Source organism: Tetrao urogallus (genome assembly GCF_951394365.1).
Source record: "Tetrao urogallus genome assembly, chromosome: 1".
NCBI classification, from domain to species: Eukaryota; Metazoa; Chordata; class Aves; order Galliformes; family Phasianidae; genus Tetrao; species Tetrao urogallus.
In genome coordinates this window covers 160900655-161117343 of record NC_136813.1, presented here as the reverse complement: position 1 = coordinate 161117343, position 216689 = coordinate 160900655, and the positions used below count along the sequence as shown (strand labels likewise).

General features: G+C 42.0%; 1 protein-coding gene across 1 annotated transcript; it reads right to left on the bottom strand.

The window, feature by feature from the left end:
- Positions 1–16395: 16395 nt before the first annotated feature.
- On the bottom strand, positions 16396–144877 carry PPM1H (protein phosphatase, Mg2+/Mn2+ dependent 1H; the record flags this gene model as incomplete). The annotated part of the gene is made up of 10 exons (XM_079544213.1): positions 16396–16543; positions 22293–22444; positions 29302–29409; positions 31017–31080; positions 44093–44211; positions 50644–50728; positions 65052–65164; positions 72862–73206; positions 83651–83813; positions 144642–144877. 10 exons carry the CDS (start codon positions 144875–144877, stop codon positions 16396–16398), a joined length of 1533 nt encoding a protein of 510 aa, XP_079400339.1.
- Between the last annotated feature and the right edge of the window lie 71812 nt (positions 144878–216689).

The following is a 216689-nucleotide window of genomic DNA, read 5'->3' as shown; positions in this document are numbered from 1 at the left end:
CTGCTGTCATACACTTTATATTGCAACTAAGTCGTTTTTAAGCATTTCAGCCTTTCCCATGTCTCTTGAGATGGGAAAGTGAACTAAATCCATAGTCAGATGCTACTGGCTATGTTTTTTTGTTGTTGTTGTTTTTTGTTTTGTTATTTCTTTCTCGAAATTTGTAATTCTTTATAAAGTAGTTTTACTTCATCAGTCTGTCATGCTATAATGGGATGGAAAGTACCATGATAATAGCAGGGTAGCAAGATTCTTGGCTACAGCAAATGACAATGAGCCCAAATTGAGCAGTTGTGGACACAGAAGTGAAAGAAAAGAGCTGCTTACCTTCTTTGGAAGGCCTCAGGTAAGTAGTGATCTCCAGCAAGAAATATCCTTGCCTCCACTGCAAATGCTTAAATGAGATCTGGGAAGGGGTGAATCCTGGCTCCACCCCTCCAGGTTGCTCAGGTGCATTGCATGTATCTGAGTTCCCCTGGGACTGGCCCTGCCTTCCCGCCAGATGCCCAATCACTGGTTCAGGCCATGACTGAGCATTTCTGCAACCCAGTCACTTAGTACTTTTAACTTGTCTTAAAGTATAACATAATCTAGGCTAATGCAAAACTAGAGCTCACTCTTAACAGATCACTTCAAATCCACAAGAACTCACGCTATAGGCACAAATCCAGAGCAAACCAGGAGGCTTTACTGGTTCAACTGCTCAAACAATTCAAAAGTCCTAGTCTCTGCCATGCAGTGGTATCAGTTCATGTAACTTCAGGACTTTTAGCCTAGGAAAATGTGTTTTCTCAAGACATACCTGAGGAACCCCATCTGACAGCCAGGTGACTGGCTTAACTATTACTGACTGTAATGATAATGTAAATATGCTGTAATGGTGGGGCATTTAATGAAAAATGCTAGTGTAACTGAAGCAATTACTATCCTTCTTGTGTCTACTGTGCCTCAGATTCTGAAGCTTACTTTTTTTTGGGGTTTCAGAGATATTGCTGTTTTGTCAATGAACTTTTTTTTTCCACGTTTTTCTATTACATTATAGCCCACGCAGTTCCAACTCCCTGCTATGCACAGGGCTGCCACCCACCAGATCAGGCTGCCCAGTGCCCCATCCAACCTGGCCTTGACTGTCTTCATGGGGCCTTCCGAAGCTTCTCGGGGCAACCCAGTGCCTCACTACCCTCTGAGTAAAGAACTTCTTCCTAACATCTAACCTAAATCTTCCCTCTTTTAGTTTAAAGCCATTCCCCCTCATCCTGTTACTATCTGCCCATCTAAAATGTAGGTCTTACTCCAGTTCCTAAGCTCCCCTCAAATACTGAAGGGCCACAAGGCCCTTCCAGAGCCTTCTCCTCTCCAAGCTAAACAAGCCCAGTTCTCTTGTCTTTTTTTTCATAGTTTAGTGTCATCAGTTGCCTTTCCTTTGTCCACCGATGTCATCACTTCATCATAGAAGGAGATGAATTAATGATTTCATCATGAAGGTAAACAAGATTGATCATACATCTTTGATCTTGCTATCCTCACTCTGTTTGCTTCTCCTCTGCCAGCTGTGTACTGCTTTCTATCTGTTGGAACATTTGCACTCAAACAACTGATCACTTATAAATGTTATCTAACAGAACACCTAGTGAACCCTCCTCTTATATCTATTAATGCCACTTGCTCAGTGTTGAGCAAAATTGTCATTGGCTTTGTGATGCATTCTTGTGAAAGCCAAAGTGAGGTTCACAAATTACTTGCAGGTCTTACAGTCCTGCAACCACAAGTCTACACTTAGAGAAGTAATCTTACCTCTTTATTTATAAGTGTTATTCTGTACACCTGATAATAGTTTGGAGCTTTTTTATTTTATTCTATGAGGATCAGATCAGGCTGAGTATGTTGTTAGAACTGAGTGTCCAGGGAATCTCAAATAATGTTAAATCTTCTGCTAAGTAATCAACCCCCCACCTCACATATAATTCCACAAAAGGATGCCCAGCTGAGTGACTATGAGCAGGGCAAACACTTCAGCTGCCTAAGCTGGTTCTAGAGCTGGACCTGCAGAGCTGGGCTATGTTCTTCTATTTAGCACCAAACCTAGCCATTGGGCTGGCATCTGCCAACACACGACAGCCTCTGGTCACTGCTTTGTGAAATCCTGGAGATCAGGTGGATCCCTCCATGTATTCCTTACTGAGGAATGCAAGAGTTCAGCACATCTTCAGCTCTGGTGAAACTGCAAGGGGCAGGTGGACACACCGGCAGGCCTTGTCCTTGTCACCGCTACCTGCCCTCCATCTCCTTTGCTTGGCCCTGCCCTGGGATACCCAGAAATCACTTGGGGTGAACCTACCTGTGTTGGGCTGGTGACCCTGAAGTCTCTTGAAGAATCGCGGCCTCTGCCGTGTGAGGGCAGCTCCCATCGCATCCTCTGCAGTGCGCCTGGGAGCACATTCAGCTTCTCACAGCACATTCTCTCGTGCTCCCAGCACTTCCTCTTGCCCGTTATCCTACCCACATCTGTAAACGTGGCATTTAGTTCCCAATTCTCTCTCACACAATGAATTATGAATATATGAATTTCTGTGGACACTATGCTTTGCTATAAGCTGCACTGCATTTTGACTAGATTGCAGAGAGTCACTCGCTAAGCTATTCTATTTACTCTGTTCGCTCCTAGGGCAGAACTGTGCTTTTCTTGTTTACAGAACATAATCTGAGTCTGGCAAAGACCCAAGTGTCATTTCTGAAGCCATGGATGTATTTATTGTTTAGACCCTGAAATGCCAATTGAATCATCTTTAGAAATTCTAAATACGAGAACTCTGAGATGAGAAGCATTTCAGTATGTCACACGGAATATGTCCCTTAAAAGATGATGTCTTATGTGTTGCTTCTTTCTGCACTGTCAAGTGAAGACTATCTGTACTTTAGCCTGTAAGACCTGTTTACATCTGCATATGCAATAGTGTTGTCAGAATGAAATCAGCGGTAAACGAAGGGATCGAAATAACAAAATCCATTTGGTGAAAAGCAGTCATTTAGAAGTGTTCTTGATGTCTGTGCTGCTGCGTATGCTTACTTGTAATTTTCCAGAATTTGATCAGAACCCATCCAAAATTGACTTCAGATGGAAAGTAATAACTATTGTTATTTTGGAAGGAACAAAGATCTGTAGGTAAGCAGAAGAGTGCTTTGAAGAAGGTTTAATTTGTTTACTTGAGAGACTCTGTTCATGGGTAAAAACAGCGTGGAGAAATATTTTAGTGTGCTGCTCATATTATTCATTCTTATTTTTTTACCTCTAAATCCAAATTTAAATGTAGTTTATTGTAGTTTACTATAGAGAACAACACAAGTGCGTTATGATGGCATGAAGTTGGCATGGCAAGAAGGTCTGACATAGGCCTTGCTGTTTTACAGTTCTACAATGTGGGCTTCAGCTTTGTTTTTGTTTGCTTGGGGTTTTGGTGTTGTTTTAATAGCTTCCATTGGCATCCCAAATATTTTGGTGAGACAGGAAGTTGTGTCTCCACTGTCTTGACAACATGTATAAGATTGGGGTTAGTGTGTTGTACATAGTTGAGATTCTATTATCTTATGCTTGTCAGTTTGGTTTTTAAAATAACTGTTATTATTTCATATTTTGGAGGGCAGAGATATTGTTTTCTGCCTTTTCCCACCCACTGTATGGAGAGTAACTGCACTACCTTAGTTTCAGGTCAGATAGCATTTCATCAGAGGAGTGAAATGACTGCAAGCATTTGTCCTCAGCAGATGAAATCCTAACCCGCAGCATTTCTGTCTCCTGCTCCGAAGAGAGCCAAGTCAGTTTCTGAGGTCCATGTAGATGGGCTTTAAAGCTGAGCAAAATCCAGCAGTGAACGAAATGCTCCGCCCTCCAAATCAGTGACATTTAACCCAACGCATGTTAGTCCAAGTGAAAATGAGTACTCAACTGCTTCCAGCCCATTTTCCTGGATGGTGCTGTAAATATCGGAAATAATTTTGCCTACGTGATTATTGTACATGTGCACATGCATGTGTGAACACACTGTATTCTGTATTCAGATTTTCCGGTGTAGGTAAACTTGCAAACAATCTGTATTTCATTTCACTCTCCTCTTCGAAACGGTTGTTCTGTCTGCAGAGAGAGCACTCACCTTTCCCTTTGCCTTTCTCGTCTTATTTGTGCAATGAAATTGCATCACTCAGTTGTGACATTTCAGTAGTGGCTGCTATACGCATTTTAACCAAAAGAATATTCTTCTGAAACAAAACCGAGATATATGTACATGTCAACAGATACGCTCTATAACTCCTATAAAGAGGGCTGAATGAGAAAAATAGTAAAATATGTGAAGCATTTAGGTATATCTAAAATCTACACTTAAAGAAAGCAGGAGCCAGCGATCCTTTGCGCCAACCTCTTATCTCTTCCAAAGCTATTTCTCATTTACCGTAATGCTTAACAATTCTATTCCACAGCGGGCTTTGGATTCCCAACAACAGCAAAAAGAAAATTACTTAAGAAAAAGCAACTTGCAAATCCCAGACCAGGCGTCTGTTTGTGTGCAGTTCCAAATGAAGCTTTACCATTTCTTAACTAATGACAATCTTTTCCACGTGGAATAAATTCTTAGTGCTTAGCAGCATTAGCAATGCTTCAAGAAAAAATAGTATTTCGAATGGTTCAGTTGCCAGTTGCCTACGACTGTCTTGGTGAGATGCTGAAACGGACCTTCTGCTCTAAATTAATAAGGCCAATCTCAAACACACAAAGCCCGGAATGACTGCTCATTCTTCTGGTCCCCTCGCTATCTTTACTGAGGTCAGATAAATCACTTTCAAGCTGTTAAATCAATGATCATAAATTAGGGCTCTGTTTTTACAGCGCCTTGTGGGAAATTCTCATGGTTAAATTAATCTAACAGCTGCAGTGAAGAGCACCTCCCACCAGATCATGTCAAAAGTTCTCCCCTCACCCCACTTTTTTCTTCTTTTCTTTTCCGAAGGGGAAAAATGACTGAATGATTTGTTTTTACCTAGCGCACAAAATGGAATCCCTCAGTCTGTCCCTGCTAATTCGTGTTTCAATTGTACCCAGCTGTTTAAATTGCGCTGCGCAGAGATTGCCTTGATCCCCAGGTGCTGGTACTCCATCTGTGCTGCTCCGAGAGACTATTTACAGCAGAGGTTAGGCCAGCGATTGCTGGGATGGAAAACTCATTTCTCAGCCTGGCTTTTATTTACACTCTTATTAAAGATCCTTTCACTCACGTTGGAATGGCAGCTCGTGGCTGCACTGAGCGCTTGGCGTGGAGCCAAGCAGCAGAAATTACCATGTCGATGAAAGATAGCCTGCTTCCATTTTAACCTTTCCCTGCTCTCCCCTTTCCATCTATATTTGCATGAGGGAGGATGATTATTGGAAGAGATAGGGGGACAAAGGGATGAGAGAATCCTTGTCAGCCGAGCTTTTCAAGGGGTAAACCAATGGTTTGTGACCAATTTGGAAGAATCTTTACTGCCTTATTAATTTCCTTCTCCTTTCCCTTAATTGCTATTAGGGTTTATTTTCGCACGAAGCAACAGAGCTGCTCGTGCTCTGCTCCCTTCCTTCCCCCACTGCTTCCCTGTGCCTTATGAGCACAGCCCTGGGATAAGTCTGCAATGCTGAGGTTTCTGCTTTATCCCAGCATAGGTCACACAGAGCCACGGCAGCACCTTCCAAATATTTTTGCTATGCATCTGCCTCTTGGAAACGCATTGCCTTCCCGGGAGAGCAGCTCATTGCACACAGTGTGTTACTGCACTGGGGGAGAGCAGAGGGAGCATGAACAGTTGGTGGGGGAGCTGCCATGCACTCAGTTCTACAGACCTGGCAGCACTGAATAAATAATTTAAGTATCTGCTTTTCCAGATACTTTTATTCTCTGTGGGGAGTAACACAGGATTGGTGCAAAGCAGCAAAATCCACCTCAGTTGTTGTTGAGACAACAACTGCTGTTCAAGAGAGCACAACAAGGAGAGGAACTTCAGATCACGGAGTCACAAAACTGTAGGGGGTGCGAGGGACCTCTGGAGGTCATCTGGTCCAAACCGTTGTGAAAGTAGGTCCTCTACAGTGGGTTGCACAGGAAAGCATCCAGCTGGGTTTGGAATATCTCCAGAGAAGGAGGCTCCACAACCTCTCTGAGCAACTTGTTTCAGTGCTCTGTCACCTTCAAAATATTTTTTTTCTTCATGTTTACAGAGCATTAAATACTTAAATATTTATAAGCATTGCTAAGATCCCTTCTCAGTCTTCTCCAGGCTGAACAGTCCCAGGTCTCTCTGCCTTTCTTCATAGGGGAGATGCTTCACGTCCCAGTCATCTTTGCAGCCCTCCACTGGACTTCTCCAGTAGTTCCCTGTCTTTCTTGAACTGGGTAGCCCAGAACTGAACACAGTACTCTAGATATGGCCTCACCAGGGCAGAGTAGAAGAGGAGGATCACCTCCCTCGACCTGCTGGCCATGCTCTTTTTAATGTACCACAGGATACATCAAGCACTGCTACCAAGCTCTATTTATGAGATAGCTGGACCATGAGCTTAAGTGTAGCAGTGTTGCAGATCCTAGACTGCTAGAAAAGTAGACTCTTCTTTCTCTCTACCTTGCAGGGCAGAAGGAGAGGAGTCTGTCTGTTTTCCATTTTCCTGAGTAGCAGAGAAGTGACTATATGGAGAAGTGTACAGGATTTGCTCCTGATCCTAGCTTTGGATATTGTGCAAATAGTATTTTATACGCAAGAAAGAAAGGGAAGGGAAGGGAAGGGAAGGGACAAGGAACAAGGAACACCCCCAAACCCCACAGTAAATCTTAGATTCATATCATAGAATGGTTTGGGTTGGAAGGCACCTTAAAGCTCACCCATTTCCAACCCCACTACCATTCACAGAATGGTGAATCCTCCAAATAACAATAGAAAACTGAATATTTCCCAGTTCCATTTATAGAACAGTTTGATTTCCACTGAGAAATGAAGCACCAGGAGAAAGAGGTGTGTTGCTACCGCTCCATAAGCGATAAAAGGAGGAGGATTTGTTAACAGAAGCACAAAGTTATATTTGGTTGTATTGTGGGTAACTGACGGTTAAAAGCGCTGTGTTTACAGACACTGTCTTCTTTCAGTGGAACAAGCACAAACAGAGCACATTTTCCAACATCTCAGTTGCTTTTCAAAGTTCCGTGCCATTTTTTTTCATACACAGAATATTGAATTTATAATTTCTGTAAGCATTCGTATGTAAGTACTTGTTTATCAGTGCTCAGACTGTGCCATTTAGCTAATGTCAGGGCTTCAGGTTGGTTGGGTTTTGTCCTTCCAGTTCCCAACTGAGCACCCAGAGGCCCCCTCCAATGAAGCCGCCAGCAGGGAAGCTCTGCAGGAGGGGCAGCAGAGAAGCATGACTCGGAAATTTTACATAACTGTAAATCTCTTCTTTTTACTATTATTATTTTTTTTTTTAGTGAACCAGACCGTCCCTAAAAGGCTGTTCTCAGAAAAATGTAACCACAGAAAGATTTACTGTCTGAGCACTGCGTTTAATATTTTTCCCATTCACAAAATACTTGTATGTCTGGACACGAGACTTAGTTTGAAGGGTGTGTTTTGCTTCTTGTCTGGCTCATTTAAACTGCTTATACACAACTGCTCAGGCAGAGAGGGGGTAAGAATGATGTTTCATCTCTTTTGTTATGAAGTCCCGGATGCACAGTGACTGCTGGTGGGAAGCAAGTGGTAAAAGGGAGGGTGCAAAAACCATAAGGTACACTTTTTTTTTTATTTGGGAGCAACCCAAACTCCTTCCTCAGGAAAGGCAGCACAACAAGTTTGTATGAGGAGCTTGTCATTGGAGTACCCAGTTCTCTAGCTGAGATGCAGCTGACATTTGACTGCCAAGCTCTGGGGAAAACTGAGGGATGATAAGTAATGAGACATTTGGTGCAATTAGCTGTGGTACCAACCCAGGAGCCAAAAGTAAACAGGCACAACGTGAGGAAGAGAGCATCTTTCAGAGTCAAGGTCTAAATTGCTTGTAGATGTAGCAGCTCCCCACACTTCGTGTATCGTTTGGCAATTTCCTACTCAATCATTGTATTGCCTGCTTCCAGATCCTGGAGATCTGCAACTGGCTTTGGCTGCCTCTTGTCTCTTCCTATCCCACCCCAGGACGTGCCGTGATCCCGTGCTGTGCTGCGGAGCAGCTGCCGCAGCCCACATCCGCTGAGGCTCTCCAGCTGCAGAGGGGCTGAGGATTAAAAATTAAACTAACACACATTTAAGAGCTCTGGATGGGCAAACTCAGCCTAAATTTTTGAAAGGAGTACAAATGACTGCAGGTGTGCCAGTTGCTTTTACTTCCGTCTGTCACTGAATACAGTACTGCGCAGGGGAACGGTGGCTGGTTAGGAACAGTTTGTGCTGCATGATGAGGCACTGTTTTGCCATTTGTCTTCAACAGTTACTTTCATGGGAAAACTGTCTTGTAATTTTACATCAACTCTTGCGGAGTTGCCTTACATTTGTTTCTCATTCCTAAGAAAAAGCAGAAATTCAGGGTTTTTTGCATAGTCCCTGAAAAGTTCTGGCAATAACTACAGAAAAAAAAAGTGACAACTGTCAAATCCAATGCTGCATCTGAGCTTGTGGGGTCATTTTTGGTTCTTCTGGCCAGCTCTGCGGTTACTGAGCATGGAGAACGGGGCCAAGAACTGGGCCAACAAGGTTCAAAAGTAGAACCCTCTAAAATCAACCTGAAGCCATAGAATTTTCCCCTTTCAAATAGGAGAATTCACATATTACATGTAGGTATGAGTTCATTCTGAAGTAAGGAGCCACAATGGGTAAGAGCCATGAAAACATCATCTCCTTTTCTGCTGGTTCCCCTGGCATTGCTGGCGGTGCCATGCACATTGGTGCCCACCAGAGGTGAGATGTGCAGAGGGCTGAGTACCAGCAGGCTGCATGGAACTACAGAGCAACACGAGCCCCCACAGTGTGCGTTAAACCAAAGAGGAAAAGGGCAATGAGAAAGGAGGGAAAAATGCCACCGGCAGGATGATAAATGCACTGGACAGCTGCTATGCTGGGTGCAGCCTGTTGGGAAGGACCTTGATTTGCCCCAGACAACAAAAAAGCCTCACTGACTGGTAATTCCAGGGAGAACTTAGATTCAGGGGTGATACCAAATCACTGCAGCTGGCTGCAGTGCTGTCTTTGCAGAAGAGCACATAAAGGATCGCCTCCTATTGCTTAAGGCAATAAATGCTCAGGAGTAAAGGTCGGGGACATTTTGACTTTTTAGAGCCTGTGAAATTATGCACTGAAATGTCCAAGAAAAACGATGTAATTCTGATCTTATGCAGCCTAAAATTCATGAAGGTTCAGAGTTCTCATTTGTCAGTGCATCTAAACAATCTATCTCAAGTTAGCTGCAGCAAAGATCTAATTATCTTTTCTTCCTCCTCTCCCTTCGTATTACATGGCAGTGCTGCAGACCATTCCTACAGCCTCAAATTTATGATTAATTGTTCGTAAATTATTAAACGGGGCTCTCTGAGTCATCTGTTCTTTATCTACCTGCAGACGCGTTTTGTCTGCCTCGATCGTACAGCTTTTATTAACCTTGTCCTCAAAGCAGAATTCCTCCTCAAATCATTCTTTGTCCCTAAAAAGTTATGGCATCCTTTGTTTTGCAAAGTGGAAAGACTTCAAAAAAGAAATCCCTCGTCTTTCCTCGTAACAAGAACAGGATGTGCAGTAACTCTGGTTTACATAAGCCTTCCTGGAAAGCAGAGCGTGACTCTGGAATCAATAAAAGCTGCAGCGCAGTACTGTGAAGAAGTGAAGTTTTTGTGAAGGTGTGTTGCTGTACAAGGTGACATTAAGACAAAACATCAGGTCTCCATTTTACAGTAACTATACAAAATATAAGAAATTACTGGGATTGTTCCTTTATGTAGCTTTAGTTAACCGAGTGTGTTCAGTATAAGAGCATGAACATGCCATCACACTTATTGCAACAGGAATTATAGACTGATGTCCACATCTGAAGAGCTTTATCTATTATCTAAAGAAAAAAAAAAAAAAGGAAACAAGCTTTACTTGACCTATAACCTCAAATGATGTGGGGCATAAGAGAAGCAAAGCAATAGTGTGATGTGGACAGTGCTCCGTTAGGGTCACCTGACTCTGCTGGCACTGTCTTGCTTAGCTTACAGTGAGAAGACAAAGTCATGCTGAAGAATATTTATGCTGTAATTTTAAACTTGGTCAGTGGCCTGACTGCAGCAATAAACTGTAGGGCTTATGGGAGAGTAAGGAAAACCAGAGTGAGTGCAGCAAATTGTTCATCTGTGCATGCTGCTGTGCTCAGAGAAGGCCAGGGGCAAACACAGCATACACGAGCAGCATAGAACTGTTCTCACTGTTTTTCTACTGAATTTGAAGTAAAATAAGAATGGGGACAACTAGTTGTGCTATGACACGACATTTGAAGACAGCAATAATCACTTGGCTCTATTATTGCCAGCCCCATGGCTGGTTACTGCTGGGGTGTCAGGTCCTGTATCTGCAGTACCTACACTTGCCTCTTTGGTTACTGAACCAGCCACGACAACCTCTTTCAATATAATCAATGAATTCACCCTTGGTTTTACTCTAATATAAACTGAAAGGGGAATTTGAGACAGGAGTTCCTAAGAAACTGAGGAGGAGGGAAAGCATATTGCAGCTACACTGTGAATGCAAAATGTGCACCCAAGATTTCACACCACAGAGATGATGCCCAACCACTTTGCATAGCAATTTACTGAATCAGAACATAGCAGCTGGCAGCCTCAGCAGTGAAGTCTTACAGAAGGACACAGCTCAGAGTTTTCCAGGAGCTCTTCCTGACCATCCTCTAAGCTACGACACCTCATGGGGACTCACTTTGCTGAATTAAGTCAGTGTGAGACTTCCCCTCAGCATCTCACTACGAGGAAGACATCGACGCCCTGGAGCTTGTCCAGGGAAGGGCAGTGAAGCTGTGAAGGGTCTGGAACACAAGTCTTATGGGGAGTGGCTGAGGGAGCTGGGATTGTTCAGTGTGGAGAAGAGGAGGCTCAGGGGAGACCTTATCGCGCTCTGTAATTGCCTGACAGAGGTGGTGATGAGGTGGGGCCAGACTCTTTTCCTGCGTAACTGGTGATAGGACAAAAGGGAATGACTTAAACTTGTGCCAGGGGAGCTTCAGGTTGGATATTAAGGAAAAGCTTTTCTCAGAGTGGCAATACATTGGCACAGGCTGCCCAAGGAGGTGGTGGAGTTACTGTCCAGGGAAATATCAATAAACGTGTAGGTGTGACACTGAGGGACATGGCTAGTGGGTGTGCTGGTGGGGGGCTGGTGGTTGGGCACAATGTTCTCAGTGGTCTCTTCCAACCTTAACGATTCTATGATCCTACGATCCTTCACTGGTAAAACAGTGTTCTGCTGGTTTGTATTGCTCTATTAACACACAGAGACTCAGGTACTCTTCATGACGTAGTCAGAGTAATAATGGTTATAGATATAGATGTGTATATATATAATTTAAAATTTTATTTAAAATTTTGCGCATACACTTCTTCAGCATCCTCCTCTTTTTTTTTCATTGCACTGAAAAGTTTCAAAAAACACAAAATATATCCCTTTACCAAACATTTTTTGTTCTTAGGTTACAAAAAGATTAACATTTCACAGTCACAAAACGTAAGTACATTGGTCCAAAACATCTTCCTCCAGCAACTCCGCTGTTCTTCAAGACATACAGAACCTGGACAGTTTTACGGGTCTGCAAATAAGATGACTTGTCCAACGAGGGAAAGAAAAAAAAGTGGCAGCTATTAAAAAGCAAACCAAACCAAAATAAGATACCTATGAAACAACATCATCACCAGCAACAGTCAAAAAAAAAAAAAAAAAAAGGAAAAAAAAGAAAAAAAGAAAAGAAAAAATAATAATGAGGGTGGAGGTGGACAAGGGCATCGTCCTTCAAGTACATCACGGGTAGAAATACAGCAGCACAGTTACAGCATTGTTTGGTCGCTCTGTCTATGGCAGCCACATCACTGCATCTTCATCTCAGACACATGGAGGAAAACTATTTACACACCAAGAATGTTGGAAGGACAACAATTCCATATAGTCTGCAACTCATGTTTGATACAAGTGTTGAAATCGTTTGCACAAAATGTTTCAAAAAATAAAAGGAAGCGGAATGCTGAGGCAGGAAGGAACGCAGCGGATTTGCTTGGAGCATGTAGTGTTCTTTAAAACCTAAAAGCTCAAAGCCAAAACATCAAGTGTAGTTCTTAGCTCTTCAAAACTATCCGGGAGGCACAGCATCTACCACACCTCACGGACCTCCCTGTTGTACTTTAACACGGAAGCAACTCCGACATGGAAATTCACTGCTGATAGCAAACCAGGACTGCTTCTCCTTTAGTTGTCAGCCCTGTCGCTCTTTCAGATTCCTTGTATTAAAACCAGTTTCTCTATCCAGCATGAGGACATTGAAAATTAGCCCTCTTAAACAACAGACTTCTGTGTTCATAAAGGAAGCATCATTGCATTAATTTAGCAAGAGACAGTTGTGTGCCTCACTTTAGATGTGGCTGAAATTTCGAACTACTGTCTTCATCAAGTTAAGCAAAGATGACTTCAGGCTGTAGTGTGAGACAGAAAGCTGTGACACAGCTGTACTTCTCTCTGCAACAGTATTCACAGGAGAACGGCAGAAGCCGCTCCTTTTAATTTTCTAGAAATTGGACTGCATCAGGCACCAGAAGGCAGTGTTAACAGTACTGCCCACTGAGCTGAACGACAAGAGCTTCCTTTCCTTGCTCTCGTCCAAGAAATGATAACCTACCAACACACTGGCATGGTGAGCACTACCTACTAAGATAGAGGTAACCAGGACTGAGGTTCCTTGCTGCTAATGCTGAAACAACATTGGGTTCTAACAGAACTTCTTCACTAGACAAAAAGCCACACTGCTGCCAGGATCAGGCAGTGACTAAGCTGATGCGCCCGGGATCTAAACTTCGGAGTTGGTGCTGCTCCTAACTGAAGGACTGCATGGAGCAGTGGAGGAGCTGCAAGCCTGAATGGTGACATCCATCCCATGCCCAAGTGAAAGGTGTGCTGCGTACTGTGGGTCACAACTCCCCTCTGTCACCAGTGATTTCTAATGCTATGACTCCTCAAATAATGCATGTCATGAAGAGAATAGGAAATGCTTTGTTATCCTTGCTTCACACATGGTATCTCCCCAACTCATGGCTCCTGCTTCCTATTTGTATCGTGCCTTGGTGCGTCTATGTACCATGCCATGAAGCAGAGCACAGTGCAGGCATGTAAGAAGCCCCAAATGAAAGCAGACAGAAGTGAAAGCCCAGGCACCAAAGCAGTGAACCACAGATGTACCAGAGCCACTCACAGTAGGTAAGCCTGTAAACGCGTAACAGATACTTTATAAACAAGCAAAACAAAAAACATCACCGCACGGTTTCAGTCACATACAGCTGAGTAGGAAGCTTTTTATTACTCTTGAAAATGTTCAGTTGATGCTAATTGATATTAATTGTTGATGCTGCACCTCTGCCCTTTCCAGAAGGGCTCACAGCTGACACAGAGTGACCAGGGTGGGCACAGCAGTTGCTGGGAAGCAGGCTGACTGATGGCAGTACCTCAGACGAACAACAGAGGCTGGAGGCTGATGCACAGAGCCGTATCACTGCCCGCCAGATTTTGCTCTGACAACTTATCAGTGAGTTTGGTCCCCCCAAGTTGTTTCACTGCCCCACCACTCTCAGGGTGCGTTTAAAAACACCTCTGAAAGAGGGTATTTCCATTGCCTTAAAATTTCACTTTTATATTTTGGCAAACATTGCACTGGAAATTCCTTCAACCCCATTGTACTCAGTGGTTTCCTAATGACTGGTATGTTTGTTGACCCCATGACACTAAATAACAAAGACTAACAAAACATGGGCACAAAAATATTTGACTCGGGATTGAAGTTGGTCACAGCAAGCACCAGCTTCATTGCTGCTCGTGTGACTTCTGAGGAATTGCCATTAGTTTCCCCATTAAAGAAAGGACTACACAAATGCATTTGCAAAGAGACAACAGGAGTTACACAGAGCACAAAAAGCATGTTGACAAGTTTATTAGGCAAAACAATAGTAATAATTAAAAAAAAAAAAGCAAGAAAAAAAGAGCACAAAAAGATCTCTTGGTTGGACTTTGAAACATATGTAGGACCATGTGAAAAGTACTCTAGACTTCAAACCTGCAAACCTCTTCACCCACGTGCACAAAGAAGAAGAAGGAAAGGGGGAAAAGCAAAAAGGAGCAAACAGATAAAGCATGGCAACACCTAATCAGATATATGACTGATACTGGAGCTCTAGAACATAAAACACCAGTGTTCTGCACGCTTTATCACACGCAGGCACTGGGGAATGCATGGAACAGTTCTCAGACTAAAATCACTCAGTTGGACGCATGTCTGAGCCATTATACACTCTGCATTGGCTCATCTCAATCTGAAACACCTACTGGGTCTAGAAATTAGAGAAAGGACATTTTAAATCCACTGAGAATGTTGCACATGTACTTTGGATGCAATCAAATAAAGCATCTGGGCTGCTATGCCAAACAGCATTGTACTTTGTTTATATAGCACGTTATAAATTACAGAACTGGCAAGCTCTAGGCCACTCTTGTTCAGGAGTGCACATCTCCAGGAACACCAAGGACACAGTATCCTGCTCTTAGAGCTGGCAGTTTCTCCTTTAGAAAGGATAAAACACCTTTGAGATGCCTAATCAGTGCTCCACAGTTAGCCCAGCTCCCTGTCTTCTGGCTATCCAAGAAGTAGCTTTTATGTACAAGTCAGATTAGCAGCTCCAAAAGAATGAGGTCTGGGACAACAGAGGCTGAATCTAACTTCCCGGCTGACTATAAATGACTGACTATAAATGAGAACCTTTGGATTGATTTAATTTTTAATTGCGGCCAGTAAAGTGAAGAGCCGTCTGCCCACAGAACAGGCAGCCAAGTCAAGCTGCGGATTTGCTCAGTAGTTACTCTCTTGGACTATTGCTTGTACTATGACAATGTCCTTGGATTTTCTTTATTTAAACTGACTTAGCACTGCTAAAAAAAAGCTGATGAAGCTAGCCATAACTATCACAGTGATCATCTGATCCTCAGCCACAGTCCTCAACAACCAAGAGGATGTGAAGTTATTAACTGTCACCTTCTCGTCACCAAGTCAAGCAGGCAAAGGTAGGCTGAACCCAGAAGTGAAATCATTCTTAAATAGATCACCACCTGAGTATCTTAGCCAGTAACCAGAACAATGCCATCACTTCAAGTAGAAATCCAGCTGAAAATACACTCAGGAGCCCAAATAAATGTAGAACTTTTCCTCAGTTGAGGTTCAGTGTGTTCAGGGATCCTTCCAACAGGACAAGGCAGACAGAACCATTCAAAGAATGAAAATCTCTGATCCCAAAGGAACCAGAACCTCCAGGTGAACATCACATAATGCAAGCTTCCTCGCTCTGGTATACACACAACAGGGAGTCTTGAAAATTATTCTTCATACCTGAACAGATCTCGTAATACAGGACTGTGACCTATTTCTCCTGGACAATTTTGTAGGTGGCTGTTCTAGCTGCAGTAAACAGGCATAGTCACACGAAAAACAATTTCAGTTTTCCTACTAAAATACAGGAATATAATCTACTGAAGAAGAGACCAGAGGGAAGAAATGGCGATTCAAAGGATTACATCAGTTTGCAGTTGTCCATAGGCAAGTCATGAAAGCAATTTTTTGGAAGAAGAAAACTCTTGAGTCTCATTTATATGTATAAAAGTATTTTTAAATGAGATGTGATCCAAGTCACTGCTCTGAATATTTCGGGTTAGACTTCAGGAGCCTCCTTGGCTTCTGATACTCACTTCTACTTTCACAACTGAAATGGCTCTTCCAAGCTACATGGCAAACTGAAAAAAAAATAATTCTTACTTCAGGTCTTCACCTGGAGGGATGACAGAATCCACAATATGCTAGCAGCATTTTGATCTCATTCCCATTAAGCACCAAAACCTTTACTACAGGGGAATTGTAATCTTAAGGGTTATCTGTAATCATACATAGTCTATGTGCAGAGCCCTGTCTTTCAGGCAGAAAAGTACCCCTCCAGCATTAGCTATGAATAGACTACCTCAATTGGAGATGTCCTGGTCAGATCATCCAAAACACATCGTCTCTTACAGGTCCTTCCCCAAAAGATCCCCTTTCCATAACCACTCTCGAAGCTACTTTCACGACTGCTTGTTCCCATGTATTAAAGGAATGACGTAGACAGAAATGTCGTCTCCAGAGCCCAGCCTGTCGTTGGATATTCGCCAGCCCCGGTCCTTCAGCACTCCCCGGGCTCGCATCACCAGGTCCTGCGCTGCCAGCGTGTACCTGGGGGAAGGCAGAAGACAGCTGGTACCATGCGCTAGCCTTGTGAGGAAAGCCTGTGAGATGGACATTTGTGAGGTACAAGGACAAGTCACTCAGCATTTGAGAAGCATGTAAATGTTAATGATCACCTTCCCACAAAGCAATCGTCTGTCATTCCCTAACGGCTTTTATCTCAGAATCTCAAGGTATTTCATAGCAATCGAATGTCAGAAGGTGACCAGTCATTTTGGGTGCTCAACTTTACCCGTTTTCAGAACATATTAAAACACTTCCTTTAGCAAATTAAGTTTCTAGTCATGGTTTGAAGAATCAAGGACACAAAATTACAGCACTCATTTACTGAGCTCTATATGCCTGTGGGCAGGAACACCTGAAGGTAAATACGGGCCTACTCACTTTGGAGGGACGCTGTAATGAAGCAAGTGATTTGAAAACAAGCAGTGAGTCCTAATTCAGCAACCCTTCCAATCCCAACGCAGCACTGATCAGATACGTTCTCCCATATCCCTCTGCCTGCTGTTACTGGATCGACACATCTGTTTCCCGATTCAGAGGTTTCTGCTGAAAGAAATCTCATTATGGATGAACAACTATTCCAGTCAGTTCTCAGCCCAACACCTGCCTGAGATGTTTCGAATTTGGCTGGGTGGAGTGCAGCTTTTCTATCGGTTCGCTAATAAAAAATGATCAAACAGTTAAGAGACTCACAAGGAAAACAAAACAACAGTTCAATATTGTGCCTGCCTGTATTTTATTTAAAGCTTAATTATCAGCCTCTAATAGGATGAGCGGTTCTCTATAAAGCCCTCTATAAAGCCCAGATAATCAGAAGAAAGGCACTTCTGCAATTCACAGAAAGCAGGAAGGACAAGAAAGGTTGGCATTTCAAGACCCCCTTTTCTAGGGAGGATCCTGGGCCAGAAGTGATCAGCCCAGATCTGCCTGAGGCACAGGACAGAACAGTATCTCCATTGATCAGAAGCAGTGGACAAAAAGAAAAAGGTGTGTATTAATTGAGTATCCAGGGATTGTTCCAATCCCAGAAAATTTCACCACAGAATGAGTTATTAAATGTATCTGCTACCCAAAAAGACTTTATTTGCTCTCCTAGTGAAAAATACCCAGTTTATTATGTTCTATTGCTACAATTTAGGTTCCTAAGCTTAAAAGTCTCCTTTGAATCAGGAACAGAGAGATTTATTTTCTCTACTAAGAAGTTATATTCACTGTAAATAAACCAACATTTCACTGCACAGAAGGTCTGATGTTAAGTCCAAATAACATTCTACAGAGGTTATTTCTAACGCACTACCTGCTCCCAGTGGTACAGACAAGAGTGGTAAACTTCCCAGGTCCTTCTAGCTTTGACAAGAGATTTACTTTTAGTGGTTGGAGAAGGGCTTGAGGGTCATCCTGCACCACTCAGGGCGCCAACTCGAACACATACAGTTGTGCACATGTGTGCATGCTCTCTGCAGGTTCCAAGATCATCCGCATCAAAGACCTTGAGATATAACAGCAGGAGGTGACAGGAACCAGTCATACTGTCCTAATAACAACAGAAAACTTTGCTTCCTAAGGGAAAAAAAACCCAAACATACTTGCATTCTCCAGTTCCCAAATCCCCAAATCAGATGCAGGGCTAAAGAATAGAAGGACTCCACATGGTAAGCAAGAAACTGAAGCATTCATTCACAGCATGAATGCTAAAAGAATTTTGGCTAAGAACATCTTTTTCAAGGGCTTCTCAGCTACTGTCAGAACTTAAGAGAAGCAAAACACCCACCATCCTGGCAGAAAACTTCGCATTGCTTCTTTTCTAATTAGCAAGAGCTCCCCACATCTAAAGAGTACAAATGCATTTTGCTCTTTATTGCATAATGATTTGCTGCTTAATGTTTGGATAGGGCAAGATTAAACCAGAAATCTCTCATAGGCAGACTGAAATACACAAGAAAAACAGCACACTGAAGCAGAGGAGAAGGAACAGGTGAAAGCAGCAGCGAGGTAACACATTCCTTTCCTAGCACAGAGCTGAATTGGAGCAATGCTGTTCAACTTGGCACTGAGACGGGGTGAGTTTCGTGTACCTGGAGATGAATAGCAGCAGCAGTCCATTATCGAGCGCTTTTATTCTCCAGCGCTGTGAACTTGGGATTCAGCTGTCAAGACAGCATTAGAGAACTGCTGAAGTAGTTTTAAAGTACCCACTTCCTCCTAATGAACAGCCTTGCTGGAACACAACTTCTGTGTTTTAAGAATATATATATATATTTTCTCCTGCTCAAGCTTTCAGTATTGATCAGTGAAAGTACTGCAGGAGAAATGGTGACAGCGGGGGCAACTTGCTACTGTTTGAGCAGCTTCTTATCCCCTCACACTCAGGAAGAGCAAAGCAGCTTCCCAGCACCCTTGTAAATCTCCACAAGGGTGAAGGAGAGTGTGAGAGGGGATGAAAAAGGATGGGAGGGAGGAGGAGAAGCAGCAGATTCCCTATGTCAGTGTGTAAGCAGGTGCAGCTTGAAGGAAATGGTCAACATTCACACTCTTCTTCATCTTCATACTTCTGCAGACAGATGTACGAAAAACACCTGTCATGTAATGCGTGTCATTACCCCTTCTCTTTGCTCAGGGTCCCCTTCATGCTCCTGTCTGAACTGAGCTAGCAAAGAAATCCAACTCAAGCTCAGCTTCTTCACTCCATCACAGAATTGCCCAGCCCTCACAGAGGAACCGCTCTCTCATCACGTCTGTTCTCATCACTCATTGCCCAGATCCCCTGGGGTTGTGTCTGCATGGCTGGCTGAAGACAGAACCAGCTTCACTCCCTCTGCACTTGGAGATGCCCAGGCACATGTTACATTTGACAGGATTCAAAGATGTTTTTCTGTGGGTAACAAACATTCATAGTTCTGACAGTAAATATCAACAGGAAAGAGTCCCAGGGGCTTTCCCAAGGGCTATGAGCTCTTATCCATCAGGCTGTAAAATGACTCCTAATTCAAATGGGAGGGATGTTGCTCCCTCAAAGAGCTGATTACATAACCGATAAGTGCTCTGCAGCTCTAAAATCTTCCTATTTATTTATTTTTTTTTCCCCAAGTATGCTGCTGTCAGGGAATAAGGCTACTGGGTCAGATGGATGCAGGGTCCGCTCCAACAGGTAGGTTCTTCAGAACTCTGCAGAATTATGAAGCCTAGGGGGGCAACTCTCTTCCATTTTGACAAGTTTTCTACATCCCTAGGGACTGTACATTCCCAGCTGCTCACCTCATCACAGACTCCAGATGCACTCATCACATAACTTGACATTCTGTGGGATAACATTTCCTCTAAACGCAACACTGATAACACTGCAAACACAATTCTCCTGACACTGACTAGTGAGAGGAATTAACACAACTCCATAGTCTGAGGTGCTATGCTATTGTAAAGTCATTAGTTATACCTTATTTGGACCACTGAAGTAATTATATAAAACCTCTCACATAGTACTTCAAACCCTTTAAATATTCTTTATAACCAAATAGCAATTCCACAAAGGTAATTTTCATAAATATCACTGTAAACTATATGAGGGACTGTTCTAATTACCTTTTGCAAGCTGGTATGAGAAATGTCTTGGTGCCACTATTTGTAAGCCTCTAAATGACCTGGCACAAAGTTACTTAAAAGAACAAATAAATTTTCAACTCAGACGTCCATTCACAGATCTGTAGGTCAAACACTAATAAATGTGTTTGCTCTAACTCATAATACATCAGGCTCAATTCTAGAGTGCGTTACACTGCTACAAACAGGACTAATCTCCCACACTTACTGGGGCCAAATGAGCACAAATAAATCTACATCTAAGAAAATATTTTTCTTTTAGTCTCTGATTTCTCAATATTTTACTTATAATGGATGAGAGATCATTCACCCAGCAAGCAAAAAATATTAAAAAAAGAATTGCTATTTCTACTGCAACAAAAGCATTGATTACCACCAGCGCTGGGAACACCAGAAGGAACAAGACCGACGCAGTGCACTCACACTGTATTCACAATGAACAGGTAGGACCAGGCCAGACGGTAGGATGAGCCAACCTTTCCCGATTACTCAATGAGAATGGAGACAGAGGCTTTACACTGTACCAGCTGTCTTTGCAGGAGGACAGCCAGGGTGCAGAACTCAAAGAAAAATCTCCCTACCACCCAGTTGATTGGGTGGGTCCCCTCCTACTGAAGAGCTTATCTGCAGAGCACAGTGCCAGGTGGAAGTGCCCCTTGCTAGCCATGCCTGATCTCTCTCAGATGGAGGGCAGAAGAACTTTCATGCCTTGCTGAATTAGAGAAGCCCTTGGTTGTCGTTAGTGCCCCACCTCCTCTTCAGGGCAAGGAGGAAGGAAGGTCAAAGTACTGCAGTTGCAGCTTCACGCTCGTCACCCATTCACCTGACAACTGAGTGCTTGCAGCAAAATGTTATTTTGCATTCCACGCTTCTGAGTAAGGGTCCGGTAAGAACATACTGCTTGTGATTTGCTTTGGAGTGCCTGTCACTGTAAATCCCAAGTGGCTGCCAGGGTGTCTGTATCCACTCGTTGTCTTCCTTGTTTACTGATGGAGAACAGAGCTGACCTCATGAAAATGCCCGCTCAGAAAAATTAAAAACACAAAGCATTTTGTGACTGGTTTACCCTCAAGAGCTGCAACATCTGAACGACTGAAACTGGCTCATTCATTCAAGTGAGTGAAACAGTCCTACATTTTCTCACTTGGCTGCTGAGATATCCCAGTGCTTATCTCCCAAACTCCGCTTTTTACAGGCCAAGTGGGGTGATCTGAGGGCTCTCTTCCCACACTCTCAGCCCAATGAGAGGGCAGAAGACAACCACGGCCATCCAAACTTGCGTTCTGAAAGGCTTTTCCTTTTGGAACACTTTCTAGAGATGGATAAAGCTATTTCCCTTTCATCATTCTCTGTTTTAGAAGTGAAAGACTTCTGATCTCCAGCATGATGCTTTAGTTCACAGTGACAGACAGGCACAGGGAACTCAGCAGCAGACAGGCAGACCAGACCAACCCACTGCAGTGCTCTAGTTAGTGTTTGGGAAGATTTTGTTTGCTTGATGGTGTACTTTAAAGAGAGAAGCTGACCAAGTAAGAGGAGATAAACATGGGAAAATGAAAAGGATCATTCTGAAATAAACAGAATCCAGCAACTTGAATCAGAATCAAACTCTGCACCTATTTTGTCACCACACCCGTTCGGCAGCTGGCAGGCACTGAGCATCCACTATTGCAACGGTTTCAAAGGTCACAGTGTGACTTGCAATGCGTAGCACCCACACTGTGTTGTATTTATCCATACATCTAGAGGGAGAGAGATGCTGCTAAGGTCCAAGCAAGAAACAACTTCTTCAGTGTTAAAAGACTATCCAGGGGAGAGCCAGATGGAATCCTGTGACTGCTGGAGACCTGCTGTCATGTTCTTCTCTGTCTTCAACCTCCTATGGTTTCTACAGAATCTACTACAGCACAAAAAATGGATCTTGTGCCAAGATACCATGATCCCACAACTTTCCTCTGAAGGCAGGCATTTCTGAGTTATAACAGAAAAAAACACACTTGCTATACAGACTCTCTCTGCTGTATAAAAGCATGCAAGTTTGCTGAATGTTACCCACATCATATGTTCTACACAAATATGTTACCAAAAAGCGTTCTTAATTTCAGAGAAGCTGGAAAGCCAAGGGATGAACACAAACCTGTGGGGATCATCAGGGTCACAGTTTGGCAGGAAGTTAGTGACAGCTTCTGCCACTTCTTCATTTAACAGCACATCCCAGAGTCCATCTGTAGCTAGGATCAGAACATCGTCCGGCCCATGCTCATACTGCAGTAGGTCATAGACTCTTACCTAAAACACACAAAAAAACATTCATGAAGGAGGAAACTGCCAAATCTGTTTGTGAATTGTTGCTGAGCTGGCTCTGAGATAGGGGGTTGGCCAGGGCACTGAAATCCATCTCCTGCAGGCCTGCTCTCCAGCCTGCAGCTCCTCCCAGCCCAGCTCAGCCCTGAACTGACCCAGTCAGAACGGATACAAGTGTTGCTGAGCTGGGCTGCATGGCTCTGTGCTGCCAGCAGTGATCAAAGCCAGCCTGGTTCTGCATGCAGAGCTCTTCCCTCTTGCTGGCAGGGCTAGTCAAACGGAGGCTGAATAATTTATTTGATGAATTTTTGATATTTTCTAATAAAGTATTCAAAAATAATTGTTTTCATCATTTGTCCAGATCCATTTAACTCTGCCAAATAAATTGTACACGTTTGGAAACATCTACACAGGAGAAGGCATCTCATTTGCCTCTCTAGACCCAAAGCATGCGCTGCACTTAGGAATTATGCCTGAGCAAGCAAACAGTTCCATAAAATGAACAGAAACTCTTTACCTGCTCAATTATGAGTATCTTAAAAGTGGGTAGAGACCCATTCTAGATTGGCACAGAAGTGAACCCCCAAACGTATTCTCACAGTATTGTTTTCTTGCAATGCCTGCTGGCTTCACCACCGCAGCCAGGTCGACCATGGCTGTCAGCATGTGTATGGGAACTGCTGAGTCACGGCCTGAACCTCTGATTGATCACCTGAGGCGAGCCATGAGCCAGCCAGAGGAGCACAGCTGAAGGCAATTCACCTGTGCTGCCGGAAGGGGTGGAGCCAGGCTCCACCCCTCCTAGACCTATTGAAGAGCTGGCTACCAGAGGGGAAGGATCTCTTCTGGAGATCATCTCTTTTGGTGTCTTCTGGTGAGCTCAGCCGAAGGGTAAGCTCTTCCACGTATTCTCTTTTGTGATCATTGTCTACCTTGCTTGATTCTCTTGATTATATTGTGATTACAACATCTTGATATCTGTTGATTAAACAATTATATTGCGATTATAGCATCTTGATTATACAGCATGGCGTGAGGCCCAGCCTGCAGTGCCACCCACGGCCCTGTCCCTGAGAGATGGAGAAAGCTGGCAGCAAAGGCTGATGACCCAGAGACTGCTAGCCGAGCCCAAACATGTGCATACGTCATCGGGAGTGTTTTAAAGTGAGCCTTTTGGTGGACATAACTGTCCTTCCAGCACATGCTGCATTCCAGTGGACACACCAGCAGCCCCTGCAGATCGCAGGCAGCAGCGGGGAGCCTTCACGCAGCCACCACGGAGGACTTTAACCACCACAGCAACAACACCAAATTGAAAGCAGCCTGGCAACCTTGGTGAGGTAGACAGGAGGAAAAGATCTGCATAGACCAGCCTTCACTGACTGCAACAAATGTGCTGGGACAAGCGCTTGGCACAGCCACCAGACACCGAGCTGTTTTGTTCTCCCTCCTGGTGCACTGTCTCCTCAGGAGCAGGAAATGCACATAAAATGCCTGGACCTTTTAATGTAATTATGATTTTAAGGGGCTGCAAGCAGCTCCGAGGAAACAATCATCTCGACCTCACTGCTAATCCTCACTTGTTCGCCTTTCACTCAAAAGCACAAGAAGGTCATTTGTAAAATGTAACCTCACTTCATTATCTAAGGTAGCGTCTGAGAAAGGACTTTGGAGAAGATTAAAGTTAAGGCAAGATACTCTCTTAATTAGATCACATCGCCTTATTCAGATTGAGAGGGAATAGAGATCCTTATATGCAGCACAGAACTCCTTTCAAGTCTGCTACACAAAAGGCAGAAGTTGCTACTGCTCCCATCTCCCAGAGTTCCGTTCTACTGTCAGAGCCCAGAGTTGCACCTGGAAAATTAGTGGGTACAGGGGCAAGCTGGCCACCATGGTGAGCAGAAGTGCACTGCACACTCTGGTCAGCTCTCCTAGGTACAGGCAAGTATTTTGGATAGCATCACAGCTACAGCTCAGGCATTTGCTCAGCAGCAAGCATCTCATACAAAAAAGCTTCTAACACCGTCACTAGAAAAAATACACCCACCATGGCTCACCCAACCAGGCAAAGCATATGTTTAGCCACAAGAGCCTTTTCCTCAGCGCTGGTGTAGCACCACTCAAGGCCAACACCAGAAGCAGATTACTTTACCAAGAGTACATATTCTCCCCAAAAATCTGAAAACAACACAAAACAAAACTTCCACACCCCACAACAACTGTTCTTACAGATAATGAGTTGAGTATAATTGAGTACAAGCTAGGATTTCCTAATGGTAAAAGCTTTGTGAACTGAGCACATCCAGAAAGGAGTGCCAGTGAGAAAAACGTAGAGCAAGGTGAGCAATAATGGATAGCAGGCTGGTACTCAGGAAAGCAGAATGCCAAGGTGACAGAAAACAATGTGGGTCGACTTCAGGCAAGATTCCTGCCTGTTGAAGGTTCAGGTTCAGCACTGCCACCAACTCCCTAGGATTCTCCCAATCCCTTTCAAATCAATCCAGCAAACATCCTTCTCTAACATCTGTGGAGCAACAGGACACCCAGTGAAGGCTTCCAGTATGGTCACCATACTTGTACTACCATCTGACTTGATGTGGAGCAGCTGACCCGTTAACTCATTCATTCTGGTCTAGTATTAAATATGGAGGTTGGGTGGCCCTGCCTGTGGTGGGGAGGTTAGAGCTTGATGATCCTTGAGGTACCTTCCAACAGACCATTCTATGACTCTATGATTCTATGACTTGACGTCAGCAATCAGAAAATAGGAAGCAATACCACATTGACAGCACAAACACCCATGACATTAAGAGTTGGGTTACACTAGATATTTCTTGACTGGTACTAACAGATCTCTGCCGAAATTTAGCATTGGATGCACACTACCAAGGCCCGCAGTCACCCATGACACCTTTCTGAACAGGTATCAAGCAGTTTGCCACTTAATGCCTTTCCTCATTCTGGATATTTCTTTCCAATATTGCTCACCCACATGAAATCAGAAGCACTGAGAAAAATGCTCTACGCAAGCAGTGAAAGAACAGGTGGGCAGGTTTTATATTCATATCTCAAACAGATCTACCCAGTGGACAAAACCTGCATTTGGCTCAGATCAAGGATGGCACCAGCTCTGCAAAGGCACTAAGACCCGCTTGCCAGCTTTGTTTCTAGGAGGCGGCCAATGTGAGTCCCTGTGGTGTGAAAACTATTCCCAGTGAACTGGCACAGGAGACTGCAGCCATCTGAGGTGCTCCCAAGCTGCCTGCCAGGCAGAATCCAAACCAAACAACAGTCCGCATTCAGTTGCCTGCACTGATCAACCCAGCCTCTGCAATAAATTAAACCCCTTCTTAATTGTATTGTCCCTTTTTATGTGCAGCGCTATCCAGAGCAGCTCCACTGGCAAATGACGAGATCTTTCAATACCACCCTCCAAGTAATTTATATGTAAATAATAAAAAGCGGGTCCCAACACTACTCCCTGCAGCACTCACCAATTAATCTCCTTTTAGCTTTTTACTGCCACCCTTTGTTTCCTGCCCTATAGCCAATTTCCAGTAGACTGTGCCAACTTTCCACTTAGTCTACAGCTTCATATCTTTTTATATTAATAACCTGTGATGCAGAACAGTCTCTCAAATGTTTTCTCTTTTTCAGAAATCAAAGTGCTCAGGCAAGATCATCTACTGCATTTTTATTTGTTTAATTCTCTAGTAGACATACCCCTGAAGGACTTGAAGCTACTAAAGCGTGATGTTTGCTTCCTTAAACCACCTTGACTCCCTTTGATCAAACAGTACTTCTCAAAGTCCTTGCCTTGCTCATTCCTTTAAATGCTGTAATTCCCCAAGATTTCTCCAGAAGGCAGATGTGAATCTAAAACAGTCTCCTCTGACATATTTGTGAAGTTGTCAGAAAGATTTCACTAACGCATTTGAGAAGGGAAAAATTCTCCTTGGTTACTCTCTTATCATTTGCTCTGCCGGGTGACGTTGGGTTCATCGCCAGCAAAGACCAAGTGCTTTTGTCAGAGCCACACTGCTTCCACTGAATAGCTGAGCTGAGCTGAGCTGCTGCTTGAAAAATTTCAGGATAAAATTCTGCTTCACAGCTGCAACAAGAAGGGCCTTGCTGAGCCTTAAAATGCAGAATTTCCTGCTGAAAGCTTTCAAATGAGCTGTTCCATTATGAAAAATAAATATTTAATTCCATGCCAGAGAGCCTCAGCCATGGCTTGCCTGCTTTGTGCTTCTCCAGTTCATTATAAAAGGCTCAATTCTCTAGAGCTCACCAACCTGCAGAAGTTCTCCATGTCTGGTCTCAAAACAGCTGAGCCACTGAATCCTGATTACATTTGTCAGTCTTGGCTACATGACTTCTCCTCCCATAGCCTGGCACTCTATCAAAGTGTAAATTCACACCACTCCCAAATTACTTCTCTCTCTATTTTTGGATGTAGTCGCAGGGATGCTTACCTTTCCTTCAGACAAATTTTGGTGGACATACCATACCAGAATTTTGTCACACAGCAGTAAAAAAAAAAAAAAAAAAAATCACCTTTCCCCCAGATTTGGAAAGGACACTGTCATTACAGCACGGAAACAGAAGCCAGACTTGGATTCTCCCCATGTCACGACTCACTGTGTGCCTTCACTTCCTGTGCTTCCCCTTTTCTAGGTCTGGAAACCAGACATTGTGCTTCCCTACCTCTACAAAGAGGATTCAAAATGCAGTGCTGCACTAAAGGCCAAATGTGACTGTCTGCCCGAGGCCACTGCACTTGCTTCCAAGTGCCAGGTTTCCCATATGGCAGCATAAAGACTTTTCTTAGTGCTGGTTTCTGCACACGGTGTCCACATACAAACAGAAGAAGATGAAGGAAAATGTGAGGAGATGAAGTACTGGGGGCCTCTCTGGGAAGAGAAAGAAGAGATGGCAAAAAAAAAGAGGCTCAGTGGCAAGCAAGTCAGAGCATATGTTACTTCCTAATATAATTCAAGTTGTGTGGTTAGTTCTTTTTTCTTTCTTCCTTTCCTACGTCTCTAAATCAAGGTCACTGGTGCTCTGTCTTTACTCCTGCTGCCCTAGTAGATTTCTGCTGAATTTAGCTGAAAAGGGAACATGGAAACACAAACAATTTTGCTTCCCTTTAATAATGCAGTTAAGAGATCCTGAAACGTGGATAGCATAGGAACTGAATGCCATACTCCAGAATTTGAACACGTGCACACACACACAGTACACACAAATTAGAAAAGCCCATGAGAGGCATTGGTTTATATGCACAAACAAATACAACAGCAGCAATTGGCAGAGATGATACTGCTGAGATACTGCGCTGCAGCTATTACATACCCCAGAAACAGCGCGTCTCAGCATGCCAGGCAGAAAAATAAATAGGTAAAATTGCATCATTTCACTGGTGCTAAACAAAACCATCGAAGTGATGAGGGCAGAGCTGCTGCCTGCCTGGCAGAGAACAGCAGCAGGTCCCAAGTGATGGACTCCACACACTTGAAGTGGGGAGAGGGAAGGGACTAGATTGATAGCAAGGAAAAGTGAAGAAGGGGCTGTCTCTGGACCTCCTCCTTTTACCCAGGACCAGAAAGTCTCAGCGTTTCTTTCTAATTTTCAAGTCTCAAAGATGTTATAAGCAAGGTCAATTAAGTCATTTTCTTCCTTCCTAACAGTGTTGTGTCATCTGTGTATTTTCATTCTCTTGCATTACAGAACCACAGAATTACAGGGGCTGGAATGGACCTCAAGAGATCATTGAGTCTGACTCCCCTAGCTAAAACAGCTACCCTACAGTAGGTCACAATGTGCTTTATTTATTTCTGTAGCAAGCAACAGATTCAAGGTCAGGTACTGGGTATGGTTAAAACAACAGAAAGCCAGCTGACAATGGATGGCAATTGGGCTACAGCAGGAAAGCCTCCTCTTTTCAGGATAGCATGCCCTTGCTGAATATTTTATAGAGAATATGTCATCTGTTCTCTGATGTAGGAAGATAAATAAAACCACAGAGTAAAAAGTTTGCATGTTTCTTCATGGGCAAAAAAAACATGCAACCTCCTTTAGAAGCCTGTATATCTTTCACTGCAAGGTCTATGGTGATTAAAAACTGGACTTGTTTGCAAGTCAAAATGATGGAAGCATTTAAAACTGATTCCCAAACAGGTAAGTTGCAAGTTCACTACCTCATCATAGTAAATATCACATAATCTCCTCCTTATGCTATCATCTGGGAATGCGCAGTGCCATGTATACCATTATTTGGGGTTTGCACAAAACCAGCAGAAAGGATTAAGCACAAGATGTGAAGAGGCAGCCAGATGGAAGCATAAAGCACTCTTCCAACATGCTTCTGGCATTTTCCTACTTAGCAGTTAGATTGGTACACTCTGCCTAAAGCAGCATGCATGCTACTGCGGAAGACATCCAATGCCCCCTTTTGGAGAAGGCAGGTTTATCTCTGCTTCTGTGAAGACCTGATGCAGGCCTCAAAGGAAGTCAGAGCACATGAAAATGGGGAGAGATGGTCACAGTGAATGGTGAGGATATATGATAGCCAATGACAAGGGAAAGAATACGTCAATGCTCTGGCTGGGATAAGGATCAATTGGAGGAAGGCAAACAGCTGGGGAATTCATAACATTCCTATTCCAAGGATGTTACTAACTTCAGGTGTCACCCCACAAACACCTTTGGGAAGTGCAGCATGTTACCAGGATTGAGCCGCAATCAGAACGGAGTCAGATTTGGGAAGAACAAATAAGCACAGTAAGTGCATTTGCTTCTCTTCCACAAATGAGGTCGTTGAAGCTTGGCAGTTTTACCTCAGGAGATGAGGATAGGAAAGGTTTGATGTAGATATTGGAGTCGTGAACCTTCAGGTCGTGGTCTCCCAGTCCTCGAGTCACGCCAATTGTTGCCATAACCCGAGCCTAGAAATAAAGAGATGGGGTCAAAAGCTGTTACAAGCACTGTGCCAAGATGGAAAGAGACAACATTCCTACTTGACAGTTGGACTACATGATCTTAGAGGTCCTTTCCAATCTTAATGATTTTCTGATACTCTATAACTGCTGCAGTCAGGGATGAATTTCCCTTATTCTCCCAGGAGCTTAAGATTTAACATAGCTAATCAAATTCTAACATTCACACTCACAGTATCTCCATTTCTTATTTTGTATTTGTCCACATTTCAGTCTGCACACGTTCACCTTAGAATATGACCACCTGTGAGGTGTGAAACTATATATTCTCTCTACCAAGGAAAAATGCCAAGGGCCAGCTGCTGAATACACAGAGCACAAGAACTGCAAGACCACACCGGTGATGGTGCCAATGGACTCTGTGGCTCTCTGCTATTACTTCAGTTCTAATGCTTTTTTCCTTAAACATCTTCCTCTTGAGACAATGACTGTTTCTCAAGAGGTGCCAGGCTCTTCTTGAGTAATGCTTCTCCAGGGACAGACCAGGCATTCTGTCTCATGGGGAACCTAGCTCTCTGCTACCTGCACCTCACTTCTGTCAAATTCTGGCTTTGCCACAGCAGCTTCTGAGCAGGAACGCTCACAGCAACAGTAACAGTGCGAGACTGACTCAAAATTATTTTGTCTCATTCACCCCTGGCTCCATAAGGCAATAAGAGAGTAAATTAAAAAGATGTGAATGAAACATTTTGCAAATAATTATACAACTAACCAAATTCAGAGATAAGCTGCAGGTCTGAACCTTCAAAACTTGGGCTAATTTTGAACAGCATGCATTTTTGCATTGAGATAAGAACCTAAAGCAGCTATAAAGAGGAGCACTATTTAGAAACACAGTGAGCATACCAATATCGGCAAACTGACACCACTGCGCCCTTGTATTGATCCAATTGCTGCATCCAGCTAAGCTTGCTGGGATCAGCACTAATGATCTCACTGTTCTTAATCAAGGAATTGGAAACAAATTTCATCCAAATGGAAGGGTTCACTTTTTCCTTTCAAGAAAAATTAACAGGAATCACATCAGAAAAATTCAAAGGTGAGTTCACATACAGCAGCAGAAGATGTGGTTAAGGGCTGTTATAATTCCTAAATCCTGCCCTGATCCCTTTTCTTCTTAATTAGGTTTTTTACATCTCAAAGCACTGTACATTGTTATTAAAGAACTCCCTGCTTTGTTTTCAGCAAACAAGAGCTATTTTGCTGTCTTCATCCAGACTAGTTATATCTTACAATCAAACCAGGATCATTTAAAGTCATTTACTGAACAGGTCTTACTGCAGCCTGGTTATTTACAATGGAACAAAAACTAAATCAAACTGAACAACAAATGACTATGCTTGCTACAGAACTGCTTTTTAATGTTGAGCTCTTCTTTTTCCTCCATCCTAGACATGAGACTGATTTATGACAGAACCAAGATATTCTCTCAAGCTGTCAAAGCGATAAAATAAAGAGATACTGAGTGGAAAACATTGGACTGCCATAGGCTAAGCTGAGTGGTAAACAGCACAGAATTCCTTCTTCTTTGCCCTGAGGAAAGCGCATGTGCCCACCTTCTTGCCTTCTCCATAGATAAGGGGAAACTTCAAGTCATCTTCCTCAATGGTTTTGTATGCCCTGTGGGGGGACAAACAACATTTATAAAGTTTGCACTCAATTAGTGACCCAGCGCCCTGAAACAAACAGCTGTGATTTCTTTATTGCTTTTCTTTTTTTTTTTTTTTCCTTTTGAATCATTATTTTTCTAGGGACTCTGTTTTTTATCCAAGATATACTTTCCTTTTCCTCTGGAAAGATTATTATTTTTTTTTTAAATGAAGATTTATTCAATTTCTCCAAAGAAAAAGTGATCACAAAGAAGGACATAGTACACCAACCTGCTCCTCTTGCCTGCAAGGAGAAAGAGGTAGACTGGTACAGCATCCTTATCAGGTAAGATATTGTTGGCTATGGCAACAGCTATACCATAATACAGTGCCATTAGAAAATATTAGCCAACAAAAAGCCAAGAAATGACTAGATGCACACAGTTAACACGGAATGATGAGCAACAACTGAGTGCATACGTGGTCACGGTGTGAAACAGCTCTCCAATAATGTTCTCACCTTTCAAGATTGCTTAAACCAAGCAGCATTCACACGCTGAAGAGTTTTAAAAGGCTATTTAGTGCTTATTTGACCTTGACTACAACATTCAAGGTTGCCAGAAATTTTATATTTTGCAGCACTTTTCCAACGGACATGGGAAGTAAATGTTCATGCTCTGATTCTGCTTGCCATGTGCCTGTGCACTCTGCCTTTTACACATCCAGCTGTTGACACTGATGAGGTGAGAAGGTGAGCAATTTTGCCAGTGAGAAATAAATAAGATGGCTGTCACTCTCACAGCCACAGAGCCCCCTATTTTTTTGTGACACAAACTGGGGCCAAAGGGCTGAGCAGACTCTGTGATCAAGGTACGTCACCCCACAGCTTTCCATAGGGACATGCTTCCTTTTGCGCTACAAAATTGACCCTCCCCAAATTATTTCCTGCACGCTGTCCTTCCTCCATTCTATGCCTGCCTCAATCCTTGGAGTGATACCAAAACCATCATTGAAAGCACAAGTCAGCACTCCTCAATGAAGCAGAAGGGAGAGGACCACAGCAGGGCCCTGCCAGCCCCCACCAGCCCCTGCTGTGTGGCTCTGAAGCGGGGCTGGCTGCTTGAGCCTGAGGGAGATACATTCAATTTAAGCAATGTGACACAAATTGGCAGGAAATTAAAAATTAAGGGTGAGGTCCTAAACTGTAATTGAACTGCCCCCTGCTTCAATAAAGTATGGCATAGATCTGGGATCAATAGTGCTGTTTTACATAGCTATGCATATTGCAGCAAACAAGCAAGCCTTGGACTTGAAGTAGCAGTGTAGATATTTAAGGCCCACCATTGGTTTTCTAGTAATCTCAGGTTTGGTCCTTTTTGGGATTTGGGCAGTAGGGTAGAAAAAAAACAAAAATAAACCAAAACTAGAAGAAGAAACAGCAGTGGAAGTCTCCACACCCACACTACAAGATATCACTAAACAGAACCAGGTAGGGTTTGCAAAACACAGTGGGCACTTCATGGGAAGCTCAGTAGTCAAGAATACCTTGGATACCTGGGCATCTTAAGTGATACTATGGAAAAAACATTTAAAAAGCACAAATCAGTACTCATAGCCAGCATAATAAAATTTTACTGACATTCAAAACTTGGAATGGCATTTTCTTGGGAAGGATGAGTCAGTCAGTCATGGACTTTGCTCCTGTTCCTTTCTTTACATCCAGCAGGCAATAAATCAGAACTGTGCCTCACTCACCAACTTGGATATCCTAGTTTGAACAAAGAGGAAAATTTTACCACAGCTCTATTCACTGCCTGGCTGCTCACGAACACATCCCACAGCTTCCAGCTGGGCCTACAATGCTGGAAGCCTTGGGAAAACCTCCTTGAGAAGAAGTCGGAATCCTTCTCATTCCTTTGCACAGAAGCAGTTGTGCTCCAACACCAAGACAAATGGTGTGTCAGCTGAGTCCATACTAGTCATTGGAGTCAAATGACTAATGCAAACCACAAGCCCAGCAATTCCTGTTGGATTTTTAAGTTGCTAGACATATTTGTTACAAATAGCAAACATGAATAACTTGACATGACTTCACTACTTGTAACCTCCCTTTTTAAAGGAATAAGAAAATTCATTCTTTACCTACAAGTAACATTATTTGCAAGATAACTAAAAATACTGAAGACTAAAGCTCCCACTCCACATTATCTTGTAAGTAGCCAAAATAGGGACTGACTTTTCATACCACTTTCTCCTCTCTCTTCGATTTGCTTTTCAGCATCTCACACCAACTGTGGATTAGGAAGAAAGGGAAAAAGGAAAGAGAGATGGAGGGGAAAAAATTATCATCTGAGCCAGTGTTCTTCAAAAGAATGGTCTCCATGACTGAATCCATCAATTCTTAAGGACTCACCATAAAGACCATCTTTCACTGTGACAATAGTGCAAAGATGTTGGCTGAGGCTATGTTGCAAAGGCGGAAGCCTACTTGTTTCATAAAGAGATTAGGAAGGGCATCTGACTGGCTTATGACCTCCTGAAGATATGACACTCAATTAGGGAAGACCCCTAGGCCAACAGTGATTTGTTTTGTGGTTTCTCACAGCAAATCACCTCTTGGACTCAGAACTTGGGTGTCAAGATTCATCTCATGCCCTTCTTTTTTCTGCATCGATTTTGCTGTTGCCTGAAAAATTATCAATCTTTGGGAAACAATGCATAAGAACGGTGACCGCAGCAGTAGAGCTGGCATGGATACACTGAAAAGCAATCTGAGACACTCAAGAAAAGTACCTAAGTCCTGCACTACTAGTGAATAAGAATTAATAATATATGAGCTTGTGGTTTCCTGCAAAAGAATGATGAAGGACAGCTTTTCAGCTAGCAGCTCTGCAACTGCGCAGGGAAGAAGGAAGGAAGGAAGCTATGAAGTTCCTGGTGATTTATGCCATGTGAAACCTCCTGTACTTTGTACATGTGTTTATTTCACACAAGCTACAACCCTCTGGACTATTTCACTTGACTTTATGCAGTAAAGTTGCATTTATACCTTCCTGTGCTCTTTAGAGAGTATGCTGTACATAAAGATATAATATGGCAATCAGTATATCAAACACAGACATATGGAGAACCTGAGGGGGTTGTTTGGCTTTTTTTAATACCAGTGCAGCCTTGTTCAGACATCTTCATAATTCAGTCTACCTTGCTGTTTTAACAAACACAAATGCAGGGTTCCGATTCTCCACACTCCTCATCTCCCTCATCTGCATCCCAGAAGGATTCAACAGCTACCAGGGCATGAGAAGACAGGTTATGAAGACAAGGCCATGCTACTGCTTGCTGCTCTGAGTTAGCCTAATCCTGTCACTGCTTCTGCCACGTAAATCTCTACTTCTCCAAATGGAAAAACAGAGCAGTAGAGAGGGGGGAGCAAAAAAGGCAAGCTTTTGCCCAGCTAAATCTAGCTGCATTTCTTTCAGTTAACTTCATTTCTTCTTTTCGTTTCAGAAGAATTATGAAATGGTGCTGCTGTCCAAAAAAATTGAACTAGGGCTTGACATATGTACCACCCACAAAGTTACATTTGGACTCAGGACCAACATTTTGAAAAAGCAGGCCAAATCGCACCGGGAGCCAAAAGAGATGTCAGAACGAAAGAACTAGGACTGACATGATGTTACTCATATGCAAACTGGAATTTGCTCTAAATACATGAAAAAAAAAAAAACAAAAAAAAACCCCAAAACATCAGAAGCAGCTAAATACCAAAGACAATCTTTTTGCAGTACCTGCAGTCATTAGTAGTACATTAAATATTTGTTAAGTAAGAGACTATCAAAGCTACACACACACTGCTGAGCTGGAGCTTGAAATGGTAGTCACCTCCCAAATACAGATTTCATGAGCCAAAATCCTAGAGAATTTCTTGCATGCATTAAGCCTTCTGTTCTTAAAATTACTCTTCTGAAAGCACACACAAATTCATGAGTAGGATGAGTAGAAGATGCAAATATACAACTAAAAGTTTTTGGTGACGAAAGAACACCCTGTATTTTCTTTTCTTTTACAGCATATTGTATAAGTCTGCTGTTCATGAAAGGGTATTGTATCAGCATCCTTGGGTACAAAAGATGGTAGCGAAAAAACAGTCTATGCTGACCTAAAAGCTCTGTTGTGTGGATGACATAAGAATCCAGATTCCATGCTCATTGTGTGCTCTGCTTTTCCACACCATTTGGCTTTAGAACACTTGCTCATTTTTCACATCTCTGCTAATGACACCTGATACTTAGGGAGGAACAACAAAAAGAATCACTATCAAAAGGCTTTAGCTTGAAGCACAAAGCAAAACCCACTTGTGACAAGCACAAAGGTAAAGAACTACGGCATGAGAAATGTCTTAGTTTATACTGAATACAAGGATGAAGACTCTCCTTTGAGACGTGTTTGCAGACAAAGTGTATTTCCAGCACTGCTTCTCTACTAGCCTGCAAAAAAGCAAAGACATACCAAACAACATACCAAACTCTACAAAACCTCTCCAGCAAACCAAACAACCTTCCATCCTCCTGGTCTGTGTCACCCAAGGTCGAGCCTTCCTGGCCATACCAATAGAAAAGGAGATTTATATCCTTGAGAAACACACAATTTGATAGAAATAGGTGTTTCCTTTCTGCCCTGCCCGTCCCGCAGCCCCAGCAAGGAATAAGTGGATTGGAGCTACCTTTGGATAACAGAGCTTAAACCACCACCCCAAAATGAACTCTTTGTACTTTCTATTGAGCTACACACAAAATTTTCCAAAGGGAGAAGTGATATGTAGCTCAGGTTAGGCACAGAGCACTGAAAATTATGCAATTTATGTCTCAATGAAACCATAATTTTTTAAAACATCCCTACACATGTGCTTTTGCAGAGTCAGGATCTTTAAATCCAGAGAGCACTGTCTGATACTAAGTACCCTCTAGATATGTTAGCTTTAATGTTTCAGTGCCTCAGTGTCTTTCCCCTATTACTCATCTGACATATAGTTTAATGAGGCAAAACTACAATATACAAATACAATAAAAACACACAAACTATAGTTATGTTTGTTAAGAGAAATGATGATGGCAAGCCCAGGTGGATTAAAGAAGACAGATGCACATGCATATATGCACAAATTGTTTTTAGGGAATCATCTATTCTACACCAAGATACTCTAATAGGTTTTCTTCCAGGTAAAGAGAGAAACATACAAGTTTTAAAATACTTTTTCCTCACAAAAGGGAGAAATACCTTTTTCCAAATCTGAAACTGTACAATGTTTTAGTTCTGCAAATTCCAACTCTGTTTACACATACGTAAGTTACAAAAAAAAAAAAAGTTTAAAATTTGTGTGTGCGTGCCTTGCACACAGTTATCATTTCCATCTTGGTCAAACCAGACTGGTACTTGAGCTCTAAACCTCCAGGAAGCCTGCGCTGTGGTGTACAGTCAGTCCTAACACAGAGTCTGGACTGCATCGGATTGGACACGTACTCCTGTGGATGTAATTCCTAAGTGAAGCAAATCTTGGCCATCTTCTTGGCCAGCCCACTTCAAAGACTCGAGCATTGGCATCTTCTCTCAGGCACTTCTCTGAGTGTGGCTGATTTTTTTTAATCCATTTACCTCTAACAGAGCACTAACAGAAAGCAGTGGAGGAAAAGCTGCAGATAGGGTGGGCAAGGACCTGGAGAGGTCCTTGTCCATAAAAGAGCACATTAGGAGAAACCATAACTGAGGATAATTTATAAGCACCTTACTCTTTTTGTGCTCAGGAGAAGAGGAGGGACAAAACAAACATACTGCAGGCACATTTACTCACTGTTTGCAACTGGCAGAGTTTCCACCACTTGCGAGCACCTGAACCTGTGTGCAGACACTACAGTTGCACATCAAAGGGGTTCATGTTCTGCAACAGCTTCACTGGGTTAAAGCCTTTTTCACAGTGATTTTGCTAACTTAGGCACTTAAAATTTACTTCATCTCTTCTAAAAAGACAAACAGGAAGGTTTGTCAGCAACTTACCCTGAAGACAGACGGGTAAGGGAAGTGGGCTGTCAACACCCTATAGGCTTAATGCACTGTGATGGACAGAAGAATCATTTGTAAATTCACATTTTGCTGCACTTCTTGCTAAAAGGATGTGGTAAAGCAGATGGTAGGAAGACTGCCTGTTCACCCGCAGTGTCTGCTCCACGCTGGCCAGCTGGGATCCTCTGGAAAGGAGGGATTGTGCAGCAAATTCTTCTGAGAAAGATCCCTGTAGTGCAGGATGGGGCAGGCAAAAAGACAAAGCAAGCAGAGACCTCACAATCCCAGCAACAACACTGGAGACTGGGAGCAAGGGGCCTCCTCTGAACTGAGAGGAGGGACTTAAGTCCATCCTGAGCAGCGATGTAAAGGAGCAGGATTTCCTGAGGGCCCAGCAGAGGTCATATGGAATGTGTGCAGCTCAGGAAGCAAGAGAAAGTGTCCGGACTAGAAAGAGGAAGTGAGGTAAAATACTTCACCTTAACCATGATGAAGATTTGGTATTGGTTTTCAGACTGAAGATTATTTCAGCTTAGTTTCTGTCCGATAAAACAGATTCCACAGACTGGGAGCCTTTTGGTGTCCTTCCACACGAGGAACCTGACCTTACATCAAGGCAGAGCCCAAGTGGAGTTGCGCAGCCATGTAGGGACAGGTCTTGGTGCACTGCTTCCAGAAGATGCTCCTGCAGAACATGACTTGTACCAGCCACTTTCTTGCCAGGCTCACTTGGCCCCAGAGAGGCTGTTTCCAAAGAAGTTTACCCTCACACTTACTTTCCTTCTTTGTTGCAGAACAATTATTTTTTGTTTTTGCTTTCTCCAGTCCCAAAGACTCTGGCTCAGCTCCTGTGGCATGTGCGCACTTGGCGAAACTGGAGTCATTCATCACTGCCAGGAGATACGCTGTATGCAGCAGGCCAGCTCCCACCTCCCGCTGCTCCTGCAGCGAGGGCTGCAAATCTTAAAAAGATGCATAACATGCACATTGCAAACAGCCATTCATCATTGAGAAGCCATGCTCCAGACATCCCGGCACAGCCCAGCAAGCTGCTCTGGCTGTGCACACTGAGCAGCACCCGGCTGCCTCGCAACCGGAGGAGCACGAGGACAACAAGCCAGGCAAGAGGCCACGGATCGCCGCTTGTGCTGCGAAGGTGACATCCTCGCTCTCCACTCTCTAGAAAGGTTTAATGCTGCTAAGGTGGCCCATAATCATTAAATTATGAAAATGTAAGTTGCTGGGAGGAAATTAATACCAGGCATGGCTTGGGAAAAGGCTGCTTTCTTGTGAAGTAATTATGAAATTAAAATTTGATCTCTCCCTGGTGATTGCACAAAGGATACGGTTGAGGTCCCAAGCACAACAATACAGGCAGGGTTTCAGCAGAAGAAGCGCAGAAGGTTTCACTAGACAAAAAAGCTCAATTAAAAAATGGGGCAGGGAGGATGACTTTTTGTAAATTACATGAATTTGGCTAAAAGGCGTAATCAAGCAGGTTATGGCACAGGGTCTGCAGACTTCCAATTACTTTTTACAAGTTGGATTCAAGCTGTTAGGAAATGCAGCTTATCTGAATAAGACTAATAATGCTAAGCTAATTAGACCCACAGGCATTAGCCGGCAGATAAATTCAGGCAAAAAGAGGGACAGTGTCACTTTAAATACTGCCTTGGGATCGGAGGAAAAGCTAATGAGGAGTGTCAGTTGGGGCTGTTTTATTAGGTGGCTCTCCAGAGGATACAGCTCGAGGTTTCTGTAGCAGGGCTTCTGTGCTTGATTCAATAAATCAATTTATATTAAATGGGGGTGCAGCGCGGGCGTCTGCTTCATAAAGCTCTCTGTGGCATTTCTCAATCTGCTTATGCACTGCTCAGCCAGGCTACCTGAGCGCGCTGTCAAAGGACGTGGAGCAGTAACGAATAAGACAGCAGCAACACTGGCAGTATTTGTTCTATTGGGCTTGCGCATTACCAAGCAAAACATGTACATTGGCTCTCACCGTGGTACTCTGGATCCCCAATAAGTGATTAATGAGACACTGGTTTTTGTGTGCCGGAGACTGAACCGCAGACTGCAAAGCAGGCTGTGCAATGAAAGCAAAAGGCATCCATCCCAAACAATATAAAATGGCTTGAAAAGTGAAGTTGCTTTTTCAATCAGATGCTCGGAGGCTGAAAGACATTCCCTGTTGGAAAAGAAAAGGGCGAGCACAGAATAGGCTGGCGGCTTGCCAGGAAGTGGCCAATATTGACTCTAGAATAAAATAGGTTTTGCTCAGCACTAGCTCCTGGGCACCAGCCTCTGCCTTGGAATCAATCACAAGCATAGCGTATCCCCAGGTCATGCACTGTGACAAAACCTCGCCAGAAGCCAGTAGTGCCCTGCAGGTACTGTCAATGGGCAAACTCAGGTGCAGCACAAAGCCCTCCAGCACACTGTGCTCTGGGGCTCCAGCCCCAATGGCATGGCTGGGGCTGCACTGGGTCAAACTGCTCTGTATGGGTCCTGTACAACTGTGTGCAGACCTGGAGGGCAAAGGAAGTCAGGAACATGTCAGGACTGAAACCGGATTTTTTTGTCCAGGCTCTTTTGCTGCTGAAATTTATTGAGTCAAAAAGCTAGAGCTTTGATCTGAAAACAAGCATTCAACAAATCCTGTTTTAATGCAAACACCAGAAAGGCCACTGTTTATGTTCTGAGAAGAAGCAAGAGGTTAATTTTGAAACCACAACGGCTGATGCCAATGGTGCCTTCTGGATACCTCTGGTTAAACACAAGGCTGCAGAAGGCTGACAGGGACACTGGATGAAACAGCTCCATGTGCCTATGTGCCGTAAGGGGCACAGTAAGCCAGAACAGTACCAAGCAGGTTTGGAGATGATGCCTGAGATGCATTCAGAGCAAAGCAGAATTGTTCTCCCTCATTTACCCACATGTAAAGAAAAGCCTGCCAACCGTGTCTTAAATGCTAAATAAAAGGAGGAGATGGAAAACACTCACTGTGTGCCGTCCTTAAAAGGAGCACAGTTCTCACCAGGCACGCCTCTTCCCCATTTATTTCTACCTCTTTTAGCATTGGCAGCACTTTGCTCTTGTGGCCAGAGTCCTCCCCAAAGCTTCTATTGCCAGGACGTGTCCATGTCACCAGAAGTACCCTTTCTGATTCAAGCTTAACCTCGGCAAGCCACGGTCTGCAAACCCCAGACCAGAGATCCAGCTGTGAAAGACTGTTAGTAACACAGATGTCTGCCAGCAAATTACAGCTCGAGACAGCTTGGAGGCTTGTTCAGCAGGAGACACAGCTCTTAAGATGCTTTGCCAGCTACAGAACGCTTTCTGCGACGGCTGCTCCATCATGATGTGTGGGGGGTGATGGTGCAGGAGGAGCAGCTCGTGGCCAGCTTCAACCTAGATGGGATTCATTTTATATACATTTAATGCAGCAGATTTCTCATCCCACTAGAGAAAAGGGAGAAAAGGCAAGTAGTCAAAGAGAAATGGAGGCAGAAGAGAAATGCTGGTGTCAGGGCAGTTACAGGCAGCCTGGACTAGTGATGTAGCACACATTGCTGGATCAGTGGTTGTCCTAATGCTGCAGGGAAACTTGGCAGCTCTACTACCACTGTGGGCAGCTGAGACAAAGCCAGTGTGGAAACTTCACAGGGAAAAAAAAAAAAAAAAAGGAAAGAAAAGAAAAAAAAAAAGGCCAAATGCATTATGACAGACCGAAAGACAATAACTTTCTATAATCCAAATGAGCTGGGCAAGCCAATCCATTGTTGAGAATCTGAAAGGCTCCAGTGCACAGGAGAAGGGTAAAAAATTAAAAAAAAAAAAAAAAATTAAAAAAGCATACAACTTCTAATAGAAGAAAATGTCCTGAATTTTAAAGTAAAACAGTTCATTTTCCTGAGGAAACACCAGAGCAGAGTTTTACACCCTCCTACTAAGGGAGGCAGTAAGTGTGAGGCTGTTTCTTCCTGACATCACCTGCACTTCTCTTCGGGTACATGCAAATGTCAACACACAGTGAAGTCACCGACCAAAAAAAGATTCAGACAATTGATCTGCATCTTAAGTGATAAAGGATTGGCAACACTTTAGCAAACCAGGCTTTGGCTGGCCAAAGCACCATCTGATGTTTTCTAGAAAAGAAATGTATATGCCAATTCATTTGCCATGATAGATACTGTCCTTAGAAGCAAATGGAGAACAGATACGTCCTTGGCTGCCATGTCCTGATGCATCAATTAATTTGAAGGATTAGAAGGGGAAGAAAACAGGAGCAAGACTCTTGAGGTGGAAAAGAATCAGTGAAATGTCAGCCACCTCAAACCATCGCCTCTGAGGGGCCATCAAGGTAAGAAATCTCACACCTTGTCCACAACCTCAGCCACTGAGAGTGACCCAGATTTTGGACAAATAGAAGCAGACTGCATTTCCTCAGCTTAGGAGATGACTGCATGTAATTCGATGGAAAACAAGACTTCCTTGGGAAAGCACCCTGAGAAAAGAAATAAATCCTTATTTAAAAGGACTCTGACTTCGATAAATGCTACAACAATAGAGCAGTTCCCTCACCATTTCATTGTCCTGAAGCAAAAAAAGAAAGAGGCAATATGTACTCTAGCTGTGGGGTACAGAACGGCTAAGAGATTCAGATTCTTTGACTCAGGACAAAAATGCAGCCCCCATTTTCCACTTCCAGCTAGAAGTCCAAAGTAACAGCAGGGAGAGGTAGTATCATCACAGTCTCCACATGCTTTTGCTTGGCACAAGCCAACCCTTTCTGGGAAAACACTGAGGTAAATTCAGGCTTCAATTTTCAAGTCACAATTTTTATATTTGTTCCAGAACAACTACTTACAGCTAAGCGTATTTGTGATAAACCAGTGGTAATCTTTGCACTGACCACATTAGAATCGGTAACTGGATCAATGTGTGTCCCACACTTCAGGAAATTCAGAGAAATCAGCAGGCAAAATCAACTCACTTCTCCCCCCTGCCATATGCTAGAGTTAACAGAGTTCACACACTAGTACTGAAATACAATACATCAAAACAAATCTGCAATCAGTTTAGACTTATCCAATATCTTCTACTTGCTATTCTACATATAAAACATGTTCCTTCCTATTTATCTTTCTTCTAAAGCCAAGCTAGTTATGCAATAACCATTCTGAATAAGGTGAAGTGCTGTGCACATATTCACAAGCAAGGAACAAACCGATATGCAGCCTTATCCCTTTGTTTAATTTTTAACCATTCCAACATTGTATGCATCCCAGCATCCTGCTTGTGATTTTTACTGCAAAAAAAAAAAAAAAAAAAGCAACAGTCCTGTAAGTAGGACTCTCACTGTTGTGTTTGAAACAGCTCTTGCTGTTTCTACTTTCAAAAAGCAGTTATTTTTCATCCTTTTCTTGGTATTTATCAACACCAAATTTGATCACTGTGATGCCCATTTGTGTAAATCATTAAATCCTTCACAGTTCCTCAGAGACCTTTTTTGTTTATTAATAGAAGAGCTGTGTCACCTGCAAATACTGCAAGTTCAGTCATTCTAACTGTATTTCCTTTCCAGACCTCTAACCAATTGAGGAAAATCCAAACAACTCCTGTGAACCTGGTGAAACTCTATCTTTCAACCACTTAAATAACTCTGCTCCTACCCTCCTTTTTGGAGCTACTTACATATCCATCCACAATATTTGCTGTGTGATTTGGCTTCCTCCCCCCCCTCCAAGTTGCACCTCACATCTTGAAAAATCTTTTGGAAGTCTACATGAAGCCATTCCTTTCTGATGCTTCAGAGATCGATGTACTTAATAAGAAAAATCTCCCTTTGCAGAAACTGAGAGCCTTTCAAATATTTTACTGTTCAGACTCAGTTGGGCCAATGTTCTCATTTTGTTCCTATTCTTTTGCTTTTGCCTGCAGCCTTTTCAAAATGTGCAGCCACTATTTTCAGGAAAGGATTGCATATTTCTACTAGCAGCTGTTCAAGCTGATGGACAATTATGAGTATTCCCAGATTAATATGTTCTGTACAGTACAAAAACTCCAGATTATATTAATAAACTTAGGTTATTACTCTGCCATTAAAATATCATTATATTTACAGTCTCCAAAGCATGGGACAATCAGAAGCATGTGGAGTTGCAGTTGTACTTGTGCGTGCAAGTCTCCAAATCTACAAGAGCTCAGGCTTTTTTACCCTCTCCATCCCCTCCTTTCCTCCATGAATATTTTCTTAGGATGCTGAAACACAAACAGCAGAGAAGCAAAAGCCATTTGCATATATAAGACATTTGCCTTTATATGTCACATACACAGTACTCAATGACAAGGCATTGGACTTTTCTTAGTGAGAGTCACTTGAGAAAGAGCCTCTTGAACTGGCACAAAACAATGAAGACACTGACAAAGAAAGAAACATTAGGTTTGTCTAGTGACAAAAAACTCATCACTCTTTCTATCTTCACCTCATCAAGTCAGTGCTGTTCATTCAAATCTTTCATTTTAGGATGACTATAACTTTTATTTGTATAGGCCCTCAAGGGTTACCCAAATGAGGTGTTAGCTGCAGTGGAGCATGGGAAGCAGCTCTTTTCTTCTGCAAGCACTGCATGCAAAGGAATGGTCACCCACTGATCCAGATTCTGTAAGATGTTACTTGCAAGATAGGAAAGTTGTTTATCTGTCTTTCAGGAATACTCCTGGCATATCTACCCTCTTGAGAGTTTTCTCTTCTTTGAGTGCTCATATACTAAAATGATCTGTGGTCTGGGCTGTGGAGGCAGGTCAACTCATTTTAAATGTTAATTTCTAAAAGCAAAATACATCTGAAAGATGAAAATACCTTTCTTTATAATACAAAGGTGTACACCTCCACCTTTGATGCAGTTTACTCACAGATGTGTACAAAGCAGGCATATGCTGGGGAAAAGGCTGACCTCTTGCTGAGAAGGGCACATCCTTACCAGCCAGTCATGTTGAAGTCACGGTAGAGCATCCTCTTTCCAACTTCCTTGCGCTGCACCCTCCGTGGAAACTCTAAATGTGTGAACTCATTTCCCAGCAAGTGGGGCTGCATGTAAGCCTGTGGGTAAAAATCAAGCCACAGATACCACATGAAGATTATAAAACATCCTCTGTTATTACTGAGGCAGCACTACTATCCCTTCTCACTCCCTTCCCACACACATTTTATTTTTTCTTTTCCTTTTTCCTCCTTTTCAAATAAGGACAACAACAAGATTTGCTCCAGCAAGGTGCACATACACTAGTTCCCATGCTATCTGGAGTCTGGTAGTGATCTTATGTTTAGCAGCCCTCTCTTCCTAAAATCCTTTCATTCCTTCTCACCCGTTCTCACCAGCTGTGATTACTGAAGTACTCTTCACCACTGACCCTGAAGGAGTCTGCAGGGTTTCATAAAGCAGAACATCTCCTTTTGCAGGCTGATGACTTAAGAGAAAGGAACAGTCAAATGACAAAGCCATTGAGCAAGTAAAGACTTGGAGGGCGTACATGTGGAGCTCAAGTTGGCTCCACCAAACCCAAGGCTTGAGCACCTCACAGCTTGAGAACACCATCAACACAGCTTGAGGCAACTTCAACTTTGTCCACTGCACACTTTGTACACAGATCACCTGACAGGTTATCCTTAGACGTACCATATTTTTTCCTTTGGAAATAAACTTCACTTGTTTTTCTTTAATAAATGCATAAACAATCCTTTCCTCCCAACATAAGCCACACTGTGAATTTTTCTGAAGATATAGACAAATTGGCTAGGGAATAGAAAGAGTAGCATTTCTCAACCTTTCTGCAGGTGTCTCTTTTTACTTATCCAGCCAGTTAAGGCAATAACGTCTGTCTTATCTTCAGCAGCAGTTGCCATCAGGGCAGATCAAATGAGCTGGCTTTAGTTGCTGGGTTTGTCATAAATCTAGCACTCATCAAAGGTGAGCAGCAGGAAGCAGTGGAAGCCCTTATTGATCTACCTGGCAGCTATCATACAGATAGTTCACAGTAAAATATTTCCTGCATTTAAGGGCTGAACCTGATCCCACTCAATTTAATAGGAGTTGGATCAGGCTCAGTACATCACAGTGCTAACCGTCGATCAGCCTGTCTCTGCTCCCTTTGCCAGGCATCCTTTCACAAAACACCTCCCAGCTCAGCTGAGACGGGGCTGAAGGAGATGCTCTGTGCAGCTGCCAAGATTGGATTCTGCTTTCAAGAGGCAGCTTTTAAGCACACAAGTATGATCTTGACATGGTGATCCCTTCCTGAAATGGGAGCTCCATCAGATTCACTCTGCACAGTTCAGGGAATTACATTTTTCCTCCTGTAATCTACAGGCATCCAAGGTTCCCTTCTGCACCTAAACTTCTATGGCCATCTAATTGGATTGCTGCTACTCGATACAGAAATGTCTGAGGAGCAGAACTGACTTCTGAGTTGCCAAGCAATGTTAGACGAGATGAGGCTTTCCATACTTCAGAACTCAGGATTCTTTATATAAAAATACATGTAAAGTTTGTATTTATTTTTGCTTAAGTTGGAAAGATGTTGCAACATCTCTAATGACTTTTGTATTCTACACATAGCATTTTTTTTTTTATCTTATTTGTTCTTCCTAGTCTATGATTTTATAAACTCAACAATATGTTTAGAAAGTGCAATTCAGTTCACTTGTGAAGATAAATAGCCTATCTTGATTAAATCATTACAAAGTACTTCTAGGTAAAGAACAGTGTTACCTATCTGTGAAAAAAGACTTACTGAAAGCAAAAACCTCCAAGACCTGAAATGAAAATGGAGATATTTAACTCAGATTATGAGATTACTTATTAGGCTGGATCATGGGTTCAGAAGAAATAAACTTACAGGCTTTTAGCATTTTTCCCCTTGAAAACAAGAATTTCCTTTATTGAAAAGGGAAAGCAATTGGGAGAGACTGCATTTCATAAAGATTTACTCAGATGGAAAGTCTGAGGTCACAAGTGAAATAAGATTAATAAAGCTGGCAGAGTTACCACAGGACTGCTAATGTTCAAATAAGATTTCTCTTCCGCAGCCAAGCCTCAATGCTTGATTTACAATCTAGGGATCTTAACTTGATTCTAATATTTTTGGCATCACTGGAACAGGGGGAAAAGAGCAATTTGGAAGCTTCTGGTGCCGTGAGCTGAATTCGTATGTGAAGAATTTTTTTTTTCTTTTTATTCTTTTTTTTTTTTTGGTAGGTGTTTTTTTTTTTTTTTTTTTTTAACGGTTGTTCTTGATGCTTCATTCTAATTCTATAAAGAAAAGAGTACAGCTATGACTTTCAGTTGAGTTTGTTGAGAACCGTTCTCCATTTACTACAAGGCAGGGTTGTTCTCTCTTTCCATCCCTACCAAACTATGCTGAACCAAAGAATAAATGAAAACATCTCTTTGAAAATCTGCAGTTTTCTCAAGTAGCTAAAGGGGCACTAAGAAATCCCTTGAACAGATAAAAAAAAAACAAAAACAAACCAAAAACATAAGCACAAGCTAAGTACCAGAGTTTCAGCTATGATGAGGCATCACATTTTAATTTTTCATTTGTTTAGTCACGATTTGTAAGAACCTCAGATTAGAAACATCATTCAGAGAACTTAAAATGTAATAAAAACAGTGACTATCAAACACTTCTGTATCCTTATGAGGCATGTTCAGACAATATTGTTATTCTGCGTTATGAAACAGGAATATTTTCCATCATTTTTCTCTCAGAAGCTGCTACAGTTTTTTTGGCATGAATCTGGCACGGTTTGTATCATATGTTTGGTACTCAGCCATTTTATGGTGTATTTTGTGGCTGGATGTAGTACATTCAACATTAGCTGTATGAAATGGAGTCTGTTCAGGGAAATATTAGTCACGTTTCTTTCAAAAGGCCATTTACTTCCTGCTGTGTTTCCCAGTGTTCAGCAAAGCAAATACGAAATTAAGATAAACCCAGACTTACGCACTAGTGCGCTCGTTAATTAGGTGGCAGGGAACATCGTGCATGTCTTATTGTACCTTGCAAGTCTCTTTCCTTCATTCTATTCCCACATCTGCCGACGCCCTGTTCAGCTCCTCCACAGCTGATGTGGCAACTAGCATTTCTGCTGCACTGCTTGGTATTTCTGTACATATTTTTCCATGTGTCAACCATACCTTACAGTAGTATTCTTACTGTATCACGTCATTTTCTTCATGAGGATGTATTACTACCTGAGAATACCTCTCACAACAGCATGTACTGCACAATGCATCCAGTTGTCACCATATGGCCAGGTTCACATTTAAGCCAAACGGAGATAACTAAAGGAGGTGGGAGTAGAAGAAAGGAAGGAAGTAGAAGATGAATCCATCCCTGGATTGGTCCTCACATTGTTACAAAAAGACAAATGCTTTTTTACCTCAGCATCATGCAGTGTGACAGACGGTCAAAGCAGTGCTATGTTGAATGAATTGTTAGAGAATTAAGTCACATCCAACTTGTAACTTAGGGACTAACTTACACTTGGGATATCTAGGTTCACCACCTCTTTCTGTTCCCCAGTTACTCAACCCTCACCTGGACAATGAAATAAGAACAAATTCTCATTGAACTCACGCCTGCCCATTCTCTTTGCACATGTGGTGCCAAACACAGAGCACCCACGTTTTCCGAGGGAATAAGTAACAAAATCTACACAGTTTAATACTGCAGGTTACACTGTCATGACTGAAATTAACAGTCTCCTCAGAAGATAGAAGAAAAATTGTTTCTCAAAATATTTGCCCACACAACTGCTGCACATCTCAGAGCAGTTCCCAGTCAATAATGGATTGAGTTTTCCCTCAGGATACACAGATACAGGAAGCCAGAGCCTTACTAGAGTAGGAACTATATAAGATATCCTGCCAGAATGCTGAATAGAAATGATAGAAACCAAAATTCAAAACCAAAGGAGATTTGTGAAAGCATGCTAGTGAAGGGGAAACAGCGTGAGTTGGGGAAGCCAAAGAGTCAAGTGGATACTTGCGTAAGGCCTTCAAGACTTTAAGGATCTCTCTACGCCTTTCTGTGCAACACCTCTGCAAGCTCCCTGGTGCAAAGTCTGTTTCTACCTCGCCCACACTCATGTAGCCCGCCGGAAGCCTGTGGGAGTCCCTGTGGAGCTGTGTGATGTCCAGAATGACTGGTTAGTGAATTTGTTCTTTTGAACCTGCCATGACCGAGGCCTAGAGGTCACTCTTGGATACACAGCAATAAAACTGCATTAAAATATGACCTAGGTATAGAAAGCATTTGTTTTTCCCCTAGTTTTTCAACCGTTGCTATTTGGAACACAGTTGTATCTAATACTGGGCCGGAGGACTTCATGCAATAAATTTTACATGGTCTAAACAGGTCCTTTTCCTGCAGATTTCTTTATGTATGGAAGCTAAGGCCCTGAAGACAGAGGATGAGTGAGTGCAGAAGACATCAGTTAACCTAAACTAACATCCTGTGTGGCCAAGGTAATCAGCAGGCTCTGAAGACAGAAGAAGGCTTCCCCACTCTGATTACACTAGAAGAATCTTCGCAGGCAGCCAATACTCAGTAACCTGCCTGCTGTAAATTCACACCTTCCATTTCCCTTTGCAACAACTTCTCAGCATAGACAGCCCTGAGCTGAAACATCACCCCTGCATTTACCAGGTGAAATATTTATGCTAAAATGATTAACTGACTTTCTTTCTATCGTTCAAGAAGAACATTTCCATATGTTTGGAACAGAGAAACTTAACTTCAGCTGCAAATAAGAAAATAAATCCAAAGCAAGTAAGTTTCAGATAGGAACAACAAAATGTGTGAATAAAGCAGAAAGACAGAAGAATCAGGGGACAGCCCAAGGTGATCAGTAAATTGAGATCTAATCAACAGGACAGATGCAAGAGTGGAGAGTAATATCACTTCAGAGTGTAACATTTATGTCAGCCTTGTAAGGAATTTGGTTCTTTGTTGTTTTTGTTTTTTTTTTTTAATACTAAAGTAAAAATGTTACTTATGAAATTTTATACTTGAAATCATCTCTAATTTTGTTTCATGCTCTTGCTGTCTTGCATGTATTTTCTTTGAACATGATACCCATAGCCCTGGTATATTTGTTACATACTGAAACAAAATAAACAAACAAAGGTAAAGAAATTTCCAAAAGAAACAGAAGAAATGCTTTTCAGATCAGCTCCTGTTTTCAAATACAAGCCAGAAAGGACATCAAAAGAGAAAAAAATCCCTTGTAGGCAATGTTTTATCTCGTATTTCCTACAGACTTCCTAGATACCAAAGATACCTTTTTATTTTAAAAGCAAACAAATTATTTTTAAATGTAACAGTAGTGTAAATATTTATTAGGCCTCTTTTCCACTTGGTTCTCTGAATATGAATATTCCTAAAGTAGCGTTTCCTCTGAAATTTTCAGCTTCAAGCCAGTGAACCTGACTAAAAATCAAATGTGACGGTTGTGGAAACATTTGCATTTCCTTTAAAATCTTCCATCACCACCCCTTCAACCATTTTACTTAGTTTCAAACTACAACTCTTGAGTCAGACTAAAGAAAACAGATGCATGAAGAACAAGGAATGCCTCCAGCCTTGGCCTGTCCATCCTGCTTCAGAAAATGCAAATAGTGACACTGTCTTGTCTTATTCTTGAATTTCCAGGGGAAAAAAGCAGGAGATCAGAGGAAGCAGAAAATAAATCTCTCAGACACATTAAGAATAGCCTTCTGATGAACAGCCAAAGAACTCCAACCAACTGATCTGAAAATCAGTGAAAAACTCAAAAAACAAAAAACCACAACATGATCATTTGCATAAAAAGTAACATCATGCATTTATGTTTCTTAGGCAGCTTATTGGCCAACATGACTTGATGGATAAAGCATCCTGCATCTTCTTGGGTAGTTGTACTGTCACAGCTGTATGGCTGTTGCTACAGCAAATAAGTCTTTCTTCACCTACCCTATGCTGCAGCTACTAACACTCACTCAGATCACCTCTAAGATGAACACCTTCTCCCCAACCTAGCTCAACTGGCATACTATTACAGCAAATGAATAAAACCCAACAATATTGTTCACATGTGTGCGAAGAGCACTCTTACGTACTTTATACTGTCACAAACACTGGGATGTATTGAAATACCTCTGTTGCTTGTTAGCTGCATGTCTGAGCTCTCGTTATCCAGCATCAATAAGCTGCTGAAGGTCAGCAGCTGAACAAGGTACAAAAGCACAGACACCAATGGCCTCTACTAAAAAGGTAAGACTCCTTTCATCAGTATTTGCATTGTCAGGCTTTTCTGCACTTTTGCTGATGGCTAAAACACATATATACATGCATAATCAGTCATTGGTGTTCAGCAGACATGTGGTCCTCCACTGAGCCACAGTAACTCAACCATGTGGGTCTGAAACTCAGACATTCCTGGGCACTGCTCATCAGCAGCAGCGCCTGATTTGGTTCTCCAGTCTCTTACCAGATACTGAAGTCTCTGGCGTTCGGTCTCTGGAGTGAATTCTGAAGACATTGGAATGACTTCACCGTTTCGGATGATTATAGCCCTGCAGGAGTAATAAAGCACTGTTAGTAGAGGGGAAAAATGTAAAAACACCCAGAAAACCAGGGGGTACTGTCAGACACTTATTCTCTTTGGAGTCATAGTAAAATAAAGCAATTTCTTTCCTACTGAAGTTATCAACAGACAGGATAACAATTCCTGCTGTGCATCCTTTAGGCTGGATAACAAAGTATATTTGTATATGCCAAATTCATTTCAGAGCACAAAAAAACATCCAAGCAACAAAGGCAAGTGTTATTTCAGCTGATGTCTGCTGGGCATCCTTATTAGTGAAATGTAGACACCCAGAGGAGATGCTGCAGAATCAGTGATTGCAGAACTACTCTTTGCAGGTTTTAATCCCAGCTGGGGCTGACACTGTCTATACTACTGGCTTCAAATGACTAAAGCAAGCTCTTTCCAATTATTGATTGGTCATATGTCATGTCAGAACATTTCTTTTCCAACAGCAAATGGAAATGGCAAAGAAAATCCTGTTTAACACAAATTCAACTAGCTACCTGCCAGAGGCAGACAGGTAATGGAATGACTATAGATCAGTAGAGAGATTTCACATGCACTTCTGCAAATGGCAGAGAAGAAATGCTTTCCAACACCTGTCTGTTGCCTCTTAAACTACTCCATTGCCTGCAAAATATGGTTTGAGTCTTCTCTGATGTAATTTCCCTGCATGAAATACAGTTAAGAGGGGCAAAATTTATACAGTGTTCCTACTGCATATATTGGTCATGTATTCACTCACAAAATGATATTACTTTATTATTTGCACAGCCTTGTAAGCATAGTAATGCCTGGTGCTTTCGAACAGCTGGATGAACATCCCAGAGATCTTAATACTGATTTGGAGCCATTTCTCAACCATCAGTTGATTAGTTCACTGTTTGGGTAATAGCAGCATACCAAACCACCTCTCCTCACGGATCTGCATAGAATTCAGCACAGATAAAGCAAGTAACTGGCACCTGAATTCCAGTTTCTACATGTTTTTTCTTATTTCCTTTCTGCAATCTTCTAGTCTCATGTTCATGCAAGTTTACTTCTCTTGATAATTTGATCAATTTGCTGGTATTGCTTTTATGCCAGGTATTCTGATGGCACTACAATGCATCCAAGAATTATGGTAGGCATACAAACACTGAAAATTTAAGCTCTAAAGTCAAAATGCAACCCTGACACAAACCAGCTTTGCAAACTCAGTGGTACTGTTTAACTGCCCAAGTGTTCAGGAGATAATATTGGACTAACGCAGTCTCTGAATGATCATCTGATATTGCTAGTATGCAAATAGGAGGAACACTAATAGGAGGAACAACCAACTGCAAAGGAAAGGAACTGCTAGCATTTCTAAGATTCACGTGGTAAAGAAGAAACAGGTTCAGGTCTGAGCAGCACTAGAAGAAGTGGAATTGATTAAACTGCTTAGTGTTTCAAGCTAATTTTTTAATCGTCCTTTGCTTCCTATTTAATCACCATTTCATGAGAAATCTGTATTTTAAAGACCACTGAAGTCCGGGGTTCATCTTTTTCTTTGTGTACACTGACATACTTACGATATACATTGATAGCTATCATTCTCACTTCTGTGGGTAGAATTGGGCCCTGAGGGACTAACATCATATAAAAAGCAATTCAGAGGCGAGTGGGTCAACCTTTCATGGCTCAACTTATTTTCACTAGAAATTGCAGCCACCTGGGATGAGAAGTACAACCCAGCACAAGAAAACCTTTGCGGGGGTGGGGAGAAAATAAGGCAGTGATGTTAATAGCTGATTAAACAGAGCCTCAGTTTTATGTTTTTCATTAATGTTTTCAGCAGTTGGACTTGATTCAAGTCAAAAGTTACATCTGTTCATAAGAGTGAAATGATTTGATCTGAGGAGTTAAACAGCTCTAGACATTAGCAACGGGAGGGATGTAGATGTACACATACAGGTCAGTGGCATGAATTCATCTCTGCTGGGCTCGTTATCCTGTTAGCAGTTTCGTTAGCTTTCCACGCCAGCTGCTTAGTAGTTTCATGACAGTAAGGGATATTTGTGACTGTATATATGACAAAAACGGACATATTTGTTGGCAGCCTCACTAGAGAAGCCAGGCATGAAAGCCCGGCCCAGGAGCTGCCGCACTCAGTGGGGTTTTTGTGATTTAAGAGGTACCATATCAACCCCTAGTTGGACTCAGAGACTGAACTGCCCTTTCAGTGACCTGGCAATAACAGAGCTGGAGCAGCGAAGCTGTCAAGCATGGTCTGAAGGCTTTTCCCATGGAGCAGTCTCCAGAGCCCTGCACCACTACTTGCTCCACCAAGAGAGCCTGGTGCAGGGAACAGCCCAGCAGCTGCTTTCCGGCAGCCGCTCTGTGCAGTTTGGCAGGACAATTCATTTTAACTTTACACTTCCTAATGGACTAACAAGCAACACCACGTTACGTGAGCGTTGTTGCTTCTGCCACAGATGAAAGATGTATGCACATAATGAAATAGTGCTTTGAAAGCATTTAAATCCCTGAGCACTGTGGAAGTACGAACATATTATTTTATACCAGAATAAAGCCACCTTATTAAACTGTCAGAAATAGCTACATAGGAAGCCAGAGAACTTGGAGAGATGCAGTGCTCAGGGAGCATCTGACTGCCATGTTTAATGGTGACATTTTAATTTCAATCACAGTGGTGAAACACATTACAGCACGGCCACAGGGCAAGCCTGCCAAAGGAAGCTGGGTGATTCATGTTTGTATGGAACAAGTATGTCAACAACCAACAAAATATTTTTTGATGACAAGGTTACTTCAGAGCCACACCAATCACTAGTTTACATCAGCAGTGAAGAAGTAATAAAGAAAGCACGAAAGTTGGTTGCTTTTTTTGTTTGTTTTTTTAGTGTTTTTTTTTTTTGTTTTTGTTTTTTTTTGGTTTGGTTTGTTTGTTTGTTTGTTTGTTTGTTTGCAGGACAGAAGGTCTGGAGTCACAGATCTACAGCTTTGGGTGTGCTGCCTTCCAAGCCCTGTTGCTCTGATGCCTTCTCCATGTAGCACCGTATCAGGGTGAGCAAAAACCCTGTTCATAATGGCACCCATGCCCTGAAGGCTTAAGTCGTGTATTTTTTGAGTCCTTTTGAAAACAAGAATTTCACTATGTCTCCTCCCCTCTTTTGAATCTAGTTACTCAATCATCCAGTGCAGGGTCTCCCCCCACACAAAATGCAGGGCTGCACTTGCATTTCAGACACGTGCACACTGCACAAAACAAAGTATATTCACCAGTGTGGAGATTGTGAATATTTACAGGAAACAGGAATTCATTGAAAAATATCCCCAAAACACAGCCAAAGTAGTCTAAAGCGGAAAAACAAAATCTGATTTTCTCTTTTCTGGCCACCTCACTTTGAGGATCTTCTGATTTAGCAAATTCCTGCTCTGAATAACCATATGTGGAGCAATTGATGCGTTGATGTTTCAGTGTGTGAGATGGGGCTGACAGTCACAGTGCAGCCTGCTGCAGGCTACATCCACCAAGTCACATACAAATGAAAAGAAACATGAGCTTAAAAGGCTGCATGCAAATCTACATAAAACACTGCATCTATCTTTTAGATTGGTATAATTTCACAGACCGTGGTGTACAACGAAGTGATCTTTTCAGTATTTCAGCATTCACCCAGAACAGTATTTGCTTATTTTCTATATTAATATTTGATACTTTAAAACAATATCTTGTGCTTTAGTAAACATCCCCTCTTAAAATATGTGGTAAATGAAGCAACTAAAGGGTAAAAATCTGTGCGTTGCAGTGGTGCTCTCGCACTCGAGATGTAGCAACACCACAGTGGCCTAAGGAAAATATCAATACATCAATCACTTTTGCATTTTTAATATGGATAAAACAGCCACCCCTCCCAGAAGGAGCGAGGCTGCTTTTCTTCTTTTTTCCTTTCTTTCTTTTGTAGAGAATACAATCAGCAGAGAATTGCACAGCATCCTTTCTGAGTTTCTTAAGAGAAACAAACAGAGGGAAATTCATACATTTCAGAGGAAGCTATTGTTAGTTACTCTCATTTAATCATACAGACAAAGAAACACTTTAGTGAACAAGGTCAAAAGTGTAATTTCACTGCTGTGAAGGGTCTATTGGGATTCTGGTGTTGAAAACAAAGAGGCATCTCCTACTGTTAGGAGTATTCAGGGGACACCCTGATTCCATTACACACTTTTCCAGCCAAAAATGATTTGAAACGCAACATTAAACTGCACATTCCTACAACAGAGAATAAAAATCTGGTAAAGGTGACAAAGAGAGACCATTCGGAAAACCCTTTTTGACAGCATATATCAATTCCAAGCCACAGGGAGGATGTATCCATTTTGTCAAAAGGTGTTAAGCGTTGTGGATTTGGTACAGATGAAGCAGCAGTGTCTGGCCTGTCTGAAGAGGTATTAGAAATGTGTCAATGGAAAAGAAAGAGGGATTAAAGTGACAGAAAGAATAAGGCAGGGTTTTATTACATTCAAAGGACGAATGAAACAGTATATTTTAATTAGCTGTGTCACAAAATAACTGAGAGAAAAAAAAGTAAATCCTAGAAATATGGAATTGGTCTAGATGAGTACTTGTTTACTATGATAACTAAATGCATATATTTAAAGAAGCCAAGGAAGCACAGTGCTAATGCCTGGTGATTTTAAAACCACCAAAGTTCCATTTATTTACGTTTTCTTCATTGCTATGAAATGAAATAAGATGTAAGATAATGTTCACCTTATCTGTAAATTAACCGTGTACATTGAGTAAATGAAGTTCCTCTGGAACTTAACCATTATGATCAACCATTATGATTACTGATGAGTTTTAATACATTCAGCCCTGGCATCTTGGTTTCACTTAGTGCTAACTGGGTTACTCTTCTTATTCCCATGCAGACACATTTCTCAATGTTTCTTTAGAAACCAGATGAACAAACACCTCACTGCATTGGCAATAATCACGGAACTATAGTGAAAAGCCTTTAAGTTATTTCCTTGACTCATAAATGTCTGGCTCCTACTTTGCATCTCAACCACATCAAGTCAAACGGTATTGACACTTCAGGGTTAACTGAAAGTGAAAACATATCAGTGAGGGACTTATCCAAATGCCTTCTGCACGTTGACAGGCATGGGACATTGACCACCTCTGCAGGATGCCTGTTCCAGGGTTTAACCATCCTCATGGCAGGAAATTTTTCCAAATGTCCAGTCTGAATGCAATTTTGTGGACAACCTGATGTTTACACTGAGTAATGCCAATAAAGCAGGGTGGCACTACTCTTGAGTGGCAGCAGATGGAAAATGAGGGCAGAGGCCCTTTTTATTGGCTCTACGCCCTCTCCATTTTGTTGCTTGTTTTTGTGGTTGAGATGCAAAGTAGGAGCCAGACATTTATGAGTCTTCTCATGAGGATTACAGGTGGTAGGCAGATGTGTGTTTTGCCATGGGTGTTGCTGAGGGTTTCTGCTTTCACCTCCAGTTTTTACGGTAAGTGGAGTATTTTTCACTCAGCTGAACATAGCCAATGTTAACAGGGAATGCACTTCCCCTGTGACAACTCAGACTGGTCCTACAGGAATAACAAGGAACTCTCTCAAGCTCTTGGGGAGCCTTCTGCAGGCTGCCTGTGCCTTCCAAGCAGCCAAGCTGGCCACGTTTGGAGAACAACTGGACACTGCTATGTGACAGGAAAATGCTGATTTTGGGCTTTCACAGGTAGCAGCCAAAGTATCCAAGGGCTCCTCTTCATTTCCTTGCACCAGTATTGAGCCAGCCGTGTTGCATGGCTCCTGTGGGGCTACAGGCATCTCCCCATGACTTTGCAAGGCACATGGGATGGAGTTATAAAATTTAGTTCCTGCAAGAAACCCTGAGAGTGGTCTTTCAGAGGCATGATACCAGCACACCAGCTGCTCCTGTAGCACACTCTAGGGCTTTATGACATTTCCAGTTAACCCAGTCATTCATATTTACATTTCTACTGCTTATTTAGTGATGCCTGTGGAGAAGACCTCTAAGCAAAATAAATACACTTTAAAGCCACTATTTTAGTGGTCCAGTTTTACTAAATCATCACATTATTTTTAATAAATGATCACAAATGGGCAGAGAGAAGCTATTTCTCACAGCAAAATAATATTAATAGATCACATGGAAGTGCTTATTTCTCATTTATATTAGCTGAATCAGTCAGAATCTTCCTTACTGCCACCAAGAACAATGAAAATCTGAATTCTTTAAACAGATCTTACATTCCATCCTGTGTATTCAACTAACTTAGTAAGCAGCACAGCAGTCAGAGGCATCCTCTGCAGCTGGCAGCCTCCCTCTGCCCCACACATTGCATGCAATAGTGAGAGGCATTAGGCCACCATCAGTGCTGTCACTAAACTGCTTCAGTTGTTTCTGTATCGCTACTCGCTCCCTGGTTTTAAATTAAATACAACACTAAGCTTGAAGGTTGTTCACAGAAGAGATATCTGGAGAAGACATTGCCCAGTGATTTCTGAGCCCAGGAGCTCCACTTTGCTGTGGTGCAGCTCCATTCCCAGGAGATTCCCTGCACTACTTAAGGTTGTCCTCACATGGATTGCTTCTCTGAGCCAGTCTAAGTATGGAGTTGCTATTATTAACAGTTGGCTAATTATTAACAGTCAGCATTATTAACAGTGTTTCACTTTAGGGCTAATTACACGGGATACGTGTTGGTGTTAGCTACCTATATGCATCATTTTTTGCCTGTGTTTTATCAGGAAAGTAACTTACTACTGACATATCCACATGTGGTGCCTTTGTATCTTACTTTACATGTTTTAACATGTAGCATTTCCTACTCTAGTACCAGTAGTATGAACTCAAAAGCCTATCAATTAAACTAAAACACTGTGTAAGGAATCGTATGTACTTTCCCATTGCTTTACACCTGAATACACAGGTCCTCCTAGCCAGCAGCTAGGAAGCCTTACAAGTCAGTTTGCATTGAGCAGATACTGCTGGAACACAAAAACTGTCTGCCAATGATTCCAACCTGCTTACACTGGAGATTTGCTGCCCTCATGGGATGCATTCCATTCATGATGATTTCAGTGTATTCTTCCCTTGAAAACCATTAAGTCCAGGGTTGCAATGATGATACATCACTACATTTCTGCAACATGGCTGAACAACATGCCACCCATTATTTGGGTCATGACAGAAAGATGAAGAAAGCAGCACAGTCACATCTTTGTGACCAGCTCTGAGCCTTGGGACCATTATCTCTGGAATCAAAGTCTGTTTCTCTGCTGTCCAGGATATCGTATTCATCTCCAGGACGAGTTACTATGGCAACTAAACCTGGGCTTAGGGATGAAGGCATCACTGTGCACACTGTGCACTGTGTCAGTAATATGGCTGGGGTATGGCTAACCACAGAAGGTCAAAGAAGTGCAGATATTTTTCTCTGCTCTTCACTGATTTAGCATTGAGGATGTCAGAATGATTTTAGTCCCTGAAGCATCACATCTACTTGGATTTCAGCTTTTCTGCTTTCTCAGCTCAGCACCAGAACCCTTCAATACGATTTCATGAGACCAAGGTGAGCCTGGGGTTCTCCCTCTGGTTCCTCTCCCACAGTTTGGAAGGCAGCTAGAGGTGGAAGGTCACAGCCTGCTTGGCATGTCTTGGCACTAACCTGTAACACTGGAAGGAAGAAAGAATCCACCATGCTCCCTGGTTGACTAAAAAGGCACAGATTAAAGAGTTAAAAACTGAGCTCAGTGAAGTACATTGGATCATCTGGATTCTGCTATACTTGCTTATATCACAAGCTGCCTGTATTCAAGATAACAGGCTCTTTATGCATCAGTACCAGTGGTTAAAATTATGCTTTAGCATCCTTTACTCATCTTGTCTCATACATTATGAGCTCTACAGGTTAAACATGAAACATATGTGTGGGGATGTTATTACAGAAGGATTTTTTCCTTGATTAGCACTCATGTTCACCAATAAAAGAAAGCAACAGGGAAATTTTTACTCATAGTGGTTGCAACCAATTTTTTTGTCTGGGTTGGTTACTTCTCATGGTGTCTTTCTACCCCTCAAAAGGTTGAAAAACTCTATGAGAATTAAGTTTAATAGGATCCATCACTCCTAGAATCTAGTAGCAATGAACTGTGGCTTTCTAATTTGCTAGGAGTATTCAAACAGTAAAATTCCTGTCCTTCCTCATTATCTGAAATGTAAAGACTTCATTGGTAGAAGATATCGTGTGGTTGAGACTGAAGACTTAACTGAACAGACCACATGTTGAAACTGTTTACAATGGCTTTAAAACATGCTAGATTGTCACAGACATTGCAAAAGCATACTCTCTTCCAGAAAAAACAAGAGTTTGGAGAAGAGGCAGGACTTGCGTGTCTTCAAAAGTCTATGAACACTGACTGCCAAATTAATCACTTCTGCCAAGTCAGTGCTGGATAGGAGGTGCCAGAGCTTCAGAACTCATAATTCACTAGGTTGTTAGAAAGCATGCTCTTTGAGTGCAATAACTTATTTCTGATTCGCCACCTTTTCTCCACACCTTTGATAAAGTGTTTCCTGAAATGCCTCCAAAAGCTTCACTCGATACGAAATTCTGCAAGGTGATCTGAGGTAGCTGCTACTCCTGTGAATTCTGTGCTCTTACTTCTCCTTGGAAGGAGTCCAGGTGGTAGAAGGGAAGTAGAAGTGCTTTTAGCAGGCCTTGTGTGGGAAGGCTTCCAAGGAAGAGAAGTTGGGCAAGCAAAGAAACAGGACTTGGCTGTATCTTCTGAGTCTGACTAAGATGCCACGCTCTTTTGCAGCATTTTCTGCTAGGCAGCAGAACCAGACTTCTCCACCTACCAAACTGCAGTTGCTGAAGAAGAATGTATTTGGGGACTCACTTGGTCTCTCTTCACTTCACAGTCTCCTGAGCAGAGCAAGCACAGACCTGGAAAGTCTAAGCATTTTTTTTGGCTTTGAGTGATGAGGAATTAATAGCCATCTGAAAAAAAAGGATGTGCACACAGCTTGGCCAAAATACAGTCTGTAAGTGTCACTCTTGCCTCTGGGGAGGCATTATTTGAGGATTTAGAGCAAGAAGAATTTTCAGAAGACAGGGAAGGATCACCGTGGATTGTGTGGCTGAAAGTGCCATGTGCATGGCTGATCTACAGTTCCTCTTCTCTTATCTTTAGGGGGACAGGAGTAAGAATGCTTCTCCAAATGCTGCAGTTTGAAGCAGCTTAGTAACTGAGTTAGTCTTTCCTCCAGAGACCACTAAGTACAAAACACAATTATTGTTGTTTATGCAGATACAGATTCAAGGAGACAAAAGAGCTTAACCAGACCACTTTAAAAAAAAAAAAAAAAAAGGCAAAAAAACCCCAACCCAAACAAGCAAGCAAAAATCCCACACAATATAGATTAGAAAATAGTTAAGAAAAATTAGAAAATTAAAGTTTCTTTAAAAATATTGTAAAACAAATACCGAAACAAACCAACTCTATAATTGTAATACACTAGAGCATTGCTTGGTTTCCACCCTTACAGTGTTTGGGCTTCTGGCTAAAATCGCCCTGTTGGACTGCCTGGAGGAAGAGATCAGATACCACAAACCACAAAAATGAGTCAGAATCTTCAACTCTGATTTCTCAAAAATTCTATTTCAACTACAGTGCCAGTCAGCAAATACAGAGCTGTTTCCACGCCTCTCTCATTTGCTTCATAGTAATACGTGATTTCCCAAATTTTAGTCTCTACAAAAAGAACCACTTACGAGATAAGCAGTTAACTAGCTCTATGACACAGAGCAAGTATATAAGTGAAATTCAACACAGGCTGCCAATCCAGACAGAATGGAAACAGTAAACAAAGCAGAATTCAATTTTCAATGCACTATTATATTAGACTGGAAGAAATCAGTGTTGTACACACATAAGGACAATTGAACTCCAGTGACGTTGCTTAACCTGCACCCATGTGAAACTGCCACAAATACATCCACTTAGAGAGCCCCTATCACTTAACAATCCCAAATGCTTTAGTATGAATTCTATACTTGCAAAAAGGAGTCTGTTCTGGACACGAGGATATATCTTCAAACAGAGGGTGAATATGCCCTGAAAACAGAGGCACATGGGGGCAAAAAGCAGGGATGCAAAAAATGATATACATTAAAAAAAAAAAAAAAAAAAAAAAAAAAAAAGGCTGATGAAGCAAATAAAAAAATCCAGTGACCCTCCAAGATTGTGAACCTTCCAAAACATTAGGCTCTTTTCTCTGATGCCATCTTCTGCCAATAAATCAAAAAAGTCCAAGAATCCATTTGAAGATTTAGCAAGTATTTCAGGGAAGTATTTCAGGGTCTATGACAAAGTCAAATCATCTTGTGATGTTCTGCATCCTATATAATGATAAAAACACTGCTAACCCAAATGGCTCCAAACACAGCACAAAATGGCAGTGCCTGCAGTTGCTGAGCAGCTCCTCAGCCAGACAACATGAGAGCCAGAAGAATGCTTGTGCCAAAGACAGTTAATATGATCATACTGCATTAGAGTCATTGGAGTGATATTGGGTAAATGTTATGTTGCATGAGGCTATACAGTAATGGGCAGTAATCAGTAAAAACATTTTAAGTTCTTGTTTTACTACTGCTTCATCACTAGCTATAAAACAACATACTAATAAAGAACATAAAACTGGAAGAACTGAGATTAACAAGGCGTGTTATGACAATTTAGAAGTAAAAGTCACTTTAGCAATATAAAACTGAACAATACTGTTTAAAAGAATCAGCAGAGAAGATTTAACGTTCCTTATTAAAAAAAAATAAACCAATCAACCAACAACAAAAAGACCAAAGAAACCCTAGATATTCAGAGTGTCTACCACAGGGTAGTAACCATGGTGTATATATCAATCTGGTAGGCAAAATATAAATGCCATGTATCAGATAGCCCACTACGGCACTATCAGTCCTTGCACAGACAATGCTAACCACTGAGAGGTGGCAAGAGAGAAGGTGGCATTTAAAAGCTTTGGCCAACATGCAGACATAAATTTTGACTCTACAAGTAGGTATATTTATGGCAGATTCCAAGAATGATTAGCAAGCCATTAGAAAACGCAATCAGCTCCCTCCAAGTTGTTTCTATCAGGCTCTGAAGACATTACCTAATTTTTAGTAGGATTCTGGTATCATGTGCTGTTAACGTATAATTATTACAGAAATGCGATTGCATCGTTAGCATAAGTTTAATTGTATCATTGACATTAGTGATGCCATAACATCAAGCTCAATAATGGTTCATAACAAAACGTACAATTAGCACAATTTTTCTCCTTTTTACACCAACCAAAAGTGTTCAGCTTGAAGAAGCCTAATAGTCCCTACAGAAGTGAGCTAGGGCTGAACCTGAAAGGATTGCTGGCTGGTAATTTAGTAATATGGTAATTAAAGTCTTTTCATGATGTAATTACACATCAACTACAAAAGGACAGCTGCTATACAACAGTGCCAGTGTACGTGGCATGAAATGATTAGATTTGAGAAGCTTTAGTGGTTAAACTGAATACCACAGGCATAAGTCTGAGGTATAGCTGGCACCACATAGCACATTATTATTCAAGTCTCACACTTCCAGTTTCCTCAGTCTCATTGTGACAGTAACAGTTTGTTGTATGTACCTTGGTCCTTTGACAGCAGTAGCTGTTCAAAACCCACATCTACAAGCTTCTGTTGTTTCTAATTCCAGGTAACTTCAAAGCCTAAGCCCTCTTTTGGGCAGAGGCTATACCAATAAGGATTGTGTAAACAATTACCGGTGCTGCAGCATGAAAACTCTCATAGATTAGTTAACTGCAGTTATTTTTTAGAAATTTATTCTAGCATGTGGGCGGAGAAGGTAGGAGACTGAGGACAGAAGAGGCATAAGTGAGCTGGTGAACTCAAGGAAACCAGAACTCCGCTGAAGTACTGAGGGTTTTGGCATCTACTTCCAAAAGCAACAAACATGAGGCGCATATTTGGAAAAAAAAAAACAAATCCCACTCTTCTCCTAAAAAACATGTAAACATTTTGTTTAATAGTTCCTCATTACATTTCTCAGTATTCTTATTTGTATCTGTGCAAAACAAAAAGTTGACAATGCAAGGCATGAGACAGTAAAAATGCACATATTTTTCCACTAACACAAATAAGGAACTTCTTGGCTACGTGACTTGGCCCTTAAAAATACAACAATGCACTGTGCGCCCTGGAAGTAGGCAGACAAGCTCAGAGCTGCTTTTCTAGTCCTAAAATGTCATTTTAGGAATGAGAAGCAACTTGGATGGTTCACAGTAACTGCAGGCCCTCCTCTTAGCCCCGTTCTGAAACATGAGAAGCAGTGAGAGACTCAGATCAACCAGACTTCTACACTTTAAAGCTTCTCTTAAAAATATTTTATTCAGCTTGGAAAATCTATAAGCAGGCCCATGTGAAAATGAAAGATTTTGGAAATTCTGAGAATTCTCCTCAGCATGAGTAAGGCTTCCATGAGGTCCATTTGGAAAGCAGAAAACCAAACTGTTTTGGATCTCTGTTACCTATAGGGATCTGAGGGAACGAGTAGAACTTTAGCCTTAGTTCAAAGATTACTCAGCCTTGCCAGTGGCTTTCTTCTTTTCCTCTTTTTCTAAAACAAAAAAATGTTTTGGATGGGTTTAATGAATATTCAAAGCCTCTGAGTGGTTTTAACTAAGGCGGACACTGGGACTATTTCAAGATCACCACCAATAAAAGTTTATTCCTGTGAGTATCCACAGGATTCAGCAGAGCTGAGGCTGCTCTCAGGAAGCAGAAGGAAGATCCTGGGGGAACTGCAAGCAGCCAGTAATTTAAGACTAAAGACCTCAGCCCTCAGAAGCAGGTCCTGCATGGCCAGTTTTGCACTACACAAATAAGGAACAAAGCAATTAGCTAACTCTATGGAAGAGACTCAACTGTACTTCAAAGCACAGCGGTAAAGGAAAACACGATTACTTCTAATCTGATGGAAGAGAGGTAAAATGCAACACAGTTAGTGGTTCTGACAAGTGGACAGATGGTCAACTCCAACTTGTTTCCAGGTACACTCTGCAAGGACTCATCTGCAAGGACTCATTCATTTGCCAGTTGAAGGAAAAAGATTTGAATGTCACTTGTCAAGAGGAACTTGGTGAGCAATTTACAACACATGTAGCAAGTTCAGCAAATTAAGATCACTAACAATGGAAAGCAAAGCACTTTATGCACAGTGGATTTGTCTTCCCACACATTTCAATGCAGGAAAAGACTTGAGTGCTGTCTCTGTGAATACAGAATGAAACATGAACTGTGTGCACACAAAACCCAAACAACGAAAACATGTAACTGTAGTGTCTTCATCAAAATACAACAGTGTTCAGTATCTGTACAGACTTCAATTACACAGCTACTAACTGAACCCACATGCAGTCTGTGTCACGCAGAGAACTACGCTCTGCTGGCCTGTTTATGCAGAGCACTGCCAGAAGAAACATGCAAAGGTATGAAGTCTTGCAAGAACAGCCTCATTCTCTCTGGCAGTGGTATAGGCAAAGAATGAGAGAGAAGGAAGGAATGCAAGTGAGAGGCTCCCAGCATGTTCCTAGTTTTAGCTAAGTCAGAAGAAAAAGGAGCTTCTCATAATGAGATGTAAAGCATCCAACTTCTAACTGAAGCAAAGTAACAATTCTTGAACTACAGCATTCAGTTCTGAGAAACAGGCAAGTACATGAGTCAGAGCAGGACACAGTAAAATTCCTAACTTTTGGATAGCCTCTCCACCCCCTTGCAGTATATTTACTATACTCTCAATACCATTTTCAATTATATTAATAGCCAGGTGGGCTTCCAAGGCTAGACCTAGGGACAGCACCCTCAGGATCAGCAGTTCCAGATGTAGTCCCCCATCAAACAGTGTTCAGCATACAATTCTACTACACCTGTTTCAAAGGCTCTTCATAGTGTCTTTTCACTTCTCTGCCACCATCAACTCATTCAGAGACAGCAACAAGAAAGAAAAGATGAGTCAGTCACCTTGAGTGCATCCACCACTCAACTAGACACTGGAAGTCCATCACTACTGCATTAATTTTGCATTAATTTTAGTGAGAACTGTTAAGAGCCCAGACAAAAAGCGGAACCTCCTGGTGATGCTATTTGCCACTAAGGAACTTGGTAACACCAGATCTTGGGAGTTTGGGTGTGGGAGTAGAAGAGATATCACACTCACCTGCTATCACCAGCATTTGCCACGTAAAGCTTCCCCAATAAATACACAACCACAAGGGCTGTGCAGCCACCAGAAATATTATACACGGTCCTCTCTCGTTCTATTTGCAAATCCTATAGGAAAAGAAAATAAAATGTATTAAAAATAAGACAGCACTGTAATTAATACTTTAGAAAATGAAGATTCCCCTAAAAAATTACAATTTTCTTCAACTGCAAGTCCCACTAGCTTTCTTTTCTATTTCAATTCTGGCTATATGCTCAGAAAGAATAGAAAGTCTTGGGGTACCAACTGCTTATGATACAAAGCTGGGGACAAAACAGGACAGGACTGTAAAACATCAGGCATCATGGAATAAAGGGCAATGCTGAGGGATGCAAGAGATTTTGCTACAGAAAAAGCACAAAGGCAGCAAAGATAAATGTAGCTGAACAACACATACCTGGTGGTATAATTGGAGAGCACTTTACATAGACAGCAAATAATTAATGAGACCTAGCTATGACATGAATAACTATCTGGTCTCCAAAGCGAAGGCTAGGATTGTGGAGCGTACACCTTTACAAACAGCAGCAAGATGCACTCATGCAAGAGGGCTACGGTTCAGAAATACAGAAGGCAGTGATGCTAAACTAGTTAACAAAAAAAAACAACAGTGTGAAATAGAACAACATCAGTAGAACAACGAAAGAATATTAGTACTAGGCATTCACAGAATTGCCAGTATGAGCCACAGTATGTAAGGCTGTATCTTGTCTCACTGATTTCATGAGGCCCTGGAAAGAATTTGTGAACGTGCACCAATTTAGAGAGGTATGTACCTACTCAATCGTTCTTCCCATGTTAAACTTCCAACTGATTCTGAGTTTAATAAGAAATACTACATAAAATACCATATAAATATAAAAAGCCCCCCTGCTTAATAGATGTGGAGAACACAAGTCACATCTGTCACTGACAATCAGTCAAGCCCAGCAGTATACATTATCCCAAGAAAGAGACCATGAAAAAAAAAAAGGTAAATGAGCTACTTCCCAGTATTCCATGCATCTTCAAAAAACTAATTGTATGTCAGTGAACTCACTCTGCTGCCTCGTAGCTTAGCTTCTGGTAATAACCCAACATGTTAAAGTCGCTCGCCTCTCCTGAGTCCAGAATCCAACCTAATATCAAACTGGTCTTTCCCTGTAATACTAGATTCAAACAGGGAATGTCAGCTAACATAGCTATTGCAAGTAACTAGCAGATCTTTTCAGCTAAACCTTGCCTCTCTGTGTGCTGTACTTCATTACTTGCATTAAGCAACAAACAGCTCAAATTGTCCATGCCTTGGGGTATGGGATTTAGGGCTTTATTTCAGAGCTTTATTTATCCGAGCAAAAGAACCACAACAAATGCTAACTATAACAGCTGCAATTTGCTTGGAAACCTGCAGCACCAAGGCAAGCCAGGGACTGCTCGTTGTTTCCTACACAATTCTGAAGAGGGAGGTGATCCAGGACAGAAGCGGGGATGCTCAGCAGTGCTCAGCGACTGTCCCAAGCGATCTGCATGGGGAGTGCTCCTATTACTAATAGCGCCTGTCACAAAAAATGTGACTCTGTGCAGGCCAGAGTGCAAACAGCCTGATCTTATTTGTGCCATCAACACAACAACGGGGAGAGCAGTGGGGACAGCAGAGGCGCACAGCGCTAACCAACATGGCCATCATCTGCCACACAGAGGAACTGCAAGCTGCTCTGCCGCAGACACTGGGTTTTGTTGTGGCTCTTGCTACTCAGTGCAAGTATTTTTTTTTTTTCCCTTAATTTATCTCCTTTTTAATTTTTATTTTTTGGTAGGTAGGCTGTGGTGAAGGCCAGGAGGAAAACACCTTAAAGCTGAAATCAAATCTTGCAGAGCCTTTGGTCACAGACATGGGCTTGTTGCAAATGCCACTTTATCTAATCTTGCCATAGAGAAGCTGATTTTTCCTCCCCGTGGTTTCCATATATTTTTAAATTAAGCTGAAAAGAGCAGTTCAAAGGAAGCAGATGTTTCTAACCATCAAAATAATTTAAACTTACAAATACTACAGTGGATTTTCCAGGCACCGCCAGGAATTTTAAAACAGCTTCATCTCCGCTGCTCGGAGTATCCTCTGAGACCTTGAAACAAAGTACAATTCCTCACCTGATTTCAGCCCTGTCACATGCACACTTCATGAGTGCTGGAATGCCTATATTAAAATCTATTCCCTTCAATAAGAAGAACTCAGAAGCGTTTATTATGGGATGGAGAATAATCCTTAGGGCCTCATTCTCAGAGTTTGCTTAACTTAAACTAGATCTTCGGTGCTGAAAGAGGTTTCCTATATCTCAACAAAATTTGAGGGGAAAAGATAAAACAAAATGAAATGAAGCCCACCATTACTACTAACTCATTCTGACGTAGAGATATCGGTTTTTAATGAAATACGTTTCATCAGTGCTGCTGGGAAAGGGGTGCAGCACAAAGAGATGCAGAACATCTCTGAAACCTTTAGGGGTGTAAAGAGTTCTAGATGAAGGCTAAGTACATACAAAATTTTCCTAATTTCCCATCTGGGGAAAGATTTCAGAGTAACCTTTTTTTCTCTTCCCCCATCTCCTTTTCCGTAGGATGCAAAACATTTCTATATAGCAATCTGCTTGTAGAGGAAGAGCCGAGCAAAACTGGGTTGAATCATACTTCTAGTACTTGAAGGGGGAATGACTGTTTACATGGGTTAGTGATACGACAAGGGGGAATGGTTTTAAACTCAGACAGGGGAGGCCAACTGTGTTCAAGGCTGCATTAGAAAAGGGGTGGCCAGCAGGGAGAGGGAGATGATTGTCCCCCTCTACTCAGCTCTTGTGAGGCTCCATCTGCAGTACTGCGTGGGGTACCCAGTACAGGAAGGATGTGGAGCTCTTGGAGCGGGTCCAGAGGAGGGCACTAAGATGATCAGAGGGCTGGAGCACCTCTCCTATGAAGAAAGGTTGAGGACAGTGGGCTTGTTTAGGTTGGAGAAGAGAAGGCTCGGGGGAGATCTCATTGTGGCCTTCCAGTACTTGAAGAGAGCATATGAACAGGACAGGGAACAGCTGTTTATGAGGGTGGATAGTGATAGGACAAGGGGGAATAGTTTTAAACTGAGACAGGGGAGGTTTAGGTTAGATATTAGGAGGAAGTTTTTCACTCAGAGAGTGGTGATGCACTGGAACAGGTTGCCCAAGGAGGCTGTGGATGCCCCATCCCTGGAGGCATTCAAGGCCAGGCTGGATGTGGCTCTGGGCAGCCTGGTCTGGTGGTTGGTGACCCTGCACACAGCAGGGGGGTTGAAACTCCATGATCATTGTGGTCCTTTTCAACCCAGGCCATTCTATGATTCTGTGATGATAATATGATCTCTCTTTCAGTCCAAAGGGCAGTATGGGGCACACTCTCAGATCTTGACAGAGCTAAAAAACTTCACTCAACAAGTGGAAAATGAGTATGAACTGCAGGCTGGAGAATGAAGGGTGAAGAATTAGAGGACTCATTAGTAGCTGTGATAACACCTTCCTAACATCTGCAAAATGGTCTTAAAAAAAAAAATAAATAGAGAAAAAAAAGGATTTCTGTATCCTCTGCTAAAAAGGGTGACGTTTATACCAAGGAGGGAAATAATCTGTGCTCTGCCCCCTACTGAGGATGGGAAATGTTGCAGCAGGCAGGAGCAGGGCACCCACAAGAGTTGCCTTATGCCCAGCCCCCCCAGGGGATGGAGCACAGGGGCAAGCTAAGGCTTGGACCTGAGCTTTCCTGAGCAAAAACACTCGTTTGTCATGCTAGCTTATAGCCCTTTTCTAAAAACAGAAGTCGACTGCGCCACGAAGGCAGCATTGTTTGCTCATCCAGAGGCTCACAGCAGCTTGCTCATGCCACCTCGTGGAGATCTGCCAGAGCGGCTCTGGTGCCTCTGTAAGCGTGGTGTGGGCAGTGGCCTGGCGTGCTGCAGGGCTCCCGTCCTCGTCCTTCTTTCCAGCGTTTTCCATCAGCGTGCATGCAGCATGTCTTGGGCTGTGGGCATGAGCCACCGGCAGCTCTGCCCTGGCTGGCTCATACATGCAGGCTGCTGCACGGGCAGGGTAGAGGATGAGAGAGAAGCAAGTGAGAGTGCAGAGAAGTGTGTGCCAGCTGCATCTGATGCCAAATTTTAAAAGTTCAGGATCTTGAAAACAGACGTAGGTAAACTGATCAAACCACAGTATCATCATTACAACCAGTCATCATACTGCACTAAGAACTACAATAACTATTCTTCAGCTGCATCCATCCTCAGAATAGGCCCTCTGGTAGTTGTAGCTTGCTTGACAGCAAGTAACTTTACCTCCTACACACAGGATATCCATTAACTTTTTTTTTTTTTTTTTTAATTAAAAATCATGTTTCAGAGGGCATAAAGTCAAAATTAACTCTTTAAATTGCTTTAGCTCAGTCAAAGAGGCATCAAAATGGCTGTATCACAGCTGCAAGCCCCTTTATTTCTAATGGCTATTTAGAGGAAGTTTCTTTGAAAAAGGAAAACCATACAATGTGTTGGTCTCTGAAGATTGATGCCATTTGAGTTTTAAGCATTTTGTGAAAGTATCTGTTTAGATTTGAATCAAAAGAATCTTGAAAAAGAAGAAAAAGCTTGATAAAGCAGTCACCACTGTCTTCCAGTAAATCACACAGCCCAGGTATGTGCCATTTTTTCCCATCCAAGATAAAGAGGGTTTAGTGTAGAATAGGTGCTTCCTATCCGAGGTCTTTAAATTAAATACTAAATTGCTCTCATGCACAAAAGGTTAAATTCAAGGAAAGGATTTAGTTTAATGCTTCTATCCAGCAACAAAGACTATTTGAAAGTATCCACTCAGCTCCTGAATCTCTACATACACATCTCAAAACTCAAGAGATGAAAATTAGAGGATTTGACTTGGAATAATTCCAAAACTTAAGCTAATTTATTTTCATTCAAGTAATTGTGGTCACTGACAATTATTGACATTAAGCGTTATTATTAAATAGAACAGTGAAAACACATCACAAAAGCTTTCTAGTCCCAGTTTCAACACAGAGAACACTCTCTAGTGGTGCTTCAAAAAGGGGAGCGTCTTTATTCCTGAACTTTTTAAGTTAGGCAATGACATGACCTGTATCAGCTTCCTACAGTGTTTTAAAGCACATAGCTGTAAGACAGGCAATGTCCAAAAGAAAATTGCACCTGACAAAGAAGAATAATTTTTAAGAGCCATTTGATAAACAGCATTTGACAATCGAGGTTAGAATAGGGAGAGCTTAACAAGAATTCAAAAGACATTTGGGGAAGAAAGAAAAGGTACAAAAAAAAAAAGAATCTCCTGATAAAAGGGAACAAAACCTTCAATAGATAAACCTGTCAGGTTCAATTGTTCAATTAAAAAAAAAAAAGTATCTTTATCTATCCAACACTTTCACCAGGTTCAAAGGGCTCCTTTCAGTACTAGACGTTTAGGAAACACCAAGATGTCTGCCTATGTGTCCAGGAACATGAGCTTTCACCAAGTGCTTGGTAAAATGATACACACCGCTTGCATGAAACCCTTGAAAATTATGCAAGTTTTAACTGCACTGAACTACCTCAACAATATCCACAATGTTCCAATACAAAGCAGCAATAGACAAACAACGTACTGCGGAGGAGGCCCAAAGTCTTCTTACACAGACTGCTAGGAGCATAAGCCAGCAGGAAGTCATAGAGAGGTGGGATGAATTACTGCAGGCACAGATGAAATTCATGAGTGCTGATCTTATGAACTGCAGAACCCTTAGGCAGACATTTATGCAAAAGAATATAGTCTTGTCCCTAAACCACATACGAACACAAGACACCACCTAGAGTTTAAGATAGATACAATTATCTAATGCTTTTTTTAATCTCACTTCTATTATTATTATTACCATTATACTTCCTTTTAAACCAAAAGATAATGCCAGGAATGTACTGCATTATGATAGTCATACTAACAGTCATTTATATAGCCAAGTAAAAGTAGGAATTAAATAACTATTCTGATCTGTAGAGTACAGTCAAAGGCACAGGGAGGAAAACAAGATACAGGTTGTCCAAGGAGGCTGTGGATGCCCCATCCCTGGAGGCATTCAAGGCCAGGCTGGATGTGGCTCTGGGCAGCCTGGTCTGGCGGTTTGTGACCCTGCACATAGCAGGGGGGTTGAAGCTAGATGATCATTGTGGTCCTTTTCAACCCAGGCCATTCTATGATTCTATGATACTCTCCACAGTTTGGAAAAAGGGAGGACAGATTACTATAATCCATGTCTGGAATAATCAGACATCACATCTGTAATAAGTTATTCAGGGTTTCTACTATTCTCCTCTATTACGGCTTTTCCACTGCTCTAAGAAACAAGCTTTCAGGAAAATCCCCAGCCAAATGCTAGGGTACAGCAGACAGGCAGTATCATCTCTTTCCTCCTTCAACAGAAGAGGGAACAAGCTAGTTCTTCCTTTCTGAAGGGGGAGTGCTAAACTGACAAGAGATTTTCACACGTCCTCTTTGCTTGCAGCTAGCAGAAACTCAGCCCAGTTGCTGCAGTGCATTAATATGCTCTCAGGTCCCACACTGAACCATGGCTGTAGATTTACTCATGGACAACTCAATTTGTGAGTATGTTTGCCTGCACATCCTTGGGAAGAAAGGGCAATTCTGCAAGATAATTGCTACTCTGAATTCAAAGTGAAAGATCACTTTGTTATAACATTTGAAGTTCCTAATTAGATGCATGTACTAAACAAAATTCATATATATCAGAATAAGCTATGATTGAATCCTGCCTTTGTACTTCTTTTCAGGCAACAAATAAAACCTCTGGGAAATGTTCATTAGTTCAAAAACCTTCTGCTCAAAAAAGAGGCTTAAAAAAAAAAAAGAGAGAGAAAAGACATCTCTCAAGACCTGATCCCAGATGTACTTGCTGACAGACCAAGTCTCTGCTCTGCCTGACTAGAATTATCTTTAAGACTGATAAGGGCTGAATGGGGAAGTGCAGAGCAACTGTATCAATTATAAAAACTCAAAGAGAAAACAGCTTCCAATGGGGAAATTTGAGAATATTCTGTTTCCACAGGACCCCGATCTTTTCCCAGATGTTCTTGCTGTACACAAATCAAGTGGGTGACAGGAACATCCCTCATGCTCCACTCACCCACACCCAACCGACCTCACTCAAGAGTTGTATGCATTCCCCACAGACACTGTCTTATGAGCCACCCTAATGCTAACAAGAACTGCAGGTCAACAGATCAAGGAAGCTAGGGTGCTGAGGTGCCTTTGCTGCTGCTTTCATAGAGCAAAGAGGCTTTCTAAGGCACACATCTGTATATGCAGATGTAACAGCCAAAGTTGAAATCTGCTATTGTGAAGCAACACTAATTTTTAATCTTAAAAAGAAAAGAAAAAGAATAAAAAGGAGAGGAAAGAACAAACAAGTTTCTAAGAGTCCTTCTAGCAGAGAAAAGTGCAAATGGGATTTAGGATACCACTCCTGTTTGAGTGCTAGTGAGCTTGGCAGCAGCTTCCACAGACCCAAGAACAATTCCTTGCCTCACACAAATGCAACAAGTAAGCTTTTGAGGCTCTTAAACACTATCTATATATGGACAGAGTTATTTAAGTAGAAAAAAAAAGTGGAAAAAAATATATTCCTTACTGTTTGTTTTGCCCAGGCCATGTGACTGATGGACATATGAAGTGTGGACTTCAGAACCTAAAGATATACATACCATTTCCTTGAATGCACTTTCTATAGCCCCAATAACCAGGCACTCATGTGGGATCTTCTTCTCAGTGAAGAAGCGTGTTGGGGGGGTGCTGGGTGAGCCCGGGGCCCCCACACCACCCCGCAGGGAGGCTGCCCGTGTCAGCGTCCTGCTGTTGGTGGATGTGTTGTCAGGTTCCTCTCCCAGGCAGGTGGGTGGGAGAACAGCCGTGTTCCTCAGGATGTCCACAATCTCCTGCAGCTGCTCCAGGATGTGGTGCTGCAGCAGTTTGGAAGCGACCACAGCTGCGCCTGACCCAGCATGTCCATCAAACAGGGACCAGTAGTACAGGTTGATCCCATCTGAGTCCTGGGGAGACAGTAGGAAAAGAGAAGAGACTGTCATATTGCTGCAACCACAAGTGAGGTGAAGGAGCAGCCAGTGGCTTGACAGCAGCAGGTAAAGCACAGTTAACTCTCCTAGATATAACCTTCCCACTGAAATGGAGAAATACCCATGTCAGTACAACCCTAGGAAATAGATGTGAACTTGTGCCTATTTTTTTTAAACACTCTAACTCAAAAACCCAACAAAAGGATGAACTTGTAGTCTTTTCCACCTTCCATTCCTTACAGAACACTCTTGACCATGCAATTATGTGATACTGAATTTATCTCTTAATGACTGTGTAGAGAAGTATTTGAGAGTTACATCATTGATACATGATAGACCTACCACTATGGAGAGGAAAGCTACCTAAGATGGCACCTGGTACTTCTGTGATAGATCCTTTTCTCACTGGACATTAGGCCAAGGTCCTAGCTAGTACCAAGGTGTGGTTCCTACCTCCACAATAGGTAGGTAAGGCCCACCATGCTGACAGATAAGACAGCTCAGACTTTTTGTACCTGTGCCAGCTTGGAAACCAGCACACAGGTCCTCAAGGAAGGTAGACATAAGTGGGTCCAGCCACATTCCACCCATGCTACACATTCACTGCCTAAATATTCCCAGTCTTCTGACAAGCTTCTTGTATAGTACTGGAGTTACATGCCCCCTGATCAGAACAGCAAGTGTTTCAGTACAGCTCTCAGAATCACAGCATCTCACACAGAATCATAGAATCATGGTTCTCTACTCAGACTTGTTCAGACAGGTGTAACTCAGCAGTGCTCTTGCTCTGATTTGAGTAGAAACCATGCTCATGTAGTGGTGTTCGCTATCCATTAGCCCATGTCAGAAGGTAGACCAAATTCTAGGCAGAACAAGCTCAGACCTGCCTGAAAAAGCATTAAGGAGCCAGCCATACCCAAGATAACCTTAAGTTTTCTGTAAAATTCATCACAACATGTTTAGTAAAACATTTAAGGAGTAACAAAATTTGTCTTTGTGTGATGACGTATTTGATAGCAGGATCAGGAAATGATAATTCCAATCTCTTTTGCCCTGTTTCTTCTTAAATCTGCATCTTCTCCCAGCTTTGCTGAAATAAATGTTTGTGGGGCTGCCCTGCAGGTCAGACAGGAGTAGAGTAATACAGACATAGAAATAGATGATTTTTCAGGGAACTGGAATCAGACAATACTATTGCAAAACATCAAATACTATGAAAGCATAACCTGTATCTCACAACAGTCAAATAACTTTAAAAAAAATTTTAAAAAAAGTATCTGTATGTTTCTGTCTGTGATTTAGGACAGCAGACATTATAGCAATTGCTCCACAGCTACAATACATGTATTCCTGTCATTCACCTGATAACTGCTCCCTTACATGACAGATCAGCATACAGTCCAGACACCACCTGAATCCCATTACAGTGTTTGCCCAAAACACTGATTATTTAAAATTTGTGTATAGGGCTGTGAACTGCAGCTCCTTTTACTTTCTGCTGTTCCGGTTGTTCCACAAAGGTGCTGTACATTGGCAGCAGGACAGAGAAAACAGATCGGAGTAGGAACACCATGAACTGCCATTCACAAATCCAAAAGAAATTATTAATTGCTGCCCTGAGCTACAAAATCCAAAACCTAATGAAAAACGCCTCTTTTGGCAACATGTACGTAGGCCACTGCTACAAGTTCATGCTGTTCAAAGTGCAAAAGGTTCATTACTGAAAAAACACTGATACTTAGAACTTTCTTTGAAATGCATATTCTTAGAGTCTTGATTATAAAAAATTACTTTTGTTTTAAGCTGATGCCATAAACATAGACAGCGTGTAGTGAAGTTCAAACAAATTCTTAACCATTTCATTAAGAATATAGTCACCTGTACAGTGGAGTTTCCTCAAGTCCAAATTCTATCAAGGATAGGAATTCAGCAGTTTATCTTGCGCATTCTTCATTTCATTACTGAAATGCTGAGAAATGGGAGGACTGTCCTGTGGATTACTCACCACAGTAAGTATTATACAGTGGAAGGGGAAAACAAGAACAAAAAAGTACCCCACTGTTCTGAATGCATCTCCTTATCCAGCCCCACTCCACTTGCCCGTGCTGGTACATCCACCAAAAACCTGCTGTGAATTTTTATCCCTGAGGGCATGATGGGCAGTTGTGCCAGCTCACTCTTAGCTCAGAACTGCTCCAAGTTCACACTACAGTTGGCTGTAAAGTTCTGCTTAAACTATTTTTAACATGTAATAGGATTACTGACCAAAAAATCTCTCTGTAAAACCAGTTTGCTTTTTGTGCAAAGTATGAAGTAGTTTGCCAACAGAAACAAGCATCCCAAACTGGAAGCGTTTTAACTAAAAACTGAAATCATTTATTTAAAGCAGCAATACTGCCTCATGGGAATAGATGATCAAGTTACTTCTGCTTCCATCTCTTAGGGTTTGGTTCCCTGCACAAAATACCTCCCTCATGATACACCATGGAAAGATATTGCTTCCAATCTCAAACTGAAAAAGAAATACTTTGCCTTCCACCTAGACGTAGCCCAGAGTGTATGGGAAAGATGTGTTTCTCTAGTATGTACAGGATAATTTCTAATCTGAACAAGCCTCACATTAGCTTAGTAGTAAAATAAAGGGTCAGGGATCATGAAGTTTCAAACAGCTCAGAACAATACTCTATGACTAAAGGTGAAATTGAAGCATTATCACTTGTTTCCTCTAAGACACTGGGAAGCACGGAGTAGCACAGAAAAGCTCACGTGAGCCCAACCTTCATCCTCAGTCTGTCACTGACATGAATGTGACATGATCATGTCAACTCTGGTGGTTCCTGCAGTTAACCTGTCTTCTTGCTCTTTTTTGGACCAGTAGCTCTAAAACAATTCGATGTTGCTACCAGTTAAGCTGAATTGAAACATTCACATTGCACACCTCCACGACAGTTCTCTAGATTGTCTGTACAATCAGTAGAGGGGAAAAAAAACCACAAAAAACCTGCACTTTCACACCATTTTCATATAACTCTGAAGTGGTCTTATTTCTCCCTATCAACTGCAGAAATAGCCTTGATAACCGAGAGGTCTGTGTTATAAGCATATAAACTCACAGGAGATGACTACCACAATACTGCTCTTATACATGCCTTTGATGAGAGATAAAATCATAGAATGATTTGGGTTGGACGGGACCTTAAAGATCACCTACCTCCAACCTCCCAGCAGTGGGCAAGGACACATTCCACTAGCTCAGGCTGCCCAGGACCCCATCTAAGCACCTGGCCTTGAGCACCTCCAGGGATGGGGCATCCACAGCTTCTCTGGGCAGCCTGTGCCAGCATCTCACCACTCTCACACATTTAACCTATTTTCTTTCAGTTTGAAGCCATTATCCTTTTTCCTATCACTACATTCCCTGATAAAGAGTCCCTTTCAAACTTTCCTGCAGGTCCCCCTTTAGGTACTAGAAAGCCTCAATGAGGTCTCTCTAGCTTTCCTTCTCCATGCTGAATGAACCCAGCTCCCTCAGTCTGTCTCCATGGATTGGTGCTCCAGCCCTCTGATCATCTCTGTGGCCTCCTCTGGACCTGATCCAACATATCCACGTCCTTCTTATGTCACAGACCCCAAGGCTGAACACAGGACTCCAGGTGGGGCTGCATAAGGACAGAGCAGAAGGGGACTATGACCTTCCTCACCTTGTTGGACACCCCTCTTTTGATACAGACCAGAATACATTTGGCTTTCTGGGCCACACATGAATAATCTCATGTTCTCCTCAGGAACAAGGCAAAAAAAGCCTAATTAGAAGAAGCTGTAATACTCTTTACCAAGTTGTGAAAAAGACTAGTATCCACTTAAAGAATTTAAGGAATAATGCTCACCAAAATTCGAACTGGTCTGAATGCATTACACAGGGCTGCATATTCTTGAACACAAATTAAAGTCAGAGAACCAAAGCTGTCACCATAACAAACATTGCGCACCATCCCTATTCCAGAAGTTGGTCTTCCACAGAAGGACAAGTGAAACATGAGCAAACCAATGCAGAACTGACACTGAGGACAAAAAAAATCTAAGTAATCAGTGTGTATTTTACTAATATTACTTGTAAACTGCAGCAATTCAGGATGCTCTACTGCCTTAACTGCTGGAATCTGCAGGCATTATTGTAACAAATGTTAGTCTCCACAGACCTATATGTATTTCTGTGAAGCCTGATTAACTTCTGAACTAATCAAGAGTATTACCATGAATAAAATATTAGTTGTCTAAATAAAGAAGCAGAAATAAAACTCCTTTTCCCCACCCTGAAAGTAAAAACAGCTCCCTTGTTTGAACTGATTGAATTCTCCAAAACCCATACCAATTTCATAAGAACTAAATATACAGTGTAAATAAGGCAGGAACTCAGAATGAATAAGGGCTAGCAGTTAAGTCAAAAGGCACAAAAAGATCCTTGTTTTTCTCCCATAGCTGAGATGCCCTCTGTAGCCACCACACAATTACCTATTTTGGTGTGCATACGCAGAGTTCTCCATCTGTCATGTTTGAGAACCTTGGAACTTCTTTCCAACACAAAGATATTACCACACTTCAAACTACGAGACGCTGATTTCCACTACTGGTTGGTATTCTTTCTTTATGAATCCCTATTCATAAATGAAAGTGGACAGAGCCCTCAATTGGGAATATGTCCAGTTAACACATCCTGATGTAGGTTAGGTTTTCTTTCGAAACAGTCTGATTCAACGTTCTGAATAGCTATCAAATACATCAAGAGAAAACAGATCCTTCACTGCATTGACCTTCCAATTCATTTCCCATATGCACTAGGAAATTTAATAAGCCTCAGACTCCTCAACTGCTGACTTTGCATTCAGGAAGGCTCAAGAATCTCCTGGGTTTTGTAATTGTAAAACATAATTAAGACATGCAAAGTTTTGGTCAAGTAATGGATGAGAAATCACAACAGAAAATGAATATGTACAAATAATTGGAGCTTGGATATAGAAAAAGCAGGGCACTGTTAGTCATAAATAGCAATCAATTTCAGGCAGTTTCCAGGTAAGCTAGACAGTGGTCTCACACTGTAAACCTTCAGAGCTTTTTTATTCATCTAATTCAAAACAGGCAAATGAAATATGTTGTCACTCAAGATTCTGAAAAAAACCACAACAACAACAACAAGAAAAACACAAAAATACTGTAATCCACTCAACTACTATTGTACAAAATATGAACTACACATAGAAAAGGTGTAAGAGCAAGTACTGGGTTCTAAGACAATCTGAACTGTGTGAGCAGTTGCCACCCTATCCTCAGTTAAAAGCCTCCTTGTGGCACCAGCAGTGTGTTCAGCTACATATAGCAGAGAATTAGCCTTCTGTTGTACAAAACAAATACTTCTTCCCATCTTTGAGACACGAAGAAAACTGCAGAACTATTAATTATGTATCTCCAGGGTACAATGACAATTAATAATGCATGATATATGACATTAAGTCCTGACTGTCGCTATGACAATCCTTTGCTGTATGGCTGGAGTTCCACTCACTGATGGCCTTCGGTGCTCACCATCATGGTATTCCTCAGTTAGAGGGCACTTCAGCTGTGTGGGCAGGCACTGCCAACATGGAGGCAGGAGGATCAAGGGGTCCCATGGGACCAACTGTCTGCAGCCCATGTGGCAATGGGACAGAATTGTGCTGAGAGTGGGATGGGGTGAGGGCCACACATCACTTCTGTGAAACATCTCTCCCCAGGTGCAGCTGTGGTGAGGCAAAGCCTGGCTGTAGAGATTTCACTCCAATGCACAGCCAAGTGCATTACCATAAGGAAGAGAGCTCTCATTCCCCTTCCTCAAAGGAAGAGGAGGAGAAAATACGATGAAAAAGGGATTAAGGATTGAGAGAAGTACAGGGAGATCACTCACCAAGTACTGTCACAGGTAAAACAGATTCTGCATAAGAGATACTAATGTAATTTATCACCAATAATAACAGTCTAGATCATTGAGAAACATCTTCCCACACCATTCACCCCCTTCTACCTACTCCCCTCAAGGCAGCGCAGGGGAATGGGGGCCTCCCGTCAAGTCAGCCCATAATCTTGTCTCTGCTGCTCCTCCATGGTCACTGTGCCCCTGCTTCACATGGATTCCTCCTACAGGATGCCATCCTTCCCAAATCGATTCTGTGTGGGTTTCCCACAGGCTGCAGCTCTCCTAGCACTGCTTCAAAATGGGCCCATATACCACAGGACCGACCATTCAGGAACTGCTTCAGCTCTGTCCCCACATGCAGCAGCTCCCCTTTGCCTCCTGACCCACTACAAGCTCCTCTTCATGTGCTGCAGCTCCAGCCCAGGGCTGCTCCTGCAGTTATCCATGGGCTGTGGCCTCATCCACTGCTGCATCATGGGCTCCTCCATGGCTGTACATAGAGAACTGTTCCATGTGGTGCCCATGATCTGCAGGGGAGCAGCCTGCTCCACCACAGGCCTCTCCTTAGAGGGGAGATTTAGATTGGATATAAGGAAAAGCTTTTTTACAATGAGGGTGGTGAGGCAGTGGAACAGATTGCTCAGAGATGTGGTGGATGCCCTGTCTCTGGAGACATACAAGGTCAGGTTGGATGGGGCTCTGAACAACCTGATCTAGCAGCAGGTGACACTATTCATTGCAAGGCAGTTGGACTAGATGGCCTTTCAAGGTCCTTTTCAACTCAAATGATTCTATGATTCTCCTGGGCTGCAAGGAGTTTCCGCTCTGTGCCTGGAGGACCTTCCACCCTCCCTCTGTACTGATCTTGATGCTTACAGGGCTGTTCCTCCTCTCACAGTGTTCCCTCTCCTGTCTCCCAGCTGCTTTTACACAGCAGTTTTTCCCTTTCTTAAATACGTTCTCCCATAGCACACCCACCGTTACTCACGGCTCAGCTCCACCCAGGGGCAGGTCTGTGTTGGAGCAGCAGTAGCTGGCTCTGGTCTTACATGGGACTTAGCAGAGTTGCCGGGCTCAGCTCATCTCTGCAGACACCCTATTATCAAAACTTTGCCACATAAGCTCAATACATCAGCATGGCTTTGCACTGCTCCCTTGAGCTGCACTGCTAACTGCAAGGCTGCAGTGATGGAGTCAGCATGAAATAACACTAAGCACACAATCTCAGATGCAGCAGCCATCTCAGTTTCATGCACTTCCCAAAAACCTGGGCAAAACAAAGATGGCATAAGGCCTTCTCAAACATTCAGTGGAAAAAAGGTAAAATCTAAGGAAGTTGAAACAGATTGAATTAAATGAAGAAACACCAAGTTACAGATTGCATTTACCTCATGCACAATACTTTAAAAAAAACTAAGCTAAACTAGGAAATATCTCTCCTCTTCAGACAAATACTCAGTAAATCACTTCCCTCATCTCTTCTTCATCCAGTATTTCTACAAAGTGCTTCTGTACTCAGAGATGATTTCATATGTTACAGTGGGATGTGATGTCCCCAAGAGGCTCCTACAGGATTCATGCCCTGGCTTTCTTAATATACACTTGCTGGGATGATATTACACTATGCAGTGGAGTGTCTCAATGCTATATTTATACAGTAGGCTGGACTTGATCCCCAGAGGTCCTTTCTAACCCCTATGATTCTACCTTTTTGATACAGATTTAACTCATTACATTTAGCACTGACTCAGACATTTTTTGAAAGTATTCGCTTCCAATGCTAACAATGCTATGTGAGGGAAAAGTACAATATTCAATTTCAATATTAAAACACAAAAATAAAATAAAATAATTCAAAATAATGTGTACTGTTCCCCTTCCTCCCTTTTTCAGTATCTTCAAGCAGCAAAAGATGTACAAAGGAAAAATCTAACTAATTGCTAGTGTAAGACTGCCCTCTAGTAGAAAAATTTCTCCAGGAATATGCTGCTTGTTTTGGGAAAATACATAACAAATGTAAATTCAGAAGCTGTGGTCTAATAATATAGTAGCACAGGTTTTACACAGCTAAATAATGAGTGCTGCAGCACCTTCAAGAGTCACATAAAAAACAGAAGTAAAGTTGTTGATAAGAAGAAAGAAGGTAACAAGTAGCATGGAATCAGTACTGCATTATAGATATCACTTGGCTTCTCAGTTCAGACTCTCTTCCAGTCAAAGTATGTTAGAAGTAGAAGAAAGTAAAGAAGATCGGAAATAAAAAGATTTCTCTTAAGAAACTTGAAAGGAAGTGGCAGGTTTTTCCAAAATGGAGATAAAAGATACAGAATCAAAGTAGGAAATACAGAAGAAATCAGAAAAGTCTGAGCTATTGCACACAACACAGCCTCATCTAATATCCAGTCATCCCAATGACAATTCAAATGATTAAAAAAAAACAAAAAACAGCTTACAAAAATACACAATCAGTTTATAGGCCCTATCACGATTGTACTGCAACTGTAAGGTGTCTGCAACGTTATATAACATCAAGGCTAATTAAGACATCTTTCTGATGATGAAGTTTTATGGTCCTGTATTCTTAATGCAATCTACACACACTAAGTACGTAATGTTTGGAAAAGAGTACCTTCTGGGGAAGATGACTAACTGCAGGAAGCTGTATAAAATACAGTGTGCCTTTGCTCTCCTGGGAAGCATCTGGTAGCACTCAAAACTGAAAATTAACTGGACGTGGGAAACATCATTTTGAACCTTTCAGTAGTCCATGCATGCTCCCAGAATATGAAAACAGAAGCAAATTCAGTACTGTTACACCCATCTGCAGCAGGGATGCAGAGGCAGCTGATCTGTTTTCCCACAGGCTAGACCTAGAACTTAAATGGGATATCAGAGCAGAGTTAGCATCCCTACACAGTACCAAAATGCACCTACACAAGTTGGTATCTGTTTCAGGGTCCTTGCAGAGCACTGTGTGCATTACAGCAGTACCTTTGTTGCCAAACACACCCATCACATGCACTAAGCATGTAGTTGCTTATTTTTGTGTATTTTATATGTGCATGCAAGTACTGTGGACAGATACATGCTTCATTAAAAATAATCAGTGCATACAAAAATTAAATACACTCACAAAACCAAGCACTTGTGCAAATTAACGGCAGGCAGCTGGATGGTCTAAGACAGACTTTTTTTTTTATAAATAGACTATTGAAACAAATTCTATTTTGCCTGGTTTGTGTGTATGCAGAACTCTTTAATCTAAACAAGTACAGGAAACAATTCTTTATCCTGGAGAGCGCAAATACATACTTGAAAAAAATTGTGACAGTCTGAATGCAATGGGGAATATAAGCACAGGGAACTGGTACAAATGATTTTAAGAAAGACTTGAAAAAGGAAAGGACAAGGCTATTTGCAAACAGCAGTCTGAAGATGCTACAGCAATAAGGAAGTATGAAGCAGAGCAAAAGGAGCCAGAGGTGAGGAAGAAGATGAGTTGTACTTGGTCCTCAGGACGTCGATGACTTCTGCAGACATCAGGTGCACTGAGCCATGGGGTTGTGAGAGACAAACTGAAGCACACCAGTAATCACAACCCAGTTTAAAAAAAAAAAAAAAAAAAAGTTAAAAAAAAAAGTAGAAAAGAAAAAAAAAACCCATGTATTTATAGACTAGTGAAGGACTAGTTAGCACCTAGGGAGAAGTGGTGTTCTCCTAACAGAAGAGAGAATGTATGGTTATTCACACTGTTCATCTTCAACACCCAGACAGGGCATTTTGAGAGAGCTAAATGTCTGAATTTAACACAGTATGAAACATTCCTGGAGCCTGAGCCCATGCTTAAAGAACAAATGAAATAACAGGTCCAGAAACAAAACAGATGAACAGAAGATGATTCTAACAGAGCGTACATGGCATCACTCTCCCTATATACAGATACGATCAGTGATCACTGAATTCAGGGTGCTGGAGGACCTTAAGGAGGACCTTAACCTACCTATCTAAACCAAGTTTGTGATAAGCAATACTGCTTCAGTAAGTAGAATCCAAAGGAAGAGTCCAACACTTCATAAAATTGTGTGACTAAACAAACAGCGATGCTGTTATCCTTGCAGTGACCTTCACTGGATAACTTAAACACAGCCATTAATCTCACAGTACTCTGAAGCAGTAAATTTCTCATGATTGTTTTCAGAAATGAAAAGGAAAATGTGAGAACTGTCCTCTGAATATTTAAACAAAAATATCTTAGATGTAAACAGCATTTTTCAATGCAAGGAATTAAAAATGAAATAGTAGAGCTAAGAAAAATGTAGCTAAGCTAAGCATTCTGTATTTATGCAAAGGTAGTTAATAGGACATAATGGGAATGCATGAAACATTTGGAGTTCTTCTGTCACTGTCATAACATCATATCCTTTTATATTTCTTTCGTACTTTTCTACTGACAAGATTCAGAAGTCTTCTTACCGAATTGTCTTTCAGCTGGAGACCTTCTCCATTTGGGAGTGATGATCTCCGTTTTGAGTTCTTGTTTGGTGTAGAATTAGGGCCTCCAGTTTTCTTCTTGACAAAGAGGACTTCACAGCTGGCTTGATCTTCATTGTGTGTGCTCTTCCCAGCATTTATTACTCTAAGGGGGAGGGTGAAGGATCAAAAAAGAAAACAAAGGACATGTCCAAGTTAGCAAAGCACAGAAGCCTTCACCAGTACCACCTACATGACTCAAGAGACATACAGAATCATAACCCAGAAGTATAACAAATGCCAACTGAATTAGAATGCTTGACTTTTGGACAAACATGTAAACACACAGATTTACATACTTACTTGTTTCCATACACCTACACTTAACAAGAATTTCTCACACAACTATGTGAGTAAGAACCAATGGAATCACAAGCATGTTTACCCTTAGGCATGACACAATTTTCCCTAAAAAGAGTATCTGATGGTTACGTCTGATAACATTGATACTTTCTTCTGAAACATGAGATCCTCAGTTGGTTTTCTATAGCAATGCCTGCTATGGTAAATAATGAATCTGTTGGCTAAGGGGGTGTGTTTTGTCAAGTTCTGAGTCTTGCACAAATAAAATATTGGCTCTAAATCTAAAAGTTGTTAGTGCTAAAGATAGAAAAAAATGAAACTGCTGTTAGTCTGTTTAAGGGACAGACTTGGCTTCCTATTGTAAAAGGCAAGTTGCACCATAGCAACATGGAAAGATGCATTGTAGGATATCTTCAAAATCAAAACAAATAAACAAAGAAAATTTTAAATCCTCACACCTCTGCCCCAGTCGCAACTTAGAGAGCAGCTGATTTGCACCAAGAGCTTCAGGCATGCAGAAACAAGCACAAGAGCTCAGTTCTGCTCTGCGCAGCCAAAGATATCCTAAGGCTTGGACCATGGCTGCTCACTCACCTCCATTCAATACTATGAAGCAGAAGCCACCACCATTTTAGACTCCTAAACAGAAGCCTGTGTGACCCATGATACTGCTGTTACTACCATTACTACCACCTATCTCAGAACTATGATGTTTGAGCACATTTCCCACTATTGCCTGAGACTCTTACCAAAACTCGACCAACTTTGCAGCAGTCAGCACTGTGCTCAGCAAGACGTGCACTTTGGCAGTCTGGGCATCACACAGGGAGAACCTGTGCAGGCTGGGACCAGTTCTTGTAACTCACACAAGCATGTCTTTGTCCACAGATGCTGCCTAACCCCTCCTCTTCATTGTTAGGCTTGAGGCCACAAGATATCTCTTCTTAGCAGCAGTGTTTCCATCACTGGAGAAGCAATTTCATATCAGGTACAAAATATCCTTCAAAACAACCACTGCCTCCCCAGAAAGCAAAACAGCTTGAAGGCATGTCATAATCCTGATGGCAAGTTCAAGACATACCTGATCTCTAATGTTTTGATTACAGTAAAATTTTACATAACAAAAAGCATTGATAGAGGCTGTTGGGAAGAAAAGAAAACAAAAACTGAAGGCAGGCCTGCAGGGGACTCAGCATCAGCCTGCCTCTTCTTGGGGAAATGTGATCCTGTGTCATCCTTGCTTAAAGATAAAATATTCTTTTGATTTTTTAAGAGCAACATGACACTCTGACAAGCAAATGAGTACTTCTTCCTCCAAAGAGAAAAAACATGCTCATACTTCATATGTAAATCCACTACAATTAACTACTGCCATAAACTAAGTTTCATTGCAGTACTAATGAACATCACACACTGCAGTCTGACTGGAGAGGGCTTTTATTTGCAGTGAACATTGGTATGCATGATACCACCAGTTGTTTGCAAATATTTCTTGTAAAGAAACATCAACTGGGGATAAATTCATTTTGTGAAACACATACAGAGCACAGATCAAGGAGCATGTAGTTGCAAGATGCCTGTGAGCAGCTTAAGCACTCTCCCTCTACAGAGCCCAGCATTTGAACACCTGTAGATCAAATACCGATGCAATAAAATTCTAGCTTGAAAACTCAACATACAATCAGAAAGAGAAATGAAAAAAAATATCAAAGAATTTATATGAGCTGACCAACACTTCTCTAGTTTGAAAGGCTACCAGCACAATTAAAGTATTGCAACAGCAGAGTCAGCACAGTTTGATCACATTGGGAACTAACAAATACTCAGTTCAGCTGCTTAGTCTCCTTGCTGCTGTTGGTAGCTGCTTTCATTTCAATCTCATGGAAAAAAAAAAAAGACAAATAGAGACAAGAGCTGCTCCTTACAAAAACCACTACATTCCTTATTGCTTCCTGTTAGAGCTGCTCTGGATTCTGAGCTTGGCAATGCTTCAGGGACTTGTAAAGCAGGAGATATTCTGATGTTCAACAGCATGTTAAGTTACGCACAATATGGTATCATTTTAGAAAGCTCCTACCAAGAAAATTTGTCAAGTTGCTGAATACATGAGAAAGGCTCTGAGAACACAGAGACCTGACAAAACAGCCTGGCAGGCAGCTGCTGTGAAACACCTGGCAGCTGAACTGTGCAACAAGCACCTCCTACAACAGGCTATGGACAAAGGGAACCTGGGAAGACTGAATACCAACAAGACAAGGGGATTGCTGTGTCAGTATATTGTATCAAGAGATGGGGCTGTGAAAGACAAGCTCCCTCTCACAGTTCCAATCATATATATATATATATATATATATATATATATATATATATACACATATATATAAAATCTTAATGACGACTCAAACTAATCACGATGTCAAGAGTGCTTACAAGCACAACAAGTCACGCAGGGTCTAGATACCAAACAGTTCCTTTCTGCTGATATGGGTGCTCCTTTGCCCTCACATCCCAAGCTCTGGAAAAGGGCTGCCTCGCATGGAAGCAGGTGGCACCTTCTACTGAAATAGCTCTGTCATCGCTGTCTTTTGAAGTCCTTTTCTCTGTGCAGATTCTTAAATCCCTTCTTGAGGCACTTCTTTCTACCAGCTTTCCAACACTGTTTTCACTGTTGTCTTTGCTCCTTGCTCTCTCAGACTAACTAATCAAGACAAACCCCATATTCAAATTGCTTATACAAATAACAAAGCAGAACTAACAAGATGTTTATATCTCTTAAAGAAAAAAAAAAAAAAAGCTCTTAATTAAACCTCTGATTTTTTTAATAGAAAACTTGCCATCCTCTGTAGAGGAACTGCCTCAACTTCCTAAGCTTTCCAGTTCCTTCTCATATTTATCTTTCTGTCCACTCCCCAGAACAATGTTATTTATCTCCATTAAAGTGAACAAGATGAGATAAAGCATTACCTTCTCACACTTAATAAAAGAAATACCCTGCCAACACAAGACTCTGACCGTGCATTTGCCCTCACTTCCATTATATCATGGACGCAGATAAGAAGAAAATGTTGGAGTGAAAGGGGAGGGGAAAAAGGACAGAGGCCTATAATTCTCTACCTTTTCCTCAGACATTGGTTTTCATGGGATTTTTTTCCCTTCTCTCCTCATTATATTTCTTCAAAGAACTGTTTGGTTAGACCTGTTCATAAGAATCATCTCCTTTTCTCCTCCCCCACATTATTCATTTATGAGTTATCCAATCTTTTATGAAGTGCAATCTAAATAGCATATCTAATTTGGATCAGATTAGAGAATTGGCTTCCTCTACGGTGTCAAACACGCATAGACAACCCAAAGGTTTAGCCTATTGTACAGTAGTGCAAAAATACATCCCATTTTGCAAACAGGAGCCTTGTGAAGCCTGCACAAACAGTAAGGTGGTGGGATTTTATGGTTTTGTGGCTTGTCCCAGCAGCAGCCCAGCACCACAGCGCCATTTGCTCACTGCCCCTCCCCACAAGTGGGATGAGAGAGAGAACTGGAAACAAAGTAGAACCTGTGGATTGAGATAAAAACTATTTAGTAAGACAGAAAAGGAAAATGGAAACAAAAAAATGTGGTGATAGCCAATACATATGCCCATCCATAATGCAATTATTCACCACCCTCTGACTGATGCCCAGCTAACAATACAACTGCCTGACAACCAGTGCCCCACTGTCAACACAACGTCTCACTACCCGCTGACTGCTGCCCTGCCCAGTCAATGCCCTCCCCACAGCACGATGCCATGTGGTACAGAATAACCCTTCCCCTAATTCAGGCCAGCAGCCCTGGCTCTGCCCTGTCCCTTGTTGCTGAGCTATAAAGACAGTGGCTCTTCCCCTGCCAGCAGGCTGGCAGGTGTGCTCTCATCACTCAGCAACAACCCAAGCATTGGTGTGCTATCAACACTGTCTCAGCCAAAACCAGGACACAGAGGTACTTGTGTCAACCTTGACAGACACTTCAGTACTTTACAAACTAATCTCTGGCATGTCCTCAACTGAAAGCAAATCCTCCAGATATGAGCCAGACTGTTTGACTGGCTCACAATTAGCATTCTGCCGGTATCTCACAAGACCCCAAGTGGCATCTAACTGAACAAAGATGTAGATCACACTGTGCTTCTATTCTTCATTCATTCAGCAGGGCTCCAAATCCTCTTGATGCCACTGATCACAAAAAATCCTAAATTTGTCTTAAAAGAGCAAAAACAGGCCAGTTGAATAAACTCAAAATAGCTTTCCATAACTGGCTCCTGACATAAAAATAACAACAACATACAACTGTCAAGCCTTCTGAAGTATTCCCATTCGGCGCTCTATATCAATACATCTACTTTCTGGAGTATCTTCAGCTGTTTTACTCCTATCTAAACCATACTTGTTAAGAATGCATTCAATTGTACTTACTCTAGCAAAAGTCCTAAGCCACGCTGCAGGAGTGTTTTCCTCTAGTCTAGTTGTCGAACTATAGAAAAGTAAGTAGTCCAACTACTTTGTTTTTGTAATCTCAGAAATCTTGCAAGGTTTTTTATTTCACATCTTGACAAAAGAAAGGTTAGCAGAAATGCTAAATGATGCATAGCTATAGCAATGCACACAAACATGCTTTTTGAAATCTAAGGGCTATTAGAACTCCAAGATCTGCTCTTGCACCAGGAAAAATGTGGGAATTGGCTGCACATATACTCCAGAACTGCCCCTGCTCAAAAATAAAACCTGCCCACAACTGGGGACCTGATGATTCAGCAACGTGCATTTCTCACTGATGAGGTGGCTTCTGCAGGTAGGAAGCTGAAAACAAGAAGAGATCAAGTGGAAAGGTCATAAAACCAATCTGCAAGGGTCCAAAACTTCTGATAAAGCAACAGAAATTTAAGCTTTAAACAAGACACAGAAGAAATCTGTAACACACTGTCCTGTCCCCCACCAGCCTCCAGTGCCTGACAAGAGCTCTAGACTCCTTCCTCACTGCAGCTAGGGACTTACTCCATGCTGTCACCATCAGTGTGACAGCAGCTTGGATCCAACCTAACCAGTAGTACAAAAATAGCACAGATTAATTAATACCATACTCAAAATAGCAGAAAATGTTCCCCCAGTTTTGCTGTATAATTTCAACCATTGTCATTTCACCAGAATGAGGATTTTTGAAGATACCACAAAAGAACTCATTTTCATAACCATTTTACTGTCTTTTCTCTCCTCCACTCTCCAGCTCCACCTCCCTTTTTCCTCCCCCTTTTTTCCTCACCTCCAGTGAATTAGCATTCGAGTGGATGCCACTGCCTTTTTCTGTGATATCTCATTTACAGTCTTAGATTTCCAGGTAGGTGGCTGTTTCTCCCCCTTCACCCACACAAGGTTTATTTCTGCATTGGGAATTGACTTGAAAGAGATTTCATCTTATCTGTTTGAATTCTCCCACAGATGAAAGGAAGCTTTAGAAACAGACTAAACAATTTCATTCATTCATTACTGTAGCTGCGATATTGCTCACATCAAAATCAAAATACCCACTAGTATTGTCTGCTATGGGCAGAAATTGAAGCCATTCCTGAATTGTTTCTTTGAATCCATTGGGCTGTTTAAAATCTTCATTTCCTTAAACAAATTGGAAGCAAATGCAGAGCTGAAGAATACGAGTCTTGTGATGCTCTAATGAGAAAATATGGCTTCTCATGTCAATAATCATATTGGTATACAGGGTCAACTCCATTTTATGACCTAGCTAGAAGCTATCACATCTACCAAGCCAATCTGGACTAAATATAGGATTAAAATAGGCAGGACCCTACAGTGGAATATGATTTAAGATTAAAATACATTAAAGCAGTCAAAAACAATGCAAAGAAAAAGTTTTAAGAATTTCCAAAACCAATTTTAGTGTAAATGAGCACAAATTGGTATCGCACTAGTGGCACACTATTCAGTTACGCTTTCCATAAAACCCAAAATACAAAGCAACCAAACAGTATTAGGTCATAGCGATGGAGCAAAAACCCATCATCACTAAACAAAAAGTGATGAGAAGCAGCTCTGTCAGTGATTAGGATGCAGGTAACTACATCCACAAAGCAACAGATGGAGAGCCTACAGCAGATGCTGAGCCAGTCTGGTGGGACTCAAATGTGGTTAAGAGTGATCTCACCTCAGGGCTGAGTAATCCCAGCCATGGCTGGAAATATAAATGCCCAATATTCCTTCCTTACTCCTTCTCTCCTGGCTAACGGCACTGGATAATAAGAGGCTGCCAGAGCAAAGATGAACTTGATGCTGCAATAGACAACCACCAGTTACTTCCCAGAAAGCACAGTGAAACTGATGGAAAATAACTAAGAGTTGACCAGGGTCCTTCTAGCCCAGTTTCCACTAACACGGTGCACTGTACCTTTTTCTTTTCCTCCTCAGTGGGTTAATTTGGGGAAATATGTATTTGAAAGGCATATAGAAAGAAGTAACTCTCAAAGTTTTTCATAGACATTTCTTATCTGAATAACATAGACTGGTGAAGTTGGTCTACAGGAGAACATATCTGCACAAAAACCTTCAGACCTTTATGCATTACTGGATTTTTTTTTTTTTTTCCTGCTATTTAGAAGGACAAAAAAAAAAATGCCATCAGCTTTGTCTATTGTGACAAGTCAGAGCTTCAAATCGGACATGGAAACAGTGAACAACAAAACAACAAAAACACAACAAAAAGGATCCTTTATATAGGAATATACATCAGCACAGTTCATCAGTCTCAGAATTGCCCTTTGGCTCCATTTTACCCATTAAGATTGACAACTCTTGAAATAGAATCATGGAAGGGCTGAGACTGATGTGAGATGATACTGAGACCAGACGGTCCACCCCCTGCTCAAGCAGGGTCACCTAGCACAGGATGCCCAGGACCATGCCAGCTGGGTTTCAGATATCTTCACAGATGGAGTCTCTACTACTTCTCATGGAAATGTGCCACAGTCTCACCACCCTTACAGAACATAAAGAGAAAAAAAAAAAAGGAAAAAAAAAAAAGTGTTTTCAGCTGTTGGCCTTGAAGGGTGATAGACCAGAGTTCACTGATAAGGAGCACTTGGCTTTTGGCTGCACACTGAGAATCACGTATGTGGATAGTGGTTTTTAGCTATACTTTCATGAGAAACCTCTTTGGCTCAGTCTTCCAGCTCATGTGGAAATGAAGATCCCCATTCTCCCCCTTCCTTCATTCTAATGCAGGGGAATAGCAGCTACCCCCAGATCTGTTCCCACCAGCTGTACAAGTCCTTATGCACATAAGATTGAGGATAAATTTGAGCACAGAATCCCCTTGTAAGGGGATATAAGAAAGCATGTTTGCACAGAGGGTCTACTTGTCCCACCCTAGTTACAAGAAAAATAGACAACCACTGATTAAATTGATGCAGGGACAGCAGCCTGCCTCTAATCCCAACAGCAAGGGGCCTCCAGGCCTCACACATTCTCACTTTGCCTACAAGTTCAACACTGCTACTACTAAAACAACTGCCACCCACAAACAGAACATGCAACCAAATGCTCAATTTGAACTCCAAATATTTTAATTTTATTGTAAACTCATAACTGAATGTTTGCCCGTGGCAAGCATGCTTGTAGAAAACAAGATGCCTTTTTTTTTTTTTTTTGCAACTTTATTTCCCAGAGTTTTACTTTTGAAAGCACAGCCAAAACAAACCCTTTCTTCCCAGTTAAGTTAATGCCAGTTATATGCAAATAAAGCTCTCCTCATATTTCTAGTAAAGCAAGTTATGCATTTAAAGTAAATTGAAAACATCGGACTATGATGCTGTAGAGCACCATCTCAGCTCTTTCAGGGTTAAGAGAAATCATGATAAATGGTTTATGCAAAACTGGCCTAAGCTTCAAAAAAAATTATCTTTCCTATTTAGCATGTGTGAAAATTAATGGCAACAGTTTGGTGATGGCAGTACTAATCCCTTTTATACAGCTGTCAACTTAAATTAGCCCCAAGCTAATCTTGGCAAGTGTGACAGAAAGCATACACATTTCCAGAGATAAGTACTAACGCTTTGTTCACAATAACCCTCTACTACAGCAGGTATTGTGAAGTCCCTATAACCTGAAAGATGTCAATTTGCTAATTTATTCCTAAAAAGATATTATAGCAAATTACGTACGTATGCAAGCACACGAATGCAAGGCAAGAAAAAAAAGAGAACATAATGTATAGCTTCGTTAGCAAGAATCCATAAGCAAAAAATGAACTCAAAGCCATTCTTACATTGGTAATTTTAATAATAGCTTACAGAAGACATATTGTGCTGCTGAAGTTTTTATATCCATCAGTTTTATTCTGGAGATCATTAAATGGCAGATCTGCAGCAAGTGATCAGGTGAAAAACACAATACAATGATTTTTTGCAATAGAAGCATGCCTCAAAACTCAATCTTCTACATTCAGTATTAAAATTACTTTTCTAGAAGCCTTTCTTCTTTGAAACTTTTAAAATATAAGCTAAATAGAAGACAAAAATATCAGCAACTTGTACCTAAAAAGAAGCTGCAAAACAATGCCAGCTACCTTAATCTTTATAGATTTTGATCATCTATCAAAACATTCGCATAGCGTTCATTCACTCTGCTTGGGAGTAAAAGACAACTCCAAAATTAGCATTTCTAACTTTAAGGTTAAAAAATTGTCAGTATTTAATGTGAAACAGGATTGGAAAACACTACAGTATTTTTATAAATTTTCTTTTAATATAGTCATACACATAGTGTTAAAATTAGTATCAATAAAAAGAAGAATCATAGCAGAACGTGCAACTACTACTCAAGAGCAAGCAGCAGCAGTGAAACATTAAGTGAATGTATATGGCTTGGAGGCAGGGCTGTCCATTCCAGCCCAATACACTCTTATTACCCAGAGGGGAGGTATCCAAGCTCTGCAGTTGGCATGCCACCTATTACAATGGTATGCTTTCATATTAGGGAAGTGCTGTGACGTGTCCCCTAAAAGGCACAGATGTGAGTTTGGCGTGGAGCCACGGCCAAACCTCAGTGTAAGGTATTCCTCCAAACTGCCCCTGCCCTTATGGGATGGGGTAGCAGGATGAGCAGATGTACCCCCAGCCGAGAGCAGAGGAGGCACCAAGAGGTTAAGATCTTACAACAGGTACAAAGTCTATACCAAAACTAATGCATGCTGTAACTTGTATGTAGCCCTTCCCATTCTTCCCAAGCCACTGGGAAATAAAAGTCTTGTCAAGATCTGTAAAAATATGTATCAGGAAATAATAAAATATTAGCATGCCCTTGTACACTGCTACTCCAAGGAACAACTTGTTCTCAGAAATTATAATTACAGTTGCACAATGAAATACACAGCAATTGAAACTGGAACTTCAAGAGGAATTTACTAACCTTCTGACAAGACTGCAAATAAACACCAAACAAAGGTATAAGAACTAGAAAGAAAACCCTGCAGAATGCAACAGTTAATTCCACAAGTTAGCAGGGGAGCCAACTTGTTAGGCAAAGGTGGAAAGGTGCACTGTCACACATATTGCCTCTCTTGGCTTTCCTGGTGAAAGCAAACCTCCACATGCCAGTTTTGCTGCCGGTACACCCGGGCAGCAAAAATTTTGTTTTATAAAACCCAAATCAACATATTGCCACAGCAAAACTGAAGAGACAACACAGAAAGAGCTAGCAGTGAAAAAGAAATGGTGCACCACAACTTAGTGCTATCTAACTGCATATATGAAACATTAATCTGTAGCTTCCTTTGGAAAAAAATCAATGTGTTCTTCACACTTTGGAGGCAAACTTTTATCAGAATGCAGTACAGGAATTCACAGGGTGAAGGGAAACACTGTTGCTCGGATAGGTCTGCCTTCAGCTTCAAGAAGTCAAGTCCAGAGCATCTTCACCTCTGCACCTGCAGTTGCAATGACTGTGCACCAAGCCAAGTATTTTTAATCCTCTTAGGCATCTGCATGTGCCTACAGTCATCTCCATGTGATGGCTGCTACAAGCATGTTCTGCAGAAGTGAGATCTATTCAGATGTCCACGGTGCAGACAGCTAAGTCCTACCTAATCACCCAGACTTTATTTATAAGTAAAGAGAAAGAGGACATCTGGGGGCATGATTCATCTGACCTATTTTAGTTGTTTACATTGGTGTGAAGTGTCTGTTCCTGTTTGCGGACAATAATGCAGAGCCTAAACACTCACACAGCAGGTTGTCAGCACACGGTCACATCAGTCCCACCTTATGTGCCTGAGGGGAGTGAGAACTGAGATGCCAACTTCTCTGTCAGTAAGTTTCCTTGTTATTTGAAATGAATTTTCCTCAAAATTCACCTTCAGTATAGAAGTCCCATAGTATGACTAATAATGCCACCTGGTGCAGAGAACCAAGGTTAAAGGAAAGGTAAAAGAAACAGAATTAAATGCAGCAAAAAAAATGACTTAAAATAATGGCCAAGGACAGGTTACCAGGTGCCTCAAATTTGGTATTATAGCTCCTGACATGGATTTAGCATGATGCAGTGATTTAAATTCATCTAATGCAGCTGGTGGGATTCTCAAACACAAAAAGAGATAATTGTCAACCTTGTTCATAGCAATTAAATCTGTACTGACTAAAATAGAATCTATTGTTCCCCCAAAACCCTGGGATTGGAGCCAGAAGGAACTTCGGTGGAGCAGACAGTTGGCAGTTTGCAAAGGGGCAGAAAAGTGTGCTACTCACTGGCATTGAAAAAAACAAAAACCAAAAAACCAACAGAAAACAAAGATAAGTTTAGAGATTTTATAGAAAAATACTTTCCTCTAGCAACACTAATAGGGAGACATGAGAAATTGGTACTGAAACAGATGTCAACATCGACTTATCTCAGCATGTACTCCACACAAACAGAAGCGTGCCCAGTAATTTCTTCTACTGACTGAAATGAAGAAAGCTAGAGATTATTACTGCTATCTTTAGACACTTGCACAGTGCACAGATATGTTTCCTTTGGAGTCATCTGAGCACATGATATTCAGGCAGACACAAAGAAGCTGGATAACCATTATTAACAGGCAACCACTGCCACTAAAGAAACAATCATTAATCAGCTCTCAATTCAAAATGATCACGAAGAAGTGGCGAAAGATTTGGAAATCACATGCCAAGGACAAAATACCTCCACAGCAGCATCAGGAGACAGCTGTCAGGCTGGGAAAAGCCACAGAGAGGTGGTGCCAGATTCTTAAAAGCAATGCACAGACTGTCACATGTCGATCCACGTGTCTCAAGACCAGTATTTGTGTCAGCTGGGGTGGAGGGCAGGACAGAAATCTTTTTTCCAAGATAGAAAAGAAAAAAACAACAAAACACCTCTAGACAATCTGAAAACATGGCTCTACTGACCAAAAACTTCAGACAGAGGTGGGCCAGAGCAAATGGGGTGTGACCAAAAAGTCTTCTGCTTTCTAAGCCCCTGTGCACCTATCTGCTGCTCCTATACAAAAAGCAAATATAAAAGTTGTGCTGACCTTAAGGGATAAAATCCCATCTGCTAACTACTCTGACAGACTGGTCTGACAGAAGAAATGCAAGCTTCCCATAACCATAGGCTAGAAGAGGTACTAAAGTTCCCCATGCTGTTTTGTGTTCACCTCCAGGACTAGACCAGGCTACAGAAGGTGATAACAGCAGCTTGCTCTTAGGGCTGATGCCTTTGGTCCTGTTCTTACTTTTCCTACATCTCATGGTTTTGCCCCTTCCCTGCACCAGCTTTGACCCTCCAACTTCATGCTAGCCCACCAATCCCTTGAATACTTTTTTTTTTTTTTTTTTTTTTTCCAGATCAATCTCCCGATGGTTTCACATGTTCTGTCAGCCCAGCAGAAGGTGGAGGACCTCATGCCCAACAAATCAAAAGCAGCAAACTCTTTACCAGCTTCACCATGCAAGCCTGCTCCCTTGTTTGCATCTGTATGGCTGCACAGAGCAAGTCATTCTCCACTCCAGGGAGCAAGGGACGTGGGCTGCAGCCTTTATCCTTACCCAGAACTGACTGCAATCCAACCTGCCCATAAGGAGCAGCTCCTGCCTTAGCACTGCCATGCTGCTCCTGGATACCATCTGGCGAAACACCAGATTGCACAGGTCACAATCATGCTGAGAAGACAAGAAACAACGTGCACAAATGCAGGATTAGCACTTAAGCCAGCGTTGGCTACAGCACTGTTTCCTAGCACAAACACTGCCCTGAAAGCCAGGCCTTACAGTGAAGGAAAGTTTACCCCACACCTGTAGAATCTGTAATTTCTTCACGATCTCCAGTGCTCGACAAAATGAGATACACAACCATGTCCTTACAGTTGAGAAATTCTTGTGAACCTCACAAGAAACAAATTCAGTTTTTCTACATACTTCCTCTTCAAGAGAAAAATTAAATGCACTCTTATTTTGCCATATGATTCACCTGAAATATAATTCTGCAATAAAAGATGAATACAGAGAGATGCTATTATGCATCACAAACACTGTAAATAAAAATCATTAATCTTCAAAAGATCATTCTCCAAAGCATCAAATATGTTGCATTATTCACTGAAAAGGCTTTGGCTGAACTCAGGGAAAAATAAATATAACCATTCTTCCACAGCAACAACATTTCACACAGTGACTGTTGTAGCGAAGAAAAGCCCACGTAGCTTCTCCATTTTATGACTGGGATGTTGTAAACGAGTCTCAGCAATGAGATGGATGGTGAGTCAGCAAGTCTCAACCTTGCATGGAGACAACAGCACAGCATCACAATGTCATGGTGATGGCAGGGTGAGAGATGCTCCTTTCAGAACATCAATTTTTTTGGATCAAAGATTTTGGCAGAGATGCTTGAAACACCATTTGATCTTGGGCAACTCTAAGCCCTGCTTGCAATGCTGACCCAGTGCTGGTATTGTCCCAGCTGCTGCTGCTTGGTTCCTGGTGCTGAGCCCAGGCTACCTCCTCAGGGAACCACAGCACTGAGATGCCAACACAATTTGCAATCCAAAGGGTGGCTGGGCTCTGAAACAGGCTGCCCAGGGGAATGGTCACGGCCCCAAGTTGCCAGAGCTCAAGAAGCATTTGCACAACAGTCTCAAAAATATGGTTTAATTTTTGGGTGGTTGGAGTTGGACTCAATGACCACTGCACATCCCTTACAAATTCTATGATTTTAAGATACAGCTACCATGTTAGCTGAGTCTTTTCCTTTAAGCTTGCCCTGTCTTGTGTTCCTCTACTCCTGATAGCCAACCTCAGGATGACATTAAGTCTTCTGACACAGTTTTTCAACCTTCTCTAGTTGTTTCTTGTCTGCCACAAAGAAACTTGGTTCTCTCTTCTCATTGCTAGGAACTTTCTAACTCTGCATCTGCCTTCTTGAAAGGAAGCTGAAGATGGTATTCCCTATTTTCAACCAATACTGTCTGAAGATACTGGCAATAAAAGGGAATGAAATAAAGAGAACATCCCAGTCATATGGTTTAATAGCCAGCAGTAAGCAAACTTTACAGGAAACCAACATAAAACCACCACTTTTTGGCTGATTCTCAAAATTACTCTCTAGTTTTGCAAGACTGTCTCCTAATACAAGATATTACAGCAGCTTAAGATGTGTTACTTCTTTCCTTCAAATATCCTAACACGTTATACAATATCTTAGAGCAGTATAACAACCAACAGGTCTTACATATACAGCAAACAATATGGAAGCAACTACAAAGAAAGAACAAAAAGAAAGAAACATTTTGAGCACAAGAGGAATCAGCTTAATAAAAAGATATTCTTTTTATAAAATATAGTGTCTGTATATAATCAGTGTATTGCATTGCATCTTATACAAATCCACACAAAAATACTCCTTAAAGTAACTAATGAAGCAGACAGAATCTCACTTCAAACTTGCAAGTATCATGACACTAATGTTAATTTACTCCCATTTACCCATCAACCAGCTTAGAATGTCAACCTTTTCCTATTAAAGTATGTGTAATATTCTGTGATTCTATGATTTGTGTGTGCATAATACGCCATGGAGAAAAAGGAAATCATTGACTCCATAAACTCAAATAGACACAAAATACGACCATGTCACCTTCAGAAATGGGTTTCTGTAACCAGTTAAATCACCACACTCTAAGCCAAATCTTTCTATACACTCAAACACATATCTTAAGAAAAGATAAACCTATCTGGTTAGGACTGATTTTATTTACCACATAAAGATTAAGAAATCCAGTCTCTGCAGATCTCAGTGCTGAAATCAAACACCCCACAGAAGATGTGAGCAATCAGCAAAGTAATTAGAAAGAAAGATTTATAATACAGAGGAGTTATTCTCTACTGGGAAGAAGGGGGAAAAGAGAGAAAGGAAAAAGTTTCCATTCCTCTGAAATATTGATTATATCAGTAAGTACAAATTTCAGTCTTAAAAAGAAAGCATTTGTAAGATCCTGTTTTGTCATTATCCTCCTTTATTGAATTGCCTCAGTACAACTCTGCTGCCCCTGAAGTACCATTTTGCGTGCAGACAGCAGGGAGCAGGAAGAGTAATTATGTACTTTTACTAAAATTCCAGAGAAATTTTACCCTCTCACAGTAGCCCCAGGACCAGATACCTCAGAGAAAATGCTAAAGGAATTGCCCGCTTCCTTCTTGATATTCTTCTGCTGTACGTTATGGCTGCTACAATCTCACTTAATCACATTTTATCACTTGAGCTTAGATAAACACAGCTCCCACATATCTGGCTTCTTCCCTTCTTGTGAAAGTTCTGGCTGGCATTTCTTTCCTTTTATAAAGAAAAGAGGCTTTTCTTGGAGGTTGGATGCTAAAGGGAAATTGTCTTTTTTCTATTTTTGCAAGCAGTATTTCTGCTTAAGAAGGCATGGTTTTTCAATTATGGGGAGAAAAAAAAAAGTCTAATCCTCTTACTTCCACATGCATGAGACTTTGCTGCCTTCTGGATTTACTGCACTTTTTAGACCATAACTACCCATTGAATATAAATTGAATTTCTGTCATAAAGACATCAACGGGTGGCCGTGGGACTAGCATCCCATTTATCTGCACATACAAAAATTTCACTGCATACTATTTTTTAAACTCCAAGACAACAGTTCTATTTTCCCCTTCCTTAATTTCTCATCTGCCTACCAGCACAAACTGAACTACATTGAAGAAAAAACCATCTAAATGCCAAATTAAAACCATCAAACATTCCTCTTGGTAGTTGGCATTATTGTACATCAGCATTTTTTGCATTTCATTCGTCAGATGACAGATCTTTGGTCCAATGTGCTGTGAAGTGTAGCAACTAATATCCTTCTAGAATCTTGCGTATTCTCAACATGACCCTAACATTTAGTAGACATTTTCCTGGGGATTAAATTTAGTGTCTGATTAACATTTCAAGTAACCTCTAAGCAAAGAACACTAGAGTGACAACTAAATGTATCCATTAGACCTCTATGCTTCAAGTATATTTATCTGTCTGCTCTTCAGTAGCCTTCAACTGGGCTTTAAATATCACATTCAATACACTAAACAAGAACACTGTTATAGTTGATGCTCAGTCAAGGATACATAGTCAAGGATATTTTTGAAATTCTAAGGGAAGAATGATGATTTTAGCTCTATATTGATACATAAATCCACTGTTTAGACATGGGAATAATACTCTCCAAATTGTTTAACTATCTCAGACATCATTCTTTGCAAACTCTCTTCAAAATATCAATAGGGGCATTTTCTGTAACAAGGTAGTATAACTTTATTAACAGCACACAAAAGCAAGGAGACACAGATCACGCTCAGCTTAACTGTTTAAGAATATTTCCTGAACCACCATTTCTCCGTAGGTGTTTAAGAGTTACCAAATTGTAATACAGTCAAAATAATGTTCAGTTTGGAGCTGTTTTGCACAACATTTTTACGTACACATTGTAAGTTGAGCACTACTCAATCCATTCTATCTTGGGTCTCCAAAGCATTGAGAATCTAAGCTTATCTACCTGAATAATTTTGAAAAATGAGGAGCCCATCTTTACGTTCATTTTATGACACCTGCTTAATCAAAGAGAGGACTGCTTCTGTCAAAATGTGAGGAAGATTTATATCTTGCTAAGTCAAGTGGAAGGGTGGACATGTGTCAAGAATCAACATTTTGGTTCTAAGTTAATGGCAATGAGGAACAGCTCAAAGATGCGTACAGGGCTTGAATCATCCATGTGCTGTGCTTATTGCTCACCTTTCAGACAGTCTGATACTCGTAGATTTTAAAAACAAGTCAAAAACTGCACACCAGCCTGAAATGTCCTAATGGTATGTAAAAAAAGCCAAAAAACAAAAAACCAAGGACCTGGCGTAGGCAATTATATTCATGAACAAAAGGTATACAAAATCAGAAATAAAACCCTTCCTTTATCCTACTGTAGCTTGTCCCATCTATCTCCTAACTATACAACTATGATCTCCAATGTATTTCACAGTGCTTTGAGTAACATGGCTCAAACAGTGACACAGGCAGGACTGATGCTCATTAGAATACACCATTTTTTCTAAAATCAGAATTTTTTCCAACAATTTCTCTCTCACATACGTAACTACACTGCAGTTTCATTTATCGTTATCCTAGGCTCCATCAAAAGAGGATTGGACAGCAGGGACAGGGAGGTGATTGGCCCTCTCTACTCTGCCCTGGTGAGGCCCCATCTGGAGTACTGCCTGCAGGTCTGGGGCCCCCAGCACGGGAAAGATGTGGAACTATTGGAGAGGGTCCAGAGGAGAGCCACAAAGATGACCAGAGGGTTGGAGCACTTCCCCTACTAAGACAGGCTGAGGGAGCTAAGCTTGTTCAGCCTGGAGAAGAGAAGGCTGTAAGGAGACCATGGAGTGCCTTCCAACCCAAGCCATCCTATGATTCATTTATATCTACTGTTGAGAAAAGTTGATGAGGTGGATGTAGGTTGCAAATGCAAGATAAAAATAGCAGAACCCTAAACTGCTGTGTCCAGTTTTGGGCTCCTCATTTAAGACAGAGAACCACTGGAGAGAGTCCAGTAGGGCTGCAAAGATGAGTGAGGCCTGGAGCTTGCCCCTCGTGAGGAAAGGCTGAGACCTGGGACTATTTAGCCTGGAGAGGAGAAAGTAGAGAGCATCTTACTGATGCTTTTAAATATCTAAAGGGCGAGTGTCATGAGGATGGGAACAGGCTTTTTTCAGTGATGCTCAGAGAAAGGACAAGGGAAAATGAGCAGAAGATGAAAAACGCTAAGTCCCATGTAAACAAGGTAAAGAACTTCTTTACAATGAGGGTGACAGAGCACTTGAACCAGGTGCCCAGAGGCCCAGAGAGGCTGTGGAGTCTCCTTCTATGGAGATACACAAAACTCATCTGGACACTTTCCTGTTCAATCCACTGAAGGAAACCTGCTTTAGCAGCAGGATTGGACTAGATGATCTCCAGAGGTCCCTTTCAACTCCTATAACCGTGTGAAAAAGTACAAAGGCTCACTGAAAAAATAAATAGTGGCCTCAGGCTCCTACAAGAATTCACTTCACAGGTCCAAAACCACAGATGAGGTCCACCAATGGCAGACATCATCTGTTTGCACAGAACAGCAATGGTGAATCCCCAGAAGTAGCATGCACAGTGCAAAAAAACACCCCAGTCAGCTCAAGTTCTGCAGAATGTATGTAAACCCATTTTGCTACAGTAAAATGAGCATCCAAATAGAACTTTATAACATAAAGCCAGTGGAGTAAGGAGGATGCAGTGAGGAATGCTAGTGTATATAGAGCAATCTTGCACCTAAAAACATGCATCTTTTTGTTACTTTTGAAATACATAGTATTAATCAGAAAGTAATTCATTCCTTCATATCTCTCAGATGAAAGAGAACTGTAGTAACACACATTTCTTTCAAGGTCTAAGACTAACAGACTGCTTCCTTCACCTACATGAAGGTCACCTACATTGACTTATGAGAAAAATATTCCCATATGCTGAACTCCCCTGCAGAACTATGGAAACTGCTTTCCCCTGCCTGGAATTTCCCTAGTCTGTGGTGAGACTCTGGACTAGCCTAGTCTAGTATTACATGTGGAGGTTGATGGCCCTGCACAGGGCAGGGGGATTGGAGATTTGTGATCCTCGAGGTCCCTTCCAACCCTGCCCATTCTGTGATTCTGTGTGATTCTGTGAGAGGCAATTCAGCCAAATACATGCATGTTGGAAATACATCTTTTGAAGGTGTAGATCTCTGCTGGCTGCTCGAAGCAAAGCCATGCTGGGAAAGGAACATGAGGGCAATTGGGATTTGCTCCCTGGTGGCTAAAGTTTCTTCTCAATGGCAGCCTTCAGTGCTGCATTTTGTCAGTCTCTCCAGGCTAAGCAATGACATACACAGGTGACAAGATGATGACACTCAGCTCATGGCAGTTTACCAAATACTGGGAAACCAGTTCCACAGGTTGGCATTAAAGAACAATTCTGTGGATGACATTGTTGAGAAGTGGGGTTAAACTTTCAACAACCTAAAAAGCAATTAAAAAGGCCAAAAAGATGAGAGGACACAGAATATTCATATTTTAAATGTTGGCCCTTTTCCTACATAGTCCTCACCCTCCCCAGAAAGTTTTGTTTTGTTTTCTAAATAGCTGCCTATAGTTCTGTAGAAAGTTTATTTTGTCTTAGGTATCACTAAAAATAATTACATGTATGAACACAATGTAAATGTCAGGTTGGACCACCAAATCATGTCCTTTTGTGGGGACAGTTTATCATCTCAGGAAGGTCCAATCCTGGGCAAAGGAACAACTCCCTGACCTCTGAAGGTCCCTCGTGCCCAAACTGGAATTCATTTCTGTGAGAAACTGGAATACCAACTTAGAGCAAACCTGAGAAAGCAGGTGCTTTTTTCTAGGTGCATTTCCACATTTCTGAAACACAGAGTGAGTTAACTGCTCCCTTTATTCCCTGTAGAGAGGGAGCTCCTCCCTCTTCTGCAGTGGCAATGGTGACTACGGGTCCCCTGGCATTGGTTTCAATGAGAGAGGCATGCAGGCTCTTGGTTATCACCAGCAAAAATGCACCACAGCTAGCAGTGGTGCCTATGTTGAAATATAGCATTTTATAGCTGAGAATTTATCAAATAGCATTATTATGATCTTTGTATCTGTTGCAATTTTCCATGGAAATAAATAGGAGGCACTACTTTTAGAGTGATCTACGTATTTTTTAAAAAACCAAAAAAACTGGCTCCCTCTCAGTGTGTCATTTACTAGCAGATCAAACATGTTCTTAACACACACTGGCAACACACAATAAACTCAGAAAAGCACAAAAGCATCCGCAACCAATATTAAATTGTTAATTAAATATCAGTCCAGCCCACAGAGGTTTACCAATCACAACCTGCAATCATACTGAATGTGTTGGCTGCCTTAGGCAACTGCCTGTTTTGCCTCAGCAGAAGAAATAACCCAGGTACTGAATCAGATAAACTGTAGTTTTTGGTCAATGAGAACCTGTGTGTCAGGTTTATATCCTTTCATCCAATCAAGAAGTAACTATGCCAGAGCAAAGGCTCCGGCTCAGCTCAAACAGCAAGTCCTTGAGAAGCTGGGTCTCAAGGAGCCGACTCACCTGCCCAAATTGGCTGATGAGTGCCCTCCGGGTGTCTGACATCTTTCTGTTGCTGCAGGCCCATCTCCAACTGAATAGCAAGCCGGAATGCCCAAGCCACAATCCACACTATTCTGCTGGCTGTTACAAAGATATGGTGATTGTGGCATGCAGCACAGGCAGGCAGCTCAAAGAGGACCATCTTCATGAGCTGAATACAGCAGTTTTCTGTTGGAGCTGCTTGAAGGCCTTCATCTTGCCCCCCCCCCCCCCCCCCCGGCACATGAATCTGCACTGTGGCTCAGTGAGCATGGCACTGGACCAATTCAGAGACCTGCTTGCATCTCCAATGCCATTATGTATTGGTTGTTAGGCTTCAAACAAGTCGCTTTCTCTCTGGGAAAATTTCCACCTTACACTATTTCCAAAAAGGGGCAAAATCAGTATTGGTAGGCCAGAGGCACCTGAGCCATGGTAACATCCTCACCTCAGCAAAGGATTCTTAAGTGTCAGCAGGCCCAATATGAAAGCATCCTTTTTGTCACCAAAACATTTGTACTAAAATAATGTAGCAATTCAACATTTTGATGTCTTTGTGTTGCTGGACAGTTGTATTTGCAGGTATGACAGAAAGAGGGAATCAAGGAAGAAGTAGTTTGAAACTGCTGTTTCTCCTTGAAGTTCCACCGTAACAGGTTTCAAGGAGGTGGAACTACAACTTCCATGTATTGTCTCAATAGATCTTTCTCCACAGCTGCTCTCAGGACCAGAAAGCACCTCTGCTGTTCTGAAGAGCCTCAAGATAGTATTAATTAAGCGTCTGATTGAAGACTGTAGGAGTGGACAGAAATCATAAGGACAAGCCAAAGATGATACAAAATTAAAGGATGTTCCAGTTTTTGTCTTTCTCCCTTTCCTCACCCCTTTTCTTTTTTGAAGCCAAAGCCTAAGGCTCCAGTTTGTTGCACCTTCATCCTGGAGTCAATCCTTTTTCCTCCTTCAGAGTCCATAAAAATTGAACGTGTCAGTTCCTCAGCTACCTCTGTTCACATCCAGCTCAGAGTAAATGACTGATAAAGGTAAATTTATGCTAAGACATTTACGTGTAAACTGAAGTACCTAAGGCACAGCTCTTCCTAATTTGCCAGCAGCACTTCAAGGAGTTTCTTGAAGTAAACAGCCTTTGTCCCAGCTCTGCAGGCAGGTTTTTCAGCTTGCACTAAGCTGCCTGCTGCCATGAGCACAATGCACTTAGGCAGTTAGCTTTCTGGCAGCCATGCTCTGTGTGCAGTCTCTGTGTAACTTGGTATGATTTTTCCACTTAGAAAAGTTGAGAACTCCACAGCACAGGGGCTTTTTTGGTGCAACGGCACTACTAATCAAATTCCAAGACATTAAAAAACCCTAACACTTTGCTGTACCCCTAAAAGAAAACATATTCAAGAGAGAAGATATAAAAGTGATTAGAGGGCCTTCTTAGCTTCCTGCTCCTCCCTGTAAGCAGCAGCTTTTTTCAGAGGATACTTATCAATTTTTAGAGGAGGTAAATAAGGAGAAGTAGCAAGGTAAAAGACCTTTCCTTTTTGCAAACTGAGGGCTTCAAACAGTTCTTCTGTGTAAATCTGCATCTGTTTGGTCAGTTCTTTCAGACCCAGAACCCAAGCAATAGCGTTTACTTGCCAAGAAGTACTTATGTTTAAGAAAAACACAAGTCCTGTGTGAAGACCAGAGTTGGAAGACATGTGGCTTCTCCTGTGTCAGATATGCCAAGTTGTTACACGAGTAACCTCTTCCTACCCCGTCATGTTTCCACACAACATGCAGGAAATCATTATTTTTAAGAACTGTCAAACTTCAAAGAAAACAGCCAACAGGTTTCAAATTTAATAGGAAGACAGATACGGAGTCTTCACAGAGACCTCATTCCCATAGAAAACCTAGTAAGTAACTGATAAGAACAATGGCAAAGATTAAGAAGGTGTTGCTAACCTCAACAGGAATGGCAGGGTTGGGTAGGTTTTTTTGTTTTTGTTTTTAAAGATAACAGAGATAGAAACAACTACATAAAAAAGAATCAGACAAAGCTGAACTCCAGCGCAGCGTAATAGAGCTACTGTCTGAAACACCAGGTTTCAATGCATTGCTTTTAGCTTTCTTTAACACGTAACAAGGTTTTAATCAGAAATCCAATGTCCACAAGCAGCTGAACACAACCAGTACTACTACAACACAGACAGCATGAAGCAGGTTTGGCTGCATGCCTGGTACCCATTTGCACACCCTAAACAGGTACAGAGTTTACATTTCATTCCTCTAAAGTAGAAATACTGCCCAAAAGAAATGAAATCTGAGTAACTCACTTAAGAAAGGCAGCTTGAGAGTTCCACACTTTCCCCTCTCAACATTAAGTCTACCAGTTTCAAAAAATATTCTTCACAGTGTCATCTAAGAGCTCTCTTCTTTTTAAAGCCAACTCTGCAAATAGCAGGAAGACAGCTTACTCATTCTAAATACTTGATCACCCGATCTGAAGTAGCATATTTATACATACAGGCATATTAAGTTGAATTTATTAAATTCAATCAATTTACTACATTCTTTTACATTCTACATTGTTAAAATGTAATATATTATGACAAATATAAAATGCACAGTGTGCCTCCTAAGCATCTATGGTTCAGCATGGGGATGCATCAGTTGAGATACAGCAACTGTAGTCAACAGAGCTTAAGAGAGGAGGGAAACGACTTAATCTCCCACACCATGAGGTAACAGGCCAGCACCTAACAAATGAGGATGGAAAAAATCAGGGCATTCCTTGCACATTAGGCAGGAAGAGGAAAATAACTCAGAGCAGCCATTCTGACTGGGTCTAGCAAGTGCCATCCAAAAAACATATTACTTGGAAGAAAGATATAGGAGGGATGCAGCTTTTGGGACTCTCTGAAGCATGCCTGCCCAGGTGCAGGCCCATTACTGATCACTGCATGCCAGTCAAGATACTAAAGCAGCTAAGAAAAAATCTTATATTAAGAAAAACTTGCACCTTAGCATAAGTCTATATATCTGTGTATGTATAAATATATGGGGGGTAGGAGTATACACACACACACGCACACAAATATATATATTCACACACAGACATACATTTAAATGTAAAAATATAACTTCAAAATAAAAAACACCTTTCCTGAAAAGAATCAAACATACTTAAATCTACACTTTCACTTAGAACCAGACTGATCTCCAGATACCTGGCACACCAGGCACCCCTTCCCCAGGGATACAGACACATTTGAGGTGTTCAAGTCTCAGTTGGGCTCATGTGCTTGCTCGCTGAACTAAAGGGGTCACTCAGAACTGCACGTGTCATTGCAGGGATCTGGATGAGAAAGGTTTATGCGATAGCTCCAGACAGCCAACCTCCTTGATGCTCTGCAAATTACTATAAAATGTCATTACACCTTCAGAGTTCTCAAGGAATTCTGCAAGGAACATGAAGCTGGCATATGAGTCATCAAAACACAAAGCAGAGTTAAGTTCTCAAATTCAGCTACAGCTTCATTTGAACTAACAGGATGCATGGATACTTTGGTGACCAGAGCAAATTGTGCTATATTTCTGACAAATACTTAAATCAATTTTACCCTGCTTTACATTTCCAAGAGGTTGCTCTCAAGGCCAGAAATGATAGTTTAGAAAACATTAAAAAGGAGGATGGGAAAAATTTATTTGCAAGATAACATTTGGGAGTGTCACAAAAATCATTCAGGGCCCTACTAAGAAATGGGAATGCACACCATGTACATTGATGAGACACACATGGATCTGTTTTTAGTCAGATTTAAACACGTTTAAAATTGCTGGTTAAGTGAAATGGCACAACCACCACAAGAGCAGGGAAATTTGAGGGAGAATTCTCCCCCCTCACCTCCTCCCCAAGAAAAGCTTTTACTGATGATTTGCCTTGGCATTTGTCTGTGTACCAATGAAGTTCACCCTTTTCTTATCTGAGTGAAGATACACTGGGAAAAGAACATATTTCTTCCTCTCCATAGCAGAATATAAAAATATTTTCTAGAGGAACTAACAGCTGTTGGCATCAATGTTCGAATGACTTCGTGCAGATTAATTGAACTTAATATACTGTTTAATATACTAGACAAGAAAATACCTGATTTCTTCTATTCCTATGGTCCATACCACACGTTTGGCAAAGAGCAAGCACATTAATGCTGACTAAACATACTCACCACACATGAGCAGTCATGGATTAGTGATAGAAGATTCAAATCCCAGCTACTGAGGAGACAAGATATCTCCAAGAAGATTCCTCACTGCAAGTAGAAAAGCTCCACTGATGTTTGTACACTGATGTGCTGAAGTCTTGTCACAATGATCTTGAAAGCTATTACCAACAAAGATTATAAATTCCAAAGTTAGGGCAATGCGTATTGGAAAAAAGGTGAAGATGAAGAAGAAATTCATTGTTCATCAAGATAGGAGAGTGATAGTTGGTCATTTGTCAGTCCTTAAAACACAAAACAAAGCAAAAAAGAGTGGCATGGGCTTGGTTGAGACAAATTTTATTTGCGGAGGCTAGCATAATTCCGTGTTTTGTTTTCTGTAAAAACAATGTTGATAACACACTGATGTTTTAGTTATTGCTGAGCGGTGTTCACACAGAACCAAGGTCTTTTCAGCATTTCATGCTGCGCTGCCAGGGAGGAGCTGGGGTGCCCAAGGGGCTGGGTGAGGACAGGACATTTGATCCAGACTGAACAAAGGGATGCCCCACCCCTTATGGCATCACACTCAGCAATAAAAGCTGGGGTAAAGAAGGAGAAAGGGAGGATGTTGAGAGAGATGGTGTTTGTCTTCCCAGGAAACCAATACACGTGATGAGCATTGCTTTCCTGGAAGTGGCTGAACACGTGCCTGCTGATGGGAAGTGGGAATGAATTCCTTGCTTTGTTCTGCTTGTACATGTGGCTTTTGCTTTACTTAGAAAGCTGTCTTTACCTCAATCCATGAGACCTCACACTTACCTTTCTGAATTCTCCCCCTGTACCAACCAGGGAGAGTGAGTGGCTGTGTGGCACTGTGCTGCCTGCTGGGGCTAAGCCACAAACAAGCGTCTTTGCTAAAGTAAGCCCCAGGATGAAGATAAAAGCAGTTTTTAAGATTGTTTGCAGTATACAGAGATGTGGGAAGAATCTAGACTCACAACCATTACTAAGTAAAATCTGACATATGTAGTTCCTAGCAGCCATAAATTCCCATGAAGGTATGCCATCAAAAAGTGAGGCAATTCTTGGCAAAAGCTTGGTCTACTGAGCCCTGCAAGCAACAATAAGGGTAGTCTATGTCCTATTAATTGGATATAAACACATTAAAAAATGTTCTTCAGGAAAAAAAAAAAAAAAAAGAAAAGCACCCACAAGACAAGAAACCCAAGGAAGAAAAAAGGATTAAACACATCTTGAAGAACATTTTATCCCAGTTTTTCTACATTAGTAATTTTTCTTGAGACACAATAATACCCTGAAAACCTTTTATCAAAGTAAGAGTATAATCAATATTTATTGGCCTCATTGCTGTATTCAACAGAATTACACAAATTATGTGTGTGGTAAGATACACAAATCCTCTGCAGGAGTAACACTCAAACTGAAAATTTAAATGTTTACTTGTAAAGCAATATATGTTTCTTTTAAACCAAAGGTTTTGTTTGAACAAGAACAGAACTTGCTGTAGCAACCATGCCCTGGGTAAATTCGTGGTCTGAAGGAATATGGGCCTATCAAAGAACAGTCATGAAATTTTTTATTTAGAGCCCAGAGCAGCTGTGGGTGCCCCATCCCTGTAGGTGTTCAAGGCTAGCTTGGATGGGGCCCTGGGCAGCCTGAGCTGGTGGGTGGCAGCCCTGCCTGTGGCAACGGTTGGAAGTAGATGGTCTTTAAGGTCTCTTCCAGCCCAAGCCATGCTACGATTCTATGAAAAGGCTTCAGAAGCCTGTATCTGAAAACAGTCCTGTAAAAATAAAGTGCTTCAAATCATTAAGACACTGTATATCACAGAATATAAACTAGAACAAATTTCACTTGCCAGAAGAAAAGCATTCACTCTTTATGCTGTGCTGTAATTCTGACATATTTATGTGGTTTTAAAATGGAATATATACATCTGGTACTGGAAAGGAAAAAGAAAGTTTCAGCATTCAAATTACTAAATTGTAACTCTAAATTCTAAAAATACTGATGAGATCACATCAAAGCAAATACCACCACCACAACCACCATAACCCCCATAAGAAAGATAAGAAAACTATTAGCACTGTTTGATCAAGTCATAATGGATTCATCTGATGAGAAGTTAAAAACCACAGGACTTCTAAAGGCAACACAAAGCCCTGCAGTCACCCAATGATCAGAGCAACATTCTCCCAGGCAAGGATTTACAGCATCAAACAATACTTAAGCACACAGATATCCTGGATGTTACCTTTCCTCATCTACAGCAAGGGAAAACAAGGTAGAAACATCACTGTGATCCAAACACAAGACAAACTCACTGTAAATAGAACCCTTTTCTTCTGAGAGCTCTTGGGAACTCATTTAAATTACATCCAGATTCAGAAGGGATTCACTTTAATTAACAAATGTACCTCTGCCTTCCTCCTCCTCACCCTTCCCTGGTTAAATCAAGCAAAACAAAACACCTGACTGGTAAGACCAGTGATAGCAGCCAGCCTTCAGCAGGTCCAACCTCAGACTCAGCCTGATGGGACCAGCAGGTGCCTGCAGAAGATCAGCATGGTCCGATCTCTTCACAGATACTTCTTCCTGAGTTTTTAATGAAGCCCAAAGTTTTAGGATTTTGGGTCATGTCATCACTCGCCTCTCTTGCCTCTCCATTGCAAACTGTTTTAAAATAAATGTGTTAACTTTGAAAGCCACAGGTGCACGTGGCAAAGCCAAGTCAGTGCAGACCTAGTCCTGTCAGCAGCAGGATGGCCCATCCCTGTGGGGAGGTGGTAAAGCCACCTCCAGCCCCAGGGTAATAGGAGACCCCTTCCCTTCACAGCAGCACAGAGCACATTTTATCACCAGCCACAATAAAACTTCAACATTTCAAGAGGTACAACATAGTCCCCAAATGTGCAAGATAAAGCAAAAAAGCTGATCAAACTACACAATTTAAACTACACAATTTAAAGATTAGTAGTAATGTTGGATGACGCAGTTGAAAATAGTAGGTTTCTACTTCAGTAAGTAAACTGTATCGATATTCAATGATCCCAGAAAGCACAATTTACTCCTACAACATGCAGCAAAAATAATTTGGCAAGCTTACAAAGCCAGCAAAAGATGATGCATAAGGCTTCGACTGTCAGTGAAAAGGCTTTTTCATTGTAAAACTGAGAGCCAGACAAGAGCAAATACAGCAAAACTGATACCCCACTCAAACCTGAAGACAATGAAAACACATTACTTTGTTACTATGCAACAAGATTTGAAGTCTTGAGTTAAAAATGGAGGTGCAGAGAAGAATAGGAAATGCACTTCCAACAATTTTTTTGGGGCTGACGGGGTGGACAGACGGTGTTAAAGCCCACTGCTTTAAGACTGAGGATGAAGAGTAAAGTAATAAGCCAGTAGCTCTACAAAAGTCATTTCAGAGGGTTTGGCTATGAAGCAAGCAAAATGAATTCAAGAGGTAGAGGTAAAATTTATCTATTAATCATTTACATGCTGAGAGAGCTGGGGCTGTTCACTCTGGAGAAAAGGAGGCTTTGAGGTGACCTGATAGCAGCCTTTCAGTATCTAACGGGACGCTACAGGAAAGAAGGGGACGGACTCTTCAGCAGGGTCTGTGGCAACAGAACAAGGGGAAATAGTTTCAAGCTTAAAGAGGGGAGATTTAGGTTACATATAAAGAAACAGTCTTATACAGTGAGGGGTGCTGAGGAATACTGGATCAGGTTGCCCAGAGATGTGATGGATGCCCCATCCCTGTAAACATTCAAGGCCAGACTGGATCAGGCCCTGGGCGACCTGATCGAGCTGTGCACGTCTCTGTTCATTGCAGGGGAGTTGGACTAGATGACCTTTAAAGGTCTCTTCCAACTCTAAGAGTTCTATGATTTGCCATAGCAGAAAAGTGAAAGAAGTATCCTCCTCCTCTTAGAGGTTACTTTACTTTTATACTGGGTTTCTGTTGTAAACAGTCAGCCAAGATCTATGTTGAACTGAGAACAGGCTGCAATGGCAAGATACAAATTTAAGCTTTTCACATCTATACCAGCAGGAAATCTCCATGTCCATGTACAGCATTTCATCAGGAGGAGGAACCTGCTCTAATCACCTTTTCTTTAAATAATGATTTAAAAAAGAAAAAACAAACCAGCAGGCATCACTCATTGACCACGAGTTGTCAAAATCAAAGGGCAGGTTAATTTCTCTGCACCAAATAGATGAATATTACGGGGAAGAAAAAAAATCAAGCAGCGTACGTATTTAGCAGTCATTTAACTTCAACAGTTATGTTCCTGCATAATAACCGTATTTCATTCTAAAGAATGAAATTTCTGGTCAAAGTACAGGAGGTAAGAAGCTACCTCATATTTTGCTACTTAAAATCCTATGCTTCTCAAAGTAAATGACTCATCTCTACCAATACTCCTATGATCCAGCACTTTCCAAGGAAGCATCTTTTCTTTTTAAAACCTCTTGAGAATCAACCTTTACAAAAGAACTCATGAGGCAAGTGATGACAGAGGCATACATGCCTGCTGAGGCTGAACATGCAGACAATTAAAGTAGATTTTCTAATTCTGCACAATTACTGTCCTAAGAATGAAACAAGAATGTGAGCCCCAAGCTTTTCATGAGAGCTGTCTCTGGTGGCTTTCAAGAAGTTGTGAATTATTATTAGACTGAGTGGTTTCAATGGCTGTCATTTTTGCTTCACTGCCTTTTTATACAAGTTTCATTTAAAAGATTCAAAATTAATTGATGCAAACATTTGAGAGGTTACTGAATTATGCTGCTACTACATACCTTCTCCAATAATTTGAATTTTCATCCTCTATTTACAATCCAGGAGTGAACAGAATTCAACACAATGCCTTCTGCCTGTTTAAATCTAGATTTGTTGAAAGCATGAGTAAAATCCTAACAATAACCAAAATTTTACACAGAAAAGTTGAGAGGTAAGAGGCTTCATCATGAGCTACAAACAAGGAAACAAAGAAAAAAACAATCAAGCAAATACTTGACATGCTAAGCAACCATCTAAGAAATTTGGAAGGAATATCATTTCAGTACAACTGAACGTCAGCTTACACAACATATGTTACCACTTGATTAATAGCTTAAGGATATCGCCAAATATAAAGCATTCAGTAGAAAATGACACAACCTGGCAGTTCATCGTCAGTGCTCATGTCCAGGAATTATCCTTGCATCTGGTTCCCTTTCCTCTCACTGCTGCCCTCAGGGAATTTGGGATTCATAGTCCCAGCATCGCTTCTGGACAGCCATCAGAGGACTAGAAAGCAACATGGGCTGTGTCATCAAAGCCTCACTTAACAGGACAGATGTCTTACAAATCTGCCAGATTAAACATCCTAATAAAAAAAATAAACTTTTTTTTTTCCTGAAGCAATGATAGCCTTACCAAGCTATAAAGTTCAATTACCTCATTTCACTGCTGTTGGACCATATCTAGCATGATATAAAGCATTTTCCTATCTGTAAACAGGTATCTGATGATGGAGCTGTCCCAGGTTTACACAGTGTGAGGGTGAAAACCACACCTACTAAAAACTAATTATATAAGGTCATAAAACATCACAAAATGTGTTCTTCTGCAAGGTCCCACAAGACCGCTGCTGCTTAAACCTAACAAATTTTTCCCACGTGAATTACTGCTCTATGATTCGCCTTAAAAATCAAAAGCCTGGAAGGCGTTTGGGCTGTTAAAAATTTATGAACATAGGTCTTTCAGCTCTTACTTTATACTCAAATACCAAGAGGTCCTCTGTCAAGAATTTCATTAATTTGAGTAGAATTGATGAAGGCTGCCCACACAGCACCTCCTTGCCTATTATGAGCATACCACAATAATTGTACAAACACCCGCTCCCATTTGCGCCACACAGAAATAATGCCTTCATGTGTGACAGAGAGAAGTTCACATTTCTATGTATCTTCTTGAAGGTATGTCCTAGTTTCTGATGAAAAAGAAAATTCCCTTGCCCCCTCCAAAACATATACACGCCCTGCATTTATATGTAAATGATTCTGTACTGAACTACAAGTGAGGAATTGTATGAAAGATAAGGCTCCTTGTCTTAGTCACATAATGAAGTTAGGTGAGGTGTTTCAAGAAATAAATTACATGTTGTAAGCATGAATACCCAAGAGAACCATCCATGGCTAGAAGTAGATAGATAGTAGATGTGTGGAGATACCCAAGAAAGAAAGCAAAAATCAGTGCACACACACCCCTTCTCCCCATGCTCACCCCAGAAGAACCCAAACAACACACACAACTCTCAATCACAAAAACATCTATGGGTCATTCCCAGGAATATCCACACAACAGTTTCAGAGAGCAAAACAAATGTTCTTTCTGGACTGTTCCCACCCATAAGGGCAGTTAGCGAAAACATTGGCCATAAACACCCCTCAAAACAAACAGAAAAGAACAAGTACTATAAAGATTACATAGAGCAACATTCCTTCTTTCCATCCAAGCTATGAACCTCAAGGCTTCAAGGTGAGATTTTAGGACTCCTTGCATTGTATCTGTCAGGGAAGATGATGAAAGCAGCTGTGAGCTCCCTGGGCTACCTATGAACATGTGGGCCACCGGGGCACTGCCCCCTCCAGCCCACACATGGACTTGGGCACAATGCAAATCCAGAGCTGCCACCAGGTAAAACTGTCTGAAAAACACCCTTTACCAACATACTGACTGAAGTTTAACAACTTGCTTGGAACACAGTAATACTGAAACAGCTAGCAGCTGATATTAAAACACTTTAACAGTGGTCATCAACATTCCTGCAAAAGGCCATTCTACAAGAACTCATTCCTAGCATAAAACCACAGATATCTTACAGACTCTCAGCTGCACAAGACCAGAAATCACCAGACCTTTCTGCACAGGCAAAGGCACTGGTCAGCATGAATGACTGCACCCGCAAGCCGTCTGGAGTTATAGGAAAGAACAAATTATTTAATGCTTTTTATACTTCCATTTATTTTCCACCTCTCCCCTTTTCCAAAATGGTATTTTCTTCTGGAAGAAGTTTCATGTAAATGACATGGATTTTATTATCCAGAAATTTCAACAAATGCTTTGAACCTCTGTTCCTTCCTTCATCAACAGCCAGAAGCACAACCTGCTTCACAGGGGTATTTGAAGATCCTTGAAGTGAGGAGCTGTGGGGATACAGAGAACACCGCAGCAATAAACATCCTAAAGAAATGCAAAATGAACTGAATAAAACACCAACTCAGTAATGCTGGGTTGAATTTCCAGATTTAGGTTAAAAATGCAACTCTGCTGCTATCCTGTTACAGAGGTGTGCGTCCTGACTTGAGAGGTGAAAAAGGCTGTTCCGCCTGAATCAGTACCATTCATTTCTCATCTCAGTTTCTTTATTTTTCAAAGAAACTCCCATCTGCCTCTCAGCATGGTATGCAGGTGCACCCACAGCTTGGGTTAATACTTCTTTCAGGCATAACAATGAACTTGTAAGCAAAAGTTCATAAAGCCTCCTATCACTCTTCCAAACTGACAATCCCACTGCATCTCCTCTTGAACACTCTGATCCTGTCTCTGACCCCTGAAAAAGAAACAGTGAGAGTGTGTCTCCACTTCCAGTCAGCATACTCTACATAGAGTATGTCAGTAATATCTATCATCTCCTTTTCTACTCAAAGACAGATGAATTCCCAGCCTTAGTTTCCTCCACACAGTACTCAAGTCATAGAATCACAGAATTACTCAAGTTGGAAAAGATCTTTAAGATCATCTCCTTAACCAAAGTTCCACATTCAGGTCTCTGCAAGAGATCCCAGCTCCTAACTATTCATTTCTGACTCCTGGTTTCTGACAGGTTCTATCAATTTATCATGAAGCAAACCCATCCAATATGGGCTATCATATGACATCTCATGTGCCTGAACTAACTCCAGGCCCCGTAGCTCCAAGAATTGCATCCAAAATTCCCCATTTAATACAATTTTCTTGTTTGGGGAAGTATAGCCTCTTCTTAGAGCAGCTATCTGTAATCACTGGGAAAGGCACTTTATGTCAGTGCATTACCATAATCTTTGTAATCTCCATGACAATGACCAGTGAGTTAGTCCTCAGCATCTGCCATGTAAAAGTGCATATATGGAATTTGCTGTTTCAAGTTTGGGCTACAAAGGGCTTATCTGCTCCTCAGCACACAGCCCAACACTCAAATTCACAGTTTCTTCATTCGCCACAGAAGACGCCCAGTTACAAGACAACAGTCCAACTGGCAGAGCTAATGTACAGATGCAGGAAGACGCGTCTCTAGGGCTGGCATGATCTGAGTATGTCACTGAGACTTCAAAGGGCTGAACTTCATTTCAAAGCTGGGAGCTTGCCAGTTGGCTCACACCAAACAGAGGAGATGGCCTTCACGCTTAGGATAGGTTCCGTACTGAAGAAGAGTTGTCCTGAAGAGCATATAAAGATTTATGACCCAAGAGAAATACTGGGGGGAAGAAGGGTTTTGTGGCTATTTTTCTGTGTTTTTTGAAGCTGTCTCTGTCCCAAAGGCAATGGTGTCAAGCTACAAAAAAAGATGTGCTCAGCTTCAAAGCTAACTTTGTATTGTTGTACAAGCAACATAAAGCAGACAGCAATAATGAAGAACACCAGACATCAGTGTTAGACAAGAAAATGTTACACTTTGTGTTAGACAGTTGTGTTACACAGTGTTAGACAAGAAAATAACACCAGACAGTGTTAGACAGACATCAGCATAGACAAGAAAAGTGCTAACAATGAAACAAGGACCAGCAGCAAAATTTTGGTTTCTGCAGAAATGCAAACCAGCAAGCTGAGATACAGGTGACCCTTATTCCAGCCTGGTTCAGCACATTACAGCAGCCATGGACTCTTTGCACAAGGCTTTCCCATTCCTCTGATAGGTGTTTGATAATGCAATTGAACAGGTTCAAGCCAGTTAAACATATAAGTGAAGAGCTCATTCAAATTAAAAACAATACTGAGCTGCCAGTGCCAACCCATGAATTGCTACCAATGGGAGTTATGCAGGTTGCAGTAAGTCTGTACCTTTACCACATATTCCTTGATACATACCTTTTAATGCCACAGTACACAGCAATCTGTGGTAAATGACACAGGATAACTTCTGTAAAGTAAGTGACAGTTGCAACCAGAACTTCTTGACGTTTTTCTCTCAGAGAACAGTTATTTAGACTTTACAGAATTCAAGAGAGAAGAGGAGGAATGCGATTAGCAAAATCAGCAGATTGTTGGCAGGGATGTAACTTTCTAGAATTAAAGAAAACATCCTGTGGGGTGACCTCATTGCAGCCTTTCAACACCTAAAGGGAGCCTACAGAGGGGAGGGGGATCAACTCTTTGAAAGGGTTGATATGTGTAGGATTAGGGGAAATGGTTTTAAGTTGAGGGAAGGGAGATTTAGGCCGGATATCAGGGGGAAATTCTTTACAGAGAGAGTGGTGAAGAACTGGCACAGGCTGCCCAGAGAGGTTGTTGGATGCCCCGTCCCTGGAGGTGTTCAAGGCCAGGTTGGATGGCGCCCTGGGCAGCCTGGTTTAGCATTAAATGTGGAGGTTGGTGGCCCTGCATGTGGCAGGGGGGTTGGAGATTCATGATCCTTGACGTCCCTTCCAACCCTGGCCATTCTGCAATTCTGTGAAAACAGATACTTCAATTATCAATTACAATACACTGTATGTGTTATTAAAAAGGTTTCCTATCACTTTTTAAAAATAGCTGCTTAAAAACTACTGATATTGTTTGTACCTTCCTCATCCTCCTCCCATCTTTCTTTCTTTTTTTCTTTTTCTTTTTCTTTTCTTTTTTTTTTTAGTGCGAACTAGGAGATCACAGGGCAACAGCTTTCTCCCTAGCAAGCTTTATGATTTATGAAATAACCATACATGGTGAAGAACTTTCTTGAAAGCATGGAAAAGAAAGGCCTACAGACACATTTCTACAGCCTAATGTCTGCCAGAACATAAATACCACATCATCATGCCTATCATTTCAGGAGCCCCAGATTAATATTCCCATTATCAGCATCAAACACTAATTGAGTAAGTAGATCAGTCTCAAACACTACTATTAAAGTCTCTGTAGCATAAGGAATAACAAATACACCATTTAGAGGTCCAAAGACACAGTTTAATTAGTTACTACTATCAAGTCCCAGGCAAAAGAGATCAAACACTGCATGACCAAGGAGGATATAATCTCAACCTCCTGAACAGCACACATGCCTCTCAGGGGTATCACCAGCCATGACCTCATTCACTGGCAGAGAACATGCAAGCACAGAGGCTGGCCACAACCTCTGAGTGCCCAAGGCTCCCACCCGAAGGGAAAGGGAACAGTACAAAAGAAGAAGAAAAAAGTATGTTAAGGTAAATGGCTTTGTAAAGAAGGGGCTATATGAACGTATGTTTCCAATGCCTTTAAAAATGTTTAAATACCCAAATGCACATCTGCTTTAAAGCCAAGTCCTTTTCTGTGATGTATTCAAATTCTCTACCCATGAATTAGGTCAGAAACTCTCAATACTGAAGGAACTTTGTTTATATGCTTATTTCCTTTACAAAAGAAGCAAGAGCTGCAACTGTTTATCACAGACAAGCATTTCAGAAAACAGGTAGGCTTCCAATTGCAACAAGATTGCCGTCTGTGATTAGAACACTCAGGGTTGCCTCAAATTGCAATGGGAGCTTTAGAGAAGAAAGGCTAATTTAACTCATTTGTCTGCTTTTCAAAAGGCTGATGGGCAAGTAAAAAGATTTGATTAAACTAGGTCTTCTCTACTCTGTGTCTACTGTTCCAGACCACACAAAGGTCTGGGCTGGAATGAATAAGGAGTAAAGAAAATTGCCTCAAAGTCAAAACAGCATTAGATAGCACTATACCTGGAATTGGGAAAATTCATCCTTGATGGAGAAGACAGCACTTCTTTCTTAACCAACTAATATGCCAAAACACAATATATGGCTTTACTGAATTCTTGGATTGGAACATAAGCATACCTGAAGGTAAGAGCCATGTGAGGCAGTTGAGACATTGTTCCTGTAAGAAGGCTAAAAATGATAGCTGCGCAGCAGGGGATGCACTCTCAAAGCAGAAATGGAAGAAGAGACTCTACGAGGTCCAGTAAATTTTAAAAAAAGTTTACTGCTTTTTAAATCACCATCACTGACCTCCACGTAACCTTTCTGGTTTCTCTGGGTTGTTATTTATAGAAGCCCAGCCTTCCTGGGCACTCTGAGCATATTACTCTGAAGCTTGACTAATTTGTTTCCTTTGATCTCATCTCTCTGCCATTTACCAGCCCAGGTTCAGGGCTGGAATACAGTGACCACACTCCTCATGAACATCTCAGCCCTGAGCAGTGCCAGGTATGCCAGCAGCACCTCCCCAAGGGACTGTGGGACGCTTTGTAGCCTTCCCTGCAAGGACTGTGCATCTATTGCAGCCAATGTTCACATGCTTTTGACCAAGGACATGATACGCTAGGACTGATGCTGAAACCCACACATATCACTGAGCTGCACACTATGTGATCAGCCCTGAGAAAGGGAACTTAAGCAAGAAAAAAAAACCAACTTCATTAAAGCTTTTCCCTGAATTCCCCTCTTGTTGCTCATGATAAAGCTCTAATTCAGACTTTGCCAGTTGTGGGATGAACAAGATGGGAGATACTGCTGTAGCACGAAGCCTGTTCTGTCAGCTGGCCGTCACACTGATAGACAACACACAAACTCCCTGCAAGGAGGCAAATCTCTGACAGGATCTCACTGCGTGGATTTCTGTGTAATCATTTCAAGCAACGCACTATGTAGAACAGAGGTCTCAACTTTCTGAATACACATTACATGAGTTAAATAATAATAACTGACTCACTACTACATTTATGTTTACCTATCAATTATATTCACTATTGAAATTATTATTTTCTTCCTGCATCCTAACAGATCATCTCATGCATCACACTCTGAAGACCACTGGTCTAGAACAGGGAACTTTAGAAAAAGCCTTGCCTTCGGAGGACTTCAAAAGATGTAAAATATTTACTGTGAAAATGAACCTTAACACACTCATTTTCCAGAGACGTATCATTTTCTTCACAGCTTCTACAAAGGAACATTGGTTTTTCCAAAGACTTTCATTAGGTCTCACCAACAGACAAATGCAGTACTTCCAAAGTCACCAAAACCAGAGAACATTCATCTCCTCGGCAGTATTCCCCAGACAGCTGGAAAATGAGTTCCCAGGCCTTATGCCCAAGCTCACCGTCCTGCCTTTGGCTGGGATAATGCTAATTTTCTTCACAGCAGCTGTCACGGTGCTGTTTTGGATTTAAGATGAAAACAATGTTGACAACGCACTGACGTTTTAGTAGCCACTGAGCAGTGCTACGAAGAGCCAAGGACATTTTAGTTTCTCACGCTGCCCTGACAGCACGGAGCTGGGGGCCACAAGGAGCTGGTAGGGGACAGAACCAGGGCAGCTGGCCCACAATGATCAAAGTGCTATCCCATACCATATGGCATCATGCTCAGCAATGAAAATGAGGAAAAAAGGAGGAAGGAGGTGGTGGCAGTGTTCAGACTGATGGCATTTGTCTTCCTAAGAAACTATTACGCATGAGCACTGCTTCCCCGGAAGAGGCTAAACACCGGCCTGCCAATGGGAAGTGGGAATCAATTCCTTGCTTTGCTTTACTTGCATGCACAGCTTTTGCTTCCTTTGCTTCGCTCAGTGAACGGCCTTTATCTCAACCCATGAGTTCTTGCACTTTATTTTTCCAGTTGTTTCCTCCACCCTATTGAGAAGGATAAGCGAGTAGCTCTGTAGGGCTCAGCTGCCTGTGTGGTTAACCCACAACACTAACTCCTAGCCACTGCTGTCTAGGAAAAAAAACACAGTAACAAAACAGACTTGTGCGGAGCCCACTTTTAAAGTGCTGTACCATTCTATTTATACTTCTTACACTTTTTTTTTCTTCTAGGTTTACAGACAATGATTTTGTTTTCAAATTGCATGTTTCTTCACATGGGATTTCACTAGCTACTACTGTACTACACAATTTCTCACTGAACCATATAATTAGGTTACATTTTTTAGCTGACTACATAAATTGACCTCCAGATCTAACAACTGCATGTGCAGGCTGACATTTTGGATGCACACAGCTCATCTTGGCTTCCATCGAAACGAATGGCAAAGACAACTGACAAACTTCATCCAGAAGAAAACACAGAAAGTATAGCAACAGGACAACAAACTAACAATGCTAGTCAAACACATTCAAAACACACACAAATAAACAAGAAACCCAAACAGCAAGCCAAAAATACAGAAACAAATACAGTGAAAACTACTGATTGACACAATTGATGACCTTGGGCTCAGTGCTGACCATCACAAAGAATGGTTTGCACAGTTAACATGCACAGGCGTCAATGCCAAGCTCAGAAGCTCGGTGTGACATGCAGCCATTATCAGTTTTGACAAAACCTGAAGAATGATTGATCCCTACTGACCTATGTTGCCAACTTAGGCTTGCTCCCTCAACATCTTGTTAACAACTATTCTGAAGTTAATGCACTTGAAGCTGAGACATTCTCTCTTACAGTGTAGGATGTTGTTCTGCTTTTGTTAAGAGCATGCTCTTGACTTTTGAGGCTGCCTGTCAAGCAGGAAACATCATTTTTGTCTTCATAGCTAGGTCAGGTTTGAGTCTTCTGTCTTCATCCTTCACAGGCTGTATAGCATAGCCTTTATCTCTAGTCCATGTTATGACTGCTCTGCATTTCTCTCTTTCGGTTTATAAAACTATCATCTACCTGAGTGAACATGAGGACACAAACCCTCCCCTCACAAACAGCATAGCAGAGCTCAATGACACACCTAAAACACTTCACTCTGTTATACTGAACCTCAGGCTGACCTTATCCCTACTACCTACCAGGAACAAGTACCGCCTAGGAATTACCAAATGCCACAGTCCAAAACTCAGGCGGTCTAAACAACCACAACATTGGGCCTGGAGCCCATGCCATGGCCATACTCTGCTCAGCAGCACAAAGAGCCACAGAGCAAAAGTCTTGTGCCTATAAGGCATCGTTTTGGCCTTGGATGTGCCAGTCTGCAGGCTGCCTTCCCAATTGCATGTACCACTTACAAGTTATTTTAAACCACATAATGGCTTGTTCTTCCCCCATTTTGCATCTGCTTGCTTTCTCCTCCCCTCAGCTCTTTAACGACAGCAAATCCAATCTCCTCCCTCATCCATCCCTCCTCCAAAGATGCAATCACATTAGGAGACTTAAGTTTTTAAACACTTCAGTCAGATCACTTCTGTTTTTGTCTCTACAGCTCTGCTCCTTTATGTCCTTCTTTAACTGCTGCCATCACACACTTGTCAGGTAAACTTGTCTATTGCAAACTGAAGGACAACCAATCCCTCCATCCCAAAATCAAGGTGGGATAAACAGATGCTACCTCTCTGAGCAAGGCCAATCTCCCCTTTAAGCTGCCACAACACTTGCAAGGGTCACTATCAAAGGGGTAAACGAGATCATTTGTTGAGAATAACAGACTGCAGTGTTCTGAAATGCTTTTCCGTCCTTGAGTGAACCAAAGCAGTGATTAGCAAATTGACTTAGCAATCACAGGCTATCAGCCCAGCTTGTAGATCACCCCCACCCAGCAGCTGCTTGCTGAGCTGAGAGCACCAACCATTCAGCCCACACTCACCACTGCCTCCCACAGACATCACCCAAGCCTCTGGCATCACTGGTCAAAGTAAGACCTCCCCAGAGCTATTCCATTTACACCCTTCATCTGTACTTACACGGCTTTCTCTTCTCTTTATTACTTACTTCTATGCGTATTACTTAGTTAGTGATTATTAACTATTTGTCTTTCTTCTTTCCAGATTAGGAAAAATACAGCCAATTTTTACCAGGAAACATTTTTTCCCCTCACCTGCATGTGGTTTCCTACCACTCTAGTCAGAACTCTTACTCCAGCAGGTCAACACAAAATACCACATTAGCCAGGAATGCAGTGGAAAGGAAAACTGGTCTGCATGAAGTGCAGACACGCACATACATGCACCTTAACCAAAGGGCTGCCAGCCCCTGTATAGCCACCAGGCTGTCCTCAACCACGAGCACCCACAAGGATGCATCTGTCATCTGACACTTCACAAATGCCTCACAACAGAAATTCCCTTCCGTCATCCATTCCAAGCCTGTTGTGACTCTCCCAGTATCTCATATCTACAGAACTTGTCTTGGTAGCAACTCAGCAATTCCCAAGCATCTGATGATCAACGTTGCCACACCCTACCCATGGAACTTCTTGAATGCTATACCAATTGATCTTACCACAATGATTTTCCAAAAAGCAGACATATATTGATGCCAAAGGGACTCTTTCTACCACTTTCACTGAAGCAAAAGAGATCCAAGGACAAAATAAAAATGGTAGGCTTTCAGTTTGTTAAAGAGAACCACGACTGTTGCAACACAGCACATTATATTCAGACACCAAATGCCATGCTGTGCTACATGGCTCTAACGTAGCATGTACAGCAAACTGATTTCTAGTCCATGCTACAAGATACATCATTCCAGCAACAAGAAAGGTCCCTAAAGAAAAACAAAAGTGTCACATGAGCCAGGCCAGTGACACAGGACAGAGACCCATGTACAGAACAACTAACATTACATTCCTGTATATCTTTGAGAAATTAAGCTTTGATTCCATACATCATTTTCCAATTTCATCATTAATCTCTCACTTTATAAAGCTGTCCCATTAGGAAAAAAAGTAAAAGAAACCCTAAAGACTAAAGTACAGTGATTAAGATAGTTGCTACTCTATGTGCTGAACATTTTTTTAAATTTAATCTGCATTGATTTTTCAGTTAACACAGACAAAATATTTATGTCCAGGTTTCCCATTCTTGACAAAGTCATTATTGCCATGGATCAAGGTGATAAACACAGCTCCGTATCTAGAGAATTATTTTCTTCTGTTTGAAAGCTGGCTATTGATATATGCATAGGAAAGGTTCATTATTTCAGACCAACGCTCTACCAGACTCACATGTATTCCCAATGATTCACTTTCTCAAACACCTTAATCCAAAGGGAAGCCATTTTAACAGACACAGAATTAAACCCTAAGGTAACAACTCATATGAACAATCAATATTTCACTGATTCAAAGCCAACACAGCTCAGTAGCTTATGATAAAAGAAGGCTCGTGTCATCGTACAGAAGATCCAGGATAGGACTTCCATGTGGAGGTTAAGAATAGTAAGACAATGTAGAAAAGCACACCAACAGCTTTACCTTAAATCCTACATCAACTCAATTTCAGAGATGTATGTGAATTTTTTAAAAGATAACTTCAGGCTTGTAGCTTTTCTGAAATTCAGAGATGCCATAAATGACAGATTCTGCTGGAGATCAGATTTAACCTCATGCCTCAGATCTTGACTTCAGAAGAAGTAAAGCAACATTAAATTTCCAAATATATTCTACTCTGTTACATCAGATGATGGCTGTTACAGCCTTTGCTAAGTCTTTATATTAAGGCTATCATGAACAATACTTACTTTTCCTGCATATTGAGTTGCTTACACTTATTTTTAAAATCTGAAGGTGCTGGGTGCTGCATGGGATGTTTGCTTCTGATGCTGACTGTAACAACAGTTTTCAAAAACATTGCATGTTCCACATGAAGTACTACAATTGGAAATCAAAAACAGAAAACATCAACAAAAAAGGAGTTTAGGTTTGTAGTTAGGTGATGTCTGAGGTCAGACAGCACTTGGGAGCATACAGTACTTCAACAGAAGAGATTATAAGCAATTATCACTAGCTGTCCTACAATTATTATTGCTAATAACTTCATTTCTAAATTTCTGAACAGGAAAAAAAAAAAGGGGAAATGGCTATCTCTGCATTTCCTTAATACCATAAAACAAACTAGGACACAAAATAGGTATTTCTCTTTTCTCCTCATCTTTAGCAGATAAAATATCTTTTCACTTGGAACCACTGAAGTCCTGTAATCAATATTTTTTAATGCATGGTCTAGCAAGGTATAAAAAGAATTCCATTAAGAGTAGATTACACTTCAATATAGTGCTAAAAACGCTTATTTCTGATACGTTTTATTTCTGGTCTGTGATACAAACCAGCCTGTACTTTAACACATCAATACTTAGTAACAAGGGGCACCGATGCTTCCTTGAAGGTCAGCAGGCAGCTTCACTGTCTCCTCTGCATTTCAAAAGACTGAAGTGAAAACACCGAAGTTCCCCTATAGCTAACACCAAGATACAGCAACTCTTAAAAAGAAACCAAATATTCACATAGTTCGAAATGGCAGAATATTAAAACCTCCTGTTATAACTTTTTTTTACTTCCTTCAGACAGATCCCACAGCGTAGGAAATTGTCAGCAAGAGGCCAGCTGATCTGGCTCCAGATGTGCCAGAAGCCTTCACTTTTAGGAGGCTGATCTTCTGTTCTCTTAAGAAACAATACTCGATCTTAAGGTTACTTCTATCTCCTTTGCACATCCTACCTTGCAGAGGCAGAGTCCACCTGTGTTGTATGCAACTCCCACGTAAGCCTGTGCTGACTCACCAGCCAGCGTGCCCATCCAGACCAATAGTCAGGCCTGGCTAAGGACACTGGATAAATTAATTTACTGCTACAACTTTCACCAGAACAGGAAAATCTGATTTGGATCTTTCCCATCAGCCACACATTTTCAAGCAACTTGTAGTATTCAAACCAGCGATTGGCTTCTTGGACAAGATTGGCTGAAATTACCTTCAGCAAGTCTTCAAGCCGAGGATTGTGTGTGGGAGAAAAAGGTAATCAAGCATGATTCCATCCTTCAAATCAGCAGGGCTTCATCTAGCCCATATAGTCTTAAAACAACCCAGCTGGACTTCAAAACAGATTTTCAAGTAAGCAAAGGATCCTACACTTGGATCTTCCCACTCCACTTATTTCCAGCTCCTGTTATCTATAGTAAGATAATGGGAAGAAAGACTGGTTATGAAAATCTTAGTGCTTACAATGACAGCAAGGTGAGACTAAGCAGCAGGGGAGTTAAAACATCAGTCCTGTCCATAGCCAGCTGCCCTCAAGGGCTCTGCCCTCCTCTGCTCCCAGCACGTGTGATCTCCAGCTCTCTTGATGTATCACATCTTGATGGAAACTTAGCCTAAAATATGTGCATAAATGTATCTGTATGAATATGTACATGTATCTATATATAAGTAAGGGTAGATACATATTTGGAAAGGGTGACAGACATTGTCTACTAGCCAGACATCGTTTCTCACAAGGGATCGTTGCTTTCTTTACACAAGACACTAAGCAGACTTCCCTTTTGTTGCTCATGTTACTATATGACATGTACAAATTAAGCTAAAATAAGGAACAAGAAATTCTATTAATACAGTCACCTCACAATTAAGTATTTATGTGGATACCAAAGAAAGCTGCTGGATATTTTATAACCCCTTGGGGCTGAATAAAAAAGAAATAAAAGGGAGAAGGAAATGGGGTGACGCAAAAGCTCGCCTTTAATTAATCAGAATTAATGATAATACAAGTGAGTGTTCTTCTAGCAGTCAAAGCAGGACTGGGGTAAACGTGAAAATGTAGTAAATAACCCAGTAGAAATATAAATGCTCCAAGTAGACACCCTCATTAAAATGTTTTTGAAACCATAAACTGCCAGAAATACACTTTTGAAGAACCCTTTCAGGCGGGTATTTTTCTGGCCAATTTTAAGAAACAATCTTCAAGAACCACATTTAAATCTCAGCCTTAGCTTCAGACTGTGGGCTGCCGCTCCACTGAAGTGGAACAGCCGCCACTTTGCAAGTGGTAAAACTGCAAGGATCACTGCCACCGCATCACTCCACAGCTGCTTCTCCAGGGCTTCTGCATCGGCTGGAGCCGTGGGCCATGGCAACTCAGCCTGCTGCAGCTCTGTCACCAGGTACAAGGGCAACCTTGTTGTACTTCAATTTTGTACATGTATACACACAGCATTTGGAGCTTTGGCCTCTGCTCAACTAATTGGCTACCTGCTTAATTACAACCCCAGCAGAGACGGTATTTTCTAAATGAGCAAAAGTGCAAAGCATCTCCATAGCTACTAATATAATCAGAGTGGTGTAAACAACACTGAGTAGCTATGTGTAAGAGGCCCACTTTGGCCAAATGCTATAACTGGAATAGCCAATTGCTATGAAAATAGTTTCATCTATTAAAACAGGTATTCTAAATATATTTACAAAAGGTTTTGAAGCCAGAAGAGAGAAGTTCATTGCCCAGTCAGATCTCTAATCTACAACAGATCTTTATATATAGGATTGAAATATCTCAAGATCAACATCAGTAAGTTACGTTTGCAGAAACACTGGTTTCTGGGGAATTTTCACTCCTCAGGTTAGGATGAAGACCGGAGCTTTATCAGCTTCCCCCGTAAAGCCTCAAATTACCTATGACACCCCAGAAGAGTTGTGCTTCATACAAATTAATTGTTTTAGCTTCCAGGCCTCAGCTCTTTTTCCGTTTCCCCTTGCTAGATCAAAAGAGTCCCTTAATAATGCATTTTTCCCATAAATATTTTCATAACCCTAATCAGATCATTTCTCACTCCTCTTTTGCCCAGTAGGAGACTGTATAATCTATAAGGCATTTTCTCCATCTTTTGAATAACTTCATCTGTCCACTTCTTCAATCTGCAGTTTTCTCAAAATCCTTTAAAGAATGCTAACACCAGAACATCACCCACTACCCCAGCAGCGTGATACACTGAGGCAAAAATCTTGTCTACCCGATACTTCTAGGGCACATTGTGAACACAACAGAGATATGGAAGGGCTGCCCACAGAATGAGGTGTCTTTTCATAGATTTTTGAAATCCATAAGCAAGGCCCAAAATGATAAAATCTCCAAACCCTCAGTGCTGCATTCCTACACTGAGCAGCAATTCATCTCTGAAACTTTCTGCATGGTCTTCTCTGCTCCCTCTGCCCTGGGAGTGCAGCAGCAGGATATCACTCTGTTCTGCTGAACTCCCCAACAGCTCTGCCCATTGAGGAGAGCTGAGGAGTGCAACCAATGGAAGCAATTCGTTCTGTCCTGAAAACATTCCTGTTAGGTATGTTCCTGCAGCTTTCATAATGGCTGCCTCTGATTTTGTGAAGGCGGTTTAAAAATGGTCTGCGTGTTCAGAACACAGTATTCAGCAATAAGCACAGTGCCTGTACTCTGCAATCTGGATATTTCAGAAAGTGAAAGAAACCCTTTCTGTAGTATTTTAATAGACTTTTCTTGCTAACTGCAGTCTCTGCGGATTTATAGATCAATCTGGCAGTAACTCCAGTGACAGCGCTGCTGTACAACAATAATTACAACAGCAGGAAACACTCAATAATACAAAAATAACTCACTGGCATTGAAGATATGTATATTCACACAAAGATGGAGACATTTTAGACATTTCTTTTCACCTCTCTTCACATACCCAACAGAAAAACAAGAAACCTTCACCCCAAACAAAGGCAATGCATTACCAGACAGAAACTCAGCACAGAACCCCAGCTCAGGTACCTTCAGCATGCCCTGTGGGAGCACCCATCAGCCTGGTCTGGGCATTCAGTCCCTGGAGAAAAGTCACTTCTGAAAAGCAGACACTTTGTCTCTAGAGACAAAAGACAAGGGCCCAAATCAGCCCTGTAACAAAGCAGCAGCAATGCTCTTGCATTAGGAAAAGCAATGTTCTCTCAGCACTGTGGAATTATTATATGTATTTTTAAAGCATTTGGTATGTTGCAACCTTCATATAGGATTATCACATAACCACTCAATTATCACAAGCACATAAGGGAATTATCTAGTTTATACACTGTTTTTAATTACTCAGTATAAAAAAGCCCAGATTTGAACTAAGTAGTAACAGTTCAACAAAAGCTCCTAAGAAGCAAGACACAGCAATCACTTAATCTCTGTCAAAACTTCCTCATCTGTAAGAATAGCACAGAAATAAAAACACACAATAAGGAGCTTTAGCAGAGACCCAAACCAAGGAGGTCCCAGAAGATGATACAGTATGTGCTTGCAGCAGAAAAATTGTATGCATCTCTATTTAGAATATGCATGTGCGTCTGTTTGCTCTAGATGCATGTATAATCAGCCTTACTATAAATTAGAAAACATGAAGGATTAAACATCAATTGCATGTCCTCCTACACTTCCCATCTCTCTGCCAGGTCCTAAGAAAAAACAGAAGGCCTGGTGGCAATGGGTGGAAACAGACTCTGAAATCAGAATAAGAGAGGAAAATAGGCATTTTCATTCTGTAGCAGAAAGAGAATGTCTAAGAACCGTTTATGTTTCATTCCCAACAAATATCACCATATTCTGGAGCTACAGAATTCTTTTGGCTTTAACAAGAATCTGAAAATGCAGCATAAAGAAGAACCACTAGAATTCAGAGTTATAATTAACATGACGATGGATGCTCCACTATTATGCAAAGAGTTGTTTCAGTACTACAGGAGCATCTCATATTGTAACTATTTCTGGGAGACTCGGAGAATTTTACACAAGCATAACCTTTTGCTAACTACACCATCTGGGAGCACACAGGCAGCACTTCATTCCATTGGCTTTTTTCCAGGAGACTTACAGTAAGTCTGTGGTATGCTTCTCTTTTAACAATCAATTAGAGGTGTATTTTATTTTTGATTGTGGCTTAATATAGCCCACTATCAAAATAATATTAAGGCAGATCACATCTCCAGACAGCAATAGCATTTTTTATGAGACTAACCGATAGAGTTGAAACTTTGATCAGTATTTCCACTCCGATGTGCACATATTTCTTGAGAAATGAACAAATGCAGAAAACCTCAAACTAAATATAGATAAAGATTAAAAATCAGCAGGAAACAGCTTGCTGGTAGAACACAAGAGTCAATGGTGTCATTAGCTTGTGAGATGACAGAAAGGACACACTAGAAAAGAAGGGAGAAAAGCCAGAGAGAGAAGTATAATTACAAGCCACACCATTAATCTATTTTGCTTATCTAGGGATATCCCTACCATTACGTATGCAAGTGTATCTCTCCCATTATCTATTATGCATGAAGTTGCAGGAGAACTGCAACAAGTTTGATTTCTCAGGTTCTTATTTGTGAAATTTTTTTGTTTTCTTCTTTCTGCTGTTTGGAAAAACAAACAGATCATGGACAGGAAGACTCTAGAAATATACTAAAGATGACTTCCCACTGAAAAGAGTGCGTTCCTGTCCTTTGCCAGCTGTCTAAGGAAAGTATCTGGGTGTCAACAGCTCTTCAGAGTCACCCACACAATTCCCATGATGGCTCCTACTGCTCTAGATACAGTCTACTGTATTCAGAGCATAGTAGGCTTCAGGGATTCCTACAGCTCTGTCCTCCAAAGACAATGTATGTGTTATTCTGACACAGTTTGGTTTCACATTTATTGTTTTTATCCATTGCAAGTCTGTGCCTCGTAAAGGCTTTGATAAGGCTGATGGCTGTTCCGAGGGCTCAAGGAGCTGTGGCAGAAAAGGAACATGGTTAGAGGTAATGGAAACACTTCTTCAAAGTTCACTTTTCTGATTCTGGCTGAAAAATACTCACTGATCTATCGTGGTTAATGAAGTGGGGCTCTCCTTTGGAACACAAGTTGGACATAACCATCTTACTTACTTGTGTTTGATTGCCTACTGGCTTCATGGAGGAAGTCTTCTTGGTCTGCAGGTTGAACAACAGAATCTCAGCAAGGTCAAAGCAATCAGTGTGACAACATTTCTTGTCCTCTAACACTCCACTTTGCAAGTGAAATGGACAACACAGTCAGGCTGGACATCTTAGACTGAAAGTTGACAAAGAATAATAATAGTAGTAAATAACATAAGAGCTCGTCCAACTGCTTGTAATTCTGCTCGTAATTCTGCTCTTTTATGCTGTGTTTTGCCACAATCAAAAATGTGAAAGGTCATGAAGAAATGTAATTCCCAAAGTACACTTGCCACATCAGGTGATCAGTCCGGCTGGGAAACAGAGCACTCTGGCTTTTCTACTTAAACAATACTTATAGAGTGGCAGCACTTGTAGATAAGGATATAATTAGAAGTTTTCTGTTTGCTGAAAGCAAGCAGTGGGGAATTTCAAGTGAGCAATTTGATGGGAAGGGACAAAGGAAAGTAACAGGCAAAAGAAAACAAAACAGTCTCCAAGATGTGTTGGATGCGTTCTGAATGGGGAAAGTATTTTATTCCCAAGAAGGACTGTGAGATTGTCCTTAAGAACCTGACTAAAATGGCCTGAAGACAGTATAATAATTTCATCCTCAAAACATCACTTAAGAGGTCACAGCCAACACATACTGATCAGATCTATCCTCTAAGCTGTGGAACACATTTCCCAACTGCTACCAACAGGTAAGGTAGACGTTCACACACACAGTCTGCATTTGTTATGAAGCAACACTAATAATAGCCCTGGACTGCAACGAGATGCCAGTTTTTTATTTTCAGATTTCTAAATCAAATTTCTATCGGTGGACACATTTCATTCTTTCAATAAGAAACACAAAAAAAGTGATAAACAGAAGTCAGCTTTGCAGTCACATCACCCCTCTGTGCAGGAGGGAGATCAGCAGATGTCCTACAAGATGCATGGAAAGACCGGGAGAAGCCAATGCTTTTTGCAGTGCATCCTTCTCCTCAGCTGAAGAGCATAGATCCAGCTTCTTACTCTACAGCCATGTGACCACCAGCCCCCTTTGTCCACACAAAACTCAACAGCACTGCTGCAAAATAAAAGATTTTGCAACTCTCCATCCCCTACTGCTACAGGGCAGTAGGTAAACAAAGGAAAAAGAGAGGGCCTTTCTTATAAGCACATCAAGTCCTGGTAGAAGAGTAATCACAACTTACACAGCAACATAAGAAACGCCTAACACGCTTCCATATCTCAGGTATTTGTTCAGATTTCACACAGATTTCAACTGAAGCAAGATAAAACTCTTTCATTCCCAAGTTTGCAATCACACTTCCTCCCATATCCCCAAAGGTTTACTTTCTACAAAGCTCGTCTCACATAGCTTCCCAGGTTTATTTGCAATTTAATTTACAACTGACTTTGCTGAAGAATATTGTGTGAGCAATTACCTGTACATAAAATGTGTTTCACTATTTCAGATGTAGAAGAGTAATAGCTCATGAAGACATTCTAGCAGCAGCAAGCAAACAAGCTCACTGCATGTCTGCTGTATGAAAACCCCACCGTGTTTTTCCACTCCCTTAAATAACACTGCCCCTATCCCTGCCTACACAAGCATCCTTTTAGTTGCAGGTAAGATGAGCTCTCCTGCGAAACACACGCTGTTGCTCCACATGTGACTTACTCCCCTTGCGCTCTGCATGATAGGCTGCTGCCATGCCAGGTGCTCTGTGCCGCAAGTGTCTGCCTGGAGAGCAAATCCCACCTGCTCCATGCTGCTAGCCAGCATAACTGTTTCTCTGGAGATAGTTTGGTTCCTTCAGGCCTTGTTAAAACACTCACATGGGAAACAATTTTCAAACTCCAGTTTCATTTTAAAAGTCAAGCCAATCTTGCTGTTCCTCCAGACAGAGCTATTTTGCTGAATGCTTCTGACTCACCCATTTGCTACTCACACACCTTTGTGCTACCAGTCTTGTAACCTGCCTGTAACAATGCTCGACTGTTTATTGGAGCAGCGTGTTTATTTTTGCCAAGTCCTTTCCCCGAGGCAACTCCCACGAGGTCGGGGAGGGCAGTGTGGAAGTGCACAGCTCCGCCATGCTGCTGGAGGGCTGGGGATCTCAACAGCAGATCCAGACAGAGAACTGAAAAAGGACAGCTGTTCCCATATATAAATATATATTTCTTCTGCTTTTTTTTTTTTTTTTTTTTTTTTTCAGGAATGCTAGCTAAAACATTATACAAGAACAAAAAGGTGAAGAATCAGATGTTAGAGATGTTGGAAAAAGCTCTTATTTCAGGATTCCATAAAATAAGCATATCCATCCTCAAAGTGTTACTTTCTAAGGTATCATGGACTACTAAAACATAATGATTTCCAAGCCCAACCTTACAAAAGAAGTTCAGTTTAAGAAAGAATTCCCTCCCATTGCAGAAAATCTATATGCTGCTTTTCAGTACAGTTTGTGCTGCTTTTTTCAATTTCTTTGCAGTCTCCATGGAAGAGCCTTCTCCCACACGTTGGACTGACTGCCATTCCTAACAGAAACGCACCAGGGAGAGTTTTCATGGCAGCTCAGCTTATGTCCCCCAGTGGCACCCTGCTTTCAACTGCAGACTTGCAATCCCCAGTGGAAGTTTGAGAAATGCCAGGTTAATGAAGGAATGAACCCATCCATATCAGAGCAATTTCTGGCAATTAATGCATTAATAGAGTCATCTGCCAAGCAGCAGAGCATCAAAGGTTATATCTTCCTTAATCTAAAGGAAAAAAAGCCCCTGGGTTTTCATGACACCTACCTCTAACATGAGTTTCACTGACCGATCCAAGACCTCTGGGCACCGTGAAACAAAAGGCCCCAACCTACTAAAGTGGCCTGTCACCACTGTATGTCCTCACACAAGGACTTGTACCCATATACTCCAACTTGGAGAGAAGCGTCATCTTTCATTACTGCTTATGGCCTGTGATAGATGTTTCTATTCCTGTTCAAACTTCCCTGGTACAAAAATACTTCAGGTTACCTTCAAAGTGCTCTCTCCAGCTTTCACATGCTTGATTTCTGTTCCCATTTCCCAATTCCTCTGAATTTACTAACTGTTTTTCCACAGTCATTATTTCTCCATTTTAGCTTTCCCCATATTTAAGTGTGAACACTATTCTCAACTGTGCTTTAAATGCAACCCATTGCACCCCACTTCCTTTGCATTCTAACATTTTGTTCGGCTTTTGGACTATACCCTCAGCAACTATTTTGGGTAGTTCTTTTAAAGGATGCTAGAGAGGCTATAGTAGTTTCAAACCACATACCTACATAACAGCTGTTCACATCATCCCAACCAACCATCCCTATGTTTCTCCATGATTAAATCCATCTAGTTAATTCACCTAGTCTTTCCAATTTCTTCAGGGAATCCAATGAAGTTTCAAGAGGGAAGAAGAACAAAACCATTTCCTTCAACTAATTGATATTTCTGTTTTTATTTCTTTTTTTTTTAAGGTCGCATGTACACATGACAGCCCTAGGAGATTTGCTAGCAGTAGAGGAAACTGTGAGGGAACGCATACATAGAACTTCAGGTCTGTAAGCAACTGTGAGCAAGGCAGCATGCCTTACACTGTAATTAAACTATCTCATAATTTTTACTCGTAAAGAAGGCAGTCTAGTACAACCTCTGCAAATATCAACTTGACTACTTGTAGCTGGTGACTGGATGTGCATTACAGCATTTTGTTGCAGCATAAATTCTCCCGCATCGCCTACCTTCTCCAAGCCACACTTATTTTCAATTTGCCCAGCCAATGAACAAGATGTGAACAGGGCATTTTTCTGCCTGTTCCCACAGCTACCTCATACCTCATCTGTAATGTCCCCTGGAAACAAGGACAAGCCCCAGTAATGGCAGTGCTGGGAGCCCCTGCTCCCAAAAGCTACCAGCTGACAGCACCCAACCTTCAAATGATGTGGCCTTGGAAAACCTTGATCTTAGGCTGCACTTTGCACTTCACACTGCAAAAAGATGATATTTGCCCTCAGAGCAGCTCATCATTCATGCTGGGGCCAACAATACACACGCCAAAGTATTTTCCATTCTTTTCATGAAGAGCCCCACCTCTCCCTCTCTAGCAACATTTCTAACACCTCATACCAACTTCTCAACAGAAGCTAGCATACTCACTCCCTTAACGCTGAAAGGAAAAACACATGCCCCAGTGGGAAAAAATTCCCCAGGCCATTCATTCACTTCAACACAAAGCTGCAGTTTTATTACCAGACAGTCCTGTCCCTTGTCTGCATTAAATAAACCAGAATACCAATTCTGTCAGCAGCAGTAACGTATTAGCAAATAACAGGATCCTAATGTAAACCTTGGGGCCTACAAAACTCTAAAGAGCAATTTGTAGTTTACCTGTAAGTTGTTTCTTGCCCATGTTTATACATACGCATAGGTACCTGAAAGGATTATGTTCATTTTGTGTTTCCACTTACATCCTCTTAGTTTCTTAGTTTCAGATTTCTAAACAAAGACTAGAATCTAAGTGCTGACTATGAGAGTTCATTTCTATCTTGCTGCTAAGTTTTTTTGCCCCCAAGACAACCAGCTGAGTAGCAAAATCTCAGCCCCTCCACAGAAACCCTATAGGTGCTCCACAGAGCTAGCTGGTGATGTAGGCATCAGACATTTCTCTCAAACCAACCAAGAATGGGATTACAGTAAATCACATTAGCCTAGAACTTATTTTTTTTTCCTGTAAAAGCAGGATTACAGCCTGAGATAAGGAACTTCCCACATTCCTGCACGCCAGCTGCATTCTTCCCGACTTCATTTGATTAACAGCTAATAGAATTACAATCCACAGACCTGGGGTTTTAGTGGATTATGCAGGAGGAGTTGCAGAAGGCGCTTGCTCAGCTGTAATTCCCAGCTTTGCACTACTGGAGTGGGACAGAAAGACCTTAAAATGACATTGAGAAGTACACTGAGGGAGCCCCAGCCTAAAGAAGTGGTCATCTACATTTTCTTGTCTATCTTATTTCCTGAAAATATCGCCCTAGAGCACATGTGCTTGATTTAAATTTTCGTCTTCAAAAGATACATGAAAATGGTTGAAAATCTTGGGTTTTTTCGAGAGAAGGGTGGAAAGATGATGGAAAAGTTTGATTTATATTCTGCAAAATGGAAATTGCTCATTTCAGACCAATAACTCACAGTGTTATGATGCATGCGATGATTTAGGCAACAATATTCATTGGAGTTAGCTTTATTATCACTATTTTTCACTTCTGAACATCTACCCAAACACCTGAATCAAAAGGCGTGCTCCATTCCCCAGCAACACCACACATGCAGCACAAGCCTACTCTATGGCTTTTAGAACTTCTGAGGGGAAAACATTACAAGTTTGAACTAAGATCCAGTGTGTAAGCCTCTGGAAAGAAATGGGGAAAAAAAAAAAAAAAAAAGACTTATTTCCTCTTTCAGTCAAGACATCTACAAATAAGTGCAGCAAAGAGAAACAAGAACTAGTTTGAACCGAGTTTTAGAGTCAACCTCAGCAGCAAATTTTAGTATTCACTCCTAAAACAAACACCATTAAAACAGACTTGGAAGAAAAGGCACTTTCTCTAAAATGCTGTTCTAAAAAAAACACCACATAAGCAGTAATTTAAGGAACCCAGTCTTAATGCACAAGCTTCTGCAAAGCATCACATACTGCTGAACAAATAAACAAAAAACTAAGATCAAAGAGTCAGAATGCCAAGACACTTGTACTGAAACAGAGCCAGGGGGATTAATGGGTTCTCAGGGGCACTAAACCCCCTGCACAGCCACCAAAGCCAACAGAGGTGCAGAGAAGCAGACTTCTGAGCACGTCTGTGCTGTTCAACAAGCCCAACGTGTGCAGGATGTGACAGGTTGAACACAACAGATTTCACCTCAAAATGGATCAGGAACTGCAACTGTTGGGCAGGACTTGGCTCCCAGTGGCTACCCTGGGGACTGCAGTCATCTCAGGAGTGCTCTTCCAAACTTGATACTACAGGAAGGCTTGCTTACCATGCTCAGACTTCCAGCTTCTTGTTTTCTCCTCCACATGACACATCAAAAAAGAAAGAAGCCCACAACCAGTGATAAACAACTTCACTCAATTAAGGGGAATGGGGGGAAGATAAGAAAATAAAATAAAAATCAGTGGCACTTTAAGAAACTCATTGACCTTCACTAAAAGTGAGTCTTCCAATATCCAACAAAAAGCCTCCAACTCAAAGAAGCAATGTCTATAGTGCTACACTTCTAGATATTATACCTACACAACAAGACAAAAGCTTAGGCCCAATCACATGGTGATCTGCTGCAGCTGAAGATACTAAGATCACAGAGGAACCGAGAGGTAATTTCTTGTTTTTCTTCCTTGGACTACCCCACGGGACAGAGCAGTGTCCAAGCCAAGAGCTGAAGAGCTATTCTTTGTCCCAATTCCAATATGAGACTCCACCAGAGACGAGATCAATAGTTGTTTGGTAGATATTTTACAACATTACAACAACACACTGTGAATCATCTGCTTCCAAGGAAGCCTCTAACACATACCTAAAGACAAACAATACTTAACCTCAATGATTCAGTGTTGGCCAAGATGATTAAAAAAAAAATCTGCTTGGCTGGAACTGGATTTCTTTCACCTCTCTGCAGGGAACTTGGAGAGTAGAAATTATCATAACAGGCCATAAAGGACACAGAACAAACTGGGAAATTTGAAAGGGCTCACTGCAGGAGCAAAGGCACAGTGAGATATTGCCTGTCAGTGCCTTTGAGTAGAGGGTAGGGACACAGGCAGGACAATACAAAGGCCACCTAGCTGTAGGACCTGTGGTTTAACAGAAGAATTAAACTGAAAAGACTTTGGAAGGAGTGCTATGACTACAACAGGATCCCAAGACAATCTTGGAGACCTCTTACGGTAGTCCAAGTACACTTTGCTGCAGCAGTCCTGAAGCAATGGCATGCAGAGTGCCGGAGTGTGGTCTGCAAACCACCACAGACTGAACACACAAAGGGCTGTGAAAACACACAGATGCTGTCCCCCTCCCCAAACCCACTGTTCATGGCATAAAACAAGCATTTCTTTTATTATAGCAGGAACCCACTTTTCCCCCAACCCTCCCTCCTTGAAGAGTGAAGATGGTCTGACTGCACAGAGTCATGGTATCAGGGTGTTATCACAGTGAAAAGCCACGATGGAGGACCCATTAAATCCCTGCCTTTTCTGGTGAAGCTCTGGGAAGAGCATCACTGCAGTCATCAAGTCTGTGGCCACACAGCATTTGTGCATTGCAAATGCAACCTTTGGTATTAAACAAAAGAAAGAGAAGGGAATGAAATGAACACAGTGATCAAATACAGATCCCAAATGAAGAAAATGGCCGCACTGCGCCAGTTGGGTTTGGGCTGGAAGGGTAGAACAGCTTTGTAGGCTGAGCACTTGAAACCATGACCTCTTGTACTCCACCCAAGGAGGCAGCAGCAAATCCACACGGGTTATTGCCATCTATTCCAGGCAGCCATCCCGAACACAAACTCCACTTAGTGAATGCAACTGGCCAAGTGGGAACTGAGTCTTACAAGTCACTTTCCTCTTCCTGCTTCATTTTTAGCTTAATTAAGAAACAACAAAAAGCACAATTCACCTGGAGCTGGAGTTGCCCAGGAAGACTTCCTGGATTTTAGAGCATCGTGTTCAACAGAGAGTCTTACTAGAGATGTAGCACAACACAGAATTGACTGACCAGTCCTTAGAATCACAAAACATATTTCCTCCTCATATACTTCACAGGACTCATCACTGGGATAACTGTGCTTTGCAGCTCTGCTTCCTTTCAAGGCCGATACAAGCATGTTTCATCTGATCACACTGATGCACTGGAAGAGGCCCACCCTCAGGGGCAAAGCCCTGTCACATTTCTTTATGGCACGCACCTTCCTGAGCAATGCAATGCAGCTGTATCCCAGGCAAAGGAGCAAGATGGAGTGTCCACCAAACGCTGATGGTGCCTCCTCTATATTTGGGAACTGAGACCTAGTGAGCTCCTCAGACAGCACTCCTCCTCAGCCACAGGCCAATAGCACAAGGCAGCACGGAGGATGGATTTCCTACTTGCCTCTTAGAGAATCATGTGCATGCAATTCAGACAACATTAGAACACCAGAGCACATGATTTACCCTTTTTCCTCTCCTCTCCCCATTAGTTCTAAGAAATCAGAGACCACATAGGAAAAGCCAAGCACACAAAAGCAGGAAAAATCGTGTCGTCCAAGCACACAGCTTTGAACTCAGGACATATTTTCCACATGCATATCACACCCTCTCACCAAAGCTCATCCTCACTGCCTCAGTTTCTTTATCTGAGAAAGCAGAACATTTGCACATGTACATTTTTCTCAAAGGTTATTCTAAAATTATTATTTGCAAGGCACTCAGCAAATTAGAGGCATTACATAAATATTAAATGTTATGGTATAAGCTCTTACACAGAGAGAGGGATTTCTGAAGCTCTTACAACTACCATGAGGTTCCCGTAGGCTGTTTTTTATGGGTCCAGGTTTAAATAAGTTTGGCAATGTATATTAAAGTTAAGATTACATTATGCATAAAAGAATAATTCATTTGCAGGAAGAGCATTCAGCCTACTTTAGGTACACAAATGGGATTTGAATTTTTAGCTCATCCATCAGGTCCTACCCAGCCGTGTGTTGTGTTCTGAACTACAGAAAGAATAAAGGAACATAATTTTATCCAGATGTGGAGAAGAGCAAACAAAATTTTAAAAAGTTTAAAGGAAAGTAATTCATTATTTTTGTGTATTTAACCCAAAGAAAAAAGACAAACAGAACAAGACAAAAAAAGGCATTCCTCTTTCTGGGCATGTTATGCCTCTGATATCTATACCAAACAGAGCACAGACAAAAACCTGTTTACATGCAGGGATGAGTCATGCTCCCAGCTGATGGTTCCAAAACAGGCTCCCGGTAAGGAAAACCTAACCTGCAACTCACAGGAGCCAACCGCAGAGCTTTCGCCTGTTAGCAGCAGGCAATGGGATCAGGATAAGAGATGAAGAGCAGCAAGACCTGTGCTGACCTCCAGCACTGACACACTGTCCGACTCAGGACAAGCAATTCCTCTGCTTTGGTTTATCCCACCTCCCAGCTGCAAGAAGCTTTTACCTGCCTTGAATTTCATATGGAAAACTATCACTTTGTTACCCTAGCCCTGACAATGAACAAGTTTTATCTTGATTGTGACAACCTAAAACGTAGGATGGCCAAAAAACCCCTCAAACAATTTCAGTAAAAAGCATTCACACAGTCCCTCACGTACACTCATTGCCTATAAACTAACACAGCACAAGAAGACATGATGCAACATCATCAGCCTTACAAAACAACTGGTACTTAGAGTGGAAAAAAATCCGTAAGCTTCCTTTCTCCCTTCTTCATTCTCAACTTAAGGTATTGCTATAACAATGCACCTTAGTTACAAGGCTGCAGTAGGACACAGCTGTAATATCTCACCTACGACTCTGTACCCATTATGGGTCAGCACACAGAGAAAATGTAATTGCTGCTGCATGCCTGCAGAGCAGGGAAACCACAGCATCGCTAGACTTCTGAAATGTAACATTATGGAAAAAAGAGCCTGGACTTTGTGGCTCATCAAGCAAAAGGCACTGCTGGGGTAACAAACTGATTTTATAAAGCCAAGACACACACACACCACAAAAGCCTACTTTCTGCTTACCTATTATAACTTGGAGCTGTGCAGATATCTAGAGCATAATTCAGAGATTAAAGAAGAAAAGCTAAACAAGCCTTTGCATAAGAAAGCACAGACAACATGACTGAGCCTCCTTCCAAGTTTCACTTAATCCTGTGTTTAAAGTGCTTTTAATAGTGTTCTTTGACAGCCTCCAAATGGACCTTAGGAAGGTAAGAATAGAGAACAGAGAGAATAGCAAGTGATACAGAAAAAGCAAATTAGAGTCCATCAAAGGACTCATTATTTAGAACAGCAATTGCTGCACTGAGTTCTGGACAACCACATATGAACATTCACATACAAAACAGATGAAGAATGTGGCTGAAGTTTTGCTTTCCTTACACAAAATGTCATTTGTTACAGTTTCTCTGTAACTTCACCAGAACAAGGCAGACCATTTCTTTGTCAATTGCCAATCTTGGATCAATCATTTTGCACGCCACACGTAGTCAGGCAGGAGGGAAGACTGCTCCATCCCATTCATGCTCTGCTTTCAAGGAAGGAACAAGATAGACAGACAGAAAGGTGAAAAGCAACGATACGGGCAGAGCTCAGACATGGGTGAATGCTATCTAAGCCACCTAATGCTACACACTCCATCCCTACTGCTGCCTATACGCTTTCAGAGTTCAGCACTGAGGCTGATAGCAGCTTAGCAGAAGCTCTGCAAGGTTGTAACACTAAGAATCAGCACAGAAAGCAGCTACAGAAGTATTCCTCGTGGCAGCAGGGCAATCCAAGCAGCAGCTCAGCAAGCAGCTCATGGTGCAGCCCCACAGCCCTGGAGCACAGGTGCCTGCAGAGGGCAGGGAGCAAACGCGGTGTCAGGCAGCATTCTCCCCCTCCTCAACTGAAATAAATCACTTCTCAGCAAGTAGCAAGCCTCAGCCTCCTTACCCCCCCACCCCCCCACCCCCCCCCCCCCAGGATTAAAGGCAGACTTAAAGGAATGTTTACTAACAGACTGCTCTCTCCCTCAGCCATTCCTAATACTTACCAGCTAACCACATTCTGCAGATACGCTAGGGATGCCCTTGATTCAAAAAGTATTCCTAAGCAAAAGGATACCTGTAAGGACAATCAAAAAGCTTGCTAGATGTAGGACGCAATGCTCATTTTGCTTCTACCCAGTTTGCTGGCCACTAGAAGAGCGCCTGTGGCATAAGAGCATCTTTCTTTGAAACATCTACCAACAGCCTTTCGCCACTCTGTAGAACGGGATGAACTGGGCTTCAGTGTCTCAAGTCTTCCACGCAATAACAGGAGGCAGGACAGATGTTCCAACAGACAGCTTTCGGTTTGCTCACTAAGCAAAGCCAAATCCCTGTGGGATTCCTACTGAAATTTCAGGAAGTGGTGATGTTTTATCCCAGCACCAAGTATGCTTCTGAAGATTTCATTTGCCTGCTACATGCTTTGCATAACGATTATACCACTGAAAGAGTGAAAGCTAATAATAAAAATTAAATGCTAATTTACATTTGACTGCATAATACCACAAAGATAATTTTTTTTTTGAAATTTCTTACTTAAAATACGACATGGATGAGCAACATTGCAAAAATATCTATTACGAAGAAGTTCAGTACAAGCTAAGCAAGAAAATGGGGAGGAGGAGAAGGAGCAGGGCTTGCTCTGGAGGGACAGGGCTGGTGAATAGGCATGTGCCACAGATGCAAAGGAAGAGAAGTAAACAACAGGATGAGCTTTTCTACATAAGGTGGGAAGGAACCCCTGTCCTTAGGAACCAAAAGTACAAAAGAAAGTCCCTCGAAAAAATGACCTACTTTGTGGACTCAGACTGCTTTAGTCACAGCACAGGAACCAGTTCTCATCCTGAAGTGCCTTCTGATCTGTTCTCTGGACAGAGCCTCCTCCCAAAGACAGTAGGGCAAGCACCAGTGCTGGGCATGGAGCATAAATCCTCCACTTCCAATCCTACTGTGTGCATGGCTGGCAAACACAAAACAAAGGCAGAACATGCTCTCTCCAGGATGAAATCCCCATCTTTTAAGCCTACAACAAACCTCTCCTTAACTTCAAGGTGTCACTGCTCAGAGCACCTGCTGCCAACAGCCTGATGCAACACAGCAAACCACTGCCCCAGGCCCATGCCACAAGCCACTGGTGAGGATATCAACCCTTAGTACTCCTGCAAGTGCTCATTTGCATTGCACTAAGAGGCAAACTGCTCTGCTAGTTTCCATAATATAGATGCTAACACAATGCTAAGTGATGGTATACAAGTACTTCCTCCCCCACATTCCACTAGCAAACAAACTTAAAAATACGTAAAAGAATCATCTGACCTTCCTGCTATTTTCCCTTTTCTCTATTTAATTCAAAGGCATTCCAAAAGGAAAACTGATACTTAGAAAATATACCTCTGAGTAACTCCTGCAATTATTTTCAGATAGCCTGGGAACAGCTCAAGAGGAGGGGAGAAAAAAATGTCAAATTTGGCAAAACCCAATTTTGCCCCTATCTCCTTCTTATTCTTTGCATGCTATGACTGTGGCACAGACTTTGGCTGGCAACGTAATGTTGGCAGTACTGCTTCCTTCTTCACTCCAGCGCCATGGGCATTTTGACATCTTCTGGTTGCAACCAAAGCCCACAGTGGGGAGCAGACGGATGTGACTGGGAACAGCCTGACAGCACTTTTGATAGCAAAGAAGTCAATGCTGAAGTCAGTTACTACAACCAGGGCTGTACAGGAGAGGATGAGACAAGAAAAGGGAAACAACCAGGTGATAAAAGCAAAGGCTGATCTCTTTTCACACGGATAGCAATTGGAATGGAGGCCAGTAACTTAGTTACACCTCCCAGTTCACTCAATTGCTCAGAGGTCATCAGAACACCTGTATGAGAACAGTCCTGGCACCCTCATGGACTGCCCAGGGTGCAGGCAGTAGAGCTGCACACACCTGGGCCCACAGCCACAGCCACCCACCAAGAGCCACCACTCCACACACAAGCTAAGAATAGCAGCACTTATTGCTTTGGTAAAGAACTGCATTTGAGGCTCTATTATAGCAGCAGAACAATTAGAGCTTACTTTTAAACATTTAAACTCAGAGTTCCTAGGGAATTTGCTCAGTAACATATTCAGTTCTAATGATCTGAGGAGAACAGTCTGATTTGAACTTCTGTAAGTCTCCCCTCTTATTTGAGTGTCCCCAGTGATGCAGCAACTCATACGAACCTTTTAAATAAGGCTAGCAATCACTCATCAGCACCTCACTGCAGTTTTTGCAGGAGCTTTGTTAAGAATTCACATATGCCCAAAGAGACGGTGCCCACACAGACCAGCTTGGACGAGCTGAGCCAGTGAACTTCGGTACGATGCCAGCTGGAGTGACACGGAGGGCCAGGAACGGCCAAGACGTGGAGACAGCAGCAGAGAGAAGCCACATCCTCAGACCTGCTCCCAGCATCGGGGGGGCGGGGGGAGGGGGGAGTCAGGTGCAAGGACGTGTGCTGCCCTGCAGCTGCTCCGCTGCCAAGGGGGTAAGGAGGCACGGCCAAACGCTGCCCTGAGTCCGAGGCTGTTCGTGTTTAGGACTACTACCTGGTCCCGACCAATGCGGTCGAGGCTCGCAAAGGTGCCCCCAGCCCGCCCGCGCTCACGGGCAGGGGGAAGCAGTTACGCACGCACCGAGCCGAGGTTCGCCACCAACGGATTTCTGTCCCCGAGCCACAAGCGAGCGCAGTCGCTCCCGGCGGTTCCCCATCTCCGCCGCAGCCCCGGTACCAAAAGTCGCCACCCCCAGCCCTCCCGCAGCCGCCGCTCTCCCATCCGCTCCGCGTCTCCCACACGCCCAGGTACGGAGCCGCGGCCGAGACCTCCGCACAGCACCGCGGGAGCTCCCTCCGCCCCGCAGGCCCGGGACGGCTCCGCCAGGGCACGGCCGATAGGCGCCGAGCGGGACGCCGAGCCGCGGGGCTGCGGAGGCGGAGGAAGGGCCGAAGGGAAGGGCTCCACCTGCCCGCAGCCGTACTCACTCCGCGTAGCCCGTGGTCCAGGGCAGGCGCCGCGTCTCCTTGCTGAGGATGAGGATGGGGCGGGCGATGTGGTCGGCGGAGCACTCAACCTCGTCCGGGGACAGTCCCAGGAACTCGGGTCTCCCGTAGGGGAAGCGCAGCGGCAGGTCCGCGCCGCCGCCGTGCTCGGCGCCCGCGCTGCCAGCCATGATGCCGCCCATGAAATTGGCCACGGCGGACTTCACCCGCGTGAGCATAGTACCGCCGCCGCGCAGCGCGGGGAGCGGCGGACCGGCGGCGGCCCCGCCGAGCTTCCGCAACGGGGGCCGGGCCGGGCTGGGCCGGGGCGCGCGGGCTCAGCGTGCGCGGGGCCGCGGGCTCATTGCGGCAGCAGCAGGTCCCCCCCCCCCCCTCCCGGCGCGGCGCCGGCTGAACTCAGCCCGGCGGCGGCTGCTGAGTCATGTGACAGCGCGGCGGGATGCGCCCGGGCGCTTCCTGCTCCTCCTGCGGCGCCCGCGGGCTCCGGGCGCACGCCGGGCACGGGCCGCCCCCACCCTCCTCCCGCCCGCCTCCCGTGGCGGGGGCGGCCCGCGGCAGGTGCGCGGCGGGCGGGGCCGCTCTGCTGCCGGCGGCGGCGCGCAGGGGCCGAGGGCGGGGACGGGCGGGCGGACTGTTACCTGCAGGCTAAGCGCCTCCGTCCCCTCCCTAAACACGCTGAGGTGATTTTTCTGGAGAAAGGCTTCGCTGTGAAAAAGGTGTGTGTGGGTGGAACGAGGCCTAAAGCGAGTCCTGCAGCCGCCCGCCGGCAGGTCCCCATCCCGTCCCCGGGGTTCGCGTCTGCAAGGATGCTGTGCAGCCCCCGGGACTATCTCGTGCGCAGCCAGGTGCTCGGGATGCTGTCGCAAGAGAATACTCGCATAAAGGGCAAGCCTGGACGTTTTCAACTGTGAGAGGACACAGAAGTTGTAAGCCCTTCTTGCTTAGCTGTGCCCTATTGACAACATCGTGTTTGTTCACCTAACCCCTAGCAGACCTGCTGCCAGCGGAGGCCACCCAAATGTATGGAAAAGTTGCAGGGTTGGGTGTGCCAAGCTTTGGGAAATCAGGGCAAGAAGGCAGCAAGAGCATTCAGAAAGTCTGTCCCCTGCAGCGTGGCTGCATATGTGCCCCATTACATCACAGTGCTCTTGAGAGCTGTAAGTGATCCCAAGGCAGTGCGACCTGCGAGCTGAGATGCAGTAGGCACAGCTGGCTGTGAGGGTGGCACCGCAGTGGTGCTGAGCAGGGAGATGAAGGTTTGTCACAGCAGGGCTGGTGGGAGGATCAGCTGCTGCCACGTCGGCTCCTGCCAGAACCAGCCTGTACATGCCGAGTGCAGGCACAGGGTGGGGGCTGAGCTCTGTGACTTCCTTCCATCGCTGGTTATTAATCAACATCCCGATAGCTGAGTTTCAGTGGGGTCCCGATGCTTTGTGTATGGACATGAGGAGAGCAAGGCTACAATAATTCCCAGCCTCTGCAACAGAGCTGTCTGTGAATGAATTTAAAGAACCAGGAGGAGACCAGTGAACACGGATACGACCAATGTGTCCCATGCTACTTGAAGGAGAGTTGGACAAATATTCACTCCAAATGAATCATCAAAGATACACATGTTGGTTTGGGAGGCTGGAGGCTATGTTTCAGATCTCTGCTTTAGCAGTTTCTAAGACTGAGTGATATTCTGAGGAAAAATAAATCTCTCCTAGATAAAAAAAATGCTTGACATTAATAACTCAAACTTTCTGTTTGTTTTGCTTTGTTTCCTGGTTATATTGCAGTACTTTACTTTAAAATAAAAGAAATAAGAAAAAAACTAAAGACTTGTTAAAATGTGGTTGGGACCCTTTATCTGGGGGCTGTAACAGGCAGCTATTCATCCTCATCCATATGTTACAGAGGAAGGCAACTCTGAGGTGACCAGAAGCCCTTGGGCTGCTCTCTTAACTGGCCAGTGCCCAGTCCAGCTCCCTGCCAGGCCCTCATGCCTGAGGATAACCTCTTTCATGTCTGCTGGATGGTTTTCCCTAGTGCAATCCAGACTGTTGTCTGAGGGAGGCAGGAGTGACAAGAAGGACATGAGCAGAACTGAATATGTGCCCTGAGGAGGATCCTAATTTCTGTGTAAAAGTATAGCTCCTTTCAGCTTATCACACATACTCCTGGATAAGCTGTGCCAGCTGACTGAATTATGCAGTATGTTAACCCATGACCTCGACAAATACCACTGACAAGAGCTCCAGGAGGATGAGAGTTTGTACTCCTGCCCCACCTGCGGTCACTGTTTTGTGCAAAATGTGAGGGAGAAATGCAAGGGAATATATATGGGCTTGTTAGAGTTTAACTGATTAACTCTGCAAGATGACAAGGAAAAGCTCAGGTGAGACATATGGGGAGACAGCTTAACAGCTCACCACTCAAAACAGATCTGTATGCTGCTTGAAATTCTGCGGCTGTTTACCTCTGACATGAGAATGCCGTGCGGATGAAGCAGATACAGTGTGACCTTTTCATCCTGAGCGTGTAAAGATGCTTGGGTTTCATTTCTCTTTGAGGAAAGAGGATGCCGTTGCTTCACTTCTGAGCCCAAGGTGAAGCCCCACTGCTGGCAAGAAGTGGGCCCTGCCACACCTGGGAAGCTTTCAGTATCCATGGATGCAGGTAGCACAGCCCTTCTGGGTGCTTGTTAAAGGACTGTAACAAACTTGGCTTTAAAAGCCAAAAACATTTGTGATAGTTTCCACATGGGCTTTGGTTCTGGCTTTGAGTGTATGGAGTGCTTGAGAAGGAGATATACCGAGTGAGGGCTAATGAAGATGAGTTGAGTCAATGTGTTTACATGTTTCTGATGATACAGAATGTGTTTATTTTACAGAACATGCAGTACTTGAGGCACTGTCTTGTGAATGGCACCCAACTATGCAAGCCATTGAATATAGAATCATAGAATTGCTCAGGTTGGAAAAGATCTTAAAGATCATCAAGTCCAACCACAACCTAACCATACTACCTAACAACCGTCTGTTGAATCATGTCTCTGAGCACCACATCCAAAGAGTTTTTAAACACATCCAGGGATGGTGACTCAACCACCTCCCTGGGGAGCCTATTCCAGTGCTTAACCAGCCTTTCTGTAAAGAAGTTTTTCCTGATATCCAATGCAAGCCTTCCCTGGCGCAACTTGAGGCCATATGTTCATGTTTCTAATGAAGAAAGGACTATGGAACTTATTCCAGCAGTGTGATTCTTCTTTGCTTGTACATTGTTTATGCCTAATGTTGCTTGCTTGCTTTAGTTTTTGTTTACTGTGCTTTTTATGCTGTGATTAAAAACAATGGGAAAACTCCCAGGGACTTCTCAAATACTCTGAAAGCAGAAATAGGTCTGATGTGAGATAAAGCATTTCTGTTGGCAAGAACTTCTGTATTGTTGGTATTATTACCTTTGTACAGAGTTATCCACAGGTGTAAACTATGCTGCTGGCTTACTTCCGAGCATGTGTCAGAAAAGGTGTCTGACATTCAGCAGGAAAAAAACAGTTTGTTTTTTGATATATTTTTTTTATTATTATTATTTTTTTCAGGTAATCCATCAAATGAAAAAAACTTGAAGCTTTATTTTTGCACGTGACTCTGCTTAGGACGATCACTGTGTCATGTATTGATAAATGAAATTATTCTTACCTCTTAAAAAGTACCGTGCAACCCTTAATCAGCCTGAGGAAGCACTTTACCCCTGGAGAATGACCCTGCAGAACCACACAATGCCTGAGGCATCACTGATATGGAGGTGAAAATGCCTCTTAAGCCTCTTATTAAGACATCAGTCCCACTCTTGGCAGGTCACAAGCAAGAGCACCAAGTAAATTTAAAAATAAATAGCAGTACTTGGAGTGATGTATTTCCTCTGCCATAGTTGATTTCTACTCCATCATCCTCTAGTCAATATTTATGTCACACTTGATATTTCCATTTGAGAGATGTCTGGGGCTGAAGGTCAGAGAGTGTCTCCATCAGAACATGGTCAGTGTGATGGTCCCACAGCTTTGAGACCCGACCCAGTCCCCACAGAACACAACACGGGAAGTCCTGCTGAAGGCCGAACAAATTCTCAAAATGGCATCAGGGCCAAAACTACAAGTATCTTATTCTTAAGCACAAAGCATAGGTCAAATTCTTAGTTTTCCGTTGCTGCCTTAACTACAGTGTGACCAAAAACAGTATGTATTTATGCTTGCCAAGCAGCAGCAGCTGTAGCTGGGCTCACCTTTCACAGCATGGTGTGTTTCACCTGCAGGTCCATCTCTGAGTACCACTCATCTCAAGAGACTTGCCAGAGGTCAGAGTGGGTTGTAGGGATGAAGAGGATAAGTAAACATCCAAAGTTTCTTTTAGACTGGGGACAAAGTAGGGATAAAGCTGTCAAATGCATGAGTTTTCTGCTGGCAGGCAACGTGGTTGTGCCAGTGGCCCTAGCACATAGGAATTTGAGCATGCAAGTGTAGATCTCAGTCATTGCCCTTCCCTTACTCAAAACTAGGCTGTGTAGTTGTGTGGTGAAAACATTCATGCCAGAAAAGTGTCTTCATGTCTCTTCTCATGATGGAGAGCTAATAAATGCAAACTTCTGGGCTGTGTGAAAGCAGCCCTGGTTTAGATATTTGGGCAGGAAAAAGGCCCTGAAGAGGGGTCTTAATTGACAGATGATCACAGTAAATCACAGACCTTCTAAGGCTTACAATCTGTATAAATATAAATACATGCTTCAATATAAGCAGCCCATAAACCTGTAGGAGTATCATGTTTGCCAAAAACCACAGAATGACTTTTTCTGCATGAATCCGTGTGCAAGTATCCTGAACAATAATCACCTGATTTCACAACAAACATCGTCATCAACATTTTGCTCCCACAGCCTCCCCTTACGTTCCATTACCTGCTCCTTTTTAATGTCTGTAGCTAAATCTGCTAATAATGGGATGCACTGGGGATTAGCTTGTTTATGTGCTCCTGTTGTCGGTTTTTCATAGCAGAGATGGAAGATGGAACAAAATGATTATATCTTCTCTTGTGCTCCTTTGCCCTGATTTCTATGAAAGTACATCTTGCTCTGATGATTGCATGAGCTGCTTCAAAATGTCGGCGATGGCAACGCTTTTGTTGACAGCCTCAGCAAAAATAAAGAAAAAACCCTGAAAGTAATCAAATAGGTGGCAATGAACAGACAACGGGAAAACTGCACCCCGCATCAGCTCAGCTTCAGCCTGGAGCACAGTGCAGCTGAGCACTAGCCATCTCAACCTGCTTCAATTTTGGCAGTACTTATTTATTTTTATTTTCCTTTTTTTTTTTCTTTTTCAGTTTTTTTTCCTTAATACAAATTAAATGAACAATTTTGGCAAACTTTCAGATTTTGTTTCAGTCTGGGCACATGAAATCACAGGTAAAGTCCCTATGGGGCACTTGTTCTCAGGCAACGTTGCCAAGGAAGGAAGTAGGATTTCTGAGCTATTTGTCAAAACCTTTGTCTCCTAGACTTGAGAATGAAAGTCTATCAGATGCTTTATTCTGTCAGAAATCACACTCCTGGTTATACTGAATCTTGGCAGAGAAAATTACAGAAATTATGCTGTTGGATTTCTTCTCATCTTCTGTAAGCAGGAATCTGGAAGCTGTTCTCCCCCTTCCTTTTCATCTTTCCAGCACTGCTCATGTGGTGCCTGTAGCACCCAGCTATCTGGCTTCCCAAACATGTGACATTCTGATATTAATGTGCTATCATTCAAATTGCTATGATACTCTGCATCTCATCAATACCTAAAGAAACAAGAGCAAAGAAGGCAAAAGGACTTAGGATTTACTGACAGCTCTAGAAGTTTTGTGAAGAGGTAAAAGTGTGTATATAAATATTTATGAAGTTGAGCTGGTGTAAGAAAAGACTTCAATGTGAAAGTTCAAGTCTTCAGAGCTCTCCTGTTTCACTTGTATAATAAGATACTATAAATTTTGTCCTTTTCTCTGCAGCATCAAAGGTTTCTTGTTATAGTATCTGTTGCTTTGTCTGCAAAGCTCTGTGTCAGTAGTGGGGGCTCTGAGCCATTTTTATCTTCGGCAAGCACATTTATTTCTTTCCTCCACCTCCATGCTTGTTTTATAGCTAGACCATTCTCTTTTATTAATGCTCATGACAAGTTTGTTTAAATGGAACCTTTATCATCTTATTTGTGGTGTTTTTTAGGGGGTGTGGGTTTTTTTTTTTTTTTATGGTTGAGTTTCATTTGACTTCTATAAGTGAAGTATTAAAATAGTAATTCCCCTCCCCTCCCCTCCCCTCCCCTCCCCTCCCCTCCCATACGTCTTTCTATCATAGAAAGGCACAGAAATTTCACTTGGGTTGCACTACACTCATGGTGACAAAGTAAAGGCTGCTCCGGGATCATACAAGCTGTGACTTTTTCAGACGTCCTCAATAAATAAATAATAAACTGGAGGCCAAAATCAGACTGATAGCCCTGTGTCAGGGGGGAGGCAGTCCAGCACTGGGGCTGGCTAATTAGGGACTAACAGGATTGTCTGAACATCTCTGCTTCCATGCAGACACGGCAGCAGGAAAGCCCTAAGCAAACACGCTGCCACAATAGGCAATTTGCGTGGCCTTCTGGTGGCTCCAGCTGATGGTCCTCCAAATCAAATTCACTTTTGACTTCTGTGGGTCATAGCCTGTGAACCATTGCATGGAACAACGTAGGATACTGATAGAAAAGATGCTTTCTAACAGATTTCAAGCAATAAAGGAAGCTTTATAATCTTCCACCAACTAGCTGACACAGAATAAATACACTGACCTTCTAGAAATAGAATTATTTGTGATTGAATGCCTATGTTTACAATTTTTTTCTAATATGCAATGTTTTTAAACAATCTTCAACAGTTTCTATGGAGCTGTAGCCCCTTTTGGAAGTGATACATGCACCTCAAATGCATTTAAGTAATGTGAGCAAATAATTAGATCTCCGCAACTTACTGCTGGTCATTGCCAATTGCTTCTCCATTTACCACTGATGGTAATCCTCATTGTAATGCATGGGCTATGATGCCATTTCCAAAGCTCGCCACCAAGTAGAATCCATTTTGGTGTCCCTGAAAGTGAGTGTGAGACAATGCCACATCTGCTTGCTGCCTCCCTGTCTGGGCACAGCACGAGGCTGCCAGTGAAGGCTCTGGGCAGCTTCTGGGGCTGCTCAGCCCCATCCCAGCACCTCTTGCCCTTGGACAACCTGCCCTAAGGACCAGGATACTTGTTTACAGTAAGCTGCATCCCTTGTCCTTTGTACTTTGTACACATGCTTCGCAATCCCAGACCACAAACTGATTCTCTCCACGGATTCCATTATCACACAGGTTGGGATGTCTTCATTTGCACTTTTGTAACAGGACTTACTGAGCTACGGGAGCCTGCAGTCTTAAATAAAAAGGCTCATCATTAAGGAAAAAAAAAAAAAAAAAAAAGGAAGAAAAAAAAAGTAAATGTACAATTTGTATTTCTGCACTATTTAATATTAAAAGATTACTGGGTGTATGGAGAACAAGTTGTGACAAATAACATGACGCAGAAACCAGCCTGCTGTGGGCAGCCCCAGTACCCCGACCCAGCAGCAATCAGCAAGAGAGGCAGGTCTGATGAGCAGGATTAAAAGTTGCTTAGGTTGAGTGCAGGGAGAAACCCTGCAGCTCAAGAGGAGCCTAAAGGAAAGTGTTGACACCACAAAGATAGCAGTGGTGTTCTATTAAATCTGATGAAGCCTGAAATTCAAAGCTGGTAGGAAAGGCCTGTATAAACTGCATAGGAAGCATTTAAAAATGCCGATAAACAGATATCTTTTTGCCCCTGTTGGCAGGTTTTCAAGGATGAAGTTCTTGCAGAGAAGCTTCTCGGGAACCTGAGTTTGACCTGCTCATGCTTTCAGTCAGAGCCAGTCCTCACAGAAGTTTAAGCAAACATGTCTGAGGAGAACACTGCAACCACTGAACTGTGCTGCTCCCTGATTTGTTTCCACATGCTCCTCACGGGGATTCTGTGACATGGGATTAGAGCTCACACACACAATTAGCTTTTTATTCTGGATGCCCTTTTCATTCTAGTTGCCATCCAGTCGCTGTTTACACACATTTTTTTAAGGAAGGACTGAAGCTGCCATTTGGCACTGCAGCATGCCTGGACTGCCACCGCTCTCTGTGAGCACATCAGTGTGCCCTGGGTTCCTCATGTGCTTCCTCAGCCCGAGGTGCATCCTCCCTGATCCTCCTGAGCACACACTTGCAAACAACCAGAAGTCCTACTAGGGATGGATCTGTGCCCCTACGGGGTTACAGGTCTCCACTCTTCCTGCAAAAGTATTGAAATGCTCAAGATCAGGTGAGAAGCATTTGGGGGGAGGGGTACAAGCTACTCCACCGGGGAAAATGTTGAGATCTGTAAGGTGGAGGGCTTGAAGTAAGGCAGGAATGAGAGGTTCCTGGGAAGTGGAAAAAGGCATCCAAAAATTGTAATGATGTATCAATCCAATGATGTGGATGAGAACAGTTACAGGCTATTATCATAGTAATCCCAATACTACTTCCACAAAAATGTTTCAGCAAAGACTTCGGACCTTGGTGAAAATGAAGTTTAGGAACTACTGATTTAGTGAATACTGAGTAATTTAGTCAATCACAACAAACACTATTGTCTGCAATTTTGTAGACTTCTATTAAACATTGTAATTGAGACCTTGCAGCAGGAAATTCATAGGCATTTAAAGTCACCTTGATGTTGCTGTTCTCTATGAAACAGCCATGAGAGCTTCATGGAAACTCTGGGGGTAGAACTAGTTTCCAACTGCTTCTGAGGCTGCCAGGGAAAGCAAACCTAAGATTTAGAAAGCTGTGCCACTTGGCTTCTCCTGCAGCCACTATTTATCTTCAGCAGAAGTTGTGTGTCTGTAGCAGATCTGAGAAACAGCGTGCTTCTATCAGGTGCCCAAAGCTGTGTTTGGGAGCTGGAGTTCAGCACTTGCCTTTGTCAGTCTGACTAAATAGTAACTTTTAATAAAAGTCCTTGTCATTATAACTCATCACAAATGGAATCATAGAACCATAGAATCACTGAGGTTGGAAAAGACCACTAAGTCCAACCACCAACCCATCCCCACTGTGCCCACTAACCATGTGCCTCAGTGCCATATCTACACAGTTCTTGAGTACCTGCACGGACGGTGACCCCACCACCTCCCTGGGCAGCCTGTGCCAGTGCCTCACCCCTCTTTCTGAGAATAAATTTTTTCTAATATCCTGAAACAGACAATGCGACAGATACTGCTGCCTTCTATGCTTTCTTTTTCCTGTTGTCTACTAATATGCACATCATCCACTGTGGCTTGAGCACTAATTTTGAAAAATACAATTGCTGTATCATAATAACAATACTGCAAGGATGCATAAACCTAACAGCATTTTTATATCAGAGTTTGCCAGAGTTTCTCACTCATGAAAAAGTACTGACATGTGCTAATGTTGTCAGGATTAGAGTATAGTCGTATCTTCCATTTGGTGATGTTATAGCAAAGACAGCAGTAAGGTGTGCAGCGAGTGTAGTTTTTCGTTTTGATAACTTCAGTAACAACAAATGGTCAGAGTAAAATGAAATAATGCAGGTGTTGGAATGAGAGATATTGGAGGAAGAATCCATCATCCTTGATAATCTTCCTTGCAGAAATGCAGAGCATACTTTGCAGTGAGACCAAAACTGGGTAGGGCCAGCCCTGTTGGAGCCCCAGTACCCATACTGCAGCATAGTCTCTCTATAGCAGAGGACACCAGATCCCAGCAGCTGGCACTCCTCAAGTTTGTAGGCTGTTTTTGTTAAGTTTTGTGGAAACAGTTCTCAAAGCATTTCTGCATGAATCCTATGTCTTCTTCAGTCTCTTCCAAAGAAGTTTTCATTGTCTCTGCATACCATTGCATTATCAGGATAGTTGCATGCTTTTTATGATTTGAAGTGCGTATGAACTTATAATGCTCTTAATAAAATATAGATTAATTCCATAATTCCATATCAACAGCAACAAAATCTATGCAGAAAATTGTTGCCTTTAAGACACAGAGAAACTTTATGTGAAAATCTCCTTCAAGGCAGTGATATGATCTTTTGATATTTTTTCATGTAAATCTCTGCAGACTATTTTTCCCTTTCCATCCACAGAAGAAAATAAAAATTTTAAAATATCCAGAAGGCAAAATATTGCCGTGTTTTAAATTTGAACATGTTCTTCTGGTTTCTTTCATAAATACCATTAATGCCAAATGGGAATGCTGCACTTACATTCTGAAGCATTAATGAAATCACATGATTCATAAAATTCAATCTAAACAGCAGTGTTTTCATTTGGTATTACAAAAAAAAAAAAAAAAAAAAAAAAAGCAGCCCCAAGTCTGGCAGCTTCTTCTTGCTTCTTCTTTCCAGTATGGAGAAAGAAATCTCTCTGCAGGACACAGAATAAAGCTGTGCTGAACGTGTGCTCATGTACCTGCACACGTAGTTCATGTAAGACACCTTATGCTTTCATTGCTTGTACAGAACACTGTAACACAGCCACATAAAGCCATGCACTGAATGATGCTCTGCTCTCCCTGGCACTTCATTTTGTGCAGCCCTGCAGGTTGCATGTGCTTGGGCCCTTTGCTGCCAAAGAGCACCTGTGTGTATGTAACTGGGCCGGCCCATGCGCTGCTCTTTGCACACATCATTTTGCAGGCACCTTGTTCTTGTGTAATGACCTGATTCTCCTCCAGGAGGATGTGGTTTGCATGCAGCAATACATGGGCATCGATGCATGGGTGCACAAGTACAGAGAAGGTCAGAATCAGGCACAGTTTCTCTTTTTCCTCAGTGTTGTTGCCAGTGAGGCAGCATGATGTGCAGAGGAAGCAAGTGTAGGCTATCACAGAAATGACACTTACTGCTCTCAGGAATGGATCGAGGACACTTACAGCTCCTTGTAATCCCCATCCATCTTCTTCCTTTCTGATTCAAGGTTACAAGTACAACAGCATCCCCCGTAGCAGCAAGGAAACAACTCTTCTGTAATTACTAAGGAGACTTTTGAGATCAAAAGATGTAAACAGCTTCTTATCACTGTTGTCCCACAAATTCCCCAGCTGACTGTGTGCTAACCCGTGCCCTGCTGGGCTGCAAGCAACTTGAAAGACAAAGAGCCGAGGTCAGACCAACCTCTCTGGCCAAGCCCTCAGTGTGCAGTGAGCTGCATCTGCTCATGATGTGGCACAAGGCTCAGTGCAAGCATTGCTCACATATGTCTCTGGACCCAGAGGCACATGTCACATCATCCCCAAGGACAAATCCTGATGCCATCAATTGCCTGGCAGCAGAGCATGCTAAAGAAGGGATCTCTGCCAGGAAAGGGCAGTGGGGCTGCTGGGTTCCACCCCAACAAGCAGAGCCAAGGCCCTGCCCCTGCAGGGCTCACCCAAAGGGCCCACACATGTGCAAGCATCGGTACCAATTTCACAAGGTGCTTGCATCCATGCTCAGACCTTACTATTCTGAAAATGTATCTCAGCCCTCTGCTGAGGCTTTAAAGAGCATTGTTAACTCCATCTGTGTCTTTTGGCTCCCTGCTTTTTATGTCTATGTTTTTATCTGCTGGCATCCTTAGAGTGTTAAAAGTTGCATTTAACCTTGTTAAAGGAGGACTGCTTCTATTTTAAACTGAAGCATTTTGGGCACCAGTCATATTTTGCTTGCAACATTTCCTTATGGCTAAATATTTTTGTTGGAATTCCCAAATGATAATGTAAAATCCAATGAACTGAGGAAGAGCGAGTACTGTTGTGGAAGGGAGCTTAGTGCTATCCTTGGTATTTTAGTTTAAACTATTTTATATCCAAGACAGTAGATGAAATAGCAGTGATTCATATATAGTCATTAGATTTAGTCTTTTTTTTCCTAACTGAATTTCTGTGAGCATATAATGATTCCTTCAAATGTATGCAGTTAAATCAGTTTTATTGTGAAAATTGCTTTATTACATGGAGTGAATGACAAAGGTCCTCCCAATGAAGCATCACCCCATCTGCTGCGTAGCTGGTGCTGCAGGAGCAAGATACACACCACAGGTTCTGTGCTTGGGCCACTGTGTACTTAAATATCTTGAGTCTATTTATTGCTTAATATTCTTTGAATATGTCAGCGTGCATTTCTAAGATCTACTTTAATGTGGACTCACCTGGGGGTTTTCAAGAGAAAACGGCAAATTTGCAAACTTACTGCACTGAGAGACCTAAAGTAGAAAAGTTGGTTTGGATTTCTTAATCTAATTGACAAGCTCAGTGCTTCTGGTCCTTAGAATTCACTTCCTTGTTGCCATGCATCAGGGCATCCCTTCTGCAGAGACTCACAACAAATCCATGACATGACATAACCACACAACCTACGAACAGCTCTGCTTTTCTCAAATGCAATTCTTTGGGTGTTTTCTTCCCATAAAATTGGCTTCAATTTGATTTGAGATATAACATGAAAATGAATCCTCCCAGAATGAAAATGTCGTTTGCTCAGCTCTCCTTCCTCCAAATATCTGTGCAATAACGATTGAAATAAAATTAGCGGAAAGAGGAATAGCAGAGGGACAAGCATGACTAAGCAGACTGAAGAGAACATTTGTGTCTGCCTATGGTATTTTTCAACATTTGTCCCTAACTCTGTTTCAGTGTCTGTTGGGAACTGCTGCATCCATACAGAAGGATGATGAAGGTGGCTTACAGCGATCTTTGCCCTCAGACTTTGCACTGAGTGCAGCCTGGCTAGGTGAAACCTGGCCATCACCTCTCAGTGACTGTCAGGAAATATACACGTTTTTTTAAAGTGCTTCAAATATACTCTTCTTGGTCTTCAGGGAATATTAGGAAATGCTACTGTCAAATAAGTATTTCAAACCACAGTAGAAGCTTTTGAAATATTACAGAATGGAATGATAGAATCACAGAATGACTTGGATTGGGAGAGACTTCAAGGATCATCAAGTTCCAACCCCTCTGCCACATTATCTATAAAAACTCATCGAAGCTATCATGTCTGCTGAAATAGGAAACAGCTGTAAATTATTTCTTTATCCCTTTGAAATAAACAATTGCTTGGTAGGACAGCTGCTCTTTTATACATCTCCCTTCTGAATAGAGATACCGAATCTATCCTCATTATCTGCTCTTTCCATATTTATTCTAAGAGGGAAAATACACAACAGGTGGGTACAATGCATGAGAAACATATTGCTGCACAGCTGTGATCCAGTACACTAAGGTCATTGCTTCATCTGGGACATAACTTGATAATGGAGAAACAATTAAAAAAAAGAAAAGAACTGTGCCTTACCTTCAACATTTCAGTGATAAAATACTGGATATTGCTACAGAGATAGCAATAAAATTACTTTTTTTTTTCTTTTTTTTTTTTCGGTTTTTTTTTTTTTTTTTTTTTTTCTGGAGAAAAGGTCTCAGTAAACAGGAGCCAGCAATAAAACAGACTAATTTCTGCTAGGCTGAAAAAATATGACAAGGCTGAGATTGTTCAGTTGATGAACCTGCCTCTGTAATCTCTTTTGGATAACGATGTTATAACAGTACCAAAAGCACACCTATATGAAAGATATTAACAATTTCTCCTGAAGCAGAATATGAAGTAAAAGAACAACCGTCTGGAAAGGATGTAATTGGTCTTGTGTTACAGGGAATTAAAGGCAGCAGTGGGGGTGTTACAAACTTTTCATTACATGAAAATGAAAACTGGACATTATGGGGTTAGTGGACCATAATTCGTACTGAAGACATCACACATTTTTCTACTCATTGAAACTGTGCTACTCAAATGCCTCCACTCTTTGTTAGAACTGTCAGAACCTATTACCTCTTCTTTAAGAAATTTCAACTGGCTCAGCCATATCTTTGGTTTGATCACTATCTCACCCTGAATTTCAATGGTAAATGTGATTTTTAATAGTTCAGATGTGATTGAAAGAAATGCTAGGAACAGGAGGCAGATTTGTCTCTCAGTGCCTTATATATTCTATGCTATGAAATACTTGCAGCTAGCCCCCAGCTTGGCAGAGGGGCATGAGATTTGTCAGGGGACTCATTCCAGACTCTTATGCTGTTTCCTCTGGGAAAGCCTCACCTGGATCAGAAACCCCAGAAAGTCACAAGCTGTACAGGTCTTCCTCCACTTTTTCATTGCAGATGAAAAGTTACAGCAGCCTTAGAGCTACCTGGCATTTGTGATGAAGGACTGGCCTGTTCATGGACATCCCACATTCCAGAAAATACAAAGCTGAGCACTGCTGTTTCACAGAAGAGTGGCTCTGTGTGCCATTCCCAGTGCTCTCTGTTCCACATCATGCATTTAGGTATGTCCTTCATGGCTACAGCATGTTGCCCCAACACAGTCCTGCACAAGGACTGCATGACAAATTGGCTGTTCACTTGTTATAGCATTGGAAGTCATTCTCCAGCTTTTATACTGGATAGGAAGGATGAATCTTTCACTCCAAATGTAAGAACACCTCACTTGCTGTCAGAAGTATAAGAGTACATTAAAGAAGCAACTTGATAAGCATATTGATTAATGAACACATGGATGCTGCAGTTAAGGACTTATTTCAAATTTGTTGTAATTCTGATTGCTATGCACTCATACATGCTATCATAATCCACAGCAATAACTAGACTATTAGAAACACTGAGAATTAACATAGTGAAGCAGCAAATGAGCCCCTGGATCATGAAGACAGAATGCTATGCATTAGTCATACATTTTTCTCCAGTTTAAGACAATGATAATTATAGGATTAAATGGGTCAAAATAATGAAGGATTTGAAAGAATTTACATTCTCTTATATCACACCAACTGGCTGACTTTCAGAGCATAGCATAGAACAGAACAGAGCAGTTCAGTTGGAAGGGACCTTCAAAGATCATCAGGTCCAGCTGCCTGACCCTTTCAGAGCTAAATAAAAGTTAAAACATGTTAAGATAGTGTAACCCAATTGCCTCTTGAGCACTGACTGTCATGAGACATCGGCCATCTCGCTAAGAAGCCTGTCCCAGTGCCTGACCACTCTGACTGCACTGAAATGTTTCCTACTGCTTAGCCTGATCCTCCCTTGGCAGCTCTGTGCCATTCCCATTCTGCTCTTGGTTCCCAGGAGCAGAGCCCATCATCTCCCTGTGCTTCCTCTCCTCAGGAGCTGCACAGAGAAGTAAAGGTTGTCTTTAGGCCACCTCTCTTCCAGCCTGGGCAGCCCAGTGCCCTGAGCCTCTTCTCATAAGAAGTAAAAGTTCCTCTCAGATCACATTCAGATGTTCATTGCAGACAAGGAAATATAGACCACATGCTGGTGTCTCTTCCAACCGTTACACTTGCCCAGACCTTGTTCAAGTGTTGTTTGAGAAGATCTGCAAAATGGGAAGCAGTGGCCACAGCTTCTCCCAGCACACTGTGTGGGGGCTTTTCAGGAGACGTGACACATCCACCTTCATCTGCTGGCAGAAATGCACACACAGAGCTCAGAGCTGCTGTTACTCACACACACTGCTTTGAAGCCTGCATTTGTGACTCTGGTTCAGGATGTGACAGACCAACTTAGGATAAGGAGGGAAGGATGGCTAGAGGACATGTAGCTTGCCTTGCATGGGTGAGAAGGTAGGATTTAGGGGCAAGTCGATGGAAATGCAGGTAAAGGCAGAGGAATGAAAGAATACAGAGTTCAGAGAAGGGCACTCAGGTGCAGGAGATGTGAAAGAGGGGAGAAGTAGGTAGAGATGCGTCTGGGGTCCTAACAAGAGTAATTAGATTGTTATGTAAGCAGTCAGGGAAACTGACACTGACAGATTTGGTTTAGGAGGCTTGCAGGCACTTAGAAGGATGCCTTGCTGTCATGCACACCTGGAAGATACACTGCAGAAAACTTAGGTTACATAAGTGTCCTGTCAGTGATTTACCCAAACAAAAATACATGCCTATGACAATATGGAGTATACCAGTTTTAAATCAGTTGATAACCAGAGATTACACTTCTCTGGAAGGAGAAACAATTGCCAAGAACAGAGAAAAACTACCTGTTTTCATATGAACAAAGCAGAGCAGAAAAACAGAGATCAGTCCAGTCATTTCTTCTCCCATGCCAGCCCACAGAGCGCTTCAGGCATGACCAGATCCAAGGATCAGCTTTTAAGAAAATACCTGAGCTCTGGAAGTTGGGATGCCTTTTTCCAAACCAGGGTGAGCTGGTCTACCGTCACATGCTTGAGAAGCAAGTGACTGTCCAGAAAGTCTACTTCACCTCCTCTGTGCTGCTGACCTTGTAGACAGAACATGGCCAGAAAGCTTCATGCAGTGACCCAATCACATTTAATTTCTTGCAGGAAGGGAAGCTGTGGAGAAAGGACAGCCTCTTTGTTCCTTTGGTCTCAGGCATCCTGGATCACTGGCCTCCTGGGGCTATCGTAGTGTGAATCATGCAAACAACAAAAGATGCTGGTGCTTTCTGTTAGCCTGGAGTTCTTCTAGAATACCTGGTTGTAGACTTACATCCAGGCACTCGAAAGTTATTAATATGCCATTCAGTGTTACATCATACAGAGCTACAGCATTCCCATCTGGATAGTATCAGAGTTAATGATAAAAGGAAATTAGAAGCCTCTGGTGGGCCTTTGTAGTTGCTGTTATCCCCTGGAGACAGGACTTCATCCATGCAAGAACCACATGGGTGAGAGTGCAAAGAAAGAATATTTTGCTGCAGCAGAAACACTTCTGTAAGTTATTCTTTCAATAATTACTAGACAACCCTTTTCCTAGTGTTTTGCTTTTGTCTGAATCTTCTGTATCCACAGAAAAGGTTTTCTATGACATTTTGAAATGATGATTTCTAAGGCTTTAAGGATCTGTTATATTTGCAATAAACCTGAGAAACACTTAACCGTTTTCTTTTCATGCCCTAAGGGCTCAAAGCTGCTGGAGGCATGGTATTAAAATTCTTTGCCAAGAGGGTGTACATGCGGGGGAGCCATGGAAGGAGACAAGGCTCCTGGTGGCATTGGGGGGAAAAGCATATGTGCTTCATCTTTTCAGCAGCTTCTATTGGAAGGCACTGCTGGACTGGTTCCCAGCATTAATTTGCAATTATCACAATAATTTACATTCAAGCCTTAATTAATGACGATCTGGATGCATATGGTGGGGTGATGTGAGAAGGACAGGTGAAATCTATTTCTGCCCCTTTTCATTCTGGTAACTCTGGGCATGACTCACTGCTCCTTGCTGTCTCCTGACAACGTATGAAGAGAGAGATGTACAGCAGAACAAAATGTTTCTTACTCTGAGTATTTACTTCTCAGCAGCTCAGTGCCTCCCTTACCACAGCCTGATAAATGGTTTCCGAATCATTTTAAATCCTCAGAATGTTTATGTAAGGAAACGTTTGAATATGTGAGTATCTCAAGGTTATTTGTATATCAAGCTGTCATTTCAGTGCTGAATGGTTGTTGGGGGGCCGGGGGGGAGAAAACCCTTTTCTGTGGAATGTGCTGTGGAGGCACCTACAACCTGCTGGTGACAGGCACTGAGGGAAGTTGCTAACAGAAGGGACGCTATGAGGTTAAGGTGCTTCATTTTATATACAGTAAGATAATTAACCTACTAACCAGCACTCACTTGAAAGCAGCACTGCGTTTTTGGAGTGCTCAGGTGCTGTCTGCTCCAACTCACATCCCAGCCTGGCTGCTGTTTAAAATCTCTGATTTGCTAACTTTTGAAGTACACCTCTATCTGTGTGCTGTCCTGTATGGCTTCTGCATCTGTGTGTAGGGGAAGCACATAGCTGCACCCCTCCTGCTGCACAGGGCTGTCCTCAGGTTCACGTATGGGTAACACCAGGCCTGTGTGCAGCAAACCCTCTGCACACAGTGATTGCTTTGGGACAGAAATCTTGTTATACCAGTAAGGAGGATGCCATGCTGGATGGCATTAAGTCCTCTGGTCTGCACAGCATAGACACAGTTGTTGAGAATAATGACCCCTGAGCTCTGAGTAAAGTTTTACTTCAATCAATGGCATAGCTCTCACAGAGCTGACTTCCTTTGGAAGAGTCAACCATTTATCTTATGTCCATGCAAAATTTTGTAAAAGGATTTACTGCTGATACTTGATGAGATCTTTCTTCCTTGGTTTTAATGCATTTGACACTGTTCTGGAGAAAATATTTCAGGTGAAATCGTATTAGTCAGGGTAAAGTCCACTACTAAATGATGTCTTATGTTTGGGGAATGAAAAGTAGATGTTAGCATACCTTTCCCCCCTCCTCCACTCCCCCCCCCCACAGAATTGGAAACAGAAGTGGGGTCCTCAGGATCTCTTTCTGTTCTATTTGGTGATCCAGTTCAATAGCACAGAGTGCTGAAGGCATCTCAGGAGCACGGGCACAGCAGAGGAAAGGTGACTTGAACATGGGCCACACCTTTCCAAGATAAGAAGCACTGCGGGGCCTATGGATACACCTCAGCTGCAGGATGAGCTGGATTAGAGGCAAAAGCATATGGGAGAAGGGTTTGATACCACCAAAGAGATGGAAGGAGTGTAGGCTGGAGCCACCCCACTGACTCGACATCTTATTCCACACCGCTCTGGCAGTGGAAACCAGATGGGCTCTCCAGGCCTGCAGTTTCATTGGTCTATGAAGTGAGGAGAAAGCTCTTTGGCCATCCCTAAGACTTTGCTTCCCACTGTGAAGATCTACTTATCAGCATAAAACCCGTGCTGGATGGATGGCTGGATATGCATGAAAAATACATGTCTGGAATCTGGTCTGAACTGTAGAAACACGCTGAAATGACCCCAGGGAATAAGTTTCTTGAGTTACCCATTTACAGCCTGCACACATTTCATACCTGACAGTAGGAAAAAGCACTGTAAAAATACCCTTAAGAATGTGAATCTCTGCTCTGATTTGCACTTAAAAGACAACATCTGATTAATGTCTGTGTTTTATTAACAGAAGGCTGAGACGATGAAAGCATCTCAGATATTACCTCTATTGTATCAGAAACTTTTGATAGCATATTGTGGAAGAAAATATCACATTTCATTAAAAACGATCATCGTAACACAAAGGATTTGGCAGCGGTTTATAAACCTAGTGGTAATTTTCAGTGTCACCCATTTTTCAGTCTCTGAAGATTATTTGAAAAAAATGCTTCTGATGACCTCCGACTGGATCTGCCAGTGCTCACCGGTCTGTGCATGGCTGCATGCTGTTGTGCACCAGCTGTGGAGCTGCCTTCGCTATAAGCAGCACAGCTGCTGTGTCAGCAGTTAACACAGCTCAATTATAATAGACTTGGTTACACAGCATATTCTCAGACCTTCCAGCTGTGCCTAATGAAAATGCATTCTGACACTCGTTCCAGTCTCAGTGTACCCCTTTGTGCTGCTGTTCACTTATTATTTTTTTATTATTCTGCATACAAGGAGTCTCAGCGCTCCAGATAGATGAAATGTCATATACGTTGAGGATAATCTGCCATCACTGCAAGGTTTCTCCTCTATTAGTCGTCTCTGTGTGCTTCATTTAATCTGTTTGCTACCCGTTAGAAAGGCTGCCAAAGCATTTGGTTCTTGAAGAGCTGAGTGCTTCATTTTATCTGACGTAACTGCATCAGCACAGCAACAATTTATAAAGAATAACTTGTTTGTCAGTCTTAGGCTTTTTTTCATGGATTGCCTTTGAACAAATAGCTATTTTCTTGGATTTATTAATTATTCAAAATGTTAAAGACTTTGAGGATTTGATTATGAGCAATTTTATGTGACTATTTGGTATTCAGTACTCAGCATCTAAGGCCATTACTTTGTTGTGTAGACAGATGAAGGCACATCTTGTCTTCTCTCTTCTGTTGACAGAAGATACTGAAAAATGTCATGAGAATTTTGCTCAGAAGGTAAGAGCTTAGGAAGAGACAAGAAGAAAAATCCAAATTTACCCCAGAACTACAGGTTAGATAAATGGTTTTCTAAATACAATTTCTGAAGTAAAGATTATTGCCAAATTTATTTTGTGTACATGTAGAATATTTGTTTCCTCATGATACTCATGTTTGTTTCTCATGTTTCTCATTCCCACAGAGGGGAATTGGGTGCGTGCCCAAGAGGGCACCACAGCTCAGGTCATGGCTGCCTTGTGCTTTGGTGAAGAGTTTCTTCATACAAAATACTCTGAAGGTGCAGTTGTCATCAGTCTGCAAATTTCTCTCAGGATTGTTGTGAAGGTAACAGGATGCAGTTTCCAGTTCTGGAGGGTGCTGCCAGACGATTGTGCAGTTTGCTGGTCTCTGAACATTTGCTTTCTAATTCTACTGAAGCACAAAAGGTTTTAATTTACAGTTAATGAGCTTTCTGTGGGATAACAACCTGAGCTCTTGAACAGCAAGTGGCTTAAATACATTTGAATACTTGATAAGGCAATATTTTGTAATGAGTTCTTTGATCTGCTCTTGCCTACTTTTGCTGCAAGGAGGAGGGGAAAAAGGGAAGGCTGTTGCTGTGTGGTAGAGGTACATATTGCTTCTGTCATTGTGTAGGTATAGATCTGAACGATGAGCATGACAGTGCTGAAAATTCATATTTCAATTACCATATCTATTTGCTACATATTTAATTGCCATACACAATCTGGGAAATGGGTGCGTGATTGGATGCTGCTGGCTGGAGTTTTCTTCCTATCTCTAAGCTCTATACCTCCTCAACGTAAGTTTTTCATTGCTTTGATGGACACATCTACTTCTGGAGTTCTCTGAAAAGCAGACCGTTACCTGGACCTCAGAGTCACACGCTGTGCTGAGGCCCTCTGTTTAGGTTTAGCTGTTTAGGTGAATAAAGAGCACTTTCATTCCTTCATATGGCTCTGCACAAGCTAAAGCAAGTGAGGGGTGCAAGCACTACTGAGGTCTGCCAGATCAGCACAGGAGCGGATCACAGCACAGCCTGTCTGAGCACTTGAGAGGACCCATCTGCAGTTCTTTCCCTGTCACGTTCAAGATGTTTTTTCAGTGAATGTCCAGTTGTTGCCTTATTTCTTTTCCCACAACCTTCCACCATCTGGCTTGTGTTTAAAAGACACAGTTTAGTTAAACACATTAAATTTCAGCAATGTGGGCTGCAGCCAGCTCCTGCTCACCAGAAACTGGTAGCGTATTGTATGTCAGCATTCAGAGAAAGATAAGAGTTAGCCGGTTAGAAAGTGAGCAGAAAAGCAAAAGCTATATACCTTAAGGCTCCCCCAAGCAATATAAATTAATCTATTCTAAACTCCTTACATCATTTAAGCTTCTTGGAGCAGGGATTTGTTTTTAAGTCCCTGTAAAATATCATGTTATATCCATTCTGCTCTATAAAATGAGTAAAACCCACAAAACTCAGCAGACATGCCAGAAATGTATGGAGTACCCGCATTTTATCTGTGCAGAAGCATCACTAAGCCACTCTCAATGATATCTGAAAAGTCATGGCAGTCAGGTGCAGTCCCTGGTGGAAAAAAGGCTGGACTCTTTTCAGTGGTGAGTGGAGACAGGACAAGGGGAAACGGCCGGAAACTGCAGCATAGGAAGTTCTGCACAAATGCGCGCAAGAACTTCTTTACAGTAAGGTGACGGAGCACTGGAACAGGCTGCCCAGGGAGGTGGTGGAGTCTCCTTCTCTGGAGATGTTCAAGACCTGCCTGGATGCCTACCTGTGCGACCTGGTGTAGGGAACCTGCTTTGGCAGGGGGGTTGGATTTGATGATCTCTGGAGGTCCCTTCCAACCCCTACCATTCTGTGATTCTGTGATTTTTAAGAAGGGTAGTAAGGATGACCCAGGGAACTACTCACCTGTCAGCCTCACCTCAGTGCCAGTGAAGATCAGGGAGCAGATCCTCCTGGAAGCCGTGCTGAGGGACATGGAAGTCAGAGAGGTAACTAGCATGGCTTCACCAAGGGCAGGTCCTGTCTGACCCACCCTGTTGCTTTTTGTGACGGCATAACTGTGTCAGTGGACAAGAGAAAAGCCACTGGTGTTATCTATCTGGAATTTAGTAAGATCTTTGACACAGTCCCCCACAACATCCTTCTGTCCAAACTAGAAAGACATGGATTTGGTGGATGGACTGCTTGATGGATGAGGATCTGACAGGGAGATTGTACCCAGACAGTGGTGGTCAATAACTCAATGTCCAGATGGAGATGAGTGGCAAGCAGCATCCCTCAGGGGCCAGAACTGGGACTGATGCTCTTTAACATCTTCATCAATGTCACGAAAGTGGGATTGAGTGCACCTTCAACAAGTTTGCAGATGACACTAAGATGTGTGGTGCAGCTGACATGCCCAAGAGATGGGATGCCAGAGATACCTAGACAGGCTGCAGCACTGGGTCCAGATTAACACCATGAAGTTAAATAAATCCAAGTCTTTCACCTGGACTGTGGCGATCTCCACCATCCACACAATGTGGGGGATATAAGGATGGAGAACAGCCCTGCCAAAAAGGGCTTGAGTGTACGTGTGAATGGCAAGCAGTTTATGAGCTAACAGTATACCCTCACATCCCAGAAAATCAACCACACCCTGGGCTGCATCAAAAGAATAATGGGCAGCAGGTCAAGAGAAGTGACCCTGCCCCTCTTCTCTGTGGTGTGGCCACATATGGAGTACTGTGTCCAGATGCGGAGTCCTCAGAGCAGGAGTGGTGCGGAGCTGTTGGAGCGTGTCCAGAGGAACACTGCAAAAATGAACCAGGGATAGAACGCCTCCCCTGTGAGGACAGGCTGAGAGAACTGGGGCTGTTCGGCTTGGATCAGAGAAGGCTCAGGCAGACCTGAGAGAGGCCTTTCAGTACCTAAAGAAGGGCTATATGAAGGAAACGGACAGACTCTTTAGTCTGTCACAATAGAGTCTGTTGTGACAGGATGAGGGGAAATGGTTTCAAGCTAAAAGGGGAGATTTAGATTAGATATAAGGAAGAAGTTTTTTACAGTAAGGATGGTGAAGCACTGGCACAAGTTGCCCAGAGACATGGTGGATGCCCCATCCCTGGAGACACTCAAGGTAAGGCTGGACAGGCACTGAGCAGACTGATCGAGCTGTAGGTGTTCATGTTCATTGCAGGGGAGTGGGCAAGATGACCTTTAAGGACCCCTTCCAACTCAAACATTTCTGTGATTCTTTGATCACTAAATCCAATCTAGTTCTGCACAGTATGCACTGAAATGAAAACTCATCTTCAGTTAACAGTGCTTTGGCATTTCTCTGTCTGTACAGAAACAGAGTGAGTCGGACACATTTAATTGCAAAAAAATACAGAATTAATCAAATTCTGTTCAAGATTATGACTGCCAAATTCAAGCTTTTATATGTGAGCTAAAGGCACGATGCAGGTTTTGATTACAGGTTTCTGCAGCATTCAGAATTGCTGAGCAGCTCAGCTGGGGTTATCTGTGAGCCTTCGGATTCCCACCTCCCCATGGTGGCATAGAAAAAACAGATGGAGTAACTGAGATGCCTATGCTTAGGCAAATTAATCAGAATTAGGTATATAATTCCCTTCATGGTCAGTGGACATTTTTTCAGAGCAGTTGAGAGCAATTTGGTCACACAGAGGAGGGAATCTTGGGCCATTTTTTCTCATCTCATCTTAAAACTGTCCAGAACTGCTCCTTGATGTGTCAGAGCTGGGCTGCAACTGAAGAGTTGTCCTGAGTCAGCCTGGGAGCAGCAGGGTGCATCTTTGCATCTTCCTGTCCCCCAGCTCTATCGCACTCACCTTTTGGCTTGACCTTCTGGTCAACAGCTCTCTAACTACATGCCACAGAGGGTTACTAGATTTCAAATGCTGCTTTTTCAAACGTTGCTATTGCAACACACAGTTTTTCTGTGTGTGGTCTTCTTTCTGTACAAAGAACAAGGTAAGAGAGCAAGAATGTTAAGCATACAAGTATAAGCATGTACATGTGACTACAGCATACAAAGACTATAAGGAAAACAGCAGTTTCTGTTGTCATTAAGCTGTCTAATAATTTCCATTTCCTTTTACAGATGCCTCTGAATATGAAATTTATATGAGTTAAATCTTTGTTTGCTAATTCTGAAACAGACTCTCTATTGATTTGACTTCCCATGCTGTAAAACCCTGCTGCTTCAATGCACATGCCTCTGGGCCAACTGGGGATCAACAGGAACTTCCTAAGAAAGATCTTGATGGCTTTTCTTTTCTTCACTTGAAAAGCAAAGTCCTCTCTCTCTTTATAGAAAAGTGTAGTAATGGCAAAGCTACAGGGGAAATGGATCCATAAATTTAAAGGTAACAGTCAGGAGCCTCTCTCTGTTCTGGTATGGGGTACACACAGCTGGCCAACCACTGGGTGTTTCTGGAATGCACTGAAATACCGGCAGAGGCTCGTTCTTTGTCTCCCACTTTTAACTTGACAAGATTTTTATGTTTTTATGTTCATATTTTCTATAGTTTCCTTCCTGACATGCTCCCAGAGATAAGTACTTTCTTGAAGCAAATGGCAGGCCGGTACTGGCTGGAAGAAAACTTCTCTTTGCGTTGTCTAGCAGAAGCTACAGAATTTGCTCCTGATTCCTCCACAGCCAAAGGACAGTGCATCTCTTGCTGATGCTCTCTTGGTTACCCTGAAAGTAGTATAAAGAAATTTTAAAACTCCTGTGCAGTGTAATATTTGATCGTGTACTTTTTCATGGACTTTGATGAAGAGAGGTGGATTACAAACTGTGAAAGGGTTCTTTTTTGTTTCACATGGGACAGCAATTCCTGTTTCAATTCATTACAATGAGTTTTCCTGCATGGATATTCCTAACACGTCTGCTGTGTTCCTGTGTTCTCTTTCATATTCGTGTCACTAAAGATAGACTTTTTTGGATTCCAACTATTCTGATACATTTAAAAATTATTCCTTCAACAGAAATACTTAAAAAAGTAGAGTAGGAATATCCATGTGAGAAAACTCAATATACTAAAATGTAGTTTGCTATTTTATTTATCTTGGTAAATGTCAAATGATAAATAACAATTGCTGTTTTAGAAACAGCAGAAAGCAGTAGATTCTGCAAACTCACCATGCAACTACAGCTGTATGCAGGGCTCATACACCCTTTGGAGCGGCTCTACTTCTCTTTCTGCTCCTGACCTGCTATCCTGGTCTTGAATCAATGCACTATAAAGAGCATGAATGACACCAAAGGTCAGTAGCTGAATTTGAGGTTCTGATGGGGCAGATGCCTACTGATAAGGGAAGATGCAGTACTTACAAATAGGCGATAAAGTAGCTTGGTCACAGGGTCCAAAATATTTTCCCGAAAGAGGGAAAATAGGTGGTGACAAGGGCCACTAAAATCAATGGGAAGACTCACTGATCTCAGCAGCCTTTGGATAAGGTTCCAAAAAACAAACAAAAAAAGATGTTGGGTCACTAATCATTGAGGAATTGAGGAAAAGTAGGAGAAAAACTGCTTTAAACAGAACTTTACTTTGTAGCTTTCATCTTTACCAAAGAAAGTTCTCTAATGCAAAGGACATACTTCCAGCAGCTTTTAGCTGGTTAGCATTAAGACTGCTTTCCTTGGATGCACACAGCAGTGATTGTTCAGGAGGACAGTAAGAGGTACCCAGGTAGCTGAATTAAAAAAAAAAAAAAAAAACACAAAAAAAGAAACCCACAAAAAAAAAAGAATAAGAATTAGAGGAAGATAAATGAAGCAAGTCCCAGCAAGTCAGAAAGTTTCCAATATCCTAGTCACACAGAAAGCAAAAAGCAGCCAACTCCACAATTGTCAGGAGAGGCATTTGGAAATGCTCACATAGAACCACCTTCATTAAGAAGCAGGTGAGCTCTACCACTTTTTTCTGTCAATGCAGGACTATTTTACCTTTTCCAGTTCACTTCCAATGTCACCTAATACAGCAATATAACATGCAGATGTAGTTGTTGTTATGGAGAATAGCCTGTTGTATGAAAATTGTCAGTGAAGAAACCAGAAGGTTGGTATTTACATCTCAGTAACAAATGAAATGCTCCTTGGAAGAATTAAGGGAGCCCAAGGATGAGCAGATCCCTGTTGTTTAACTTGTCAAGAGGGAAGTTGTGAAGCAACCAGGGAGAAAATCAACAGAGATCAATTTGTGTAAATGCCATTGAGGTATTAAGAAGCTCCTGAAATCTGTAGGTGCTTTAAAAGAAAAGAGATCTTTGAATAGTTTTAACAATTTCAACATAGGAAGTGAGCATCTTAATGTATCAGGGCACTCACAGTATTGGCATTCAGGAGCGGAAAAGAGTTGGTTTCTATTCCCAGACCTTACTTGTACTTTGCAACAATCTAAATATATATATATATATATATATATATATATATAAATAAATAACAGGCAGAACCGAAATCAGCACTCTGGTTCTGGCTGTGGTAGAGTTAATTTTCTCCACAGCAGCTGTCATGGTGTTGTGCTTTGGATTTAGGATGAAAATAGCGTTGATAACACACCAGTGTTCTAGTAGTCACTGAGCAGCACTGCACAGAGCCAAGGACATTTCAGCTTCCCACGCTGCCCTGACAGTGAAGAGCTGGGGAAGCACATAGAGCTGGGAGGGGACAGAACCAGGGCAGCTGGCCCAGGCTGACCAAAGGAATATCCCATATCATATGGCATCACGCAGAGCATCAAAACTGGGGGGAACTGGCAGGCTGCCATTGCTTGGGGATGGGTCAGGTATTGGTCAGCAGGTGATGGGCAATTGTGTTTTGCATCACTTGTTTTCTGATTACTTTTCTTTTCCTGGTTGGTTTTTCGTGTGCATGTTTGTTTTTTTTCCTGTTGTGCTTATCTCAACCCACAAGATTTATTTTTTTTTTTTTCCCCCCACCAATTGCCTTCTTCATTCCATTGGGAATGGGAATGAGAAAATGGCTGTGTGATGCTGAGCTCTCTGCCAAGCTAAACCACAGCAATCAGTCAGTGAAAGCCCAAAGGCCATGGCTGGAACCTTTGCACCTCTGAAGTGCTCCTACAGTGTTATTCAGAAGGTATGAATAAATATCAAGCAGTACATAAGCCTTACATTACAGCCTTGAACAGGATGAAGTTAGTCCCGAAGTCCTATTGCCAGGCAAAAGTCCTGTAAGAAGCCTCATTTCTGTAGAAGAATGTCATTACAGCAGGAGGAGATGAGATTCATCTCCGCACACTTCTGTGATCTCAAAGCTGGGCACTGGGAATAAAGGCAGGAGGCAGCAGTCTCTCCAATCAAAGCAGGAAGATGTCAGCTCCCGTGACTAAGTGATTCACCCCAATCTAAAGAAGGCAGCTGAGACAAATCAAATGAGCTGCTCCCTAGAGACTTCTGTCTCTCCACTGACAATAAAGAGAAGCTGGACTACAAGAACAGACACAGTGCTAAACTCTAAGTAGCTATAATAAAGTGACAGAAATCCTATCTTTCACAAGCACTGACAGTGTTTTAGTGTAAATCATTTAAGACACATTGAAAACATTTAGACAAGGAGAAATCGAGCATCTTTATGCAGAGAAGCAAATACTAAGAGGTAATACACTTAGATGTCTGAAAATCGTATGCTTATAGCTCATTGTGTAAATAAAGAATAAAGCATGCAAGTAAGGAGTAAAGAGTACCTTCAGGTACACTGTTTAGCCCTAGTATTTTTCAGTATGACAGCAAAAAAAAAAAATCTTACTTTCAGCAGATGCTGATTTCTCAGTCTGGCTGGTCACTGGCCGGATGCCTCCATCCTGTGGATGCTTTGCTGTGGAGGTGTTCATGGACCCAGCACCTTGCTGTACTCCTGGGGCTGGCAGCACAGAGCAGACAGCTCAGCAGGGTGCAGTTTTATATAAAATTGCAAATAAAGCTATAGCTACTGTATTAGCATTTCATTAAAATTCTTTTTGCCACCTAAGTGGGCAAACTTACTACAAAAAGGGGAAGAACGTTGACATGGTGTTTCAAAGGAACATTTTCAGACACTACATAGGTGATCAGATGTTGAACACTTGTTATTCTTAATGTGAATGATTGCTTTAATCCCCTTGCTATCATGCTACAAAATTGCCCTTGACATGATCTTTTGCAGTGCACTGAGCATTATTTTATAGGCTGTGCTCCTAATGAACTTGCTCTGGTGAGAAAAATGCCAGTGAAACTGAAGAAGTCTGCACCTCTTTCTCATGTTTGATTCCTTTTGCATTTCTTCTTGAGGTAATGTCTGGATTGTGATCTCTTTGTTTCTAGAGCAGTACATTAAAAATCAGCTAATGTAGCATTAACTAAACACTAATAGGCCATTAAAGATGGACTTTCATGCTTGAGAAAACAAGAATGTTTCAAATGTAAGTATGAGGCAATTTCATATGCACGAAGTTCTGCTGCCTGATGCTATTTATATTAATAATTTATACATGACTACTATAAGCTGCAGTAGATATCCCAACTTTCTTGGCTCAGTGCTGCTTCTTGTCCTCACAAAAGGCACAGGGGGCCCAGAGAGGGCTGGCCACTGCCCCAGGCTCCCCTGCCACCTGCCTGGCTGGAGAACAGGCCCAGCTGGGTGCAATGCTGGCAGCACAGTAGTGATCCAGGAGCAAGTAATCCTTAAGAAACCTGCTGTCATAAGCCCCTACAATTTGCATGATGATCAGCAAATGTTTTCTTGTATTTTAGGGCACAGTTATACTTCCACTAAATTTATTTAGAGTGCAGATACATACACAGCCACCCTGGGAAGCCGATAACCTTGTTAGGCACACACACACATGCTTCTGCAAGCACAAAGGAAATTTCCACTGCAGATCTGGTTGAAGCCCTTCCTACTGTGGTGTTTATCTCCATAACACAGACCCACAAGCCAGAAGGCCCACTGTCATGCAGCCCCCACATGAGGCAGGGCTCCCAGCCCATACATTTTGCTGCCTGTGTTCTGCCCATCTCTCACAGAACATAAGCCTTGGAGGGAGCAGCTGATCCTGTGCTGCCCATCCAGCGTACCACACTGCCCACCCTGTGCACCCTGAGCCCCCACTGCTTCCCAGAAGGCTGCCAGCATCTTGCCACAGCTGAGAAATTAAATCCTTGTGCACTGCCCACTGAAATCAATGGGAATGTTTGCTCTGCATAACCTCACAAGCCATGCTTTTTGTAAGACCTGGACTTGTGGCAGGTATAGTTCAAGAGATACCTTTGAAACTATCCAACTATACAGCTGACATGAGGAAACAGAGAATGGGAACGGATGGTGAAGATGGTAGCTTTCACCTCCTAGAGCCATTCTCCTGATGATTTCCTAATAAGAAGTTGTGTTTGAGTTGCTGTGACTAAATAAGCAATTGTGTTTTGCTTTGGTATAATCATGATAATAAAACTTGCCTGTAGCAAAATGCTGTTGTGAGGCAAGGACATGACTTCCATCTGCCTTTCTCAGCTTGTCTTAACCTCAGCAAAACATTTTTTTGAACAGAAGCTGCTCACACACTTAAGTCCAAGACACATTTTCAGCCTCAGTCTGCTGATAGCAATCATTCAGTCCCTTGCCTTCCCTCCACTTGGGTGGGTCTTCTTTAGAGAAAGAAATCAAAATATTGCTGTTAGCATTGAAGTGGTAGTACATACATACCACCTAACCAGAAAGAGGCAGAGGGGACTTTTTTTTTCCCCCCCTCACACAATAAAACATCAGATAAAAATCTTGCTCTGATAGAGCCAAATATAATTTCATTCAAGACCAAAGTATAAACAAATCAGCCAGCTCATTACTGGTGCTTTCCCATCCCATCTAGCCCAAGGTCAGACAGGCATGGCTCAGCATTTGAGTTTTCTCAGGCTTTTCCATGGGGCTGTTCCGGGGTTTGTTTGATGTGGCAGAGTTAGGGTACCCACTCACTAGATTTAAAGACCTCATCAAGCTGATGCCTTGATAGATCACTGTCTTTTCTAATTATTGCCTATATTTAATTGGAATGAACACTGTTGAGCCAATACTTTTAGTTTAAAAGCATACGCAGATAAATGGTTTCTGGTCTTTGAAACATCGGAGTAATAGATGCATTGTTTATGTCTGAAATAGGCTAGTTTTCAAGAACTAGCCCTTTTGCAAAAAACATCTGTTCCTATGCCCCTCAAGACAGCATTATATGATGTTAAGTGCTCTCATTTTTCTGCTTCTTAAGATATTTTTATCAGGATGAGTCATTAGGTATTCTGGTCACTTCTCTTACAGATGCAGTTATGATTTTAACGGGGAAAATGTCAGTTCTGTGACACCTCTCTCCTACATCTTTCTATTCAGGGAGGATTTAAGCTATCATGGAAGTATGGAATGTGACCCACAGGACACCTTGCCCCCTGCCCCAGGGCAGACTCAGCATACCTTCCCAGCACTGCTCAACCTGCCTCCAAGGGCAGACAGCCTCTGGCATTCCCACAGCTTGAAACTGGTGTTACTTAACCTAAATATGCTGTTCAGGCACTTTTTAGGACAATTTATTTTCCTGGCCTGCAGAACAATTTTGTATCTTGCTGCTTCTGCTCTGCAAATTGACCCTGTGTTTCTTCAAGCAGAGCTGAGATGTTGCCAGTGATAAACAGGGCAAAAGGATTACTTAACACATCTTCCACACAAATCCTGTTTCAGCATCCTGCTGCAAATCTGAGTGCCCTCAGTAGCTCAGCATCACTGACATAGGTCATGTGCCTCCTGTGCACCCCACAGTCTTTACTAATACACAGGTGCTTTGTTCTGCTTCTCTCATCTTGTGTTGGTACAGTGAGTTTTACTACCTACTTATTGTGCTACTTATTTCAGATCATTTCAGTTTTTCAATATCTTTTTGAAGTCTGGCCCTGTACTGCAGTTATGTTCTGTTCAAGAGTTGCATTGCTTCATGTCCAAGCCCTTAAGTATTGTGTAATACTGAACTATGGAGAAACCCTAGCATGAATTTACTTATAATTCTCTGTAGAAATATGGATTTCCAGCCAGCTTTACAATTTCACAGGAGTTTCAATAAGAGTGCTTCCTTAATTTAGTTATGAGACTCCCCGGTAAGTAAAGTTAGAAGATGGAGCCAATATCATAATATCTACCAAATTCTTCCCTGCTCAGAAGTCCTTGTTTCCTCTCTACACATAACATTAACCTTCTCTTTCCTTAGTAGTGGGCCTCTTTTTTTTCTTGCCTACACATTTTAGCAAGTGTCCTTCCACATATTTTTCCTACTGCTTCTTGTTTCATTCTGTGTCAATTGTTTTTTTTTTTTTTTTTCCTATGCATTGTCCTTTCTGATTTTGCCCTTGTAGGTTTGTGCTAGACTTACACATACCTTTTTAGTAACTTGACCTACTTTCTACACCAAATAATTTTCAGGTCACTGAAAAACTCCTGAGTTAGCACAAGTGGTTTCTCACAACACTTCCTGTATCTCTTTCTCTGAAAATAAAGCATTTCTCTCTTCGAGACAGCATTTCACAGAACTTCCTTCTGAACCTCCTTTCTCTATCAGCCTAGCTTGCCTCTCAGTTCTCCAAATAATGACGTTTGCTTTCTTGAAATCCTATATTTTTGTTTTCTTGATTGGTAGATATCAGGAATTCCATTCCTTATGATCACTTGCATCAGTTTGTCTTCTTCACACTCTGGGCCAATCCTTTGCTCTATAGATCCAAGACCCAAGGGAGCCTTTCCTTCTCCAAGAACCAGATGGCAATCCCAACACAACAGGGCTGCTTCCTCTCCTCTTGTCCTGCTCAGAGTCTCTCTGCATGCTTGCCTGTCTTCGGGGCTCTTGTAATGGCACAGCTTTTCAGTATTTGCTTGCATCCAGGCTCTCAGGGACCAGGCCTTCTGGGATGTCGGGTTAAATCTGGAAACATGCATCTCTGTCACTCTTATACTTTTCCTCAGCAGACTGCTGGTTTCATACATCTTACAGTGATGAATGACTGTCCTTAAATCTTACCAGTGATGAGTCCTCACCAACTACCAAGGCAGAGTGTGGGTAGCTACTCAGGTCACCCAGAAAAGAGTTATTAAAACACAATAAAATAATAACCACACTGTATACTCCCAGTTCTCATCAGCATGAGAGTGGTCTACTGCCCAATGTCATCTCACTTCAGTATTTTTATAACAGGCAACACTTTTATGAGTCTAACTACAAACACAGATCAACCCAGTGGAGCCATCAACACCAACAATCAACATCTAAATGACGAACAGATGCCTGCTGTTCATCTGAGTCTAGTCTAGTGGCAGTATGCAGACTTCTCTACAAAAATAATCTGTGCTACTCAGTACCCTGAAAGTCAAAGGTGCAAACAAAACCGCTTTCATTACCAAGTCCAAATTTGATTCCAGCTAGCAACATGCTGAATAGTTTCTTTCTGACTCTGTTTTAGAAATTCTAGGATTATGTGAGGCTCCAAGATTTTATTAAAAGCTGAGCAATGCTTTATGATTGCAGAGAGAAACTGGAAAATGTGCACCTTTTTGGTTCAGCAGCAAAGCAGCAAATTTAAAAGACTGATTTGTTGTTTGCTGCATTTATTTGAATCCTGCTATTTTAATGAGAACTCTGTGCCTAATAATTTTGAAATGCTTGGACTTGCTGCAATGCCAGATAAGCATGGCACATGTTTTCAGGATTGAGACCATTAGCTGAAGTGGTCTAGTTTGACATATTTTCCTACCTGCCTTCCTGAGAAAAAGTAGTAGTAGATATAAAATAATAACTTGACCAAATATCAATGTTATGGAGTCAAATTTATCTTGGTTGATGAATTTGACTACTCATTATGCTTAGGATGATTTTTCTTTTGTGTGCTATATTGCTTAGCTTTGTAGATTCTTTGTCCAGTGACAAATTAGTCTCCCTTGGTTTGTCACTGACAACAAAGCCACTCTCACAATAGGAAATCAAGTTTATTTCTTCAAGGCTTAAGTAAGCAACATTTTCTATGGCTTATTTCCATAGTGAAGAAACCTGCAGATAACATGGAAAAATTGGCTTTCCTATTTTCCTTAGTGGGCACATGAGGCAATCTCTGTTGTGCCAGCTCAAAGCATAGTAGTTGGGAGGAAAAAAGTCAGCTTCCTAATATTTAGCGGGATGTCATTCCTCTGTGTAATGCTAGCATTTATTATATTGAGGCTTTTTATGAGAAAAATCATGCTTTACACAGATTACAAAGCCACTCTGGTATGGATCACTTCTTGGGCAAATTTACCTTTAGATCAGCATGCACATATTTGGCAGAATCCCTCAGTGGGTGTTTAAGGTAATGGTATGAGCAGAAGTAATTCAGATTAGGCACGTTGTTGGGCTAGGGCTATCATTCAGTTACACAAGGTGCAGAAAAGCACTTCTTACCCTTACCCATTGTCACCCTCACCTGGAAAGTATTAAGCTGCATTTAGAATGTTAGTCAAAGAAAAAAAAGAGACTCTTATTGGCCAATAGTATATTATCAGCCAGCATCAGCCTCATATCTTAATCAAAGCAGAGGCCTCGCTCAAGGGAAACCCACTGCAATGAATTGCAAGCAAATGATTCTGCTACATTCCTGAATTTCCCCAAATCCTAGAAACTTTCAAGGGGAAGAGCTACTGCACCAAATTATTACTCTGGTGTTTTAAAATGAGGATGATCTAATCAGAATTTGAAAATGAGTGTTAATTTTGTTTTGTTTCCTTGCTTCACTATAATTAAATAATTGGTGCCATTCACTTGCTTTTTCCTCCACATAGGGAAAGCTTTTGGGGCAACACAGAAACATACAGCAATTTAAATAAGATTTCATTCACTGAAGAGGGAAGGCAAGAGGAACTAGTTAGCAGACAAAGCATACAATCAATGCATACAGAGTTTTAGGCTACGTAAGATTATCACAACAGAAAGATCAAAAGAAAAATGGAAAATGCTTACCAGTGTTGCAGGCTCACAGCATTCTCCACAAGGAGTAATCTCCAGGAAGGATCCTTCCTCAGTGGCAATCAGCACTTAAATGGGATCTAGGAGAGGCGGAGCCAGGCTCCACCCCTTCCAGTAGCACAGGTGAATTGCCTTCACCTGTGCTCCTGTGGCTGACTCATTGCTTGTTTCAGGTGGTCAATCAGAGGTTCAGGCCATGATTCAGCAGCTCCCATACACAGAGGCATTTCTTTTTCTTTCTGTGTTAGTGAATATGAACCTCACAAACATATTTGCAGCCAAGAAACTAGATATGGGGCTCTAAGACCTGGATGCCAGCAACGTAAACACCGTCACCACCTATTAAATGCAGAGGGAGGGCTGTGAATGGACAGAAACACATACATTCATGTTTGCACAAGAAGAAAAGTGCAAAACAAATCAATATATACTGTTGCATCTTTTCTGCCTTCCTCTGCTTGGCTGGACAAGGAGGGGGTATGGCATAAGAAGCAGCCTTGTCCCTCCTAATAACCAGAGCAGATTGCATATTTCTGTAATGCTTGCAGAAAAGTTGTATCTTTTCCCGTGCCTTGGCTCAGCACAAGGAGAAGCACCAGCCCAGAGTGTTGGCCAACCCATGCAAGGATCACAGCTTTAGGTTGGTTTCCATACCAAGAACTGCACCAGTTTTCCTCCCCATGCCTTGGTGGTTCCTTTAGCTGGAACTTAACAAGAGGAGAGGGAACCTTTAAATCTTTTCAATTTCAATCCACACTGCCTATTGCTCTCAGAGCTGGGAACTCACTCAAACCTGGGATTTGATGTATAGTCCCTCTTCCTCATCTACCACACTCTACACAGCCAAAGCAGCATGCATGCCTGTATAAGACACTGAAGTGACAGCCACTTGTGTCCCTGATGAAATCAGACTGGCTGCCACAAACTGATGCTAAGATTGCCAAATGCATACATAGGATGGAACTGCTATATATACATATATATATATATATATATTTTTTTTTTCTTTTTTTTTGCAAGGCTACTGGGGCAAAACACTGGAAGACAAGATTATTCCAAACCAGCAAGTTTTTTTCAAGCCCCTCAACAGCTGTACAGGCTGCTGAGCGCTAGGAAATAGTTAAAGTCAGCTCAGATTTTGATCCTTGTTTTAAAAGACTGTTAGCATAAGGCACTCAGAAATACTGGATCATTTAGTGCAGTGACTAGCAAATTCCTGCTGGGTTGGAGTTTGGTATTTCATCTTCCAAATAGTTTCACTGAGCACAGAAAAGCAGCTGGAGAGACTTTCCTGCAGTGGGAAAGATGCTTTTTCCGTACATTGATGAGAAAATAAGATTCACACTATGGTATTACACTTGCCTAAGTGTGCCATAGTTGAACTCCAGTGCCCAATACTGGAGGAGTTAAAAGGTCTCCTTGGTTCACTTGAAATTAAAGCTGAGATATCTTTCTCCATTCTGATTTACAGGACAGTAGGGACACCAGAGCTATCATGGTTGGAGTAGCTACTGTCTGCAGGCACAGCAGACAATAAGGCAGCGTGTCTGGCCTCCTTGCCCGACCTCCTCACTTGAATTCCTGCAGCAGTATTGGCATGGGCAGAGGAGGTACTGCCACAGCTGAACACACACACACAAAAAAAGCTATGGGGAAAAATGCAGATCCCTTCTCGATGCTAAATTTAGAGTTTCTAAATAAAAAGGATTCATTCCGTGTTGCCTCCTTTCTCTGCTAAGATGCAGTTCTCAACAGATGGTGAAGAGCAGCCTGAAATTAAATGTATCCTGCTTCATTGCTAGATGCCTTTTTACAGTGCTACACCCTGGGTCACATCCTCACCTCTCACAGCTATGGGGTGTAGATTTAGCTGCTCATGCTGGTTTTTTTGAAATGCAATTTCTGTTTCTTTAGAATGGCCAGATGCACGCATTTCCACCAGGCTGCCCATTGGCAAAGGGCGAGGGGTACAGCTCAGCAGTGTCACAGCAGGCTCAGGTCTGTGATTTACCCACAGGAGAAATGCCTGACAAACATTTCATTAATAGAATGGATAAAACACTTGAAAACTAACTGCAAGGTGTAAACTGCCTACTCCAAGGTAACCACTCCTCAGACTGTACATGGTATGTTTATGTTGTGAGGTAGGAGACTAAAACCCAACTTTTCACAGAATCACAGAACTCTAGGTGTTGGAAGGGGCCTCTGAAGACTGTCTAGTCCAATCCCTTGCCAAAGCAGGTTCCCTACAGCAGGTTGATCAGGAAAGCGTCCAGGTGAGTTCTCAGTATCTCCAGAGTGGGAGACTCCACAACCTCTCTGGGTTCCATTGTCACCAGAAGGTCTGGAATACCTTCTCAGTGACCCTTTGAATAGTGCCTTGCATTCTGATGCTGTTCAGTTTTAGATTTAGATCTTAGAGCTCCTCCTTGAGAGCAAGGATGATTTCCCTTTACATTTAGGATAACATGACCAAACTGCCGAGTGATTCCCATTCAATTAGAGCAGTGTTTTAGAGGGCTGGTTCTCCACAGTCATCTGCTACCCTCAGCTTTGCAGAAGTTTGTTCCTTGAGCTGCCCTGATGCTGGTTGGTTGCACACGGTCCTCTGCCTTGGGGGTACTGAAAACTGAAATTTCATCTCCAAGCTTTAGACTGAAACTAATGATTATTTACCTCGTAGATAGTCTTCTAGTTAAGGAAAAAGAACTCAGGCATCTCTTCTGTCCGACTCACAGAATCTGCTTGTGGCAAGACCGGAAGGAGCAGCCCTTGAGAGTAACCCTGTGGAGAAGGATCTGGGGATCCTGGTGGATGGAAAAGTTAACATGAGCCAGCAGTGTGTTGTTGCAGCTTGGAAAGAAAATGGTATCCTGGGCTTCATCAGAGGAGGGCTGGCCAGGAGGAGGGAGGGACCGTCATTACAAGAAAGACAGAGAGCTGTTGGAGAGGGTCCAGAGGAGGGCCACAAAGATGATCGGAGGACTGGAGCACCTCCCCTATGAAGACAGGCTGAGGGAGATAGGCTTGATCAGCTTGGAGAAGAGAAAGCTGCACGGTGACCTCATTGCAGCCTTTCAGTACCTAAAGGGAGCCTACAAACAGGAGGGGAATCAACTGTTTGAAAGGGTAGATAATTGCACGACAAGGGAAAATGATTTTAAGTTGAAAGAGGGAAGATTTAGGTTGGATATCAGGGGGAAGTTCTTTATTATGACAGTGGTGAGGTGCTGGAGCAGGCTGCCCAGAGAGGTTGTGGATGCCCCGTCCCTGGAGGTGTCCAAGGCCAGGTTGGATGGAGCTCTGGGCAGCCTGGTCTGGTATTAAATGTGGAAGTTGGTGGCCCTGTCTGTAGCAAGGGGGTTGGAGATTCATGATCCTTGAGGTCCCTTCCAACCCTGGCCATTCTGTGATTCTGTTATTCTGTGAATTGTTAGACTTGGCTTAGCAAAATGAAGGAGAGATTCTTTTCATGATTCTTTTCATGACTCTTATGTCAAGTTAAATGGAACAAATCAGTGAGGTTTGGGACAGTTTTTGGAAGCTCTCCTCCAGGAGAGAAGAGTATCCAGAAGTACCCAATTGAGGGAAGAGAAGAAATAGCACACAGAGAAGCACACTCACTCCTCCTCCATCAGTAAGTCTTGGGAGTCAGAGAAGAAATTCCTGCCAGATGCATATATAACACGATCTGGGTAATGTGGAGGTTCTTTACACACAATATTTCTCTCTCGTGTTTCTATTTATAACTAGCCCCAGACATATCAAAAGGCACTGAAGATTTATTATGTTTAGCATAATTTTCTTCTTTTTTTTAATTGCTTGATGATAATGACTAGTTGATAATGAGGAATTTTACTGCAGATCAACAATGAAACCAATGCAAAGGAAAAGGAAAAGGAAAAGGAAAAGGAAAAGGAAAAGGAAAAGAAAAAGAAAAAGAAAAAGAAAAAGAAAAAGAAAAAGAAAAAGAAAAAGAAAAAGAAAAAGAAAAAGAAAAAGAAAAAGAAAAAGAAAAAGAAAAAGAAAAAGAAGGAGAAAAAGAAAAAGAAAAAGAAAAAGAAAAAGAAAAAGAAAAAGAAAAAGAAAAAGAAAAAGAAAAAGAAAAAGAAAAAGAAAAAGAAAAAGAAAAAGAAAAAGAAAAAGAAAAAGAAAAAGAAAAAGAAGGAGAAAAAGAAGGAGAAAAAGAAAAAGAAAAAGAAAAAGAAAAAGAAAAAGAAAAAGAAAAAGAAAAAGAAAAAGAAAAAGAAAAAGAAAAAGAAAAAGAAAAAGAAAAAGAAAAAGAAAAAGAAAAAAGAGAAGGACTAAGCCAACTGGAGTACTCCAGGAAAAAAACAAGGGAGTGATAGCCCCTGTTAATTACCACCAGAGTTGCATCAGGGAAAACCTTAAGATCAAAGGTGGTAATATTTATAAGGAAAACATGTATATTATTGGGTTGGATCAGCAACTTCAAAATGATCAGTTAGTATTTTAAATTTCAGGTTATAAAATGTTGACAATTAAAGCTGTATTTTCCCTGCTGGGATGTCAAATGCTCTCCTTGGAGGCCTGACTCGTTTGGTAATTATTTGAACTAGTCAGCCTCAGGGAAATCACAGTCCTGAAATAAGCTCAGCAGAGACCTCAGCTGTCATTGGAGCAGGAGTTTTGGTGTCATTTGTCACCAACTTACTGAATGCAATGAGAAGCTGGTGGCCTCCTCCACTGCAGCTTTTATTATGCTCCCAGTAATCAGTGACTGTGTGTGTGCTTTCTGATCAATTCAGATTCCTTTTATTGTTTATAAACACATTAGGAGTGTGTCCAGGGGCATCCCAAACCAGTACCAAGGAATCTGAGCAGTGATACTTGCAACTCCAGTGCTCTGCTTGCTGATAGTATTTTCAGGTCATTGTTGTTTGATTGCATTGAATTAAAATAACATCAGTAGTGAGGGGCTACAAAAAGGAAAACATTGTTTTGTTAGGTACCATTTTCCTTCTGAATTGCTTTGTCAGCTCTTGCATCATCACAGCTGGTTTAGCAGTTTCCCTCTACAGCAGGCTAAGAGTCCTTTCTCCCTCAGCAGCCAGCCTGGACTTGCTACTGACATTGTGGCCTCACAAGAACCTGTGCTGTTCCAGAGAAACACTCTAAAATGTCTCCAACAAATAGTCCAAGTCCATGCATTTGGAGGATACAGGCTTTCACATTTAGGACATTTCTACAAAATCAGGTTCCTTAGTTTCTGAATGCCTACGATTCCTATGTGTGTGTTTAGGTCTGGGTGGTTAGGGCTGCCTAGGTTCCAAATTCAGCCCGGATATGTCCTGACCTTTGGGGCTCTGAGCTTGCAAATATTTAATGGCAAATCCAACATCTATTTGAGCACTGAGGTACCTGCAAACACAATGACTGCAGGGACAACACTGGAAACCCTTCAGTTATATGATTGTCCTCTCCATTTGGACTATCTGAAAAAAAAATAGTTTGCACAGGTCTCTCTGTCTCAGCTTTGTGGGTGGGTGGCACGTGATACTCTTGTAAAACTGTGGGGGCAAACTGTGCTGTCTGCTGGCTGAGTTCACAAATATCCCCATCCCAGCAGAAAGGTGTGCTATCTGCGTCTCACTGCACCCTTGTCTTCCTTCAGGTCCACTCAGCATATAGGAAAATGTGCCCCCATGTGAAAATGAATAAGCTCAGAGATGTCTGGATACCCTCTAGCTTTGAGAAAACACTGTAGCTTTCTGTAACTTTGAAAAAGCACTTTTCCTCTTTTGCCTGGCCTGCAAGAATTTACTGAGCTGCTCTAAAAACAAGACCTAACTATGGATGTTTATTCTGTTGCCTCTTCCCTCCCTTCCTGGAAAGCACACTGAAAGAAGGACATTCAAAAAGGAGAGTTGAAGGGAATTTTTTAAAAGTTGACTGAAATAAATAGCTCTGTGTTACATTTAAGAAACTGGAAAGAGCAAAAAGAGATCAGCTACACAACCCTGCACATGTATGCATGTAGCAATTATTTTAAAATTAAAGAAGACCCTTTCTCAGTGTTATTCTGCAGTATGTGGAAAACAACGTGATTTTATTGCAGTCTAGATGCTGAAGAGCAGGCAGATTGTCTTCCTCCCTGTGCCAGTTGTATCAGCTGTGCAAGTGGGTTTTCTGTAATCCTGCATCAAGATAATGCACTTCTAATCTTACCCTTCAAATATGACTCCCAAAAAAGGACACTGCATCCCCTCTTTGCCATTGCATTTTCCCTAAGTGAGTGAGTTCTTCCTTTCATGCTTCAAAATTACCATGCTGTCCTAAAAGAGCCTTGCATTCATGTGATATTAATTTTCTAATAAAAACTACCATCATTTCACAGCTGCAGAGTCAAACACACAATTGCTTCACGCATATAATAGATTTATTGAAGCATAAGAGTATCCCTCCAATCTGAAAATAAATTACAACTTCTTCTGCATTCTCAAACACTGGCCCTTATAACCTGGCACTAGGATCACGTTACTCCTGTTAAATTGGGATTGCCTACAAGGAGATGAAGTCCCAAACCTGGTCTGCAGCTCTTAATCACAGGATTAGTCACGGTGATTTCATGAATTTCTTACCTGTGTAATGACAGTGAGATCAAATCACTGATTTGTTTTTTTAACCTGGTGGAACAATAGTCACATTCTAGGTATTCCAAAATCCTTTTGCCTTTGTATCTATACAGCTGGCCATGCTTGCAATCCTTAAATCTGTTTTGGATGTGCTTATACTCTTGGTGAATTGTCAGCAGAGAGAATAGTCATAGCTCAGATCCATGGTTACTGCTTGTAGCCTCAAAAGCATGATGGGTCTGGTAGGCCCTGACTCCCTGGGTTGCTCTTGTCCTGCTTAATCCCTATTAACAACCAGTATTACCCCAATATCTCTGATAGTCTGAGACCCTGAGTGAAACACAGGTGAGCAAGAGGACTGAAGGGAAGTATTTTCAGAAAGCCCTCCTAACCCCTTGTGAAAAGAGCACCAGAACAGCCTTGTTTCAGTTTTGCAAATGAAGAAAATGTGATCAGGGATCTTTACTAAAATTTGCAGAAGTGACGTCAGATTTGGAAGTCTAAGTTCCTCCTTCCATTCTTGTGATGGATCATATCTGAAATACTATATTCCTTTGCCAAAACCTGAAGTTGAGTTAAATTAAGAAAGAGTGTGTGATATGAAAGTATTATTTTTAGTACTCCAGCAGTGAATACTGCACAAACCAAACAGGGTCAGGACTCAATTTCCTCAACACCTTCTGCTGTCAAAACAGGCAGACAAGGTGAGTGTTTGTACAGGGGTCTGGGCCCTGTGTCCTGGCAGCACTGCTACCTTCAGCTGCTTTCGTATGCTGGGGATTTCCCAAAACACCTTTTAAAATGTATGGTAATGTTGATTCTGGAGGCCAGCAGTGTGGCAGAGCCCAGACACCGGGCCACCAGCAGCGGTGCTGATGGAAAATGCAACTGAAGTTCTTCCATGTAAACTTTTGTCTAGAGAGGCTGAAAGCAGCATTTTTTAAAGGCTACGAATTTCTGACACACAACCAAGCACAAAGGGACACCTATGAAGCAAAACGTTCCCCAGTGAGTGGATAGGGGTGGCTGAAACCACCGGTCCCACAGATGGCATTTCCCATCCTGAAGAGGGCTTTTCCTGCACAGACGTTCATGGGGAGCACAGAGGCTGTGCTGCCACAAGAGAAACAGGCTGGAGCCTTGCTGAGCTGCCATTACTCAGAAATCCAACATAATTCCTTGAACTGCCTTGTTGACATGACTTCCAGATGAGTACACACAACATTGCCTTTGGAAGCAGTCCAGGTCCTCGTTGGGAGATGAAGGGGAGCTGCCTCCTGTGAGTGTGCTGCCAGATGTGCAGCCAGTGCCAGGATGATGGCAGAGCAGGCCAATGGAGCATGACAACCAGCATGGTACCTGCTGGGTGCTCACCAGGTGCGTATGCCTGAAATGGAGCAGCCCTGTGTGATTTCTACATAGCTTTTAGGTCTATAAGGCTGTGAACTGCCCACTCACTATGTGCTGACTTTCCCCCTGAACTGCTGAGATAACATGGAAGAATACTGATGATTTCAGGAATCCCTGATGGGATACATGAGAACTGGACAACCGTTCAGGGTAGCAAGGAACTGGAAATTCAGCAATAAAAGGGATGCAGAAGCTTGTACAGCCAGCCAGGGCTTCTGCTTGTCAGTGACGAACATGTGTGCACACAGGCAAGTGCGCACGTCCCTGGGTTTTCCTTGGGGAATGCTTCATCCAACCAGCGTAACCACAGCAAGCACCGTCAGTGAGCCTGCAGCTGAACCCATGTGGAGCAAGGCCAAGAATAATAAACAGAATGCAGTGGGGACCCTGCTGAACAGACCTGGGACACTGGGGCTTTTTACAGGCTCTTTGCAGGGGATGTAACTGCAGGCACCGTCCTCCTGGGCTGTGAGTAAATTCAGAAAAGCCAAGGTTGCCAAAGGAATTAAAGGAAAAAGTACATGGAAAGAGAACCTTTCTGGATGCTTGTGGAGGTGAGAACATGCGGATGGAGAGATGTTCCAGGTAGGACAGAACAGAAATGCAGCGACTGAGAAAGTAAGCAAAGGTAAAGCATTATAAAGGAGACAGGAAGGACTATAAAATTCTTAGAAGTAGAATAAAGAGGAATAGGAGGGGAACAGGGGTCCATGAGCAAACATATCTCCAACCTTTTTGTACAGGGGTGCTTAGCACTGCAGTGAGTGCTATCTGTAAAGTCCAAACCTAGGGATTGAAAATGTGCCCCTCCTTCTTTACACACAACAGGTCTAGAGAAGGTAGGAAACAAGAAATAAAGTGAAGGAAAAACTTTATTGACAGAACAAAGAGTCTCAATAAAGGTAGATATTTTGAAAGTTGCCTGAGGGGATTGTATTTGCAAGTCCTTGCTGATACAAAGGGAAGGAACTAAACAAATGGACTCAGGGGGCTAGCAGGAGAAAAGGGAGAGAATTTCGAAGTTAGCACATTGCGTTACTTAAACATATAATGGAGAATCATTCCCAAACCCTGCTGTATTTCCAACGTAGAAATAGGACAGAGCAGCTGCAGACGTGGAAGAGCAGAAGCACTTGTGAGTCAGCTGTAACATATACATATCTGGAGAAAATGCATAATGGTTTCCACTCCAGTGTGAATCTTAGGGAAGGTATAAGAGGTCCAGAAAAAAATTACATATGTAGTGGGTGGATGGATGATTGCAGTGTGAGAGCCAGATTTTAGGTACTGAGGCCTAGTATGAGGCACACCATAAATAATGAGAAAACAGAAAGTATCAAGTTGGATACCAGTGCTCAGCCACTTAGACACTTCCTGAGTCAGCCATACACATGAACTGCTTTAGTCTTCCTGGACAATATTTTCAATACCTTAAGGGGAATAAAATGGTTACTGATAGCTGTTCCTTCAGAAAGCTAAATCATGGTCTACAAAGAGAGTGAGGTTCTCTGGAGTCCTGCAGATGTTGGCTCCCTTCTGCCCATGGGAGTTTGGATCGTTGCAGCAGAGACCAGGCACAAGATGTCTCTTCCACAAGAGCACAGTGGGGCAATTTACCAGTTGAATACAAGACTTGGAGGGCCAATAACAGAATGCAGTGCTGCAAATTCACCATCACAGCAGGAAAAAATGCATTGCATGGATAAAATGAACTGCCTACGCACTGGCTTTTTTGGTCAAGAGGCGTCCCATTGCTAGGAGGGACAGCATTTGGCTTCATGAGGTTGGGAATTTTCTTCAGTGCAGACAATTTCTTCAACAAGGTGCAATGAAAGAGAGCACCAACCACTGCTAGAAAACTTTCCCGATAAAGTTGTTCCAGCAAAGTGAGCCCAGACTGATAAATTTTAATTTGACTTTGTGGAAGATGAAACTGATTTTAAGTTGTAAGGACGTAGAATCTTTATTTGAGGAGATTTTTAAGAACACATGAGACAATGCCTGTCAGCAGTTATTTAACAAAGATACTTTTTCTTTGGGTTGGTCTTGCTAAAAAACAACTCAAAGTCCTTCCTAAATTTAGGATATCACATTCTATATTTGATTTTTGCTTAATATCAAGGGCTACATTTCTTTTCTTGCCCAACATTTCAAATAGAGCACAATACCTTTATCTTTACAGGTTAATTGATTTTTTTTATGATCATCAGCAATTAATCCGTGAGAATAGCTAGTGTTTTCCTTTCATCAGCCATAAACTTTTTATCTCCTCTCATTTCGTGTTTAGCAAAAACTCAAGCATTATTAATGACATTACAAGCACAGATATTGCTAATGAAAAGAGTTTATAATGGGATTCTCAAGTGCAGATTTTGTCATTTTTTCTTCTGTTCTACTGCTGCCAAGGCCATTTCTTCCGTCTTCTATCACTGTTTGTGTTAGCACCTCAGTTTCACCAGCTGGAAGAAAGGTGCAGGAGGAACACTTGGCCAACATCTTTCTACTTATGACCCAGGACACCCATCCTCCAGAATTTCCCACTGTGATCTCTGAGAACCAGTGTTGTTTAAAAACAAATGGCAAAGCTCAAGCAATGCTTGTTCTTCAGCTTTCATACTAGTTGGCTGATGAACAGTAGCTGAAAGAGACCTCTGAAAATAAACTGAAAGAAAGTACATCAGATCACGGTTAGCTCATGCCATCTTTGAGCTAAGAAACTCTTAAGATTCAGGAAACATTATTTAATATGTGCGAAGAAAGAGATTAATTTTAGTGATCTACTTGAGGCCAAAGCAAATACAAAGAGGAGATTTACCTGTAATCATAGGTGAGATAATGGCTGTATCATTCCAATTACCAAGGTCTGTCAGCACTGTCACTTAAGTCTTTAAGGGATAAAACAAGATACAGGGATGGTCAGCAGTTACATCACTTTATAGCTCCGGAGACTATCACAGTGTACCTTGGAGCAGGTCTTAGCACTGCAATATTACATGCAAGGAAGAGTGAAAAAGATTAAATGGTTGACCAAAGGTTAGATACCAAACCAGCAGCTGAATAGTATTAATTTTTATTGCCTGCATGATCTTAGTCTACTGAATCACTCAGTCTCTCCACAGATGTAGAGTTTCAGCAATCAGACACTGGAAATTTCCTCTTAAGGCAAAAGAGGACAAAGAGTCCATATTGCTTGGAGTAAAATGTTTACTGCTGCCCTTTCTACCCTCGGCAGTCAGGGATGAACAAACTATAGTCCAGATGCTGTGCAGTCAGGTTCAGATGTCTTCAGAACTGAGTTGGATGTACCTCAGGCACATCCATTTGAGAAGGTTGCTGTGATTACAGCCAGTTCTTGGACAGCCTGTTTATCTCCCTGGGTGCATCCTGGCTGCTTATTTCTCCTCTTCCTCTACCTTGACAGCAGAAATGGAGAATCCTGCCAGCCCACAAGCCAATCCAGCACTCTGGTAAAGAGCTGGTCCAGTGGAGAACTGCTTTTGAGCTAGATGAAGGACTCTCCTCTCCTCAATCTATTACAAGTCCAGAAAGGATCCGAGGGACCATGTTAAGGGCTGTCTAGCAGCAAAGACTTTTGGCAATGTTGTATGCTTCTGGACCATCTAGAAAAGTTGCTGAGTTTATTGATATTCCAGATCTTTCTAAAACATGGCAAGAAATGTGACCATGAAAAATAACTTCAAAACAGGGTGAAACAAGGGACTCGGTTAAAGACTCAGGACCATAAGTCCTTCATTAATGTAGAGTGAAAGACTGACAACATGCATATTCAGGACTGCCAGGAGCTTTTAGAAACCCATAGGCATGACTATGTGGCTCCTTTCTCAGACAAGCGGATCTTACTCAAGCACATAGTAGTTTTTAAATCCATAGGAAGGTTGGGATGAATAGTGGTTTTCAGGTCTTTCTGCTAGGATCTGTGTGTATCACTTTGCACAGAATGATGGAACTTCTTATGCTCTGTCAGGAAAACTGACAGTTCTTCAGTGAAAACTGGACACAAGTTCTCTGCAGTGAATTTATTCCTGCAGGGCTGCCAGTGTACCTCAGTTCACAGGCAAGGCAGTCTACATAGAAATGTCAGAAGTGGTTTGCACTGTGCTGTACCTATAGCCTCAGTGTGCAAGAGCATGGTGCAGGGACCAGTTCATTATTCTGCATTTATACTCTGTTATATAGGCTCAAATCAATATGCGTTGTTTCAGTTATGACCTTCACAGTGGTTAGTGCAGCATGAAGAGCACATGACAGCTCTTACATCAATTAAAAGAAAAAGCTTAAATAGCAGCTTTTAGCTGTAGTCATCATTTTATATCATGGGGTTTTTCTTGAGGCTGTTTGTGTTGTTATCTCATACAATCTTCCTTGTTAGCTGCTGAGCAACTTCCTATACTTAGTTGATGAAGTTTCTAGTCGAAGTGGTGAAAACAGAACTGATTATATGTTGACCTTTTAGGCTTTTAATGTGATGTGCAATGCTCTGAACTGAAACAGAAGCTGTTTCTTCTGCCTGTTGTCCCTTTCCTGTCTTTCTCATTCTAGCCTCTATTCTTTCTTTCTTTCCTTTTTTATTTCACAGTTTGTCCCCACTGGCACTTAACTCAAAAGCAATATCTGATTTGAGTTCTCAGTCTGTATTATTCAAGTGACATTATATTTCCTATAAAGGAAAATGATTTAGTTCTAGAGATCTTCATTAGAGAAAATGAAAGATCAAATCATTTGTCATTGAATTAGGATAATGATATAAGCCATGATAGTTAAGGAGGAGAATTACTAAAACACCGCATGCACTAAGCTGCTTATTATTTTAACAGTCTTGCAACATTCTTCTCTATTAACGCAGAATGATGTATTATTTACATTAAAACCTACTGAAATCAACGTTACTGACTTGCATGAATCAGTCTGTTTCTGTGAAGAGCACGATATTCATCTTCTACTTTTGAAGAACAAAATCTGTTCACGTGCCATCCTTGAAGGATAGGGGTGTATGCAGGATCAGCAACCCCATTTTCTATTTCTTGTGTCATATCCCATTGCAGGAGTGTGAAAGTCCCTAATGTTCCTTTGGCTTCTTTGAGGGTGATGGCAAAGTTTGTCTTTGTTGCACTGATGCCACAGCTGACAGCATGGTGAGGTACCCCAAACTCTCCCCAGAAGGAAGGAATCCTTGCTGACACTTTTTTTTTTTTTTTTTTTTTAAGCAAAAAACTATTTCTGGATGCCACAAGACTGACTCACCAGCCTGAGTTCAAATCCCCAACCACAGGATTCAGTTCCTTTTATTTTACTGCTTCAATTTCTTTCTTCAGAATAAAAGAAGAAGCTTCTGCATACATGCTTGAACATATCCTCAGTGTCTTTCCCTATTGTGCTGAGTGCAGGCTCATTGAAAATAAGCTCCTGCAGTTTAGAGAAGACAGCTCCTTTTTCCCCTGTTTGTCCCAGGACTGCGTTTTTCAAAGCAAATACCCTAGAGTCTTAAATAAAGGGGTTCTTCACCCACCCAAGGTATATTTTTTTGTTGACATAAAGAATGACCACATGATCTGCAAGCTACCCACCTCATTTTGTCTAGTATGTAGGCTTTGGCAATCACTCACCCATTGGAAACTGAAAGCCTTACTTTCATCACCGTGAGGGATTCCCATGAAATGCTGCGCAAGCACAGTAAAACTGGACTCCACTGAGCCATCCTCTGAAGACCTATTTTCAAAGTACTTGTAAAGGGGGTCTGGCAACAAATGATCCTACAGGCCTGCTGGATTGCCATTGCAGTACCCAGCTGTCATGGGCAATCATAGAATCACAGAACTCAGATCATGTCTTATCATTTCCTTGACAAACAAAAGCTCTACATTAAAACAAATCATTTGTTGCCTATGAGAAATGGAGTCATTTGGGAGGCCTAGATACCCTTTTCTGAGTTCTGGCCTAAATATTTACAAGCAATTTATACCCATCTGCTTTTGTGCCAAGAATATCCTTCACCCTAAATAGTTTGTCTCCCTCCTGTGTGTTCGCACCTCAGTGTATTTATAGTCAGCTGTCAACACTGTTTCTGGCCTTTATTTTCCTAGGACAGATAAGCTGTGCTGTTTGAGATTCTTCACTTTTCTATTGATCACCACTGTGGCCAAGTCTGTATCCATTTCATTTGTCCTTTGGGTAGCTTCCTTGATTGTTTGACACAGGACTGCAGGACTTCCAGAGGAAGTCTCATATCTTGACATCACATTATCAGCTCAATTGTTGTCTTGTAACTGATTAACGAGCCTGAATCTGCCTCTTTTCCTGATGCATTCCCATAAAGAAAGTGAGTGTACACTACGGGACAGACTTTATCAGGCTGGTGCCTGCATTTCTTCTCTTTCAAACACAAGGTAGGCTTCTAGGTTAAGGTACAAACTAGGTAACACAGCAAGAGACACAGCAAGACATATGGCAGCAAGGGATGCAGCAAGGGATGCTGCTGCATGGTGCAGGACGTGGAGCCTCTAGACTCAAGGCAGTAACGTATATCAAGTTAACTTCAGGTAGGCTAACAGAAAATTAGAAAAATATTGGAGGAAGAAGATTTGGGAGAGAAAGAAATCCAAGAGTTTCTCTTGCAGAGGCCACAAAGTAAGTTTATTTTCAGCTGGTCAATAGATTCTACATTTAAGGTGCATCAATTGGGATCAAACATCACTAAATCATGTGCAGTTACCTTATATAGACTCAGATAACTTCCTGTTAGTGGCTGTAGTCAGCATTTTCATCCACCCTGCTTGCTTTAGCATGGCTGCTAAAGAGTGGGGTGGCAAAATTCTCAGACCAAAAAGGTATCCATGTACAGGAACATGCCTCAGTCTATGCAGGAGAGTGTAGTAGGTATACACACAGGTATCAGAAAAGCATCCTCCAGCTCCAGTCTCCACTCCATGGATTGTTTCAGCCGCTTGTGTTAGGCAGTTATCTGTCAAATTGTGATTGAAAATAGGCTTACAAAGAGAGCACTGATAAATTCTGAAGGATGTGTACTTATTTTCAGCTATCACAGAGTCATAGAATGGCCTGGGTTGAAAAGGACCACAATGATCATCAAGTTTCAACCCCCCTGCTATGTTCATATTCACCAACCACCAGATCAGGCTGCATAGAGCCACATCCAGCCTGGCCTGGAATGCCTTCAGGGATGGGGCATCCACAACCTCCTTGGGCAACCTGTTCCAGTGCATCACCACCCTCTGAGTGAAAAACTTCCTCCTAATATCTAACCTAAGCCTCCCCTGTCTCAGTTTAAAACTATTCCCCCTTGTCCTATCACTATCCACCCTCATAAACAGCTGTTCCCCCTCCTGTTCATACGTTCCCTTCAAGTACTGAAAGGCCACAGTGAGGTCTCTCCGGAGCCTTCTCTTCTCCAACCAAAGCAAGCCCAATTCCCTCCGCCTTTCTTCATGATCATCTTCTGATCATCTTAGTGCCCTCCTCTGGACCTGCTCCAAGAGCTCCACATCCTTCCTGCACTGGGGGCCCCAGGCCTGGATGCAGTACTGCAGATGGGGCCTCACAAGAGCTGAGCAGAGGGGGACAATCACCTCCCTCTCCCTGCTGGCCACCCCTTTTTTAATGCAGCCCCGAACACAGCTGGCTTTCCAGGTTGCAAGCACACACTGCTGGCTCATGTCCAGCTTCTCATCTACCAGGACCTTCTCCACAGGGCTGCTCTCAAGGAGATCTTCCCCAGTTTGTATAAATACTTGGGATTGCCTTGACCCAAGTGCAGCACCCTGCACTTGGCCTTACTGAACTTCATTAGGTTTTCATGGGCCCATTTCTTCAGTCTGTCCATGTCCCTGTGGATGGCTTCCCCTCCTTCCAATGTATTGACTGCGCTACTCAGCTTGGTGTCATCTGCAAACTTGCTGAGGGTGCACTCAATGCCATCGTCTGTGTCATTGATAAAGATGTTGAAGAGCACTGGTCCCAAGATCGACCCCTGAGGGACACTACCTGTGACCAGACTCCACCCTGACACAGAACCACTGATTACAGCCCTTTGGCTGCATCCAGCCAGCCTATCCCTAATCCATTGAACAGTCCATCTTATGCTCATTTCCTAACACTACAATTTACTCTACAAATCTATTCCTGGACTGGCCATTTCACTCAGCATTTGACCCAAAATCTTCAGAAATTCTGGAACTATTTTTGTCTTTCACTTGTTTCCATTTTTTTTTTTTTTTTTCCTCAATGCAACAAACCAATAAATAACCTGGGATTTACTGACCTCTAACGGCTAAATTAAAAACTTCCACCTTTTGTGTAACCGCGCCACTAAAATGAAAAAACACATTCAGGATCTGCTGTTTTAATTAATTTATTTAATGATTTAATCAAGACACTCCAGCTTAGAAAGCATGCCTCTTCCTTCTGGTGCAAGAATCGCTTATTCTTTCATCTGAGTAGAATAGCATTTATTTTTGGAGATATGAGTAAATTACCAGTCGTTTTTTCATTTTCTGTAATTAGCATGACAAGAGAAAGACAAGAAGCTGGGTGCCCGGCTTAGGGGGTTTTAATCAGTTTTGCATACACTGGTAATGGGAAAGAAGCAGCCTCCCTCGACAATTTTAAACTGTAGACATATTTGTTTACCATACAAGCACAGCACCTGGTTGATTTCACAGTATATTCATAGGGGAAATTGGGTTGGGAAGAGGTGAGTTGTGCATTGCGAGCAGCGTTTGCCTCTGGCTTACTCTGACCTCTGGTGACCAAATATGCAAACCCAAATCCCAGGCAACTCTGTGCTGTGCTGTCAGTCCCTGCATGCCCCAGCTTCATGCAAAGGAGGAGCCTAATGGGGGAAAGCAGACATTTTAAATGAAAATACATTAAAAACAAGGCATGCTATTGTTATAGGATCTAGTTAGCTGCTCATATTTTGAGTGCAACCTGCATTTTCCCCATAATTGGCAGGTCAACCCTTCCACCTCTTCTTCAAAAGAGCCACCATGGGAACTGTGCCTTCTGATGTCCCTCAGCCCAAAGAACATCCAGTTACCATTTGTGTTTATGGGGATGGAAGATGAGATGCTAGCTTTTGCTAAGGAAGCTGGCAGAGAAAATTGCAAAATAGATGGATAAATTCTGCTTAAAAAAGGATAACAATTTTTGCACCATAGTTACATGCTTCCTCATATGTACCATCATTTTTTGAAGAAAAACATTTTGTTTCTCTTGGATGTTTAACCGTGTGGTCAGAATGAGCAAACCATTTATAAGTTACACTCAACTATAGACGTGTTTTTATGAAAAAGCCCTTCAAATCATTAACAGCAATGGTTATTTCCTTTTTTTTCCATTTTGTCTATGTAACATAGCAGCCACATTATATCAGTATAATAATGATTTTGAATAGGAAACTACGATAAAAAATAGTTTAGCATAAGGATTTAAAATTTCTTTCTTCTACCAGAATATCATTCACCGTAGAGCCAAATTAGCAGCTATTTTAAGCCAATTTTTTTCCAGAGTTGGCAATATGCTTATGACCTTGTAGTTTCAGAGTTCCTGTATCATCCTCATGGAGAGAAAGGGAACAAAAATCACAGGTTTTTTATTTTGCCCGCCTCTGAGTATCAGGATTTCACAGGCTAGTGGTTTCACAGGGTTGTGCTTACCCAGGCCAGATCCCACATGTAAACTCATACCTGCTTATTAACAAGGGCCCTCAAGGCTGTTCACTGAACTGTAACTTCCTTGTGAGCATACGGTGATGGCCCTACAGAGCTTAGTACCTGTAATACAGACCTCTGCAACTGAGTGTGTCCTTAAAACTTTTTGCAGCCAGCAAAGTTGTTTTTAGGGTGCAGCAAAAACATACCTGTAGTGATATCACTCAAAGTCAAACATTAGATTCATCACACCAGTCAAAATATAATTTCAGGTCAGGCTGCCCCTTTTCCTTGTTGCTCAGCCATGTTCATCGTCTACATCAATGAGAAGAAAATTTTTCCTTACTTTGTCATGATTCACATATTTTTTATGCTTATTACCTTAGGTCAATTTCAAAAATGTCCTTTTTTTTACAGCCTACAAAACCAACCAGTACTGAATTAATTTATTGGGAAAAGAGATATGTTCCTAATAAGAGCTTCTTCGGGGCTTGTTGCATATAGCTTTAATGTTTACTCATAAACAATTCTTCTTAGCCCAATGTCTAAGATGCATCTTCTTTCAAACTACAACAACTCACCTACCAGATGTGTACCATTAGCCCTGTTGTTCTTTCACCAGCTGACATACTGAGTTACAGCCTCCTTCACTTAAATTCAATATGTTGAGCTGGGGCAGCAGAGCCACCTCCAGCCAAGGTCCACAGATGCAGTGCCCTTGTTGTTAACCCAGGTCAAATGGAGACAAAGCACATGGCAGCTCTGCACTCTGAATTAAATTATGAATTTCAGTGGTCAGTTGATAACTTGCCACTTAATGTGAGACTAAAGAAATACCGGTTTCCCTGAAGGGTAAGTGCTGATAACTTTGGTTTGTAGTCATCGCTCAGTCCAGCACTCTGAGGCCCAGCTGTGGAAGATACTACATAAATGTGAACATCTGGAGCACCTTCCTTCAAGCACCGTCTGGTCCAGTTTAAAATACTTCAAATTTACATTGCTTCCTTTGGGAGGGTCTATCACAATCCAGAAATCTCTGCTCCAGGCTGCTCCCGATACAGCCAGGCATAGTTTATGCACACTGCTCTGTATGTAGCTCCAGCAATTTGTCACTCACCTTGATGTTTATGCCCTACAAATATTATATGCTACAGAGACAGAGATAACTTTAAAAAAAAACAACAACGTGATGAAAACCTAATGACAGGATCACCTGCAGGTTACAGGAAGTGTTGAGAGAAGGGCTTTTCCTGGCTGACTGCAGTGGTGGTGGCTTTGTAAAGCACTTCTACCCGGGACGAAATCAGCTGTCTACGAAGTGCAGCGCTTCAAAAGTAGTTCTTTGTAAATGAATCCCTGAAGCCCATTAATCCCTGTTGTTCTTTCCATTACTTTCAGGATACTTAGATCTTTCTTCTACTTAAGTGGTTAGGGCTATAAGCAGCTTTTAAGGGCAATCTCAAGAGGGAAGAGTGGAAGGAGCTGATTCCTGCTGACTGACGCAGTTATTCCAGACCATAATCTGAGATTCCTTTTTCTCTATTTCAGGTAGCAACATCTTTTTTTTTTACATGAAGATTGTCCATATAAGGAAGAAAGGGAAATTTTTACAAATAAAAACACTAATTAAATTTATGCCACATTTTAAGGAGTTAACAGGAAATGGCTGGGAGAGTCTAAAAACTCTTTTTCCCTGCTGGCAGGTCAGGCACCCACCCATTATTTTACTAATGAGGTGGTTACTAAGCCAGGATCTTGCCAAACTTACATTATGTCAACAACATTTACCTTTATTGACTATTACCATTTTATGAATAAAAAGGAACAGAAGTGAGTGGTAAAAATCTGTTGTTTCTGACAGTTTCTTTTTGGGACCACTCTTGTGGATTTAGGTGTACCAATCTCCCACATCAATTGTGAGCATTACCTCTGTGTGAGTCACAGACAAATACAGCAGTTTGTAGATTAACTGAGAAATATAACCTAAAATTTGGTTTATCCTTGTATAAATATTTTACACATTGATAGAAATAAAAGATTACTACTAAGTCAAATGAAAAAACTCACAGTATTTAATTGCAAAGAGGAAATCCATTGAATAGTCTGAAGACAGGAAAATTGTAATTTTTAAGTTAAATACCACAATTTCTTTCTGCTAATCATACTTTGCATATAATTCTTCCTGGTAGCCCACTTCAAAATGTCTTTAGCACTTTGCTTCATCAGAAACAACTGTTTGAACAGTTTGGAAGTAAAACAAGAACACGAACATCAATCAGCCCATGCTTTCCCTGTACTTCACTGTAACTGACAGATGATGTCGGGAATGGGATTTTGGTGGATCAGCTTTCCATCAATACCACTGCAATGAGTTTTAATATTTAAATACTGTTTCAAGGGCTCTGAAGGAAAAATTATCAGCTGAGAGGTTTAGCTCATTATGTCATGGGGATCCAGGATAGCACTGGAAGACACCATTACATGTCTGTCTGCTCTTCTGGTTTATCCTAGTCATCTAAAACTGCTACTGCCCAGAACTGAGTACTGGAGTGGATGGGTCCTTTGCATGTCTGCTTTCATGATTCTACAACAGGAGCAAGCAATGGAACACTTGGGAGGATGGCACATTTTTTTGTTTTTGTTTAACATTCCTTCCAAACCCACTTATTTTCATCAGAGTTGGCTTTCATTTTCAAAGAAGTACAGATACATTCCATGTTTCATAAATTGATAAAGAAGTAGTTATTTGACAATGCTGATACATTTATCAACATACATCGAGATATCTTATTACCATAGTATTTCCATCTCTTCACTTGTAAAAGGTAGAAAGAGATACCAGATTAACTGGCAAATCAGACATTACCAACTGGGGAGCACTGTTGTACTTAGAGTGCATTATTTAAATCAATATTTGGATAATATGAAGAGTAAATGGGAACTACGGGAACTGAAGTATCTTGGCCATGTAGAATACATATCCATCATTAAAATCACTAAAATATATCCTCCACCAGAAAGCAGTATTGAGCAGATGAATAGTAAGTGTTTGGCATAACTGCAATTTCACAGAGAGGCTCCTGTAGCAATTGGTGAGATCAGCCACTGAAAAAATATGTTGTTGTTTTTTTTTTTAAACACTATGAATCATCATTAGTTGCAATATGTGATCTGGAAAAGACAGTTACCATTTTTCTGAACTACAAGCAGCCAGCTGGTGTTTAATTACATTAGAATGATACTCCTAAAACTGTTGTGAGATTCAGTAAAGAGTAACTCACTTTAATAAATTTTAATAAATCTAGTGAAATAAGAAAAGACTTCAATCTTGAAAGAGGATCAAAATATGACATTTAGGAGCCTACTAATTTTCCTGTTGAGATAATGCCAATATCAGAAATCTAAGGATGACGAGTCTTAGACTGGAACAGAAAGGAAATTAACAACCAACTCTACCTTGACAGATTTCTCGTTTGGTTGCAGTGTGCTGAGTGACATCCAGGCAATATTTACATGTGAGATATATAAAGACTACGGGGGGTTAACTGTTACTGTATGGACAGTCAAAGCCACAGTCCGTTGCAGGCATGAGTATGGCGGTGGGTGAGCACATCCTGCTGCTCTCATTGTCCTCTGCCACTGCTGCTGAGCTGCTGGCATTGGTCCACCACTGAGCAGACCTCTCCTATTTTTCTTTCATCTTATCTCAAGCCAAACATGTTCTGCTGCGGTTTATACAGAAAGACGTACCATCCGGTTTGCGGAGCCTTGCAGTGCACCCTCAGGCCGCGGCGTGGAGCCAGCGCCACGTGAGCCGGGTCGCTGCTGGGGGCAGCCCCGCCTGCCTCGGCTTATGCAACTGTGAGACGAGTCTTCCTCTTCGGGATGGCTAAATACGGGCACAGCTCAAAGCGTGGCTCTCTCAGAGCTGCTCGCGTCCGTTTCTTCATTACACTGCGTTATCTCTTCACCCGCGGGTGGTCGGCCTTGCAACAGGCTCACCACAGCGGTGGTTGCATCTGAGCTGCCAGAGTTCAAGGAGCATTCAGACAATGCTCAGACTGCTTGCTTCTAAACAGGTTTGGTCCAACCACCTCAGCTGGCTACCAGGTGCTGCAGCAGGGTCAGCACCGCTGGTCAAAGACCTGTGCACAATGAAGGACCCACGAGTGTCCCCCGGCACCACTACCACCCTGCAGTGTGTGACGTTGGCTCCCACCTGTGACTACCACAGACCTAAGGGAGAACAGATGGCTGCAAGCTCCTAGAGCCCTTCTGGTGGCAGGATAGGTTTCTGAGTACTGTCATCTCAAGTTTTAGCTATGTGGGGATAACCATGACTGTGGCTGAAAGCAAAACCTGTTTGTTCTTAATAATATGGATGCCATGAGGAGGACAGGCAAGTTATCCAAACCTTCCTGTGGTTTGAAGAGCATCCTGCCAGTGGCAGATCTTTACCTAACGATGCTTAGGCCTTAGGTCAAAGGGGGAAAGCAGTGGTGATGAGTCCTGGAGCCACATGACCTCTTCATTTTTTGCTAAAGGAAAGTTACACTTATCAGTGCAAAAAACCCTCTGCAGAGCAGAAAGCATGCTGATGAGCACTGAGTACACTTACACAGACTGATGAAGTATATTGTAAGGCATGGACACCTACATGGAGGCCTAGAACAAGTTGTAAGTACATGACTTATTGGCATTTCTCATTCAAGATCTCTTCAGATCCGAAGGATCTTTGCTATAGGCTCTTTGACAGTGGTTTGACACAGCTCAACAGGCAGAGGAAAGAGGCCCAGTTTGTTCTTCTTGAGCTAATGTAATTCTCTATAGATTATATCTTAATCAATGCTAATTTATGCTAATTGTCCTTAGGAGCTTCTTGCCTATGCAATTAGAAAGGTCTGACTTGCAGACCTTCAGTCAATGCTGTTAATCGTTGCCTACCAGACAGCTTTCAAGAGACTGTAACAACTGTAGGGCAGATGCCCTGCCCCAGGATCATGTAACATAAACCATCCTGTTCCTCACCTCATGCACTGATGTATATTGGGAAAGGTCCTTTGTTATTCCTACAGCTGTCAGTTACACAATACATTTGTGCTTGGCTCTTGAACATATAGTGTGCTGTATTTCATTGCCAAATGTAAGAATCTGGAAAAGCCTCATGATTTTTAATGAGTATAACCCAGAAGACTGATAACCCCTCAGTACAGTGTGAAAAATGAAAGGTTTCATGAGACAGATATGTTGCAACGTATTCCTAAATTCAAGAGCTGTTTATAAAAATCAAAATAAAAATTGAAAGTTGATGAGAAATTTATGCAGTCTGTAACATAATAAAAAGAGTCTGCATAATACATCATCACTTGCAGACATCTTCTGGATGGTGATTCATATTTCTGTAACTGGGACAGGTACACAAAAGTTTTCTGTAAGAACAATAGAAATTTGAGCATCAAGTCATTCTGCATTTAAATTCTGGCAGAAATAGTCTATATGATTCACAGGTTAGCTCTGACAATGCACTTTCGATGAAGACTCTTATACACATGAAGAATACAGGTAGAATATTCCCACATTTTGTAAACTGGGAAAGTATATGCAGCAAACACAGAAATATGGATGCTGCTCCAACAGAAGTTGAGAGTGGATGTTGGCTGCAGGAAGAGTTAAAGAAGGATTTTCAAACAGTAAAGTGGTGTAAATAATATGAAAGAATTTCAGCGCAGAACAGGACTGAACTGTTTGTAGAACTCTGAAAGAAATGTTAAGTTCTGTGTTTGGGAGTAAGACAGAGAAAGCAGATAGCCTTAAATTTATTACACACTGGGGACTCACGTTAATGCTTGCGGTGATGCTAAGAGATCTTATCAATCCCCAATCTACTTTGTCATTTGTCTTTGTCTTTCAAAGCCTTGAATACTCTACCAGAGCTTGTGGAGAAATGTCTCCTGTCTGCAGTGGAAGCCAAGCAGGGATTTTTCCCAGTGCCTCTTCTGCTGACTGGAAATGCAAAACCAGATGCCACAGGCACAGGCAATGCATGACACATTTGGATGCTCAGACAAGCTTTGTGACATGGCCCCAAAGCACAAATCCACCCCCAGCAGCTGCAGAACTACCAAAGCCTCTACTTCACCACTAACAGTTTGATATCAAGAATGTTACTGATGTCAGTGTCTGTTTTCCTTCACCAGATGTTCAGCACACAACTTTAAACACCTCGATTTTCCTTTCTTCAGAAAGGAAGATGTGACAGTGAAAACCTGGTCTCACATCAGCTGAACAAATTATGAGGTTCATTTCCAAAATCTATGTCTTCATGCTTGCTCTTAGAAGTTCTAAGAAAGAAGGCTGATGGTTTGAAAACAAAAATGAGAAAATGTTCAGCTGGAAGAGGGACATTATCATGTTGCAAAATGATTCTTTTTTGTGTTGCATTAACTGATCTGTTTAATTTAATTGCAATAAAATGTTGCAGTACTTGCAAGCATCATAATTTAAGTAGTTTTTTTAATCTAAGAAGCCTATGGCTTCCTGAGCTAAGTATCAGTTATAGACATAAAGTAGATAACAATTGTTTTAAAGCTCTAAGAGAGCATGCCCACATTTTTCTGTTTCAACCATACGTATTTTAATAACTAAGGTCTGTGTCTTGCTTACAGAAATGCCTATGTAGTGATGAAAGCCAGTAATCTTTTGTAGATCATCTAAGACAGATAAATCTCCCTGTAACAGACTTTGCAAGGAACACTTCTTTGCAATTATGTTTTTAAACTATTATGCATTTTGATTCTACTTGAAAAATGGCAGTAAGTTAGGCTGATACGGATAACATTTCATCAGTTTATTAACAAAAAGACCTAAAGAAAGAGGAGGAAAGTAAGGCAAGATCTAAGCCTTCAGTAAGAGTTAAAGTGCATGAAACTTCTGAGGCTTCATGAGAAGAGAAAGCAAGACATTACCTGTTTTTCTGTGAAGATGTAAATGCTGATACATTTTGTTCAGTTTTTTTTACATTCACAATTATGATGAGGAGTGGATGATGAATAATGTGAGGGGTTGCAAAGGTTATCTTTCAGGCTGGAAAGTTTGTGGTACTCCATTCTTTATCTTGTGTTATTTACAAGCTACTTACAATAAGTAAGATAATCATGCAATTCTGTCAACACTGGAGCTCTAAGCTCCACTATGTTCATATGTTTTGTGTACATACATGTACACTCCCACAGCCTACATTCATACACACGGGCATGGAAACGCATCAGAGAAAGAAAACTGCTAGACTTTTAATTCTGCTGCTGCAAAATGTCTGGCAGTTCTGCTGGACATCTCTCCAGAAAATCCACCCCCCAGTACTGCAATGGGCAAGGGATTCAGAAAGGGAGCAGCCAGCTATGAAAGCCTCCACTGCTTGAACTGTGAACACTGTGAAGAAACAGAGCCATGATAAAGATTGTACATACTCTGTGTCAGAAGGTGCAGAGATGCCTTGCTGTGGTTTTTGCAGAATGTGAAAACCAAGAGCCAGAGTAACCAAATGCTGTCCTCAATGTGTGAACATTTCTACACCTCACCCCCAGCTGTGGGTACTCAGCCCAGCTGATTACTGAGGGTGCCATAGGACAACGTGTATCATCCTTTCTCCCTCTGTCCTGTTTCCTCTAAAAGCTGAGGAATGATAATAGTGACTGCATAAGAAATTGAGATGATCTATCTTAAAGAAGATACTGTAAATTTGTTGTACCAGTGCTTATAGGTTACTACTCAGATAGACTTGAGCATCTCATTTTCATGTATCCAAACACTTCCAATTCTCCACAGAGTTCTAGATATGAAAATGTTACTTGGAGAGAGACGCTATTTTGGATTTATCCAGGCAGGACACAGTCATGCTCTTGTTACAAATTTAAGCACTATCTCTGTTAGAGAGTGAGATGGACAAACTTGAATTGACGAAGAATTGTCCAATTTGTACACTGTATTATTAATCTTCAGGTATGTTTACATGCATGCAACTCAGGCTGCTGATGTGTAGGTTGAACGATCCAATTGAAAAAACACTTCAGTAGTCAAAAATTACAAATATGAGGGAAACTGCTGTAAATAGTGTTACATTTCATTCTGTGAACCGCCACCCTCTTTTTATGTCCCAAATTAATGAATAAGCCTAAAATAAAAATTAAAAATTAAAATAAAAACACTTAAAAGCAGTAAAATTAGGAATTGAATTACTTTGTTTTTTATTTAGACAGTTAGGGATGGAGTTCTGGAGTAAAATAACATAGAATTTTAGATATTATTGGCTGTTCTTATTGGCCAACTCTAAATTGGGTCTGGGCAATCCCAAGCACAGATAAAGGCTGGGCAGAGAATGGCTGAAGAGTAGCCCTGAGGAGAAGGATTTGGGGGTGCCGGTTGATGAAAGACTCAACATGAGCTGGCTCCTGCAGCCCAGAAAGCCAACCATATCCCATATCCCAGGTTGCATCAAGAGCAGCATGACCAGTGGGTTGAGGGAGGTGATTCTGCCCTTCTATTCTGCTCTCAGGAGACCCCACCCGGAGAACCTTATCCAGTTCTGGAGCCCCCAGTACAAGAAGGACATGGAGCTGCTGGAGCAGGTCCATGGGGGCCACAAGGATGATCAGAGGGCTGGAGTACCTCCTCTGGAGGTACAGGCTGAGAGAGCTGGGGCTCTGAGAAAACCTTATAGTGGCTTTCCAGTACTTTAAAGGGGGCTGGAAAGGAACTAAGGGCAGATAGTGGCAGGATGAGGGGCTTTAAACTGGAACAGATTTAGACTACATATTGGGGAGAAATTTCTTACAGTGAGGGTAGTGAATCATTGGGACAGGTTACCCAGAGAGGCTGTGGATGCCCCTTCTCTGGAAGCACTCAAGACCAGGCTAGATGGGCTTTGAGCAACCTGGTCTAGACAGAGGCATCCCTGCCTACAGCAGTGGGATTGGAACTAGATGGTCTTAAAGGTCCCGTCCAACCCAAACCTTTCTATTATTCTGTGATTCTAAGTGGAAAAGGCAGGTAAGAAATTCGATGTCTCCTAGAAAGATGAAAAACACAAAAGTGATATATATTTTTTTTCATCTTTGCAATGCTTCTTTGGTTAGTGCTGGCTTTGTATTAAAAACTTAAACACAGTGAAGAAATTGTTGTTATGATTTTACACAGCCATATATTTTGTAAACAAAACTAGAGCATACCATTTTAGACACTTAGAAACTTGCTCTTCTTCTAGTCATATTGGAATTTTCTGACCAAAACTGTGCTTATGCTGCTTTTTTCCACATTATTGGCAGTTTGAATAGAAACCTATTTTCCCATTTCACCACAGCATGGAAAAATAAGGCAAGAGGAGACGTGTAACAGTCCAAGAGAAAAACAGCCTGGGAACTTGGATTCACACAGTTTACAGTGAAGAGAAACTCACATTATTTAAAATCTACAACAAATGGCATTTTAAGAGGAATTATAAATGTACATTTTTCAGGGGAAAAAAATAATCAATACCAGATACATGAATCTCGAAGATAGGTTTTTTGGTTTCCAAAGAAAAAGAGAATGTTAGGACTACCTACCAGAAGGAAAGTACCTTCAGGTGGCTCCAAGAAGAGGGTACTGAGGAAGTTTAACATTCACAAAATGTTCTCAAATTCTTTGAATTCGTTGTAAGGTAAGTTAGACCAAAGTACCACCTTTATTAACACGAATACTGAGAGGAGCTTTGAGCAACGCTTTACAAACTCATTCTCTCCAAATTGTGAGGTTTCAGTATGTGAATTTACTGATGGTAACACACTGTGTGTCTTGAAAGCCTGCCAAAGACTATTATCTGGCTTTGCAAAAATTTGAATAGGCTGTTTCACCACTGCCAAGGTTCTCTTGTCACTTGATGGTTGCACAGGCTGTGAGAGACTTGCTAAGGCAAGATCTCAGCAAGCCCTGTCTACACTAGAGTTTGTATCAACAGATCTAAGAGCTGCCCTCACAGCCCACTGCATGGGAATGCTCTGAGGTATGACTGGTATGAAGGTATGACTGAAATTGCAGACTGGGATGGGTGGTCATTCAAAGTCAGGTGAACAGATTACTTCAGTGTGAAGGATGGAACTGGCTGCTCCCTCTAGTTAGTACAACAAGAGATCATCCCTAACGCACCCAACCATTGCCCCTAAAACTCTGGAAAATAAATAGAGGTAGGAATTGCAGTTTTCTCTAATTCTCAGTGTCTAGAAAGAGCAACTTAATTTAAAAAAAAGCAACCAAAAGCAGTATTTAGTAATGCTAAACAATTGAATTCATAATCACCCTGCAGTTGTAAGCAACCTCTGCATAAGGAATTTATTAGTAAATTCCAGTTTCGTGGAACATTTTTCTATTGCTCATACTGATAGAGAATTGTTTCTCAGAGATAAGACAAATCATGCTTTTGTAACATTTATGACTGGATTCTGCTTTTGAATACTGGAGCATTCTGCTTTTGATAGGGGTTGCTACCACGATGTATTATGGGTTCACAGAGTAGGACTAAAATGCTCCATGACTGATGCTTTGCAATTAAGCACAGAGCTTTCGTCTCCGAACTGGGCTAAAGTACGTATTTAGTACAAAACAAAACAAACAGCAAAACAACAATTGCAAAGTGAGAGGATGTAGCAGCAGACTTTTTAAAAGACTTTGAAAGAGGACATGAGCAGCTAAAGTGAAGAAGAAAATGACCTCTTAATGCACAACTGAAGAAAGCTGTGCTGCGTTCTGCTTCTCGTGATCACAGAACCATACAATCATGGGATTGTTTGAGTTGGAAGGGACCCTAAGGTCGGTCCATCTAGTCCAATTCCCCTTCAATGAACAGGGTCACCTACAGCTAGATCAGGTGCTTAGGGCCTCCTTAGCCTGACAGTGGATGTCTCGAAGGATGGGGCATTCAACACCTCTCTGGGCAACCTGTTTCAGTGCCTCACCACCTCTCTGTGAAAAATATTTCCCATATATCCAATCTAAATCTCCCCTCTTTTAGTTTAAAACTATTTTCCCTTGTCTTATCACAACAGACCCCACTACAGAGTCTGTCTCCTTCCTAATTACAGCGCCCTCTCTTTAGATACTGAAAGGCTGCTATCAGGTCTCCCTGGATCCTTATTTTCTACAGGCTTAACAGTCCCAGCTCTCTCAGCCTGTCCTCTTAGAGGAAGTGTCTAATCCCTTGGATCATTTTTTGTGGAGCTCCTCTGGGTATGCTCCAACAGGTCTACATCACTTATGTACTGAGGACTCCACGTCAGGATGCAGTACTCCAGGTGAGGTCCCATCAGCGCAGAGTAGAGGGGCAGGATCACCTCCCTCTCCCTGCTGGCTGTGCTGCTTTTGATGCAGCCCAGGATATGATTGGTTTTCTGATATGTGAGGGCACAGAGCCTAGATTTAGCAGCAGACATTTCAGACATGATTTAGCAGTAGACGTTGCAGAAGTAACCTCAGTACCTTAAAAGGAAGTATCCTTTAAGCTAATTGCAAATTGGGCTTCCTGAAGAAATGTCGTAACTCATAAAAAGCTTTAGCAAAATATGAGTGCTCTCAAAAGAGAGAAACAGCTGATGAAGAGTCTGAAGAGAATTACTGGACCAGTTAAATGTTCCTCTGAACTCTGAGTTTTGGCTAAATAATAATTGAATATAAACTTTTTTAAAAAAACACCCTGGTGCTGAATCATCAAATGGAGCTTTAAAAGACCCTGCTCTAGAAGAGGAAAGTGCTGGAACCACAGAGACTATCCTGTTTCACCTGCAAGAGCCAGGTGAAAGAATCATGACATGAGAAATTTTGTCCCCCATGCATCAAAAAGTTATATGATGCATGAAGAAGAGTAATAAAGGAAAGTGAACTCTTTCTTTCAAAAGAAAAGATCCTTCCTAAGGGCTGTAGCTTTGCTTTGTTTTGCTGTTTGTTTGGAAATTCTGACTGCTGTAGCGGTTATTTATAAGATGGGTCAACATAGATGTATTTCTTCTCAGGATGACCACAATAATCTCCTTGTATAAATGAGGTCCTGAGTGATTTGTTTCATTCCAATAGAGAAGGGCATTTTTCAGATGTCAGCTTTTCTCAAGGCCGCACTGCATCAGCATAATTGAAATCTAAATGAGATTTCATGTTTCCTCTTAGATTAGAAGCCCCATGTTGATTAGAGTATGTCCTTTTTATTAGACAGAAAACATTCTGTCTTTCTCCTTGGCTCCTCTGGAACTTTCACATACAGAAAATCCAATGTCTCATGACCTTTTTTTTTTTTTTGTCTACAGCAGTGTATATTTGTAAACAGATTTTTGGAAAGTACCTACAGAGGTTTGGATTTCAGTGACCTGTTACTAGCTCCTATCAACCTGCATCTCTCACTATGAACCAAAACTTTTCACCATGCAAGGGATTTTTTTCTGTGCCTATCTGTACACCTGGTAGCTCAAAATGTACAGCAGTTTCTCCAGATGCTCAGAATTATCTTCTCCTGCAGTAGACCTAATGTGTGTTGGGCATCCTCGTTCTTGGCCTGCAGACCCGTTTCTGTAAACTGAGCAATGGAACTTGCAGATTGATTCATCCCTAAGAGTGATCCACAAAACGTCCCTAAGCTGTACATTTGCAGACATAACCTTTTATTTGGAGAATATTCTAGAAAGTGAACATGTCACCTAGGTCCTCAGTAGAACAGTGCAGACATCTGTTCCCCTCTATGTTACACATACCTCATCAATAAACCTCAAGTGCCCAGGATTTTCTGGAGAAGCTCTGGTGCTGACACTGAGCAACAATAAAGACATTTTCTGATGGAAATATGTGTCACAATCAAAGTAAACAGTGAGGATCATCGTTGTTAGTGGGGATGATTGAAAATGGTTGAGAGGGGGCTTTTTACATGCCGGTACCTTTGAACCTTGCCAGGGACTGTGTAGAGCTTACGTCTTTGATAGCCGTGTGACTGGTGGAGCTCTGTGGGTGACTTGATAGGGATCTTATGGCACACCTCCCCTACAGAAAGCTCCACTGAATCCCAGTTTGTCATGCATGGGCAGGTGGCACAATGTGAGGGTGAATTCTGGGTCCTAGGGCAAAATTGGATCTACAAGTCTTGGTTCTTATTACAGACTTCAGGTCAGGAGACTTTGGTTGCTGTGGTCAGTGATATAGTAATTATGCTATTATTTTTTCCTATGTAGGACTAAATTATGGCTTTTATCTATGTGAAAAATTCCACTCATGCATTTTTTCTTGCTCCTTTCTAACTTTCCCACCGACTAGAACAGATGTAAATGTGGATCTCAGATAAGTTGTAGCTCTCCTGAATTCTCGAACAGCAGATGTACACTTCTATTCTCTTTCCTGAAGAAAAAATATAATGCATAACCTTTCACTGAAACAAATGATGATTTTCAGTGGTGTCATCAAGAGGGCATGAAAGAAAACCAATCCAGATTCCAAGTGTTATTTCATAGAGTGTATGTCTATTTCTATCCTTTTTTTTTTCCCAAGGGAATAAAATCAGATTGTTTATACAACAGATTAGCTATCTGCTGAGAATAGTACTCATGAGTCACAGATGACTTGTCCCTAGGGTGAAGAGTAAGAGAGAGCATACGTGGAGAGATTATTAAGTTCATGCCTGAGTCCTGGCGTGCTTTCTATTAACCAGTCGTGACCCAAGCAATTAGGAAGAATCAGTTATTTTAATAATTACTGTAAAAGTCAAACCCACTGAAAACAGAAAATAAATATAGCAGTCTGAGCTAAGAAGAACAGGGCTTTTAGGGTTGCTTCTATCTCCAACTTCAAAAGCAGCTGAAATACGGATGGACTTACTTATTCCCTTAAGGCTCTTCTCTCATCTGGGGACCCTGAAACGATCCTTGTCTCATATCCCAAGTCTGCTTCTGTTAACGGAGAACCACAAAATTTTCATTTGCCACTGGCCAAGTGACCTGCTTGGATACATGTGGTGTATTCATTTGTCCTTGTTAACCAAAACAGCACATGAACATAGATGGCACCAAATTCAATGTTTTACAGTGTTTTTGGCACTGTCAGTTGAGTCTCACACAACCCGTTCACCACTCACATCCCTCCCAGGCACATAACTTCACTACTGACTGATTTTAACTAAGGAGTATCAATTCTTAATAACAAAACTCCCTAGAAATTCACACACATGCCTTTCCTGTTTTCGACAAGTTCAATAAGACCCCTTGCCTAATTTTTCATTTTTCCTTACCTTGATCAAGTCTGGAAGTGGACATAGTGTTCTTTTGAAAAATAGGAAGTTGTTTGGGGTCATCTTAAAATTTCTACTGACTTTCAATTCCTAAGCACTTGTGTACAATCTACCATCTATATCTTCTTTTCTATGCATGTGATTTTTTATTTCTAGCTATAAATATACTTATGGCAGGGAGGATAGGAGAACTCCCTAGTGGATTATGGCTTCCATTTGTGACAATTGTAATTTGTCAAATGCTGCTGGTTTAACTGAGACTACTGGATTACTATTTCTAAAAAAAAAAAAATTGTAAGGGAAGAAAATGCAGCCTTAGATTTGTGCTTGGAAAAAGAAACAAACAAACAAAAATCCTGACAGAATTTATTAATTTCTAACCCAACTTTCACAATTTAAATTGAAGAAAAAAAGGAGGGAAAGAGAGCACTGTCCTTATTGAAACTGAAAATACACAGTGGAATATACTGGGAGCCAGAGTTTGGATCAGAGACAGAAGGATTGAGAGTTTCTATGAAAGTGATGCTCAAAGTAGTCTATATCCTCATTGGATATAGGGAGCCACTGCCAGAGGAGAATAGGTATGGCACTCCCTATGTCTTTTATTAGCGGATCCTTTTGACAGTCCCAAAGGTTGTGAGAGCATGCTCCTCATCAGAGGGACTGAAAAACTCATCCATAACACTTGCATATATGATGTTTATTGCAGTGAGTGTTAAGAATAAAAAATCCGAAAGGCTACATACTCTGAAAGGCTTATTGTTTTCTCCTATGATCTTTCAGGTAAGAAGCATGCTGTTTCAGTCTCTCTTGCTATGACATGTACAGGAGCAGGTGTGCAAAATCCTGCCTCTTCACCTAAGGAGACCTGCCCTCAGCAGCCTGCAATCTTGTGAAATAAAAAAGTGATTTTATTTTGCTCTATCTCCAAGTTGTTTTTTAGCCATTCATGAGCTCACACACATGCTCAAAAGCACTGACATGTACGCCCAGGGTTAGCAATGAGAAACGGATGCAGGGTTCCCTTTCCCACCCTTTAGAAGTGGATGCTGTTTGGGATGTTTTGCCCACTGTGTCATGTCATCTGTCCTAACTCTTGTTTTCCTTATCTGGTTCCAGTCCCATTCTTCATCTTCTTGTCGCCTTATCTTAAGATCAGATTGTTCTTCCTCTTCCTTTGAATAAAATCACGCACACAGAGATATTAATCTTACCTCTCTTTTTAAGCCTTCTGCTGCTTCATCTGCTGCTTTCACACAAGCATTTCCATTCGTAATTAGCTCGTAGCAATCTTTTGGTACAAATTTCAACAAAATCACACAACTGCAGTGCCAAAACTGCTGCGCCTTGAGCAGGGCTGCAGCCAGCTGTGAGGATGCAGCATGTCCCCCCTCATCTTCTGCTAATATGTCTGGTGGGTCCTGGCTGATGGAGGGACCCCTCAATACAACTCTGTGAGGCTACGGTTTCACTCTAAGAGAGATGTCACCAGGAAACTTTCAGACACTCATCAGTAGAAGCTAGGAGCCTTTTCGTGACCCTGGCATGTCTTGTGTTACCACTTTCATTTAGTCCCTAATTTATTTTAGTATAGAAGACTGCATTGGACTCTTCTTCTGAGATGAATTCACAGCTGCAAGAGAGAAAAAGCTCATAAAAATACATCTTGTTTGAACTAGTAGGTGAAATGTCGCATCTGACCATGCACTCTCCTTCAGTTCTTAAGCAAAGCCTGATTAAAAGAGGAAATGCAATAAAAACTAACATTTTTTTCAGAAGAACATTCTTTAAAAGATTCTTTAATGTCTTTAAAAGTCGAAACCAAGGAAATAGAATCAGAAACTGGTAAGTTCCAGTAAGAAATGCTGTGCTTTGTACCACTGCCATGTATTTATGAGGAACGTCGGGGGCAGTGGGTGAACGTGAATTTTCATGCTGTCCTCTCTGTATGCACACAACATACTGCAAAGGCCTTTGGCCTTTAGTTATATATTTACCTACTGCATCACCTCAAATGACACTCATTTGAGAACAGCTCCAAGGACAAATGAAAACAACGTGCTTAGCATTTCCCTTGAAGTCCTTCTCCAGATTTTCGAAGCTGAGATTGTAATAAAGCCTGAGATTATTCACCACAAAAGAAACATATTTATATCATTGAAGTGCCAGCATTTTATTAAAAAAAATACAATTACCAGTCTGTGGGGAAAAAAAATCCATCAAGAAAAACCCCATTCATATCTTCCCAGACATTTTCTCTCCCAACAATAGGTTAGCTCTCCAGAGAGGAGATCACCTTACAGCTAAAGCAGCATATTGGGAATGGGTTGATTTGGTCTGGTTTCCAGCACAGTGACAGATTTCCAGCCCTCTGGCAAGGGATTTACCTTCTCTCTGGGTGCTGCAGTCCTCCCCTGGTTGCCCAGCTGTCCACATTTGCCCACCTAGCAGGGCAGGAGTGAGGGCATGGCTGATGCAAGGCTGCTCCATCAGCTCCCTCACAAACCCTGCCTCTGGACAGACATCAGGAGGCCCCATCCCAGGACTGCTGCATGGCTCTGCTGCCTGCACAGAGGGTAGGAGATGGGTAGGTCTGGCAGTTTACCTGGGCTGTGATGGCATGGACCGTGTCACAGATGTGATCTATGATATTTCTAAAAACAGCTGAAGGATTAGCAAGAGATAGGGACTGGAGACATGCTGGATTCTTTGGAAGGAAAGTGAATTTATGTGTATGAACTTCACTATCTTTCAAGGCTGAGAGCTGGAGAGGGATGTTTGATCTGTGTGGGTTTTTTGTTGTTGTTTATTTTTAGTTTTTTTGTTTTGTTTTGTTTTGTTTTTACTGATAAAGAAGAAGCAAGAAATGCAGATAAGCTGCTTGCAAGATCTCTGGTCTTTCCTACCAGAATCTTGTTTTTAGCACCAGCTAACTTGTTATTCATAGAATCACAAGGTTGGAAACGACCTACAAGATCATCTAGTCCAAGATTATTATTTTACTATTTTATTATTATACCCTACCCTGCAAATGCTCCAAGCAGCAAGTAGCAGAGTTGATCAGCAGTATAGAAATGGGCACCTCTGTGGTGAACATCTGCATGTGATGACCTGGGCTAGCATTGCTCTCCAGTGATACACAAGCTGCCTAAGGCAAAAGCAACATAGGTTGAGATGCCAGGAGCACTAAGGCTGGCTCATTCAACACAGCCTGCTGCAGAGAAGAGCTCCATGTTGGTCTTCCCGGCACCTTGGTTTCATGTGAAAGTGTCTGAGCTGATGCTATTTGTCTCACATTTCCTGTTCCACTATTCAGGCAAGAGAATTGCAGCCATTTCTTTACATGAGAGAGGTGCTTTGTGCTCTCTAACAACTGCTGTTGTCCCACTGAACATCACACTGACGCACATAATGAAGGCAGGCAAGGGAGACTAAGAAAGATCAGTAAAGACAGGTATGGCTCAGAAGAACTTCCTTCATTGTTTAAATACCTTCACTGGAAAGCACTGAAGACATCACATTTGCCTGATGTTAATCATGTTCACACAAAAAATAATCTAAGGTAAAGAGACCGAGAGTATAAATTAACCTAGCTTACATAGCTGAATTCTTCTAACTGATGCCTGCAATATGTGAAATTTTGCAGTTTGCAGAACAGATGAACACAAAGAGAACGCTCTTGAAAAATATTTCTGTAATATGATGTCAGTATTCTCTCTTGCTTAATACATGATTTCCAGACAGAAAAGTACTTCAAGTTAAGAAGATTAATGAAAAGACAAAGATTCATTTCAGATTAATGCAATTTTGAAAAATAGATATCATCTTTCTGTCATGTAGTGCCTATAAATCACATCGTATGAAGAAACCACATTCTGAACTATTTATGTTTTATAACTAATGAGTTCAAATATTTGGCATATGTTATCACAGCATTTCTGCTAATTAGTAATATGTTGGTTTGTTTTGACTCTTCCACTGATATGAGAGCTGGCATCTGAGCTTGAGGTCTCATACAATCAAAACACCAACTGTTTTATCTCTCTATTTTGTTAGGGCAACATTTCCAGCCTTGCTTGAAATTATGCTCCCAGATCAATTCAAAGAGATCTAAATAAGGTAAAGAGCAACTGGACCACTAAGATGTGGTTCATCATAGATCACTAACATTGGAGGAGAATGTCAATAAATAAAGGATTTATATTCTTTTTGAAACAAATTATGATTTGGAAAACTATGAACTGATCCATCATCAGAAAATGATGCTGGGGGGGGGAGGGGAGGGGAGGAGGGGAGAGGGGAGGGGGGCAGAGGGAGGGGGGGAGGGGGGAAAGGGGGAGGGTGGGAGGGAGGGAGGGAGGGAGGAAGGAGGGAAGGAGGGAAGGAGGGAAGGAAGGGAGGAAGGGAGGAAGGGAGGAAGGGAGGAGGGACGAAGGGAGGGAGGGAGGGAGGGAGGGAAGGAGGAAGGGAGGAAGGAGGAAGGGAGGAAGGGAGGAAGGGAGGAAGGGAGGAAGGGAGGAAGGGAGGAAGGGAGGAAGGGAGGAAGGGAGGAAGGGAGGAAGGGAGGAGGGAGGAAGGGAGGAAGGGAGGAAGGGAGGAAGGGAGGAAGGAAGGAAGGAAGGAAGGAAGGAAGGAAGGAAGGAAGGAAGGAAGGAAGGAAGGAAGGAAGGAAGGAAGGAAGGAAGGAAGGAAGGAAGGAAGGAAGGAAGGAAGGAAGGAAGGAAGGAAGGAAGGAAGGAAGGAAGGAAGGAAGGAAGGAAGGAAGGAAGGAAGGAAAAGTCCCTCTAAGATGTGGTTTCTCATGGCTGAGGAAGTTCACCAGCCTCTATGCTCTCTTGTGGCTTTGCCTTCAGGAGGATTTAGAAATACACACAGGAAACCAGTCATGCTATTATACAAAGAGTTTGTGATGCAGAGACAAAGTCTTCCAGTTGGGAGCTGAAGAAATGTGAAGAGGCTGCTGATTCAATGCACCCAGGAAGCCAAAGAGACCCCCGTCCTCCCCACACAGACAACAGCATCTCCATCACAAGAAGATGCTCATCCAACATCTACTGTGGAAAAAAAATATGTATTTTTCATCATAGGTCATATCTGGTTTTTTTTCCACTAACCCATTAAATCACTTTCATTTTTCACTTAAACACTCATGACAGGAATTCACTGACCAGAATTTTCACTTCCTCTTTTATTACTCTGCTTCTGCTCATGCTGAAATCAGTTGCTGAGGGCATCCGGTGCAAATTATTTTACACTGATTATCTTCCTAAAGTTTCTACAATTGTGCTGTTTCTTAGGAAACCAGGACATCACGTGCTATGCATGGCAGAGGTGCCTAACATGCTCCTCTCACTTTCCTCATTGTTGTTTTTCTCTCCACACAGCATTATGAAGAATTTTAGGCACTACACTGATTTTTATCCCCAGTCTTAATTCTTTGTGTAATAAGATACAACGTTCTATACTGCTCATTGACCCTTAGGTATTGTATTATCTGAGCATCTTGGAAAGGTCTGCCTAAATAACGATTTTCTCTGAAATCCACCTTTAAGAACAAAGGAGATGAAACCTGGAAAGGTTCAGCATGCTCGGATGGGACACATGGAGAGATTAGATGGAGTGATCATTCCATCTTTGTAAAGCAACAAATGCCATGTGGCTGTGAGGAAATATACAGATCTTTAAGCTCAGTTTTATTCTGATATTGCTGCTGATATTCCTAGCAAAGACACCCACCTGGCAGTACTTTGCAATATGAACCACCCTTTTTCGCCCACTGGCATAGCATTGTCAATTCCACTTAAATTACTATTAGGTTCTATGTATTGTAGTTGCCCTGAAATAAAGTAAAACCTTGAATTAGTAACATGGAGGTCTCTGCTTAGATCTGACAAAACGAAGAAAAAAATAAAACAAATAACATCAGCAAAAAACTATATCCAATTTAGTCCAATATGGGTGTACT